This window comes from Pogoniulus pusillus, chromosome 1, assembly GCF_015220805.1.
Source record: "Pogoniulus pusillus isolate bPogPus1 chromosome 1, bPogPus1.pri, whole genome shotgun sequence".
NCBI classification, from domain to species: domain Eukaryota; kingdom Metazoa; phylum Chordata; class Aves; order Piciformes; family Lybiidae; genus Pogoniulus; species Pogoniulus pusillus.
The window spans coordinates 40,887,834-41,096,650 of NC_087264.1; the positions used below are offsets into that span (position 1 = coordinate 40,887,834).

A 208,817-nucleotide genomic window follows, 5' to 3' on the forward strand; every position below is an offset into this window, starting at 1 on the left:
TGCTGGTAGATGAAGTTCTGCTAACAATAGCATTGCCCTATTATTTCTGCCTTTGTTACCAAAGCCAGCTACTGAATTTTCTCTTCCAAATGCTATTAGCTCTTCCCCGAAAGCTTTCTATATTTAACATGAATCCCCTAGCTCTGAAGTTTGTGGCAGGGGTGTGTGTGCAGGCAGGGATGTAAAGGGAAGCCTGCCATGTAGCCTGGCCACAGCCTGCTCACTCTTGCCTGGGCACAATACAGGATGCTGGCAAGAGAATTGACCTTGCATGCCAAGGAGAAGCTGAATGAGGGGCTGTATTGCTCCCTCAGTCAATGTCTGCTCAGCTGCTGAGGACATGAGGGGAAGAGCCTGAAGCCACCCGAGCTGTGCAGCTCTGCCAGACACAGCAGTAGGGCTACAACTGAGCCTTCAGGCAAACCTCCAACTTCCAGCCCAGCTAACCTGCACTGGTCCTCAGCAGGAAGAGCCCAGGCTATCCCTGCTCACAGACTGCCATGCAACAGGTCAGGTCCCCACAGCAGCCAGAGGACAGTCTCTGCTTTGGACGTGGAGAACATACAGCAAATCCTCCTCTGTAACCACTGGTATCTTATGGAGCCAGGCCAGCCTGTTCCAGCACCAGCAGCACATTCTCCAGCAAGCTTCTGACCATGTAAATATGCAGAGTTTGTCCCAGTGCTCAGCACCTCAGCTCAAGGTGAAGGTCCTCACACCTCAGAGACCACACTCAGTGTCTAAGCAGCAGCTCACAACCAAACCATGGCAATCCATCCAGGCAGTAATTCTTACAGGGAGAAATCTTTCAAGTTCAGCAATGTACATGAGTCTCTGATCTCTCTTCCTTCTTTGATGAGACAAAGAAAGATAGGGGTGGAAGTGGTGGAAGAAGAGGTCTACCACATCCTCTCCATGGACGACTCTATTGCATCAGGCTAGAACAGTGCAAGAGACAAGCTTTTTGCCTCAGTAACCAAGATTAGATCATGAATAAGAGGAATTAGCTAAAGGTCAAGCCAGCTAGAACAAGAATAATGAACAGTAGCTCAAGGAACAGCTGTGTGCAATTGTTCAAAGTACAGCAGATGCTGTCCTTTTTTTGACTCAGTGGTTAGAGGAGGCAGAGATGTTAGCAGTGGCCATGAGCACTTCTGGCCAGAGGGCTGCATGACCCATGGAGCAAATACCTGGGCTTTCTGTCCTGCATCCCCTGAATCACACAGAAGACATTAAAGCATCGCCTTTGATCCTCAACTCTGATGGGTATGACCTCCTGGAGCAGCCTGTGCTGCCTCTCCCCTCCCTCCCCCTTTACAAGAAGGTCCCTCACTCCTGAGGTTAATGTGATGTGCCTCAGTGCCTCTAGTCCCAGAACACAAAGGCTTCTCCTCAGAATCTTAGACCTCATAATTAACCCTTGGCCCTTTAGACCAAAAGGAGCTGAGACACTGGCCTTTGGAACCCAGTGGAAAGTTCAATTAACTTCAAGGGCCTTTTCTGGGAGCGTTGGTTGAAGAAACAAAGAGCTCAGAGAAGTGCTGGAACATTGTCATCAAATTGTTCTGAATGCCTCTATTTTTAGAAGAGCAAAGGAGAGAAGGGGATGAAGACAATACCTCAGAGCCCCTGCACAGGCTAGCAGCAGTAGTCACAGGCCTCTCTCAGCCTCAAGTCCGAGCCAGAGGAGGAAAGGGAGTGGGTGATGATGGCAGTGGTAGCATCTTTTCTTTCTTTTAATTTTGAGAGATGAAGTCCCATTTTCACCACCCAACCCCCATGGTCAGAAAATGAGACCCACAGATAGAGCTGAAGATAATGGCAGGTTGCCATGGAAATGTGCATTTAGTCTCCCTGTTTCCATGGCAACTGAAAGTCATACTATTCTGCTCCTCTGAAGGATGCCAAAGGTAAATGAGCACTGATTAAAACAGGGGCACAAACTTGGGCTCCAATCAACCACAAAGACTAGGGCCATAAACTCTTATTGCTCAAGCAGGAAATATTAAGAGCTGTGCAAGTGCTGAGAAGGCCAGAGGCAGGAAGCACTACACCCAAACTGCTCCCCACAGGGCAAGGAATCACAGCCTTGGAGTAATGGCCCATCTCACTGCCATTCAGCTGCCTCACCTCGGAGTTTCTCTCCATGGCTGAATGTTAAACCCATCCCACACCCATGATCTACTGAGCGGTTTCCTGGGCGGGTACCTGCACAGATTGAAGCCAGCAGCAGCCTAAACCTGGAAACCACACAGAGCAAACATACCCTTCAAAACCCAGAAAGATTCAAACTGCAACTATTAATTCTACACCTAGCTCCTCATGGTGTTCAGTTCAAGGTTTCACCCTCTTTAAAAAATTAAACAAAATGAAAAGGCAATCAAAATACAATCCCAAGAGAAGAGTTTGATACAATACAGGTGGCTGCAGTTTATTCTCACCAGCGCTCAGACTCCCTGAACTGCAGTTCTTTCTCCAGGCTGGCTAAGTCGTATCAAACACACCATTAAGCTGGGTCTGCCAGACTCTTTGGCAGCTCTGGCCCCTTCCAGAGGAGCATGGTGAACACTGGGTGAGAGCTTTGGCTGGTGTGCACAAAAACAGGCAAAGAGAGCAGAGAATCAAAATGGTGCACAGCCCTACCACAGCCTTGGCTAATGAACCCAACTGCTGCGCCTGCTAGCAGAGACAGTGTGCAACTCAGTCCACAGGCATATGTGGTAGCTGCTCATCCCGGGAATGCAGCACACTTGCTCTGAATTCTATAAACTCCTCTTGCCAGACCTAGATAATGGTGTGAAGAGTGGGGCTTACATCACTCTATTTTTTCCCTTCCAGCTGTCAGCAGACATTCAAAACCCTGACAAGTCTGAAGACAGGTCCTGAAACTAAAGTGTTTGCCTTCACAATGTGGGACAGACAACAGAAAGCTTCTTTCACACACTCCTGCCTTCCTCTTACTGCCTCCTCCACTGTTCAATGTTTCCTCCCCCTAGGGATGGGATTCAGGCAAGCCCCATGTCAGTGGGGAATTACACTACTGTGTGTGGGAAGCAGAAATCCCAGTGGGTGTCATCCAGGGAGGTACTGGCTTCTCACCCCTGGGTGCCTTCTTGACTCACCTAACAGCTCTGTACAGACATACAGTTTCACAAAGGAGAGAACTGAGCTGAGTGAAATTTTGCAGGTGAAAATCTGGGGGTGACAGGGCTGTCTCTTGGTCTTATCAGAGCCACCCACTCTCAAATGCTTTGTAACACCACAGAGAAGCCCACCAAGGCAAGCATAACATTCTCATGTATATCCCTAAACCATGAGAAAAGGGACATGACAATAAAAAAAAAGCTATTCTCTACCACTGCCTGACTCAAAACCTGACAGAAGGGCTCATAGTTAATAGGCAAGGGTAGATATCTACTTTGCAGAAAAGAGACAAAGAGTCACAGGCTCAAGATGTGCTGGTCATCTACTAACAAGTCTCTGCAGAACTCCAACAAGCCCTCCAAATGAGGATTACAATTCTATCCTCTCCTACCCGCCTGTCACTGACACTGATGATTGTGCCCTTTTCCCTTGAAGTTTCATCTTAACATGGGTTTCCATAAATATCTTTCTTGATCATTCATTCCTTGTCAGGTGGGTGAACTGAGAGAAACCTCCTTCTTCATGTGGGAGCAGAGAAAGATTTTCCACTGCAGTTTCTCATTTGCCATGAAGTGAAGGTGGCACCTCCAGCTCTGTACTGCTGATTTTAATCAGTGGTTCAGCACAAGGGCTCCCGACAATGCCCACATGACAGACCACTCACAGGCATGCCTTGCCAGGTCCTCACAGCCCAGGCAGAAATTAATCCCCTGCATAATCCTCCACACCCTTCTCTTTGCACCAATGGTCTTGCCCCACAGCCTACAGTGTGGTGTCATTTTTGCCCCTTAAGGATATTCAATGTATCCAGTGTACAGACCTTGACAAATTTAATTGTTTTCCCCTTCTGTAAGAGCCTGGATCTAGCCTCTTCTGCCTACACAGCCAAAATTCAGCAAGGTCAGCTTCAGCCCATGCTGCTAACAGAGCCCCCTTTGCTGGCTTCCTAACAAGGACAGAAGTTTTCAGTTTCTGATGTACTGACAGACTTTAAGATTAGAGTGGACTCCAGAGGTGACAGCCAGCCCTTTGCACCCATTCCCTACTGGGAAATGGAAGGCCAGTAGCTTTGGCCAGTAAGTTATAGCTGCTCCCAAGAAGCAAGGCAGGAAGGCCAAGAGCAAAGTGCTGTACAGCTGGCACCTGTCCAGCTCCTAGCAGTTTCTCTGATTTAGAGACCTGCTGCAAGACCAGATGAACGCCAGACAGCTCCCAAAACAGGCGGCTGCAAATAAACTTCTGCTTTTGCCTAGGCCTTGCATCGAGCATATCCAATCTCATCCCAGACAGAAGTGGAAATGTCAGGTGCAATTCCCAAGGAGTAAGGGGTCCACCTAGTGCAGTCAGAGCAGTACTGCCGAAACAGCAGACAGGGCAAACCACACGTGCAAGCTTCCCTTGTCAGACCAGCAAAGCTCCCAGTGACACTGGTGAGGACCTGAAGCTTTATTCGTTGTATATTCCCTTCAAGGGGGAGGCAGATTGTCAGAGAGGAGACAGTGCTCAGCTGATTTATTTCATCAGAGCAGAGTGAGGGAAGGCAGGTGGAGTTTGGTTAGGCTGAACAGCCACACTGAGGAAACAGTAATACGAGACGAAGGCTGCACACTTAAGAGGGGCTGAAGGTAGGCTCTCATCTTAGTGGGGAAAGCCTTGGTAGCTACTGCTACCTCCCCAGCATTACTGCTGCACTTTTATTTCCCGTGCAAGATCCCAAAAGATACTTGACAAAGGTCATCCTGTTTGCAATAGGTGAATAATGGACATGCAGTTCCTGGTTCTGGAAGCAATTCCTCCCACCAATTTTCATTGCTCAGTTATCCCAGCTGAAAGGATTTGTGTTTATCTAATGTCTTCCATCTACAGAAGCTTCTAGGTCTATAAATGTTTTCAAAAGCAGCTCTGGCTGGCAATATATTCAAGATCCAGGAGCATAAGAGTATGGCCAAAACATCCTGCAGGGGTTTACACAATTATTTTAACCACATCCTTTTACAAGCCTTTACAAAATGGGAGAGCACTATGCCTAGCTCCATCTGATAGCAACATTAACTAAGCAGGACTTTTTCACTACAGGGAACTGAAATGGAGAGGGGCTAAAAGGGCTGCTGCTCTAAATTCTGTCTCTTTTCCCCATGTGGCAGAGTCCAAGCAGGTCACTTATGAACTCCTGTGCCAAGTAAAGATGAAACCAGAAGTATCTGGCTATCAACTCTCTAAGGACTAGAGATTAGTAGGCAAATCAATGCTGTACATAGGCACTGCTGATTAGTAGTTTAGAAGGGCATTTGAGAAGCTTTAAATAAAAAATGCCCGTGGCAGGGAGTGTTAAAAAGCTCATGGTTCACAATAAGCAGTTTCCTTGAGACCAAAGGCATGTAGTATTCCCACACTCACATGAAACACTGAAGTCTTAGGTAGTTTGGTTGTGATCAGATAAAACACAAGGATCAAAAATAGCTTCCCCATCTCTCCTTTCAACCAGAAGCAGGTGAATCACTGACTTTTAAAAGACATCTAGTGGCAAATAAAAAACTACAGAAAATGTTTCTCTGGAAACTTCCAGATTTGCCCATTCTATGGATGCTTCAGAAATGCAAGGAACAACTTCATTCTTTCACCAAAACCTGGCACGAAATATAGACTGAACAGCAAAGCAGGTCAGGGAGAAGATTCCCAGCCAACTAAGTGCAAAGGACTTGGGGACCCTTAAATAGTACTCCAGATCCTCCTCCTCCTGCGTCACCTGCTGGCAAGGGAAAACAGCAGACACACTATGAAAACCATGAGTGTGGATGACCTAAAATTCCAAGCCACATTTAGCAGCAACCAAAAATAGCAGGGGGGGGGACGGAGGGCTGTGTATTTTGGTTTATATGTGTGCATGTGTATATGTGTGTGTATATATATATATATATATAAAGACTTTTAAAATTAAAAACAAAATTAATTCTTCCCACCTCAATTTTTTAGTTTCACTTACTTTAAACAAGTTACAACTTTCATCCCAGGTACCACTGTTGGCTCCTGGGACCAAAAGAAGCCTGCTGGGCAAGAAAACAGTGAAGTATCTGAAAAAGCTCACTGTATGTTTGAGGAATGGAAAACCAGCAACACTGTAAGGGGTATGGGAGAGGAGTTCTGAGGTCATTTAGCTGAAAGACAAGGAATAAGCATGAAAGAACCCACATTCCACCTATGTGGGAATGCAAAAGCAGTATGTCAGCCTCACAGAGCTTGTAGTAAGATCTTTCAACAAACACACACACCACATATATACATATGTATACAGTCATCTCTTGCAGAGACAAGCAGTTAAGTGATTCCACATCCAGGACTGGGCAAGCAATTCAGCAGCACCTGGCTGATGGTTTGCAAGGCGCTAAAGATGCTCCTATGTGCAAATGCCCATGAATTTCTTCAAGGCTACTTCATATTTCCGAAGGGAATACCAACAAATCTTGGAGATAGGCTCAGTGCAGGCACACACAGGACTGGAGTCATGTAACAGCTGCATTACAGGGTAAAGGTGATGAGAGGGAGCAGATGAGAAAAGAAATAAAAGCCCTCTGAAGTCTGCCAGGAAACATCGACAGGCAGTGTCCATCCATAGGAAGTCCAGTCAGAATTTGACAGAGAAGGAAGTCCCACACGAGCAACCCTTCTCTGCCTGGGGGTTGCTCACCACCTGAAAGGAGCTACGAATCAGCTCCTGGCTGAAGTCCACCATGGAACCTTTCACAAAAGCCAAGCTGTCCACATCCACAACCACGCGGGCACCACCTTGTTCAAACACCCTGCAGAAAAGGAGCACATTTAACCATTAACTGTGCTGCAGGCCTGACAGAGAAGCATAGCCTAAGGACTTTCTTGATCTCACAGGCTTCTTCCCTTCAGTACAAGACGCTACCGCACAATGCACAACTCCTGGTCGCTTTTAAATAGACAGCCACACTTAGCTGCCACTATGCCCCTTACCTGTCATCAGGATTGATAACTGTGTCCAAGGAAAACTTGTACTGGAACCCAGAGCAGCCACCTCCTTCCACCTGCAGCCTGAGAAACTCCGAGCCTGCTGTGATCTCCAGCAGCCTCTGCAAAGGACACAGACCTGGTAAACACACTGGCAAACACCAAACGCCTTCTCTGCAGGCAGAGGACAGGCCAGGCAGCTGGGAAATGCCTCACGGAAGCATCGAGCTGCCTCTCGGGGCCCCTACCTTCACGCAGCTCTCGCTGAGGAAGACCTGTCCCTCACCGGAGTCGCTCTCCGTCGGGCCCGGTTGGGAGAAGGACGACGTCCACCGTGGCGGTCCGCCAGCTCCAGGGGCAAGCCCCGGCGGGGGCTTCGGCAGCGCTCGGCCTCGGCACAGCGCAGCGGGACACCAGCTGCCCCGGGGCGAGAAGGAAGAAGAGGGAGGCTGAGAAGCCTCCACCACGTTTTGGCAGCCAGGCTGCCCGAACCGACCCAACCTCCGCAGCAGCCATCCCCACCCTCAGGGGGCCAAGAGGACCCAGCAGACCCCAGGGAGCGTTACCTGCTCTGAGCGCCCAGCGCCAGCCGCCACCAGCCCCGCAGCGCCGCCATACTGCGCTCCGCGCCGCGCCCCGCCCCCGCCCGCTCATTGGCTGCCTGCCGCCGCCGCTTCCGGCACTGCCGCCATGGCGGAGGTGCGGGCTGGGGGCGGCTGCTGTGCTCCGGCACTGCCGCCATGGCGGAGGTGCGGGCTGCGGGCGGCTGCTGTGCTCCGGCCAGTGCCGCCATGGCGGAGGTGCGGGCTGCGGGCGGCTGCTGTGCTCCGGCCAGTGCCGCCATGGCGGAGGTGCGGGCTGGGGGCGGCTGCTGTGCTCCGGCCAGTGCCGCCGTGGCGGAGGTGCGGGCTGGGGGCGGCTGCTGTGCTCCGGCCACTGCCGCCATGGCGGAGGTGCGGGCTGCGGGCGGCTGCTGTGCCTCGTCCAGTGCCGCCATGGCGGAGGTGCGGGCTGCGGGCGGCTGCTGTGCTCCGGCCACTGCCGTTATGGCGGAGGTGCGGGCTGGGGGCGGCTGCTGTGCTCCGGCCCCTGCCGTTATGGCGGAGGTGCGGGCTGCGGGCGGCTGCTGTGCTCCGGCCACTGCCGCCGTGGCGGAGGTGCGGGCTGGGGGCGGCTGCTGTGCTCCGGCCACTGCCGCTATGGCGGAGGTGCGGGCTGGGGGCGGCTGCTGTGCTCCGGCCACTGCCGTTATGGCGGAGGTGCGGGCTGGGGGCGGCTGCTGTGCTCCGGCCACTGCCGCTATGGCGGAGGTGCGGGCTGGGGGCGGCTGCTGTGCTCCGGCCACTGCCGCTATGGCGGAGGTGCGGGCTGGGGGCGCTGCTCGTCTCCCGGGGCCGGGCGCGGAGCTCTCCACCGTGTGTGTTGGAGGTGGCGAGCTCCCGTGCGCGGAGCTTGACCGCTGGCACGGTTTAGAAAGGCACGAAGCGGCCGTTCCGGCCCAGGGGGTGTTTGCTTTCACTAGCGGCGATGCTCACGGCGGGAATGCACAGTAATGAGCAGTAATAAATAGTGCGGCGGTGTCCACCAGTGCCTGTTTGTCGTGGAATGAGCCCTGAGGGTTGCTTATCGTGACTAGAGCCCAGGAACCCCGAGAGGGATCCAGGTGCGGTTGATGGGAGTTCTGGTTGGGGAAAACACTGTCACGGGGCCGTTAAGCAAGCAGAGGAGCAAACATGTGGCTTAGCTGAAAAGGGTTTATGGCTTTTTTCACCATCCTGGCTTTTCTGGTTTGCTTTCCGGGTGGTGCCGAGGTGGAAGGTGTCTTTACAAAGGAAGATGCTGCTAGACAAAGTGAGATAACAGAAAAGGCTAGACTAGGAATTTCAGCAATTCAACCTTATCTCTGGTACATGCAAATAACAAAGAGCCTCTGCTAATGCCTCACCAGGGCTCTTACCATAAATTAGCAGTGTCCTCCAAAGATAGCACAAACGGCCTGAACTTCAGAACTTTCAGGACAGAGCTGCAGGCTTAACAGCCTGCTGAATGTTAACTTTTTCCACCCAGGGAAGTGAAGAAGCTAACTTTAATGACGGAGCATGGGATGTATGATCCCTCCCACAGAGATTCTGCCTAGTGGACTGTCTCTTCATTTGAATTAAAGCTTGAATTAAAGGACTTCTCTGTCTCCGTGGTGAACGTTAACCTCTAGGGTCGGACCATTCTCCTTACATCTGCTTCATCAGGCAGGGGCTCAGCTCGGAGATGGCTTCAGACGCCGTTTTTCCTTTGGTGTACGGCCCTGCCGCCGTGGTCGCACACTCAGCCTCCCACACCCTACCCTTCGTCTCTGCTCCTCGCTCCCCGCCTGCTGCAGCACTGCCCCACGGCACCAGGCAGGCGCAGCAGCCTCCCCTGTAGCTGCCTGAGGCGCGCGTCCCTCGTGGGTTCACCTCCTCATCGTCTGACATGTGAGAGAGGTCTGGCCAGTCGCTCAGAGGTGCACCCACAGCTAAAAGAGTCTTTACGCTTGCGTTCTCATGTGATTCTGGAGGAGGAAACCTGTTTGTCACCTTCAGCCAGGTCTGTGGAGAGTCACACAGCGGGAGGGTGGAGGAAAACCAGTCATGCCAGCAGGAGCGAGTGGTGTCAAGTCAGGGCACCTTGCAACCCTGTGACCATTTGCTTTCTCACCTTCCCACTCAGAACCACAGAATGGTCAGGATTGGAAGAGACCTCTAGGATCAGCCAGTTCTAACCCCACTACCCGTGGACAGGGGCACCTGACACTAGATCAGGCTGCTCAGAGACCCATCCAGCCTGGCATTAGAGACCTCCAGGGATGGGGCCTCCACTACCTCCCTGGGCAACCCATTCCAGTGTCTCACCATCCTCCTGGTGAAGAAGTTTTGAGTTTTGTGCCATTCCCCCTAGGCCTATAACTACCTGACATGCTAAGAAGGCACTCACCAGTGTTCTTGTTGGTCCCCTTAAGGCCACATGAGCATGTGAAAAAAAACCAACACAAAACCAACAAAAAAACCTGCTTTGAATTCTTTGCTTTTTCTTGCTTTTGGATTAACTCTTAACAACATTAGGATAAAGCCAGGAAAGTAATCACATGCAAAGTCCCTGAGGGGCTGGTGTTAATGCAGGTACCTGCAATGGTTGATGGATGCTCATCAGGCGTATTGGGACGTTTGTGCTTCAAAACAAAAAGTCATGTGGGGGTGTTTCTCCTCTTATTGTCAACGTAGCATCTCAAAAGCAGACAACTATGGTGGAGTGAGTCAAGGACTGGGAGAAAAGGAATCATGTCTGCTTTCCGCATGGCACTGGCTTTCCTTCTCCTGCAGGGTGTATTAGACTGATTCCTGTGAATGCTTTTGGGGAAATGGGTACAGCCCCAAAAAGCAGGCACTCTTACTTTCTAACTGCCTTAACTTTTACCAGAGTTAAGTGTCATAAGAGGGGCAAGTACCTCCAAAGTACTTCGGGATGTTGCTCAGATGTTCACTGCAGACTGGAAGACAGAGGCTAGCTGGCCTCACTCAGAGTTAATGTCATCTAATTAATAATCCGCTAAGATGAGTGACTCAGGTGCTGGAGGCAAAATTTTTGAGTGGCTAGGAGCAGTGGGTGTAACTCAGGAGAACAGCAACATCTTCACATCTCTTTCTTATCACTGGCTCTTTTCTCCTTCTGCCAGCTATGTGTCATGGTGGCAGTTTTCTCACCCAGAGATGTGGCCTAGGTTTTCATTCTTCCTTCCTGGGCTATGATTTTGTTGGTGATCTTGTTCCTAATAGCTTGATGCAATCTGGTTTTAGGTTTGGTTGTGGTTTGTTTTCCCTTTCTTATTCTGTCCTGTGGTGTCTGGGTTTGGGGACTTCCTTTAACTCTCTTCAGGCACACCGTATTGAAGAGATTTATCTGTGAGTTGAATTCTCTAGATATTTTGCTCTCTTTTCTTCTGCGGTGTGTATGCTCAAATCATCTTGTATCTGTTCTGGTGAAAATCTGAGCTTGTTTCCGTGCTTCAGAATAATAACATCTCTGGCGTGGCATTGAAAACAGGAGCAGGCAGTGATGCATTTTGATGTGAATTCTGATGATCTGTAGCAAAAGGAGCATGTTCTGGCTGAAAGAACAGCGAAATTGATTAGTCTCTGTGTGTGGATTTTCTTGAGAACCTGATTTCTGTATTCATTGCTGCTGTAGTGCCTGCAGGCGCATTTGTTTACCAAGATGCAAGTGCAGTGCTATTAGAGGAATTCAGATTCATCAGGTATAGCTAGCTTAGAAAGTGGAAACTCAGCTTTTTTTTTTTTTTTCTCATGTAATAGAGTTGTTTGGATTACAGAAATAAAGAACTTGAATAGCAGTCTTGCCAAAAAGAATGTATCTGCACCTTGTGATGTTGGTAATCTAGGAGAAGCTCTCTTTGCAAAATTATGAGACCAGCCTAACACTGAGTTGAGTCTTTCTGAAGTATTCTGGTGAAGTATTTGGCTCCAAGGTGACATGGAGGCTCATGTCTTGTATCAGATGCTGAAAGAGGCAAATGTCTAAAAGCAAGATCTGTTTGGTCTGTGATGCTTGTGCTGCCTTGGAGAATCTACATTTCGGTGCTGCTATTGCAAAATCAGCCTGATGGTACCAGCTAAAAACCTTGGGCAGAAGGTTTCTGCTTCCTTCTTGTGTAAAAGCCTTGGCTGTAGTTTTACAAACTTGTATTTAATAGGCTTTTATTAATCCAGTTCCTGGGAAGAACGGACTTGTTCGCTGTCCTAGATTCAGTGAGTTTTAGTTCAAAGCCTATGTATAGAGTTGTGTGTCTGTAATCGCTGCCACTGCAAAAGCATCTGCAAAGCAAGTACATCTGGTGAGCTGTCTCACAGGGAGGCATCTTGATTTAATGCATTGTGGAATTTGCTCCCAAGTATGACACTGCTTATCCTGTGAACGCATGATGGTGGTTTATGGTGTTGCTTTGACCCCATGGCACTCCTGCTTCCTGCTCTCAGACAGGAGGCCTTGTCTACCATCTGTAAGACTCGAAGGATGAGGAGAAGCCTTTCTAATGGCACAAGTTCCCATATGCAAGGAAAAGGCTTTATCTGGAATAGTTATGAGGTGTACTAGCTGGGTTTAAATATACAGCTTGGTCTCAGCAGGGTCTTCTGGTTTTAACGGGCGTGTTTGGTTGGGTTTTATATATGGCTGCTGCAAGCACCCTGTTGTGCTTGCCTGGGGCCTCCAAAAACCAAATGCTTCTAAAGAATCATGAACAAAGAAACAAAAAAAAGCCTGACTCCCTTTTCTGAAGGAAGGAATCTGGCTTCTTCTAAAGAGCTAAGGATCGCTCAGCAGAGATGTATGAGAACAAATTGTGCTCAGCCCTGCCAGCACACCTGAGGTTCTGGTGTCACAGTCTTTGAGGAGAGATAGAGCAATTCATGGGAGGTTCACCTCCAAGTCACTTGGCAGCGCAGCAGAGGCTGAGTAGGCGGACGCCTTACTGGGACAGAGGTCTGAAGGGGGAAGCTGCATCGGCTCTGCTGCCTTCCTACGGAGTCAGCACTCCCATGCATTGCTCTACAGGGTTTCTGGCACGGCCCCAGTACGGTAACACTTGCTACCATGTGAAACTGGTGAAGAGCTACAAACTTCAGCTTGAGCCAGATGCTTTCCTAAACCTCTTAACTGTTCTCTGGTTTGTCTCAGCATCCACAGCACAGAGCTGGAAGTGGCTGGTATTTCCCAAGTGTGAGAAGCAGGACTAACTGGTATGTGCTCTGCGAAAGGCAGCAACCACACCAGTTAATTAGCCGACGGAACTCGAGTTAGGCAGTTTTTGACATGCAGAACACGAGTTATGGAATAAGTAATGAATAAGGCCACAGGCTGGACTAGGACACCAGCTTCTTTCTTTATCCTTTTCCAGTCGACGCAGCGAAAGACCTTCCCAGCCCATGCCTCTGTGCGTGAGCACTCCCTCCAGCTGCTGCCCTTGGGCACCCAACGGGCCAGCAGAGCCTAGGAGCGGGGATTTCCAGGCGCAGCGCTACCGCAAAGGGTGCCTGTCTGCCTGCTGTCTGTCCAAGCACTGTAGCTTCAGCACAGCCTCCGCCGCTGTCCTGCCCGCTCCTGCACCGGGGGACTCGCGTCTGTGTGTCCTGCTCCAGGCTGCTCCCCTGCGCTCGACCACCGTGGCAGAGGCGGCAGAGCACGGAAGGACTCAGCCCGCCCTCGTCGGCCGCCGCCGGCCGAGCCCCGCCCCGGCCCGGCCCCAGGCGGGGCGCTCCCCAGCTGACCGGCGGGCGGCGCCGCCTCGCTCATGTGACGCCGCGGGAGCTGCTGCCGCCGCCGTTTGCGCTTCTGCTGCCGCCATGGCTCTGTCTCCGCTCGCCCTGCTCCTGGCCCTGGGCGCCGCCGCTACTGCCCTGGCCGAGCCCCTCCGCTTCGTCGACTGCGGTGAGTAGCACCGGCCCACGCTTGGCCGACCCCGGGGCGGCGGGAGGCGGAAGGGTGGGCAGGCGGAGAAGGCCCGGTAAGCTCGGCTCTTCTTGCAGGTTCCATAGACGGCAGCATTCAAGAGGTGAACGTGAGCCCCTGCCCCACGCAGCCCTGCCTGCTTCACAAGGGGACCTCCTACAGCATTAACGTCACCTTCGCCAGCAGTAAGCATTGCTCTCCGGCTGGGGTGCCAGGGGAGTGCGTGGGGGAAAATGGTCACCTCTGTGTCCCGCTGTTTGCACAGGAGCAGGGAAAGGTGGCTGGAGAGGGGTCTGGGTGGGAAGAAGTGGCAGGGGGGGAAGAGTGGCCTTTAGTTGTGTTCTTGCACCCTTCGAGGTTCGTAGCGGGCAGGTTGTAAGTCTGAAACGTGTTCTGAGACGTGTTCTATGTGCTGCACTCACTTATCCACGTCCTGCAGAGATAGAGAGCCAGGGAAGCAAAGCGAAGGTGTACGGTGAGATGATGCACGTGGATGTACCCTTTCCCATTCCTGAACCTGATGGATGCAAGTCTGGGATCCAGTGCCCAATTAAGAAGGGCCATTCCTACAGCTACCTGAATAAACTCCCTGTGAAGAGCGAGTATCCCAGTGTAAGTAAACAGGCAGCTAGTCTGCTTCTTAGAGCTACTGTCCTTCCTGGGACAGCTCCACCACGTGCCGTTAAGGAGGGTCACTTTGTCCTGTAGTGGTGGGAAAGACATCAGAAGAGTCTTTAGACTATCTGATTGCACTTCTGTCATAAGCATTACGCTGTTTAAAGTCCTACTTTGGGACAGACCCTGTAGAGGAAGCACTTTGTCTGCAGCTGCTAAGTGGCTTCAGCTGTTCAAGTATTCTCCTGTACTGTGCCTGTCTGTGGAACCTGCTGCTTCTCTCATATGCTCCCAAACTGGAGGTGCTCAGCTCCAGGCTGCAGTTCAGCAGGGAGGCTGCAGGGTGTTCCCTCTCCATTTACTTGGAGAGTGGATATCTTAGGGCCTCCTGTGTCACACATCTGAACCAAGCACCCATGGAAAATACTCAGAAATTCACTGCCTAAGTATGGTTTACCTACTGCGGTGGTGGCAGTGCCCAGCTCTATTCTCTTTACACACAGCTCCCAGGACTTCCTCGCTCCACACAAGTGATAACTGCTCTCCCTGTGTCCTTGCCTTAAGATTTCCTGAACACTCTCATTTCACTCGGCTCTTTTGTCTCTTTCAGATTAAACTGATTGTTAAGTGGGAGCTTGTGGATGACCAAGACCAGATGCTATTTTGCTGGAAGATACCAGTGCAGATCACCAGCTGAGGAGACCTGCTGTTAGGCAGGGCTCAGGGAGGGAGAAAACACAAGACAACACAGGCCAAATTTTTTTATATAATAAGCATTTCTTACTGTTTCCTTCAGAGCTCTTCAGCCTCTGAGCAGCCAGTACTGTGCTCCTACAAGGTCAGCCAGGGGCAGAGGGCCTTTTACCCTCTTGGCTGTTCTCCCAGCAGCTCAACATGGAACAGTCTGCTGCAGAACTGACTGAGCATCATCCTCTAGCTGCTCTGCAGAGGTGCTTTAGCTATTTGAAATGGAGTTGTCTGTCTTCATAAAGGAATTTCTCTGTGATGCACTTGGCTGGTGTCTGAGCTGCTACCTTGTAATCCTTCAGTGCCTTTTCTAGATTGCTGAGTCCACCCTCCTGCACTTCTGCTCTGTCACAGCTGGAATGCCCCTGGCACCTGCGTTCACCATTCACACAGCTGAAGTAGAGGACACTTTGCCTGAGTTGGCAGCCTGCTCTGTCCTGGGTGCCTGCTTGAGCCAGTAGGACTGCAGCTGGGAAAACATCTTTTTGTGGATGCAAAGCCAAAGGGCCTTCAACATTTTTGCAGGGATGATTCTTTCTCTAACCAATGGTTTGCACTACTACTCAATGGGAGCTGCTGGGAGCTCCTAAACCTCATTTTGTAATTTTCCTTTTAATAAAGGCTAGAAAAAAAATCTGCTTGTCTTCTGTGGGTGGATAGAAGCAGGAGGGAAAAGCAGAGTGGCCTGGCATCTTCCCGTTGGTGTTGGGCTGGTCTTGCTTCTCAAGATGGGGGCATAGACTGAGGTAGTATGCTGGCTTGAACCTGGGTATCCAGCTGGCAATGTCTGACTCTGTGCCTGTTCTGCTGGTCCTATGCTGGCCTAAAATGGCGCAAAGGCTACTTAAGGAGGTGGTGGTGTAGACCATGGCCTTGCTTGCTGCAGCCTTTTTTGTAAGGCATTTTTAGTAAGGGCTTCTGGGCTGGAAAAGCAGCTCCCAGGCCTGCCCCAAGGCTCTTCCCAACTGCAGAAAACTACACCCACACCCCCCTATACTGCCTGTGCTTAAAGTGCAGCCTCCTCATTGTGTGAACAGCCAGAACTGCTGTGGTGGATGAGAAGCTAGAATTGGTTCCTGGGGTTGGGCCAGAGAGGTAAGCAAGTATTTATGCCCAAAGAATCTCTGCTCAGAAGCTGGGTGCCAGCATGAGGGGTAAGAACTGGCTTATGAGAGTGGGGGGGCACCTTGCCAGCTTGGCCCCACGGGGAGTGTGTGGCTCTGGTACCCCCTTGGCAGAGGCGAGACAAGCACGGTTCTGAGCAGCCCCAGTGTCTTGAGCCACATAGGCCCAAAATAAATGTTTTATTTAACAACATGAGAGAAGTCTCCAGTAGACTTGGTTTACAAAAAAACAAACAAACAAAAACGTCTCCAGCAACTTTACAGAAAGGAAGCTGGACTTGCTCCCCCTTCCCCCTGCCCAGCCAGCATGGGGCACAAAGGCAAAGTGTGGCTAAGGGATGCACCTGGGCTGGCAGCAGGGAGAGCTGGCCCTGGGGCCTCTTCCCCATGGCCCAAGGTTAAGTAACAGTTCTAGAAAGCTGGGGCTGACCCCTATCCTCAAAGTCCTGGCCTGGGAGCTGGATGCTTCAGGAGGAGTGGGGCCAACACCCGTAGTGTAGGTGAGGCTTGTCACTAGGTCAGTGCAGCAGTGGTGGGGAGATGAACCCCCTTTCCATGGCAGGGTGAGAGGGGAGGCTGGGGCTGCATGACAAGGGAAGGCATCCCATGAGCCTCTACAGCATGGTGCAATGAGACGGATGCTGGAGGCCAGAGTAGGCTCTGCTGTGGTAGGAGCAGGGGCTGGCAGGTCAAAGGGGGATGCAGAGGCTGGGAGCTCAGCCCTGGGCTTTAGAAAGAGGTGACAGGGATGTTGTGTGCTTCGGAGGGGAAGGAGCGAAGCGCCTCAAAGCACCTGCACCCCCAAGGGGCCTTCTCTGTGCTCCCAGGTCCTGGGTGCCAGAGCCATGTGGCTGGAGGGGAGCATCCCTCACCCTTGCTCTCATAGAGCTATGCTGCCGCTGGGCTCTGGGCTGTCTGGGGTACACACTGGTGGGGCTGGGCCAGGGCCACATAGCCAGGCAAGCAGCGGCAGTGGTAGGAGCCCTCTGTGTTCTCACAGGTGCCACCTTGGCACAGGGGCTCGGGGCTGCCCACCTCCTCACACTCGTTGATGTCTGCAAGAAGAAGGACATAGGTGAGCTGACAGCAGACTAAGCAGCCACAACTCACAACCAACATCTGCCACCTCCCCAATCCTCTCCTGCAGGTGCCCCATGCACTCCCCCAGCACCTCCAGCATGCCCACCATCACCCCACCCCACCAGCTTCCCACACCCCTCAGTACACCTGCAGAGGCTCCTCAGGCCCAAGAATGACATCCCCAGCATGTGGCATCCCCCAGCACAGGAGGGAGCCCCTCCACCTCAACATGCACACTAGATAGGGTCGTCTCCCATGCTCTGCAGCTGGTGATGCCCCTGAGTTAGCAGCTTCCTGCTAGTAAGCTGTGGTAGCATAAGATCTGGGAGAAAGGCTTTCTCCAGCCTTGGCAAACGCCCTTTTCTGATCTGACAAGGCTGAGGAGGCAGATGATGATGGCCCTGAGAGGACGGTTATCACCACCAGGACCAGAACACAGAGGGACCTCGCATTGTGCAAACAAGGGCTTGTTTTGTTAACCTGCAAACTGTGCCAAAGGGCTCACTTGCCTGGCTTGCTGCTGGGCTAGAGCTTACGTGCAAGCCCCACAGCAGCTGCCTCACTGTAACAAGTCTACTCTGCTATATGCACTTATCTGAATATCCTGCTGGAGCTGCCCAAACTTGTAGAGAGAACCCCAGCTGGGCAGAGCATCCCTGTGTACCCCAGAGCCCTTCTTTGCACCCACAGTAACTCCACAGTCCAAATCCTCACCTGCCAAGGCAGGTCCAAGCCCTCTGATCACAAACTCCTGCCTCATTCCTCACTGCAGATCAGCAGGGAGTGGGAAGCAGCTGATGGGTTCAGTTAGTCACCCAAACAAGAATGAAGTTCCCGGCAGTGCAGGCCCCAGGACTGAGGAGCTCCCCCACCTCAGTGACCTGGGGTTATGTCTAGCACAGAAGTGGGCCATCTGGCAAGGAAAGGGAAGTGCAACCCCAGGGAAGGAAACTGGAAGCAAAACTTCCATGTGCAGTGGAACAGAACACAGCAGCCACAGAAAGAAGAAGGAATGAGATGATAGAACCTGGGGAACAACAGCCTTCGTCATAGACAGCCAGAGCAATGGCTGAGTGGGCACTGCAGACCTGGGCCAGACCCGAGGACAGGCTCGGAAACCCAAGGAGGAAATGTTAGGCAGCACATCAAGGGAGATGTGCTCTGCAACATGGGAAGCAGGGGCAGGCAGTGGAAGGTAGAAGCACAAAGAACAAGCACGCTGGTCTGGCTGTGGACCACCAAATCAAGGAAAGTAAACCAAGGCTACTTTAGTCCAGAGGTACCTCGAAGCCAGGAGCAGTAGTGTTAGCCATACACATTTAGCCCCGGAGCCTGCCCACTCAGGCAGGAGTGTGGGACAGTCAGCCTGACCTCCAGGGCACAGACTGAGAGTCCTCTAAAGGCAGCAAGGCAAAAACACAGGGGTGACTAATCATCCTGTAGAACTAAAGAGAGAAAAATCAAGACCAGCTCCAGCGTAAAATGAGTGCTAGATAGGACGGGAAAGGCAACAAGCAAAGGCTCCATAAATATGTTAGCAGGAAACAATGGGGAATGTTGGCCTGGTCCTTATCTGTGGGCGAAACAAAAGCCAGCCAAGCTGGCTGGAGCAGCTAATGCAGGCTTTGTTCCAGCCATCACAAAAATGCTAGTGGTGATGAGACAGGGTACAGTCCATATTTGAAGCGTTTAAATGAGAGTGCAGGAGAACAGGGAGGTAAAGGCTGTGATGGATTGGTTCAGCAATCAGATAAATTAATTATGCCCACATTGCTAGAGGCTTGGTGCAACACATCTTCACATGCTATTGCTTCTGCAGTCCCTGGAAGGCTGGCATTTCTCTCTGAGATGGAGGATAAAGGAGGTCTCAAAGACCCAATGAAGGGTAAATCTGGTATCTTCGAAGATAGAGACTGGAGAGTCCACAATTACTAACTGCCCACCCTCATTCCCTTAAACAGGCTGGGTTTGTGACTGATCAGGTCATAAACCCTCCAAAGGATATCAGGGTCATTACGCAGCTGGTGAGGATCTGTTTAGGTCTGATTATGTTAAGCCAATGTGGCTCTCTTTGCTGACCTGATAACTCGTCTACCAGATAACAGAGAGGTGGTGGATATGATGTGCCTTGACCATGGTGAGGATTTCAACACATTCTCACATGACACACTCAAACAAACTGAGAAAATACAGTCTAGATGAAACTGTGGTGATTGCACAATGCTGCATAAAGCTGCACTCCAAAGATAATCAGCAATACCTGCCTGTTAAAATAAAAGCCATTTAAAGCATAGCCTGCAGGGGTCTGTCCTGACCTATTCTCCACTCAAATGCTATCATTAAGGTGGATGAAGGAAGAATCCCCACGCTTATGAAACGTGTGTGATGACAGCACTTTGCAGAGTTCAGGCTCATTTTGATCGAGGACAGAAGCTGTCCAAAATCAACCAGATAAATTCACTGAAGGCAAATGCACTGGGGCCAAGAAAAGGGAAACAGCACACAAATGCAGAAGGAGAAGTGACAGGTCAGGCAGCTGTTCCGCCCAGCAGCACTGGGGAGGCAGACACTATGGATTCTGTATGAACAATCTGCACGATTCTGTCATGCAATAAGAAGTCTGTCAGCTGATGTAAATGCTGTGCCTAAGGAAAAAGAGGATCTTCATCTGCCCTGTTGAGTGCCCAGGGCCTCAGCTGACTTGGGGAGCTGCACTGTGAAAATGATGGAGGCACGGCATAGGGATGCAGTAGAAATACAGAGAGAAGCTTTAGAGACTGTGGCAGGGTGGAACATGAGGAATTTCACCTGGGCAGTGGTGAGTGCATTGGAATTTAATCAGGGCTAGAGTAACACTGGCTGGTGATGTCCAAGAACCTCATGCAAAGATGGGAGCAATCAGCTGCTCCCTGTGAGGTAGTGAGGTGCCCCGATCTAGATGCAAGCAGAAAGTTCCTGGCTGAACCTCCAGTGAGGTCCTCCCATCCCTAAGGGAAGGAAACACTAGAAAGAGCGGGGACTGCTCCGGTAGCTGTCCCGGCCAGCACCACCAGAGAGCGGCAGCCGCCAAGGGACGCGGGGCTCAGGCGCACGCCCCGGCCACAGCTCCGGCAGCCCCAGGCCCGGCCCCGGCCGCCACTCACCCACGCAGGCCATGTGGGTCATGTCCAGCTGGAAGCCGTCAAAGCAGTCGCAGGTGTATCCCTCCCGGACGCGGACACACCGCCCGTTCTCACAGCCGTTGAGGATCCCGCACTCCTCAGCCTGCAGCCCCTCGAAGCCCTCGTAAAGGCCTGGAGGGCGGCAAGGTGGCGTCAGAGCAGCCTGACGCTCCACCCGGCTGCGGGGGGATCACCGTGGGGTGATGGTGCTGGTGGGGCTAGGACTGAGTCAGAGCAGCCAGGAGCAGAGCTCGCCCCAAGCCTGGAGCACTCTGTCTGGGATGGGTGCTGCCAGGCAGTTCCCAGGGACACGGGCAGGGTGGGAAGGCACCTCTCTGTGTCCCAGTACTCACCAGTTTGGCTGGGCAGGTAGCGAGGCACAGAGCGCCCCGGGCCATGATGGATAGGGCTGCCACGAAACTCACTGTTGTGTTCTCTTCGGGGGAAACCAGCATCGGGGTTTCCATACTCAGACTCCAGGTAGTTGTAGTAGGGGCCTATGTCAGGGCTGGGAAAGCCATAGTGTGGGTCCTCCAGGCCTGGTGCATACTCATACCTAGGTCTCTCTTGGAGCTCAGCCCCTCTCTCACTGTCTTCACTGGCTCCATTACAGAGAAAAGCAAAATCAGCTGCAAGTGGTAAGAGAAAAGGAAGGCTCAGCAGCTTGGCTGAAGAGGTAGATCTGCTATGGCTGCAGAGAGCCACACCAGGCTGGCAGAGCCAGGCCTGTGTTCACTGAGCTGCAAAGCTGCAGCTCTGTAGTTTGCTGATGAGGCCCTTTCTTCAAGACTAGCTCCTGCCTGAGGCTAGCAAGTCCTTAAGCAGCATGAATCACAACTCCCAGTGCACTCCCATCCCTTGCTGCCCGCCGCCTCAAGTCTCATAAACTAAGCAGGAGCAGCAGGATGCACAGAGTAAGTCTCCCCTCAAATATCTGGGATTCACTGCAAACCAGTTACAGGTACACTCTATCCACTAGTGTAGCTCAGCCCTAGAGAAGTAGGGAGTTCACCCACTTCTTGGGATGGCTTCAAGAGAAGCTCTCACTGCAGTCATATGCAGCTGACCCTGCACGACATCACCAGCAGCAGCCCACCCCATTCCTGCTCACCAGAGGACCTGTGAGGGCAGAGTGCACAGCTCTGGCCCCAGGCTTCACCGAGCCGGCAGCAGCACTCGGTGTATGTGGTCTGCTCGCCATGCAGCAGGTCCTGGCAGATGTAGTCAGCAACAGTCTGCCAGCAGACATCCAGGTGGATTTCATACTCCTCCAAGGCATCTGTGAGTGACACCAGCAACAGATGCTGTGAAAATCACCCAAAAGAATGATGCCCCACCATGCTCTGAAAAGGACATGAGTGTGCCCCAGCTCCTGACCCCTTTGCCCTGGCTGCACACCATGCTGGTGCTGGCACACCCCAGCCTGACACCAAGCTCCAGCTCACTGTTACCTCCCAGGGGATCCAGATATGGGGTGGGATGTGTGGGGTGAAGATGTGCTGCAATAGGGGCTTGGGCTCACCTGCCCTGCTGGATAGGTTCACACATCGGTTGCCGGTGGCATCCAGCACGAGAGGGAGGCTGCAGAAGCAGTGGTAGGAGCCGTCTGTGTTCAGACACTCACCGTTGATGCAGTACACTTCATTCTGACACTCATCCTGGTCTGCACATGCACAAGGGCAAAGCAACATTTCAGGTTGGCGGATATGGGCAATATGACCCTTTTGCTGGCCAGATGGGGACCTCAGGGGCTCCTGCCACCTCTACTTTCATTCCCCAGAAGGGTTCCAGGAAGCCTGTTGCCCAGACCTGGCCCTGTTGCACGGATAGCAGGGACAACTCTGGGTGCAGCAGCACAGCTGTCCCTCTGTAAGCAATGGAGTGCCCACTGCTCTTTGAAGCCATCTTACCAACACACCCAAGCCTGCTGGGGTCATAGTAGTAGCCTGTACGACAGAAGCATTTGTAGCCCGGCACCGTGTTCAAGCACTGTCCATTGCGGCAGAACTCGGAGCCGAATATTTCACACTCATCCATATCTGAGAGAGGGATGGAGGAAAGGAGAGACCATCTCAGGGAGCATAGCCATGAAAACAACGTCATCTGGGTGCTGTACCCTGCAGAGAGCTGGCATGGCACCTTGGCCTGGATCACTAGCACATCCCTGCATAAGCCCCCTCTATCTCCCACCAGCCCACACCTGGAAGCAGAGGAAAGCACACACAGGAAGAGTAGGAGAAGGGATGACAGGGAACAAGATGCTGCTAGTACCTGTGAAAGAGACTTTTCCTGAGAGCAGATCTTCCTGGGGAATGTAGCCCTTCCCGAGAGGGCAGATCTCTTGGTACTCCACTGGCCAGAAGGAAGATGCCAATGTGAAGAATGCCAGGAGGAAGATGCCAATGTGTGACAGAAGAAAAGGAATAGCTCATTAGTGTAACATAAGTGGAGCTGGCAGGCAGAGCACACTTGCCTGGTGTGGTGGGCCAGAGTCCTACCTGTGCCTGGGATGGGGCAGGGGTAAGTCTCACAGTTGTCACCCCAGGCTGCCCCCACAGTACAGCAGCACTCCTCCCTGGTGATGTTCTTGGCCAGGACACTGTCACACAGGCGAACATCGCTGATGTGGTAGTAGCACTGCTTGCGCACTGCACTGTCAGGGAGTTGGACTGTGTGTGTCTCAGGGCCCTCTAGAAGACAGCAGAGCAAGGACGGGATGAGGTTCTTGGCACCCCAACACAGCATCCATCCCACACTTAGGAGGGTACCCCATCACCAGAAGCACAGCCTTCTCAGGTCTCTGCTGTCAGGCTCCTCAGCTCTCCCCAGATGAAAGCTTGCCTGTGCTTGTGTGGGTTTGCACAGCCCTGGCAGCCCTTCTATCTGCCCCCCCATGCTTCTGTTCTAACTGCCTACTCACCCATGGCTGCTCGAGGCCGGCACTGCCCTGCCTCTGTGTCATACTCCTCTTGGTCACTGGGGCAGAGGCACAGGAAGGATCCCTCCACATTCTCGCAAAGTGCAGTCCCGCACACGGCAACCATCAGCTCGCACTCATTCACATCTGCAAAGCAAGGGGCAGCAGTGGGCAGCAGGTGCCCTGCCTCTGCATTGGCAGCCTGTGCACAGTCTGCTGCATGCACCTTCTGTATCTCCTCAGCAGGGATACGTAAGGTGCTGCAGACAAGCTGAGAGCTGTTTGCATCATGGCTAAACAGAAGTCTGGCAAGAACTTTCTGCCCTACTCTCAGTGGATTCAAGAAGCCTGAATTCTAGCTTGTGTCATGGAATCACAGGATGATCCAGATTTGAAGGGACCACTGGAAGTCTCTTGTCCAACCCTATGCTTCAAGCAGGGTCAGTTACGAGATCCCACCAGTCTGCTCAGAGCTTTGCCTAGTCAGGTCTTTAAAATCTGCAAGGATGGTGACTGCACAACCATCCTGGGCATCTGTTCCACTGTCTGCCTGTCTTCATGGTTAAAATAGTTTTCCTTATATTACGCCTTGCCTCTTCTCTCCAGGTGCCCATTGAGCAACATCTCTAGTACCTTCAGTGCCTCTAAGCCCCAAGCACCTTTCCACCAACACAGAGGAGAACTTCATGTTTACTGGAAGCAGCTTGCTTTTTTATGAAGCCCTGCTTGTTTGCAGTCCCAAGGATCTGATGTGCTAAGGGAGGGCATTTGCCTCCATGAGCTGCTCTGTCCATGCCTGGTATTCTCCATGCAGGGATACAGTCACTGTCCATGTTCTGGGAGCCAGGAGGGACACCAGCCTGGCATCCATCAATGGCTGCCCCTCACTGACTGGCACAGTGATTGTGGGAGGCTTACCAACGCAGTAGTGCCCAGAGGGTGAGCTCTCATAGCCACGGTCACAGAGACAGCGGAAGGAACCATCTGAGTTCTCACAGAAGCCATGGCTCCCACATAGTGTCTCATTGGCACATTCATCTATGTCTGCAACAGAGAGTAGAGCAGGAATTGCCCCAGACCCCACCTCTCCCAATGGATTACCCCTGACTTTCTCTGACCTCAAGACCTGGGGATAGTGCAGGCATTCCCTTAATGTAAGAGACAGGGTCTGGCTGCTCCACATATTTCCCTGCTGTGAGCAGGCCTATTAAGAGACCTTTCCTGCAACATGCAAGGCTGCAAAAAGACTGTGTGAATAGAGCAACAGGAGCAGAGTGGGAATGGGAAATGGATAGGAAGCATGGGAGGTAGCTGGTAGGGGCAAGAAGGGTAGCACAGATGCCTGCAAAGTGGCAAAGGAACAGAGCCTTATAGGCTCACATTGGCAGGAGATACAAGAGTGCAGCTTGTGGCGGTTTTGGAGTTTCCCCCCACCCAAGATTCACCAGACTAACTCAGCCAGCTGGGAATTAAGGATGAAGCTGCATTTTACAGCATAGCACAAATTTACAAGCATATATTCACAATATATACAATTATTGGCAATTACATCCAAGTTGAAAGTAATACAGAAATTCAAAATGCCTCCTGAACAGCCAGACTGCCCAGGAGGACTCCGAACTAGCTCCCCTCTTTCTTCCTACTCCCTCCCTTATCTCAGAAGGCTCACCTGCAGGGGTGAGATGCAGAAAGACAGCAAAAGGTTAGAAGGAGAATTACTAGATCTGGTTACACAGATTCAAGCAGAGACAGTCAACACAGCAAGCAGCAGCCAGACACTGGGAAACTTTGTTACTGTTTTTTTGTATATCCCTAAGCAAAACCAGTGGGTGATGTAGACATCACTATTATTTTGTTTTCATAGCAAATGATCTCATTAAAATATTCCAATTAGCTTCAAAACAGCACACAACTGAATTATGTGGTGCAATTGCAGGCACACTTAGGATGATTCTCTCCTGATCCCTTTTTTCTTGATCTAGTTCTTCTCCAACTGCTATAGGGACAGGGAATAATCTCTGCCTTGCCCAAGCCTGGCAGTAGCCCTAGCAAGCACAACTTACAAGGGAGCTGCAGCCCAGCACCAAGCCTGGAATGGCTGTAACCTGCCCAGGACTCTCCCCAAGCAGAAAGCAGCACAATGCATGTCTGTTCCAGATGCCAGGAAGAGAGAAGTCTAGACACAAGCAGGCAACTCAGCCAAGAAAACAAACTCTCAGCATTATCTGCCTCTACCAGCTACACGTTTCCTCCTCCTCCTCCCCCACAGTCCTGGCAGAGATATTCCACAGCTACTCTGTCTCTGCCAGAAGGAAGGACAGGAATACCCGGGGCTGTACTCACCAATGCAGTCACCCAAGGGGGTCCAGTGGAAGCCAGGCTGGCAGCCCATGATACAACGGTAAGAGCCCAGGCTGTTCTGGCACCGCCATGTGCCACAGATGGCATCTCCATATTCTTTACACTCATCCACATCTGCAGGGAAAAGGGCCAGGGGATGAGGATGGTGAGACAGGGATCCTGCTTGCTCACTGCAGCACCTGAGGCAAGTTCAGTTGGCCAAAGGCCCTAAGCTATTGCTAGTCTTCCTTACAAGTCACCAGCAATTTTGGGTGTTGGGAGCAGAACCACCCTCCCTCCTGCACTGGTTGTATCCATCCCCCCAAATCAGGGTGCTGATCTCCCTGGTAATGAGCTCTCACCTACGCAGTCATCAGTCTCCTGGGTGTGTTTGAACCCATTTTCACACAGACACCTGTAGGAGCCTTCTGTGTTTAGGCACTGGCCCTGCAAGCACCGGGACTTGTCTGCACATTCATCCACATCTGCAAAAACAGGCCAGAATCGTCAACCTGGCTCTCACAGCAGGGGAGGAAGCAGAGGGCAGGACCTGAGGTATGGCCCTGCCATTCCCCATCTCACCTTGGCAGCCGACTCCGCCAGCTGTGTTCGAGAAGCCAGAAGCACAAATGCAGAAGTAGGATCCATGGCTGTTAAGGCACTCACCATTGGGGCTGCAGATCTCGCTGTTCAGGCATTCATTCACATCTGCAGAGGGAGCAGAGTCAAGGCCAAGCACTCAGCCCTAGGGAACATCCTGTCACCAAAGCCACATGGATTACCTCTCCCCATGCTTCTACAGGCAGCTCTTGCAGGGCTCATGGCCCCTGCTTTTCTCACCAGAGCCAGAGCTCTTCCCTGCATTTGGCTAGAACCTTATGGGTATGCCATGCGTGATGGCATTATTTGCTTTGGCACTGGCATCCTCCCTGTTGAGAATGAAAGGGGATCCATAGGAAGGCTGTAGGTCCTGGACCCAAAAGGCTGTAGGGATGGGGCTCATACCTTCACACACGGTACCATTGATGAGCTTGAAGCCAGTCTGGCAGTGGCACTCATAGGAGCCCAGGGTGTTCCTGCACTCTCCTCCCAGGCACTGAACAGCAGGGTCCTCACACTCATCTATATCTGCAAGCAGAAGGGCACAGCACAGAGTAAGTCTCTAGCTCTTGTTGCTGCTGGAGAAGATCTCCATCCAGAGAAGCTATCACTCAGATGCTGGCTTGCAATGTGGGTTTGAGCTGCCCTCCCAGACCATCCCATCACAGATAAATGAGGGCAGAGACTCTGTGTTTTTTGGGGTGTGATGAATCAGCCCAGATCCTTCACTCCCCTCCAGCACAGGGACCAAGTTAAACTGGATCTTATCACCAAGTTAATGGTGCCTGGTGCAGAGGCAATGGGCACAAACTGAACCACAGGAGGTCCTGTCTGAACAGCAGGAAATATTTTCTTTACTGTGAGGCTTACTGACTACTGGCTCAGGCTGTCCAGAGAGGTTGTGGAGTCTCCTTCTTTGGAGATATTCAATTTCCATTTGGACATGGTCCTGAGTAACCAGCTCTAGATTACCCTGCCTGAGCAAGTGGGTTGGACAAGATGACCTCCAGAGGCCCCTTTCACCCTCAGCCATTCTGCAATTCTGTGAGCACAGGGATACTGCTAACCCCAGAGTCCACCACCAGCAGAGCTCTGCACTGGGTACTACAGCTATGAAGAGGCCAGTGCAGAGCTGCAGATGCTGAGAGAACCTCAGGAGCAAACATCAGGAAAGCAACCCAGCACCAGCCATATCTTCTGTAGCTCTGCCTTCCTACCCACGAGGCTTGTCTGCAAGGTCCTTCTCCTGGCAAAGATGGCCAGGGACCTGCATCAGCTTTTACCGAGCTGTAGAGATTCCCACAAACCCTCCCTCACCCAACTCCCCCAGGGACACTGAGAAACTGCAAAGAAGAGAGAGAGGTACCTTCTTCCTAACAGGGGGCCAGCAGGCTGCTGTTACTTGCAGGCCCCTGGGGTAGAGGGGAAGCATTGGAGGATGCTGCTAGCCAGAAGGATGGGCCAAGATACCCAGCTGTTTAGTCTCAAAGGGTTGCAAGCAGCAATATTTTTGAATCCTTCTGCAGATGAACCATAACCTATTTTATTTATCACAAAACTATCATGAAGCCCTTATCAGTTTTCAAATATGAAATTCAGATCCAGAGACAAGGCCAGCATCCAAGGCAGGGAAGAACATGCCATCCTGCCATTGGGTCAGTGTGACCCAAACACTATCAAGCCCTGATAAGGCACCCTTGTGACACAGCTGGGGTGAGGTGGCTATAGGGGACACATGTGGAGTCCTGAAAAAAGGGGAGGGCAGATGGTAAGAACCAAGTGGAAAATAAGCTTATTTCACAATGGCTTTCATAAAACAGGAGAACAGAAGCAGGAAAGCCTCCCTTTCCTCTCCTATTGGAGACCTCTATGCAAGGAGCTCTTCTGAGAGTCACTCGAAGGTTAAGGTCCTCTGTTTGCCAGCTATGTGCAGGTTGCAGAGCTCTGCAGTGCTCTAGAGAGAAATGCACAGCACATGGCCAATCTTCAAACAAATATCTTTGCCAGCTCTGCTCTCACCCTTCCCTAGACACAAACAGGGAAGTTGTACAAAACCATTTCAAGTCCAGGATATCCTATGGGAGTAGCCACCAGGAGGGAATTTGCCTGCTCTGGGGCAGTTGGCTGTAAGGCAGGAGCAGGGCACTGCCACATCTCAGCAATGCAACCAACACAGATTGATAGTGGAGTTAACTCTGCCACGCATACTTGGCACAGCACAGCCCTTGGACTAAGCTTTACTTTTTAAATGTATCTAAGCCACATTAGGGGCTGGGGGAAGATGATGAAACCTGGGTGCTCACAGTCTCTCATGGGGCTGTGGACTCAAGTTTCCTCCCTCTACTGAGGACCTACATTTGGGACACAAGCTTCTAGGCACAAAGTTCTGAACAGAACCACATATAACCTCCCTCTGCCAAAGTTTCCAGGCCTTCTGCACTCCTCTGGCCTTTCCTAGCACCCCCCCGCCCCCTCAGGTAATCATTGTCCTTTGAGTCCCAGCAATGAGTCTGTCTCCCTCCATCCCTTTATACTGCTCTAGGTGACATCCACTTGCAGCCCCACCAAGGGATCTGCTGATCATACAGCTACAAAGCTGGAGAAGCACCCAGAGGCAAAAGGAGTCCCCAAGCCCCACGGATTACCCAGTGGCAGTGTCTCCTCCCTCACTTCTCTGTCCCTGGGAAGGACATACCTTCACAGGTGCTGCCCGCTCTGGGGACGGCATAGCCGGTGTCGCAAGCCATGCAGGAGTATGAGCCTTCAGTGTTGAGGCAGAGTCCAGAGGGACAGGCAGCCTGGGCTGCACACTCATCGATGTCTGCATAAGCATACGAGGGAGAGTGAGATGAGTGGAAAGGATGTGGAGTACCCATGACCAGGGGCAGATGTGTTGATAGAACCAGCCAACATAGTGGCCAAGACTCAGACAGAGCCAAGCACTCAGGAAGAGCCTAGAGAAACCTCTGGACTGAGTGCATGCCACTTAAGAGCGTATGGACCCATGGTTCCCCAGTACCTTGGCAGCTCTTCCCATCAGGTGCCACCTCGTAGCCCCGGTAACAGGAACAGCGGAAGGAGCCGTCCAGGTTGATGCACCGTCCATGAGCACAAGTTTCCTTTGCAAGGCACTCATCCACATCTGTGTGACACAGCAGAGGGCAATGTGGCAGAGCCTGCTACCCAAGCCACAAGAGTGCTGTGCCCTGGCCACTTGGGCTGCCTGCCCATGGGAGATGGGTGGTGTTAAGCCTCTGTTCCACCTGAGGCTGGAAGGGAGCACTGCTGAGAGGGGGGCAAGGGTGCTGCCCAGAGGCAGGCTAAGCTCCTCACCAATACATCTCCCGTTCCTGGGCTGGTAGCCATCCCCACAGCTGACACACTTGTAGGATCCCAGCGTATTGACGCAATTCCCACTGCGGCAAGGGCTGGAAACCACACACTCATTGACATCTGCCAAGAAACACACTCCTTTTAGGCTCCCAAAGATGAATGGTGCAGCCCTCTACAGGATGTCCCCTTGGGCTGGATCCTCAGAATCCCCCTCTGGGGGACAGCAATGCCCAAGATGAGTTAAGACAAGCTTGCCAGGGCTTGGAAAACACTTCTTATAGTCTCATTTAGCCCTCAGGATCCTACACCCACACCCAAGGGCTGACATAATCCAGCAGTGAAAATCACTACTGCAGGATGTTGCCAAGGCCAGGAATGTGCATGGGCAAAGAAAGGGATCAGAGAACATCTGTGCAGGGCTGTTTCATCAAGGACTTTCATAACAAGTATTAGGATGCAGCCTCCAGCTCAGGAAGTCCTTCAGTAAAGTGCTTTCTGGAGGCTCTGTGGGGGCAGCAGCATTCTGAGCATGCCCTGTTCTTCATAATGCTTCCTAACACAGCCTCCCACTCTGCTGGAGATGAACTTCTGAGAAGTGGGGATCTTTCATCAGGCACACTTTATGTTCACAGGGTCAAATACTCTGAAGGGCACAAGTTATGCCATGTGACTGGGAATGTTGTGGGGACAGGTGGCCTGAGTCTCTGCACTCTGTTCTCCCTGCAGTCCACTTGCTAGCACAAGGGTCTGGTCATAGTAAGGGTGGCATGAACACGGACAGGTATTTCCTCCTGGAAAGGAGGAAGCATGGGCACAGGGCAGACAAACATGGAGGTCCTTCCTCACTTCCAGGAGGAGATATGGAGGAGTGACAAAAAGTGGTCTTCAGCCCTGCAAAGTGGGTTGGAGGGGCAGGGCAATAGCAAGTAGCAAGCTTCACCTTCACACTGTCCTCTGGGGCCCATGACAAAGCCCTCCTTGCATTCACAGTGGTAGGAACCCAGGCTGTTGATGCATCGTTGTCCTCTGCAGGTAGAGGGCTGCTCACACTCATCTCGATCTGGCAGCAGACAGGGAGACTGTCCTGAAGTCTTCCCTCTCTATTGTGGGGAGGGCTGGGTGCGAAGAGAGGAGCAGGCTCCCAGAGGACTCATGCTGGGAGTCTCCTCCATCCCCACTCTGTCCTAGCACCCCCCCTTGCCATGAAGCAGTGATCAGGGCTGGTACCATGTGCTCCTGCCCAGATCATCATGGTCTAGGTCCTGTCCCTGAGTGAGTAGGAGAGGATGGTGGCCATGGATCAGGCTGTCCACGGGCAGGCATGCAGGGAGGGAGGGTGTGCAGGTGTGTGTGCACAGACATCTGAGTATGTGAGGGCAGGAGACTGGGGAGACTCTGGGGAGGTAGCAGCTCTATGCCAGGCAAATGCCACTTACCCTCACAACTCTGCTTGCCCTCTGAGAAAGCCAGGGTGTACCCAGAGTAGCACAGGCATGAATAAGAGCCCACACTGTTGATGCAGTGACCTCTTCCAGCACAAGGATCTTTCAAGCACTCATCTTCATCTGTGCCAACCAAGGAAAGAAGACAGGCATTTGCCACCTGCAGGTGCCTGTCTGCCCTCTGCCAGCCAAGCTGTCAGCAGACCTTCCCTCAGGAGCCTAAAAGACCAAGTAGTCTACAGAGCAGGTGCTAACCTACCGATGCAGCGGTGGTGGCTAGCGTCCAACATGTAGCCAGGGTGGCACAGGCAGCTGTATCCCTCTGGGGTGAGCACACAAGCGCCAGCTCCACAGGAGAGGGGTGAAGAGGCACAGCCACTAACCCCTGGGAGGAGAGAACACAGGGTTGGGGGCATGACTGAAAGGGTACACAGAGTCTAGTGTCTGCCTTGTGTCTCCAGCACCATGCTGAACAGGCTTTTTGCCTTCTTGGAGAGAGGTGCTGAGCCTGTTCCTCTGCATTTTCAGGCAGCCTGAACTCATAGGGCTATATAGGGAGGACATGGCAGACCCTGCCACCTCCTCTGGCCTGAGCTCTGCTGGGGTGATGCCCCAAGCCCCTGCACTGCTCATTTGTGCTCCACAAAATTGTGATGAGGAAGCCTGCCAGCTTCAAGAAGGGCTGGCAGCAGAGCCTGGCACCTGTGGGTGGGCTCCTTTAGGGGTGACAGTGGAGCTCCCTCTCCAAACACCACCCTGCTAAGTGGGGTGCAGGCAGCAATGGGAGGACAAGAGGGCACCACACACCCCTCGGCACTGGGCCGGCTGAGGGAGGCCAGCCCAACCCCAAACAAAAGGCTATTGAGGAAGATGCATTCCTCAGCAAGGTGCCCCGGCCAGGCCTGCTCCCCAAGGTGCTCCAGCCCCGCGGCGGAGGGCAGGGGCTGCGCTCCCAGACACTTAAGCAAGCCTGGAACAAGAGGGCCCTTGTTTGCAGCGCAGTAAACAAGCCGCCCCGGGAGCCACATGCCTCCCCTTGTGCTGCCCTTCCCGATGAGTCAGCTCCTGCTGCTGGGGGAACGGGGCCAAAGCCACTGCCGCGGGCGCCTCATCCCCCTCGTCCGCAGCCGCTGCTGCAGGCGGGGAAGGACCCGGGATGCCAAGCGCCGGCCGGGATCGCTCTCACATCCCCATCGCCTGTCAGCTTTGCCTGGCTGGCGGCAGATGGGGACCTGGCTGGGACAGTGCCCCAGGGTGGTAGGGCAGGGACTTCTGTTTGGGAAGTCAAAGGGGGCCCTGTGGTGTGACGAACAGGGTGGGGAAGGGAGAGATTCTTCGGGCAGAGCTTAGGACATAATTCCCCCACAGCGCCAGGCCAAGAGAAGAAGGGAATCCCCGAGAGCACTGGATGCACACCTGAGCCCTGCACCGGCATCTGTGTTGGAGCTGCATCGTCCCAGGTGGTGATGGGACCCAGACGGGGGGGACCATGCCAAGAGTCCTCTTCCTCTGATGAGGAAGAAGGGGAGAGTGAGATTCAGCCCTCAATCCCAGGCAGAGGTGCCTGCCCAAGGTGCACCTGCGCTGGGTGTCCCTGTATCCACAGCTCCACGAGAGCATACGGGGAGGGGCTGCAGGGTGGCTGTAGCAACGTCATCATTTTGTTATTTAACACAGACCCTTCCACCCCTTTGGAGATGCCACCACCTCCCACACCCTTACAGCCCCATATCAGCCACCCTTGTGTGGCAGGAGTCCCCGGCGTCACCCGGCAGCCAGCCCAGCCAGAAGCCCATCCTTCCCGGGGTCGCAGGCTACTGTGCAGAGGCAGCTCCTCACTCTCCTGCCTCCTTGCTTCCCTGCCCTCCTCCCCACGACTGCCCTGCCCTCCTGCCAGTCAGGTGCTCACCTCTGTGTATGGCATGCTCTGCAGTGGCATCAGCAGCACCCTGAAGGGACAGAAACATAGGATTGCCTCTATCCATGTTCATGTAGCTGTGGTGCAGCACCCCTGAGATATTTTCCCACCTTGGCTTCTCTTGCTTCCCAGGGCACCACCCTGGTTGGACAAGCTGCCATGACTGGGTGCAGCTGGCATGGCCACTCTGTCCTGAGCACATAGCCCTGAGCAAAACACATCCTCTGGCTGTGTCTGGGGAGCTGCCCAGAGAGGGGCCAGGGCAGCACACTATGGACGTGAGCCCCAAGGTCACTGCTAAGGGAAGGGCATCTGGCCACATTAAATACTGCCACTGTCAACAGCAGTTGTGGAGTGCTGGGGGCAGCCTCTGCTTATGCCTGTCTCAAGACTGCTACTCTGGCCCCAGCTGCTTCAGTGGAGCTTCTTCTGCACTCATGCCAGTATGAGGGGACCTGCTGGGCTTGACTATGACACTGGGCTCTGTGAGAAGTGCACTCCCCAAGGTAACTGTAGCAGTTCCTCTTCCCCTGTTGCCCATCAGCCCTACAGCCAGGCCAGGCTGACAGCCACTGTCAGCCAGCCTGGGTTGTTACCTCAGCCCCAGCAAATGCCAGCTGAAGGTGATGCTGTCCACGAACTAGTGCAGCAGAGTCCTTAGCTTCGGTTGGTTTGGGCTAATGGCCTCTTAGCAAGGGCTGAGCAGGCACATGGTACATGACCTTCAGCCCTGACAACCCAGCAGTTTGTATGCTGTTCCCTCCAGCAGCAGCTGCTTGCTTTCTTTAATGCTCACTCTGATCACATTTCTCACATCTCCCTGTCACCAATTCATGTGACAACCTCCTTGCTGTCCATCAAGCTACCACTTATGCACCCAGCTGTGGCATGACAAACCTTACTCACCTGTGCAGCAGGAGAAACTTCACCTAGGAAGTGAAACAGTGCATGGTGAGTAAAGACAAGGCAGGCAGATATCCTCCTTAAACCCTTGGTGCCCCAGCTTCACTCCACTTCTAAGACATTGCCACTCAGTCCCTCACAACCCCTCTCAAGAGCTTGACCCCAAAGCCAACCCATCTGGACTCCTCTCCTGGCACTGCGCAGGTCCCAGGAGCTTCTGCTCCAGCAGGTGCTGGTACAAAAAGTCAGTCATGCTGCCCTCCAGATGGGCTGACCAGAAGCCCAAGGAATGCAGTACCAGGGCTGCTATACAGACCTGAGGTCCCAGTGAAGGCAGCCTGGCCAGCCAATACCAACTGCAAAGATACAGTGGAGCCTGAAACATCCAACCTCCTCTCCAAAGCCTTGAAGATGTAGTGTGTCTCATGCTCCAGGAACATTAGTAGGGCTAAAGATCACCTTGCATATTCATATAAATGTAGGAAACCCTTATGAGCTAGAAGTCCATCAGTGGGGGCACGGCAAGACCTGGGAATTTGCCCACCCATACCAAGGGGCCCAGATGGAGCAGCTTTAAACAGTAAATCCCACACTACCCTCTCCTGCTGAGGTGCCAGGATGTGGGAATGCCTCCAAGATGCTCCCCTGCAAGCTGTCCTGCACTTGCTGTCTCCTTGCTGCCCAGTCCAATGTCCAGTTGCTGCTCCCTCCTTGCTCTTCCAATCTGAAGGGCAGCTCTTCTGCCTCTGCCTTCCTCATTGACAAGCGGATATCAGAACTGGAGTAGGTGTAGCCATGTCCTGCTGGGCAAATCTCCTTGAAAGCTTCTGTGAAGGAAAATCAGTCAAAGTTTTAGAGGGTAGAGGCTGGAAGGAAGAGGTCAGCGTAGGGATCACCTGACTCAGCACACCCAGGCATGATGGTGGGACAGGTGGAAGAAAGGACTGAAGATGGACAAGTGTGTATGTGAATGCAGGTACCAGTTTCTCCCATCCTATCACTTTCTGGAGATTTCTAAGGGTTAAATACTTACAGAAACACATCTAGGCTGCAGTGGGTGGATGTTTTGAGCAGAAGAAATCTGCTGACAGGGCAGTGTGGGTTTCTAACAGGCACTGGATGGTTCTCCAAGACACCAAAAAATAAATTCCTCCCCTGAATCAGAATTGCTAGGAAGGGATCATGCCACAGGAAGGTCAAAGCTGAGCAAGAGAGCCAGTAAAAGTGAATACCTGGTATCTTGGTACTGGGCACTTTGCATGTTACTCAAGATGCTCTGCACAAACCATGTGATAATTTGCACAAACCACCTGATAATTTTTCCCAGTCCTAAGTATTTCAGTGCTTTCCCCTCGAATCCAGCTCATGATTAGATATGCTGAACGCCATCACCTGGCTTTCAGCCCAGAAGAAGGTGTACGAGACAAAAGGGCTGTCAAGCAAAACCAGGCATAGACAAGGCTCTGCTCTCCCTCTGGTACAGAGTGGTTTCCTACCAGGGATTTCTCTGTCTTCCCAGTATTATCCAAGTCCTCTTCCTGGGCTGCTGTACCCATCTTACAGGCCAGTAATCCCACCCCTCAGTTCTGGGTCTGGCAGCCTTCTGCCTGTCGGCAAGTTTGGGCAAGCCCCACTCTAATCAGAGCAGGCACAACTGAGGTGGGCAGGTCTCACCTGAGCCAGGCATGGGGCACTCCTCGCAGTTCTTCCCCCAGCCCTTGCCGACGCGGCTGCAGCAGCAGATCTGCTGGGTGATGTGGTGGGAGAGAGGGAAGGAGCACACACCTCCATCTGCTGAGCGGTAACACAGGCCCTGCTCCATTGACACCGCTTTGTCCGCTGAAACACAACGGCAGGGGCAGTGCCAGAGGTCAAGCTCTACACTCTCCAAACGGAGAACGAGGGACACTCGGTTTCTCCCCCTTGAGCCTGTCTCTTCCTGCTCCTCCCCGCCTGCCCCAAGGGTTGCCTGATCCTCTCTCCAGAGTATCATCAACCTTGAGCCACTGGGCCATTCATCCCCCCAAGCAAATGCAGATCCTGTGGGAGCTCTCTCAACCTAGGAGGCTGTGTCCTCTGCTGTCAAATTGCAGGCACATCCCCTCCAAGCTCTGTGGGAGCCATGAGATGTTCATGAAGAACAACGGATGAAGTGGGTATGAGGCATGAGGACCCATTCTACACAGAAGCTCAGGACAGCATCACCAAACTGCACCTGGATGCAAAGCACTTTGCAGCCTATGCTCAGCTGTGGGCTCAGGATCAGGCCCAGGCCCCTTCCCAAACTGAGGAGTTCCTTAGAACACTTACAGATGCAGTGGCTGCGGGATGGGTCCAGCATGGTGCCAGGCTTGCAGGTGCAGCGGAAGCTGCCACGGGTGTTCACACACTCAGCATCTTTGCACACGCCCTGCATTAAGCACTCATTGATATCTGTGGACAAGAAAGAGCCTGGTGAGATGTGCAGGAGCTGAGGGTGAACTGAACCACATACCCAGGGCCTCCCATTCAGGTGCTGCAGATCAAGTGGTCTCAGCTGGGCAGATTCTGCATCAAGCAGCATAGTGCGATGACAGTAATCCCACATCTGTGTCACAGAGCTTGCTTGCTGCAGCTGCAGGGATGGCTCATGAATGACTGTTCTGCTTTGCAGTCCTCATGGAAAACAGATGTGGCCCTTACAGTGAGCCACCCCAGCAGGGTCACTTTTACAGCCATCATGGTTGTGGTCTGCAAGCCTAGACTGCTGAGTCCTGTCCTTTCATTCGATCCCTGGTCCTGGTCATACAGAGCCATTGTCCAGGGAGAATGCTGAAAAACTCACTGCCAGCACACAGGGAGGGCAGTGACTGATTCCCTGTGGAGACAAAGGGATGGTGGGCCAGGCTGTGGCTCACTGCTGTCGTGTCCTCTTCTAGGAACAGCCTGAACAAGCATTAAGCTGCTAAGCTCAAGCCCTGCCTCAAGCTCTGCCTCTTTTCAGTCTTCAGGAAGGAAACTGGGCTTATCCTAAGGAAACAGTGTCAGGCTCACCCATTTGGCCTGCAGTACAGCTTTTCATACAGCACCATGAAGGAATGTATGAGCTAAGCTGAGGAAAACAGGGACTTGTGAAAGGTGCATGAGAGGGATGCCTGAGGGCAGCTTTCATAGTGGAGAGTGAGGAGGAAGTCCTCCTCATTGATTTATATAGCTTTATATCTTCACTAGAGCTTGGCCCAGAAAAGTCAGCATGCTGCTGAGATGTGCTGTGTCAGGAGGCACAAGCAGCACAGGAAGAGCTGGATGGGAGCATGCAGTGGCAGGAGTGTGATGAATCTCAGCAACACCCGAGGACAAGTCACAGAAATATATATCACAACTAAGGGGTAGGAGCAGACAGTGAGAGGGACCTGGGCACACTCACTGCTCACAGGACAGCTGTGAGTTGCCAAGACCAGGAACTGTAAACATGATGCTAGGCAGCATCATGTCAAACACTTTCCAAATACATGAGGCAGTCCCAATACTAGTGCTCAAGGCTCTGGGGAGACCTCAGGTGCCCTAAGAGCACCCAAAAGTGTTCTAAAGACTGTCTTGAGGTGAAAAGGGGCACAGAGGTGAGCTGCTGGGACACTCAGAAAAATGAAGATACTGGAAGAGCCTGACTGAGAGCAGGTAGGCTCAAGAACAGCTTTCCCAGCATTGCCTCGTTCCTCAGAGCTGAAGCATTTGCAGATTTGTTGGAAGCAGGAGAGTCAGACAGCCAGCTGTGACAGTTTGAGTTCAGACTTAATGACCTGAGAGGCCATCCCCAGTTCTGTGCTGTTTAACTTACTCCATGAGCTGCCCCATACATAGCTGAGACACACAAGGGCCATGAAGACCAGGCCATGATGTTCAGTCAGATGGATACTAACGCCACAGTGATGTGTAGCAGACCAAGAAGGAGCAGGATTTGTCTGTGCAGTGTAATGGTTTCCTGCTCTGTACTGAGCACAGGGCAGAGTTCATGAGAACAGCCAGTGGCCAGATTCCAAATATGCTGGGAACCCCACTCGGAGAAGAGGCCTTGGCTCTCTGGAGGAGCCTTGAGGCTCATTCCTGTTGCTAGCCGGCATGGTCGGAGCGCTGTGTCATTCCAACACAGCAACTGGACAAAGCGCTTGGCCTCCGCAAGAGATCATAAGGATTAGAATAATGAGAGCACAAAACAAACAAGCACCAAGAGCTGGGCTTTATGAGCTTAATTTAAACCAGGGCCACATTCCGGTGTCAGTCGAGCCACCTCCATTCCACTGGCAGCAGAGGACGCACCCAGAGTGGAAAGCCCCATGGGGGACAGAAACGGGCAGGCATGCTCAGGGCCACGCACCCCTGCCTCCTGCAGCATGCCAGGGACAAGAGGCTAGCCCACAAGAAGGGGCCCCAGGGAGCACAAATTGCCATTCTCTCAGCTGCTTCTTCCCACCCCACACAAGCCTGCTGGTGCTCCTCAGAAATAGCTCTGCTGGGTCAGGCATACTGTGGTGGAAAGGTGCAGGCTGGTTTGCCCTGGTGCTTGGCAAGCTGAAAGGACCTGAGTCAGCAACAGACATCAAATATACATGGACACCAAGGATATATGGCCAATGTGGTGCTGGTGTGTGTCCTTGTAGCCTTGTTCCTGCTCAAGGGGATGCAGCAAGGAAAGGAAAGGAGATCTTGCAGAGATGACCCATTTGTTCCTCTGCCAGAAGGCAGCAGAGACAACCCTTTCTGTCCACACCAAAGGAGGAAATTTGGCTTCTGCCAGGTCCCTACTCCAGCAAATCATTTGTGCTCTGGTGACAACTTACCTTTTCTACAGACAATGGCCTCAGGAACCATGTGCCATATTCAAGCCTCTTGGCTCCTTTCCTACTTGGACTGGCAAGAAAAAGCCCCATGTAGCCTCTCTCATCATCTGTCAGCCAAATTGCTTACTGAGGTTGCTGAAGTGAGGTGCTGGGCTTCCTGACACACTTCCAACTGCCACAGCAGAGATGGAAGGAGTGTCTTGACGCAGCAGTGTCTACAGCGCAGTACTTCTCCATCTCATTTTATGAAGGAGCATGCAAAGACACAAATCTCTGGTCCATGCTTTTTCCTGTGCGAAAAACATCTTCCCAGCCAACTCCACATTGTCACCTCCCTCTGCTCCTCTGACCTTCTCTGACATTTAGAGGGGATGCGATTCCAGAGCAAGTCTCTCCTTGCTGCCCTGAGTCCCTCCAGCTGTTCTGTTCCTCTGGCTCCTATTTGATGTCTCTGGTTAGCTCCTCATACCCATAGAGTCATCTGTGGCTGCATAAGGGATGAGATCTGAGCACCAAGGAGAACAGATGCCATTGCACTGTTAAAGCGCTCCCCTAGGACAACATGGGGAGGTTGAATCACTAATTAAGTGAGTATGGTGGAAAGTCCCAACTAAAAGAGATGAGTCACTGGATTGCCAGCCTTGGGTTTGAATGTCTGGGGCCCAGGCTCCCTGCTGCATCTTCAAGATGACACCTCTCAGCTTATCATGAATCACAAAAAGGGAACCACAAAATTCCACTTCAGTCACAGCACAAAAAAACCACAATCACTGTGGGTCCAAGAGATGCCAAATAAATGCAGGCTGGAGAGAAAAGCAGAGAGATGACACCTTCCTCACGCAGAACTGTGGGACTGCAGGAATGAGAAAGGACTAGACCCCAGCAATCTGGGGCAGGCAGGGCAGCCTGGCAGCACACACAAGTGACATGAAAGGAACAGAAGGAATCACTTCATGGCACTCTTCCACCTGTAAATAAGCAACTAGACAGGCTGACAACCTTCCCAAATGTTTTCAAGTGACAGAACATCTGTTGCTTTTAGACTACAGGAGAAATGGTTTTGTTCTCCCTTAGCAGGGCAGCAATGCAGGTCCTTTTAGTGGGTTAGCAGAGCTTAAGAGGTGACTTTTCTTGTGCTAGCCCAGCTCTGTGCTGCCTGTGCTTAGCAGCTGTCATGCAGACCAGTGCCACCCAGGTTTCTTTCACTCTCAATTAAAGCACAGAGATTCTTATAAGTCATGCTCTTTGCAGATCTGTGTTAAGGAGTCAGAGAATTGTATTTCACTTGTGTAGATAATTACATCTCTGACAGTGGATGTGGGAAGAAGACAGAGGTATGAAAGCAGCATGCTTACCTTGGCAGTGGCTCCGGTTCAGCCTCTTGTACCCCTGGGGACACTCCACCTGCCCATTATCAATCATGAGGCGTGCTGGGAAGAAAGCAAATTGTGTGGGACATCAGCAGCAGAGACAGCCACCAGTATCCCACCTTCTCTCTGCCCTCCTTGCAGAGGGGAAAGGGTCCCTAGGTCTGCCTTGGACAGGCCTCTGATGGCAGGGAGGAAGGTGGGAACAGCCACATTTCCCAAACAATGTCTTCTGCTGCTTGGCAGGTGCCAACCTGGTGACTCAGAGGTGCTGCATGTGCTTCATATCTGACACTGTGTCACCATGGCTCCTCTCAGGCCAGCTTGGATAGCCAGCTGGCACACAACATGGGGAATCAGAGTGAAAGGAATGACAGAGGTCCTTGACAAGATTGTTCATTACATTTTTCCCCTGGTCCAAGCCACTCTCATCATAGAGAATGTCAATAACACTTTGGTGGCTTTCAAAATGGCCTCAGACATGCACAGTGAAACCTCTCCACACTTTTAAAAGCCCATACATTCCAAGGAAGTCAAATTTAGGCACCCAAGGAACAAGGGAAAAGGAATCCAGGAGGTGACAAGTTGAGATGTGAGTAAGCATGGGGTGGAGTCAGAAGAAAGGTACTCTAAGGATGGGATTTTCCCAGGGTGGGGATCCTCTTTAATTTTCTGGACCATACACTTGGAAAAATGAAGTCCATGTAACAGCTAAGTGACTGTCCAGTCATATTCCCACCACTTCTATTCCTCCTGCCTGGCATCAGTAGCTCACACCTGGGTGTCACATGTGGAAAGCCCTCCATATCAGTAGCCACTTCAAGGATCTGGCAGATTCCTAACATATGTCAGCTTTTGAGAACCAGAGATACACTGAGACCATCCTTGCAGCAGGAAAAGAGACTGCAAAGGTCAAGAACATGAAAAAATGATGCATGCAGAGAACAGACACAGCCATAACTCTGACCTGGACACTTTGACCTGATAATGCAGTTTAAAGCCATTTTAGGAGACTTCCTGAAAGGCAAAAGTTAGGGACCAGACTCCTAGGATAAAGGTGCTTGGGAAATAAAAGATGGGAGATCAAATCTTTCTCCAGCCTGTACCACGAAGTGCAATACAAAGTTTCCCCAGATATATTAAATGAAGCTACAAGGGTTTCTGGGTGCAGAGAGATCCTCAGTGGCTGGATGAATGACTAAGACCAAAAAAATCTATCTGCCTCCTTCAGTCGTGAATTGTAAGCAGGGGAGTTTTACAGACACCTGAATGGTAGAGTTGAGTGCTGGTGATGCTGGGAATTGCCACATACATTTCCAGCCTTCTGGGCCAGAGAAACAACCTCTGGCTCACAGGCTTCAGGCTCAGCACCTCCCTGGAATACCCAGGTCCTCCCAACTGCAGACTGCAGTCCTGGGGCTGCTGACAGGCATTAGCTGTGCTTGCAACCATCTATCAGTCTCGGCAAAAGTGATAACAGAGGCTTAAATGAAAGAGCATCATCATGTCCAAGCCCTCCAATGGGGAACCAGCATGCTGGAGATCAAACAGCGATGATGTGTCACTGTGCTGCTCCCCTTCTGAAAAGAGAAACAGATCCTGCAGCATCCCTCCACTAGATGTTGCTGAGGAGAAGGCACAGCAGACAACAACAGTGATGGGGGTAAATGTACAAGTCTCATGACATTTCAGCACCTGCAAGTTGTTACTGCAGCAAATCACTCATGAGGCAGTGGAGAAATGTCTTAATTTTGCAAAAGAACCTGCATGCCCTGCAAAGAATAACTGCAAGGTAACAGGAGTGGATCTTTCTACACCAAGGGGAACCAAGACAGTTTTGAGGTACCAGATGGAGCCTGCTCTCTGTCTGCCAGGATCTGGCCACAGGTGAAGACAGCATGTGGTCAGGCCACACCTTGAGTATTGTGTCCAGTTCTGGGCCTCTCAGTTTAAAAAATAGGTTGAGGTACTTGAACATGTCCAGAGAAGGGCAACAAGGCTGGTGAGCAGGCTCGAGCACAGCCCTACAAGGAGCGGCTGAAGGAGCTGGGGTTGTTTGTCTGGAAAAGAGGAGGCTCTGGGTAGACCTCATTGCTCTCTGCAAGTACCTGAAAGGAAGCTGTAGCCAGGCAGGGGTTGGTCTCTTCTGCCAGGCACCCAGTGACAGAACAAGAGGACACAGTCCCAAACTGCACCAGGGCAGGTTTAGATTGAACATTAGGAAGAAATTCTTCATGGAAAGAGTGACTGCCCATTGGAATGGGCTGCCCAGGGAGGTGGTGGAGTCACCATCCTTGGAGGTGTTTAAAAGGAGGCTGGATGAGGCACTTAGTTAGAAGGGTTAGGTGATAGGTTGGACTTGATGATCCTGGAGGTCCTTTCCAACCTCTTTAATTCTGTGATTCTGCAGGAAGATGTAAGCTACTAACTCTCAACTTTGTACCTGGTTACTTGAGGAGGGGACCTTTTTTCCCCATGAGTTCTAATGCTGCTGAACTACTGCAGAGATGATCAAATGCCCCAGAAAAAAAAAGCCTAGGACACCAGAGTTTCCTGCAAAGGGGATCTGCATTACTCCTCTCCCAAGTAGCTGGAAGGAGTGGGAGACTGGCTTTGAAGACTATTCCTCTAGAACCCACTAAAGAGAAAAAGATGCTCTGATGATCAGAGTGCAGAAATCTGGCAGCATCCAGAGCTGGAGGGGTACTTCATGGAGAAGCTTTATGCAATGGCTCTGGCTTCCCCACACACTGTCTGAAGATGAGATGAAGAAGGTGAGACTAATAGTGAAGTGGAAAGAAGTCACTTCTAGAGGTGGTAGCCACAAGTACCTGAGCAAAGCAAGGTTTGCAGGGTGAGATAAAACATTACATCAGGGCAGCCAGTATCACTCTGTTAAAAGGGTAAGAGGCAAGCCTGCAGTCAGATGAGAAGTGATCAAATGCTTGGCTGCTGAAAGCTAGCCCATTTCTTTAACTCTTTCCATTTGTCTTATAGAAGGCATCATCCCCCTGAGAAACTTTGCCTTGCTTAACTCCTTTGCCACTATCAGGATTCACAGACAATTTTGGAGACCCTGGATCAGCTCCACAGAAGAATCTCTACCCTGGCTGAATGCTGGGCATCTCCCCATGCCTGCAGTGGGTGCAAAATGTGAAGTCAGGAAGGTGGCTGTGGCACCCTTGCTTGCCCTGGGTTTTCCATCACTTTGGAAATGAAAGGATCCAGAGCGCACAGTCCTGTGGCATTTGGAGTGGTGAACTCAGTCAAACTTCAGTTTGATTTAGTACAAAGCAGAGAAGATTAGCCTCCGTTGCAGCGATGACCTCAGTGGCAGAGATTGCTGGCAGAAGGGCAGAGCAGCTCAAACACCACAGCAGCCTCCAAAGAGAATTTGTAGTGGAGGTGTCAGACCAAGAAGTAAGCAGGGCTGTGGCAATAAGCTGAGCTCCCAGGCAAAACCGACAAGAGGCAAAGGACACAGATCCTTCAGTCTACATCTGTCCTGACTGTTCTCCTCTCCTCGGGGTGGTCTATGATAGGCAGTGAGACCTTCTTCAATGCCCCAACAAAGGCTACAGTAGCAGGGTCAGGGAGGGCATTCCCCAGTGCTGATGTGCAATACAAAACTAAGCTTTCTGCTCTACTCATGATCAACAGAGATCTTCAAGGTGAAAAAGATGCTTCAAGTTAAAAAAAAAAAACCCTCAGGTCATTACTGTTGGCCTTTGGGGTCATTTTAACAGAGAGCCTCATTTCACTCCCACACTGGCTTTCAAGTGGTACAGGATACCTCTGTACCTAAAACCCTCCACTTCTGCAACACTCTGCTGCTAAGTGCTGAGAATACACCACTGACATTAACGAGGGGCAAACCAAACACTCTTGCAGAACAATGCTGCACTTCCACAGCTTAAGCTTTCTGTGGTACTGCTATAACCTCCCAGAGGTTTCAGTTTCTTCGCTGTCCTGGACACAATCCCGGTGACACCTGGTGTTAGGTCAGCAGAAGCAGCCTCCTCTGTAGTCTCCTTCCCATATTTCCAGGCTTTTCCCCCTCACATCCTCCCCAGTCTGACCGCAGCAAGAGCAGACCAGAGGGCTGATTTTCAAGGGATGTCTCAGTGCCTGCAGGCACAGCGCAGGGGAGAGTGCAGCTTTGCAGAGCTGCTCGCTGGGCGTTTCTGATGAGGACGCCTCCATGGGTGAGCTGCCACCCCTCTCGCAGTGGGAGGTCTGTTTGGGGAGTGCTGCGGACGCCAAGCTAGACATTACAAGATCCAACTTTCCAGTGAAATTCAGACTTTTCTCTAGGACAAAAAACTTGAAAAAACACAGGGAGTGGGAATAAAATCAAAACAATAGCCTCTAAAGGCTAGCTTCTTAACACACCAGAGCATATAGCTGGAGGACAGAAAGCACCCCAGAAGATCTGCAGTGAGCACAGCTGGTGAGTGTGTAGACAAGCCCCTTCTCAGGCTGACTGCAGCCTGAGATAACAGACAAGGGGCACTGAAAAACACCAGGATCTGGAAAATACAGGTTTATTGCTGCACCTAGAAAGCCACAGAATCACAGACTTATTGAGGCTGGAATAGACTTCTGAGATCACCAGGTCCAGCCTATGACCTGACACCACCTCACCGACCAGACCGTGTCACTAAATGCCATATCCAATCTTTCCTTAAATACCTCCAGAGATGGCGATTCCATCATCTCCCTGGGCAGTCCATTCTGGGGTCTAATTACCCTTTCCATGAGGAAGTGCTTCCTAATACCCAACCTAAACCTCTCATCTTGTCACAAGTTGCCTGGGAAAAAAGCCTGACCCCCACCTGATTACAACTTCCCTTCAGGTAGCTGTAGAGTGTGGTAAGGTCCCCTATGAGTCTCCTCCAGGCTAAACAACCCCAGCTCCCTTAACCTCTCCTTATACGCTTTCCCTCCAGTTCCTTCACCAATCTTGTTGCTTTCCTCTGCATCTGCTCCAGCACCTCAACCCACACAGAACCCACGAAGCCACACAGAAAGGTGAGACTTCTAGCTCCCAAGCAGTACCAGAGATCGTTTTCATCACTGGTATTGGCTTCTGCAAGCTGCTTCTGTGGGTTGCAGAGGTGTTCAGTCCCTGGGACAGGGAGGAGGTAGGAGGACCATGACCCACTCTGGGAAGAACTCTCTGCTACAAGTTTCCTTTATCCCCAGGTGCCTAAGGACAACCAAGGCTTCAAGGAAATCAGTGTCCATTTCCACACCCGCCCTGGGGTCTACGTCAACCTACAGCTCAAGTCTTGCTGGTTTTAGTTTCCACAGACCATCTCTTGACCTTGTTCCAGCATGTTCTTCTCCACAGACCACTGTACACTTCAAAACAGTACATGGTCTGGCAGGTAATCGGGAGTAGTTCTGTCTGGCAGTGTGCCCACTACTAGCCCCACGCCCTGAGTTTGCCATAGTACATTACTTCAACACAGCTTTCTCACCAGAACTGCTCAAATACCCTGACAGTCCCTGGGCTTCCTCCCAGGCACATTCAAGTGTCTCTACTTTAGCTACTTCCTCAGCCTCTAATTCCCTTCTCCTGATATCAGCTTTCTCCAAGTTTAACTTCCAGCTCCCATATGCTCCAATCTCTCTGTTCTGACCCTTCAATGTGTGTTCCACTGCTTCCTCTAAATATTAAAAAAACTGGGATTTCATTGGACATCTCCTGATTTATCCTATCTTGCAGTGCCAAACATTTAATCCAGCCATCTCCAGCTGGAATTGAAGGATTGTAGCCACATGTGCTAGTTTGAGGCTAGCTAGAATGTTTTGGTGAGAAGAATTAGATTACAGGCTGTGAAAGGAAAACAATGGTGATGTCTACTTCACTCATAGGTTTGCTGAGATGTACAGGAACAAGAACAAAAACATAGATAAGGCAGTCGTCGTCTGGGCTTTGGGCTGACCTTTTCTCTCTCTCTCTAACCTAACCTGCCATCTTTGTGACTAATTCACCTGCTTCCTAATCCCCCTATCCAACCCTCCAAACTTACCTTGAATATAAGGCAAGATCTTGGGTAAGGTAGAGGGGCAGGAGGAAAGTGGAAGAGTGGTTGAGAGCCCCTCTTGGGGATTCATGTTTCTGGGAGGGCTGTTGTGTTTCTGTATTACTTTTCAACTTGCATATTTCTCCATATAGCTGTATATATGATAAATATCTGCTTGTATATTGTGCTAAGCTGTAAATAATAAGCTTCATTCAATTTCCAGAGCCACTGAGTCTAGTCTGGGTGATTTTCCAAAGTGGAGAGCGGGGGGAACACCCAAATCATCACACCACACAACAGCTTGGAGGTGTCCTACCACTCTTCAGAATCCTGCCTCTGGTTCATCTCTTTTTCATGGGTTGGGTGACAATCTTTACCCAAACGACTCATGGAGCAAGCTCTCAACTCTCCTCTTTTTCCCAGCGCTGACTCTGATATATCCTGGGCATCCTATTTTCAGCTCTCACTTACTTGAGCAACAGAGAACTCACAACTTCTATTACAGCCTGCATGAATATCCAACTCTGTCCCCACTTCTCTGAAGTGGCCTACCAATACACACCCTCCTAGCAGCAAACCATGCAGACAAAAGCCTGAGCAAAGCCTAACAAAACCTCTGAGACAAATGTAACAGCCACTGCAGAAAGTCCTGGCCAGGTCAACCCCACCCTTACCTTAATTCTGAATTCAGCTTTCAGCATGGTCCCCTTAGCATGCAGACAAAGCATTCAAGTGCCTTGGCTTTCCTGATGCTGGGCAAGACACAAAAAATAGCAGGGATTGGTCATGGCAGGTTCACTCAGACAGATGCCTGCCTCCAATTCTTCTTCTCTGATGTCTTTCCGCACACAAACACGTCCCAAACATGAAAGCTGCACTCGATGGAGACATCCGGACGTATCCAGACTCTACTAACAATCAGTGTCTCGGGCAGACAGTCAATCCAAACAAGTTCTCCATTTGTCTAGCTCTTGCCTGGCTGCACTTCTGTACATTTGTAACTGTTTACACTGAACTAGCTTCTGCCATTTCTGTCTCTGGTTGCTGGAATTAAATTCCTAATGCTGTCAAGCCTGCTCTGGTGCACGCCTCCCCAGGACACATGAGCAGCAAGGAGTTTTCTTTGAAGACCATGCTGCCAAGAAGAAAGCTGGAAACATCCCCTGGACATGTTATCTCTCTGCACGAGACACCAGGTCACTGAACCACAGCCCAGTGACTTTGAGTGAGCACAACACTGGCCAGCAAGGAAAGAACACAGAAGGAATGTGAGCAGCAGGCATGAATGACGTGGAGCGATGCCTTCACACTGGACAGGCGAGGACCTGGAGCCCTGCAGAGGAGGCATGGGGTGATGAGACAGCACAGATCTTGATGGCTCTATCGGGCAGTAAGATTATGGAGAAAGGCCTGCTTCCCTGCCTTTACTCTGGTGTGAGATTTCTGTGTGTGAAGACAGTACACCAGAGAAAAGCATGCCAGCCACCTGGTCTTCAACAGCTGAGCTCTCTTAGGCTGCCTCCATCGAATGTCTGTCTTACAGCTCCCTTCGCTGTGTGGTGTCCTGCATGTGGGGCTGGTTATGGGGCAGTCAATCAGAGGTAGCCAAAGCAGGAAGATACTTGCACACAATTAAACAGGATGAAAACAGCCCTTTTGCCTAGCCTGAATTCCTGCCAAAATCAACACCAGCCATTTGGTCTCCAAAGGAGATCTTTATCACCAAAGCCAGAGAGACTGAGAATGGGATTTTCTTGTGGCACAGGAAGACAGAAGACCCACAGGGATACATTTTTCATATCCCCCATGGAATTAATCTGAAAAAAAGACAGAGAAGAGAGAAGCATCTGTCCGCTCAGTGAACACCAGCAGTGACAACCTCCCTCAAGTTTCAGACGATGATAGGACACAGGGCATGTGCTGAGCTGTGGAAGTGGGACCTGCTGGCAGCAAGGAGGCATTTCTCAAGTGCATTTGCTCTACTGGCTAGCTGACTGCAAGGAACACATGGGATTATTTCCTGCCTGTTTTCATATCTTGGAAGCCTGTTATTAGAGATACATTTTGAAGCCTGAAGAACTAAGTACAGCAGAGCAAATCACTGCTGCAGCTCCAGCCATCAAGTGATACCTAGCATCCTGGACAGAAAAAGGAGGTGCAGAAGTTTTTACAGCCATCCACAGCTTAACTGAAATGTTAAGCAGCCCTCTGCTTCGTAATGAGTGGACTAAAGAGAGACAGGGTGAGAAACGGGGAGACTGCTGTGAGATGGGGAGTGGAAAGCCATAACTGGGGATGTGAAGGTCAGGGAGAAAGAGGAGGGAGCAGAGGCCTGTGTGAAGCATTACCTTGTTTGTGCTGAACCTGAAGACCCTGTGGTCACCTCTAAATCACAAGTGCCCAAGGCTCCCTTGGGACTGCGCATGGACAAGGGTAGACAAGCAGCAGCACTGCCTGGGACCACAGCAGAGCCATGCAGAAAAGGAAGATGACAACCATCAGAGCTCCCCATTTCTGTGCTGGGTTCCAGGATGCTGACAGCCTTGTCTGTGATTGTGAGGAATTTGGCTCCAGCTGGCTCTACCCCTGGCTAAGGAGGAACTGAATCAAGGGAGGGAGTATGTGAGTACAAGTGAGTGGGACAGCCTCTGGGCAGAGATAGAAAGCACCAACACCACACACGTTTGCATGAAACCTGCCACCTTGGACACCTCTGCCCTGCTCATGAGTCAAAGTCTCCTGGACTATGAGGTCTGTTTACTTCAGTCCTTGGATCCAGAGAAGGCACATGAACAAGCACTGAGGCACTGAGGCCAGGGAGCAGGTAGAGGAGAGGTGAGCAGCTCCCCGCCTGCGTTACACTGGACATGTGCACTTTGCCCCGCACCAGACCCACTCAGCACCAGCTGCCAGAGCCACTGTGCTTGTGGGCCTGCCTCCTCCATCCAGGAGCTCTTCAACGTGGCCTCTTTAGCACAACATGGGATGGGGATATGGTACATGGGTTCATGCCTGTCATGAAGCACCCCGATAAAAGCAGCCAAGCAATCCCCATCTCCCACTGGATCAGTCCATTCAGCTCCCAAGTGCAGCAGAAGTGGAGCTGGATGCCTGTGCCGCTGGAACGGCCCCTGGGTCTGCTCCTGCCAATTGTTTGATGTAGTGTTATTTCCAGAACCCCTGCCAAGCCCGTGCTGGGCGCAGAGCAAGCCTGTAACTTTATAGGGCTGAGGCTGCAGCCTCTTCCATCGACCTAGCACTGCACCTCCTATAACCATGGCTGCCCTTTTTCTGTTTTGCCCTCCAAGCAGGGCTAGCCTGGTGGGAACCATCAATCACACCAAGATTTTGCAGGGGCAATTTAAGGAGAAAGTGCTGAACCAGAGACCCGTGCTCAAAGCTGAGTGCTGCTCCCTGCTGCATGGGCTGAGGTAGTGGCCAGCACGACCCTGTGCACCACATCAGACATGCTGCCCATGCTTGAGAGCCTTAGCAAAGGAGAGCCATACATCAGGGGACCTGTTACTCTGCTCCATGCCTCCTTGGCCACGTGGTGCAGTCCAACCATTTCTGCATGCCAAGGGTGCAGGCCATCTCTTGCACAGCCCCAGGCAGCAAGAGTACTCACTTGGCCGAGGTGGGCAGGCCAGGCAGCGGTCCACACCCCAGAAGAGCCCCACACTGCCGCAGCAGTCCTCCAGCTTGGTTAGCCCTGGCAGGGGGTTGGTACACTGCAGAGAGAGAAGCAGAGAATCAGGCTTCTATTGGATGCAGTAGGATGAACTCCTGTCCACTGTGTTTGGCACAATGGAGGCAGAACCAGCATGGCAGACAACAGTTGGAGTCATAGGCTGGCACAGCCCTCCCAGCACAGCCCCCCACTGGACGGTGGTTTAAGACAATAAACAACTGTGCAGACAGAAAACCAAGAGATACCCCTGACTGCATCCCTCAAAGGGGAACAGGACATCAAACAGAACAGGAGATGAACCAGAGATGGTATCACCCAGCAAAGCCCTGGGATCAGCCCCATGCCTGGCTGATTAGCCAGGAAAATGGGTGCACCACTGCAGCCCTGCAGGGAGCTTGCGGTCAGGCACTGTTCCCTGCTTAATAAGTCACTCTCTCCTGCATCCCTCGCCCCCCTGGCAAGGCCCTCTGGATTACAGGCTTCCCTGTTCGAGCAGAGCTGCTGGGCCCACAGGCCAGAACTGGCTCCCATCCAGGCATACGTGGCCGCCTGCCCAGCACTTGCATACCAATGGGCTCGGCTGTGGCTGAGCGGGGAGAGGCAAGCTCTGCCTACGGGGGTCCTCGCCCCCTCCCGGGCACAGCATTGTCCTGGCTGGGTGAGGTGAAAGCACAGCAAGGCTGTCTCTGATGCCACCCTCATCCCCACAGAGTGTCTTCCACAGCCTCTCCAGGCATCCGTGAGCATCTCTGTGCACCGTCATCTGCTCCCAGCACCAGAAAGCTGCCGTTTCCCCACGGAGCAGCTGGGATTTTCCAGCCCCAGGGTCCGATCTCATTTGTTTTTACACTAGGGAATGGCTGAGAATGTAACACACTAGAAACACCTTGGATGGGAACTACTACAGGGTGGGATGGCAACCGGGAGCAGCCCCTCAGAAAGGGCTGGGGAGTAGTGGAGAGGGGGAGTAGCAAGGAAGGGGCCGAGTCCCAGGCTGCCCAGACATAGGGTTTCGCTGAGTGCAAGCTGCTCTGGAGGGAGCTCACAGGTGTTCCTGTGGGTGCCAAAACTCTGATGCTTTTCCAGTGACACAAGAAAAACATATGGGGAAAGACAAAATAAGAAATAATGATGACTGTGGGACAGTGGTGAGAAAGCCTCACATGTGCCTTTGCTTCCCAAGCCCTGACCAAGCTGCCCAGGAAGGCATCGTTCCATGAAAATCAGACTTTCATTTATCGTCTGAGAGGAAAAGGAATTTTCCTATGTTTTATATGTTTCCTACAATAATCTCAGAGTGTGCCTGTAAATGTTGCTATAAATAGGGCACCCTTCTTAAACGAGGCTGCGTGTGAAAGCCATCAAGTCTGGGCTGTGCTGCCCCAGGGCACAGCTTGGTGGGGGAAAGGCAGCAAGGTCTCCCTGTTGGGCCAAAACAAGGAGTTTTCTTCCCACCACTGACACACTGCTGCTCATGCCCACGGCGCCTGGGTGATGCCCACACTGGTGGTGAACAGCTTCACACAGTTAAAGGCCCCTGTTGCCCTGTATGCCAATGCAACCAACATGAATTTAAACCGACTCCGATGCTTGACAGGTGAGCCCTTACCTGCCCATGGAGAGCCTCCCGAAAGCACCTCCCCAGCAGCCCTGGGGCTCGCTGCTGCTGCTGGCCGCTCTCCGTGGCGATGCTGTTGCCATTCCCATGGGCAGAGGTGTACCAAGGTGCCGTGGCCAGCTGAGGCACCAGGATGGCCTCCACACTGTTCTCCTCTGACAACTCTGCATCACCTCGCACTCTGGCCACCTGGTGAATCTGTACGGTGGCTTCTGGAGGATGGTTGATGTGGACATTCACCAAGGAAGGGTTCAGGGAAGCTGGAAGATGAGTTTACATCACAGTTGTGACAATCTGGCAACAATACGGGACCCAAAGAGCATCTTGTCATCGACAAATTCACAAGGGAGGAAAGGTAGACTGATCCCACCAGGAAATCTAGAGGAAGATTGCATTTAGGAGTAAATACTTCTCTGGTCCAGCAACAGGACAAAATAATCCCCAACAAGCCAAGCCCTTCAGAAAATCAGGGAGCCACTTTTCTAACAGCCTGGCCTGGAAAGGTACGTATAAAGAGGTAGCAGCCCCCTTGGACCTGCTGAGGAAGATCTGAAGAGCACCCAATTAGGAGAACTATGTGGAGTCTGGAGCCACTGGCCACACTCACCCAGCTGGTTGGACAAGGGCAGAGTATAGGTGGAGTGCCTCACTGAACCACTAGACGGTGTCTTTGGGGCTCTCCTTCCTTGCTTCTTTTCCAGAGATGGAGCTGGCAGGTGGCAAAACTTCCCCGTGGAGTTGGAGGGGCACCAGCACTCATCCCGGCCCACACAACGCCCTCCATTCAGGCACGGGATCTGGCAGAAGTCTGCAAGGCAAAGAGAGGTCTGCTTAGCAAAGAAACTGAGACACTGCCTCTTGCAAAGGGGCAGCTGGGGAAGGACAGGCAGCTGGATCTGGGCCAGTACTACCCCCATAGCACCCAAGGACCAGGCCCAACACCAGGATGGAGTCAGTATTAGCAGCCCAGAGGGAGCCTGGCGTTCTTTCTGTGTCTCACCATCTTCCCCAAGCTCTGCTCAGGACTGGAGTCATGGGTTGAAAATGATCTCCTGGGACTTAGGGTCAAAGCCCACCTGGGACAGTCATGCAGAGCAGCCCCCCAGGGCCCAAGTGGTGATGGTGGCACAGCAGATCCCTCTGAGGAGAGCAAGAGCTATGGCAGCTGCATGTTGCTGAGCCAGCACAGTTCCTTCTCTACTGCATTGCCCTCTCTCAACTTGGCAGGGTTTTTGCTCCTAGCCAAGAAGGGAACTAAGTGGAGAGGCAGAAGGAGAGAATGGGCAGAAAGCCACATCCCCAGAGCCTGTCTCCCAGCCAGCCCTGGCCCTGCTACCAGCTCACGTGGAAGAAGTGCAGAGTGGGACTAAAGAACCAGGAGTAATTAATTTGCTCAGGCTTGGAAAAAGCATTCTCAGATGAAACCACATTCACATCTTTTCTGGCCTCATCAGGTACTTGGAGCAACCTAGAGCATTTCTCAATGTGAGTGACACTCAGGCAAAGCAGGGGATTTCCTAAGAGATCATTGTGACTCATCTCAGTGTGAGATGAGATGCTGCTGCTGCACATTCTTGGATGGCTGGTCAAGTTCATCCCAAAGAATGAGCTCCCACGCTGCTCCAAGTTCATTTACTCAAACCCAGCAAGTGGTTTTGAAGGGAAGAGACCCATCTTTGGGCAGGGATCTACAAAGAAATTCCTGTGAACCCCATATCAGTCGGTGTCCACTACAGCCAGACTTTGAACCCTCTTAGTGTTAGAGGAATTTGAGAGTTAGAGAGGCTTTCAGAAGACAAGTCCCTCTAGGTCCGGAGGGCTGCTCCCACCAGTGGCCTCCAAGATGATGCCCAACTCACAGCCGAGTGTCACAGTGACCTGATAAGCAATCCCAGCCACGCTGAAAGGCAAGCAGAGGTTTCTGCAGCCTTGTTTATAAGAGCAGCTTGCAACCTGCAGCCAGCTCTCCCGGCTGCCACGTGAGTGAAAGGAGAGAACAGGAGGAAATTAGATGATGAAAGTCAGCCCCAAGACAGGGTGCCAATGAAAGCAGTGAGCTGGCTCTGAGAAGGAGGGGGTGGCCAGCCTTGGCCGCAGGCCTGACTCAAACACACGCATCCCTTCTACCTGGGGTGGGATGGAAATAGAAGTTGCTTGCCCAGAACAGAGAACAATGAGGCAAGGTCTGTCTTCCTCCCCCAGAGACAGAGGCGGAGTAAGCCCCAAAGACCCCAGGAGACATCTTCCAAGGCACTGAGAGAGGACATCTCCTCTCAGCCCGGTAGCAGCCCAAACACTCAGTCTGGAGGGGTAGGAAAGGGAGGAGGAGTGTAGGGGAGCAGGCAAGATGAGCTGAGAGCCCTGGGGGTGCTCACAGATGCGGAAGCCAGACTTGGGATCATGGTCATGCCCTCCCTGACTATAGAGAGTGGTGGTGTCTCCTTTCTCGCAGCTGTTGTAGCAGCGTCCGCTCCGGCACGTCTGTTTGCAAATAGTTGGTGTGAAGACGATTTTTATCTTCCTAATTTTCTCTGTCAGGTTGGCCCCTACGAAAGAAAAGGACAGTCCTAAGTGATAAGAGCATCTCCAGGCCACGGGGCCAGTAATTCTCAGCTCAAGCTCTAAGTATTCCCAGAGCAAAGAGCAGTCTGTGTACCTCCCCAGGGCAGTGACTCTTCTTGCCCCTTGCTCACCCTGGCTTGTCCTCTGCTCCAGCATTAGTAACAGAATCACAGAATCATAGAATGGTCTGGGTTGGAAAGGACCTCCAAAGATCATCTAGTTCAATGCCCTCTGCAGCAAGCAGGGACATCCTCAACTAGATCAGTTTGTCAACACGTGAAAAATGACAAGCAGCACACTCTGCCCGCCCAGCTGGAGCACATCAATCCCTCTGAGCGGACACACACACGTTAATTCCAGTACCAAGGGTGTTTTCCTGCTTTAGACAATGTTCTTTCTCCCAGCCACATTAGTTAGCTGGGAAGACTGGCTGCCCTTTAAACCACTGGAAGGCCTCCCACATGAACATTCATGCTGGTATCCATCAAAGAGTGCATCAAGGCTTGAAAATCCATCATCTTCCTACAAGTGACCACTGACCTCCTGCAGTTATCTGCTGTCCTCTCCTAGTTTCTCACCATCCTCACGTTAGATATGGGGAGAAACTGCACTTAATGCTCTTGGAAGTTTGTGAGAAATGCACAACAGACAGAGCTATTGTGTAACCATGAGCCAGCTGTCTTGACACCAGAGCCCTCCAACCCTGCCCACCAAGACAGCTGCTTCTGTGGGTGCTCTTCTTTCTGTGCCAGAGGCAGCAGTTGCATCTCAGGCCACTTTCAGATTACAGTTTCAATCAGGCTCATGGCTGAATGTCACACAGCGACTTTTTGGGGCATCATGGCTTCAGAGGGAGCAAAGCTGCAGAAGACATATTGCATCTGCCCTAGCTGAGGAGGCACTGAGGCTCAGCAACTGCATGTCCCAGCAGCCTGGTCTGATCCCTGCTCCTGTCAGAAGGCACCAAAGGAACAGCCAAAGGGAAGAACTAGATGCTGGTTGCACAATCTGATCTCAAGGGCTGCTCAGGCCAAGGAGGAATTGGCTGGACTTGGCGATCTCAGAGGTCTATTCCAGCCTCAATAATTTTGTGATTCTGTGAAGCTAGGAGGCATCTTTCCTACAGACTGAAGCAATCTCCCTTCAGAACAGCATCCTGAGGTGATGTTCAACACCTTTGGGAGGCATTAGTCACATCACCCTGGCACCTCTCCCCTGCTGTCAGCATTTTGCTCCCTCTGTCGGTTCTCCTTCAGCAGGGTCTTTTTCTTTGTCAAGTCCAGCAATTCTCATGCTGACCTTCCCTATACTTCCTACCCAGTGGTACAGTCCCAGGAGTTCAGGTTTCCTTAGACCTTTCCCACAACACCCCAACAAGAAGCCCCAGAAGGGTGAAAGCCCTGGAAACCTTACCCCTTGTAGATAAAGTGTGCTCCTGGGAAACCACATGTGGCCCAGAGCTGCCTTGCTCATGTCCATTCCCATTGGGGAGCGCATTAGAGATGAGGTGGCCATTGCTGGATGGGTAGCGCTGGACAGTTCGTGATGGGCCTGTGTCTTGGGGGGGAACAGGAGAGCCAATTCTGCTCTGAGTGCTGTGGAGGAGAAAAAAAAAGAAGTGACACTCCTCACAAATAACTGCTGACCCACAGTGCCTATCCACCAGCATACCCTGCAGCAACCTTCACTGCTGAGCTGCCTGAGCCTCCACCTAGGCACAGAGTTCTGCCTACCTGAGCACTCCTCACCTGCTTCCAGTCATCAGAATGGTACTATTTCATTCTAGGAACTGTAGTACTCACCAAGATACTCTCCATACCATCACATCAGGCTGCCCCACCACAGAGATGCCCCACTGCCTTGAAGAACCTCTACCAGCCCATCACGCTCAAGGGCTGCTCCTCTCCCCATATCATGCTCAAGGGCTGCTCCTTTCCCCATCACACCCTTATCCCAGCAAATAATAGCAGCCCCAAATACTCTTGCTCTTACAGTGGGAACTTTCTTAGTACCTGACTTCCCAGTTCCAAACAAGCACCATGAAAACAGCAAGGCACTCCAAAGAGAAGCTAGGGCAAGCAAACAAGCAAAAGAGAAAATGACCAAGAACTCAAGCCTCTAAGTGCAGTTACAATTTTCTGCAGTAACTTCATTTATGGCTTGTGGTGTTTTCTGGGAATTAAACATGGAGAAGCCACCCAGCTTACAAGGTCACACTTCATATGCTCTTTTATAAAGCCAGAGCACTTCGCATTAACCCAGCAAAACAGCACATGTTCCTCCACTGCACTTGCTCCTGTTCCATTTTACTGAGTGGCAGCACCAAGCTTCCAATAGGGTGCTCTGTGCTTACCAGCAAATGTCTCTCTCACTCTTGCCTGCACCAACTGTGAGGAAAAAGGCTTTAGTACACCAGGGGCCAAAATATTTTGGCTTCCCATATGCCCCCTTGAGTTTCTTTGAAAGTTCCAGCCTTGAATTGCCTTGCAACCTCACTTAAACACTGACAGGTCCTCTGCATACCCTATCCAGCACCTCCATTTCTGACCAATGACTGAGGCAAAGAGGCTAGGTCCATCCCACCAAAGTGTCCAGAGAGGTCCACCCCATTTCATGTTTTGATTTTTTTGTCATTTTCCCTGTCACAGTCAAAACAGGGGAGGTGTTACAGTATCTAAAAGAAACACAGATATCTAAATCCAACAAGCCTGGATGATCCAATGAGAGCTGGCTGACAGCAGCTCTGGCTCACTGACATTTCTGGCTTGGATTAGCTTGGAATAAGGGTGAGATATGGGGAGATGGAAAGCGAGCTAATGCTGTGCTGGTATTTACACAGTTCAAGTGCAGTCCACCAGGTAACTGTCAGCCCTGGACAACAGAATGGAAAAGATGATGCACAGGTCAATTAATTGGGAACTGAAGGCAAGAAATACAGAAGTGGAGTCAAATCAATGGGGGCTGTGGGGAAGCCCTCTTGTCAAAGTACTCCTTTCTCTTAATTGAATGGAATTACACACATGCACACCGATGGGCTGAGAGCCCATGCTGCTCTGACAGAAAAATAAACAAGGCAGTCCAACGTCCATCAGGCACACGTGAAATGAATAACAAACTGGCTGTGTGACAGAACACAAGCAGCAGTTGTCACTGGGGAGGGAATCAGATGGGTTCCAGGGTGATCAGTACAAGATCTGGCACGGCTCAAGAGTTTCATAAAATATTATCATCATTTTGAAATAAACACAAGATGGGCATTGATAAGGTCTGCTGCTGACACAAACATTTGCAGCGTGGTGTATCATGATGAGAACAGAGCAATCACACTGAGCATTTTGGATCACTATGGTGGGCAAATCCATCCAAGCAAGATGGGATTTTATAGAGCCAAACACAGAACTACACTTCTAGGAAGAAGGAATGTAGGCAGCAGTTGCAGACCCGAGACAGTCCTGGAAAACAGCAATTCTGTAAAGATTTTGAGGGTAATGGCAATCAATTAAATATCAGCTGTTGGTACAGTGCCCTCAATGACATCAGAACAGTGAAACAGGGAGGTATTCTTGCCTCTCTACACACTTAGTCTAGTTCAGAGGCATCCCTGCCCATCGCAGGGAGGCTGGAGTGGATGATCTCTAAGGTCTCTTCCAACCTAAGCCATCCCATGGTCTCATCACAGCAGGGTGTATCACAGAACCTTAGAGTGTGGAAGGGACCTCCAGAGATGAGCAAGTCCAGCACCCTGCCAAGCAGGATCCCTTAGGGTAGTTGGCACAGGAATGCATCCAGGTGGGTTTTGAAAGTTTCCGGAGAAGAAGACTTCACAACCTCTCTGGGCAGCCTGTGCCAGTGCTCTGTCACCCTCACTGTAAAGAAGTTCCTCCTCATTTTGAGGTGAAACCTTCCATTACAGACCTGTCAGCCTGACCTCAGTGCCAGGCAAGGTGATGGAACAGGTCATCTTGAGTGCCATCACAAAGCACCTACAGGATGGCCAAGGGATCAGGCCCAGCCAGCATGGCTTTAGGAAGGGCAGGTCCTGCCTCACCAACCTGATCTCCTTTTATGATCAGGTTACCTGCCTGGTGAATGTGGGGCAGGCTGTGGATGTAGTCTACCTGGACTTCAACAAAGCCTTTGACACCATCTGCCACAACAAGCTCCTGGCAAAGCTGGCAGCTCCTTGCTTGGACAGATTCACTGATATGGGCCAAGAACTGGCTGGAGGGCAGGGCCCAGAGAGTGGTGGTGAATGGTGCCACATCCAGTTGGCAGCTGTCACCAGTGGTGTGCCCCAAAGGATCAGTGGTGGGCCCAGTCCAGTTCAATATCTTTACTGATGATCTGGACCAGGGCATTGAGTCCTGCATCAGTAAGTTTGCAGATGACACCAAGCCAGGAGCAGTTGTGGATCTGTTGGAGGGTAGGAGAGCCCTGCAGAGGGACCTAGATAGGCTGGATGGGTGGGCAGAGGCCAATGGGATGAGATTCAACAAGGCCAAGCGCAGGGTTCTGCACTTCGGCCACAACAATGCCAAGCAGTGCTACAGGCTGGGGACTGAGTGGCTGGAGAGCAGCCAGGCACAGAGGGACCTGGGGGTACTGGTAGTTAGTAGCTGAAGATGAGCCAGCAGTGTGCCCAGGTGGCCAAGAGAGCCAATGGCATCCTGGCCTGCATCAGGAACAGTGTGGCCAGTAGGACAAGGGAGGTTATTCTTCCCCTGTACTCAGCACTGGTCAGGCCACACCTTGAGTACTGTGCCCAGTTCTGGGCCACTCAATTCAAGAGAGATGTTGAGGTGCTGGAACATGTCCACAGAAGGGCAACAAAGCTGGTGAGGGGCCTGGAACACAAACCCTGTGAGGAGAGGCTGAGGGAGCTGGGGGTGTGCAGCCTAGAGAAGAGGAGGCTCAGGGCAGACCTCATTGCTGCCTACAACTACCTGAAGGGACATTGTAGCCAGGTGGGGTTGGTCTCTTCTCTAAGGCAACCAGCAACAGAGCAAGTGGACACAGTCTCAAGTTGTGCTGGGGGAAGTATAGGCTGGATGTTAGGAGGAAGTTGTTGGCAGAGAGAGTGATTGACATTGGAATGGGCTGCCCAGGGAGCTGATAGAGTCACCATCCCTGGAGGTGTTCAAGAAAAGAGTGGATGGGGCACTTAATGCCATGATTTAGTTGATTGGCTAGGGCTGGGTGCTAGGTTGGACTGGATGGTCTTAGAGGTCTCTTCCAGCCTGGTTGAGTCTATGATTCTGTGTTCCAATTTGTATCCATTGTTCCTTGTCTTACTGCTGCTGACAAAGAGATTTGCCCCATCCACTTGACACCCACTCCTCAGATATTTATAGACATTGATGAGATCTCCTCTCAGTCTTCTCTTCTCCAGACTGAACAGCCCCATGTCTCTCAGTCTCTCTTTGTAGAGGAGATGCTCAAGTCCACCAGCCATCCTTGTGGCTCTCTTCTGGGATCTTTCCAGCAAGTCCCAGGTCCCTGTCCCTCTCAAACTGAGAAGCCCAAAACTGGATACAGTATTCCAGCTGTGGTCTCACTAGGGCAGAGCAGAGCCAGAGAAGTACTTCCCTAGACCTGCTGGCAAAGCTTTTCCTGATGCACCCAAGGATGCCATTGGCTCTCTTGGCCACAAGGGCACATTACTGCCCCAACATTATATACATACATATGTGTTAAAACATCACATCTAGCTCCCACGTGAAATAAACCACATCTTCTGAGGAATGTTAAAAAATCTGAAAGGATAATTTGAGGCCTTTCTGAGAGAAACCTGAAGTGTTCAATCCTGTCAATTTAGCAAAAGGAAAGATGAAGAGGTGCCCCAATTAGGAGGCACAGATTCCTCCACAGAAACAAAACACCAGGTGTAAAGAGCCTCGTAATCTAACCAAGAAAGGCAAGCCATGAAACAACATCTGCAAAGCCGAGCAAAGGATTGCCTGCTGGCAATCACACCCACACACAGCAGCCTAGCTGCTTTCCTTCTGCACAAAACCACTGCAGTGGTGGATGCAACTCCTGAGAACATCGCTTCAGGAGAGGAAAGTGTGCTGCAGGGAGATATCCTGGAACAATGCAAATGCAGCTAAATAAAGATGCATAATCTCTGCTGTCCTGGAGGTGATTTTACATTATCTACTGATCGCTTCTGGCCTTGAGCTGCAGGAATCCAAAAGTGAAAGGTTTAACCCCAGAGACAGAAGTCCCCAGTCAGGATACTCATTACCCTACTGCTTTCAATGCAGGAAACTCTTATAAATGAGGGCTGATAAACAGGAGTCCTGAGCAGACAGCAGAATTACACTTCTAGGAAGAAGGAATGATGACAGCAGTTGCAAATAGGAGACAGCCATGGAAAACAGCAGTACTGTAAAGATTTTGAGGGTAAAGGCAATCAATTAAATATCAGCTATCAGAACAACCTGTCTTGCAGGACAGACACTTAGCATTGCAGGCCACAGGTTCCTCTGCTGTTTGTAGTAGCGTCTGATCACAGGTCATTGAAGAACAGACAGAGCAAATTGGATTAGTCAAAGAGTAGAGATGGATAACAACATTCTCACCTGTTGAAAGAAATGCTTGTTACAATCTGGATCTAACCTGAGATGAGGACAGCATGCAGTGCTTGTTTTTCCTTAATAGGCAATGCTAATCAGAGTAATTAGAGAAGTGAACTTATTTTCCGTCTGCTTGAGTTCCTACCAGCCTCTCTCAGAAGCTCTCCCGAGATTCTTCAGCATACCACATACCCCTGATGGCTGTAGGGGCCTGGCAGACCTGAGCTACTAATCAGCCCTCCTGCCAGCAGCAGAACTTCTAGTGCCTGTTAGCTACTGCTTTGTTGTCTGGTGTACTACTGCCAATTCTCTGGTGACAAAAATGTCTGTATGGAGCTCTAAGGAGGCTAGAGGTCTGTTGAGGGCTAGTCCAGAGCTAGGTGAGAACTAAGAAGCCCTGGAAGCTCAGGCACATATGTACTCTGTTCTCTGGTGAGAGACTCAAAGCACAGTCCTATAGGTGGATGTCATTGGAGTTCCAAGGTCTTTTACTGTATAGATAGAAGCATCCCAAGGAAAAGAAGTGAGTGTTTCCCAAACCAGCAACATTATTATCCTAGTGCTGGTTACTTGAGGGCAATTTCAGCCCGGAGCTCTGAAGAGTCAGCAGGTGAAGTTGGCTGATGGCATAAGACAGGGAAATATCAACTCTTGTACTTGAAAATACTCGTATCTACGCTATGTGCAAGTAGCAGGGCTTGGCTGGGTGCTGCCCATTGCCTGTCTGAAGGAGTCCCACCCCTTGGCCTTACAGACAACTCCTGTCATCCCCGGGGTCATCAGATTTTGTCAAAAAACAAAACAAAACCCCCACATATGAAGGGCTTCAAATAATCATTAGCATTTCAGTTACAAAGGGAAATGGATTTTATGTGCTTACTGAGAGGGGCAGTGCCAACTTCACAAAGGAAAAACAGAGCAGGAACATTACTCCATGGCTTGCAACACTTGAGGAAAAGCCATCCTACTGGGATCCTGTTGGCAAAGCATTCCAGTGTGTGTCACAGCAGGGGGAGGCAGACTTGCTTTGAATTAATTTGTTTATTTGGTTCTATTCTAGGCAGATGAGCTGTGGGATTTGAGGACTGAGCTGAGTAACACCATCATACCTCAGGCCACAGAAATCAATAGCAAAAGGCATCTTTCCATCTCATTTTGTCAGTCCCAACCCACCCTTAAGTAACGCCAAGTAGCTGGCTCATGGTCAAGGAACAGAAAACAGAGCTGCTCCCTTCAAAACCTTCAGTCAGCCCACAATGGGCAGAGAGGAACTGGCTTGCTTGAAAGGTCTTGGGAAATGAACCTGATCTCACCACATCAGTACAGACCTGGCCAGAAGGCATTAGCAACTCCTAAGCATTTGATGGATCTTAGTATGTGTCTGGAGCTTTTTCAGTTCCCAGGGATCTGTACTGCCACAAGTCCTCTTGTTGGTGTGACTACCTTAGAGTCAGAATGGAAAACAGATGGATTGGCTCCAGATCAGCTTGTGCTACCACTCACTATGCCTCAACCTGCACAGGGAAGAGGCACTGAAGAGGCACAGGAGGTTGACACATCAAGCACTCTGCTCCAGGACACTTCAAAGCCCATGGCTTCACATTCAATCAGCCTTGCAGCCTTCCTCAGCACACAGTATTACTCACTTCCACTTTTCCAGCCAGGCACACGGCCAGCACAGATCACTGCAAAGAGACAGTGGTCTCTTCCTTTATAGGCGACCGTCTGCCAAGCAGCTGGCTTCCCTGCTCTTCATCCATCAGAGCTGCTGACACCTTTCCCCAAGTCAGGCACAGCCTTCAGGGCAGAAACAGCATGCAAGCTTCTTGGACTCCTCTCCTTCTGGGCTGTCCCATGGCACTCACAGCTGCAGCATCCAGAACCAGCAGCACTGGTTCAGGGGAAAATGCAGGGCAGAGAGAGCAGAGTTCTCTGCCCAGGAGCATGAAGTGTGTATTCCTACTGATCTCTAAGAGGCTGACAGCTGATAAGTCGTTGGCTGAAATTTCTCAGTCACCAGCACACGGAAAGCCTCACTCCTACAGATATCAGGTGCTAAGCAAAATCAAAACACTCCGGATGGGAGGGAGCTGTGCAGACACTGACCTGTATCTGCAACAGTTCAAAACTACCCAACAAGCACTCATATCTTCCCTCTTCTGAGGTGCAGATCAAGGACCTGGATTCACCATAAGCCCCCAAGGACACATGCCAGAAGTCTGAGGAAGACCTGGTGCCTTACATTCTAGTGCTACACATGCCTGCAGGACCCATGTAACACCTGTAAGACACTCAGCAAGGTACTTGCACCTCTGTCTGTGTGTAAATGCTTTATTTTACAAACGCTTTGTTTCTGGCATGCTCTGCTTTACCAGTTAGTTTAGAGGCAGCACGTTAGAGGATGTACAAAATGTTGTATTCCTCAGATAGAATGGCTCCTCCTGCCCAGTCCCAGCTGAACCTGCAAGGTGCCTGCTCTGCCCAGAGGAGACAAGTGGCATTTCTCTGAGCTGGCAAACTCCTGACAACCACACAGGGGAACATGAAAACTGCTCTTTTCTGAATAAATCACCTTTACTGGTTTTCTAACTCAGGTCAATCTCTGGTTATTTTTGATGATCACAGTTCCCTGGGTAAATAAAAGGCACAGGGGATCCAGGTGGCTATACAGCTGTGGCATCTCTTAGAGATCCAAAACCAGCCACGCTCCTTGAGGCTAGAGGCAAAGACAGCAAACTCTTCAAAGCACTCCCCTCTCCCCAGTGGCAACACCTCAGTCTTCCTGGATTTAGCTTCTATCGGCCCCTCTTCATCCAGCTGTTGACTTGGCCAAGTGGCTGGTGAGCTGAGAAATGGTGAGCTTTGTGTTTGCGTAAAGGAAACACAGAGCCAAGTGGCCACAGGAGCATTGCTGGGTTTCATCCAGCTCGCCTCACACTCCTCCCAGCCAAAGCCTGACCGACCATAGCAGGCTGAATGGCCTGAGACACTGTGGAGAGAGTGAAGAGTGGACAGTGCAGTCAGCAGGGAGTCAGCCCAGACAAGGCAAGGGCTGGCCAGAATGGAAAGTCACTCTTCCAGCTGGAAATGAATCTGCGCCCTGCTGAACATCAGGGAGAGATAATAACAACCATAGAGGGCAACAACAGAGTGGGACAGTACTGGCCAAAACAAAGCTGCAAGAGAACAAATCATTTTCTCAGGGTCCAGAAGCCCCCATCCCAGGGTCAAAGCTCAATAAGCTCCATCTCTCCAAATGCAACCAGCCTGCTGCATGGGATGAAGCTTATGCCTCCAGCCATGCAATAGAGGCAGTGTGCCACCCACAGGGCTTGAAGCAGGGTCCCACACAGAGAAGCTGCTGCAGCAGTATTAAGTCTACTCCAGCTCCTTGAGCCTGCATGCACAGCTCCAAGGCGAGAGGGCTCAGCCAGGATGGGGGCTGAGTCATGCTCAGCCCCCGATAGCCTGCCAGGCCAACAGGCAGGTTCTCCCCTGGCTTTTAAATGCTGAACAATATACTCGGTGTCTGTCTTGTCCATTTGCCTGTCCCTTTGGCTAGATGCCCTCTCCACTCATGGCCATGGGGACCAAAATCAGTGATTCACTTCCCCCTTTGTAATGCTCAGCAGTTGCTGATTTTCCACTAAAACACCACAAAAGAATGGGCAGTCTCAACACCAGCATCTGTGTCTACAGGGGGAGAGAGAAGCAGCCAGCCCTGGAAAGCAGCAAATTGACCGCAGACCAGAAACTTCCCCTTTCTTGGACTCTGAACAGGTTCCTCAGCAGGCAGACAGGATTCATGGCTCAGACTGCAGACCCTGGAGCACAGGACAGGCACTGCCTAGAGAGCACTCCAGTTTATTATCAATTAGCTCACAAACACACTGCAAAGGAAGACAGCTCTGTTAGGACTCAGGGAGGAGGGGGAATACCACACCATACAAGGCACCTGACTTCAAGCTCACTCACACTGCATCCATAAATCCTGGCTCAGTTTATTAGCCTGTGAGCAGCAGACAGAGCTCTGAAACCTGCCACTGTGCCTCCTCTGGCATCCTTCAGCCCTGGTATATTTCATACAAGCAAGGCAAACACAAAGCCCAATGCCCCCCTGCTCTCAAGGGTTTGCTAGAAGGCAAGGGAAGCTCTTCTGCCCAGGAGAACCAGGCCACTAGCCTACTGCAGGCAGGAGACCTTCCTTGGCTAAGCTAAACCAGACCTGCCTACCATGAAGGCCACAGCATAACCATCTGGTTGCCTTCGTGCCTGATTCACAGTTTACCTACAGATCTCAGCATCAGCAGGACACCGGATAGAGACCAATTGGACCATCATGGGGCCATCAAGGCAAGTGGCAACCTTACTGCTTTACCACAAGAATCTCAGCTGCCAAGGTGTTCCCTCCCACGTTCATGTTACACCTGTCATATCACAGGCACAGCCCACACAAGTCAGGTCACTGAGCAAGCAGGAATCATCCAATTCCTCCATCCTTGTGAGATCTCAAAAGCTTCTCTGGGCAGAGCTGCCACTGCCTTGGGCATAAAAAGCACTGCCAAAGTGGGACCGTGTGGGCAGGAATATGTGTCAGGCTTCCTGCTCCACAAACACTCAAGCCTGCTGGCACATGCCCAGGAGCCACATCAGTCCTGCACCTCAGATACCACCACTATGCCTCACCACAGCTAGCAAGGGGATGTCACAGCATCTTCATGGCTCTTAGGCTCTCTCCTGTGCCATCTTGCAGTGGTAACTCCAGCTCCCTGTTCCATTTGATGGACGTACCAAGATTTCCCTGGATCTCTCACTGCAAACTGCACCAAAAGACAGGCCAGGTCCACAGCACAGTAAAGCTATTAGGTGTCTGCCCTATGTGACCAAGCTCACTTCCTCTACCACCACTCTAGCATCTTCCTTCCTCTGGCTCCCCAAGCAGTGCCAGTGCTGTAGGACCACCTGAGCTGGCTTGCAGCCCACCACATAGTGCACGAGGACAAAGAGGGACAAGATGGGTGGTGGACTCTATTTTTATCTGCTCAAGAGTTGCCAGACACCACATGTGAATCCTCCAAGCACACAGAGCTAACAGGTCTCTGGGGGTCTAATTTTGCTCCTTAGCCAAACTGGGCTGGTTCACACAATCTCTGCACAGCTTCTCTGCTGACATTAAGTGCCCTTCCCTTGCCATAGGTGCCACACATGGCACCTGCCAGAACTGAGCGACTGACCCTCTAGAAGAAGTTTGTCTCTTCAAGCATGGGAACTGCACCTGCACGGCCCAGGGAGATCGCATAAACATCCTCTGTGCAATGGCACAGCACCAGGCTGTCACCAGGAACAGCAGATCACATCCCTGACTGGATCCATCAGACCTTAGTGGTGACCCTAAATTGGCCATAGCTGTGATTTCCAAATACCAAGTGTGATGAGGAGCTGATTGCAATCTGCCTGCCTCTGAGGTGAAGTGTGGGCCAGTGCAGCCTGCAACTGCTCTGAAGTTCCAGTGGAGCCAACAGGGGAACCAGGCCAGGCTACTCAATTACAAATGCCATATCCAGGCCAAACCTTTTTGCATTCTATAGATTAAACAGGGATGCAGAAGGCAGAACCATCCAGCCTGGCCTGTGCTGTTTGTTGTGAGCTGCAGGCAAGACAGATGGCTGTGCAGCCCTCCTCTTCCCAGCTCAGCCCCAAGCTCCTTTGGGCTGAAGTGGTGAGAAAGTTGCTCCAGCTGGCTCCCCAGCCTGCATGCAGTGGTCAGTGCTCAGCAGCATGATTAAAGGGCAGGGCACTGCTGCCAGGCACAGTCACACAGCTGCTCTCACCTTGGTGAGAAGAAACCCATCCAGAAGTGTTCTAACAGCTGCTGTCACGTGAAGATCTCTAACAGTGCCACCATCTTACTGAAGACATCACTCCATGGCAACAGGTTTTGCACGATTACAAAATCAGGCATAAGATGGTGGCACAGCTGTGGAGCTGGGTTGTCCACTGTGCAACATGACCATCCCACAGTGGAGGTTCAGCCACCACCACCAATCACCACACTGCCTCCACTGCACCTTCTCCTCGCTGTGCTCCCCAACACAGTTAGCAGCAGGGCAAGTACCTGTATTTAGGGTAGAGGCATGCAAGAGAAGAGGACAACATTCAGGTTGCCCAGAGAGGTGGTTGAGGCCCCATCCCTGAAGACATTCAAGGTAAGGCTCAACAGGTCTCTAGGCAACCTGATCTAGCTGCGGATGTGCCCACTGGCTGCTGAGGGGGATGGGCCAGATGACCTTTGGAGGTTCCTTCCAACCCAAACCATTCTATGATTCCATAAACATATTAATCTGCCATTAGTTCCCCAGGCATATGGAGATCTCTGGCCCAAAGGGCCCTTTGTCTCCACAAGATACAACAAATGTGAGCAGAGAACCCAGTCTCCATCTAATGAAACCTATTGCAGAGGCATCAACTGGAGAAAAGGTCTCTGCTGGCTGTGAGGAGGTCACTGGTCTCCCCTGTGCAGCAGGGAGAAAACAAGCACTCTGAGTGTCATTTCCATCTTCTTGACTAGGAACAGTCACCCCTTCCACAAGGCTGCCAGCTTCAAAGCCCTGAAAAAAACCTCTTTATCCTTATTCATCCTCATGCCCACACGCACCCTGGGGAGTGGGGGGAGCCAGCTGCCTGCCCCCTTCTTAGAAGGCCTCTGTCATAATAGGCGTGCAAGTGGGGTGTGAAGAGATGTGTGTAGTCCTCTCATCTGGAGACAGGGAAGCTTTCATCTACACCAGAACATGCTGGGAACTCTCCCACTCACCCTGGCAGCACTGTGGATCTAAGACATATTTTTAAGCTAAAATAATGGTTGAACACCCAGCAGGATGCCCTGCCCTTTGGATCTTTCAGCTTAATGCAGTTAGGTCTCCTCCCATTTCTTCATCATCAGCCACACACAGGATTTTCTCACCTGCTGCACTCAAGCCATGAGAGCTGAGTTGGCATGTGGCAATCTGTTGCCCACTATCAAAGTTTCAGCCCTGCTGGGAATCACAGAAAAAGCATCCTAGTGATTTTTTATTCTGTAGTCTTCTTGTACTGGCTCCAATCCTTTAGTTGTTCACTAGCCAGAAGACTTAAGCCTGGCTGAGGATCATGAGTGCTCCTGCTTACACATGCACTATGCCTGGTGGCAAAGCTAGTGCTTTCCAGAGGTACTATGACCACCAATCTGCTCTCATACCTCTCTCACATGGCCTTCAGGATCCACACCCAGCACCACAGGGAGAGGCAGGTTTCATGGCATCCCCAGGGCATGTGGAAAGGCTGCATCTGCATAAGCAGAGCCTGGGATCCAGCTCCTCAGCAGCACAGCTCCAAGGCGATGCAGAAGGGCAGAGATCCAGTGTCCGTTATCAACCTGTCATTACATCTCTGAAAAAGTTTGGCACTTTGCTGTTGCAGAAAGTGTCATAGCTGAAAAATTAGCATGGCGACCCTGCCAAGGCTACAGGCAACTTAATACACCATGTCTGCCCCCTCTAGATAGCCTCAGCCTCCAAGTATGCTCCCCATCATCCAAGGCCAGTGGTTTGGCTCAGTTTTGCAGATGTGGGTCTGTTAACCATTCCACTCAGCTCCCTCCCTCCTTTTGTAGTACTCAGACTTCCCTTCCAATTTGTCAGATCTTTTCTGGCAATAAGGGATGCTGTGACTCAGTGCAGACGCAGGGTATACAGGAGAAACACTCCTGCGACTCGGGGTCTTTGGCCTCCCAAGTCCTAAGCACTGCTGGTCTCTAGTATGCAGCCCCACCACAACAGTCTCTGCTCCCTAATTTACTATTCACTCCTACTCTGCAAAATCTTAGGCCTTTCCTTAGTCCAGATTCTTCCTCCCATGGAGGACCCTTTTTTTCCCCTTCAGCTGTAAAAGATAGCATTTTTCCAGCCTGAATCTCTTCTTAACTCCTGCCTGTGTGCTTGTTTCTGCATTCCCCTGAAAAGTTTCCACACAAGTGAGACAAAAATGGGTGCTGCAGGGAGCTGTGCACCAGGCCCATCTCAGAGCAGCATTCTCAGGGATGCTTCTGAAGAAAAGAGAGTAATGAGCATATTTTATATGGAGACTCCTACATCTCCTTTTCAACCACTTCATGTACCACCCGAGATTCAGTTCACACCCTTGTGTCTCCACAGTCACTTGGTGACTCATGGAGCAGACTCAAAGCAGTAGAGAACAATCTTGATTTTGCTGAAGTACCAGCTCAAATGAGTAAGGCAGCATACAGCCAGGTATGACAAACTGCAAACGTAATCCACAAAGGAGCTTGAAAGCAAGCTGGGTAACAATCCTAATTCAGGCATCAGGATCACAGGATGTTAGAAGTCGGAAGGGACCTCTAGAGATCATCAAGTCCAACCTCCATGCCAGAGCAGGACCATATAGTCTAGTGCAGGTCACACAGGGATGCATCCAGCCAGGTCTTAAAAGTCTCCAGAGCAGGAGACCCCACAGCCTCTCTGTGGAGCCTGTTCCAGTGCTCTGTGACCCTTACAGTAAAGAAGTTCTTCCCCACACTGAGGCAGAACTTTTGTGCTGTAGTTTACATCCATTGCCCCTTGTCCTACCACATGGCACAAGTGAGAAGAGTTTATCCCCTTCCTTTTTGACACCCAGTCCTCAGATATTTATATACATTTATTAGATTCCCTCTCAGTCATCTCTCCAAACTAAACAGCCCCATGTCTCTCAGCCTTTCCTCATAAGGCAGTGCTCCAGTCTCCTAATCATCCTTGTCACCCTCCACTGGACTCTCTCAAGTAGATCCCTATCCATCTTGAACCGGGGATCCCAGAACTGGATGCAGTATTCCAGGTGGGGCTTCACTGGGGCAGAGTAGAGGGGGAGGAGGAATTCCCTCGATCTGCTGGACACCCCACCTCAATCTTCCTAATGCATCCCAGGGATACCATTTGCCTTCTTGGCCAGGAGGGCACATTGCTGTCCCATGGATAGCTTGGATAAAACTCTCCAGTCCACGATCAGTGCCTTAGCACTCTTGTAACATCTTTCTTTTTTATACAATTGCTACATAGATTCTATTGCCATAAGTATCCCAAATGAATACATACAGTATATAAAACAAGCTACACAATGGATTTTGCTCTGCTACCTCACCTGCCACATGTACAATGCATTTATCCTGCACCTTGAGTGCAGTCTCTGACTAAGCTGACAGTAGCAGCATCTTCCACTCATTTAGAAGAAAGAGTGCATTTGAACATTTTCTCCCAAAGCCCAGAGACTGAATTAAGCCTCTAAGAAGGTGCAGAAGAGCCAGGCCTACTGTAAAGACCATATTTGGGGTTTAAAAGGAGCCTAGAAAGTAAATATGTAAATACTTAAACCAGAATGGTGCTGACAGATTTAAACCACCAGAAAGTCAGAGCAACTGTGTCTGATGCCAGGCTAGACAAGGTGTATCATGCAATCTAAAAAAACAAGTATTTTAAACAAGGAGAATGACATGTACACTTCTTTTGAGTAGCCTGAGTTTTTTCTTTAAGCACCTTGCCAATGGGTTTTCAACTATGTCAAAGCAAGAGAGAAGGGCTGAGATCTAGAGATTATGGAGATCTCGCTGCCCTTGGTGGAACTTCTTTTCACATATTCCCACGTGTGCTGGCATCAGCTTTTTTTGTTTCAATTTTTTTATGAGGTCTCCAGTATCTACTGAAAGTTGGCTCTAGATCAATTTTACATTTACAAAATGCTTAGCCACCTTGTGAAAACCGTATTGCCAAAGGGAAGCACCTTTAAAAGATGCAATTAGGGCTTTTTTTTTTTTTTGCACTGGGAAAATTCAAGTAACAAGCATAAAAATGCCACAACGGCAGAAGACAAGGCTGGCACCACCGGATTTACCCCAGGAATTCAATGTCACACACTCCTGATCTCCCATCCCAAGGCAAAGCAGGATACCAGCCACAGCCCATGCTGTGGAGATGCACTTACGCAGAGGGTGCTTTTCTGCCAGGGTCAGCCTTTCTTTTCTCTGCTATTTGGGTATTGACAAATTGTAATCCTCATAAATGTAAAGTGAGTGGCAGTCTTAAGTGAACAGAAGAGCACAATGTGCATTCAGTAGGTATGTGGCTTTCTCATAAATGTGGAAAGCTCAAAGCTAGCAAGACAGGAGGCTTCAGATCCTGCTTCAGCAATTAAGACAAATCTGTCTCTACTGCAGCATCTTTAAAATAGAAGTGGTCTTGCAGTAAGTTCCTGTTTTATCTGCTAGTTCTCAATGACAAGCTAATTAAGCTGACATTGCCAAGCCACAGCTCTCAATGACATGTTTTGAGTCGGCATCACAGGGTGGAGAGCTTTACACTCACCTACAAGCTCTGCTCTCCTCTGAAAAGGACCACTCTAGACATTTGGTTGCAGTGGAGAAGGATGCAGCCAATTTTTAAAAGATAAATGCACTGTCTCCATTCAGCAACCTCTCCCACACACTCAAGATCCTGCCTTCTACTTGCTCCTTGCTGTTCTCATCCTTTGCTTCCAGGAGACAAAGATTCTGGCAGAGCCTCTTTGCTGGCAGGAGGCTTCTGCTGTCCCCAAGCCATGAGCACTTGCCACAACTCCTCAAGGGTGGCATATAGCCTCTCCTCTCATCAGGCAGGGAGGAGATGTCTCCTTCAGGGTGCTAGAGAAGAGGCTCTGAGATCAGGAGTCAAGTGTTGCAGGCATGTTACAACTCAGCCTTCTTCCTTTTCCATCCTGAAAACAGGCAACTCCCAGCAACTGCCTTGCCTAAACAGAGCCCTCTCAGAGGAAGCTCCCTGCCCTCAAGAGCTTAGCTGCATTAAGCTGTCTGCACAGTGTCTCAGCACCTTATACCACAGTTGAGTCCTTTTCCTTTGCCTGGGTTGCTGGGAAAATGCCTTGCAGGTTCCAGTCATTTCCTCTTTTTCTGTACAGAGGAGGGATACCTTGCTTCCTAGGCAGCCCTCATCCTGCACACAAATCCCATTTGGGCATCATGGTTCCTTGTGTAGATGCTGGTTTATTTATGCCTGACACTCCTGCAGAAGGGACCTTCTCATGCAGCAGGAGCAGCAGAACCCTCCTTGCATGCTGTCCAGAGTCAAAGAAAGCTTGCTATCCATCCTGACAGTGAGGGGCAGGGGTGCAAGCCCTTTCCACTCCCTGCTAAATAAACAGGAATTAATCTGATACTCCAGCCTTAGGAAAACAAAGCTGTTTCCATTTAGCTCAGCTTCTGGGCTGAGGTGTAGCTCCACCCGCAAATCATCCATCAGGGCTTTGCTTCTCTGGGCAGAGATTCAGGCTGAGATCAAGAAGAGGGAGGATTTGCAGCTAGTCCTCACTGGGAGGGCCTCTAACACTCCCAGGATTTTGCTCTCCAGAGTGCTTCCTTCCAAGCAGCACAGCCTGGGGGCCTCCTGGCTTCCTTAGCAGTTAACAAGTCCCACAGGCTCTCTCAGATGCCTGACTCTAAACCTCCACTGAGTCACGACCTGCTGAAGGGACTTGGGAAGTGGTACTCATTGCTTAGCCTGTATTTTAAGGGATGAAAGCTTGAGCATCACCAGCTCTGGTGTCAGCAAAATAAACCCAGAGCTGCCCTTCTCCTAGCTACATCTTCTCCTGAGCAAGTGCCAAGCTCTTCTTTAGTACCAGCAAGAAAAGATAATGTGCACTACATAGGCAAGCCAAGGATGCAGTGATCTTTCCCTGGACATCTACAAAGAGCATTTATGGCTACCTGTACACTGCAGTACGACACTTGTGTTCAGCACAACCCTCGGGCAGATGCCCACCTCCACATCTTCCCAGGAGCTGCCACTTCCTACCAAGGCTGACCGCAGGAGACCGACAATAACTTACCATCTGTTGTCACAGTTGTGCTTCTTGGGCTCCCCTAGAGGGGAGCCACAGATGGCATCACTGCTTCTCAGCATGAGCTCTGGAGAGCCTGAGCATGTGGTACCAAGAAACAGGACCTTGAAAAGACACAGCTGTCTAGTCATGCTCGTCACCATGGCTTACAGGCTACTCCAGACCAGGCTACTCTTTCACAGTGAAGGGGCAGTTATAAAGAATCATAGTTCTATTGACTGAAGATAAGAAATCATTTTAAAGCAGACCCTCACTTAAGCAAGCCAGATATTTTGGACCAGGCAGGTCCTGTATAACCCAGGAGGCTGCTCTCCTCACCCCTCCAAAGATTCAATTCAGAACACATTGAATCCAGAAGCAATCCCATCTCTGCACAGAGGTCAGGGTCTCTGGGGAGGATTCACAGGGTTTATTGCATGTTTATACAGCATTTAATGCAGCACTGGTTCTAGTGTGTAACTTCAGACCTTCCGATTGATACCTCCATATAAACACAAATTAAACCTCTGTATATACTCAAATAAACAAAAGGAGAAAGCAAATTCATTCATGTGAGGATTGATTTTCTGACCTGACACAGCAAGAGAAGGTTTAGAAGTCTGTGAGCTCCAACTCTGGCACAACTCCTCTGTTAGCAATGAAACTTTTTCAGTGAGGTTGGTCATTTGTCCTGGATCTCAGAGTCTCCTCACAACCATGGTCCTGGAAAGTGCCCTGCATCCACTGAGCCACTCAACAACTTCCTCTACCTCTTCCTTATTGACAAATCAGACAAATGAGCCAGTTTCTATGGGACTGACTAGAAAAAGTCAGCGTCCACCAGCACTACCCATTCTTATCCAGGAGGAGATCAAGGGCTGGAAAAATCCAAGCTGTACCTTTCAGACTTGATAGTGAACTGAACTCCAGTGAAGATGGCCCCAAGTTTGCACTGCCTAAGAACCATTATTCATACTTGCAAATGTGAGGTCTACATATGCTCTGCTTCTTGCTTTGGCTGCTAGCAGCCCATTTGTTAGATGACAGCCTGGGCGGAGCCACAGAAAGGGACCTCAGGTACAGCACAGAAATAATGATGTTATAACTGCAAGGAAGCAGGACCCAAGTTCAGAGAAGTCTAAGAGCATGGTTTCATGAGACAAGCAACCAACCTAGTAAATGGATTTCCCAAAAAGAGAGTCCACCAAGTGCAATGGCAGCAAAAGCATGGCATCAGCTGCAGAGTGTAACTCGCACAAGCTCCACAGATACCCGAGAAGCTGCAGGCAGAAGGAGACACTCAAAACATTAGGAAACAATTCACCTAACAGCAGCGAGGCTTTTAGGTCATGCCAGTTGCACGAGATACTGTGGTGTTTTAGCCCTGGCTGGGCATACAGTCCATGGAAAATACCTAAGTGACCAAGTTGAACAGCGAAACACTCAGGGGCTGAAGTGAGGTATTTTGATGCAGAGCAGTGCAGGGTGCAGGAAACCCCACACCTGCTGCAAATCAGGGCTGCTACACACTCCCTGGGCAGAAAAGGCAGAAGCCTGTATAGCATCCAGAGGGGCAGTGAGAGCTCCCTCTGAGACATGCACAGCAGCCTCTGCAAATTCTTGAGCACAGCTCCAGAAGACAGTGGTGGACATATCCTGCAATTCTACCTTCAGTCATTGCAAAGCTGAATTGATAAATGCCCTCACTGAAAGCATGGAATGAGGTGCATGGAGAGTGGAGGAAAAGCATGGGCATGGTCTTTAAGGAGCCCTATTTCCTTGGGACAGAGCCAGTGGGATTTAAGGTAGAGCAAGGCAGTGGGCATGCAGCAATCCCGGCCCAGCGACTGCTAGACGCTGCGTCTGACTGTCTGGATGGGAATGCACTGCCAATGCCTGCAAGCCCCCCCGTCCTCTGTGCAGAGCCTAGGTCATGTTCCTTATAGGGAGAGCCTTCAACAGGTGCTGTACCTCCAAGGGCACTGCTCCCCCTCCCCTTCCATCCCTCCAAACAGAGTGGGTGGCACGGAGGGGTAGGAGGAGGTTCATTCCGCAGGAAACTTGTCAGCAATGCCCAGGATGGCAGGCACGTGCAAGGGCTGCATTCATGTCTCGGGCACCAGCCTTTCTAGAGGCAACGATGACAGGGGCTGGCCACCTCTCCCTGACAGCATCACCTCTGGCATTGCCTGAATTTGGTTCTCATCAGATTAGTCTTTCCATTTGGGCACCAAGATAGGCTGGATTCAGTGAACTACTCCATTGTCAGTCAATTTCTTGTAAGTCATCTGAGCCCCTCCAAAACTGTAGATGGCTGAGACTAAGTGTCCAGAAGTGTCTTTGCTCATACCATACCCTCTACTTAACAAGAGACAGAAAGGGAACAGCTACTTTTAGGAGCAACAGGCATGTTAAAAACTACCTGCAGGAATACAGAAAAAACAAAGGCTGAGTTGCCCTCTCCCCAGGCAGCTCTAAGTGATCCTGACACAGAAAGTCAAAACAGCTCAGAGAGAAAAGGTACACCTTTCCTTCTGTACCTGCAGCCCTTGCCTGGGTACCAAAAGAACCATGGGGCAGTAAGATGACACAGAAACACGGAATAAACTGCTCAATAGCAGCTAGAATCTGCCAGGAGAAATCTCTGATTACCATCACTTGCTCATACCAGCATTTAACAGCACATCTTCTGAAGTACCACCTGGACATACTGCTCTAAACACATTCCCTTTGGAAAGACATTAAACACCCATCCTCCACCCTTCCTGCTCTCACACAAAAAACTACGACATTGCTGCTACCACAAAGGCCATTCAACTGGACAGGAGCAAGCTGTTGAACTTCACAGTCCTCCTTCCCCACAGGGCCACCAATAGCCTTGTCCCACTCCTGCATGTGTCTGGGAACCGTGACACAGTGCCAGGGGTAAACAGAATCCCTTGGAGAGACTGCAGGATCTGAGCCCTTAAGTCAGCTCCTACAGCCCAGGGAGGAGGTTCCACCTGAAGCATGGTCTCATGAGGTGGAAGCTGTGGCCCATCTAAGCTGTCTGTGCGTTTATGGGCACATCCTGTGGGGAGCCAGGTTTGACTTACCCAGCCGGGACATGCCGTGGGACGGGTTGCTGAGCGCCCTGAAGGGAGACATCCCGCCCTGCCACGCTGTTCCTCCTGCGCAGGGAGCTTTCGGGGGGCCGGAAGGGCAGCTGCAGCACGAGGAGGGTGGTACTCCTGCTCGGGAACAACCTCCTCACACCGGGAGCCCTGGAAGCCTGAGCGACAGGTACAGACCTGGGGGCGGCTGCAGGAGCCCTTGTTCTGGCACGGTGGGTTGCAGACAGCTGAGGAGAAACAGAAAAGCAGTTAGTGGACACAGGGCTTAGCTCCACTGTTGTGGCACCTTGCTAGGGCAGCACAACCTGGGTGATCTAAACTCTTCACTACAGGTGACCTTCAAAGTCTGGATGTTACTCTTGCCCTGGGTTCCTAATTGCAAGGTCATCTCCACCAGAGACTTGCTTCTGTTCCCACATCTCCACCACTGCTCTGAAGAGCTTCTTCTCAACGACACTCATCTCAGAAAGGTCAGAAAACGAGCAGCATGTTCTGCAGGGTGCATATGGCCCCAGCATCTCCCAGAACACTCTTGGCAGGAATAGGACTACAGTCCCAAAGGAAGGGATTGCACCTTACCTCTAGTCCAGTTTGGGGTCTGATTTGCACAGGTCCTCGCCTGCCTGTCCTATTTCAGAGCTTTTCAGCTCTCCCTCCGCAGCTGATTTTGGAGTCACTATGCTCAAATTCCTCCACAGCTATGGGGACTTACAGTTCATTAGCTTCATGCCCAAATCGCCCTCCAACCCTATGTGTTTTCCTAATTACAGCACAGTCAGCTTCAGTTTGCACTTCGGTAGGAAAGTGCTATTAATTATAGGCCAGACACTAACACTTCCCAAGTCAACAGGTGCCAAATTGAGCTCACAGCCCAGCCAGCAAAACCCAGGACACCACAGCTCACTCAGGTAGGGCCAGCTTCATGGTTCTAAGCAAGAGTGATTAGAAAGGCACTGGAAAACAGTGTAGTCCTTGAAAGAAGGAAAAAGCTGGCTGGCTGAAGGGTCATAAAACCTCACTGGGGCAAACAAGGTGGACATTTAACTCCAGCCCTGCGAGAACCCTGTGGATGGTTTGAATGTGATGCAGCTGCTACTTCTGCTGAGGCTTTCTCCCCCAGAACTGCTCCAGGGAGGCTGCAGAAGCCATCTGACATCCTAGCACCTTCACAGACGACTGCTAGGCTTTCACAAGGGCACCCCTCCCTCTCTGTATCTGTTCTCCATCCAGTGAGATCCAAGCACTTTGATGAGAAAAACTACTTCTGGGTAATTAAACATGTGCCACCCACACATCATCCCACTGTCACCAAATGAGGGAAGACTAGTGCAGACTTTGAGGTCCTTTCACTGCAGTATATAGCCCCACAATCCTTCCCTCACCCCAAAGACTGGACTGCCACCAATTTTTTTCTAACTAGATCATGGGTATGGTTGGCTGAAACGCTTCATCTGACCTTTACTGTCATGTTAACATTCAGAAAGAGAGGGAGATATCAATGAAAGGATTAATTCAAGGTAGGCAGGGCTGCACAGGTTAAAGACAAAGGGTTTCAAGCAATTCCCCAGTAAATAAAATCAGCCACCACTGCAGACTCTGGAACAGAGACAAGGTCCTAGTCAAGCAGGAACTAACCACCTCTGGGAACTTTGGCACTCCAAAAGTTCTAATTTACAATACAAAACTCAGCTGTGATTTAAACAGGCTGCCAGTCCCTACTGTTATCTCCCAATAAATGCCTGTTTTAACAAATAGCACCAGACCAGGAAGCCTGCCATTGTAAACAACCACTTCATGTGCTGAAATACTGCAGAGTCGTGACATCAGGACCTGGGAGCACAGCAGTTCTCACAGCCTTTCCCACTAACAATGCTCATACTCATGTTAGGGCTGTGGCCCTTCAGCAGTAAAGCAGTGAAAACTGACACGGTGCTGTAAAAAAATACCTAAACCAGCTCAGATAGAGAAAAATGAAGAAGGGGACTGGATTCGTCTTCTGGTGCCTTCATGCAGGCTGGGTGGGGAGCTGCCCTAGCTGAAATGTTTCAGCTCCACGATGAATCCCTTCCCAGTTGCCTCTGCAGAGTCATGAAGAACTTAAAAGAGGGTAAAGAAAGTTTTCACTCGGTCCAGCTACGCAAAGTAGGGAGAGCAGGTGGTTTGGTGGAAGTGCTGCCCATGCCAAGTGTGTGAAATTACCAGTAAGGCCCCCAAAACCACAAAACTGGCAGAAGAAACAAGATGGTTAAACATATGTGTGTGTGTGTGTATAAATACACCCAGCTCTTGCTCTTCATTTTCTGGTTTCTGAGTCCAGGGGTTACTCCGAGATGTCTCTCCTCAGACATGGGGGCTATATACAATTTCTATCAATATGAGTGCCAGTCATTTCTTCTCACTATAGTCCCATATAATCACTTGCTCCAAGAGCTGGGGCTTTAAGGGAAGCAAAAAGAGTCATCCAAAAACTCTTAACAAATCAAAGGATAAGGTTTGCACTACTGCTGAGATATCATTAGTAGCAATGCTGTTTTGTTCTAGAGCATCTAGTCCTCAAGGGTCAAGTTTGGTGCTGTCTAGTCTTCACCTGCCTAAGCAGGCAGGCAGGGACTGTCAGAGGTGAAGGCCACCAAGTCCAACATCTCATCACTTCACAGGCAAGGTGCACTCAGCCCAGAATGGAGCAAAGTGACACTCAACTACTGTGTCCCTGGCTGTTCTACACATGCTCTAGATTTAGGAGAGTGGTGTCAATTTGCACAGTAAGCAGCTCCTGCTCAGCCCAATTTAAATATGGGGGAACCTGCCCATCCAGCTAGGTTGTCCACAGGAAAACTGGAAAATGCACAAGGACTTGTACCACTGGGGTGATTTAGTTCACTTGCTCATGGAAGAGTTTGATTGTTGATGCAGAGCAGTTATGTAACCTCAGTTCCTAAATTAAAGCTCTGACTATGTTAGCAGGCTCGGGAGGCAAGGACAACATAACACAAGCGAGAGATCTGTGCAGGCTGACAGGCAGGGAGATCAACAGCAATGCAGGAACTGAGAGGAACAACAGAACTTCAAAGGATAAAACAGTCTGGGCTCAATACCCCTAGAGTCTCTACACAGAAGAAAGACAGAAAAAGACAGAGCATGTGAATGTCCTCATCTGCAGATGTGGAAAAGCCTCAGGTGTCAATGTGACTGTCTGAAGTCACACTGTGAAACCATTGCAGAACTAGCAACTCGTGCTGGAATCCCTCTGCTTCATCCAGTATCTTAACTGGAAGACCACCTATATAAGATTAGAAAGGGCATGGATTTATTTAGTCCTTCCCAACATGCTGATTAAAAACATTTCTTTTCAACTTTAAATATCCATGTCAGAAAAGGCTCACTCTGCATTCCAGCCCAGAGTGGCTGCTATCTTGGGGAAGCAACAAAGCACCACAGTGAATACTGCTGATGAAAATGAAGGCTGATGAACTAATGTCAGGAGACTGAGCAAAGGATTCCCTTGCTCTTAAGCACAGGGGAAAGGGACAAGGAGCTAACAGGCAGCAGCTAAGTCACACTATAGCCCCAGCAGCCCCCAGAATATGGGCGATGCATGGGGGGCTTCTGGACAGCTGTTGTGCATAAGTTTCTACTTCCATCAAGTCCAGGACATAAAAGGCCTAAGTATCACCCCAGGATGAAGTTAAACAGACAGGAGGAGGTTGAATGAACCTCGCTCAAGTTCAAGTGTAGCTCATGACTCCAAAGTCCCCTTCTGTGGGGAAAACCCTGGGAGCCTCACAGGATGCCCTACACAGTCTGCTGTGCTGACCTGGCAGAGTGTGGGCAGAAACCACACCAAGTGCAAGTGGGCAAAATCTTCCTCCTAAACTCCCTTAGCTCACTTCCACTTTCCAAGGAAACCATCTGTGTCCTGAGGTGAAGAGATTTCTCTTTTTCATCTTCCCCAGTCACTAACTCTGAAAAATTCATTAATACTTTGGTCCTCAGAGCTGGAACAAAAGCAAAAGGCTAGAGACACTCCCATGGCTTTAGTTCAGTTAAATGCAGAGATGCTGCAAGAGCAAAGTCCCTGGAAAACCACAGGGTGAGAAGAAAGAAATCACCATGCTCAGTAGGCGATAGGAAACAGATTATGGCAACAATCTGGCCTAGCCTCTCTTCTGTACCCAGGCACAAATCATTAAAAACGAGAAGTTCTGCCCAGGACCGGATGCCAACTTCTTTCCTGGTTCATCACACTTAAGAGACTCGCTTTGGCTACATTTCTACCCTGCTACTTCCCTGATATGCCCCACATCAAAACTACTGTGGGATCAGACGTTACACAGCATTACTGGATGGGCTACACAACTTGCCTTGGCAGCTTTTAAAAACGTCTGAAACATCTCCAGCAGCTTCAACTCGAGCAGAAAAGCCCAACGAGAGAGGTAGCCGGATCAAAATGACGTTTACATATCATCAGGCCTCCACCTAAATCCTGCCTGACATTTACCATCCGGTGTCAGGGGAGACACTGTCAGGTTCGACCATTTAACGAAATCCTTGGAAGAAGAGTCCAGCACCTGAACAGTCACTAGACAGCCTGTGTGGCTGCAAGCCCAGATCTACTGCTCCTACGAAAATCCCTAATGAGAGAAAGATGCTGCCATGGCTGGCCCCGCGCTCTGTTTACAGACGCTGTCTGGCAGCACAGGACTCTCTCTACCGTTTGGGCTTCTGTCAGCAGGGGGGAGAAGGAGAGGGAGGTGAGTCAGGCCCTTGGCCTCTTGCTCCCAAACAGTCATTGCTAATGCAATTATCCAGCGTGGCCAAGGCACTGCGAGATCCGCGGCAAACAAAGCTGCGCCTCTGCCCTGTCCTAAAACATCTGGGCAGCTGCTGCCGCTAGAGTGAAGGCAGATGCTCCTGGCTATTTGGGCAGGATGTTCCCATCCAGAATGCCTGCCCGGCGCCTGCAGGCAGCCCCTCGCTTCCCTAGTTGCAGGCAGGTGCATGGGGCAGGCAGTCCCCTGGGAAGGTCCCTGGGTGGCTGGGTGGTGTAATCCATGGCTTAGGAACAAGAATCGGTGGCTGTGGTTTGCAGACCTATTTGGGATGGAGATGACACTGCAGCTGCCTTTGGCATTCATTGCACAGGTGCTTGCCCAAACCCCTTCCCTTCCAGTCCTGGTGCCCAAAATGATCTCAGCTCACAGGCTGTGGCACGGCCCGTGTTAACCCTTCCGTGGGTCAGGCAGGAGAGCTCTGGCCAGTTCCATGCTGCAGGAGTGCCTCTGCAGCCCCCCATTAATTAATACATGCCACATGTTGCACACACATTCCAAGCCCTACCTGTCCCAGGCATGGTGCCAACTCCATTAATCACTTTTCTTAATAACACTTGATAATTGGCAGGCCATGATTTCCCCTTCAGCACCACTCATCCATGTGAGTATAGCCCAAATCTGCTGGTCACACCGGCTGGAACATCCACAGACCTACTTTGCTCCAAGCAGGATGATGAGAGCTGGCATAAAGTGTGCCCTTGCAATGCCCTGCCCCAAGAAGACCCTCCTTGGGATGGACACTACGAACAGTAGTAAAGGCCATAATTATTCATTGTGCTCAGACTTCGCCAGCAGGCAGGGTGAGCATACCCAGAGACCAGCAGCCTCCATGAGGAGGCTGCAGTGCCACCTCTAGGGGACCCCACAGTTGGTCTCCTTCCCCGGCACAGTGCAGGCAACATGTGCAGGGTCACAGCAGTACTCAAGCACTTTTTAGGGGTGCACCACAAAGACCTGCACGGGCTAAGACCTGTCATACTCACGTTTGATGCAGTGGTTTGTGCCAGGAGCCGTGGTCCATCCCGGGCAACACTGTCTGCCGCAGAAATTGGCCTAAGCAGAGAACAAAGCAGCATGGTTAGGAGAAGGGGAAGCTGAGGTCTCTGCAGCCAGTACCTCTGAGTCACCCGTAAAATCATTTCCTGCAGCATCTGATATTTCCTTCAAGATGGACCAGCAGCTGAGATCAAAACCAATGGGACAAGGGCTGAGTTGTTTAAGTGCTTGGAAAAGAACCCCCAAGGACTATGTGAATGCTGCAGTGTGAGTGATCCTCAGGGAGTATCTCCTTTTTGTACTTGGCATTATGCTGGGTTCCTGCACAGGCACTCAGAGGAACCATTTTTCCTTCTGAGAGCAATCAAGGGCAGCAGTCTGTGATACTTAAAGATCTCATGCATTTCATGGTACTGTTGTGCAAATCAGGCCTGATTACAGCTTTGGTCATTGCATCTCATCGCTGTAGATGTCCTGAGCTGCTTCAGATGAAGACAACACTTCATTCTCCACCAAACTGCTGCTGCCTGGTGCTGTTCACACTCAAACATACCCTGGGAGGCACATCATCGTCTAGCTCCCTGCCTTGCTCTCTCTTTCTGAGCACCCCAGTTCCACATTTGTTATCTGCCTCTGGCACAGCAACCCTGGGTGGCTGGGGACTCTGGTGCTGTGGAATTTGTGTGCTACCTGACCTGCACAGTGCTGTGCTAATTGCAGAATGTTTAAATAGTTCCCATGGTTATTAACTGCAGCACTTTGCCACAGCAACCTTTTGACAGCCTTTACGTAAATGACATTTTCCTCTTGTCACCCTTATGCTCACAGTGCCAACAGATATAGCTATTGCCTCCAAGAGGTGTTCTGCTCAGGTCATATCTCATATTTACATGTCTGCAATAGGAAGGAATAACAAGCTGCAGGTTGCTTTCCCAAGCATATTTACTCATCTGTCATGGAGGGAAGGGTTTGGGAATCATGTAACTTGCATGCCTAGGAAGATGGGTGAGCAGAGTCATCGAAAGACAGAAAGTTACAATCTGGCAGCCTGAAAGCTCTGGAAGCTCTCGACACTAAATGGTGAGTATGGTTTATTTCGAACGCCCGATGAGGTAGTCAGAGCTGCTGACAGCATTTACCAGGAACCACAGAAACATGCACATGTTCTTCTGGATTGACTTGAACATGAACACAGCAGGGTCAAAAGATGATCCTGCTTCAAACCAGCGTCCCTCATGACTCCTGCATCTACGCAGCATGCGAGGAGGCTCCAAAAAGTGCAGAGCTCAAGCTGTGGGGCTCACGTTTTAGGAGATCCAAAAGACAATGGGTAGCAGGTGTGCCAAGGATTTGCTCTGAAGCTGCCTGTAGAGATTTGGTCACCCCACATGGGAAGGGGAAAGTGGTCTGAGAAACCACATCATTTGTAAAGCTTTAGCCAGCCCATCAGGATCGGCCATTTTATTATCTTGGTTAGGTTTTTATAAGGAGAAAACACTTAAATTCCCTAGGTGTGACTTTATACAGATAGGATCCTAAATTCTGGCATCCATTCACATCTGCTCTGGCTGGGCTGAAGCACTGATTTTCAGCTTGTCAACTCAAAGAGATCTGTGGATCTCTCTAAGGCATCCCTAGAAACTCCCCTAGGAAAGCAGAACCTTACTTACTGCATAAAGAGCCCATGAAAGGCCTTAAACTTTTAGTATGTCCAGATCAGTAAAGAGAGAAAACCAAAACCACTAGAGCTGGAGCAGCTCTTTAGGTAATTAGGTCTGCTGAGGAATCCACTCCAAGAAGCAGTATCTTTGCTTAAACTGCTACAGCCTCTCATCCTTCCCTTGGCACAGGTGAAGAACACCTTGCAAGTTTCATTCAGCCAGTCTGCTCAAAAGCAAAGCCTTTGTCCTTTCTCACCTCAATTTACATAATCAGACATCGTTTCTTGTAAGCAAATAAACTACCTTTTCTAGAGAATCCAATTTGGCCTAAAATCACACCAGTAGTTCTTCATGGAATTAAAGTTCAAGTTTTTATCTACATCTCTCACATGCACTGGAGAGAGCATGCTGCCAGCTGCTCTCAATGCCAACAGCAAAGCCAGAGGCTGTAGAAAGAAAGGTACAAGACGAAAACGAGGCCAAGCCTGAGCAGACAAGATCACTCTTGAAAGCATGAAAGCTTTGCTGGGTTCAGCATAAACACCTCTTTACCAGGGTCAATCTGTGTCACTGCCAACTCCAGACTTGAGTTGCCAACCCCAGGTGACTGAAGACACTAGCACCAGCAGTGGTCCTTGAGGGAGGACAGCCCTAGCACGCACAGAGAGGACTAACCAAGCAGTGATGCCTCAGAGGCAGAAGCAGAGAGGAATGTCCCTTCCCTCCATAAACTCCTAGAAGAGAATAGGTGCAGAGATAGAGACACAGAGCACCTCCAGAACTGGAAGTGAGCATTTGGAAATAGCAACATGTAAGTTGTAATGGAGGGTAGAGAAGGCCCACAGCTATTTCCTGATGAAAGCCAGCAAGTGGGACCTCACAGAGCATGGGGCCCCAGGTAAGCAAGAGTGTCAGCAGTGGGAAAAAGGCTGCAGGAGCTTTGCCGCATTGGACTCAGTTCTGAGCACGGTCTGATTCTACTTAAAGCCTTTAGTTGACTTTTGCATGGCTTTGAACACCATGTGGTTTTCACTGCCTTACAAAGAATTCAGAATGAGTCCTGGAAGCTTTTTAAGGAGCACAGCATGTTAGAAGCACAAAGGGACCACTGCTCAAGAGGGTTGGCAGCTCCCAGCTGTGTTTGTCCTGCTGCACGTTGCCAGTGCCAACACTTTGGGCAAAGATTCAGATGGGCATGAGGCCACGTGTGGTGGCAGGCCCCAGCCCTGAGCCTTTCCATCCAGCACTGCTTCTGGAGAACGAGTGGCTAAGTCAAGTCTGGTGTCACCATTCTGGGGGTGGCTGCTGGGGAGGTACCTGTACACACCGAGCAACCCCTGATCTACCTGTCATTGCAGAGGGACCAGGGGGCTTCCAAAGCAGCAGGCAGAACAGCTCAGCAAGGAGAACTGCTAGGGCGGTGCTATGATGCACCATGCCCCTGGCAGACCTAACAATGACATGAGCCAAAGCCATTCTCAGAACTTTGAATCAAGAGGTTCTGCCTCAACACAAGGGGGAACTTCTTTACTGTAAGGGTCACAGGCTCCCCAGGGAGGTCGTGGAGTCTCCTCTCTGGAGATTTTCAAGGCTTTGTCGGATGTGTTACACTGTGATCTGTGTTAGATAGTATTGTCCTGCTCTTGGCAGGGGGAGGTTGGACTAGATCCTCTTTGGGTCTCTTCCAACCCCTAACATCCTATGATCCTATGATGATCTATGTAAGGCTGAGCACCCAGACTGCCTCCTGCTTACCCACTCCTTAAAACTGGAAGCAGGGAGAGAGGCACAGGACTCTTGTCCTCATCCTGGGGGTGGAAAGGACCAGAGGCTGGATGGGCACAATAGAGGGGTCAGAAGCTCTCTCTGATTGGAAAAAAAAAAGCTCAACACAACTCCAGATCAGAGCAGAGGACATGTAATCACATAATTCTGCCAAGCTGAAGTCCCGCTGAACACTCACACTAGGGCATGCCATACAGAGATGTCCTAGTCCCAGACCTGCCACTGTACCAAAACAAGGTTGGGCAAAACTATCTGCTTTTCCTGTCTCTGTCTCCTTATCCATTGAATAGGGTTAATTAACTTATTTACTTCTCAAGGGCCAGGTCAGCTAACACACATCTTTCCTAGGAAATGAAACATTGTGGGGATATTTTCCAGGCACTAGGACTTGATTGCCTGTAACACTAGAATGCTGCAGGGCTCACGAGCTTCTTAGCACCTTCTAAAATAGGTTTCCCAGCCCAGGTCAGATCGAAGCAACAGAAGACCATTTGCAACAGCCAGGTTTCCACTTTTTGGACAGAAAAGGGACGTTGAGTAACTTAGACAGCTGAATAGCCACTGTGCCAGAGAAAGGCCTAAGGCATAGCTCACTAGGGTAGACTTGGGCCTTTGGGTTTGCCTTTCTGGCAAAACGCAGAGTGAGGCACTGTATTCACATCTCAGCCCCTGCCTCAAGTGCCAGACACAGCCTGAGGTCTCCAAACAGCACAGAGAGCAGTAAGGAACTGCAAACCAAGGCGTGCTTCTCACTCTGCAGCTAGCATGAATCCTCTGTGCCCAGGTATACTCCTCAGGCCCATTGTAAATGCTTGGCATACAGGAGGTGCAAGACACTACTCACTGACCTGTACCTTTTCTGGGATAGAACGTCCCTGACACTAGCTCACAGAGCTGAAGCCAGTGCCACAAAGCCTTCCTATGGCTGAGTGCCACTGGCAGCCCTGACTGGACGCACTGGCACAACCTGCAACTTAGGCAAAGGAGCTGCAGCAAGTCAGTCCTTATCACCTGCTTTGCTGCTCCATCAGAGGCCAGCATCAGGTGCCCACTGTGCAAAGTGGTCCCCAAGATAAGAAACGCCTGCAAGATCTTACAGTGCTATCTGAAACCAAAGCCAAGCAACTATAACAAGCACAAGAGAGAAGGAAAATCAGCAAACAGTAGTACGATCACAGCTTCACATAGTTTCAGCCTGTGCACAGCCTCAGCCTCAGTTGCTGATGACATAATGTTTCCAAAGCATTCAGTAGAACTCTTTTTTTTTCACTATTTATTTTAACAGTAATATAACACACCATCTTTTAACTTTCTTGCATGCACTCCACGCTGCCAGATACGCTGACTCCATTCAGGTCATTTATAGCATCTTCACAGAAAGCCAAAGGGACCATTAGATCATCAGGGTCTGCCTTTCTACTGTGGGACAGTGAACTTCATCCAAGTGCATATGAAATACTTGCAGTCAGACCCAATAAAGAACGTTAGCAAAAGGCTCCTGGCATTGATGAACCACTGAAAATCATCTGTCAAGTCCACATCAGCATTAACTGCCTCTGGTCCTGAGCAGCGCTATGCACTGCAGCAGGAACCTGTATCCCCACAAAGCCTTGGGTAAAGCAGGACTATACAGCCACAAACAGTGTCTACAACAATAGTTAAACAAGAACCGGGCACAGAGTGCACAAAAAGAAAGTGGGAGGCAAAAGGAGAAAAATGTTGGGACTCTAGCCTGTTACCTGGGGAGCCTCACATGCCCTCAAAATTGGTCCAGGCATGTACCAGAAGTAGAGACTTCCACAGACTAGACTCCCACTACCCACCTTCCTCTGATTTTGTATACCTGAAGAATCATCACTTAGGACCCTACCCTCCCAAGCCATGAGGCAGAGGAATTGGCAAGAGGTCACCTCCCAAGACACACAGAAGTGAATGGAGATGCCTACAGTTTATTCTTGCCTGCAGGACTGGCCAGCCCAAATTTGGGATGCATCCCAGCACATCATTACAGCCATAGCAGGGGAATGCACCAGAGGCTCCCCACAACACGTGGGAGGAAAATGTTTCCAGTCACAGAAGCTGGGGAAACAGGCAGGTTAAGAAGAGCACAGGAATGCAGAAGAAGTTTTGGGGATGGACTGTTTTCCTCACTCAGTGGTTAGAAGGCAGTTATTTTCTGTGGTGTCAGAAATCACTTTGCAATGAGCTTCAGGAGAAGATACTAAAACCCCAGGTCTCACAAGACTTGAATTTGGATGCATTCATGTAAGGAAGTCCGAGTAAATGCCACCCACAACATGATCATTTTACAAGCAAGGTGGCAGACACATTCAAACAAAAAAACAACAACTCAAATTTAGGGATATGCCTCTATCAAACAAACCAAGAAAATATTTATTCAGAAAAGGGCACAGTTGCTAATAAATGGGTTTTCAACCACAGGACCGAACAAGGTCCTTGGAGGTACCCAGCAGAGAATCTCTGACTGGGGAATCAGGAAAGGCAACCCACGCAACAGTTCAGACTTTAAGCCAAAGTAACTGTATAAATAAATAGTGCCAGGGTTTAGTGCAGCCTGCAAAGCTACCCGAGTAAGGGAAAATGAAGATTGTCATATTAGAAAGTAGTCAGAGCTCAGTGTAAATAGCAGAACAGAAAATATCCCACCTGGCAAAGAAATGAAACATCATGAAATGAAGTTTTTTAGGGGCCCAGAGTTTCCTGGATGGAAACGTGTCCGGTGCAGCAAAGGGCGTAAGAAGATGGATGAGGTGGAAGGATGGAGTCTCACCGAATGGCTGGAGGCAGCAGCTAGCTTTCCATGAGGAGTAACAGCATGTGGTTACTCACAGACAACTATTACAGCTACGCTTTCTCATAATCTCTGATCACAGTAGGTCATAGAGAACTTTTAAAAGTGCCAATTTGTACACCAGAAAAGGTGGAACGCTACTGTACATCATTTAGATGCACTTTCCAGAGTTCAAGTTCTCAGGGATCAAAGCAAGCCCTGTATCCCCAGCCCTCATCTTCCAGGGCAGCACAGAGGCAGAGAAAGCAGCACATCCTGCGTGGAGCACATGGCATCAAGTCACAGCTCCTCCTTTCTCTAAGCTTGGAGTCAACAGCACTCTTCAATACCCCAGGAAGCCAAACGTAGCTGATAACAGGCCAATAGCATTTAAGTGCTGGACCAACCATCCCCATTTACACTCTTAAGAGATGAAAGCAAGCTACTTGGAAAAAGGTTCAACACACTTCTAAGATAGTATTCACCTGCTCCTAGCAGCAGCACAGGCCAGCTGTTGTCAATGGATGCAGCTGCAGCCTGAAAACTTGGTGGAAACTACTCAGAGTAGTCATTGAAAAAAACAGGGTACACCTCAGATGATTCGAACCCAACTGAACTGCCACCTGATATCAAAGCACTGCTTGCAACAGCGTGACTGTGGAAAGGGTAAAATTCCTTGGGTAAAGCCCAAACCCAACTTATCTTCCCACAAGTCTTGCTCTGGGTGGTCTGACAAAACCAAGGCTAATGCACTGGGGTAAGCCAAAATCTGCTCAAGACCTCCTTGCCATTGACTAGCTGTTAGTGACAAATGCCTTATGTATCAAACATAAAGAAGAGAAAGTTTGGTGCTTCTGAGGAAGCCCCAAAGGAAGGAAAGCACCAAAGGAAGGAAAGTACACAGAGTGACATAGAAAAACATCTCTGTCTATAAAGTTTGCAAGGAGCTATGTACGAGACTGAGCTGCTTTCTGTAAGCTACCGAAGCTCCACACCTGATGTTAGCAGAAGACATTCTGACCTATGTCAGAGGGCAGTAGGCCTAGAGCATACTCTCAGTATCCTCATGGCAGGGGTCTCATGGAAACTGGGCACACATACTGCCTGTGCGATAGCTTTGTAGCCCCTCCCAGCCCCTCCCAAGGAATGCCAGTAATGGGGGAACAGAGCAAGAAGTGTAGAAGAGAGGTCTCAGAACGTAAAGGTACATCAGCCCCGTGCCTAGATACCCTGCTTGCAGGCTCCCTCATAGCAGAGCAGCTGGCCTTGCCGTACGATCTCCACTCCACCTCCACGGGGCTGCAGACAGAGACTGCAGTTGGACGCAACCCTGCCAGGGAAGTCACAGGCAGTCTCCTCCGGCTGAGCCGGCTGAAGCCTGTGGGAAGCGGGCCGCTCAAGAGCGCTGACAAGGGGCCCACTACGGGAGGAAGGGGCCAAGAGGCCAAGGTACCTGCAGCAAGAGCGGTAGGCAGCTCTGCCTCACAGGGCCGAGCCCCTTCCCCGCCGCGGCCGCCTGCGCCGCCCCACAGCACCGCGCGCTCCGCCCGCCACCGGGCGGACTGGACGCACGCGCACAGGGGCGGGGGCCTCTGGTCCGCCGCAGCACGTGCGGGGGACCGGCGCGCGGCACGAGAGCGCGTGCAGGGTTCCCGGGGGGCTCAGAGCCTCCGCACATCGTCGCCGGGACTGCCCCGCGCAAGCTGAGCGGCATCCCGCCAGGATGGGAGGGAGATGCGGGGTGAATGCACCGGAGCACAGCACGGGGCTCTGGACGAAACTCGCCCCTGCGACCTCGCCTGCGGATCCCCCGGGCACCGGAACCGCCGGAGCTCGCCCTGTGCACCTCCCAGCACGGTCTCCCCGACCGCAGCACTTACCCCACCATCCTCCCTCTGCCGCTTGGCTCATTCGCTCGGGGCACGACCCGGGCTTTCAGCCCGCTGCCTTGCCGCTGGCGGGAGGGGTCCAGTCTACTCCTGTGCCCTGGGCCGATCCTGGCATCGCTCCCTTGGCCCCGGGGCAAGGGTAGCCCGCGGTCGGGACGCTGCCTCTGGCCGTCGCTGCTGCTCGACCTTCCCGGGCGGCCCGCTGAGCTGCGGTCCACGTGGAGGGCGGCGGGGGAGGGGGCTGTGCCGGCGAGGGTTGTACCGGACGCCGAGGGGAGGCTATTGCGCTGTATCTGTCGCCCGCTGAGCAGTCCCCCGGCCCCGCGGCCGCGCCTCCCCCCAGCTCCCAGCTCTAGCCTGGCCGCGGAATCCGCCGAACAACGGGCAAAGCTCAGAAAAACGGCAAAGGCGAGTGGAAGGAGGCTGACGGCGGCGCCCCGCATGGTGTCAGCCGGCGGGCGAGGGTCGAAGCGGGCTGCGCGGAGCGCTCAGCGTCCCGGCCGTCATCATCTGGCGGCACGGGGCAGCGGGGATCACCGGCGCTCTGCCCTCCAGAGGCTCACCGCCCCATCCTGTGCCTCGCCGGGACCTGCCGACTACCAGGGCTGGGGGCGCAGGCAGTAGGGCAGGGAAAAGTTGAGCGGCCCCAGCAGGAGGAAGAGAAGGAGGAAGGCGGCCGGGCCCCGCTCGTCGGGCTGCCAGCGAACTCCCGCACTCTGCAGACAGCTCCGAGCACCTTCGCGCCTGCCTCTGGCACTGGCAGAGCCTGGAGGGGAACGGAGGGTTTTATTTTTGGAAACCTCCCCCTTTTGTGTCTTTTTGATGCTGACATCCCCCCTTTCCAGAGGACACGGCTCGGCCCCCCTCCTTAGGAGAGGAGACATTCCAGTAACACCCACTTTGGCAAAGGAAACAAACTACAACAGCGAAGCCTTAACCCCTGCTTGGCTGGGGGAGACCCGCCCGCTGCTTGCCCGGCAGCCGGCGTTCAGTCCCCGGAGCCCGCCGTACCTCCTGGCCGGCGGCGAAACTGCGGCTCCCGCGCAGCGGGAAGCGCGGTTGCAGAAACTCCGTGCGCGGCGCTCGGAGCAGGAGGCACGAATGCCGGAGGAATACACCCGCCACCCCCAGCATCTGGGTTGTTCTGGAGCTTCAGCAGCACCGCTAGCCCTCCAGCTGCTCCTGATTGCATCTCGCAGGAGAAAGGCACGCAACGGGAAGGGAGTTATTTGCCATTACATCTTGGCTACAGAACTCCCAGATCCCCTCGAAACCAGCTGGGGTTTTACACTCTTCCTTCTACAGGTCCAGGCAAGAAAGGACCCACTTAAAAGCTCAGCCTTGAGAGATCTTTCAGGAGACAGACTCCTCCAGTTTAGAGTAGACATGCATCCCTCCCCCACTCTGTCTCTGTGTGGTCACTCGAAGGTCAAGAATGTCTTGAAATGGCTACTTTATATGATCGAGAAAGACAGAGAGAAGGAGGCCACAATCCCATTTCAGCCACACTCCAGCTTGGCCTTGTCCTCTGCTATATCTCTGCTGTCTGCTGCCCTTGGCACCTCGGGCAGGGAGTAAATGCTTCCAGAGGACTGCAGGCTCTCTCCCAGCCCAGCAACCATGGTGTATTTGGGGGTAAGCTCATTTTGGCCCACAGCAGTGCCTGTGAGTTTGGTGAGTGGCTAAAGACCTCTCACCATTTCTGTGTGCAAGAAGACAGATGTGGGTTCTGGCAGGAAGATGTACACTGGTGCATTGGATTCTGTGACCAGTGCCACTTTCCAACTCATTTTCATCATACAAGCTTGGACAGATAAGAAGTGCACCTCACAGAACTACAGAATTATTTAGGTAGGAAAAGACCTTTGAGATCATTAAGTCCAGCCTATATCTAACACCATCTAATCAACTAAATCGTGGCACCAAGTGCCACATCCAGTCTCTTTTAAAACACCTGCAGGGATGATGACTCCACCACTCCCTGAGCAGCCCATTCCAGTGGCCAAATCGCTTTTTCTGCAAAGTACTTCTTCCTAAAGTCCAGCCTAAACCTCCCGTGGTGCAGCTTGAGACTGTCCCCCCTTGACATCCAAACCCAGAGCAGCATCTGGATGCCTTGGAGAGAACATGAGGAACCCTGCATGCACACAGTGATTCTCTGGGTGTTCTTTCATGCCTTCCAGCAGCCACACAGAGTAGGGGCTCCTTCAGCCAGTTGCTGCAGCTCCAGGGTTTAAAAGGCACATTGCCATGTCAGCCTGTGAATTTATCTAATTTATTTTGTTGTTTGCAATGCTGGGGTGGCTGCAACATAGGAACACTGGCCTTCCTCTCATGCTCACCCCTTTTGCACCTGTTTTACTGTCAGCCCTCTCCTAGCTTCTCTCACTGTAGGTGCTGCCTCCTACAGCCCTCAACAAGCCATCTGCTTGCCAAAGCTTCACAACAGAAGGCTCACCCACTGCCTCCTCTCCAACCTCCAACAGTTGTACACCTAAAGCTTCTCCCATCTGAAATCAGTGCCTCTAGGCTCCTTTCTTCCTCTTGCCTCATGACTTTTGACCCCTCTTGGATCACAACCCACCCCCCTTCTTGGGATAGGAGCACTACTACCTGCTCTCTGGGGGTGGGGGAGCCAGGAAAGGACCATAGGCAATGGATCCCACAAAAACATACTGGGTCTGGAGTAGAGGAGGCCCCAGCATGTCCCCTCTATCTGTGTCCTGCAAGCAACGTAGAGGGAGAGCTAACCTGGCAGGTGGGGCAAGTGTGATCTGAGTGACAGGGCTGAGTGGATTTGAGCTTTGACCTTGGTGCTGGCAGCTGTCTTATGTGGCAGGAGCTTCAAAGGAAATACCAGCAAGTCGCTCTGCACTTCTTAGGGTGCCATCAGCTCACCCACCCACCACGCCAAGGCACAGCTATGTGTTTGGGCAGGAGCTTGTATGGCCCTGGAGTGCTGCAAGCGGTGCTGTGGCTTATTTCTTTGTTCTGATGAAGAGGAATGTCCTTTCCATCCTCACCTAATTACTTTCTTATGCAGCAGTGGAAAGAATGGCTTGTGCCTAAACCTGAAACAAGAAAATTATCAATGCCATAAACAAAGCAGCCGAGCGCCTGAACAGTACTTAAAGCTGGAGCAGGTTTGCTTTGGGCACAAGTCAATTCCACCTAGAGGTGCTGGTCATCCCGGGGATAAAAGGAGCCTTGTGACATCCCCAGGTGACCAGACCTACACAGGAGTCTGTACTCAGGCCCTGAGTGGTGGTACAACTGCAGAAGCCTGTGTTCCCTGACAGAGCCAGGACATAGGATGTGCAAATCCAGTGAAGCCATCACTGACCTTCTGGTACCTCTCACAGCCACCTTTAGCTGTAGTGGAGCCTGGCCCAGGAAGCTGGCATCTTTTTTCAAGTCACCTTCCCTCCGTGTTTACAGTAACCCCCAGCCAGAGCTGGACACCAAGCTCCTTTCAGCCTCACACACTCAAACACTCCTTTCCTTTTGCAGGGACATGCTGGTGTAGGTTGATCCCACATAAGCACTGTCACAGAGCAGGGGCCAGCTCAGGGCAGTGAGCCCTGGAGCTGTCTGGAGCAAGGGGCTGCAGGAACAGGTGCATGGAGAGGGGAGAATATGCCTGCCCAGTGCAAGTGGGTGATGTGCAGGTGCTCAGGCACAGGCTTGCTGCCTCCAGCCCTATGGCTCTTCATATTTGGCCATCCCAAAAAACAAACCCGTTGGAGAAGAAGTATGGGGCACGTGGGGAGTCATCTGCATGCCACTCAGGGAGGGCTCAGCAGGCCAACATGAAACACCTCATTTCTCAGGCAGTTGCACAAGCAGAGCATGGATGGTCAGATGGCTTGCTGGCAAGATCAAACCCACACCTAGAAAGAGAGATGACCAACGGAGAAAGGATGGGGCAGCAAGCTTGCAAGCAGGGTTTGATAGCCTGGCCCTCATCAGCAGGAAGCACAGGGCTCCTGTGTGTGGGTAAGATGCAAGCAGCAATTCAACATGCTTTCTGCCACCTTGACTCCCACTTAATTCACCACATGAGCTTCTAGGCAGCAGAGACAGCACCAGAGGAGAGGCTGAGGGGCAGACACAGCTGTGGCAGCTCTCCAAGTCTATACTTTCAAGGCCAGACCACCAAGCTGAATGAGACAGGCGTGGAAGCCAGCACAGAAGCAAGCAGCTCATCAGACTCTAGAAAGAAGAGGCAAGGGTCGACTGTGCTGAGGTATGGCCCTTCATGCCTGCCACAACTATAACAGAGAAAAAGGATGTGCTTAGGGGCTTGAGGGTGGAAGCCATGGGGCCAAAGGCAGAGAAGTCAAGGTGGGCTGTGCCTATGAGAGATGAACATGGATGACATCTCTCTGGGTCCTCTCAAAGAATACAGAGAAGTGGCTTTCCATGACTGTGCATTAGGGCCCCTCCAGCCCTCATTCCTCTACCCATTGGGTCCATATCAGCTCTGCATGGACATCCTTCATGAATTGCACCTGGAAGCCACACTTCCAGGGCCAGTTGGGCTCCAGATGTGTCCTCCTGGGCATTGTATCACTTAAATTAATTAGCCCCTTTTCTTCCTCTTCAGAAGGGTTCACAACCCACATGCGCTTCTTCCTCTGCTGTGAGCAGATCCCTAACGTGCTGCAGATGGGACACATTCCAAGGATTCAGGAGCTGCCTGCATCTCCCACAGAGGAAGAAGAAGTGCTTCCTTGCTTGAGGCTGAAGTAGAGCACTGTAAGGTTGGCCACCCCCACAGGCTTAAAATTATAAGATTGTAGAGTCAGCCACAGCTTCACTGAAGAGAGCCATCTCACACTAGGAATGGAGACATGACAGCCCTTTGGGAGCTGAATAGAGAAAGAGCTTAGAGGCAGCAGTGCAGAGACCCTCTGTAACCGTGGATTATCAGAAGCAGAGAAAGCAGCTTCTGAATTTGCAAACACAGCCAGCGAATCATCCATGAACCACATCCCTACCTCCCTGCCTTTGCCATGAGGATGACACAGCTCATTGCACTCATGCTCAATGGCACCTGGAGAAGGAGGTGTTCCTACAGAACATAGAATCATAGAATCAACCAGGTTGGAAGAGGACCTCCAAGATCATCCAGTCAACCTAGCACCCAGCCCCTATCTAGTCAACTAGACCATGGCACTAAGTGCCTCATCCAGAGCTGCTCCAGAAAAATACACAGCCTGGCCCTCCAGCAACCTCCACCCACTCTTGGGGCACCCCTCAGAGCCTTGGGGTACATCCCAGCCTCTCCCTGCGACTAAGGCTGCCAACAGGCAGCCAAGAGCTATATAAGCAACACTTCGCTATCGGAAAACAGAAGAGAAACTGTCAGACAGTTACTAGTTGAAAGCCAAAGTTTGATGGTGTTACTGTCCCCTCTGCTCTAATTTAACCAGACTGTTTCTGAGATGGAGAAGGAAGGCATCGACCCGCCAAATGGGTGTCCCACCACTGGACTCCTTGGTTGTGCTTGTTGTCTAAACATACACCTGTGCATTACTGAGGGCTGCAACCATGCACTGGAAGAGGTTAGAAAAGAAGGCAAAAATGTGTCACTAGGAGGAAGAAACCTGGAGAAAAGGACAACAGTACCAGATGGTAGAACCCAAGGGACTGGAGTGCAGAGTGAGGCAGAGAGGAGGTTGTGGTGGGGCTACTACTGCAGAAGGGCTCATGGTGGGGCTGGCTCCAGAGAACAGCTGGTTCCTTCTTTATCCATCACACTATTTTGAGGCCCTTCAGCACCTCTTGAAGAGCTAAAAAAAAACCCAAACAAACAAATCCTCAGCTAAAGTGTGACTCATGCAGAGCTACAGCAGCTCAGGGTACCTGTCCATTTATAATTAATGAAGTCCTGTCTGCAGTGATTGGACTGCAATCTCCCCCAGGAGGCTGATCGAGTCTCTGCTTCTTCAGTACCTGCAGCTGGAAATGCACATGACAAGGAAAGGAGCCTGGAAACCAGGAAAGCCTGAGTGTCCCTGAGGAGCACAGAGGCTGGTCTGACCAGGAAACCCATCATGCACTCCTTGCAGGAGCAAGCCTGCTCAGCACATCAACCTAAACAGGGGTTTTAACTGGAACAGTTATTAGTCAGCTGTCCTCACTAAGGGAGGGGAGGAAAGAAAAGGAGAAGCAGAACCTCTTGCCATTTTTTAAGGGCTGTGGCCCACAAAGAGGGAATATTCACCCACATGGTCAGGGCACTGTTGAGAAGAGTGTGAAAAGGCCCCAGTAGTGTGAGTTGCTGTAACCCTCTCTTCCTCTTTTCACTGGAGGCTTTTCCTGAAGCGTCCATTAAACATCATCACAGACTGGAAGGGAACAGGGAAGTGGAACAGTTGCTTGGGGATACAGAAGGAGCACAGAGTGCACTTCTCAGTGGAATGTCTCCCCTTTCTGGTGTCTGGTACTACTGCACAGGCAGCACTTCCTAAGGAACCCTTGACCTGGGGAAAAGAAAAAAGTCAGATCAAGCAAGATGACCTAACAGCTATGACAGCATAAACCAAGCAATCCCAGACTGTTCTGAAGAAGCTGTTCCTGAGAAATTGCTCCTGCACTTAACTTCTCTTAAAAGCACCATATTCCTTTGCATTATCTTAATCAACAAAAACACCAGAAAAAAAATAATAATCTGGAATTAAGCTTTGAATTCTGCTGAGTGTTTAGGATTAGATTTGTCTCCTGCTTCTGATTCCAAAGCAACAATTCCATAACCTTGAAATTGTTGTTCCTTCCTTAAGACCCTCACCTTAGCTGGCCAGGGCATGTGAAACATGGACCAGAAGTCCTTCAGCCCATCAGCTTTGCATATCAGAGGAAAACTGATAATAGCCACATAGATCCCAAAATGGGAATGTCAGTGGGGCTGACATTATGTCTGTATTTTAGTTTGGTTACTCTGCCATCCTGAAATCACAGGCTTGCTCTCCATCACAGATTTTGGGTGCTTTCCTATGATTTGGGCACTGGAATGGCTGCGTGAGCAATGATGTCAGCTCATTACAATGCAGTGATTTCAAGTGGATGTTTAATAGCTTATTAATAAGTGAAATCGTAGGGAACTGCAACAAGTGGCAGTTATTAGGTGGCCTGTGTTAGAGCTAAAGTTGTCAGTCATCAAGCAGTAGGGCTAGTTCATTGACACTTTACAGCCCCCTTTGGTAATTATTAGGCTGAGTAGCCAATTTCCCAGCTATGACTTCATAGGCTGGGAATCCAATCTCTCTCATGACATCACAGGTCCAGAAGTCTCTCTAACCAGTTGCCATGCTGATTCTGCTGTCACCCACTGCACATGTAGGTGTGGTGCACAGCCTTAAGGAAAGGCCCAGATTCTTGCAGGAAATAAGAATAATGAGGAATGAAAGTTTAACAAGGAAATAAACACAGGGCAACTTGCAGAGGAACGTGAGCAAAGTCCCTTTCCGTGTCACACCACATCAAGTGCTTGGATGGGGAATTATCTGCTTCCCACCCAGACAGGGACTATGCCAGGCACAGAACAAAAATCCCTAAGAGGATTACAAAGATGACACTCATAATTTTCCTGCCTCTCCCAGAACTGGGCTTGGCAGGCAGGTCAGAATCAAGAATGATGTAAGCCTGCCCTCTCTGTGGATGATTACCTCTGCCTCTGTGCAGAGCTCTGGCATGCACTTTCAGGCCATGCCTCTGCCTTCGCTGCCCTTCCTCTCAGCCTGGCTGAGCAGACAAAGCAGCTTCTGGCAGCTCAAGTGCGTAGCAGTGCTGAAAGCCCAGGTGGTGGTCAGCACTCCGAGGCTGCTCTGATGGCAAATCACCCAGCAGTACCAGTAGAGCTAAAATCCTATGAGAGCAAGCTTGGTGTTTTGCAAGGACAGAGGTTCTCACATCTGAGCCTGTGTCACCATGCATACCTAAGGCAGTGTGGCATCAGCACTTTGTGCCTTGTCTTATTGCCACCATCACAGGCTTCCTGCCAATAAGTACCCAGGGCTGGCTACCCTCCCTAAACCAGTGAGTTGGTGCCCACTTCTGTGGCAGCCATCTGCTTCCACCAGTCCTACCACTGGGACTACACTTCTCCGCAGCACAGTTTTCAAGGACCAGATCCAGGCCCAGCAGCAGGACACCATCCCCACCCTAGAGGGACACTCACTTTTCAGACCAAAGCCCATTTCAGTTCCCCCAGCAATGCTGGCAGGGAGCTGCTGTGGACTCCAGTGATTCCCAAACCACAGAGCTGCTGGAGACATCAAGACAAACCACAGAAAGTACCACAGAGGCTGCTGGTCAGCTCTAACCTTGTGCTTACGTACCAAGACAGTTCCAGGCAAGACTAATGGCCCTAAGGATGTATCCACGTTGCCCATGCAACCAGGACATCATCTTTTGAGGCTGCTGAGTGCTGCTAAAACAGAGGCTGGAGGTTGAAGGATATTCTGGTTTGCCCCTTTCTTCTCTTGCAGTCTGACTTCAGGTTGCTCTGAACTATGTCTGACCTACAACTCTCTGCCTTACCTGTCCCTGCCCCAACAGCCATATCCTATATGGCACCAGGTCCTTGGCCCCTGCTCAGCTCAAGCCTCCAGCTGGCTTTGAGGCCACTGCTAGAAACATTATAGCACACCTGTTCTTCAGATGAGGGTTTACAGCCAAGGCTAGCACATCTGGATTGTGAAATAGACATTTGGAAGTTTTATCAACATGTTTCCAAACAGTCTGGATATGGCAGAGGCTCTGTCTCTATGCTTTAGTGGAGGAAGCAGCTGGGCTGGAAGGATGGTTTGGTGCCCTTCTCACGCCCCATGCAAGCTGGACCAAGACCCATACACAGCCACGCCCCAGAAACCAAACTGCCTCTTCCTGACGCTAGTGGTCCAGGAAGCCGAGTTAGTGAGGCTCTAAGATGGAAATGGGGAAGCGAAATCCAGCCCTTCCTGCCCTAGAACCTGCTGACACAGCTGCACCAAGCCTAGTCTCCAGCCAAACATCTCCCAGAAACCCTGCCTGCTCAGAAAAATCAGCTGGGAATCTGCGCCATGTGTGCTGGACGGAGGAGGTGGGGTGGGGAAAGAACTGGCTCCAGCTCGGTGCTTTGCAAAGCTCAGCTGCCAACAGCCTCCAGGGCATTTGCTCTCAGCAGAGTCCTCAGCAGCGGCAGCATCAAGCTGCCACTAATGGGTTTGTCAGCACCAAGCAGATCTAAAGAAGGGCTTGCTGCCCCGAGTTGTTTCAAGTGCACAGCGTCTCTCAACAGACTAGTTTCTCACATGTGCAGCTCTCACCTCGGCTAACTACAGACCTCCCATGCAAGTGTTCACAACGTACTGCTCTCTTCCCAGCCATCCCTCACCAACAGAAACACTGCTTATGCTTTGGGGTGTGAGTGATGTGGAGGCAAGAGATGCAGAAGACCTGCTTAAAGGTGGTGAAACAGGAGGCAGATTTGTCCTCAGCATGCAGCAAACCTTTGGAAACAGAGTGGTGGGTGCTTCCCACAGGATCTTCAAATGGCCTAGGTCTAAGTTCACATCTTTCTCTTGTTGGTAAAGAAAAGTGATGCTAGATACAGATGTGCTCTCCAGAACTAGAGATGTCCTCCAGGATGAGGACTCCTCATTCTAACCCTGCAACAACCTACCTGGCCACTGGCAGGGTCTCCTCTCATCTGCTTCCATTTTGCTAGTCTACCTGCAGGTGAAGGCAACATTTCTGCCCTGCAGGTGAGGGCCATGCTATGCTGTCCTCACTCCTTAAGGGGAAAACACTCTTCTAACCTAGTGGCTGAGCAGTGCACAAATAGCCATAGGAATTGGCTAAAGTGGCACAACAAGAGAGACCTCAAGCTGGATCAGTCTCTTAACGTCTCTGCAATGCAGTAGACTCTAAGTTCATTTATGCCTGTTTTAAAGCCCTTTGGAGGCTTTGGCAGGCCAGCTCCACCTGAGTGAATCTCTTCCCTCTCTAACCCACATGCTCTCAGTAACGTCGAGCTGCCTCTTCAGAGGCACTAATTCAAAGTGACTTCAAGCTCAGAGCACTTCAGTGGAGGAGGCTGGGGAGAGACAAAGGTGTAAAGGTGTAACAGCAAACCTTCAAACGCTGTACCTGCTCTGGTGAACATGCAAGTACACTTCTGTAGAGCTTTCAGTTGGCCAGATTCCTCATCCTTCTATTTCAAAAGTCTGGTGATAGGGCTGCAGAGACCCCAAAAAATCCTGGAAATAAGAGCAGCCTGGCTCAGGCAAAGGTACAAAAGAGCATTGGCACAGAAAGGCCTGACAGCTTCTAAGGAGGGCCCATATCAGTGGAGCTGTGGCACTGCCCCAAAGTGCTGATGCTGGGACCTGAGTTCAGTCCTAACTCTGGTGCAAAGCTGCTTCAGTGATTTCAGATAAACCATCTAGCTTCAGCACTCAGGTACGAAGTGGAAAAGAGACCACCCTACATGCCCACATCCCTTGCTGGGCCTTCTGGCACTAGAGTGAGCCACATTGCATAGAACAAAGGGTATACTGTAATAGAAAGCATCTGAATCAATGTGAGAGCTGTACACATGCCACTGCTTAGGAAAAAACAAGCATGGTTAGCTGCACCTACCGCACGCTGGAGCCAAGTTTGCCCTGCGGGACATGGAGGACCTGCAAAGATGCTAGCAACAACTCAGGGTGAGAGGTATTGCAAAACATGACAGAGGAGGACAGGTTGGAAAATAAAAGGGGATTCAAAGCATCATTTTGATCTTACAAAGAAATTCCTCTCTTGCTTCTGGATGTGCCACTGGGCCCATCTGCCTAGTCCCTCCCAGACATCATGCTACTGACAGAGGAGGCAATATAGCTTTGCATTTCTCAGTAAATTGAGATGGTCACCCCTTAGCTTTCAGGTCACTGGGTCTGTTGTCTTTTCTTCACCCTTGGAGCATAAATCTGACCCCCACCCGAGGCCCCCTCACTCTGAAACAGGCAGGTCCTGCTCAAGACAGCCAGTGCTTTGTTCAGTGGCTAAGCCAACACTTCCTCCCGGGGGAGAACATAACTGCAGAGCCAAAGGTCAAGTGTGCTCTTCCCAAAGCTGAAGAGTTGCCTTTGCCAGTTAATCGAGGCTGAGATCTCACAGCTGGCACAAAGCTTCTCCCAAGGCCAGGAACACAGTCTTTGCAAGCAGAGTAAGGAATGCACCTAGGGCACAGATACAAGGGAAGAGATCAAACATATGCCCTTCACCACAAGCCTTCTGAGTCTGGGAGGAAGCTAGGGGAGGAAAACCAAACTCCCAACAGAAACTTTGTCACTATTTTGTGAGATAATCCTGCCCTCACCCTTTCAGGCCTAGCACCAGACAGCCAGCTGGTGTCCAGCTTCCATGTTGTTTTATATTCCTCTTTTTAGGGAGAAGCAGAAGCAAGCCAGCTTCACCATTTCAGTGCCTGGAGGCAGAAGCTCAGATGGCTTCTGAAAACACTCTGTAGCACCAACAAATGCTCCTGCTCTATAGAACTCAGCCACAACCTTGCAAGGAGTGGTAAAGGACCCCACCACTCTGATTTCACAATGGGAATGAGGAGCAACTGGACTTCTACTGTCCTCAACTCAGCCAGCTGTGAGCCCCCTGGCCATAGCCAAGCAAGCAAATGGTCTTGGAGAGCATGCTTTGGTGTTCTCCCACACTATTACAGACTGGTTGAGGTGGCATGTGACCTCTGGAGATAGTTCCATCCAGTTGCCTGCTCAAGACAAGATGCTCAGAGCCATGTCTATCTGGATGTTTCATCTCCTCTGTGGGTGGAGGCTCTACAGCCTCCACAGGTGGCTTGCTCAAGCATAGTTCACCGATCTGACCTCTAACACAAGTGGCCATTGGCCATCTTTGCTGTGATCAGCTTGGTCACTATCAAAGGAGCTGGAGGTGCCTCTTTTGTTATGACACTTACACATCTACACTGTGCTCTTGGCTGCACCTCCTGGCCCCAGTCCTCAAGGGGCTTCCTCCACCCCCAGATTACAGGGTTGTGTTCAAGAAGGTGAGTCCAAAGCAAAAGAGAGGTGTTCCCCTCACAAACGCAGTGAGAGTGGATCCAGCCCTTGCCATTTTCCTTCTTTTCTTGCTTTCTGCTCAACACAAATGAAGAAGCATAGAGGGGGCAGCAGGAGATGTCATTTGGCAGGAAGACTTTCTTCTTTCAGAGTAGATTGCCTCTGAGATTGAGGAGGATTTACCCTACCACTCCTCTATAAACACCAGAACCCGCCATGGTCACCCCCAGAGCAGCCAGCCCCGCAGTGCCCATGTCATCTTACCTCCCGGTGCTCTTCTGGTTCTCATTATCTCTGCAGAGCTGATGACACTTAGACATTTCGTCTCCCTGGAGGCTTTTTCTGGTGCTTAAGTCCTGATTTATGCAACACAGCCGTGGCTGTCCTGATCACCCATGCTCACCTCTGGCTTGTTAACACTCTGGCTAGCCAAGGACCTTTCCCCTCCCACCAGCAGATCCAAACCAGGCTGAACCTCTGCACCCACTGGAGTTAAAGCCTTGGCAGCTTCCTCCTCCTATCCCTTTCCCTCTTGTTCATCACTAGCCATTAATTACAGCAGCCTCTTTCCATGGGGGACCTACCTCCACAGATCCTGAGCTGCCCCTGCAGCTGCCAGGGTAAATCCCAGGGGCAGGCACTGAACCAGGGCAAACCCAATTAACGCTCATTGAGTAATACTACTAATAACCTTAGCTTGGTCATTAACCCCAGCTGCTCAGAGGCCATCACCAGCTCAGAGTCCCTCCTCAGCTCAGCAGGGTAGTTCTGGTGGGGAAAGTGGCCTCCTTCCCAGCCTCATGTTTCATGCTTTTGCTAGAAACCAGTTCAAAAACACAACATTTTGGGATCTGCACAGCTCTTAACACTTATCACTGCCTGTCCCCAGAGGCAGTTCCAAATCCAGTGTACAGCTACAACACATGTATGTCTGTTTGCAGCACCTCATTGGAGGAATTAAAGAGTGACAATGATACTGTACTCAGGACACGATGACAACTGCAGCTATCTAGCCAAACAAGGCTGAAGCCAAGGTTGGTCCAGCCTACTAAATGGTGCTAGAGCTTCAGGCTGGGCATGCTACCAAACATTACAGCAGAGCCCCTCAACACGGCCCCCAGACGTCTTTGCATTTGCAGGCCTGGTGACCTTTCCAAGCTTCTCTCCACCATCCTGCTGTTTCTTCTCAGGTTGTTTCTTGCTCCTTGTCCACGCTGCCTGCACAAGCTATTTCGCAGAAGGAAGGGTCCATCTTTTGTAAGCTGTCTGCATTGTACTTAATGCAAAGTGAGGGGAACTGCCTCTGCAAGGCAAACTTTGCCCTTCTGTGTTGTGCTTGGATGCATCTCTCTCATGTGGGAAGTGTCTGTCCTCTGTCCAAATCAATCACTGCTGCCAGCAGGAGAGGAAGGATGACAACACTATACCCTGGATACTCTGCACATTCCCTCCAAGACCTTTGCAGCACCCACATCCAGCCAGGCCCACCAAGGAGGAGGATTGAACAAGGGCAGCTGGGCAGGAGCCTTGCAAGCCAGCCAGGCCTCCACATACCAGCCACAGGATTTGCATCTGAAGCCGGTAACAAATGAGGTGAAGGAAAAGTCTGGAATGGGGACCAAGTCTGTCGTGGTTTGAGTCCTGGCTCCAGAGGCAGCTGGTGCAGCCTGGCGAGCAGCACACAAACTCAGCTGTCCCAACACCCTTGCTGAGCTGAAACTTCCTCCAGCATGGCCACGCATGCCATTCCACCTCCTTCACTCCTGCAGCCTGACTAAATTATGGGTAAGGAAAGGAGCCCTGTGCCCTTCCCAAAGCAGACTTCATGTATCATGGTGCAAAGCGGGGTGGAGTCAAGAGAGCAGCTGCCCAAAGTGGTTTTCAAGTGATTGGCTACAATTAATCACCCCCCAAACTCATAGACCCCAACATCCCAGCAACATGCCACCTAGAGCATGTGTTTCCTCAACCCCTTGCTGTGCTGTGAGCTCCCCTCATAACAAGGGTGGGCCCTTCCTATGCTGCCTGCAGAGCTAGAGCAGGCTCTCAGAATTCTAACTGGATGCCACCCAGAGCTTCCACCCAAGTCCAGAAAAGGGGCAGGAGATGCACCAAAGGGTGGGAGAAGGGACACAGGGACCAAGACCTACGTGTTAGGTGGCACAGCGTGAACCCAGTACCTGTGGGTGCTGGGGTGAGAGGTACCAGGGGGGCAGACCTTTCTATCACTACAACTTTGAGATCTCCCTTTTTCCATCTGTCTTTCCACCATCTGCTGAGGTGGCTGCAAAGGAAAGAAGGCTTGCAAGGGTCACTCTTGGACCAAAGCAGATGGAAAGGACCTGCTGTGAGCATTTTAATAGTAGTGCTCCAGACAGCTGCAACATCCCACTCAGACCTTCCTGAGAGTTCACTGGATCATCCAGTGCACAGAGAGTACCAGGGCTGAAATTGCTGGCTTATGACTGCACGTACCACCCTGCAGGCTTACTTGCACTGAGGAAGGGGATGCAGCTGGGCAAAGGAGTGAATTAACAAGCTGTTTAAGTCCTCCATTAGAGGCCTGAGGATCCCTGCTCCTCCTGGGGACCGTCAGAGACCAGGAATTTTAAGGTGGCACTCTGAAGAAGAGAACCAGCAGCACACCTCTGTTCACTACAGAGTTCCAAGGCTTTCTCCTCCCCTCGCTCCTTTGAACCTGCTGCAGATTTCTCAGCCCTGCAGGCCTCCAAACGCAGCCTGCTGTGGGCCTAATTAACTCCCTTGCTCATTTGTGGTCTTTTGTCACTAAAGCAAGTAATTGGTGCACAGAGGCGGCAGATCCTCGTGTGTGCTCACATGGACCTGACTGCTCTTTTTGGTCTGCTGGGGAAGCCCTCTCCTGCTCGCCAAGGGTGCTTGCAGTCCTTGTCTGCACCCAGCTTCTTTGGGATCACCTGCAGGGAGGACACATCTCCCTAGCTCCCTCAGTACCTTTGCAGCCATCAGAAGGCAGTCTTCACAGGGCATGACATCTTTGAATTAAAGCAAGGACGTTTGTTCAGACCATGCACTGTGCCCTAACCCTGTCTTGCTTGCTGTCACTGAGACACCCCTCAGGGTTTCTCATCACTCCCATTTGTTTGCCTGTTTGCTCATGCACACCCAGAAGCCCCCAGCTCAGCAGGTGGGTGCAGATATCAGCGGCCTGGCAGTGATGCTGCCACACTAATTTCTCCCCCCACTGGTGCTCACTCAGATGTGCACACAGCTGCATGGATGCCAGAACTTGGCCCCGCTGCTTTTTCACACCCCACCCCACTATGTTCTCTCTTAGCCCTGGCACCCTAAGGGTGGAGAACAGAGAGTGGCAATGCCCTTTCATAGGGAGTGTCTAGGCAGGATTATTCCGGAGCTCTTGGACTAAACAGGCAGCTCCTCAGCCTTTGGAGACCTCCCTCGCCTTTCTAGGGCTGGGGGAAGGGATGCCAGCAAACGCGTTTGTGCTGTTCTTCTTAATAGAGTGTTGTGTAACACGGAGACAAGTGACTACACCGGGGACCCCAGCTGAGAACAGAGGCTTTAATCTTGCTGCCCAGGGAAAACTTGGAAAAATACTTACATCTGTTCTCTTGCGTTAGGCTCATGGCTCAGAGGCTGACAGCTGACCCTGGCTGCTCATGGTGCCAAGGTATGGCCCCTGCCAAACAGTGCCAGGGTAAATTACAATGACTGATTAGAAAGGCAAAAGGCAGCCAGAGAAAACTGGGGAGGGAGATCTCCCTGTGTGAGTTTCTGGAGAAGGGAAAAGATCAAGCCAGAGTGCATCAGGGGATTTTGGCTTCTGCACTGCCACATTGTCAAATGGAGCAGAGAAGGAGCGGCAGTGGAAAATAATAGGGCAGGGAATGAGATGCAGGAAGAGGGGTAAAGGTGTGGAGGCAGAGAAGACACCACAGTTGCATCCACTTCTTCATGAAGCCCAGAAAGGATGGGCTTCAGAAGACAACCCTCTTCCTCATCTTCTATCTACAGGCAGGACTCACTGCATGAGAAGGGTGCGGGGCAGATGTCGGCCTTCAGAGCAGAGCACATTCTCCCTGACATGAGTCTGCCAGCTATGGACTGTGTGAGAACACAGGTGTGGGACGTCCTGACCAAGCACTGCAACACGGCTCCCATTCAGGCTCAGGCTTTGTCATCACCTCACGTCCAACAAGCAGCTCAAGAGTATAAAGTTATCTGTCCAGGAACAGACCAACATTGCCAAAATTTGCCTAATAGTGGGCATCTAGGTGCTCTGGAAACATGTCACATGCCTCTTGCCATGTTTGGTGGAGCTTTACACTGATACACCCACTAGAAACACGGTAGCTGCTGCACTGGCACTTGAAGGCACAAAGGAGAACCCTTTCTTTGTGCAGCCCCTCTGAAAGCACAGCAGGATGTTGAGGGTGGCCCTGCTCTAGGTGGAAGAGGGTTTCTGGAAAGTTGTTAACCCCCAGTTCTGTGAAAGATCTGCCTGTTCCTTATTCAAGTACTTAACTGACTCAACCCTAATTAGCGTTAAGTCTATGACAACAATAAAGCAGATTCTGCCGCCTTCTTTCTGCCTCAGGCCAGCAGTTGCCAAATACTCCTTCAGGTCAGCATCCTGTACAAGATGGTTGCTAGCTTCAAGAGAAGCAGGAAAAAAAGCTCCTTTTATCCTCTTGTCCCTCACAAAAAGCATTTGGCCCTGAAGCAAGAATGTCTGTTGGCTCTAAATCTTATTTAACCATGGATGGTTTCGTTGTCCACATCCATGTCACACTCTTGTCCACACTTAGGAGGACAGGGAGGAAAGGTCTTGCTTTCCTCAGTCCTTCTGTGTAACAGGTGCTTTGATGTAGCCACATGCTTGTTGCCTTTCTACCCCCGCTGGCTGTCACTCTGGCAAGACAGAGGGATCAGGAGGAGCTGTGTTTCCTCAGCACCTTTCAGCCTTTCATAAGCTTGTACTTGAACACCACAACTTCTTATCAGATTCTGATCCTCTGATCTCTATAGGCACAATCTTTACACGATCCTAAACCGTTAGTGCTGAATGGAGCACTCTAGGAGTGGGGATCCTGCTGATAAATGCAGACAGAGAAAGGTCTTCTGAACCATGAAGATTCTGCACTAGAATTTAAAGGTGTCTCTTGGGCCCAGTCCCACGACTCTTTACCACATTCCTTCTCTATGCTGTTGCTGTTTGACCTGATGCCTTTCCCTCTTCTCCTTACACTGCTGAAGAGCAGATGCCTCGAGGTCAGAGCCTCGGGTCTGAGCTGGCTCAGCAGCACCAGGTGCATTACAGTATCACAGTATCACCAAGGTTGGAAGAGACCTCACAGATCATCAAGTCCAACCCTTTACCACAGAGCTCAAGGCTAGACCATGGCACCAAGTGCCACATCCAATCCTGCCTTGAACAGCTCCAGAGACAGCGATTCCACCACCTCCCCGGGCATTTTACACCTCACCAGTGTGTTTGATGTGGGTCCTGTGAAACCACAGCACTTTGCACTTAAATTGCTGCTCATCCCTGCTCAGGAGGAACCAGAGCTGCTGAGGCACGACTGAACCAGCTCCCAGAGCCCCTTCCAAAAGGCTGCTGACACCGCTAACTGCAAAGTTAGTTGGGCCAAGCCACCTCTATTCCAGTACAACCTGATGCAGAGAGTGTCCAAGGTATCACAGTATCACCAAGGTTGGAAGAGACCTCATAGATCATCAAGTCCAACCCTTTAACACAGAGCTCAAGGCTAGACCATGGCACCAAGGCAGACACTGCCTGTGCAAGGACCATTTCAGGACAGTTCCCTCGAGGGTGGAAACGTGGGTTTTTTTTTTCTCCTTCTGTTCCTGGACTTGCTGCACTGCTCTGGTCGCCTACTGCAACTCATCCAAGCTGGCTCCAGCTTCCACTACCTCGGGCGCTCTGGAAAGGCTCGTGGTGCCTGCAGTTCATAGAGAAGCCCACTTTGTCATAATGAGCCTTAAAAAGGAGAGATGATCAGCTCTCTCTGCACATCGGCTCGGTTCTGCTCTTCTGCTTGCTGCGTTAGACCTCCCTCACCCCTCCCAGGGAGATGACTAATCCGTGTCTCAAGGCCCGAGAGAACACATCTAATCTGGTTAGGGTAACTGCTGCTGCGCGGTTGTACTAAGCACATTATTCTTCCTGAGCTATTTGTCCCGAGTCTCCCGAGAGAGCGCCGCAGGTTAACCGTACACATGTAAATCAATTTCCTTTCATGCATTGTCAATGTGTTGCCTGCTGGAAAACAAAAGGCCCAGGGGGAGCTGTGCAGGAGGGACTTGAGCAGAGCAAGGAAGCGCTTCCCAGATGCTCAGTTCTCAGGCGCTCCCGTCTGGGCATCAGAAGCACAGCAAGAGAACCTGCCAGCCCACTCGTTTGCTAGGCTAAGAGGCCTGCTGAATAACAACAGAAAGACCTCCCAGACAACGACCCAAGCTGCAGAGTTTAGAGGTGCTCAACTTGACCACTCTTAAATCTGACCAGCTCGAGCTGATTATTGGTCCCCCTCTGCTGGCCAACCGACTTCATCCACCTTCTGCCAGCAGAATCATAGAATCAACCAGGTTGGAAGAGACCTCCAAGATCATCCAGTCCAACCTAGCACCCAGCCCTATCCAGTCAACTAGACCATGGCACTAAGTGCCTCATCCAGTCTTTTCTTGAACACCTCCAGGGATGGTGACTCTACCACCTCCCTGGGCAGCCCATTCCAATGCCAATCACTCTCTCTGTGAAGAACTTCCTCCTAACATCCAGCCTATACCAACCCTGGCACAACTTGAGACTGTGTCCCCTTGTTCTGTTGCTGGTTGCCTGGGAGAAGAGGCCAACCCCCACCTGGCTACAATGTCCTTTCAGGTAGTTGTAGACAGCAATGAGGTCACCCCTGAGCCTCCTCTTCTCCAGGCTAAACAACCCCAGCTCCCTCAGACTCTCCTCATAGGGTTTGTGTTCCAGGCCTCTCACCAGCTTTGTCACCCTTCTCTGGACACGTTCCAGCACCTCAACATCTCTCTTGAATTGAGGAGCCCAGAACTGGACACAGTACTCAAGGTGTGGCCTGACCAGTGCTGAGCACACTCAGTCCTACTGGCCACACCATTCCTGATGCAGGCCAGGATGCCATTGGCTCTCTTGGCCACCTGGGCACACTGCTGGCTCATCTTCAGCCTACTATCCACCAGTAGCCCAGGTCCCTTTCCATCCTGGCTGCCTCTCAGCCACTCTGTCCCCAGCCTATAGCGCTGCTTGGGGTTGTTGTGGCCAAAGTGCAGAACCCAGCACTTGGCCTTGTTAAATCTCATTCCCATTGGCCTCTGCCCACCCATCCAGCCTGTCACACTGATAGCTGGCCCTGCACCAAGCACCTTGGCATCTCAGCGACCAGCATCACTTGAACATCACTGAGCCCAGGGCGACCGTGGCTTTGCCTGGGGGACTGTCGGGCAGCACAACTTGAAAGTGCAGCGCTGGTGCAGGGAGCGTAGCAGACCTGGGCAGCAGTACTGATGGCATTAAAGTCTTCTATAAAGAAAAAGATTCTTACCAGCACAGCCAGCATCTGCCCCAGTGTCTCCAACTCGACAGCTTTAGGGCTACCTATAACCTGGCCCTCTGTTTTTATAGCAATACCATGTAGCACTGGAGCCCTCATCTTGAAACAGGATCCCACTGCACCAGGATCTATAGAAAACTGGACACAGAGAGACTGTGGTCTGTTTGGGATGGGGAATGAGAGGGAGGCAGAGGACAGTAAGATGGACAGGAAGAAGAGAGCAAGCAGAAGGAACAAGACAGCACTAGTCAGCATAAGAGATAGCAGTCAGTGAGATCTGTTCTCAAAGGGTGAGGACACAAAGCACAAAGGCAAACAGGTCTGGCTAGGCCAGGCGACTATTTTTGCACCTGTAATTTTTAGTTTCAACAAGTGCTACCAGTGTGTTCCCCAATATAAAAGAATTTAAGAGAGGGAAGGCTGCATACCACTGCTGACTGCTGTGGTCACAGACAAGAAGAAGCTGCCAGTTTTCCCTAAGTGGAGTCTGAGTCTGTTACACACCAGCAATAAAAGTCTCTGCAAATCTGAGATAGCTTCTACACAGCAGACCAGTTCTCCAGACAAATCTGAACCCCCTGGAGGCTGGTTTCCTCATCTTCCAAGAGCACTGTAGAGAATTGTATTTCCTCATGTTTCTTCACCCACTGCCAACAGGCAGCACTGTACTCATCCTGAGGCTTCAGCTCCTGAAGCACAAGAGAGCCCCCAAGCAGCTGCTCCTTTTGGAAAGAGATGAGATTTCTAAGGCTACTCAGAACATTGTCTAAGTTTATAGGCCTTCAGAAACTGTTAGGATAAAAACCCTACATTAATGGGTGGGTATGGGCCAACACACTTCTTCCAGCTTATCAGGGAATTCCTTCAGGAGGGAGACAAGAATTTGGTCTTAGCCGCTGCAGCCATTCTCCCTACACACCACCCAAGCTCAGTCTGGTCTTCACTTGCCTCAGAGAAAACTCTGCAACAACCTTAGGTCAGTTTCAGTTTCTCTACTTCACATGGTGCAAGAGCTCTGCTTCCTTCATCTGTATTCATTGCAGCTTTAAGGCTAAGAGGCGTCTCTCTCAGCCAAAGAGGGAGGGAGGAAGGGAGGGAGGGAGGAAGGGAGGGAGGGAGGGAGGGAGGGAGGGAGGAGGGAGGGAGGGAAAGGGAGGGAGGAGAGGGAGGAAGGGAGGAAGGGAGGAAGGGTGGAAGGGAGGACGGGTGGAAGGGAGGAAGGGAGGAAGGGAGGAAGGGAGAAGGGAGGAAGGGACAAGGGAAAGGGGAAGGGAAGGGAGGAAGGGAGGAAGGGAGGAAGGGAGGAAGGGCAAATTATGTGTAAGAATAAAACACCTCCCATCTACAATCAAGTTTCATGCTCTGGAGAGCAGAGATAAGGGGTTCTCCACGCAATTGGTGAACAGGGGAAAAAAACAACAACAAACAACCAAACAAACAAAACAAAAAAAAAAAGAGGAAAGAGTTTAAGAGGAAGCTTCTAAGATCTCAGATTCTGTACAGGCTGAGGTTCTAGTGGACTTCACTGCAGTGTTTTCTTTTTACAGCTTCCATAATGACGTGTTCAAACTCTTTCTATTGTCGTGTGCCAGGCCAGTCAGATACAAGGTGGCTGCAGAACAGCCCAAACCATCTGAAACAGTACTTCACTGGATGAGTTACACTGCTTCAACTGGCCAACTCAGCCACAATGCTATGAAAGCAAGGTGAGGGAAGGCTGAGGGAGCTGGGTCTCTTCAGCTTGGAGGAGACGGAGAGGTGACCTCATTCATGTTTATAAGAAGGGTGAACTGGGAGGATGGAGCCAGGCTCGTGTCAGTGATGCCCAATGATGGGACAAGGGCAATGGGTGCAAGATGGAGCAGAGAAGGTTCCACATGAGCATAAAGGAAAACTTTTTCACTGTGAGGGTGACAAAACATTGGAACAGGCTGCCCAGAGGGGTTGTGGAGTCTCCTCCTCTGGAGACATTCAAAACCCTCCTAGATATGTTCCTGTGTGACCCCTGGCAGGGGGGTTGGACTAGATGATCTTTTGAGGTTCCTTCCAACCCCTAATGTTCTGTGATCTTATCCAAATTAGGCATCATTTCCTCATTGTCTCATTCAGGTAGCTGAAGAAATTCCTTCTCCATAGTTCTACAGTTGACACAAACAGGAAGTTGAGCAGAGGAACTGAATGCATTCAAATCCCATTTCCTAAGCAGCTCATCTTGACACATCTCAGGTCAAGTGGCCATGTATGGAATCAAGGATCCTAAGACATCAGACAACAACTTTCTATTTCTGGAGACACAAGCTGGGGCATGTAGGATTCCAGCATGAAGTGCATGGGCATTATTTCTCTCTCAGCACCATGTTCATGCTAGGTACCAGAATAAAGGAAGGCTGCATCCCTTTCCAAGACATCACAAGAAACTGGTGATCAGGATGAAGAGATTGCAGGCAGACAGATATCTTCCATTCTGCAAATAGAAGCAGAGTTTACTCATTACTTCATGCTAAAGTAATTCAGCATGCTGAATGCTGTCCTTCACATCCAGATAGAGTTTCTGAAAGCTCCATCCTCCACCTGGCCCCCTTCCCATGAGTAATACTGGTAACAGCATGTAAAGACATGTCCTTATGGTTTGCTGGATCACTTTCCTCATGCCAGGTTTGCAAAGTCACTCACCTTGTAATGCCCTCAGCCCAACTCCAAGCAGCTCTAGACTCATGACCTCTGAGTTCCAGGGGATGCTGGAACTTCAGCTTCTGGGTTCTTCACAATGCTTACCAGCTTCACCTAACCTGTCTTACCTGAATCCAGCATAAGACAGCATTGTTCCCACCAGGAGCCTCTAAATAACACTATGACCCAGGACAATGATAGAGAGGCAATCCCCAAGACTCAGTCACAGAGCTCTCTCTCTCTTTAGCTAGTGCTCATAACTTGAAAGCCAAAATCAAGGTTAGATGCTCGTTTCATACTATGTGAGACTAGCTGCCTAGTTAGATGGTGGGACACACATAGCCAGCCAATTTTATGCTGGCTGAAGATGGGCTAAATCTTTGCACAGCCCAGAAACTGTGTTTTTATTGTTTTACAGGCAGCAATGCTATGGACACTGAATCATGTTACTGAATCTTCTCAAGTTTCAAAGTTAGAATTTTAATCCTAAAGCTACAGAAGTCAAAGGAAAACCAGGAATGAATGGAATGCTTTTTGTCAGAAGTGGGAACAGTCTAAGCTCAGGCACAGTGAATATTGCCCCTGAACACAAGCTGTCAGCTTGCTAATTACTCTGTTGTTTCTTAGCAGATACTTACAGGTACATTGTTTTGACCCCTGCACCTATTTTGTACAACTTTAAGAAGGACAAAGGACTCAAACGTCTCCCTCTCCTGACCTTACCTAATCTTCTTGAGAGAACAGCAAGGAGCAAGCTGTACAAACACCTGCAGCTCAGAGTCAGTAATACATACCAAGATGAAACAGTGCTTGCACCAACTGCTTTAATTGACATAAACCAGTCCTCACAGTGCCTTCTGGCATTACCAGCTGCCTCAACTCATTTTCCAGTCTGTTGAAGAGGCCTCACAGTAGCCTTGCAAGCCCCAGCCCAGAGTCCTACCTCTTTCCACAAGAGGCTCACAGGCCTTGGGTTCAGCCAGGCATCCTGAAAGGCTGCAGGTGAAGAAGTGTCCTCTCCTTCTTACAGCAGACCTCAGCAAGACATCTGAAGGCCTGGAGAGGCCTCTTGCCCATGCCCAGCACTTTCTCAGCAGAGCCCCCAAAGAAGACTGAGTGGAGAAGGCAGCGTTTTTAAAATATTTTATTTATCATACAAACTATTTACAAAATCAGCTACTACAACCACAGGCTTCCAAATTTTGGCTGATCTCTGCCAGAAATTCACCAGAGATAACTAGGATTTGATCTGTATCATCCAAAGCTCCTGGTTTGTTAAAAGCATGCAACACGGCCTGCTGGTGCAGGCTGAAGCCAGGCCCTTTGCACCTCAAAGCAGCTTCAGGAAATGGAACCTGTCTGAGACCAGGATCCTAACGATTTCTACAGAAGGGCCTCTTATTAAGTGGGCATAAATAAAGGGTAAAAGGAAAAGTACCAAGCCTCTGCCAGAAGTAACACACGGTATTGGTGACCGAAGCACACCCCCATGGCAATTGCCAGCGTTAAGGGCAGCATAAAAAGTGACTGTACTGGGAAAGGGTATAAAGCCAGAGACAAACTCAGAAACACTGTGATGGACCTCGGGAACATGGGACCAGCTAGGGGCCTAGGGAAACGATGGGGATGGGTTTAGTTGACTAAGAGCACCCATCATAGTTCTCACTGCACTTGTGTTAAAGAAGTAAGTCCTTGGCATCTGCACAGCTGCTGGGAAGCATGGGGTGCTGTCTGCAATGCAATGAGAAGCATTTAGGAGCTCTTTCCAGCAGAGGAAGACTGCCCAATGTCCAGCTACTTCATCCTCAGAGTTAAAAAATCCAGCTCAAGAGAAGAAGGGAGAAGATTCCTGAGGAAGATGTCACTGGTAGAGTTGGCCCATAGCTACGAGGCTGGAAAATCCTCACCAGGTGAGACTTCAAGACAAGGCTGCAATTTAGGAACAGCACCAAACTATGCCTCCCAACAAACAGGAGTTTAGCTGAGCACTGCCACCTCCTCTCGGTCCCCTGGAAAAAGCAGTCAAGTGGTGGCACGGAGAACACAAGAACTCTAACTCTACTGACCGTGGAAGCCATCTGCAGTGTAAATGAAATGGAACCATATTCTCCACTCAAAGGAGGTCAGGACCTTGCAGAATGGAGCCTGCACTAAAAAAGGGAGTACAGCCACTACTGAAGTGATCGGTCAGAGTGCAACAGTGTCAGATCTCAAGCTGGCAGCCTACCAGCACCTCAGTGCCAGTGAGGGAATGAAATCACAAGGCAAAGAAATCCCCCTGAGTAGTCTCAATGCTCAGCTAGCTGCTTTTTGGCACCAAAATGGCTTATTTTCTTCTGTGCATGTTCAGCCCAGAATGGCTAAGATGCTGCCTTAAAAACTTTTTCTAGATGTAGGATGTTTTCTCTAAGTTCCCAGTCTATTCAACTCAGCTATATCAGAAAAGCACAGTTAACCACACTGTGCAGAGGTCTGCCTGGATCAGCTTGAGGGCAGCAGAAGGGGACTGAAGAGGGTGATGCAACTTTTTATCTAATAGGGCGTTCTAAAATTAGCTCAGGGATGCCAGTCTGAGACTCCATTCTGGAAGGAAATCCAGCAATTCCACAAGCCAACAAACACTTTCATTGCAGGTAGGTAGCAATATAGGTTATTTCACACTTTGCATCCTGCATGCTTCTGACTCCTGACCTGAACTATCCAGGGGACTGTTGAGAATTAGAGATCTTGAACATTTGTTTCACTGAAGAACTCATCAAAATTCCAGATTCCCATTCCCTTTATTTCCCTGTGAAGGGCTGAATGCACTGCTAGCAACAACACAACCCAACCATAAGCTTACTTCTCATGCTATTCTGTCACTCCTCTCCCCGAAAGTCAAGACAATGCTAAGTGCAGGCTGCTGAGTGAAGCTCTAGTTAACATTTTGTGCTGGAAAGCCAGCAGTGCTGAGTGGAACAGAAGGAAAGGAGAGCTGAAGAAAGAAGGTAGGAAGATTGAGAGAACTGAAAGCCAGCAGCGCTCCAGGCACCATCACCCCTCTGGAAACTCTGCCTGAAGTGCATTAGAGAAACCTCAGGTAGCTGCATGATAGAGGTAGAAGCCGAGACCTTGTGGGATGCTGGGGCAGAGGTACCGTGTTCTGCCCAGTACCATCACCCAACAACAAACGCAAGCCCAGTGCACACTGTAGTTGCTTACTGACCTGTCACTGTTACTACAGAACTTATGTACCCTGAAGGTGAATGTGGGATAGGCATTGGTGCTCAGCATTGAGGGAATCACACGTGTGCCCATACTCTCTCCTGAGGAAAGGAAAAGAAGGCGAGGGCATGGGACAGCTTCCTGTGCAACATCAACTGTCTGAAACATTCAGTGGAGGAGAATCTCCTCTTCCAGTTTATTTGCAGAGGTTCATTACCAGCCACTGCTGGAGAAGGACGCTTCTGCTGCTGGACCCTGGCGGAGGTAGTACAGGATCACTGCCAGGGCCAGCACTTGTGCTCCGAAGAGACTGTTCTCCCCTTTGGGTTACTTCCTTCAGTGGATACTACCCATTTTTCTCTGTGGCACAGGCAACAGCAGCATCCAGAGCAAAAAGGGAGAAGGAGAACAAGAAACCCCTCCGGTCAGGTGCTGAAAGGATGAACAACCCTACACTCTCCATGAGTCAGAGTTAGATGAGCAATTGGGGAAGCATCACTGGGGCAGTTGAGCCAGGACATGGAAAGTGACCAAGGCTTCCTGCAAGCCAGGTTTCCAGCAAAAGCTCCATGCTGGTTTCACCTCTTCCTCTCCAGAGAGCTACAATAAAGGCAGCTCAGCAGCATCTCCTGCATCTCACTTTAACTTTTGCTTATGAACTTCATCTTATCACAGAAGGATGGGTATACAGGGTGCACAGAGATCAAGTGCAGTATCTCCTTGATGAATGTACCACAGTCCTTTAACTCTTTCACACTGAACCAAAGGGAGAATGACAGAAAGTGAAAAGATGAGCTCTTGATGACATATCTGGGATGCGGAAAGGCCACATGACATCTTCTGGATGACAAATTCCTTTACATGGAGTCTTTGCTCTGCCTCCATTGCCCATGTCAAGGGAAGGAGGAAAAATCAGAGGACTGCACCTGGGTCTTGCCACGAAGAGCCAGGAGGATAGTGGTCTCCTGGAAAGGGGAAATCAGAGCATGCCAAAGCCCTCACAACCCTCGCTGATAGCTAGCTGCAGCATCTTGTGCACTTCCTCATAGGAGTCATAAGTAGGGAGGCACAGCTGGTTAAAACTGCAAAACAAAAGAAAAATTCCATTCATACTACATCTGAAAGGAGCACCCTCATGAGCTGCTTTTAGGTAGGTTTACAAGAGCTTTCCACACATTACATGTTATATATTTCTTGCCCACCACGACTAGCTAGTAGCATTCCCAAAAATCACAATGCAGGTAGTACTACCACCCCAGGATACTTACCAAGTGTGGGCTGTCGGCAAAGTACTGTGAGTTGGAGCTGCAATGATCTGGAAAGATGGACAAAGTGCAGCAAACCCTCCTGGGGGCAGTTGGGAGGAACCAGTTGTGAACTGCAAGAGCCTGGCCAGCTCTTCCTGCGTGAAACTGGAGACCACGGTCCAAAACCACCTCATAACCTGTTAGGAAACAGTAAAGATAAAGCCAGGTCAGGCAAGCAAATTAAATGAACATGTAAGCAAGTTGTAAGAAGATCAGCCAACTGCCTTTGCAAGCAACTGCTCTCCTAATAGCCAGACTTATTTTCTTTTTGTTTTACCAGGGTGACACATAGATGCCAGCATTAGATAGTTTCTTCTTATCAGAGATGTCCCACACTACTACCGCCCACCAGTCTTTTCTTTTGAAGAAGAAAGGCTTCTGCTCTCCCCACGGAGATTTTATTTTTAGAAGTACTTGCAACAGGCAATGAGGTAGATGCAGAATCTCATTTGCTTCTTGCACTGTGCTGATCTCCTGATTTTTTTACATCCTCTGGTAATTTTGCAGGAAGGTGGAACCAGCCCCTTGTTTGCACCTAGGAGCTTGTACTCCCAATCTCTTTTCATCTTGGGTGCTTTGGCAGCTTACATTGTATTTCTAAACAAAGCTGCTACCATCCCCATACCTATCAGGAAAGGCAGGGAGGAATGAGAACAATTACAGGGTATAAATTTAGGCAAGCACATCAATAGTCTTCACCACAGCAACGAATTCCAAACACTCCACACAGGCTGCAATCGTAATCTTCAAACATCCCTTAGAGACAAATACATCACCATCAATGTCTTGAGCAGCAACGATTCCCACCAATTCCTCCTGATTCCCTACTAAACTGTTCTTAATTCGTGCTTCGTTGGATTTCCTTAAAAAGGCTTCTGCTGATGACTTTTACCTGCCTGATTAAGCATCATCTCTAGTCAGTCCGACTGCAGGATCTCTCCAGGGAGAAACATTACTTCATAAAGTGTGCAGTCCTACTCCTAATCCCTCAATCTTCCGGTTTGTCCTTCTGGAAGCCTCATTTTCGATCAGGAAATCTGTTCCCATCTTAAGCTGTCTTCTGCTTGTAGTCAGCTGTTTTCAGCAAGCAGGAAGGAGAAAACCTTTCACCTACCTTCTCACGGAAGTGCCAAGATCCTCCTACGACTACAGCATGTGCCTTGAAGTCACAGACACTGATATCTCCAGTACCACACATAAGCAACTGAAAGGCAAAAGACTGTAGTCAGAAAGCCAGGAAACAAAATGACAGCTACTGTATGAATTACAAACTTCTAAAATGCTTAGAGATTAAGTAGTTTGACTTGATTCCAGATGCAGAAAGCACTTGATTTATCAGAGAGGAAGGGAAGTAGGGGTAGAGATGCTTATGGAGGCAGCAATTACCTCAAGCTCATTTTCATCAAAAATAGCCAAGAGGTTTTCAGGAACTAACTCATTAAGACCTGGAAGAAAAGAGGAGAGAAGAACAGCAAGTGCTGCATCCCTGGGACATAAAGGCAGAGAGGAGACGGGAGCAGACAACCTGTTACCTTTCAGGAAGTGATCCACCTCCTCTCTAACTTGATTGGCCAGCCTGTACTGTGCAAGTAGATTTAGATACAAGATTTTGTTTTCATTGGTTACTGGTATTTGAGCCCCTCCTGTCATCAGTTCCACTACCTGAAAACAAGAGAACACCCCACATGAGTGCAACCAGCAGCACTCCTCAAACTTGAACTCCTAACCAGAATAAACCTAAACCAACGAGCTACTGCCCCAAGTAAGCTCAATTTTCTAGGACAGATAGAAGAGTTTCCAGCCTCCCCAGCTAGAGGCAGAAGGAATTAAACTGTTCCACCCTCAGGAACTGCCTCCTCACCTTCTCCAGTTGTCCTGTTTTGCTATACTTCTCTTCAGCAAAGACTAGATCCATTTCGCTCACATCGTTGTTCAGTATGAAACAAACTTTGGATTTATAGAATTCTGGGTCATCTGTTTCAAAATACTGTGTGAAAGGAAAAAAAGACAGGGACATGGGAGGGATGCACAAATAAAAACCTCCATACACTGTGTGCTAGTTTGAAGCTAGCTAGAATGTTTTGGTGAGAAGACCTAGATCATAGGCTGTGAAAGGAAAAAAATGGTGATGTCTACTCCCCTCAGAGTCTTGTTGAAGAAGAAATGAAAACATTAGATAGCACTCTCGCCATTTTGTCTCTCTCTCGCTCTGGCTGAGCAACATCGTGCTCCCTAATCTCACCTGCCACTCACCTTTGCTTCTTAACCTCTTGGCTGAACCTCTATTCTTCTTTAGGACTGGGGTAAGGTTGAGAGGGGCAGGGGGAAGGTGCAGGGGTGGTTGAGAGCCCCTCCTGGGGACTCAGGTTTCTGGGAGGGGAGTTGTGTTTCTGTATTACCTTTTACTTTGTCTATTTCCGTCTATAACTGTATATACTGTAAATATCTGCTTGTATACTGTGCTAGCTGTAAATAGCTTCATTTATATTTCCAGAGCCGGCTGAGACTACTCTGGGTGATTTCTAAAGTGTGGGGGGGGCGGGGAACACCCAAACCATCACACACTTAACCAGGACTCTGGGTCTGTTGCTACTGCACCAACATTCAACCTCTCCCCAGATCAACAGAGGCTTCAGACAGGGCTGGGAAGCATCACCTTGTAATGCATGCGAAGTCCTATGATCTGAGCCAGGAAGGATCGGGTGAAGCGAGCTCGAACCAGTTGTTTGTAAGCACCTCCCAGAGATGATTCATAAAGGCATTTTCCTACCAGGCGGCCTGCAAACTCATACACTTTGAGCCGTAGATATGTGGGACGCCCTGGATTTGGATGCACCTGTGAGGAGGAAGCAATATGAAATGCCCAAGTGCTGGGTAAGACTAGCACAAGCAGCAAGTATGGGGCCGCTTTAAGTCACTGCCTCTCTCAGGCTGCCCCTGGAGCTTTAGTGTAATGTTCTCACTGCCAAGCAATAAAAATAAAATGACTAAGCCTGCCTGGGAAGAATACTGAGTGTTTCATATGCACAGGCCATAAGCTGTATGAGACCAGAAACAGACATTGAAACATTCAGAACCAACAAAACTTCTAAACACTCTGATGTCACCTCCTCTTGCCCAGAAACTCATCCCTCCCTGTTGACTGGCCACCCTTTGCTGTACATCCCAGCCAGTTCTCTGACACTTCGATGGGCTGAGGTCATGAAGTAAATCTTTCAGATAGGCACTGGAAGTGACTGTGCAAGCAAGCTAGAGAACAGGTAAAGTTGTAGACCTCTTGACAACAGCAGAAGCACTATTTAACCATCAGTATGTCAATGCACACATTTCTGTGCCTTCATCCCGGGAGCTGCAGACTCACCAAGGCCTGGTTGTTATCACTAAAGCGCGTAAAGAGCTGACTCGTGGTATCAAATAATGCTTTACAGATGAGCTCAAACCACTCTCGGCGTGGACCTCCCCAGTCCAGGGCTACAAGACAAAACAAGTTTGGTCACACATGGATCACAAATTCAGGAGTTTAATGCATGCTGCTCAGTATTACCTGACATGAGAGCTCATTGCAATGAACAGCTCCATGGCAAAAAAGCAGTAGATGGGGACTCCAGAACTCTAGATTCTACTCCCAAACACAGTCTTAATATTTTTAATATGAACCTCTGTTCCTTATTCAAAGTAGGGATAGAATAGCACCAGTGGGATAATTCAACATCTGTGAGAATGTGGGAGGGCTGGAAAGCCACAAAAGGATAACCATACTACCAGAAACCAGAATCAATGACTAAAAACTACTCCGCCATCATTTTTTTTTTTTCATTTCTTCATCAAATATATTCACAGGATAACTCACCTTCTTCATCCTGAAAAATCACTTCAAAGTTTTTGCTCCAGTCAGAAACAGAAAAATTTCGGGTTGCTTTAAAAGACTGCCAAAAAAAAAAATAGGAGAAAAAAGAAACCAAACATGAAAAAAGAAAACAGCAGGAGCCATTACTGCCTGGCATCACATAGCCAATAGGCAATCTTGCACATGGGCAATTGAAGCAACACAAAATCCAAGAACCAGCCTAGTACTCTAAAGCATAGAAATGAGAAATAGGAACTCCTAAGGTCTAATTCTTATTTGTCCAGAGCCATAGAAGCAAATTCTTCACTTTGTATTGAGTCGCATTATCCATTCATCTTAGCACAGCACAGATATACCCCTCTCAAGGCTGCAGTATTGTTCAAGGTATTAAAATGCCTGTGGGAAGGAGCAATTGCTGTAAAGCACTGCCAGCCCACGAGTTAGATTTCAAAAAGGAACATTTCAGAGAGCGTTGCAAAATAGCTTGAAAGGTTCACTGAGTTCACACTGAAAGCCAGTCACGATGCAGAAAAGTAACAAAATATTTCAGATGTCTAGAACTTCCTATGTCCTGATTCTGGATTCCAAGCAAAGGCAATTTAAAGAGTTACCAGTGTGACTGAGACCTGCTGTGTAACTTTGGCTTAGCTTATCTTCAAATAGGTTAGAGCATCACTCTAGTCACACCTCTGGACTAAACACATTGGTCACACTCCCTGGGCCTATCAACCTTGGATACTAAAGCTTGCATTGATTATTATGGCACTTAACTTGTCTTACTGGGCTGCTACAGCAGCAATCACGACCGCGCATGAGTTTCCAAAACTCGTGAATAGGAACACTGTTTTGAAGTGAAGGCACTTTGTGGCAATCTATTAACTGAATCTCCTAAACACTGCAAGCTCAGATGTGCAGAAAATATTCCAAAACACAATTTCCTGAGTGTAAACCAAGGGAAATCCCAGGTGCTTCTGCTTTCCCCAGAAATATTCTTTCCGGCTCTACATCCCATTAATGTTGCAGGACATGTGGAAACAGTAAGTCAGAATAACAGCCTGCCCTGCATACACAGCACTTGGAATGTCAGTTAAGAACTCCATTATATGAATGACTCTCTCTTAAGTGTGATTTTGGAAACACATCATCTTAGGTCAAGCATCGGTGAAGACTTAACTCCAGGACTCCACAAAATATTTTATCATCATACTGAACCACTGCTAGAAGCCTGTTGATGCAAGGGTTTCATGCATGTAGGTCAGTAACACACAAATTAGAAGCATATGTCACTGAATGGCTCTGCACCAGAAAAACAGTAGATAAAGACTCAGGAGCTCTAAAGGTTCTGCTCTAACAGCTGGTGCAGGTAGACAGTCTCTTTCTGGGCCTCAGGTTCCAACATATAAAGTGGGGACAGAACAGCACCGGCAGATTTCCTGCTTTTACAAGCGATGCATGCATGTACCCTAGACATCTCTCAGGGCTTGATTTGTTCTGTGACAAGTTCCTTACATTTTTCTCAGAACTGAAGTTTCCCAATGAATTAACAAATTGATCTGATCTTACTGGCTGCAGAGAAGGACCAGAGCACCCCACGCAATACCAAACCTGAACATGGAGGAGTTACCTTGCCTATTTTTTTTCTTTTTCCCATCTCAACCTGTCTACTGCCTTGACACGGAAGAATTAATCATGTTTAGCATGGTTTCCCAAGCACATGCCAGCACGGATTTCTTTAGGCACCAAGTAAAAAACAAGCAAAAGGATGAAGTAAGCATATGGCTTAGCCCAAGTGAGCCACACACTCACCGACTCCAGCAGACAGTGACGGCTGACCTTCAGCGTGACCTTTGAATGAGGTCTTTTCATATGCACCTGACGCAGCTCTCGCTGAAAGAAGTTCACCTTGTCCTGGAAGGTCTCCGAGCCTCCTGAGAACAGTAACAATTTGGGTCAGGCCTGAGATGTCAACATCTTACATATCTAGAAGGCATTTCTGAGACTAACTGCACAGGCCAGCTTCACAGCCCAAGGATGAGCTTACTACAGCAAACTCTGTAGACAGAACTCTAAAGAAAGTTTGCAGTTAGTCTTGCTGATACTCAGACACTTAAAGATGCACTTTCAAAGAGCCTGACAGAAAAGCCTAACAGCTGACATTGTGAAATACACCCTCTGGAAGCACCAACTGGAACAGAACACTAGACTCCAGCAATCAAGAGTTCTCATCAAAGGTCATTCCAAACTGGTAGTCTTTATTCCCCAGAGACTCAAGAGCTAACCTTCTGACTGCACCCACCTCACTGCCCCTTTACCTATGTTTTTATGCAGAGAGCGAATAAAAGTGGCTGCCAAGATGTTCCTCTCCTTGCAGCTGAGCTCCACAGGGGGTTGGATCCCATCATCCACCACCAGTGTCAGTAATTTGTGCACAGGGTCAGGACCAAGGTATGAAAACTAGCAGCAAAAAGATGCAAGAAAGGGTAAACCGTCATGCAGAAGGTGAAGTATGTTCAGTAGACAGAGCAACACCACCTGTGCTCTAAGGCTCTCTGCTCACCCATGCATGTGCAGTTAACAGGAACACTTTTTCAAGCAACCAGACTCAAGTTAGGAGGCTGCATTAAACCTCACACCCTCAACCTAGGGGCTTCGGTGGACACAATCTCAGCATTTTGTCAAGTTTATGAGAAAGGCAGATGAGAAATGCAAAAGGATTCAAATTTTTGTCTAGCACTGAGATAAAAGGCAGGGAGAAGACATATAACTGGCTCCTATTAATAAGTATTAGTGAAATTTAGGTAGTGAGAAGGAACTCCAGAGTTGAATTTTATGCAACAAAATGTTTCTCTATGGGTGGAATCCCTTCTCTTCAAAAAGAGCAATCAGACTGTCATTCACGAGGACTACAAGAACATGGAGGTGCAGTGACAGCTACAGGAGAAGAGGCTCACCTTTGTGCCAGGACAAACTCTGAAAGTGTAGAGGCGCCATGGAATGATCTTCAGGTAAAATTCTTTCACTGAGAATTGCTGAGTAACCACAACAAAAAGAGAAGTTAAAGATCACAGAACCGTTAAGCGCTGTCTCTGAAATATATGAGGTGCAGGACTGATCTGTAAGGCCAGACCTTCCTCTAACCCCAAGGACAGGTTTCTGAAACATCTGATGGACTAGATGACCTTTGGAGGTCCCTTCCAACTCAGACCATTCTGATTCTATGATGATATCCAGCAACACACTTACACACAATTGCATTAACAAGTTTGGCACCTAAAGGGAAGCTGCAAGAGTAGCCACCTCTGGCAATATCCTTTACTAGGTAACGCAATAGAAAAAAGTGCTCAGTGAGATCCCAAGGATGAAAGGATGCTGAGCTCACGAGGATCCAGCATGCATTCCCAAAGTCAGTTCTTAAAGTCACATGCAGCAGAGATTTAGAAATCTCAAGCAACATCCCTCCAACTTAGAACTGCTTCACAGCCCTCCCTCTCTCTGTCTGTGTCAGGAAAACAGTTCCTGGATTAGTCTTTCACTCTGATAATAATTATTTTTTCAGAATGCATTCAGATCAATAGTTTAACAAAGTGAATTCAAATTTATGAGTAGATTTAGTGGAATTTCCTTTCAGGTTCCTCTGAATGCTGGTAGGAAATAAGGGCTAATTGTTTCTGTTAACATATTCTTACTGTAAGAGTAAGCCACTTTCTCTTGACTTGAATTCTGTTTCTTCTACTTGTATATTTACCCTTTGCCCTCTGACCATTTTCTTCCTTTTATTTTCCCTGAAACATTCAAGAAACTGAGCAAAGGCATAAAATCTGAGAATCTGTAAGTTCTGATCTACGGGTACCACAAACTGAGAAAGGGTCTGACCTGACTAGAGCAAAGGAAAGGCAGACTATGTATTGAGCAATCAGTGAGGAAATTCCCTTGAGCCTTTGGGTTAGACCTAGAAAGACACAAGGTGCCTAAAACTTCAAGGAATATTTTTAGTGTTATTTTCGGCCATGAGCCCCATGTTTGTTGTCTAGCCTTAGGCAAACCTTTGTAAACCAAATCTGAGGCACATAAATCTGGAGCTGAAATACAGAGCACAAGAAAGCTCTTCAGCTGCAGTGTCATTTAAACGTGTTCAAGACTGGTAACTTTTTGATCTCTACCTTAGGTGACACATAGCAGTACACTTTTTTAGGTTTCTTCACTTTCTCAGGGGTCTGGCTGTCAGAAGGAGAATCTTCATCTTCATCCTCAGTTGCAGTAGAAGGACGGCGCTGGGAGGAGCTCAGGTGCGTTGGTGGAAGTTGCCACTGTGTGTTGGTGTAACTAGGAGCATCATAAAGGTAGGCTTCAAAGTAAATACTGACACCTGAGGTGGACACATTGCGTTCTACAATGTTCTTTTCGTTCTCTGATGGAAATAGATACAAAAGAGTTATGTGTATCTCCATGGAGACTGGAAAGAAAAAAAACAGAGCATCCACAGACCACCACCAAATTAGTCACTGTGGTTTTAAAGAACAGGCTACAAATCTAAAGGAAAACTTGGTCAACTCAAACTCTGATACAGAAACACAGGAGTGATTTCAAGACAGCCGTTTGTCTGTCCTGGCCTCTAAACAGAAACAAGTTGGAGGGGAAAAAAAATGAAGAAGGCATATAGAATCTGACAGGCCAGCCTGGAGGCACTTCCTTTTCACAGACACACTGCAGACTGGCTCACTCCTGAAGAAACCAGGAGTTAAGCACATAGGTTACAAGCAGTGTTTTTCATTCATATAGCTTAACATACAATACATGACAGGCTCACTTCTGGTGTGGCTCAGGGGCCAAGCACTTAGCAAGCAACGACGACTGAGTAATTTCAGAGGTAAACCTTCAGAGACAGGGGAAAAAACATGCATGCTTTTATCTGATGGTGGAACAGAGGATCAGCTTTCATTTCAGTATCTCCCTTGTCAGCAGCAAATTCATTTTCCTTAGCATTTTTAAAGGAATAGCAGTCCTTAAGCAATTAAGCATGGCCAGTAGCTAGTCTGCAGAGAAACCACATTTAGCTCTGCTACACCAGTGTGCAACACATCTTGTAAGAGGACACCTGGAGAACAAATACTGAGTAGCTTTTAACTCACCACTTAAAACAATGATGTCAAAATCACCATTGCTTATGGGCTGGTTTTGGTAGGAGATGCAGGCATGGAAACACCCCCTGCAGTGCAAGGTGAGTCGGAAGAACACTTCACAAGTCTGGAGATTAGACACCACAGACTTCTCAAAAACAACATCAGAGCTCTCTTCTTCTTGAGGACCCAGCTAAACAGAAAACAAATTAATAAAAGAAGGTCTATAGCTCATCTGAAGTCAAGCAGCAAGGGATAAAGTTGCACTCACTTCATGGATGGAGAGGCTGTAGTTGTGCTCATCTATCAAGGACACAGAATTGCTGGTGGGATTGTCATACTCATCTCTGGGAGCTATCTGCAGAGTGTGCTGCTGCCCACAGGTCAGCACCAGAGTGGAGAAATGGCAGACAATTTTGGTTTTGGAAGGAACCACCATTCCTGAGGCAGATAACAATAGTTTAGAGTCAAACAAGATCCAAAGTGAAGCTACTAAGAGCAAAGACAGAGCAACTGGCACACAATTTTGACCCTTTAAAAAAGGATCAAATCTAAACACATTCTATGCCCATACCTTGAAAAGCCAAAGTATCTCAGCATTGAAACACATAGTATGGTGCACAGGGTTTGCCTTGGTCAGAAACTTAATACTGATAAAGGAAATGTAGCTAATAGCTCCCTAAACAATGCTTTTACCACCGTTCTAACCTTCAGCTCAAGAAGTTGCTCCCATTGCACACACAGAATACAAATCAGCTGACATCCAAGGAAACCTGCAAATTCATCTTTTCAAAGAAACTTTAACTTGGAGGGTATCCAAGTCAAACTTGAGCTTCCTCTTTCTGAAGGTGTATCTCAGTAAGCTTTGCATCTATTGACAATGCCACGTAATAGAGGTACTTTCAACTAATACATACATTAAAAGATGGTGACTGGTGTCAAAAAAAAACCACAAAACAGAAGGAAACAATTTGTAAATGGATAAAAAAGGAAATGTTTTTAAAGAAGAGACAATTAAAGGTATCAACTGCTCCAGGAGCTTTACAGGAATAGAACAGGGTATTCAAAAAAGGAAGAGTCAAACCATGATGACATTTCCAAATTAAATACAAATAAGTCAATACCTTCACAAAAGGCATTCTCTGACTACTAAATGGATCATGAAGACATTACTACAAAACAGAGAACAAGACACAGGTGGCAAGGGAGTTTAAGCAGCACAAATGACTTATTCTGTCAAGCAGTCACTAATTTGCCACGTACTGGTAGTCACAAGAATGTTTCAGCCATGTGCCTGCTGCTGGGATCCATATATGACAAAAGGAAAATGGTGAAGGGTAACTCTTTCCCTGCCACCTACCTATTTCAGATGGAAACACATTTACCTAACTGCCTCCAATATCCCCACATCTACTCTGAATCATGACCTTACCTGGCTGAAAGACCTTGTAGTAGGGGCTGTAGGCCACATTCAAGCCACCGAGTTTCACAGAGATCTCGTATCTTCCAGCCCTGCGCACAGTGAAGGCCACTTTCACCACATTGGAATTAGGCTCCTGAAGAACTTCCTGGGTTACTGGAATATCAATTGCTAGCTCCACATGGCAGATGTGAACTCGCAGCCCCACAGGCCTGTGAGCAGGAAAGGGTTGTCCATTTTTATAGAATAACTGCATGGGAAACGGAGAAGTTGAGGTCAGCAAAAATATGCAGTGAACAGAGAAGGAGAAAGCAAGTTGCCTTGGAAAAAACAAGGGTGAGAACCCCAGCTCAGCAAAGGGAAAAAAAAATCAACACCAGCTCTGACACATAGGCTGTGCTCTCTGAAGCAGAAGGGGCACAAGCAGGCACTGAACAGCTTCATTCTCTTTTGTGCTGGGGCTCATTTGAGTGCCCTGAAAAGAACATGCCTCTAGGCATTTCTTCTCTGTACTATTAGTGCAATATCAGAGCAGAAACCAAGAGAATCCACTACTGAAAGGAAAAAAGCAAAGCCATGTCCTTTCAGAGAAACAAGCAGATCTTGTCCCCTTAGCACAGCTAAGCTTTGGAAAAGCGCTCACCAATTTGCTATGGAAACAATGTGGAGAAGATGTTGACCTAAGGAGCTGACCCATTCTGTGGTGATAAAAAGCATCAGCATGAAAAGGACAGCATGAAATCCCAATCAGCTCAATCACAGAAGTTATCTGCCAGACAATTTGAGAAGGTAACACACCTCAAAGAGTACTTCCTTACAAGAAAAGAATTACACCTTGAAACCCTACAGCTCTTCAAGAGCACCAGCTTGCAGCCCAGCTCCTGCCTGTCAGTTTCAAACAGGCTGCAGTCAGCAAAAGGTTACTACTATTACCTGTTTCTAAGTAAAGGAGGTCATGTGGCTTAAAGTAGCATGTACCTTGACTATCAGTGAGAGAAACCCACGCATGCAACAGTTATTGTTGATGAATAAAGGACTAAGCAAATGAGAGACAAGCATGAAGTGCAAGGGTACGCTGCAGGAACTGCCTTGAGTAAAAGGAAAGTGAGGGGATTAAATTTAATCAGTGGGAACAGAACAAGTCCCTTTTCCCTCAGCTCTTTTTCACTGCCTGCCCTGGAGTTAGGACTCCTCATTTAGCCTCCAACATAAGAGGGTTTCCTTGCCTTCCCAAGAGGTGAAAGTATGGCAATGTAGCTGAACTATTCTTATTTTGATAGCCTTCTGGGTTCAGAAGGTGGGGCAGAAAGGTAGGCACCAGCAAAATCTGTTCAAACTTTTTCCATGTAGCTCCAAATTCTCAGTGTTCAGCTCTCTCACTCATTTCTGAATTTGTCCCATTCCCCTACACTTGGCCTTTTGATATTGGAGGGAAATGAGTCCTTGGCAGGCTTTTCCAGGTCAGAATAACACTCAGGTTTTTGAGGAACAGGGAGTGGCCACGGAACTTTATAGCTCTTGGGCTGGTAAAATGCCCACTCCCACGCTCATAACTGCAGCTGCATAACCAAGATAGCACCAAGTCTGCTGAAGCCAAGGCTCAGCCCACTCACTTCCCAGTAAAGGAAGCAGTAGATAGGACAAACCTGATCTCCTCTGGCTCTTCAAAGGATTCTAAAGAGAGTGAGATAAAATTTTAAGGATTGCAAACCTGAGATGTGCACTTACAGAGTTCTACAAGAGTTACAGGAGGCAAAAGACATAAAGCTTTCCTGCTCCCACGTTACATCCAGCTTGGTCCCAACAAAAAAACACCATTTGTAGACCACATCCCTAGCTCAAACCTCTGTTCCTGCCCCCCAAACTGCATGGAAACAGAAATATTGCCTTACATGCACTCGGAAGGCCATGCTATGGCCCACCTCATAGGGGTCCTTCCAATCCCAGGAGATTTTGCAGGACCGGGGATCCAGGTAGTTGCCTCGCACGTAGTCATAAATAGTTCGCTCCCCTCGGCGTTCCCGGTCCTCATGCTGAAGGAAGCTGACTATACGTGCGGCGAGCTCGAAGAGGAACTTAATGGTGAAGAAGAGAGCTACCACAGATACCGTGACCCCACCTGCAGCAACGAAAGAACAGAGAGTGCCTGTAGCAGCATGGCTGAGTCAGGCAACAAAATACCCTCTGCATCAGCCCACGATACCTTTTATTAATGACATTCTACTCAACTGCAAATTAGATGTTTAAGGCAGAAGCTGTTTTGTGAACACATTAGGGTTTGCTTTATGCTACAAGTCAGGTTAGAGAATAACAAGTCCCTTAAAACTCTGCAAATGGCTGCAAACAGAGAAAGTAAGTAAGAGGTGATACAGAGTCTCAGGTATGGCCAACAGACATCCCAACAGAGTTGCAAATCAGAACTAGAGAGATTCCTTAAAAGGAAACAGTCATAATACCACGCAATCCCTGCATACCTCATTAAGACTGGATTAAGAAGCATCACGAAGGCAGCAACCCTGCACTAGCTCTCCAAAGCAAAAATGGATAGCTTAGGAGTGAGGTCAATGGCAAGACTTTAGGAACAAGAAGAATTGTGGAGAGGCAATTCTGCTGGAGAGTGCAGCACAAGGTGACGGTAGCCTCTTGTTTGTTAGGTAGACTCTGAACTGACATGAAAGCAGAGGCTTTCAAGAAACCCTTCTAAAGCCTACAGAGAGGTCAAATATGGTGATGGCCTTTCCTTCACTTACCAATAACGTAAAACATCAGGTCCCTTCGGTGAGACACACAGCCGAGGATCACAGCTGCATCTAGAACACAAAATATGCCAAGTCCAGTCCAGTGACTCTTCCTCATACACATAGGCCAAAATTTAATCTAAGGTTCCTCAGACAAACACCTATTGATCACCAAGCTTCTTCTCCAGGGACATCCCCATTCTGCAAGACTGTGAAATGTGCAAACATCACAGCACGCTAGAAGAAACTGTACTGCCTCCCTCACAGATTTCCATTCACATTCAGGGCTCTAAAAGGAGGACAATATAGAGTGAGGAGTGGGCTTTGGGTACTGCAAGGAGGAGCTACTTTTAGCAGAATCACCATTTTCAACAGCAGTGGCCAAAAGCCACACATCCAAATTCTCATACCTATTTGCAAGTCATAAAGCTAACTTCTAGTCTGCCATGAAAGTTTATCACAGAGCCACCACCACAATGAACAGAAGCTGACCCTCAACTAGCAACCTTAGAAGAAAAAGCTATAGAATAAAAGGGCTGTGGACAAGACCATCCTCATTTCTTCAGAGGAAACAAAATCATTACAGGGCAGAGTTGAATCCATTTTTTTTCCCTGTACTCTACTAAGGAGCATATGAAAGCAACTGTAAAGCCTATTTGTATTTTTCTACTCATTTCTACAAAACTGATCCTCTCTGCTGGAACTCTTGCTGATCAACACAAAAGCTAAAGCTTTGGGTTTGTACACCGTTGGGATTACAGTGATTTTTAGAGACATCAGCCCAGAGTCAAGTTCTCACTGAGGGGACTTGCTAAACAAACATGTAGTAAAAAAGCACATCCAGTATAACAGCATGCTGTTTGGTTGGTAAGACACAGCTGACAGATGGATCGAAAGCAGCAGCAAGGAACGTGTGTGACAAACTATCTGGCATATGCTAATGCATACAATATAGCTCACCACATCACCATTCAGATAGTGAGAAGCTGCATTGTGCATTCAACTGGGTTTTTTTTTAAGCAAACACAAAAGGAGAGTTACTCATCAGTCATCTCAAAAGCAGCAGCAGTGGACATCAGCATGCAGAAAGCTTAAATGAGGTATTTCCCCCCAACAATAGCCGTGACCTTCCAGCCCAGCAAGTCCCCTTTGCTGGCCTCCACAGATATTCCACCCCTCCAAGCAAAGAGCAATCACATACCTTTACACAAGTGTCCATGTTCTAAAAGCCAAAAGGAGGGCATCCATTCTTCAGCATCCTTCCTTTTTGTGCCCAACACCAAGAATAAACGTCAACAAGAAGAAGTCATAGAGAGGACTATCACAGAAAGAGAAACTCCTGGAACTTGCATCACAAAATCACTGATAAAAGGTGAGGACCTGAGCACACCAATTTCTTCCTCTTTGTGGAAATGGGGTGTCCTTCAATGCTGCTCCCTGTAGCCTGTTGTTTGCTAGCTTCCCTGGGAAAGCAAAGCAAAGGAGAAAAGTTAAATCTCCCATTGTCATGGACAAATCCAGCAAATAGAAACATGTGAGAAGGTGCAAGACACAAGAGTCATTTGACTAGATGACAAATCTACAGGAGAGGCACTATGAAGGTACTGATGTTGATGAAGTGCTAGGCTTCACCACACCCTCAACCTCCACCTGCCACAATCTCATTTCATTATATGACCCCCTGAAACTATCAGGTTCAAGACAGAACAAAACGAAGCCTGCCCCCGTAAGTTTCACCAGGGTCATGAGTTTGATGAAGTAGCTAAGAACTTGTATGCTATTCAGGCACCACTTCAAGCCTTCACATCCCACAAAATGCCACATACTGTTCTCGTACTGATTTTGACTAACTGTAAAACACTACCCTAAAAAAAAAATTAAATATCTTTGAAAGTTCTTGGATGCCAAATCAAACTGGGTAATTTTATTTTGCTGCTGCTGCTCTAAGTATCCAGGAAACCAGCATCTTCATAAAGCATTTCAGTTTCAGCAGCACTATTCACCAAATTACCCTATACTGTCAGGATGGAGATTAAAAAGAAATAAAACGTGCCAGAAAAAGCCACCAAGCCTACACAGTCAGCATCTGCTCATTCAAAACACAGATGATATAAAGGAGAATGAAACAAACAGTCCCAACTTTACCACAGTAGCTGTCTGTAAAGACAATCAATGTTTCTGGGGATGCAATTTATGTGCTCCTCCTGCCTGCCTCAGTTGTCGCTTCCTCCTTACTTCCTCCTCACCCATCTTCCTCTACAGATGCCTGTTATTTCCTTCTGTCCCAATAACCATATGGATCTGGCTGCCTTTGCACACTTGCACTAGGCTTGCTAATCCATGTGAAAAGTGACCGCTAAGTTTGTGCAGGGCTCCTTGAGTGCACTGCAGAAGCAGACAGACTCTCACTGTCTTTTGCTCCCCCACACCTCAAGGGAAATATCACCCACTCAGCTATTTTCTTCTTTCCTCTGCTTGAGTGAACAGTGTTGCAGTCCTCAGGGCGTAAGTTCTCATTCTCCTAGATGAAGCTTCAGGTTTCTAAATTCCTGTCTCTGTGTATTAAGAATCACAGACCTGGCAATCTCCTTGACATTTTAGTTCTTCCACAGCAGGTATCTAAGATGTGCTACAAATGGTCTAGCTGAAAATCTACTCCAGCTTGGTTTGGTGGTGGAAGTGTGGTGGCTTCTCTTCACACAGCTGAAAAATTTCACAGGAACTTGTCAATGTTTGGCAATCTATGAGATGTCCATCCACTATGTTAGCAAATCAGTCCCTTCATGTCACTGAAAAGACACTAACACAAAACCAGCTCTGTGTCTTTACCTACCCGAGCTATTTCTGTCTCAGCCCCTAATTCTTTCTCTTCTGTAAAGCAAACCATAAGTCACAGTCTCTCTCTCAAAAGCATGAAGAGAGAAAGACTCATCATTTCAACTACAAGGGTTAATTCAATTGAAACCTGAGTCTCTTGATCTGGGTTGCAGAGTTTCAGAGCTCATCTTCTTTAATCTATTATCTCTACATAAAATGTAAACAAGACACCAATCAGCTGTCATACAACCGACTTCCCTCTAGCATACACACTACCAACAGCTTTAACAGCTGGGATACATTGGAGTAAAGAACCTAGTTGTGAGCAACTGGTATCCACAATATGTTGTCACTCACTGATCCGGATGCAGATCCAAGTTAAAACAGTATCTGTGCTGAGAACTGCCAGCTAACCATCTAGGAAATGAATTCTGAAAATCAGCAATATAAAGGTACCATCACAGCTAGTCTGAGAAAAAAAAACACTGAATTGCTTGACATGTCTTAGTGCTCTTGATCCAAGGACAGAGCCGGCAATAATCTCCTGCCATCTGCAGGGAAAACAGGGATTTGGTTTGATTCAAGGAGAAGCATTGGAATTATCAGTATAAAATAAATTCTATTAGTGCCATTGTTTCTCTCAAGTCAGCAAGGAAAGGAAGGCGAGTAATGGAAATACATTTCGTTTCTAGTGGTGCTGCTGCAAAGCCAGAGGAACGCGGTGCAAAGCTCCAGAAGGAAGCACAAGCTTCCTGCACATCCAGAAGGAGCTGTAACACTGTAATGACACATTCACAGAGCTACAGCTGCAAAGCCACCTGGAGACGTGCTGTACAGAACCGACTGACTGAGACTCCAGGAAAGCTGGTGCACCTCTTCAGGTTTTTTGTTGCACTGATAAATTTAACTTCCTTTCTTCTCTTCTTTGACAAGTTCCAAAATCAAGACTAAAGATGAGCTAAAAACCTTTCTGCAGTTTGATGCTACCTCATTCAACCGAGATGGAGGAAACCTCAAGAAAGATGTTGAGGTGCTGGAACATGTCCAGAGAAGGGCAACAAAGCTGGTGAGGGGCCTGGAACACAAATCCTATGAGGAGAGGCTGAGGGAGCTGGGCCTGTTTAGCCTGGAGAAGAGGAGGCTCAGGGGTGATCTTATTACTGTCTACAACTACCTGAAGGGGCATTGTAGCCAGGTGGGGGGTGGCCTCTTCTCCCAGGCAACCAGCAACAGAACAAGGGCACACAGTCTCAAGTTGTGCCAGGGGAAGTCTAGGCTGGATGTTAGGAGGAAGTTCTTCCCAGAGAGAGTGATTGGCATTGGAATGGGCTGCCCAGGGAGGTGGTGGAGGCACCGTCCCTGGGGATCTTCAAGAAAAGACTGGATGAGGCACTTAGTGTCATGGTCTAGTTGATTGGTTAGGGCTGGGTGACAGGTTGGACTGGCTGATCTTGGAGGTCTCTTCCAACCTGGTTGATTCTATGATTCTATGATTCACATCTCTCTGAAGAGCATCCACTTGATCCACGTGCACAAACGTTTGCTGCCAATGACCTGTCTCACACTACACACAGGATGACAATTCTCTTTTGAGTGGAAAGGTGCAGCATTTTCTCACACTAAGCAAAGCTTGCATACGCCAACCAACAAGACTGCCCATGCTGAGGAGTCAGTGCAAAAGGTGCTGAGCAGTCTCTGGGCTCTGTCATCAGGGCTGGAATTTGTCATATGCGTTTACACACAAGCCAAATATAATAGCAGCAACTGGAAAAGGAAACAAAACATCAAAAATCAGTGAGACTTCCACCAACTATCTAAGTCTAAGGACTTTTCATCACAACTGAAGCACCACCAGGGCTGTCAGCTCCATCCTTCTCAAACACAGTGAACTAGCTAGAAGGCAACATTCAAGCCACAGTCTCATCCTGACACCAGATCTGCTTCGCAAACCAGAATAACATTCAGTCACTTGACACCTTATACACCCACGAGGAAAGCAGATCACAATTCTTTCCTTTGCCCAAACCACTGAGGTCTACTTAAGCAGTACCAGGGGAGCTTCACGAACTGTGTTTCCTCAACCAACAATGAAGTGTGGCACAAGCAGAGAGGCAGAAAGCTCAGCCATGGTTTTCCACAAGAACTCAGTTCTCCTACCAGTCCAACCTCCCACTGAGGCCAGTGCTTCAGGAATAAATGCCTGCATAATTTCTCACTGGCTGCACAGCTGATCCTTTTGACCAGTGCATCAGATAAAACCAGCAGCATTTGGAAGATACCAACCGCTATGAATTCTCACACAAGAACAGTTACAAGAGGGAGGTGCCTCTTGTCTCACACTTCCCTGCACACGATAATAAGAACCAAATGCCTGGCACACACGTAAAAAAGGTATTTTGGGCCAGACCACACCATTACGACCACTGAAAAAAGCACTGTTGAAACGATGCTCACTTGCTAAGATTTCAGGTCACAAGTGCTGGTAAGATCTACAGACAAGAGCAACCCAGTGGCTTTTCGAGGAGCTCAGGAGCAAAGCCAGGGTACCCTAGTTCTTCACAAGACACCGGCCCAGCACGCTTAAGAAAGCAGGCTGAACACCTCCGTAACCTCTCATACCTCTCACAGAGAGCAGATCACGGAGGAAGGAGGACGGTCAGTCTGCCGTGGTTCCCCTCCAGCACGCACCTGCCGCGGCTCGGCGGGGCCACCAAATCGCGCGGTCTTTCCGCAGATGCCAGCCCGCCCAGCCCACCCGACCTTCCCCCGGCAAACCGACACCGCCGCGCAAACGACACGGCTAAAAGGAGAAAAGGAAGCCCAAGGACGCCGCACGCCCCGCTGTAAGGCAAGCAGATCCAGCCCTTCCCGCTCACCGAGAACCTTGCCCCCGCCGCCGGCCTCCCAGGGCGGCCACCTACCCCCGCTGCGGTAGCACTGGGCCTGCCAAGGACAACGGCGAGACGTCCCCCAGCATGGGCGCTCTGGGCCGGCAACGGGGCCAGCCGCACCCCTCCCGCCGCCGCCCGCGACCGAGCGGGGCCGGGCACCACCCTGGGTGGCTGTCCGAGCACTGCGGGGCGGCCGGGCTGCGGCTGCAGCTCCCCTGTCACAGAAGCTTCGCTCCCCCTCCGCGGGAGCCCGCCCTCCCCGTGCCCCGAGGCGCAAGAGAGGGCGAGAAGTTCCGTTACCCGGGGCTCCGGCAGCGACCGTAACGCAGGGCCCGCCTCTGCGCGCCACAGGCGCCGGCTCCCGCTGTCCCGGGCTGGCGGCCGGAAGTGACGGCATGCCGGAGCCTCCCGGCGGGGTCCTGTGACGCGCCGCGGCAGCACCGGAAGCGGCGGCGGCGGCGGCGGCGGTGCCTGGGAGCGGCAGCATGGTGAGCGGGCGCGGGCCGGGGGTTGAGGGACCCGGCGATCTCTCGCTGCTTCATGGCTGGTTCGTGTCGGTCTCTTTGCAGGGGAAGCAGAAGAAGGCGCGGAAGTACGCGGTCATGAAGCGGATGATCAGCCTCCGGGACGAGCGCATGTGAGTGTGGCTGCGGTTGTCCCTGTGTCCCCTTCGGGAGGAGATCCCGGCCTGGGCCCTCCGCCGCTGGCCGCCCTTCCCTGTCGCCCCCACCCTCCATGAGTGCCTGTGTTTCTTCGTAGTAACGAGAAGGAGCGGAAGAAAGCCCCCGTGAAGAAGAAGGAGGATCCGAGCGCCATCAAGGAGCGGGAGGTGTAAGTGCTGCCGGTGCTCTGGGGAGGGTGGGCCGGCGGCCGGCCGGTCACGCTGCAGACCAAAGGCTTTTATGAGTAAAACTGTCAAGAGTAGGAAGTGGTGATCCAAAGGATATGTCTTGGGAGACGGCGAGAGGCCTAACAAGTCACCGTCCCACGCTGCTTTGTGTTAGTTCTCCTCGATACTCTTTCATTCAGTGCAAGTTGGATACTTCGTGTGTAATTAACCGACTTGAATTTTGTCTTCCCGGCAGCCCCCAGCATCCCTCTTGCCTGTTCTTCCAGTATAATACACAGCTGGGGCCTCCTTATCACATCTTGGTTGACACTAACTTCATCAACTTCTCTATCAAGGCTAAGCTGGACCTAGTTCAGTCAATGATGGACTGTCTTTATGCCAAGTGTGAGTATCTGGCATCACTTGCAGCTTCACCTAGGCCACATAGTGGCACAGTGTGTGTGCTTTATCAGCCTCATACCACTAGCTGAGGATAACAAATCTTTGACAAATGATATGTGCTGTAGTCATCGAGGTCATTGGAAAACTTGGGACTTTTCAGTCAGACAATGGTCTTAAATGTAATCCCCACAAAGGTAACCTACACATCTAAAATTGCCAGGGCATGGTCAAACTCAGTGCCTGTACATTTCATTACTTTGCAACCTTTTGAGTTCTCATAAATGTAAAACTCTGACTAATATGTTGCAGAGTTCCATGATAGTTCTTGTTGGGGGGGGGCTGTGTGTAAGGGTCAGAAGAAATCCTGCTTTATTTTAATAGAGGGTTGTGGGGTTTTTTTGCACGTAGGTATTCCATGTATCACAGATTGTGTAATGGGTGAAATTGAGAAGTTAGGACAGAAGTACCGTGTGGCATTAAGGTAGGTGCAGGATTTGCTCCATTTCTAGAGCTCAATGTTTTAACAGAAATGAATTAAAAACACTTTTCACAATGGTGCTTTTGCACTAGAGAGTGATGAGGTTGTTGCAGAGCCCTGAAGTTGGTTTTATTTCCCTGTCTGTAAGAAACCAATACAATGGCTTAAGTTTTAGATTATTAAGATTTGAACTAAGTATGAGTGCACAATCTCTAGATCTTTCTTCATAAGACTTTCAAAATAACAGTTCCTCCCATTTGTATATATATATATATATAATTACAGAAATTTCTAAGAAAAATCAATACTGGAATAGTCTTAAGGAATCTTTCAGTCATGTCTCATTCCTGCATGAGTAGGTAGCACACACTGATAATCTAGAGACAGGTTACTGTGTGATCTGTGCAAAAGAAGTTTGGTGTAGTCCGTGCTCTCCAGACACATGGATTGTTATTCTTTTTATTTGGGCCTGTTGTATCCAAGTGCATCCCATAAACAACTTTGATGTTCCACTTCAGAGAGGAAGTGAAGTATTCCTAGATGCCTGGTAGGAAAGATTCAATGCTAAAAGTTTTAATTCTTCCCACAGATAATGTGTTTCAAATGACTTTGTTAGGCAGGAGACAAATGTTGTAGGGACCTTGACTCTAAGTGAGAAATACTAAGAAATACTTAACCTGTAGTGATTAGCAGTACATTTGCAATCTGTTTCTTTTTTGTTTCTCATTTCAGTTGATTGTTCTATGTCATTCACTCCATCCCTTTAGCCCTTGCCTTAAGAATAACAGGCTCTATGTCACAGAAAGATGCATTGCTTGTTTCTCTCTTCTGTGTCCTGTATGCTCTGATCTGATTGCTGCCATGCTCTCTAATGTGTCCCCACAGAATTGCCAAGGACCCTCGGTTTGAACGCTTGCCATGCATGCACAAAGGAACCTATGCAGATGACTGCTTGGTACAGAGAGTCACTCAGGTATTTATGATTTAGAAATTTTCTATACTATGCTGACATACTAAAAATCCTTGAACTCTCTCAGTTACTGATGACTGAAGTTTCTCACAGAATAACTGTAAAATCTCGCTCAGGTGCAGTTTCAGTCCCTAGCACTTCACTTGAAGCAAGGTGTAGTCTTTACTGAGCATTCTTGTTGTGTAGGACAGCAACAAGAATGCATGTTATACATTCTCATATGTTAGTATGGGAAACCTATCAGCTGGGAAGGCTGGACAGACTTTAGATGATTCTATGACTCTATCTTGATGAGCAAAGGCATGTTACTAATCTGCTGTGGTATTCTATATGGGTTATGGTAGTGGCTCGCTAAGGACATGTAGCCCTCATGTTGAATGACGTCACTGAGTAAGAAGCTTTTGTCTCCTTCCTGAGGGGTTCATTGGTATTACATCTGACTGGTCTCTTTTTTTGCAGCACAAATGTTACATTGTGGCAACAGTGGATAAAGAGCTCAAGCGGAGAATACGAAAAATCCCAGGGGTGCCTATAATGTATATTTCCAGGCACAGGTAAGGGACCTCTGACGGGGAGGAACACTGCCGGGTACAGTCCTTGTCTGACAGGGACTCTGTCATGACATATTTCTCTCCTGCATTGTCTCTAGTGCAGGTTGCAGCAAAGGGACTAGTGTTAACACCAAAGTAGATGTACAGCTGCTGCTGGAAGAGATTGGTCGCAGACCACTTTTATTGCAGTCTGCATGTTCACTTGGAAAACTAATTTCCTTGAGGCCACTGTTTCAGTTTTGCTTGCTAGCAGCAGGACTACCAAGCAAATGCCTTCTACAGGTTCTTGAGGAGTCATTCTTGCTCCACATTCTATTTGGAATCTTTGTGTACCCTCAGCTAAGAGACTGAATTTGCTTCTTAGGTCAAAACCAAGCCAGTACGTCAGGAACGAAGAAGTTGATTAAATATGTAGAGTTTTAGCTGTTCTGTGAATAGAATGTAAATAGGAGATTTTTATCTCAAAACATACTTGCCCTGTATTCGCAGTGGCCATGAATCATAAGCTGAATGGTCAAAGTTTTATCCTCTGTCATGGTCTGCTCTTAAATCCTAAGGGAGATCTTACAAAACCACCAGTATTTTCCTTCTCTGGAGATGGTGACTTTTTTGAGATTCCAAATTTGTGAGTTTAAGGTGAAAGATGGCAGCAACCTTATGAAGGCTTTTTACTTTCAGAAGTAATACTTTTCTTCTGGGCAATCTGAGCTGGGTATAGAAATAAAACAAAGCTTGTTGCTGTTCAGTCTGCCTCTAAGCCTGTTGCTGCACAGGGAGGGGATCAATGTGGAGTGGGTTGTCCTCATTGCTTTTCCCTTTGTTTCTCAGATACAATATTGAGAGGATGCCAGATGATTACGGAGCTCCTCGATTCTAACCTATCCCACCAAGCCATCCACTTCAGGACTCTGAGCCAGGATAAGGATCCTTCTGGTACCAAGCATCTGCTCATAGGACTGTGGGTGACATGGACTGACTTAATGCCCGTGATCTTCTAAGAAAAAGATTCTTGGAACAGTCTTTTTATTCTTCCTTGTTCTGACTTGGCCTGATTAGCTTTGAGAAGCATATGAGAAAGAGAAGATGACAGTGCCCAGAACATGCCTCACTCCCTCTTTACTGGGATTGTTGTAAAAAGTAATTTCATCACTCTGAATTAAATATTGGTGATCCAGCACTGACTGAGAATGAAACCACAGAAATTTTGCTTCTTACTGCTGCATCTGCAGTAGGGCAAGTATTCCTCTGGGAAACTCCCACACCTGGAAGAGGGAGGTGTGAGGGAACTGGAATCCATGTTCTGGAGAAAAGCCATCAGTTCTGTACCAGTTGATGAGCCTTCTGTGGCCCAGTGGTCTGGAAGATTTTAATTTGGAACTGAAGGACTTGTATTCAACTTTGTAATGAATGAAGTTCCCATAAGTGCCACGCTCAGACTCCTTTGTCTGCACTGGATTAGCTGGCAGCCCAGACCTTTTGCTTATATACAGAGTGGTGGCAGGAGGGCAGGGACAGATTTGCAATTATGCACCTCAAAGCCTCATCCCTTTTGTTGGGTGTGGAGGAAGAGATCAGTGACAGGAAGATGTCAAACTGGGAGCAGAGTCAGGGGAGAGGGAATCATAGCAATGTCTGGATCACGACTCTCAAAGATCATGTGCTGCAGGGAAGGAAGCGGTCAAAGGAGGAAGGGAAAACTGACAGAAGTCTGGGGAAAAAATCAGAGCTGTTGCTGCATTCCCCTATCTCCTCCATTGGTCTTTGATTTTTGGCAATATAATTTGCTCTTCTCATCTGTTTTGTGGTGAGAATGGTCTTAAGACTGAGAGATGAGAGAGAATATGAGAGTCATGAGGAGCCAATGTGCCAAAGTGCTTTATAGCCAAAATGCTGGAGTTGAAGTAAAGAGGGAAACTGAAATCTCATATTCCTAGTATAGTTAAGAAAATTTCCAAACTCTATTAGAACTTTTCTTCTGTGGTGTATTACACCTGTCTGGCTGCAAAGAATAGCTGAACTTACCTGTCTGTATGCTGGACAGCATAGAGTGAAGGTTATACCTCTCCTTTGCTAATAATTTTCTGCCCTTGGAAAATGCTGTGGTGTGCTGATAACTTTGCTAGCACTCTGCCTCTACAGATCCTGCAGAAGACTTTGGGAACATATTAGACCTACAGCTCATACTATCTCTTTGGTTGTTGCAGGCTCACCCACTAAACTCATCCCTGAAATAACAGCATACTGACACTTTGAAAACATAGCACTTTCCAAGCCATCGCAATTTTACCTTCTCCACTTTCAGTGCACAGGAGGCTAGCCAACAACCCTGAGATTTTATACTCAGTGTAAAACTGTGCATTTAAAAAATAATGTGTTTCATTTTCTTCTCTCAATCCAAGTCACATTTCTTTAAGCTAAATGTTTAAGTATTGTTAGAAATGCTGAAAGGCTGTGTTTAGTCAAATGGGGACTAAGAAAAAGTTGTAAGATTGGATATGTATAACTTTGTTTTCAGAATAATTCTAGTTTTGAAAGACTTCTTCAAGTTAACTCGAATTGTACCTGTGCAAGTAACTTCACTTGAGTTAATCTAAGTGGAAGACCTGAGAAGAAACAAAAGGACACTTATGGTAATATTTAACAGAAGCCTTTCTGGCACTGGAGGTCAAAGGCACATCCACACAATGAATCTGGGGGATGTCTGTCTGCCTGCCAGCTTGTTAGAGTGCCTTAATGAAAATACATGTATGTAGCATGAACTGTGGGTAAGAATCAAAGCAAATGTGGCCATTCACTGAAGTCTTGTAACTTGCCTTGTTTTAGTAAAAGGAGGAAGAATCTGGAATAGGCATAGGGCAATTGCTGAAGAAGTGTTAAGATGGAGGATGAGCAGAGGGGAGAAAGTACTGACAGTGAGCAAACCAATCAGGAGATTTTCATTAATTGAGTATAATTGGCAAGACAAAAAAAAGTTGGGTGTCAATTCAAAGACTCTAGTGAGAAGAGAAACTGGATGAGAAAGGACCACCTGGGCCATAAACTCCTTCCCCTGCTGTCCCAGGGAACCTGCAGAACAGACAGTGGTGCACACCATGCATGAAGGCCATGGAATCCTAATCTCGGATCCAATTTACACTGTGTCAAAAGGGGAAGAATCGTTATGACAGGAAGGAGTTTGGTAGGCAAGAATGCTTTGACATTGTTATCAATGCAGAACTCCTACCAGTTCAAATCAGAAGAGAAAATCCTTCCTGATCCATGGCATTTTTTACACCTCTGCATGACATGTTAAGTACATGTGTGATGTGGAGGACATGAGGGGCTAAAGGTGAAGCTATCTGTAAGCTGTATTCACTGCAAGAGAAATTGAAAATAACTACCACCCTAGAAAGGGTCAATGATCACCTCTCTAGATAGCAAAAATAAGATACTAAAGGATAGAAAAGACACTTCTATGTGTATTAAATTAATTTTCCTAAAGATTTACATCTAATAACTTGGGTTCACACTCTACTTGAAGCTTTTCTGGTAGATCCATGCTGTACCCCTGATGGTTGATTACCTGGAATTTAACAACAAATGATCAAAAACTCTAGCTTTTCCAGCAGAGGACAAAGCTTTTTCTCTGCCTAGCAAGCTGGTTTTCCTGATCTTTCTCCAGACTGAAAAATCTCCGTTTCCAGCACCTCCCTTTCTCCCCTAAACAGAGATCCTCGATCCACCAGCCATAAACTTAAGATTTAACATGTGAAAAATGGCTCAAATGTTCTGTATTTGCGAATCAAGACAAGCAGTAGGACACCACAACGCTGGTGCACTGCTGACCAAAACAGCAGCCACTAGGCTTCCTTGTCCACCTACTAGAGCTCACACACACAAGCCCTCCTCTGCTCTCTACTATGGGCGCCCAGCACTTGGCGTTAAGTCTTTGTTAATTGGCTGCAAGGCCTATCTGTATATTTAACTCCTATCTCCAAAGGTCACTTCCAGCCCCTCCCGTTCAGTGTGGGAAGAAACACAAGGAAAGGCAATTTTCCTGCTCTGCACAGTTGCTTCTGTCATGGCGAAGTCGATGTTACACATCTGCTTCTCCATTCTCATTTTCATCTCTTGGGTTTAGCACCAGCGCATCCACTGAAGACAGAATCGTTCCAGGGGAGGGATAACGCAGCGTGGCTCCTATCATAGAATCAACCAGGTTGGAAGAGACTTCCAAGATCATCCAGTCCAACCTATCACCCAGCCCTATCCAGTCAACTAGACCATGGCACCGAGTGCCTCATCCAGGCTTTTCTTGAAGACCCCCAGGGACGGTGCCTCCACCACCTCCCTGGGCAGCCCATTCCAATGGGCCCCCCGAGCAGGGGCTCCGTCATCTCACCCACCGAGCCGCAGCACCTGTCTCTACTCGTACGTCTTTCCCGAGGCCCCGCTCAGCTGAGTTTCTGCCTCCACTCACGCAATCCGTCACTCACTAGAACGACTGATCCGCGCTGCTACCGCAACTCACTAACACCGAGTTTGTCGTCGCTGCGTGGGGCTGAAGCACCGCGGAGACAACCGCTGTAGGACAGACCCGTTACCGCCAGGCGGCGACAACGACCCTGACAAGAACGGCTGGCAGGCACGGGAACATGGCTGCTGCCGCCGCCCTCGGGTAACCGAGGTCATCCTGCGGGAGACGGCCGGAGCCAGGTTAACCACACACAAGCCTTGCCTACGGGCTCGCGGCAGGGCTTAGCGACGCCCGCCTGCTCGTTGTCACTACACAGTACGGGACCCCACGCTGAGACTCCTGTAACGCGCTTCTCTCGCCCGTCTCTCTTTCGAGCCGACCCGCGGTAGGCGGGCGGCGGGAGTGCGCGGCACTCTGGGCTCCGCTCCTCTCTGCGAGACCTGCCGCCGCCTTCGTGTCCTCACTCCCGCAGTGAAACAGCTGCCCGCTAGGCGGCGCGCTGCTGGAGCCGAGCCCCGGCGAGAAGGACCGCTCAACGCTCTAGCGCTCCACTCGTGCTCTACTGCCTGGGGGGGCGGGGCACTTTCCCTGCGCAGGCGCCGTGGGCCGCATGCGCCGCCGCCGCCGCGGCCTGCCGAGGCTCTGCGTTCCGCTGCCGCCGCTGCAGCCCCGCCATGTATCCGGCCTGGGGCTTGTATGGGGCGGCGGGGCACTACCCGCCGCCGCCTACCTCCATCCCACCCCCGCCGCTGCCTATCCCTCCCCCCAGCGTGCCGCCTCCCGCCGTCCCACCGATGCCGATGCCCGTGCCCAGCTACCCGCCGCCGGGGCCCGCGCCCGCCACCGCCCCGCCGCCGCCCGCCGGTACCTCGGGATTTCTGAGCCTGCAGGAGCAGCATCTGGCGCAGCTGCAGCAGCTCCAGCAGATGCACCAGAAGCAGTTACAGTCCGTTTTGCTGGGGCCGCCGCCGCCGCCGGGGCCGCCCCCTCCGGGGCTGCCACCGCCGCCGCTACCGGGTTCCTACACCGACTGGCAGCAGCCGCCTCCGCCCGTGCCGCCGCCAGTCCGCAGCTACCAGAAGCAGTTCGCCCACCGAGACCCGCCGCCACCAACCCGCAAGCCGCCCAGCGCCCGGGAACGCGATGGCCAGGAGCCCCCGGGCGGTCACGGCGACTGGGGTGAGCCGGTACCGTCCTCGCCGGTACCCATGGACATGGAGCTGTCCTCGCCGCCTCAATCCCCGCAGCCGGCCTCCCAGGCCTACCTGCCCCCAGCCCAGGCCTACCTACCGCCCCCTCAGACGGAGCCGTACCTACCCCCAACCCAGCCGCCTCCAGCTCAGTCTCCTCCTCTCCAGCCCTACCTGACCCGGGCGCAGACCTCCCAGCCGCCCCCATCCTACTCTGAGCCTCCACCCTCCTACCTGGAGCCCCCGCCGGTCACCGCTTCCCAGCCTTACCTGCCTCCCCCTGCCCAGGGCTACATGGCACACCCTCAGCCCTACCTGCTCTCCTCCCAGGCCTCCCCTTCCCAGACAGCACAGCCCGGCTTGGCCACCTCCATCCCTCCCCCGGCCAAGCCATCGCAGAGCCATTTCCCCCCACCGCAGCCGTCCTTGCCCCTGCCCACTGCTGCCCAGCCGGAGGCCGCGCAGGGTGCCGCCAAGGAGACGGGCGGCACCGAACAGCAGGACCCCTCCACCATGACTCCCCAGGTAAGGCACTGCCACCTCTGTTCTCGGCCCTGTGGCCCCGGCTAGCAGCAGGGAGTCGCCACGGCAGTGGCGGTGATGAGGAACAGCCGGCCAGTGCGGGTGTTGCAAAGGTCTCCGTGTTCAACTCGCTCATTTTGCATAAAGCTCAAAGGGGTTGGATGCAACCTTTGGAAGTCTGGGAATGGCATAGCTCAGGCAAGCCTCTGCAGATTGCCTCTTTAGCTAGAGATGTGTTTTGGGATGTAACAGATCGCCATTTTTCTAGAGAGATTGGTTGTTTAGGGAAGAGTCTGTCTCTCGGCTGAATTTCGGTTTTTTGGAGGGTTTGTTGGTCTCGGGAGAATTTTTTCTGAAGTACAGCATCGAACCTGTGTTGACTTCAGCCTTTTGTGAGGTGCAGCAGTCTCTTGCTTGTTGCACGTTGCAGGATGAGTGCCTTTTGTCTCTAGTGATGTCTTCATTTACTCTTCTCATGGGGTTGTGTTTCAGTTGTCTGAGCAGCGTGGAATTGTGACTTTTAATCTTACTACACATATAGTTAAAGCTGCAAAAGTGGTTCCGTCCTAGTATAGCCTTTCAGCACCTGAAGGGGCCATTTTACTAGGGTTTGTAGTGATAGGATGAGGAGTAATGGCTTTAAGCTGGAAGAGGGTAGGTTTAGACTGGATATTCGCAGGCAATTCTTTACAGTGAGGGTGGTAAGGCACTGGAAGAGGTTGCTCAGGCAAGTTTTGGATGCCCTCTCCCTGGAAGTGTCCAAGACCAGCTTAGATGGGGCCTTTAGCAACCTTTTCTAGTTGAATGTGTTCCTGGCCATGGCATGGGGGTACTAAGCAGATGATCTTTAAGGTGCCTTACAACCCAAACCATTCTATAATGCTACATGGTAGCCCTTTATTTGGACTTAAGTTTTGTGCTACACGTGCTTGATCTGTCGGTAGAAAACTGTATGGAGCATTGGAGGGAAATGATCTGAAATGGGTTTGAGGTGAAAATTACTCTGATTGCTTTTTTTGTGTATGTTAGGGCCACAACGCCTCCAGAATCTTCACATTACACTTCTTAAATGCAGCAGTTCCAGTCAAATTGATGTGACCATTCATAAGTTAAGCACAGCCCAGTAGCTTAAGGTTAAGCATGCACAGAGTGTTTTGGTCCTCAGTCACATTCAGTGAGGTTTGTGCTTGGGTTTAGGGTTGGCTTACAGAGATCAAAGTGAAAGAACAAAGTGGAAGTGCATGCCTTGAGCTGACTTTTAAGTTTGAAACATGTATGGTTTTGGCAAATTGATCTTAGGATTCTTTGAAACTAAGTTTACAAACCTCTCGTCTCATTGATTTTGTTAATTGCTTGGATACCTTTTAAATTGTATTCATTAAAATTTCATACTGATACCTGAATATGTTTGGGAATATATAATTTCTAAATTTGCTACATAGAACTAATCACTGCCTAGCAATTCAGTTCATGAATTTAGTTGTCCAAAGATTTTGGACGGTACTAGCTGATCTTTTACACTGATAGCAATGGGAGTCATTAAATTTTCCAATGACAAAATGAAAACCTTGAAAAAACAGGTATAGAAAGTGGTGTTAATTCAGTATTGAGGCTGCTTGCTGGCTTCTTAAGTTGCTGAACTCAAGGTCAAACAGTATGCTGTAATTCCTCCCCCATTATGTAGCCTGCAATTTCATTAATGTTATTTAGTTGTTCCTCAACCACTGTCTCCTTTCCAGGAAAGGGACAAGTAGGGCATTATTGTGGTGCACTCATAGAAGCAGCAGACTACTGCTGAAGTTCACTTTGTCTATTCTGTGATTGCTTATACAAATAAATTCTGTCTTGAGTAGTTTGTTTACTGTCATGCACAGTTTGGTGTTACTTCAAAAGGAATATGGTATTTTGCTGGTCATAGAACTGTTACAACAGATTGATATCATTTTTGACTGTAAAATGAATTGGAATTTGGAGCAACAAGTTCTTACACAATAGAATCATGGCTTAGATTGAAATGGACCTCAGAGATCACCTACTCCAACCTCCCTGCCATGTGTGGGCATGCCTCTCAACTAGAACTGGCTGCTCAAGCTCACCTTGAATACCCTCAGTGTGGAGGCATCCACAGTATCACACAGTATCACAGTATTATCAGGGTTGGAAGAGACCTCACAGATCATCAAGTCCAACCCTTTACCACAGAGCTCAAGGCTAGACCATGCATAACCTCCCTGGGCAGCCTATTCCAGAGTCTCACCACTTTCATACTGAAGAACTTCTTCCTAAGATCCAGTCTAAACCTACTCTCCCTCAGCTTAAAACCATTTCCCCTCATCCTATTGCTAGACATTCTTATGAAAAGTCCCTTTCCAGCCTTCCTTTAGGATCCCTTCAGAAATTGTAAGGCAGCTGTAAGGTCCTCTCAGAGCCTTCTCTAGGCTGAATAATCCCAGCTCCCTGATAGGAGCAGTAAAAGCAAAACGTAATGATGCTTCCTTAATAGCCAAGTACAGAAATACTGTGATTTGTCGTTTTTAAGGTCCTCTTTAGCCTTTGTTTAAACTGGTAACTGAAAGCAATTTTTTTCCATTCTCATCCCACAGTAACAGTGGCTGCAGCCAGATAGAGCAGTGTTTTTCTCTTAACATAGATAATATTAGGCAATTTGCTGTGAGTTAGTGTTTTATTACTTCCCATTTCTGTCGCAAAATAAGATACCACTCTTTGCCTTAACGATATTGTTCATTTAGCCTAGTTTCCTATGTGGATGTGTAGTTGGATTGAATTGGTGGATTCTCATGTTTTTCTATCATCAGATGTATTTTTTGTCAAGTCCTGTTAAAAGACCCATGGTATTTCATTAGTGTTCCATCTGATATTTGGGTACTGTGTGCTGATGTTTATTTACGGTAGTAAACAAATGTGTGGGTGAATCTGCATCTGTAAATATGCATTTATTTGCATCTCTTAAAGCTACCTTAACTATCACATCACTTTCTTTTAAATTCCCTCCCTTTGTTTTTTTTTTAAAGGATACTAAACTGTTCTTTGCCTACCTTTACCAGAAAGGAACTGAACATCCCACAAAATAGGCAATATGTTATGGAGGAGGATCATCTATATTTATTTTGAAGTATCTTTTGGTGTGGGCTTCTCATTAGTGTTTTTGGTGGTATGTCCTTTGGTCAGGACCTGACAGGGCTGGTTTCAGTGCAATACAGTGTAACAGTCCTTTGATGCTGGTCTGTTCTTTGGGCTTAAGGATTGTAATTGGACTTGAAGAATGGCAATCATCGTGTGGAGATAAACATTTAAACTCAGCTTTTTGCTGTCAACAGTTTTCTACCCTAGCACTTCTGTTTTGCTCAGACTAAGCTCTAGAAATCTGCCTTTCTCTCACTTTTCAGGTTGAATCTGCAATAAGTGTGTCACTGACTTCATTTACTGTAGAGAAACAGATGACAGGATAGTGTCAGAGCTCTAGTCATATTATGGGGCATAGCCCTTTGTCCAGTTGGGAGAATGGGGAGAAGACAAAACGTATCCATAGAGATCACAATTTTGTGGCAAAAGAACAGGTGCTCACCAAGCATAGCATCCAGCACCATCATGGTCAATCACCTTCTAATGCCTTTTGAAAGAGAGACCTCAATCAGCTTTTGTATAGCTGGAGTGTGCGCTCCTGCCTGGTGTTAAACTCATTGCAGCGTGTTGATGAAGGTTTCTGAGAGAGTCTGTGCAGGAATGTGAATGCACATCTTCCACCCAAAGCCACGACAGCTCTTCTGAGTCATATTTTTGTTAAAAAGATTCTTCACAGGGTTTATTGCAGGGTCGACAAGAAGTCCAAGAAGCATAGCCTCTCCTTTCATTGACCTCATCTCCACATTATAGTTTTACACAAGTGCTTCTTAAAAAATCCAGCTCCATGTTTCACTGTCTGCTGCATTGCTACCATTAGAAAACTTCATTTCTGATTTCAGTATGAAGTCATCTTTTGGAAGAAGCTTGTACGTCTTTTAAACCTGTTTTAAGCTCGAGAGAATGGTTCAGTTCTGAGAAATCTCATCAGGTGACACCTACCAGTTTGTTATCATCACACACTTTCAAACGGGTGCATCTTTTCAATTAGTTTCTCTGATTGGGTTTTATGTAAGTGTCTTTACTGTGTATGCTTGGATGGAAGGGGGCAACAGAGTATGTGAAAGATGTGGGGCAGGCACAGATTCTCAGAACTAGTGAAGCTGACGTGAGAGCACAAGAATGGATGCATTAACTTAGACCAAAAGTACGGCATTTTATCATTCTGTCTGTGACAGTGACTAAATGCAGGCACTGAGACTCACTTAAAAATCAAGTGTATAGCAATACTTCTCTAAAATGTAGGAGCTGTTGTACCTGCAACTGGTATCTTTACTTTTAAAATCCATAGATTTTTCTTCTGTGAGTGTATGGAGCTGTGTCTTGAATCCATAACATTTTAGTCCTTGCAGTAGTCTCCAGCAGGTACTTTGCTAGTACAGTGCCAGGTCAGGTGAAGAGCTGTTTCCCTGTGCTTTAAATCTGTGTCCTACTAGTCTGATTTGATTCCTGGTATTTCTTGTATTGGAAGAGATACAGAACTGTCAGTTCCTATTCAGGTCTCTAAGATGCACCACTACTTGAGCGTTGAGATACTTATCTTTACTCTTTTGTTCTTTGTTTGTGGCAGCTGACAGTGCTTTGCAGCTACTGTCATCTGCCCAGAGTACTCTAATTCTAGCCTGAAGTGTTTAAAAGTGAATGCTCAATCACTTCTTCAATGGATAATTTTTGAGGCACAACCATATGTTGAATGAATCAGATTCATGAGAATTCTGATGGTGACTAATACTCACAATATGCTGGTTCTGAGCGTTCTTTTTCCTTTCCAGTCTTTATTCAAATGTCTCCACAATTTCTCACCTGCCATTTTCACTCTGCTCAATGCCTGTGTTCTCTGTTTGTGTTCTTAATTTCTTTTTTTTTCTTTTCTTCTCCCTTGTCCTCCATTTTCCCTCATAATAAGTACCTATAATTGTTAGAAATAAAAAGCACTAAAAATAAGAAGCATGGTACTTCTCACCTGGCTGTGGTAATCTGGTTTATTACTGGCCATATTCCTGCTTTTCATTATTGTTCTCTTTGTAAGCTCTTTGAGGCAAGAAATAAATTCTGCTGTGGATGCTATGGCTCACATCACTGTTTCTGAATTTTGATTTGGTCTTCTGACATCCACTGCAATACTGTTGATGATGAAATGAGTTTTTCCTCAAAAGAGATTTAAAAACTTTTCTAGAGTATGATTCTGGTGACTCTCATTAATTACTTTCTGTGTTTTTCCTATGAAGTCTGAGAAAATTCCTGTATGTTTTAGGAACAGCAACAATACTGGTACCAGCAGCACCTGCTTAGCCTGCAGCAAAGGGCAAAAGCCCATGCTCAGGGACAGCAGCAAATGAAAGGTTCAGTAGCGAAAGATTCCTCTGAGCAAAAAGAAAAGTCTGAAGAAGGGAAAATGAATGCTTCAGCTCAGCAGTCTGAACCTCCTCCACTGAATGAATCCATGCCTCCAGCTTCCAAAGAAGATGAGTCTTCTCTCACATCCACTGAAACTCAGGTGGGCTTTGTAAAGTGACACCCCTCCACTTGTTGTGCTGGATGGGATAAACGGGAAAAGAATGACATCAAGTTCTTGTATACTGTGTAACAACATTAACTAGATATCATAAAGTAATCTTAACGCTTTCTGAGGCTGCATCAATTAAAATATGCTCCTTTATATATATGGTTTAGATAGTCACCCACATATGCACCAAGTGAGCCCAAGCTTGGCCGGTTTGCACTTTGTCCAACATTGTCATCTTTGTCTTGTGGCACTTAAGTGCAAAATCAAGTACTCAGTAAATGAGAAATGCTGTCCTTAAAACAGTGTTTCTCCATTCCTCTCTGGCAGTTTGTCAGTTCTGGCTCCACTTCTCTCTGTGTTACAGTTTGTCTGAAAGCCAAGAACTTTGCACAGGGTCTTTCCCAACTGAAGTAGTTCTGTGATTCTGTATCAGGGTAGTAGATTACCCTGCAGTATGTGCTCTACTTTAACTTATATTATGTGGATTTCCTATCAAGTGGCAGTAACAATACACTTGCAGTTACTTTACCTCATCATGAGAAAGCACAATTATCTTGTATCTGCTGTGAGCAACAGATAACAGATCTGCTTTAATCTCTTTCCTGTGAGTAGTTTCTGTGTGTGTAGAAACACCTTAATTGCCAGCACCCTAACCTTTAGATCAGACTATTCATGTGAAGAATGAATTAAATAATGATCAGCCTTCCAGAAGCTGCGTGTGGTCAGAACACTGAACAAGAGCGTGATAAAGTAACAGACACTGAGAAAGTTCCTGTGAACTGGATAGTGACCGAGTGTGTTTTCCTTCTGACAGAAGGAGCTTTCTTTTTATTTATTTGCCTTTTTCTGTAGCTCAATATTGAACCTCCTGATGACCCTGAGGAAGATTTGAGATTGCAGCAATTGCAAGCAGCAGCAGCTCAATGGCAGCAGCATCCTCATCAGCGGGTTGGATTTCAGTATCAGAGGATAATGCAGAAGCATGCCCAGCTGCAGCAGATAGTACAGCAGTATCAACAGATCATGCAGCAGCCTCCACACTTACAGGTGAAACGCTAAGGAGATAGTAGTTGTATAATTTGTTAATGGCCGGTTTATTTGTCTGGCTACTTTTTATGCTTGGGTAGAAGTCTGTATCTCTTTTCCTACTGTCACCCAACTTCAGAATGAAAAAAAGAATTGACAGATGGCAGTGAAGCTTCAGTAGGATGAGAAATGCATGACTTCACAACTACCATAAGATTTTTTCAGACATCTGGCTGATACAGGAGCAAAGCTGAACACAATATTGAATTTACTCAGTTTTAAATGTTTTACTGCTAGAGAAGGAGTTCAGGGGAAAAAAAAAGGTAAACAGGTGATCACATGGAGTAATTTGGTAGCTGTGTTTTTTTGTAGTACAAAAATAAGTATGTACAATGATGTAGTAAACATAGAAGGCAAGAAGAAACCATTAAAGTAATAAGAAAATCAGTGTCTCACACTATTGTTGACTCAGTTGGTGAAATAACTCTTAATAACAAGTTTGGATCATTATATCAGCGTTTTAACATTTAAGCTTTTAACTAGAAGTTAATTATTGTATTAGAGCTGACTCTGATTTTTCAAGGTTGCTAGAGTTTGTACATTAAGCATTTATTTGTAGTTTGGACCGTCTACTTGTTTAAAAAAATCTCTTCACTGTGAACCCTGAAAGTCTCAGATAAGATCATGCCATAACTAATAGGACCTGTATCTACACATAAAGAAAGACAGTACCTTCTGGAAAGAAGCTTCATTGTGAAAATAAGAATATCTGGCAGAGGCTTAGAGAAAAATAAGGGCCGGCAGCTGAAGCAGCTCTGAGTGGGTTAACAACAGAAACTGAAACCTTGAGAGATAGCTATGTACTGTATATGGAAAGCATGGAGATTGATTTGGTCTTTAGCCATTGGTAGCATGCACAAATTATACAGCTTGGAGACATTTGATCATAGTTTTCTTCAGCTGTCCTGTTTAACCAAAAAGTGGGCAAAACAGCATTTTATGCATGTCCTCTAGTCATAAAGTGTGTAGTCACAATGACTTTAGATATCACAGTTGATGTTTTCTTCTGTTTCACTGTAGTTCTTCCTCAAGCTTCAGCTTGTCAGAAGTCATGATATTGCAACTGATACTGCAGTGTGCCTCTGAAAATAACTAAGATGGCATTTTGGAGCTATTTTTGTCTTCTCATTGCAGACAATGTCAGTGGAGATGCAACTGCGACATTATGAGGCCCAGCAAAAGCAGTTCCAGCAGCTTCATAAAGATTGGGAACGATCAATGAACCAACAGTGGCAGCATCAGCTTCAAACCTACCCTCACAAAGACCAGCTTCAAGAGTATGAGAAGCAGTGGAAAGCATGGGATGAACAGATGAAGGTCACTCAGTCCCATCTACAGGAGAAAGTGAGCTCACTCCAAAATCTGAAGAACCAGTATCCTGCAAATGTTTCACTGCCACCTCCATTTGTTCCATATTCTCAAACCAGTCAAGGTGGCATTCCTATTATGCCTCCACCTTTAACTTCAACTACACCTCCACAGGTCCCCCCTCCTCTCTCTTCCGTTTCTCAGTTATCAAATTCCTCTGTCCCTTCAGGATCCAGTTCTCAAAGCTGTCAATCTACTGAAACACCGAGGCCAGCTCTACTTCCCACCCCTGGTACCTATGCACTGAAAATACCTAGTACAACTGTCTATTCATCTTACCATTCTTCAGTAAGTTCATCCTTTGGGTCTTCAGACCATGGAACATCTCAAGCTCATCTTGGTAAACAAACTGTCTCTAGCTCATCTGAGCAAGCATGTGGGGAACTGAAAGTCTCCTCTTCAGTGTCTTCCACACATGCACCTACGATGCAGGATAAACCAGTGAGGTCAGGTGGACTGCTTCCAGACCCTCCCAGATCAGCACGTTTTGAAGGCCCCAGAGGCCCTAGGTAAGAATGTTTTTGTGAGTGATCTATACATGTTCCAGGCTGCAAGACTTTCAGTGCTATATTAAGAAATTAGACATACATCTAAATCTTGAAGCTTCCCAAGGTCATGTGCAGTGTGCTTGGTGGTGGTTTTTGTTTTAATCTATATACACCATGCTCTGTATTCGTCTTATTAAAGCCAAGGATAGGTAGATGCCATTCACATGAGCATTATCTAGAACAGAATGGACTGGTCTTTTTTCTGGTAAAAATGGTTGGGCACATTGCACCTTTTTCATTCCCAGAGACATAATATCTCTTTTGTGAAAATAGAAAAGCTGTTGTAAATATTTGATTTAGTGTATTTAGTTTGTAGATGATAACTCAAACTTGAAAGAATGATCCTCCTATGAAAAATGATTTGAATTTCCAGCATTTCATGGAATCATACAATAGTCTGGATTGGAAGGGTTGTCTGAAAGTCAACCCCCTTTGCAGTAAACAGGGACATACTCAAGCACAGGTTCCTGTGGTATTTGGAAGACAGGAAAATCTAAAGCAAAAAAATATTGAAGGATTGTTTTTAATGCATTGCTATATATGATTAGCACTGTCGTGTAGGCATTCCAGAAGATATTCAGAGAGGTATTTAGGGTATATATTCAGTTGAATATCTCAACATAGCTTCTGAATTGTCAGTAATTAACTGTTTCATTTTTATAAACAAGAAAAAGTGCTCTTTGTAATCCAACACTGATGGCAGAAAGAAATGAAAATTCAAAGCTGTTCAGTAGTACTTCTAGTCTGAGATAGTTGTGCAGCTGTGTGATTGTCCTATTCAATGCACTTTTCATAATGGCTGTTAGATAGCAGCACCTGTCTCAAGTACAGATCAATAGTTTTCTACCCAGGTAGCATTACTTAGCATTCAGAATCTTATAAATAAGAAAGAAAGGAAGAAGAAAAATGAAGATTTAAGCTTTAGGGTCCTAGCATTAGGATTCTCTGCTACATTTTCTTTTGCATTATGTCATAATGGTCTTGATTTTAAAAGACTGCTGTCTTTATCTTTCAGTAGAATACAGTTTTGTTCAGATTTAAATCTGCATGTCATCAGGTGATGGCCTGCTGCCTTAACATAAAACTATTCTGAGCCAGTGTTCTGTGTCTTTGATGTGCTTTTATACCTACTCTATGGTTTCATCCAAAATCTTCTCTGGAATGCTTTTTTTTTTTCATACTTGACATGATACTAAGTTGCAAAAACAATCTTCTATCTGGTCATTAGATGAAGATGGATTGATTATAATGCCTGCTGAATCAAAGCACAGTGCTCTGTTAAGATGTTTCTATCCTTGCATACTCTGCTAGACTTCACAATTGTATCTTCACATTTATTTCTCTTCTCTTTGCTTCCAAAATGAGCATGTTATATTGCATGAAACTGGGACAGTATCAAGCTCTGAAAGCAGCTGTACTTCAAAGTTTTTCTGAGTATGGTTGTAGCATGGTACTAAAACAAGTTCAACAAGAGTTGTTAATTGCAACAAGACTTTGGTTAAATAGATGTTGAAAGCTTTTTTTCAACTTAGTTTGTCAGATTTTTTTGTCAGTCAGGTTTCAGTCCTGAGATATTGATGCTAAATATCTCTGCAGGGTTACATAATCTGCATATGACTGAAACTGGTCTTCAGTGGACAATATTGAATTGAAGAACATGTCTCTGTGCTTCTGCACTGGTTCAGTAGAAATTAATCCTAAGGCACAGCAGAATTCATCAGTTAAAGTTATTTTGGGGTATGTGGAAGTGTGAAACTATATCTTAGAGGATTTTGATCCAACATATTCATTTGAATGAAATTGCCATTGTGTCATCTACAGATTTGATGGACCTCGAGGGAGAGGATATGACAAATTTGAAGGCTCAAGACAGAGAGGGCCTCGTTTTGACTCCCAGCACTCAGAGGGTTACAGGTCACGTTTTGACCGGCAGAATACAGATGGACAGTCTTCAAGTAGATGGGGGACTATCCCACGAGGACCAGCAGGACAATTTTATACTTCTTCAAATGCATCACATGGACATGGTTCCCGACCTGGTGGCCCTCGGTGGAGGGGGCCCAGGCCTCATTTGGGACAGCCGCAGCAGCAGTCACATACAGACTCACAGTCAGAAAACAAAGAACCTTTTACAGACGTAGCTGATAATCAGCAGACTGTAAGCAGACCAGAGTCTAGTCCTGACGCACAGAGTTCAGCTCCCATTGAAACAAATAATGAGGACCTGACAAACACTCAACAGGAACCATCCAAACCTGAAGTCAAAGAAACTATTTCAGACCCTCCTAAAAAGTGGACATGGAGTTCGCATGATCCTAACCAGCAAGTAGAAGAGCCCAAAGACCCTACTCCACCTATTCAGAACCAGAAATCCGCATCCCTTTCTAGTAATCCTGTAGCTTTGCAGTCAGGTGCTACCAGAACAGGTGGTGCAGTAACCCCTGTAACAGAAAATCAGGATTTGGATTCACCAGATGGCCAGTTGATTGCTTCAGATAGCACCCAGGGCCTTCCTGGACCAGAATGCCGAGGGAAAGGGCCATTTATGCACGAAGATAGAGGCAAGGGGCCAGGAAACAGAGGAAGAGGCCAAGGCAGACCAGATGATTGCCGAGGCAGAGGGCAAGGAGACGGACGTGGCCGGGGAATGGGCCGCGGAAGGGGGATGAGAAGAATGGATGGTGGCAGAGGGATGGGAAGGATGGATGGCGGCTGGGGAATGGGAAGGATGGACGATGGCCATGGCTGGGGAATGGGCAGGATGGACGATGGCCGTGGCAGAGGATATGTATACAGAGGCAGAGGGCAGGCTAGGCAGGCATCCATCCGTGGCAGGGGGATGTTCAGGAGAGCAGGCAGCAGGGAGAGGATGCCAGATAGGCGGTCAGGTAGCAGGGAGAGGATGCCAGATGGAAGATCTGGCAGCCGAGAGAGGGGAGTGGGTGGACGGTCAGATAGCCACGAGAGGGTGTTCTCTAGCCGAGACAGAGAGCTAGCTGGGCGCACCGGCAGCCGGGACAGGGGCCGGGCAGGTAGCCGGGAGAGGGAGCCCATGCGGCGGGCGGGGAGCCGGGAGAGGGGCCCTGTCAGGAGGGCGGGTAGCAGGGAGAGGATCCCTGTCAGGAGGGCAGGTAGCAGGGAGAGGGTCCCTGTCAGGAGGGCGGGTAGCCGGGAGAGGGGCCCTGTCAGGCGGGCAGGTAGCCGGGAGAGGGGTCCCATCAGGAGGCCAGGTAGCCGCGAGAGAGAAGTAGGAAGATCTGAAACAGGCAATATAGACAAAGCCATTCACCTAGGAGATGATCCTGACAGCTTGCCTCCGTACCATCGAGATGAGACACTCAGGGGTTCCTGGGATCATGAAGATGATAGAATGCAGGAGGAATTTCCTTTAGATACTCAGGATGACCCTTCTTTGGAGCATGAAGGGTTGGATAACTGGGAAAGAGAACGATACTGGAGAGATCACAATGCTGATTATCGAGATGACTCGGGAGATGCATATGACAGAGATGACAGGTTGCAATCACACCATTCGTTGCCTCCATTATCTCCCCTACCACCGTTACCTCCTCTATCATCTGATCATGACAGACGTGATTCATGGTGGGATGACTGGAAAAGGCCAAGAGAAAGGGAACTAGAGAGAGATCTAGACAGGACTGGAAGATCCTCAGATATTTATGATCAAGATTTAGACAGAGAATGGGATAGAGACTGGGACATGAGACCTATGGATGACAGAGAAATGGGAAATCGTGACCTGGATATTCCCCCTCTACCACCACTGCCACCTCTTCCACCACTGGACAGATACCGTGAAGACAGGTGGAGGGACGATAGGAACAGAGATCATTATGACAGAGACCTCCGAGACAGGGGGGAGCTGAGGATTCGAGAGTATCCAGAGAGATATGATACATGGTGGGACAAGCAAGACTACCCTCCTGAGAGGACTGATTGGGAAAGGGAACGGTTGCCAGATAGGTGGTATCCAGATGACAGAGACAGACTGCGGTCTTTGGATGATCATTCGGATGCATCGCTTCCTCCTCCTTCACATTCCTCTGATATGCTGGGAGCAGATTCAAACCTGGACTCTGACCAGTCCTTGGGAGGAGTGATGGTCCTTAGCCAAAGACAGCATGAGATAATTCTGAAGGCTGCCCAGGAGCTCAAAATGCTTCGGTGAGTCGCCTGGTTCTGTTACTTTGGGTGGGAATCCCATTCTGTAACGACAGTGCTCCTTTCCCTATTCATTCTTCGAACCAATGAATCAGTAATGCCTTCTTCCAATGGAACTGTAGAATGATTTGAGTTGGAAGAGACCTTATAGGTCATTTACTTCCAGCCCTCCTGGCACGGGCAGAGACACCTTCCTCTAGATCAGGCTGCTCAAAGGCCCATTCAGCCTGTCCTGTAACACTTCCACGAAGGGAGCATCCACAACAGAGAGAGTGATTTGCCATTGGAATGGACTGCCCACGTAGGTGGTGGAGGCATAGTCCCTGGAGGTCTTCAAGAAAAGACTGGATGAGGCACTTGGTGCCATGGTCTGGTTGACTGGATAGGGCTGGGTGATAGGTTGGACTGGATGATCTGGGAGGTCTCTTCCAACCTGGTTGATTCTATGATTCTCTGGGCAACCTAGTCCAATACCTCACCACCCTCACGGTAAAGAATTTCTTGCTAATAGCCAATCTAAATCTACCTTGTTCAGTTTAAAGCTGTTAAACTATTGCCCCTCCTCCTGTCACTTTACTCTCTAATAGAGTCCCTCTGCATCTTTGCTGTAGGCCTCCTTTAAGTATTGGGAGATTAAGGAACCTTCTGCAAGCTGAACAACTACGACTCATTCAGCCTATCTTCAACCCTGTGATCATTTTTGTGGCCTTTCTTTGGATCTGCTGGAGCAGATCTATGTCTTTCTTACACTGGGGGCCCCAAAGCTGAGCACTGCTCTTCTCTATACATTTTGTTTTGCCACAGCATGATAGTTGGCAGTTGATACAGCAAAATCATGCTTTGGAATACTTTCATCACAACTTTTATGTATGGGCCTTTTTTCTTAAATAGACAGTCATTCTTTTTCCCAGAAATGTGGCATTATCTGTTACTTTGCAGGAAGAGATCCGTCTATATCACCTGACTAATCTTTTTGTTATACCTAAAGGAGCTTGCTGAGAACTGCTTTTCAGTCTCTTTGTTAGTGTCAGATGAGCTTGATCGCTATCATTTTTGAATACTTAGCTGTTCAAGACGTACCTTAACGTGGTTCTTTATTCACAGAATGAGACCTATTTAATCTTTTGGATAGTGCTTTCTCTTTAATTAAAAGTAGATGTGATTATTTTTTTCTTTGCAACACTTCCACACTTGAAATTCAGCATTGTTGTTGAACAGTTTTGTCAAACGTGGTTGCTCTTAATTCTGATTTTTGTCACTGCTGTTGTGTTGATAATCACAAGGACAGGAACACAACAGCTCACAAAGACCACATTTTAGGAAGCAGCTGCTAGACTCCTTAAGACTTTAATAGGTATTTGTTTCAAAGTAAGAAATAGAATATCCTTTTGAACATCAGAAACATCCTAGGTCTTAGTAAACTTAGTCATATTAGAATTAATTGAGCACATACCATCTATCCAGATGCATGGTGCATTATGTGCATAAAATGTATTTCAAAATACCCAAAGCCATAAAACAAACAGAAATGTGAGTTTCTGTGACTGTTTTCAGTGAATGAGATCTTACAGAGGAGACACAGAGAAAAGATGATGCATCTTAGAGACAGGTGCATGTGGTTCATCCTATTCATGAGTAAATGAGAGATAGGTGGGATTGGTATCACAGTATCACCAAGGTTGGTAGAGGCCTCATAGATCATCAAGTCCAACCCTTTACCACAGAGCTCAAGGCTAGACCATGGCACCAAGTGCCACGTCCAATCCTGCCTTGAACAGCTCCAGGGTGCCCTAGTACCTAGTAAGGGTAGGTTTCATTTGATAAGATATGCTAAAATATTTGACAGTCAAAATAAATGTTCAGTTATTACATTCACATTAAGCCATGTTGAAAGATATTTTTCATCATCAAAACCTCCTTAGAGGGACGTTTTGTGCTCTTTTTTGAAGCTGTTCTGTTTTCAGACTTTCAAATTTGTTAAGCATTTGTCCCATATGGAAAGCCTTAGTTGACACAGCAAAATCCAAGAAAAATAGCTTTAAAAAAAGAAATAAGAACTTTTACTCTGAATAATTTAGTTCTCTCTGCAACTAGATTATTTCATCAGGTGTTACTAAATATGAAACCTGTTATAAATCAGTATTTGCCAGAAGTTCAAAGCAGCAGATCATTTCTCAGCTTCCTGATTGCCTGGGGTTAGCGTGTATGTATTTGGCTGTTTAGTGTTACTCACTAGCTGCAAGACAGTAGACTTAAGCTAAGGACCATAATTTGGGAATCACCACCAAACTGAATAATTTATTAGAGCTGAAAAATTTAAACATGGGAACTAAAATGTTTAATGGAAGAAAGTAAATGCATGTAAATCTTTGTAAGCTAGTAAAAACAGGGAAATATAAGCATGATACTGTTGATACTGATTTTTAATTGACTGTGATGGTAAGCTTGAAATAAGCTACCCTGGTACTTCTCATCAGCATCTTATAAGCAGACTTCAGTCTGGGCAGTAGAAACAACTTTAAGGAGACTGCTTATGATTTTTTTTTCTTTTTACTTTTTTTTGAGCCAGAAGTATGATGTGTAACAGATTTTTTTCTCCAAAGATAAAACCTTCATCTGGGTTCGCTTTTAGTGTGCATAAAGCAGCATACTCTGTGCTGCATGCTGTTCTGTATTAGTCATCTGGTGTATTTTTTTCCTAAGCCATGTGTAGAAGAGACCTAAGTGCTAGCAGTTGTTCATTTTACTCTTTATACTAATGCAGCACTTGAGATACCTTTCTGTGAGCCAAGTTCCCCTTTGCACTGGACACTGAACAGATGCCTCGTGAACCAGGATGGTCCCTGTTGTGTCTTGTACAGATGGATCTCAGTCTTAGTTTTTCTTTAGGAGCTGCTACTGCTACACATAATTAATATGAACAAGGAGTTATTAGCAATAAGAATCCTAGATTTGAAAATGCTGACAAAAACTGGAAGAAAAGGAAATTATGTTAGATAGAAGTGTGTTGTCTGCTGGTTCTAGTAGTCACTGTTGGTTCTGGTCTCTGCTTGATAGACTTATGTGCTAGTTGTATATTAAACAGCATTTTAACATATAAAGAAAAGTTAAACTCGTTATTTTTTTAAAATAGTGGAATCTCTGCTATGTTGTGCTTTGTTGTCCTCAGTCCTGTTAGTGTGCAAACCAGAGCATTGCTGCATGTGCTCATGCATTCATTTCCAGTGGGCTTCTTATTTACCAAAGTTGTTGACTGAAGATGAAACTCCAGCTTTGCTCTTTGCTGTCAAAGTAAAGTGGTTCTAGCCAAGCATAAAAGCATAGCTGCATGTGTCAGGAGAAACTTGTGATCAAATAAGGATACAATCAAAACACTGAATACCTGTGGGTTTAGGTGGATGTGAAACAGGGGTTTCAGAATCGCAGCACTACTGTGTCCTTGTCATCTTTGGGCTGGGCCCCTGATGATAGAGTAATATGTGGTTTTCACCATGACTGATGACTTCTTTATTTTTTCACTGATAACATTTTCTTGTGATTCATGTGCAGAGAACAAAAAGAACAGCTACAGAAGTTAAAAGAGTTTAAACCTGACATTTCCACGCAAGACTCTCCGAGATCACAGAATGCAAGCTCAGGGCCAGGTGCCTTTCAGGTAAATTCACCTTACAGCAACTTAATAACACACTGGTAGTAATCACTCTTAATGTGTACATCAGATTGGTTGTACACTGTGATGATAAAACTTCTCTGTGAAATGTCTCCCCAGCAGCCCTTGGAACCTCATCAATTTTCTGTTTAGGCAGGGCAAGGCCTTTGGTTCAGTAGCCTACATTGCTGTGGGGTGATATGAAAAAGGAGGTGACTTCTTCCAAAACAAGGACATAAGGCTCATGAGAAGACCTTCGTGTTCCTTCCCTAAGTTCTGAGATCTTACTCTGCTTTTCCTACTTTTAGAGCTCTTTTCCTATTTGAAGACAGAGGAATTTGAGGATAGGTCAGTCAGAAACTGAGATAGTTCAGGTTTGGGTGAGCTTTCCAATTGCATTTTTGGTTGGGAATTCTCATTACCATATCAAATATTATAAATTGCCTGGAAGCTCATGTTTTTGTACCTCCGACTTTGCCTCCTGTTGTGACACATGTTATTCCTCTGCTGCTTAATCTCCTGGTTGGTCCTTGGAACTCTACTCAGCTGTTCATTTGGGTTTTTTTGATTTTTCATAACCAGTCAGACACCACATGAACTTCTGCAGTCATGTTAACCCAGGCTTATAAATCCCTCCTAGAATGAATTAACAGTTTGTTAAATGTGTGGTGGAGAAGATACCCAAGTCTATGCACAGTCTTTATTCTTCATCACGTCTTAAGCCCAAGGTTATTGTATTAATAAATGCAACCATAATGAGCTCTGGGTCTGATAGATGAAGCTTTGTTTGTCCCTCCCTGCAGAGAAGTGTTAAACAGCGTATGAGGCACTGCAAGTTTTCTTTTTGCCTGGGTCACCTTTCCCTTGTTTATAGTGTCTGTAAAGTAAAATAATGGAACAGATTTGCTACCACAAACTGCAGGTATGTTGATGTCTTTAGGAAATGACTTTACTCAACTTAGATATTTTGTCTCTTAGGCTATTTCACCCATCTGCCTAGAGGTATTTAAACAGCTCTTGTATTTCTTGAGATTCCTGCCTTCAGACTTGTGCTGGGACTTTGAGACATAATTACAAATGTCAGCCTTGTATCTAGAACCATTCTGCAAGTTTTGATGTCTGGTGCTAGTAAGGCTGCCTGTAACTTGACATGTCCTGTGATGCTGAAAAGAACTTCTGCAATGCAGCATGTGTAGTTCCATGGGGATGCTGGGTTCATAAAGGGTTTTGGTTTGATTTGGTGTTCCACTGTGCAAGACTTCTCCATTTCTTCTGTTAATTTGATGTTGATTTCATTAAGGGGTTTCCAGGTGTTTCTACTCTGGAATTTTCCCCAGAGACTTCCAAAAAGAGCTGGCCTTATCAGTCCTTTTGTGCCTCACCAAGCTGCCCTACTTTCAGAGTTTTTCATCCTCCTCACAGACAGCAGCAATCTTTGCAGACAGCAGGAGTCTTTGGGAATAAAACCATAGATACTTTTGAACTGAGATAGGCCTACTGGAGCTGAATTGGTAAGGTTGTTTCGAAGGAGAAAATAAATAATGCTTAAGCCTTCATATAGTGAACAAGTACCAAATTAATTCAGGCCTCCACTTCTTGAAATAATTGTCCTCCTGCCTGTAGCACCTTAATGGAGGTACTAGCAAATGCTTGTGATTTGATTACTGCTTGCCATTGTGCTTACTGACTGACAGAAGATGAGAGAAGGTTAGTTTACAGATCTACATTAAAAGTGCTTTCTGCATCTAGGTCTCTTCTCAGCTATCTTCAGAGGCACCAGTAGAAGCCCAGGCTATTAGATCTTCTCCCGCTGTTATTATAAAGCCTCCTGTGTTGTTCAGAGAGCCCACCCCTGTGACAAGACCAAGTGTCCCACTGACAAGGCCTACTACACCTATGACAAGGCCACATGCTCCAGTTTCTACTGCAACTACAACCCCAAGTCATGGTCAGTCTTTAAAACCATCACCTTCTACTGTGGAACAGGAACGCTGGGATGAGGATTCCTTCCACGGACTCTGGGACACAAATGAGGATAAAGGAGCAAATATGGAGTATGAGTTATGTAAGCAGGAGTCAATGATGCCTCCACCCATCTCCTCACCTGTGAAAGTACCTGCTGTTCACACCTCCCTTCCATCAGCCTTACCAGTGTCTCTTCCTCCAGTTATTCCACCAGTTCCTAAGGCACCTGTAATTCAGCAAACTGTGGATTATGGCCATGGGCGAGGTGGGTGTTCTGGAGTAGTCATCTGATCTGTAACAGAGCTAATTAGTCCTCCTGTCTTCTTTCTAAAGGAGTGTGCTGTGCAAAGCATGCCATATATGTTCTGCACTTGACCTGTAGGCTGAGCACATTGTGATCTAATGCTAAGCAGTGCAGTTCTAAGGGGTCTGTAACCTCCAGCCTTGAGCTGAAGGTTTTCTTCAGTGCTGATAATGAGCTATTTCATGTGATTTGAGTGGTGTATAGCCATGTCTGCTTCAAATAAACACCAGCTGATGTGATCACACCTGTGTTGAGGATAGCTCTGAAGAAAGAGACTTGAGTCTATTGATTGATAAGAAGCTCACCATGTGCCAGCAGTGCACTCATGCAGCTCAGAAGGCGAATAGTATCCTGGGCTGCAGCAAGAGGAGTGTAGCCAGCAGGGCAAGGGAGGTGATTCCTGCCCTTTGCACTGCTCTTGTGAGGCCCACCTTGAATACTGCATCCAGTTCTGGTGTCACCATCATAAGAAGGACACAGAGCTGTTGGAGCAAGTCCAGAGGAGGGCCACAAAGATGATCCAAAGGCTGGAACACCTCTGCTGTGAAGATAAGCCAAGGGAGCTGGGCCTACATAAGACTCTGGGAGGGACACTTTAGCTGCCTTCCAATATCTGAAGAGATTCTACAGGAATGCTTTTCCTAAGCATGTATAGCAATAGGACAATAGGGCATGATTTTAAGCTGAGGGAGAGTAGGTTTAGACAGGATCTTAGGAAGAAGTTCTTCAGTGCCAAGTTGGTGAGACTCTGAAACAGGCTGCCCAGGGAGGTTGTGGATGGCCCTTCCCTGGGGGTGTTCAGTGCTAGGTTGGATGGTGCCTTGAGCAGCTGAGTCTGGTTGAGAGGCATCCCTGTCCATAGTGGGGAAGTTGGAGTAGGTGATTTCTAAGGTCCCTTCCAACCTAAGCCATTCTATAATGATTTATGTTTAGAATGATATCAATACTTAATTCTTTTGTAGCTGAGTATGGAAATAACTGTGCTAGAAGCTGCTTCTGGACTGTTAACAGTTCTCAGCTGTGACTTAGTAAAATCAAGCAGAATGTGACTGGTGTTAGCCTCATTTATGTACTATTTAATGGGTGTGAGGTACCCTCTAGACAAAGAGGGAGACAAAGGTCCTTCTCTGAAGGGTGTGTGCCCTAAACAGTTATTTAAAACATAAACAACAAAGGACTCTGATTTTTAATATTGAGCTTATCAAAGCTAAAATCCAGCACTATTTTTTTAGTAGAATTTATTTTCCTCATTCTTAGTTTTTAACAGGAGTGAAGTCATGTCATTGTGCATTGTCATTTAAAGAGTCTTTTTCCTCTAAGGTGCCACAGCATGAGTCGAAACCATGTCAGTTCCATTAAGTACACATTTTACTAGAAGCTGCTAGAAAAATTGACTCTGTTAAGAATCTAAAGTGAGCATTTCAGTTAATATTCTTGACATTACAGCAGTTCTAACAGTTACTGAAACTTTCTGAGCATTTCTGACCATGTGTGCTACCTGAACTTACCTGAAAAGGCTGAAGTCCCTTTGTTGAGTCAGGTGGTACACGTATTTATACACTCTATTCAGACTTTCAAAGCCACTGTCTTGTGTATTTATGTGTGGCTCTTTTTGTTTATCCGTTAAAGGAAATTTCGAGTAGCTATTCCCATCGTTTGGAGTGTCATTGACTTATTTCTTTTTATGGCAGAGGGAAGGAAATGGAAGAAGAGCATTTGTAAGACTTAAATTGTTTCTTACTTATTTTAACCAGATATAACCACCAGCAAAGTGGAACAGATTCCATATGGGGAAAGGGTAACCCTGCGTCCAGAACCTCTGCCAGAGAGGCAACCGTTTCAGAAAGGTAGGCAGTGCTGGGTTAGCTCTCAGGCATCTATCCAGCTCTGAAGAAAAGTTATGAAGTGTTAAAAGCATATCTGAAACTAAACTTTCATTTAAGCTAGAACCACTGTATTTACATTCTTCAAAGGCCCATAACAGTTTATGTTGTCAAAAGGAGTAATGCAGTCAATGGTCTAAAGAGTTCAAGAATGCAGTTCTGTGGCTCTAAGTCGAATTGCATGGCATGGTTGTCTGTGACAGTTTGGACAAGAGACTCAGTGGCTGATTGTCTGCTCTAGCTCTCACATCGTATATTTCTGTGTACTTTTCTTACACTCTTGCTTGTTACTTTTCATTTGAAAACAAGGAAGGATGAGAGAACTGGGTTTGTTCAACCTTCAGAAGAGAAGGCTTAGGGGAGACCTTATAAACATATACGTAAAAGGTGGCTGTCAAGAGGAGGGAGACTTCCTTTTTACAAAGAGTCATGTGGTGAAGACAAAGGGCAATGGGCAGAAGTTGCTACAGGGGAGACTTAGACTGGATGCCAGATTTTTTTTTCACCATTCAAACTATTAAACACTGAAATAGACTCCCAAAGGAGGTGGTGGATTCCCCCACATTAGACAGTTTCAAGGCCTAGCTTGAAAGAGTGCTGGGCCAGCTCATGTAAGCGATATTCTTACCCTGAAAAGTTGGGCTTAGATGATGCTTGAGGTCCTTTCCAAGCTGGCATTCTGTATGTTTTGACACCAAGCCAGGAGCAGGTGTGGAGCTGTTGGAAGGTAGGAGAGCCCTGCAGAAGGACCTGCACAGGCTGGATGGGTGGGCAGAGGCCAACGGGATGAGATTTAACAAGGCGAAGCACAGGGTTCTGCACTTTGGCCACAACAACCCCAAGCAGCGCTATAGGCTGGGGACTGAGTGGCTGGAAAGCAGCCGGGAGGAAAGGGACCTGGGGGTACTGGTGGATAGTAGGCTGAAGATGAGCCAGCAATGTGCCCAGGTGGCCAAGAGAGCCAATGGCATCCTGGCCTGCATCAGGAACAGTGTGGCCAGTAGGACAAGGGAGGTTATTCTTCCCCTGTACTCAGCACTGATCAGGCCACACCTTGAGTGCTGTGTCCAGTTCTGGGCCCCTCAATACAAGAGAGATGTTGAGGTGCTGGAACGTGTCCAGAGAAGGGCAACAAAGCTGGTGAAAGGCCTGGAACACAAACCCTATGAGGAGAGACTGAGGGAGATGGGGTTGTTTAGCCTGGAGAAGAGGAAGCTCAGGGGTGACCTCATTGCTGTCTACAACTACCTGAAGGGACATTGTAGCCAGGTGGGGGGTGGTCTCTTCTCCCAGGCAACCAGCAATAGAACAAGGGGACACAGCCTCAAGTTGTGCCGGGGAAAGTCTAGGCTGGATGTTAGGAGGAAGTTCTTGCCAGAGAGAGTGATTGACATTGGAATGGGCTGCCCAGGGAGGTGGTGGAGGCACCGTCCCTGGAGGTGTTCAAGAAAAGCCTGGATGAGGCACTTAGTGCCATGGTCTGGTTGACTGGCTAGGGCTGGGTGACAGGTTGGACTGGATGATCTGGGAGGTCTCTTCCAACCTGGTTGATTCTCTGATTCTATGGTAGTTTGGATTTCTGTGGGTTTCTCCTTTCAGAGCACCCTGGTCGTTACAACAGAGAACGAGATCGTGAGCCGTACTTCGAGCGCCAAGGCAGTGCCAGCACGGATCACCGGGATTTCAAGAGAGAGCGGGAGCTGCACCGGGACCGCGGCTCCGTGGACTACGAGCGAGAGAGGTTCGATAAAGAGCGGCATCCCCGGGATGACAGGTACCTGGGTTTGGGGCACGGTTGACATTGAGACCATTCAGACTGTGTTGGAGGTTTTTAAGGCCAGGCCCTTCCCAAAGAGCGACGTAAAACTGCTCCCTGCTGGGTTGGAAGTTTGAATGGAAATTCTATTTACAGCTATGTACAAAGGGTATTCAGATAAACGGAATGCGTACACAAATTAGGCCCAGCTCTCCACCTGGGCCCACCAGAGCCTTCAGAAAAACCTCCTCCCACTCAGCCTCACCAGGCCCAAGAGCAGGCCAAACTGTTCCCTACCACAAGCCTCAACAGGCCCAGCGGTGTAGCTGCCAGCTGAGGCTAGGAAAAGGCCTCTCCTCCATGAAAAGGTAACAGCACATGCATCAGGAGCAGAGAAAAGAGAGAAAGAGCCAGAAACAGCCTGTGCTGCTCATTTGTAAGAGCAGATGTAGGCATTATGGAGGAAAATTGCTGTATACAACTACCTGAGGGGTGGTTGTGGCCAGGAGGAGGTTGCTCTCTTCTCTCAGGTGGCCAGCACCAGAACGAGAGAACACAGCCTCAAGCTACACCAGGGGAGATTTAGGCTGGAGGTGAGGAGAAAGTTCTTCACTGAGAGAGTCATTGGACACTGGAATGGGCTGCCCGGGGAGGTGGTGGAGTCGCCGTCCCTGGGGCAGTTCAAGGCAGGATTGGACGTGGCACTTGGTGCCATGGTCTAGCCTTGAGCTCTGTGGTAAAGGGTTGGACTTGATGATCTGTGAGGTCTCTTCCAATCCTAATAATACTGTGACACTGTGAAATAACAGAAGATCACATTTTTTTTGGTGTCCATCCCTGAACTTATCTGTCCCGTTCTGGACGACGTTAAGGAACGTTAAGGTTCTTGAAGACCCCTAGGCTTGAACCCACAACACTTGCTTATGGGATACACATTCATTTCGCTCTGGGATCTGTAGCAGAAATTCTAGAAATATGCAAAAATACTTTTCTTTGACAGGGTTCTTCCTTCTACACCTTCAAGGGCTCAGTCTTACCGTGACAAGAAAGATCATCCCTCCTCTAGGCGGGGTGGCTTTGAAAGACCTCCGTATGAGCGGAAGACAGATCGTCCAGCCTATGATCATGGGCCTTCCATGTTTGGAGGTACAGTTTCTCAGTCTTGAAGCCATGTGGTAGAGTGTTGTGAAAAATAAGGGCTTTCAGGGGTGAAGACTTAATTGGGAGAAGATTGATTGATTGACTGATTGATTTGCAGCATTTATTTGTTCTGAATTTAGGAAAATTTATTTGGGTGATGTCACGGAGTTTTGTTTCTCAGTGGTGATGAGATCAGGAGCACAACCATTGTATGCTCTGCAAAACCATTTATTTGATTGCAATAGGTTCAAGGTTAGATAATTGAATTATTGGGCCCAGTCCTCTTCAATATCTTTATTGATGATCTGGATGAGGGGATTGAATCCAGCATCAGTAAGTTTGCAGATGACACCAAGCCAGGAGCAGGTGTTGATCTGTTGGAAGGTAGGAGAGCCCTGCAGAGGGACCTGGACAGGCTGGATGGGTGGGCAGAGGCCAATGGGATGAGATTTAACAAGGCCAAGTGCAGGGTTCTGCACTTTGGCCACAACAACCCCTAGCAGCGCTACAGGCTGGGGACTGAGTGGCTGGAAAGCAGCCGGGAGGAAAGGGACCTGGGGGTACTGGTGGATAGTAGGCTGAAGATGAGCCAGCAGTGTGCCCAGGTGGCCAGGAGAGCCAATGGCATCCTGGCCTGCATCAGGAACAGTGTGGCCAGCAGGATGAAGGAGGTTATTCTTGCCCTGTACTCAGCACTGGTCAGGCCACACCTTGAGTACTGTGTCCAGTTCTGGGCCCCTCAATTCAAGAGAGATCTTGAGGTGCTGGAATGTGTCCAGAGAAGGGCAGCAAAGCAGGTGAGGGGCCTGGAACATGAATCCTATGAGGAGAGGCTCAGGGCTGACCTCATTGCTGTCTACAACTACCTCAAGGGACATTGTAGCCAGGTGGGGGGTGGCCTCTTCTCCCAGGCAGACAGCAATAGAGCAAGGGGACACAGCCTCAAGTTGTGCCGGGGGAAGTCTAGGCTGGATGTTTGGAGGAAGTTCTTCCCAGAGAGAGTGATTGGCATTGGAATGGGCTGCCCAGGGAGGTGATGGAGTCACCATCCCTGGAGGTGTTCAAGAAAAGACTGGATGAGGCACTTAGTGCCATGGTCTGGTTGACTGGCTAGGGCTGGGTGCTAGGTTGGACTGGATGATCTTGGAGGTCTCTTCCAACCTGGCTGATTCTATGATTCTATGATTTAGGGAACACATCCTGAAATGATGAAACTTGGTTGAGTTCATCTCAACTGGACATGACCAGTTTAATTTTATTTTCTTTTTTCATCAAATTAAGAAAATTCTGCTGTCCAAACTCTGGAATTTGAAGGTGATCGTAGAAATTACCCTGAGGAAAGAATTCCTCTTTCTGCTCCATCAATACCCCGTCAGCCACCACCTGCTCCACGTGTGGAAAGGAAGCCAGAATCTAAAAATGTAGATGATATTTTGAAGCCACCAGGACGGGATAGCAGGCCAGAGAGGGTGAGTATGCATTCTGAAAGCAGCAGCTGGTTTCTGTGAGGTCTATATTGAGATAAAGTGCTGATGAACATGAGCAGAAGGAAAAACATTGTCACTGTGAGGATGACAAAGCAGTGAAACAGGCTGCCTAGAGAGACTGTGGAGCCTTCTTCTCGGGAGACATTCAAAACCCACCTGGATGTGTTCCCGTATGGCCTATTCTAGGTGATCCTGCTCTGGCAGGACTCCATCTCTGGAGGTCCCCTCCAACTCTTAACATTCTGTGGTTCTGTGAAGGCTACATTTGAGGAAGTTCTGGAAATGCTCTTGGTTCCTTTACAAATTCCTAGAATGTTGGTTGGGTGTCCCCAGAAGATGTAAAATTCCTGGGAATGCTGAGATGAAATACCACTTAGTGGGTAACATCAATGCATTTTAGTATCTCTTGAGATCTTCACTTGATTTTTTTGATGTATCAGAATAAAGACTTGGCTTCACACAGTCAAGAGATTGAAATAGAAAAGAACAAGATTCAGACTATAAAACAGTTGGACAAGTTTCATTCAATTAATTTTACCTGAACCAGATTTATCATGTCTTGTGCAGTGTAAACAGCTGAGGTGATTAACATCATATACTCCTGTTCTGTGGACCTGCTACCGGTCCTCACAGCCTGGTTTGTGAAACAGGCAGTGAGGCATGGTACTGGCTTTGCTTGATGATGTACGAGATGTGTGAGCCCAGAGCACATCGTTTCCTAGAAGACAGATTTTGCAGAAGAGATTCTATTAAATGTAGTACAGTATCCTGTCTTTTTACATGACCTTTGTTTCAGATTGTAATCATCATGAGAGGGCTGCCTGGCAGTGGGAAGACTCACGTAGCAAAACTCATCAGGGTATGTAAACAGCCCTTGGCTATGTAGTGCTGCCTATCCTTTACAGGCACTTCCTCTGCCGTTTTCTTCGTGTTTGTTTGGAATTTCAGCCTGTTCTTATTTCGTGTTCCATGACTTTGTATGGTGTGTGAATCCCCTCCACTATTAGCAAGCATGGGGGATAATGCTTTCTTCTTGTTTTGAATAAAGAGCAGGGAAAAAACACTGTTTTGCTTAAGGTGTTCTGTAGCATTTCTGAAGAAAAAAAAACATTTTTAGAGTGTATATTTTTCGCTTTCTTCCCAGGATAAGGAAGTAGAGTGTGGAGGGCCTGCACCAAGAGTGCTCAGCTTGGATGACTACTTTATCACTGAGGTGGAAAAAGAAGAGAGAGACCCAGACACAGGGAAAAAAGTGAAAAAGAAGGTACTTTAAAGTCAGCTGCTTGTCTTGACAATGAAACAAGATGTTCTGGAACAACAAGGGTGGCAATCAGAATTTCTGTTTGTGGCTTTGGAAGAGTGCAGAGCTCCACGAGCTGTTTTTCAAACCAAGTCAATATAACATATGAGCAAAATGGATGAGTTCCTAGAGGTTGACCTGGAAGGTTTTGGTTTATTTTCTCGTACCAATGAACTTTGCAGTTGTGATGTTCCGCGGTTGAACGTTAGCAGTTTAACAGGTGTCCTCTTTCTTAAATGCTTTTGTCCTTTGATAAAGGTGATGGAGTACGAATATGAAGCTGATATGGAAGAGACCTATCGTACCAGCATGTTTAAAACTTTCAAAAAGACCTTGGATGATGGCTTCTTCCCTTTCATTATCCTTGATGCTATCAATGATAGAGTGCGACACTTTGAACAGTTTTGGAGTGCTGCAAAAACCAAAGGGTTTGAGGTAATGGAGACTCAAAACTATTTGAACCTGGCAGGACAAATGCTGTAGTCTACAGTTATAGATTTGCCTTTCTTAAATTTACAGCTCTAGAGTCTGTCACCAGGTAGAAAATGAGCTCTGAAAATTAGTTTACAGGATTTAATACTGTCTTTCTCTTTCTAGGTATACTTAGCTGAAATGAGTGCAGATAACCAGACGTGTTCCAAGAGGAATATTCATGGACGCAAGCTAAAGGAAATCAGCAGGGTAACTGTGTGCCTCTGGCCTCATAGGATTAATGATGGTTTGCTGTGCTTTCAGGGCTGCTGGTGTTGGGGAAAACTGTTGATCTGTATTAGACTCTATAATGCTTAACACGTTTCCTCTTAAGAAAAGCTGGCAGATATTTAAGGGGGGTGATTTTAAATGCTTCTCCTAAATACGTACATCTTGTTCATGATCAGCAATCAAATTTTCCATCAAACCTGTGATGTTTTCAGAGATGCTTCACTTGGGTTTGTTCTTTTGTTAGATGTCTGATCACTGGGAGGCAGCACCACGTCACATGATGCGCCTGGACATTCGTTCTTTGTTGCAGGATGCTGCTATCGAAGAGGTGAGAATCTTTGCTTGTTAAAATGATGAATTATCTACATGTGATTATACTAGAAATCCAAAGCAGGCATCAAAACAGGGCACTTATACTTGGCACTTGTAGAAGGACAGAATCACTGTCAAACAAGTACATTCTGTTGTTCTTCTCACCCAAATATTATTTTTATAAGCTTTTTGGAGCCCAGATTTACACATCTTTGAGCAAGAGTTGAAGCCACTTTGCTCTTAGCAACTGCTGAATACTAGTTAAAGAAGATCTTTGTTCTCTGACATGTGAAACTCGTCACTTTTTCAGGTTACTGGTTTGGTTGGATTCTAATTTGATGAAGTAGTTTGATAAAATAAGTAAATAAATTCAAACTCTTCTCAGTCCCTGCTTTTTGAAATGCAGACCTGTAGCAGAGAATATAGGAATAAATAACATGGTAGAAGTATGCTACTGTTTTATTCCACTTGCAGTTTGCTGCAACATGCATCTGTGTGTTAGCTTTCAGTATGGTTGCTGCCTTCTTTGGCAGAAGTTTCAGGAGTCCTGGAAATAAATTAGTATGTCAGTTGTATTGTCATCATGAACGTACCATAGCTGCACACTGCTGTCGGAACTGCTCTTGCCACGGCTGTATAAACTGGCAGACTGCTGAAGTAGAAAGGAACTTCTCTCCTTGCAGTTTCTTGTAGAGTCAGCAGGTTATTTTATAATTTCTAAATTCTTTTCTCAGAAACAGCAATCTTTAGGAGGATAGCAAAAGGCTTAGCTCTGGAGTGGACTCAGAGAAGGGCCAATTTGTGATTTACTCTGTGCATTGAAGTTTTAGTAATGGTATGAAGAACTGTACATAACTGAAGAGTTTTAGGTATAAACATGAGTTCTCGTGAAAGCTGTAGGCCTCAAAATATTCTATTGTATGGGCAGGATTAGATTTATGTCCATTTTCTTAGTTAACCTCTCAGTTAACCTCTGGGGTTATTATTCTTCCCTGTGAATAAGTACATGAAAGATAAAGCCTTGATGGAGATGTTCTATGCAGAGAAGGTGTTCTGTACAGAGAGTGACATTGCAGGGATGTATAAGTGGCAAGTTTAAGATCTCTTTCTGAGATCTCAGGTTTCAAAATGTGATTGTGTGGGAAGCAAGAGAAATATCCTACTGTTAAAGAAACTGGTAGCACAAAGAATGTGTATGAAAGAAAAGAATAAATGATTGTGCCATTCCCATGCATTCTGTCACTGTAGCTAGAAGGGAGCCCTCTTCTAAAGGAAGCCAAAATGAATGAGAATTGCCAGGGTTGGAAGTAACCTCAAAGATGATCCAGTTCCCCTTGCTATGGGCAAGGGACATCTCATGCTAGACCAGGTTGCTTAAAGCCCCATCCAGCCTGGCCTTAAAAACCTCCAGGGATAGGGTTTCTACCACCCCCCTGGGCAACCTGTTCCAGTGTCTCACCACCCTCATCGCGAAGAACTTCTTCCTAACATCCAACCTGAATCTACCCATTTCTAGTTTTGCTCCATCTCCCCTTGTCCAGTCACTACCTAACATCCTGTAAAGTCCCTCCCCAGCTTTCTTGTAGGCCCCCTTCAGATACTGAAACGCCACCATAAGCCATCTCTTCTCCAGACTGAATAACTCCAAATCTCTTGGTCTGAAACCAGTGTTCATACTTTCCAGGATTAATTCTTTCTTTTCTGTTTGAGCTTGGGAGCTTCTGCTTATTCGTGCTTGGGCTTTGAAACAGGTGGAGATGGAGGATTTTGATGCAAATATAGAAGACCAGAAAGAAGAAGCCAAGAAGGATACAGCAGAGGAAGAAGAAAGTGAACTGGTAGGAGACACATCAGCCATCTCTAACAAAATGTTGTTTAATGTGTTTGAGGGAGAGTCTCAGTCTTTTAAATGCCAAACAGTTGTTCTTAGCGGTGCGATCTTAATGCATGCCTTTCTAGTCACTCATTCCTTAAATATTTCTAGGAGAATTTTAATGTTGAATCATATAATTTCTAACTGAATATTTGAAGAATCTGTGAGTATATTGCACAAACAAGCATTATCAGTGGAGCAGGACAACATGCTTCTTACAGGCATTTATAAACCACAGGACATCCTAGCGCTGTCTACCAGATTACCTAAGAGTTACACTGAGTCGAGGAATGGGAAGAATGGGCAAAGATTTAGCTTATTTCCTTCCATGTGTTTAAAGAACTCTCCTCGACTGTCACAGTATATGGCAACAGCAAAGAAGAATGCTTCCTCTGCCAAGGCTCACTGACTTTGTCAGTAGGTATTTCCAAGATGAGGGATTAGGTCTCTTGGATAAATGAAGTTTAGAGAATTGCCCTGAGGGCTGGCCTTTTTAGGTATGTATTTAAAAGGCTACAGAAGGCTTCCTAATGTAACTTCTTGGTATGTGTTGGACCTGCAACTGGTCAGTGCTTGATGTGTCAAACCCTGGTTCCCACAACCAAGCAGTTAAAACTCCAATAAACAGGAAGTAGCCAAAAATACGAGACAAGAAAAGTCCTTTTCCATGATGAAAATTTTCTATTCCTCAGGAGCATCAGTTTAGAAAGCAGTTGAAATACAGAATTAAAAAACCCAAAGCTTAGGAAGAGTGGATTTTAATAAACATCTCTTTTTTACAACGCGACTCACTTATTCTTTTTACTAAATTATGACTTGGCACAGACTACATAAAATGTGGTTAGAACGTTTCAGAGATGCATCCATGTTTAGAGGCATATGGCTGCTAGTCTCATTTCTTTGAAATGAGCTATATCTGAAGAGAAAGTTGTCTTTATCTTTTGAGCTACCTGTGCATAAGTAAGTGTGTGTGTGTGTGTGTGTGCATTTATGGGCTCTGGGGAGTGTCCTCATGTACATCATATAAACAACAGGTCTTTTTGTTCTGAAACAAGGAGAAAGCTTGCTGGTGAAAACTATGTAAATTAATAATTAAAAGTAATGCACATATAAAAGTGTTTTCTGTTTGGGTTCACAAAAGATGAAAAGTAGCAAAGAATTGTCTGCTGTGTGTTATCTCTGCTATTCAGTCACGTGGTTGATCTCAGAGAGAGGTATGTCAGACAGGAAGGTGGAACAGTACACTATATTTTGATTTCTGTTGCCTTCTTGAGAACAGTTGGTAAGGGTTCTTCAATTCATTCTGCTGCATTTAATCATTTGGAAACAACAGAAGTCTGAAACTCCTTGCCGTCTGGCAAATGTGCTTGAAATACACAACTGTGTTGTACTAAAGGATGAAGTCTAAATCTTATCTGAGGACTGGGATATTGTGCAGATTCAGCACACAACAGGCCATTTCACACCATCAAAGTCACTCTTTTGTTGCTATTGTCAACTCCTGTAGGGTTCTTTGTAGCAGTCAGACAAGTCTTGCTTTTCTGTGCTTGATGGTATGAATTATGTAGGCATTGAGTTTTCTCACCAATGTATCACACATCACTTTGTTCAGTACAGACTTTGAGCTGTGGTGTAAACTTCCTGAGCAAATATCAGTGTGCAACTCGATTTAAAAGTATAAATACATATATACATGAAGTTCATTTATTTGTTGCAAAGAAATACTGTAGTACAAACTGTCTTAGTTTGTATTAATTACAGACTTGATTAAGAACAACAAAATACAAAGGCCTAATAATTTCAAGTCACTGATAGGTGCTTGGCAGAAAAAAAATCTCTTAGGAAATTTGCAAGAGCATTGCTGAACATAATCAAAAACAGTGTAGCTCTCTGGAATAGTACACTGATTTAGTAAACCTTAGCATTAACAAATACACTTGTGCTTACTACAGGGCAAGCAAATTCTGTAAATAGAGCAGGAAAGAAGTTGATAAAACTGGTCCCTGGATTATTTGTTTTCTTGTTGAAATTTAAAGTAGCTATTTTCCTTCTTTATTAAAAATAACTTTAAAAGCTCCCAGGGTTTCCATTTCACTGTATTGAACTTTTTATGTAATTGCAGAGAAACAGAAGTAAGTAGTTTTACACCAGATCTGAACATCTGAAATCAGTTAGAAGGGGTTGCTTAGTAACAATTTACTTGTCTAAGAGTATAAAATTAAAAGATAACAAGAAGACATCTTAAAATAAACACATTTTTTGAGGAAATCTTAGTATCATTAAGCTTACTTACAAGGAATAAACTGGATAAAAATGATTACAGGTGCAACATACTGTGATGCTGTTTGTATGGAAAAAGTGTTTTGAAAGAATCATTGAATTGAGAGTGTTATTTGTAAACAAAAAATAATACTTAAATCTTGGTGACTCAACAAGTACCCTCATTTAAACTAGAAAAAAAAAATTCAGTTGCTGTCTAACCACTCACACAAGAATTTAGTATGTCCCTTTGAAAGGTTTATTAAGTGGAGGTTGTGTGTATTAATGTGGGAGTATATTCTTAAAAGCTTACTACTACAGGAACTTTCTGATTTGTATTTGTAAAGCTTCGAGTATTCTTTATGCCTGATAATTTGTATTACAATAACTTTGCCACCTGGGATAATATTCCATAGTAACTGTGTACACAGCACCCTTGCTGTCTGTTAAGACCCATTGCAGAGTTCCGTTTGCAGAGTGTAGCACTCTTGTAATGATTTGCAAGGGCTGCTAAAATCACTGAGTGGGAAGTGGATGCAGGAGTTCTCAAATGCTGAGTAATGTGTTTCCTTCCTCTCTGATAACAAGAGTTGTGCCTTACAAAATAAATGCCTTAAGCTCCCATTATAATGCTGTTTCCAGTTCAAAAGTGATATGCATGTGTGTCTCTCTCTAATCCTCCGAGCTTCTCTCTGTGTATGATTTAGGGTTACATTCCGAAAAGCAAATGGGAGATGGACACATCTGAGGCAAAGCTAGGTGGGTATTTACTTTTTCCTGTTTCTTATAGCTGGTATCTGATGATGTTTGCAAAACCTGCATTTTCATTTTTACTGTGCCTCCTTACCAAAACCAAATAAATATGTTGACCTTATACATGTGTCTGAAACTGCAAAAGCACCTATACAGAAATTTGTCTTCTGCCAGAGACAAGGGAGTTAAGACTTTCTAACCATCATGGGTTTATATACTCATTAATTGCTCTTCTGTCTGTTCAAAGAAAGTACTTGGTATTAAAATTTTGTCAAAGAAACATTGCAATTGTTTATTCATCTCTTCAGTACTGTAAAAAGCAAAGGGTCAGCTTACATTGCACGGCATTCTTGTTCATGCTGCATACCTTTTTCTCAAGCCTAAATGTCATCAGTAACTTCTTACTTTCTTGGAGACATGCCTCATTGCTAACTGTACTGAAGATGTTTCTCACCAAAACTGACATGTGTGGAGACAAAGTAGTGCCTCACTTCTGAAGTGGTTCTGAATGATCAGGCCTTGGTATCATTTTAACATCTTAGGTGTTGAAAAGTTGAAGTTCACTGTACTTTTTCAGTTCCAGGAGACTACTAGAATTCTTAGTAGGATGCAAAATGGACTTTCTAGGAGTATAAGGGCACTATGATTTTGGGTTTTGTTGTTGTTTCGTTTGTTGGGGGTTTTGGCTGCACTTAGTGCTGATGGTTGCATTAGAAAATGCTAGGGTTCTGTCAAAGGCAACTTTCAGGCTGCAGTGCATGCACCATGGCTGTGGTGTACGCATGGAAAGAGGTTTCTAGTCATTATGATCAGTTTTGGATTGGTTTTGGTTTGGTTTTCACTGAACAATAATGGTTCTAGGTGAAGATTTTATCAATGCAGTATACATAAAACTGCTGTTTTCTGTCATGTCTGTGAGAAGTAACAAATCTGAATGGGATGAAGCATGTCTTAACATTTTGAGGTTTGCTTCTGCATGTGTGATACAGCCCTGTGTATGAGATGACTTTCCAATAAGCAAAATCACAATTGCATTGTGAAAATAGCATTAGAAGTTTTGGCTTGCGTATAAAGCAGCCTTTCATCTTTTGCTGTTAACTGCTTAGCTGCACCATCTCTTCTGCAGCTGTGCTTTAAGTCATTTAAATATTTGTGAAATACATTAACGTTGTGGCACCTGCAGTACCATTGGAGAAGCCCTGTGCTAAATAATCCCAGCATGTCAGACAGATGGGTAGCTAGGCAGAATCAATTCAAGATTGCTCTGCGTTTTTGTTACTAAAACAGTCAAATTTTACATCTTCAGATTATTTCTTCACTATATAATGAACTTTTTTCCCCAATTATATATGAACTCAAAGTACTGGAAAACTGCATTGTTGATGAATGCTCTGATACATTGCGTTGTATTCCAGTTAGCACAGACCTCTTTAACTGTGGAGTAGTAGGAACAGATGTGTGGTGCTTAAGTCATCTCACATGTTCCACAAACATCACAAGAGTCCAAAGCAAGTTTTGTGTAGTTTCCAGTCGTGTTGAGACTGCAACTGCAGCAGATATTCACAGATAGCTTTCAAAATTCACCTCTGTCATGATCAAGTACTGCTAACAAATACAAATGAAGAAGTGTATTGTGTTTTTTTCCATGTGAAAACTCCATAATATAAAATGCAGGATTTCCATGTGTTCTCCATTTAAATGTAAAATAGGGAGTGAACAGCACAGTCAGTTTTGTGCTAGAAGTTGTTAGCTTGCGAAGCTGTTGAAATAAGACGTTTAGAGTCCAACTCCATTTACAGACTGTGTGTTAGGATGCTGCAAGACAGGTCTTTCTATCAGATCTGGATGCACAATTTTACTTACAGAACTACCTACTAGGTGCATTTTTTGTAATTATATAGAACTATATATGAAAAGTAGATTCTGAGAGAACATGGATCTTAGGAAATCCAAGCACCCCTTTGTAAAGAATGCAGTTTCTTCGGAATAAAATACTTTGCAAGGGCAGAAAGCTTTTAGCTCAAGGTATGCACTTACAAGCACTTGCAGTGTGTGAGTAAGTAGTATTGTGTGTAATTCGCTTAATGACCAATTAAAATAACTTCCTGAAAGGCATGTAAACTGGGGCAAGCATTTGGGAGCTGGCCTGCCCATTAGGTTTATTGTGCTAGTCCCAGAGGGCACACAGTTGCAGAAGCAGTGCAAACGCAGAATCCCAAACCCACGCTGCCAGTCTGGGTTTGCTTTCTGGTTTTCTTTCTGCGGAGATACTGTTACAGGAAAGCACAATAAGATCTTGCAGTCTGAAATAAGCCTCTCAAAATGCCTGAAAAGTTGGAGTTGTTCAGCCACACCATTGGCTTTTGTCAGTTACCATACCATATGCCCCTGAGCTCTCGCTTTAGTTCAGCTTTACTTTGGCAGGGGTGCTGCATTCCTCCGCGTATGTGTGATATAGAATTTCCTTATGTGTTGTGCACGCACAGACATAGTTTTATTCCCAGGTCTGCTCACTGGTTTGTCTCAGTGCATAGTGTGCTTGGGTTCTTGCATTTCAGTTTACGGTCACAGACTCACATTTTTCACCTATGCTTGAAGGCTTTAGCTCAGTGCTCTGTTCCAAAGTGTGGCTTAGCGGTGAGTTTACAAACTTTCAGTAACAGAGGAATGAGCTCTGGCATAGATGAAGTTTTGTCCTAGAATGCAATTAAAGTCTTGTGTAAAACTTTGTGGCTTTTGTATAAGAGGACAAAAAGTTAGCTGATTGGGTTCCTCTAGGTTTTGAAGGAGATAATTAAGTCACTTACTTCCAGATGCTTTGTTAAAGTTGCAAAGGTGAGTTTTTAAGCTCTCTGGGTTTTCAGAAATGCTGCTTGCTTCCTCATTACTTTTCAAATGGAAATGGTAAAATGTTTGGTAGTTCAAGGCTAAATAATAATCTGCCACAAACATTCACCAGCACCACTGTTACAAACTGGCACCTTGTATCATTTTCAGAGAAGGATATTCTGAAATAATGATCTTGACACTTGTGTAGTACCTGCATATCTTGAACTGTGGTAGGATGGATGGATGGAAGCAGATCCATCTGGAAAGGCAATCCAACTTCAAACATGGAAGGAGATAATGTTTTCAAATAATCCCATATAGCAGCAACAAAAGGGCACAGAGTGGAGCTTCAAACTCTGAATGCTTCTAGAACTTCTCTGTTGATGTTTGAGTGTTGTATGTCTCTTGATGTTATCCATGGGTCTGCATGCAGCAGGCAGTGGCTGACTGAACTCTTTCTTCCACACTGGTAGTGAGATGAACTTGCATAACAGCATGTTGCCTTCCAACAGGAATATGTCTGGGTACAGATACATGTCAACAGAGCTTCTGATTTTCAGTTCTTCATGTTCCCAAGTGCCCCTCAGCGCCTTGTTTGCTCTCCTGTCCAATGTCATTTTTTTCTGGGAGTCCTTATACTGTGAGCAATCTACACTAACTGATCTGAGAGTAGTACTGAGGAACAGTACAAGTCTGCTCTGTGCTGGTGTAGCAGGAATATTTGCATTAACTTTGTCTTCTGAAGGGAGTGCTGTCCTTCTATGGAGATGGAGCAGCAAATTCAGCAGATTGAACTTAGAGCAAGAAAAGAACCTTAGCTGAATTGTGTAACAAGTTACCATGTAACAGATACAAATATTCTGCACATTTCTCTTAAGTGGTGGGGGGATTTAAGAAGCAGAGGGACATTAATATGCTTTCTTAGAAGAAATTCTGTATCTGTTCCTGGGGAATGGGGCAAAGGTGGAGTCTTAAATTTTAGATTTGTATGAGGGACAAATTGCTTCATTAGTTCATGGCATTTAAATTATATTAGCATGTCTACATCACCAATGCTTCACATTATCTCTGTTATTACTCTTTCCTACTCCCATATTAATTAAGAAACCTCACTTCTGAGCTGAGCTTCTTTAGATAAATACTTCTGAACATCCTTTTCTGGTATCCAGAAACTACGCTGCCTTGTATCTGGTTTATTTCTGAGGCCTTCCCTGGGTGAATTTAATAACTTCAGTCACTTCTGAAAGAACATTAACTGACATCACTGCAAATGGTTTGCTGAATATAGCTGCCAAACTTAGTGTTCCTTCTGCATATGCTAGGATTGTTGGTTTATAAACTGGTAGAAGATGTTTACAGGAATGGTAGGATTCCCTTTGAGTCATAAAGCCACTTTTCATTTTCATGCTCTGTTGTTCGTAACCTTACAATAAGTACTTCATCTCCTTTGCAAAAGCAGTGTGCCACATCATCTCAAGAAGGTGTTGTTTTTTCACTGAAAATAGGTGTCCAAGGAGGAACAAAATTTTAGAACCTAGGAATGGGATTGTTTTTCCTCATGCCTTATCGGTTCAGTAAGAAAAAGAAGAAAATTATGACTGTTGGACAGAAATGCTGCTCAGATATTCATGAATGACCTCTTACACCGTGAAACAAGATTCTAAGATCATTTTTTTCCCAGCCCTGGAGGATTTTTCAAGTGTGTTTTCCTCGTTTGGAAAGACAGAGAAAGAGGGATCAGGGTCTCCAAGGAGCCTTTTGTTTTGCAGAAGCAGTATCTCAGAACTTGTCTTTAACTCATAAGATCATCGCTTGTTGCCTGATGCTGCCTGTATGCCACATTTGACACAATGTTAGACCCCAAAAATGCTTTAGTGTTGTGTTCAAATACAGAAGGGTGGATCTGTGTTCTCTAGCTGTTGGTGGCTGTATTGTAACCATAAGGGCAGACTCCATATAGTATAAGCATCCAGAAGAGCAAGCTTTTCTCCCTCGTACCAGCAACAAGACTGTTATTACCACACACTTGATTGTGAAAGATCAATAAAGCTTGAAAATGGTGTTGAGTCTTCTCTAGTTTATTTCAACTCTCATCATTTCACCTGTCAAGAGAAGCTGGATGTGCAAGTTCTTCTGCTCATTCTTTTGAGATTTTTTTCCACTCTCATCTTGTTTGTATGAATGATAGACGAAAATTCTCCTTTAACTCTGAGGCTCTGTGTTTGTTCTCAGACAAGCTGGATGGTTTGCGGACTGGTGCTAAAAGGAAACGTGACTGGGAAGCAATTGCCAGCAGAATGGAAGATTATCTACAGCTTCCAGATGACTATGACACTCGTGCTTCTGAACCTGGAAAGAAAAGGGTAATAAATTTTCCAATGACTTACCATCTCTATAGAACAGTCTCTGGGAAAAAAGCGTTCATATCAAAACATTCTGTGTCTTATCAATACAGCAGTTTCACTGACTCAGTTTTCATTGTGCTGTTCCATTACATTCTGTAAGAAAATATGCTGGAGAGGACAGTCTTCCAGGGGTAAAAAAAATAATGATGATGAAATGAGGAACAGTAGATAATAAACTATGCCTGGCATAGATTTTGAGATTGGAAATGGTATCGTATCCTGTTTCTTGCCAGGGTAGATGGTGCACTTCATTTCAGAGGAACTTGTCGAGTCCTTAAGCTGTACATGTTGTGATGAGATAATGTGATGTACAGGGCAAATTCCAAGACAAGATGATGTTTCATTAAACTACTTTTCATTGTTAGGTTTTATAGGAAGTAGGCAGAGAAAGCAGTACACCGTTCTTAGAGTCAAAAAGATTCAGCTGAGGAATGCATCAGCTGTGCAGGTTTTATATCAGTTAAGTTTTTTTGCTGTTACCTCCTGTATATACCATGCATAAAGCTTGGGAGGTGGAGTATAAGAGATTGACTTCAACCTTTTATATGTAGTTCTGCTCTGAACACAAAATGCTGCATCTTCAAATACCATTGTGGAAAAAAGTGGCAATAAAACCAAAGAGAAAGATGAAAGAGAGGTAGTAGGAAGAGGTAATAGTTTTTTGATTTGGTTTGGGAGGGGTTTGTCCCCAGAATGGAAAGAGCAGCTTTTGCCATTAGAAGTAATATTTGTTAATGGTTGACGTTTGGGCTTTGTTTTGTTCCGTAATGTCTAATAGAAATCATGAGTAGTACTGGACAGCGCGCTTGAGAGAAATGGAGATACTAAGCCATTGGCAGAGGAAGTCAAGGTGGAAGAAAGCTGGCAGTGCTTGTCAGCAGAGATGTCTGAGGAAGTCCAGGTAGAATGTGGAAAAGGGAGGTGCTGACAGAAAGGTGATAAAGCTGTATCCCCAGGTAACAAATCAACCTGAGTGGGACTGATCAGGGAGGAACTCCTTCACATACCGTTTTGGGTTTTTTTTTGTCCTCCAGCTAAGTTTTTTGGCTTTGTAGCCCTTCATCATCACCTCCCTCACATTGGTATCTGGGTTTGTGACTGAAGTGACTGGATGTGTTTGAATAGAATGAATGCAGGTGATCTGCTTGGCCATGATGAGCCACAGAGCAGATGGATGCAGCTGGAAAGATGGAAGATAACAAATGCATGAGGAAGTGTAAAGATTTGGTAGGAAAAAAGTAAATAGAAATGTATCACAAAGGGAAGCAAACTGTCCCTCATTCACTCACTCATTGCTGAGTTGCTCTTTCTGTAATTTCATAGTCATCTTTCTATACAACTGAAAGGCAGGTTGGACAGAGAATGAAGAGACTAAAGGAATCTTTGATAATTTTTCTTACAGAAACTGTTGATTTGAACAGAGAAGTAATTGTAGTTAATTTTACTTCATCTCTCAGAATTACATCATTAAAATTCTAATTAGCTGTACCTTCTACTTTGTGAAACATCTGGATAGTGAATTCAAAATAATGTAACTGGTGTAGTTTCTATCTCTACCCACTGGGAAACAAATTACTGCCTATTCATTTGCATGAAAATGAGTTCAGCTTAGAATATTCATACTCTTTGTTTTCTGCTATGGAAAGTCTACACTTGTCTCAGGATGTCTTAAGAGATTGTCCTACTGATAGTATGTTCTCCCTAGGTGCGGTGGGCAGACCTAGAAGAGAAAAAAGATGCAGACAGGAAAAGGGCCATTGGTTTTGTCGTTGGACAGACAGACTGGGAGAAGATAACAGATGAAAGTGGTCATCTTGCTGAGAGAGCCCTCAATCGCACCAAGTATATATGAAAAAAGTGGTTGAATGGAATTTTGTGCCTTTAAGGTAGGTATTCAGTCTTCATGTGTGTTTATGGCCTTGGTTTTTGTTCTTGTTGGGGGAGGGGGGGTTGATTGTTTGGCTTTGTTTGCATGGTGTGGTTTGTTTGGGTTTTCTTGTTGTTTGGGTTTTTTTTTTTAAGAGTCGTGGTTGCAGTTCAAGTTCTCCCAGACAAAATTATTTGATTTGGAGTCTTGTTTAACAGTTGTCAGCTGTGACCCATGTCAGTGGGCATCCTCCTGTACAGCATCTAAAAATAGAAGGAGGAATTTTGGTTTATAAATCTCCAAACCTTATTAACAGGAAGGTTGTTTTCATTAAAAGAGGAGGTTAGGTTAACTGTATGCCTAGTCTTGTCAAGTTTAGCTTTCGCTTATTGTATCTTATCTCTGACCACATTAGTTGCAGTTTTACTTGGTGTAACAAACTTTTCCTTTCTTTACAGGCCATTTGCTCTGAGAAGTGAACCAAGGTGTCATGAGCATCCTTGCATGGGTCATGTCACTCTCACCTTCACAGTTGTTTGTTTTTTTTCCTTTGTTACTTTAGTTTCAGCAGTTTTCTTGAGATATTGGCAGATAACCAGCGCCCTCGAGTAAAACAACGAATCCCACTGCTCCTAAGTGAGAGAGACAGTTTACTTTTTAATATTTTTGGAGGGGAGGGAGGGGGAGGGCCAGTAGTTTTAGCTGCTGTTTGTGGGATAAAAGTGGAAGGATTAGACAGACGTCACCTCCACTGTACCGTCACAGAATGTTCATCACCTTTTGCTTTGTGGGCGTTTTATACTGTATGTACCTTATAGCTTATTGTATTAGGAAGCAGAACAATAAATTTCACTATAAACTCTGTGTTCTTGGTGGACCATATAGCATGTTTTTTGTTTGATGTTCTACGTGTGGTCTGTATTCACGTCCTGACAGTGCTCAGAACCGTCCTTATCTGAAAGAGGTGCTGTGCTCATATTCTGGAATGTGTCCTATCTTTCTAGGTTTGCCACCTACTTTTCTCCTCGTAGACAACTCCATTAAAGCTCCAGGTTTTGCTGGTCTTTAGAAGTCATACCATTCTCATGCTTCCTGGACAGCAGGAGTGATCATTATTTTTTGGATGCTAGTTTCTCAGTTATATCAAATTCCCATTACTATGTGAGTATAAATTCTATCGGATGGCTCTGAAATATTCAAGGTAGTAATGCATGAAAAACATGAATGCTTAACTTGAAAACAGGTCTCTGGAGAGCAGCCCAGAAAATGCATTTTGGTCTTGCTACATCTTTTAGTCAACATCAATCCCTGTCAGGGTATTTTCATTCCATTCATAAGTTTACTGTGTCATAGAGAAGCATCATTGAAAGAAGGACCAGAGACTGGAAATTATACCTTCCTGTTCCTTTAACAAATGTGTTTAACTTGCTAAAAAAGGTAAATGAATAGCAGTCCACACCATTAAGATTAAGTTCTTCACAGGTGCTGCACAGCACCAGGTTTCTTCTATCCTCTCAGATTCTGAAGCAAAGACCTTGTGTTAACCTTGTAACCAGGCAAGATGTTTACATCAAAAATAACTGCTGTTGTACTGGTGAATTCAAATTTTCTCCTGGTCTAAAGGAAGAAAACAAAGTACTGAATTCCTTTCTCTGCCATTCTTTGTTGCTCTGCTGAATTACTACATTTCAGTTTGCGTCTAGGTGGGCAAATCAAAAAGTTCTTGTGGTGGTGGTATTTCATGCTATTAAAGGAGAGCAGTGATGCTAATAGATGGGTTGTTTGCCATCCTGATGTTTTGGTTTATTGGGTGTTTCTCAGCCTTGTCTGTGGTGAGTGAAAGCTCTTTGGTAAATGGGGGCACAGCTGAACTTGTGTTATGCCCTGAATGCTTAATTCCAGAAAGTCAAGCTCTCTGAATGCAGCTTTTTTTTTTGAATGGAAGGTAATTAAATATACACAAAGCATAAATGCTTTCTTTTTCTTTGAAATGTTGCTGAGTGCTGTTTGAATTCTGACTGAGAGTTATTGACAGTTATCAAGCAGTAAGTGCTATGTATTGCTGCAGAAATTAGGCAAGCTGTGTTTCAGGAAAGTTAATCTTTCAGGTATGCGTAAAATGGGTTTCAGTCTATCCTCAGCTGTCCATTCTAAAGCTGGAGTTCTTGTGGCACATCATGGTTAGAACTTGATGCTGTTTCTTGATTTTTAGGAACCAGTAATGATTTTCTGTGTATTTAGTAATACATCTGAACCAGATCCTTTTCTAACATTTTCCTTTCTACACCAAGCAATATTTCTGCAGCATGCAAATGGATAGCATATGGCAGAACTGTTTGTATTGCTTACTGGTTTTAACAATTCTGGAAAATACTGTAGCAGATAACACCCAGAGGGGTCCCACTGTTTATTCTGTAGAATTAAAGAGAGTGGAACAGAGAATACATATAAAGTTACACTTGTCTCTGATGAGAACAGAGAGAAGCTGTATCAATCTTCAAGTTTAGGGCATAATTCCAGTTATGAAAACATACTGTTGCAGACTTTCAGACTGATAAGAAAAGGTGGAAGAGCTTGCAGGTTTTTTTGTTGTTGCTATTTTCCCGGTTCCCTGAAGTCCAGACCTTTTCCTTTTCTGTAGTACAGAAACATTCCGTAACTTTTGCCCTTTTTTTTCAGCTGATTTGAATGTTTAGCAGCTTAAGTCTTCATCTCCTTGATGAAAATTGGCTTTCAGAGAAAACAGCTTATGCCAGAAGTGCAGTGTGTAACAGATTCTATGTTTTCTGGTCCTTCAGTGAATGAAGAACAAGCGAAAAGAAAAAAGTCATTGTCACTGCTGACAGAACTGAAAATAGCTAAGTTGTCCTATGCTTGGCTCATGGTCAGAGGCTGGTGACTAGTGATACTGGTTTTGTCTGGAAAAATCCTTCACTACAGAATGCAGCAAGTTTTGATCCTGATTTAGTTCTTACTTCTTGATGATATTGGCAGTGGAATCTTTCACAGTCCTGAACAGAAAGAGTAGCCACTTTCATTAATGCCTAAACAGGAAAATACTCATCCACTGCTCTCAGCTAACGTTCAGTCTTTGAGCAGGCATGCAGTTGTGCTGACTCTTGAGTCGGACCATTTCAGTGCAATGCATCACATTTAAAATGCAACTTGGAAAAGATCATCAGCGGCCTCAGAATGGAGCTGCTGCCTCTGAGGATGAGCTGACTGTTCAAACAGTATTTCCTGTAAATTAAAATGTCTTGTGGCACTGCTTTCTTCTCAAGAACATCTGCTTATTGTTTGCAAAATTCCAACTACCTGTCTCATGGTAGAAGAAATTGTGCTGTTTGCAAGGGACCGTGCAGCCAAGGACCTGCTGCTCCTATGTGAGTAGAGCTTAGCTGTCATCTTCAGTCACCTTGTGTTTTACTGTAGGATTGTCATTAAGCATGACTCTGTGGTATAAAAGAGTGAAAAGGCAGCAGAGAGTATCTCATCGGTTCTGGAAATGCCATGCTTTGCTTTTCCTTTAAATATTTACACCAACATAGCTAAACAACTTCATGTGCATTATTAGTTTCCAGTCTTTACAAAGGAAGAATTGGTGTTGACACAAGTTCATTTTGCTGTTCACCCAGCAGTTCAGGTCTGGGTTTTCTTGGCCTTTGCTTCAGTCATCTTTGCAGACCCTGTCCACTAATTTTTTCCTGCTGGTCTGTCGGTAAACAAAATATATCACTGCTGCTCTCTTTTTGTAACTGTTTCCTTAAATTTTTCATTCTCTAAGCAACCATTTAGATACCATGGAAATCTTAAGTGGGATTTCTGTAGTGGGCTTTTATGAAAGGATTGAATTAGAAAAGTTGAAGTACTACATGGAAACATTTAGTAACTTATCCTCAACAGCCCACATCTGATGTGGCTGAATACTTGGAAGGGAATGGCCCCAAGCTGTGACTGAGTAGATTTCCACTGGACATTAGGAAACATTTTTTTCACAGCAAGAGTGGTCAGGCATTGGAATGGCCTGCCAGGGAGGTGGTTGAGTCACCGACCCTAGATGTGTTTAAAAGTCATTTGGATGTGGTGTTTGGGGCTATGGTTTAGGGTGCAACTTGTAGAGTAGGGTTGTCAGTTGGACTTGGTGACTGTGAGGGTCTTCCTCAACCTGAACGTTTCTGTGATTAAATGAGAGAGAACGTGACCTCAACAGCCACTTTTTCCTAATTTGAGGCTTCAACATCATTGGAACCTTTTGAGAATCCTTTTTCAAAGGAATGAACTGATTTGGTCTGTGGGACTGGTTGTTGCCACCTAAACAAATTGAATGTTACCAGAAGGAAAAAGAAATCTTTGTCCATTTATTTGGTGCAGCTGTCACAGTGAATCATTTCATAGCCTTCCCTTAGCAGGTTGTGCCATTTGATGATTAACACTGCTGCCATCACATTTTGGAAACTCACACAATATTGGACAGACCTCAGCACTTGAAGATAACATGGTTGGTCGGGATGGAGACAAACTGCTTTTTGCTGTGAAGTTCCTAATGTCTCTGCCAGCTAACTGTGAACTGCCTGAGCTGAAGCACAGGAACTCTGAGAGTACCCTAACTTACTGCGCTGGAAAGGGGAAGCAGTACTGAGAGTTCTCTTTGCCCATGGAGCATTCTCCTGGTCTGCACCTTCCAGAAGGCAAATACTGATGGGTACATGACTCCTTTTTATTATACCTCTCTTCATTATTTAATATTTCCCAGATTACTTCTATGCTCTTAATACTAAACATGAGGTTCACTGACAATTTGGGATCAAACAGCACCAGGGCAATCTGCAGACCGTGGCATAATGTACTGGAGGAGCAGAGCTGGCTACTGGCATTGATATCTCACATTCACAGCATCAATGAGAAATGAGTAAAAAGAAGGTAAAGTTCTTACAGCATGGTGATGCAAGACTGATTGTACTTAGCTTTCTTGTCGTAATAGAAGTGAGAAGAACAGAAATTACCTGGAATATATGATATGAATGCCTCAATTCTTCTAGGGCAATCATCTTTATTCTCTCATAGAGCTTAAACCAAAGTTATCTTTCTCCTATTCATCCATTCCTACAGATGTGAGTTGGAACCCTTCAGCTAACTAAAGGATCATTGAGTAACTGTTGTGATTTCTGCTCAAGATTAAACACTTTATTCTTTATGGTCAAACTGTTTTGTTTCATTCTTACCAGTGGAGTGTTTCAGTAATTGCAGTATCTCTTTCTACCTCTTCCAAATTTGCATGGTACTGCATCTGTAGCCTGGAGCCTTTCATCTTCCTCATGCACATAGGTTGGAAAACTGGTAATGACAATATTTCATTCAGTTTTGAGCTACTGGATACTGTTTGGAGAAAAATGTGCTCTTTTATTCATGTATTTTCTTAAACCAGATAATGAGCACAATTACTGTTACCAAACAAAAAGTATAGCAGGTTATGGGAAATGGAGAGAGACAAAAGTGTTTTGAAGTCACTTATGTTTTCTGTTCTGTGTTAGGCTTTTAGTCAGGTGTCTCTGGTCACTTTGAATTGTAGCATTTAAGGTTTGAGTATACAAAACCTTAAAAATACCTGGGTGGAAATGGCAGAGTTTCATTTTTTTCTAACATTATTCTGACCTGAGGAGCTCTCAGGTGAAATCTCTTTGGGAGGGAAGGCTTTTCCCTAGGGCTTGTGCTCTGGAGAGTCAATCATTCCAATGCTTTTCCATACTGCTTCCTTTGTATGTCTGGACAGGGACAAAGCCAAGCCACACATGTATGAGTGGAAATTCAGCTTTGCACAAGAAACTCCTGATGAGTTGCGTCTGAACTGTCTGCTGTGACCAGAATGTTCATAGATGAAGCTGCTTGTTTGAACAGTTAGTACTCTCAGGGCAGTCTGCAAAGGCTGCAAAGTTGTTACCACTTCACCGTTCACTGTGATGTGGGTGTCTTTGGGAGAGAAATTATAACTGCAGTGCTCCTTGAGGAACAAACTAAAAGCTTCAGAAGTGAAAAATTTCCATCTAAGTGAAGAGTAGGCCAAAAAAAAAGACCACAAAAACACAAACAAGTAAAGGGACTTTGGTTAGTTTTTCTCTCATTATTAATTTGAGCTGGAAACTGTGTTGTGTGGCTAAAATGTGATAGCAACTCCACTGTCTGAGGTGGCCACTTTAGTAACTGGCTGCATATATATTTGTGGAGGAGAATCTGAGATTAATCCCTACCATTTCGTTTATTTGCAGGTCAAAACCATAGTTGAGCAACCTGGTAGAAAGCATTTCTTCTTGAAAAAGCCTGTTAAGGGTAATTCCAGAATTACTTTTAATTCACTTTAAAAGTATAAGCCACTAAGAGATTACATATAGGATGAAATGCTTCACCGTATATGGAAGCTGAAAATAAACAAACCCTCAAAGACAAGCAAAAAACCAAACAGACAAGAAAGAAAAACAAACCCCAAAGCAAACAAGGAAACCACACCACCAAAAATAAAAACATCTTTCAGAAACTTGGGGTTTCTTCTATTTTAATCCTTGTAGGATGTCACTTCTCTGGGTGTTAGCACACAAGGGAAACAGAGCTGCACTTCTGCCCTGCTTCAGAGTGTTAATGGTCTTAAAGTGCAAAAAACCTAAGGATTTGTTTTGACAGGTAGGTAACACAGACAATGACTTTAAATTGGCACTGCACTGTATGTGGATGGCATGATATTCTAAGCAATGTTTTAAAGTTACCTTTGTATTCTGTTTTGATAATCCCAATGCAGATAGTAGTAAGTTTGTCTGAATGCTTGTGCTGATCTCAGGTACTAGCTGTTGTAGCATCTGGTTTTGGAGAGTGCTGTACTACTGTGTGAAGCGCAGCAAACAGCTTCACCAGAACTACACTGTCTCAGCTTGCCCCTCTGTGGATGTTCAGAACTCTTGTGCAAGCCTTTACTGCAGTTCTTTGAGGTGTTTGGTTTTCTCTTTCCTTTGATCTAAAGTTGCTTTTCTCTGAAGAAGACACAGACGATTTAGCACTCGTTGTACTCTTCAGTTAGAATCACACAGCAATCAAGATTCTTCAGGTAATGACAGCCAGATGGCACTAAAGCTTTGATTTCATGTAAGGGTTAAATTGCAGAGGGGGAAAGAAAAAAAAGAAGCTTGAAATTGTTTCCCCTATGATTATTTTTTTGTGGTTTCACATTGCCTGGTACAGTTTTAAACCATTAAATTCTGCTTCATGAAGAGAAAAGTCAACATTTTCTAGGGAAAAAAAAGAAAAATTCAGTGAACTATAAGATTGCACTGCTGTGTGGAGTCTCACTTGCAGTCTATAGTCAAGGTTTTGTGCTTCACTGAACCTCCATGCTTGATGCATAAACGTGGAACAAGATATTTCTTCTGCCATAAGGAGAGGCATCATAATTAAATGGTCTTCTTACATCCCACTACAAAGCTTTGACAACTGCTGACTTCTAATGGAAAATGGGATTTAACTTGCTAGCAGCTGCTTTTGAATTTGAAAGTCTTTAAATACCTGATACAGATAGATCTCATAGCAAGGAAATAGTACTTCTGAACCCTTACCTTGAATCTTTTGGGGCTTTTCCTCTTGGGATGAAAAATAATAAGGGTAAATATTCAGACCAAAGCACTGAAGATAATTCTGACAGAAGAACCTGCTAACTTCAGTCTGGCTAAGAAATCTCAGGCCTTCAGCTTGAGCAGAGACACTACCAAGATCTCTCACCAAAACAAAAAACCCCCAACCTTTTACTTGAAGCTCTAATGTGAGCAATTGGAGCAGGTTTCTGTAATGTTATGGTATGATTGCTGCATTAGTACTTTGTAGGTGAGGAATATGAATAGTCTCTTCCAAAGAGTTTACAATCTCTGTGTTTCTTGGTTGGAAATGCAATGTTTTGTATCTCCTTTCCCAGCTCTCAGGAGGCAGAGAAAAATCTGCTATATGACCAAAGGGATGACCCTAACTTAAACATCCTCATTTTTACTGGAAAATTTGTCTGTTAAAGCATCTTTGCAGTGTGTCTGTTTCAGATGTAGCTTGAAAATAACATTCAAATATCCTTTAGGCAACTTACCTACAGATCTGTTGGGGAGAGACACTAACATGGTGAGTATGCTACCTTGCTTGTAGTGTGCTAGCATCTGTACCTCCAACTTGGAGCAGAGTAAAAATCTGACCAAAAAAAGGCAGATTTACCTCAATAAAACCAGAGGTGACTATTTGGCTTTGGGGGGGGTCAGTTTGGGGAACTGATGACACCTGTGACCTTTAGTGAGAAATGCTTCTCCATCACCTTTGTCTGTTGTGCCCAGTACTGGTTGGCAAAAGATTGTCCCAGTCATGTGGGTTTCCATCCTTCTCTTACTGCTAAGGTAGACTTGCAGTGTACTGTGCTGAAGTGACTATCTAGAAGTTCCAATTGGCATGATTTATGCTTTCCTAAATGCAAAATGCTGACCAAATCACGTTGTCACTTGGCACTCTGCTTGGATACATTCTTGAATTCTGCATCTAAATCAGTCTTGAATCTCACTTGAAAAGCCACAGCTGTCCAGAGGATTTATTTCTCTCTTAAAGGCTGTTCTCCACTATGTACTTTGAGCAACACACACTGCAGTCAGAGTGTAGGATACAAGTTCTTCAACAGTGCCTGTTACAGCTGAGCAAGCTTGTAGACATTGTCTCTCTCCAGAAGTATGGCAGAACTTCTGTCTTCAGTCATTTCTTCTCAGCATCGAACCATTTTGGTGCTCTGTAAACAAAGTAAAGTGCTGATGGACAGTTGCCCGTGGACAGTTGTTTGCTATTCCCAGGGGAAACTTCAGAAATACACATTACTTCTGACTCTGCACAGCTAATGGTCCAGGGTTGGTGATGTGGTGTATAATGTATACATGTTCTTGGTGGCTGGGTTTTATTCATGGAAGGATTGATTTCAAAAGTTGCTGCTGTGAAAAATGCTCTTGCTTGCAGCAGTTCTGTATTGGTCCCTTGCTTAGGTGAATGTTTTGCTTGCAGACTCCAGCATTTTAATTCTTCCAGTTTAGGAGACTTACCTTTCTAAGATAAAGATGCATAGCTTCTCTCTTGTAGTGTGTCTTTGTTTTTCTTTTCTGAACTCTTGTGGCATTTCCTTTTATCTTAACTTGCCCTTGACTACACGCATCAAGACAAGGGAAATCGGTTTTCAACAGTGCAAGTTACTTGTTGCTCTCAATGTACAAGACAGACAATGTACTTCTTTCCTTGTAATAATTAGCTTAATTGGGCCCTTTTCTGCATTTTCTAGCACAGGTCATAAACAAATGTGCAATGCACCTCATATGTGTATCATATAAAACTTAAATAAAATGTGTGATGCCAAAATCAGTTTCTTTTACATTCAGTTCTCCATCTGGATTGGTCCAGTCCAGCAGGGATTTAAGACCTGTGGTATGGTTTCCAGAGCTTTCTGCACTGCTGTTTCCTGTATTTCAGTCCTTGCTGTGATTATTGGTTGGTTGGCTGGTTGGTTTGGGGTTTTCTTTTTACCCTGTCCTGTTTGTGTCAAGTTGTATAGATTTGGTGAGTATGGAGCTCAGCATAGCAAAATGTGTATGTGTCTGTATTATAGAAACTTTGTTGGCTTTTTCTGTAGGGCTTTATTTTTAAGATGGGGGGGGGGGGTTGTTTTCAGATATTCCTGGTTTCATTGTTCCCTACTTTTGATACACCAGCTGTGGAGAAGAAAAACCTCTGGAAGTAATGGTGCTAAAAGTTCATGTACCTTGTTGGCTTCTTCTCTGGCAAAGAGAGTATAAATGGGCAGCAAAATCAAGACCGGGCAGTACCCTGGGGAATTTGGGAAAGTATAAAGGATTAGGAATACATTGCACAAAAGTAAGAATTGGAATTCAGCATTCAGTGTCAGATTCCAGGTTGTTTTGTTGACTTTCTAACTGATAAAAGACAAAGGTTTTGGAAATAGAATGAGATGTGAAATTCTGCTTTTGGTGATCTCGGGGAGAGGTAATAGTAACAAATAGTTACCTTTTTTTTTTTTTTGGCTTGCACAGTTGTCAACTAAGAGGTTTGTTTTGTTTGGCTGAGTGGTTTTGCTGATGTCATTGTCACAGAGTCATAGAATCATAGAATCAACCAGGTCGGAAGAGACCTCCAAGATCATCCAGTCCAACCTATCACCCTGCCCTATCCAATCAACTAGACCATGGCACTAAGTGCCTCATCCAGTCTTTTCTTGAAGACCCTTTTGCTTCTGGAAGCAGCAGCTTACCTGCAGCACCATCACTGACATGTTGCTCTTGAACCCGATGCACACAGGGATTCCATCCTGCACCCGGGATGCATCTGAGCCAAGCCTTGAGCAATTAATGTGGAGCAGATAAGCCCTGTTACCAGAGAGGGAGTGGCACAGAGATGCATGTCTTCAGTGATGCTTCTCAGAAATCACCTTATAACTCCTCATAGACTAGTTTTTATCTAAGGTTTTACCCTCATGAGGCAGTCGTATTCCGTTTTGCAGGTGGGCTGGAGATGCTTCCTCTTACTGTGGAACGGTGACCAAATCACATGTGACTTTTTTAGTTGTCCGTGGTGCAGGTTCATGTGCTGGGGTACACTGAATGTCCAAAGCTGTGCTGTGGGTGTCTGTACTGATAACGTAACCTGTGTGCTGAATCTTAGGGCAGCAAGTTTTCTGTTCAAATATCTTATGGGGAAAACAGGCACTGGAGAGTTGTCTGCTTAAAACCCTTGTTCTTGCTGATGGTACTATGATACTATGATCTCAGTGTTCTTTCATTGTGCCAGGATCTAGGTTTGTTTCATGTGGAACTTTCACTTGTAGGGCCTGATCTCTTTTTTTCTGTAGCATCCTATCTATGTTGTCATTACTCTGTTACTTTTACATATTTCTGGTTTACACCTGCATGATACCAGAGTTACATCAACAATACCTGCATTTGTGAATTACCTCAACCTTCCTCTCCCTCTTAATTGTTAACTTTGTGTGTCTGAGAATCCTTTCTCAACTTCAGCTTTGAGCGTGCATTGTTGTGTTTTGGGTGTGGGGCTCTAACTCTGGTTTATGCCCAGTGGGAGAAGCCACTGAATGCTTGCAAACACGAGGCCATTCATAGAATCAACCAGGTTGGAAGAGACCTCCAAGATCATCCAGTCCAACCTAGCACCCTGCCCTATCCAGTCAACCAGACCATGGCACTAAGTGCCCCATCCAGGCTTTTCTTGAAGACCTCCAGGGACGGTGAGTCAGTACAATTGACAACAAAGACAACTGAACCGGCACCAGGAGGCTTAGAGGAGAAGCACTGTGAGATTGTGAACTGAGTTTTGCAAGCTGCTGAGCAAGCAAGATCCTTGGACCACTGAGTGTTAAAAGTCAGATATTTTTGTTAAAAAGATTGTCAGGACACCGTGCACTGCCTCGGGGTGAAGTCAGTGCCAGGCTTCTGAGGAATACCTTACCCCTGGTTCCAGCCTCATTTGCAAGGAGTGGAGCTGCTCTGCAAGGGATTGCTGCTGCCAGAGAAGCTAACGCAGAAAGAAGAGCTGGGTGGCTCTGAGGCTGGTGCTTGGCAGTGGTTAATGTAACAGGCCATGCTGTAGTACTAAGAGTTGTGGGATCTTGTAAGGGTAACTGCCAGTCTGCTGGCTGCCTGAGGCCTCGGGCTTTGTTATTTGTTAAGAACAGATTAGGGTGTTCCCACCTGAAATGTGGGATCGTTATGAACGACAGCCCAAAAGCTAAAGGTGCTTCTGCATAACCAGTGAATCTGGGGGCAAACGGTCCCAGGTGGGGGTGTGTTGCTCTGAGTAAATGAATGCCATGAGAAGATGGTGGGCTTTACAATGAGTGTACTGATGCAGATGGTGTGTGGGCTGTTAGCAGGGAACAGGATGGCCACTGGTGTTCCCAAGTGTGTGAAGGAAAAAAGTACTATCTCTTTGTTTGAAATACACAGTGCAGGTTTGTGGAAACAAGCTTACAACAGCTCAGGAGGAGGACTCTTCAGTTTTGTCTCAGCTATGCAAGAGTTCATATGGCAGCTGTTTATTCAGCACCAAACAGGTGCTCTGTGCCATTGCTGTCTTCTCCACAGAAATTGCTCAGGAAACACTGGTCCAAAGATGATTCCTTCTAGCATGAAGGGGCCCATCTCAAACATGAAATGCAGTCCTCTTTGAGTAAGCCAAGGATCTGCAAGGATTCAGTCTCCATGGTTGGTGTAACTGTTCAGAAAGTTTTGCCCCAGCATACTGGTTACACTGCAGGTGTGGAAGATGCTTATACAAGCAACTGGAAAGATATCTCCAGTTAAGTGCTAACACGTGGGTGAGTATAGCATTGGCACCACTGCCCTTTACATTTCAGCAGATAATAATCAAAGCTCAATGAAGTTCTTGAAACATTTGTCACCAGCTCAAACGCTTCCACCTTGGCTTGTTGCAGACTTTGGAAACCCAGATCCTGTGTCACAAATACAGAGACCTTCACTGACTGGACCATTACTGAGATGATGTTTCCAACTTCCAGATGCTGCCAGTCCCTCTGGTCTTCTCATTGGAAGTCTAGTCAGAAATGGAAGTGAGACTGGTTTTGAAGCTCAGGGGTCAGAATGAGCTGCAGGATGAATGGTCTGTTTGAAACCATGGTGTGAAGAAGTAAAGGGTTTCACCTGACCTCTGCCAGCTGTGTGGTCACTGGGTGCTGCAGAGTGCAGTGTGCTCTACCCAGAGGTTATCAAAAGAGTCTAGTGCCAAGTAAAAAGCCTCTGGAGTTCTGTGCTCTCGGAAATGCCATGCTATGGACACAGTCTTTCACAAAAGTAATGACAAAAAAAATATCTCTGCCCTAGCAGCAGTCAGAGCTGAGAAGATACAGCTTTGCTGTGGCTCCTCAGTGCAGCGCTTACAGCTGCAGCCAGGGACATTTCTAAACGTGAGTAGTTGGTATTCTGCTTTGTAATGATTGCTGGAGAGAGGAGAGCGTGGTGGCTTCTAAAAACACCTTTTCTACAGCATTCTCTTTTTGTAACCATGGCTGCTGTAATAAAACAGCCTTTGTAATGTTTCTGTTTGAACAGAGATTGCCACTGCCACTCGTGGGGACACTGTAGATGCAGAGATGCTTAGGGCTTGGCCTCACTTTCCTCCTGAGCATGAATTCATGGTGTTTTCAAAAGCTGTCCTTATTTCTACTGTTTCTTATTCAAAGACCTAGAATTTAGAATAAATAAAAAAAAAACAATTCCTTAAGCTGCTGACTGTCCTGTGCTTGCTCTCTGAGAACCAAATGAGGACAGGTTTTATAATAGAGAGGGTATACACATATATGTGTTAGGTATTTTGCTTAGGTTTTTAAATCAGTGCCAAGTGTTTTTCAGTAGTTTCTGTTCTTTGTGCAGTGCTGTGGATGGCATGCACGCTTTGGGAAATGCAGTAAAATGTTTTCCTGGAAGTTTCAGAGTTGGTTTGGTTTCTGTTGAAATCCATGGCACAGTTCTCACTGGCTTTAGTTGAGTAGCCCTTTTCAAACACTCCAGATTGAGCTTGCTTTTAAAAATGGATTGATTAGTTCCATGTTTATCCACAAAGATGCCTTTTATTTGACAGTCTGGCCTGTCTTCCATCTCAGCTGTCTTCCCTCCAGGACCAGCGTTATCCCTAGCCAGTCTGCTGGGTGTGGGTGGTGGAGGTGAGGCTGTCTATCCTCTCACTCCTGTGTGCATTCTTCCTCAGTAAATATCTCCCTTGGAAGTGCTTGGGCTCTCTGTTGCACTGCCCTATTGGGGCAGAGCTCCCAGTGAGGTATCTCCCTTCTCCACCCTGCTCTTGTCTGCAGCAAAGCTCAGTGCTTGTGCCTGAGCTGCTGCAGGCAGGCTGGTGAGCTGAGGCACCCCAGAAGAGAGAGTGCAGCCCTGCCTGTGTGGCTCCATTGCCACTGGCTTATCCAAATGGTGGATACCGTTGTGTAAGTCGAGGGAGGACAGGTCAACTAGCTGCAAGCTGGCACCTGGCACAGTCCCACTCCCTGGTTCCCATCACCTGTTCATGGCTCAAGCTAATACTTTGTGGAGAAACAAAAAGCTTTTGCTACCAGCTAGACATACCATGGGATGCTGTATCCTTGAGACTGATCTCCACTTCCCCTGAAGCGGTGTTGGTTTGACCTGCAGCACAGGGCAGCTCTACACACAGAAGCAGAGAAAGTGGTGTCTTCTCCAGCTGGAAAGTCAGATGTGGTGTTTGCACTGTAACCTGGATTAATTTGTCCTCCCAATGCATCTAACAGATGGGATAGTAAACGCTGCTGAGATTTCATGAGCATGGGCCACTGGCTCACCAGGGGGTTGCTTAGTTGAAAGTTGCCCTGATGCTGTATATGCACCTGAGATGTGTGTTTGAGGGAAGGTCCCTTTCAAGAACACCTTGAGCTGGGAACCTTTAGGGCTGGTTCAGTTACCGCAGACAGGTCCAATTCATTAGCAGAAACAAAGAAAAAACAGAGATGTTTTATTGCTGCTTGGAGTCCCGTGTCCCCCCAGCCATTTTGGCATACAAGATGAATGCTTAGTAAGACCTTCTTCGAGCTCTAGTTAGCTGTATGTGAGTAAGGAGGACTCTTAGGGTAGGTGGTCCCGTGGGTGAGTAGGTCGGGGCTCGGGGGCCCGGCCAGCTCAGTCGGTGCGGTCGCAGCGCCCTCTCTTGGCTGCACAGGACGCCAGCAGCCTGGCTGAGGGAACAGCGCCCCCCAGTGGCTCCCAGCCTGCCTCTGCCCAGCGGTGCGGGCTGCGTTCGTGCTGCGGGTGCGGTGAAAAACTGCTTGGAGACAATCGCTGCTTGCTGTGCGCTTTTTGTGTCTGCCACAGATGCTTGAACAGAGGGAAGGGAAGACGCGGAGGTTTTAAAAGATGAAACCGAGGCAGCAACAAGTGAGTGTGCTGCCCCCATTGCTTCCCTGGCTAATGTGTGAAGCGAGAGCCCACCGCAGCCACGGTGTGGGCAGTGGCCTCCCCTTCTCCCTCCTGCCCCGTCAGCGGGCACGATGGCAGCAGCTGTTTCCCTGTCACCAGCAGCCATCCGCCTTTGTTTGGAAACTAGCTGCTGCAGCTGGAGCGCTGCTAGAACGTAAGTGAAGTTACACAGCACACCCTGCACAGCACAGCCAGAGAATCCCTGCTTCTTAAAACGAGTCACACACTACTGCCTTTGTGCTTCAGGCTCCACTATTGCCTTTGTGCTTCAGGCTCCATCGCCCCTGAAGCAACCCCAGTTCCCCCCACGTCCCAGCAGCTGCGCTGCCTGCTCCATAGCGGTGCTCCTCTGACCTAGATGAAGGGAAGGCATCATGAGTCCCCTTTTGCTTGCTGCTTTCTAAGGCTGTTCCAGGAGCACGGGGCTATGGTTCAGCTCACCCCACCTCAGAGTGGCACAGCCTGGGTGTAACCTGCCTGGCTCTGGGCAGACAAGCACTCTTGGAGGAGGCAGCTGCACCCTACACTCTCCAAGCAGGAGCTCTCTTTGCAGAGGGAGCGTGCAGTGACCAAAAGGTGGGTTGGTGCTCCCTGTGCCACACTGACACCTGTGTTCTCTCTGTCACAGGTGGCTTAAGGTGGACAAGGGGTTGAAAAGCTGCTGGGAAAGATGCCCTCCAGACGAGTGTCATAGAGTCATAGAATCATAGAATCAACCAGGTTGGAAGAGACCTCCAAGATCATCCAGTCCAACCTAGCACCCAGCCCTAACCAATCAACTAGACCATGGCACTAAGTGCCTCATCCAGGCTTTTCTTGAAGACCTCCAGGGACGGTGCCTCCACCACCTCCCTGGGCAGCCCATTCCAATGCCAATCACTCTCTCTGTGAAGAACTTCTTCCTAACATCCAGCCTATACCTCCCCTGGCACAACTTGAGACTGTGTCCCTTTGTTCTATTGCTGGTTACCTGGGAGAAGAGGCCACCCCCCACCTGGCTACAATGCCCCTTCAGGTAGTTGTAGACAGTAATAAGATCACCCCTGAGCCTCCTCTTCTCCAGGCTAAACAACCCCAGCTCCCTCAGCCTCTCCTCATAGGATTTGTGCTCCAGGCCCCTCACCAGCTTTGTTGCCCTTCTCTGGACATGTTCCAGCACCTCAACATCTCTCTTGAATTGAGGGGCCCAGAACTGGACACAGTACTCAAGGTGTGGTCTGACCAGTCCTGTGGTCTCAGGTTTTTCACAGTCTCTCTAGCCCTGTTTTGGTTTGTTGGGTTTTTTTTTCTCTTTTATCATTTCTATTAGACAGAAAATCTGCATGGGCAGAATTCAACCCATAGATAACAACAGGTGAGGCAATGGATAACTGATATGGGATGCTATTCGTTGTGGTCATGCAGATCCACATTTCACAAGAACCAGTGTAAAACCAGCTCTGCAGCTCCTGATTCTTTGCAAATGCTGGAGCAAAACTACTGCTCCAAACACTGGGTCCAGTCCTGTTCAACATCTTCATTAGTGATCAGATAGTGGAGCCTGCCTCCTTGGGAGGGAAGCCATCTGGATATGATCTTGGCAGTCATCTCTCAACGGCCCTTGTTAAACAGGAGGCTGGGCCAGGTGACCTCCAGGGATCCTTTGCAACATCAGCTGCTCCATAACTGACATACAGAACATTGCCTTGCCCTCAGACCCCCACCTGTTGCTTTACTGACACCCCTGAACTTGCATTTTAGCAGAAGCAGCAAGAAACTGCTCCATCAGGGACTCTGTGAAGCAAGGCTTTCTTATGTCCTCTAATTATGTACCTATGGCCAAAAGAATTTACTAACTCCTTCTGGGAGCCTGGTCATCATTTCTATCAGTATCAGTTTTGTCTACTGAGTGCATTACTTCACCTCTGAGGTTGTTATTGCCTACGTGGTGCCACCAGCAGCTCTTCTCAAGTGCCCCTGACAAATATTTGAGTCTGGCACCTGTAAACTTTAGGATGTGTTTCCTTCTCCCTCTAGCCCCTACTTCCTAATCCTCTTGACAAGTTGCACTTTGGAACAGACTGACCCCAAGGTGAGGGTGTGTGTTTAAGCAGATCAGCTAGGAGGGCCTGCTCAGCCCCACAGGGATGTAGGCAAGGAGGAGTAAGCCCTTTTGCTGCAGTCTTACTCTTTTCCCAATAAAAGGCAAGAAGTTTCCAGGGTGACTCTTCAGAGCTTAAACTATCAAACAGGTCTCCAGGGATGTAAAATGGTAACCTAAAGTAAGTTTATTTAAAGACAGATCAAGTCAAGTTGGTCTGCTGGGGTTTTAAAATATACTAACCTCAAGAAATGAACAGGAACTGAGCAGGACATCTAGCTAGCTGCACTCATGGTGGGGGCAACCACTGTAAAACTGCCCCTGTTTTGGGAGTCCCATCCTGCTTAACACATGCTTCCTTATCCCTGCAGACACAGTCTGCAGACAGATCACCCTGTGGCATCTTCTGATGGTGGAGCTGTGATTTTCTTCTCTCATGTAATTTGCTGTCCTCTAGTACTCAGCTGGCTGCACATCCAACAATATCTTCGCCTTCCTTCTCATTCCTGATTTTGCATAGGGATGTCATTGTTTATCCACAGTTACACATCACTGCCTTTCCAGAGACTCCCTGCCATGCCTCTCTGAGGACCTCCCTCCTCTTCACAGACTTTCCATCCACTGTCTCTGCCAACATGAGAGTGCCCTTTACACAAAACACTTCACCATGCTCTATCAGGTGGAAAAGCAGCCACTGAGTCCTGGCCACAGGGAAAAGCCACCTCTTTGGTTTTACACTCCTACAGTAGTAAATGGGGCTGCAGACATCTGAGGCCACCTCCTTACTGGTTTCTGTTAAAACCCTCAGGGACTGACAGGTCCTGAAGGATGTGTTCCTCTTTCACTATGGGCAGCTTGGCCAGTTTACAAAGCACAGCATGAGGGTGTTTGAGTGGGCATTAAATATGGCACTCTCCTTGCGGGTGATGGGCTGATGGGGGCCAGTTGTGGGGCTGAGCATTGCAGCCTCCACACCCTGCACTCCTCCAGCATCAGAGGCACTGCTAGTGAGTGGTCACTTCTGGGCTGCTTCCACCAGCATACACTCACCTGCTTGGCCACAGTGTACAGCTGCCTGGTGGGTGGCCCTTGCCAAACAGCACAGGGGAGGCAGGAAGGAGTGTTGTTCATGCTGGATAAAATAAACACTGGTTTTACACCTCTCAGACAGGGTCAGCTATCCCCACGGAGTGCTTGAAATGCTAGAATTCACTAGCTGTTTTCTTTGGACACTGATGTGTTGTATCTGGACAGAAAGCGAGGTGTGCTGTTGATCTGGACACCTCCATTGGTCTTCTGTGCCAAGAAGGTTTTGCCCACTGCTGGGACTTCTGCCTGCTTGCCATGGTCTGTAGCCTTCTGGAGAAGAGAAGGAAGCCATATCACCCAGCATCACTGGAAGAGCTGGGGCAGGGCAACTTCCCGGGCTGGAGTCTGATGGCTTAATTTCCATCCCTCTCATCCAAGGGTTTCCAGCAGGACCCCACCGGATCTGAGCAGGTGAATAAAACACACAGCATAAAATCCCGGCATCTGAGGCATGTGATAGCCCTCATCCAAGGAGCTGCTCTACACGCCAGACACAAAATATTTGGAACAACGAATGCTGTACAAAACGCCCGTGAGGCACTGAGCAGATGGTGGCTGCATTCAGAGAGCCTCAGCTGCGGAGCAGTTCCTGGGCGCAGCCAGTGGCTTTGAACCCTTCTGGGATATCACTGTCCAGTCTGGAAATTACTTTGTAAATGGGTTTCTTCCAGGAGGGGTCGGCGTCCTTGCCCGCCTTGATGGCCGTGAAGAACTCCCGCAGCGTCAGGCTGGCCACCTCCAGGAACCGCCCCGGCACCTGCAGGCAGACAGGCATCAGCCCCCGGCGCCGCTGCGCTCCGGCGCCGCTGCGCTCCGGCGCCGCTGCGCTCCGGCGCCGCTGCGCTCCGGCGCCGCTGCGCTCCGGCGCCGCTGCGCTCCGGCGCCGCTGCGCTCCGGCGCCGCTGCGCTCCGGCGCCGCTGCGCTCCGGCGCCGCTGCGCTCCGGCGCCGCTGCGCTCCGGCGCCGCTGCGCTCCGGCGCCGCTGCGCTCCGGCGCCGCTGCGCTCCGGCGCCGCTGCGCTCCGGCGCCCGCTCGCCCTGCTCAACCCCACCACCCCCGCTCCCCAGCTCGCTCTCCTCACCTCGAAGTCATTCCCCTTGTTATAGTGCATGTTCAGGGCACGGAAAAGCTCTGAGTCCCGGGAGACCTCAAGGGTGCCAGCATCCGCGACGCCCTCCAGCAGCGCCTGCCGGGCAAACTTCTCCACCTGGATGTAGTAAAACTCGCGGAAGTTGCTGAACCATTTGATGAGCTGCGAGGTGATGTAGCGGTTGAACTGCCAGGGGCCGGCGGCGGGGAGAGACAGAGGACAGACGTTACACCATCTTGGAGTCTCCTGATCCCTGAGCCCCCACAGCCCTCGCCGTGCACCACTGGCCTGGCTCCAAACCCATCCCTGCCCCAGATGTGCCAAAGCACAAGCCAGGACTGCAGCATGGGAGTGTCCACGGTGCCTCTCCCCGCCGAGATTCAGATCCCAGCAACCCTGCAGAGGGGAGGCACATTTGTGATGAGCTTTAATCCCAACACCTCGAGTGCACACAGCCAAAACCTGTCAGCCCAGGTCTGCTCCGGGGCAGCCAATGCTGAGGGGGATGCCATCGCCTTGCTCCTGCCAGCAAGGCAGGGGGGCACGGGAGCACCCCCTCCCCAGCAAGGCAGGCTGGTCCTCATTCCGTGTGGGAGCCCTGGCCAACAGCAGTGCCAAGAAACACCATTTTACCTGCACATCAAGGAAGTAGGTCTTCAGCAGAGTGGAGCTAGGGTAGCGAGTGAAGAAAAACATCAGCTTGGCCTTCTTCAGGTGGCTGGGGGTCAGCGCCTCCTGCATCTGTCTCATGGTCAAGGAAAAGCCTGGATGCAGCAGCCCAACCCACTCCACACATCCCCGAGCATTGGCTCTGGCTTACATCTGCCCAGGGCCCACCATAACCCCTCTCCATGGCTTGGCAGCAGTGTAGAGTGGGCTCACACCTCGCTGGGCAACTTCTGCATTTCCCCTTTGGCATCCCTGGGGAAGCTGTGCTCCCCACAGCACATCCCAGGCCAGCAGGAGCAGAGGTTTCTGTGAGATGTCTGTTCCTGGCATGGGGTGAGAGGACCACCTGGATGGCCTAAGATCAGAGTTGGGAACTCCTGACTTCTACCCCCAGCTATGCTACATAACTGGCCCTGAGGAGCATCAGTGCCCCTCCACTGCTCAGGACACCCTTCCTGCTCACCCCTTTTTAGCCTCCTGTGTAACAGCAGAAACACTGGCCCTGGGGTGACCAGCAGGTGCTGTGTTGCAGCTCCAGAGGAAAAGGGGAGCACATCCCAGCTGAAGGACCTCTCCTAGCTCCACCCAAGCTCAGGGACCACTCCAGCTACTCTCAAAGGATATATGGGTGGAGGCAAAAGGCCGCCTGTCAATCACAGCCTGCAGCTCCCTGTGGCCATCCCTGCCAGCTGGTACCAGTGCTAGGCTCTCCATGTCAGCAGGGCTCAGAGGCAGGGGCTGTTGCTGCTGCTGTCTCACAACTGATGATCTCAGTTTGACAGTTCCCCAGTGCAAGTCAAGGGGCTCTGAGGGACCCCTCTCTGTGTCAGAGGGGCTCCCAGAAGAGCTGCTGCTCCAGAGACTGTGCTGGCTATAGCCCAGCAGATGGCTCAGCAGACGGCTGCCTTGAGTGGGGACAGTCGAGCCCAGTGAATAACCCATGCTGGGTATCTGAGAGGCCTTTTTGTCCCCCTTGGAACTGAAGGAGACCCTATGAGAGCCTAGGCTCTCCCCTAAAGCTCCTGACAGGGTCTTGGCCTGGGGTGAGCCCAGTGAGCCTGGTGCATCTATGGGAGATGGCTTAGCAAGTGGCTTTCTGCATTTCCCAGCAGAAAAATACTCTTTCCTGGCATCTGGCCCTGGCACCAGGAGGTTGCGGTGCTGCTGCAGGAGGTGACTGGCTGCCTTTGGCCAGACGGTCTTCAGAACACTGTCCACCACTCGGGACATCACCCTAGACAGCTCATGCTTCAATGCCTGTGAGAGGACCACCTCTGCAGAGGGCAGGCTACCCGTGTCACCTCTGTCTTCCTCCTCCTCTGGCCCACGCACCTCCAGGATGTTCCTCCAGAGAGGTGCTTTTTGTGGCTCACTGGTAGCACTGTCCTTATCCAGTTTGTCTTCAGGCTTCCCAGGCAGTGGATGCACTTTCTCAGCACCTTCCTGGGTTTGAGCAGCATCTCTAGAGTCATAGACCTGGGAGAACCTCTCCTGAAGCCTCCTCAGCTGCTGCTCTAAAATGCAGAGCTGCTCCTTCAGCTGCTGGCAACCCTCGGCATGGTGGCTCTTCCCTGTAGGGGCCACTTGACTGGCTGTCCCTGTGCCCTCCTGGGGCACCCTCAGCTTTCTCTTGCTTTCCCAGGGCATCTCACCAACCATCTCTCTCTCATGCCCGAAAGCTGCCTCCAGGCTGATGCCAAACATGTGAGGGGTTGGTGGGAGGCTCATGCCTTGGATGATGCCCTCCACCCTGGCCCGCTTGGCTCGTAAATGATGCTCAGGGAGTTGGTCCTGTAGGTGCTGGCTGGAGACCTGGTCCCTCTCACCAGCACAGGGCACAGAAGCTGGGACATGGGTCCTGGGCAACGCCAGGGCTTGCTCATCTTCTCCAGCAGATGCATCATAATTGTAGTCCTGAGGCAGGGCCACTGCCAGAGAAGAAGGGAAAAGGATGGCAGCATCCAGGCTCCTACTAGCCATTGGGTGGCTGAGGAGCTGTGATATCAGAGACACACTGGGGGAAGGTAAGAGAGAGTCCGTCTGGGAAGAGGACTCTGACTTCAGCCCCTGGCCGTGCCCTGAAGTGGTACAGTCTTTATCCTGCTCAGAGTCCATTGTCTCTTCTTCCTGCCTGGATATCTGAGGGCTGACCCTCAGCTAGTTGGGGATCATTTCCAGTGACAGACTGGCAGGTTTCCCGGTGTTTGATGTTTCAGTCTGCTAGTGGTGTGGAGCTGGAGGAAGAAACATCGATGGGCAGGACCTCATACAGCAACTCTCCATGCACATGGTCAGAGATTTTACCTCCCACGAACCTGTCAAGGGTTAGGGCTGGGCCAGCCACTACACAAATGACTGATTCTCTTCCAAAGAGGGATAGAAAGGGAATAAGGGAGACTTATGGGTTGTAAAAGAAAACGAAAACAGTTTTAATGAAACTAATAGCAGTAAAATTAAATATATACAAAATCAATATCCATCCGAACTCCCCTGATGGCAATTGCCTCGCTGTCACCACTGACGCTATGAACAGGCACTGAGGAAGTCCCGGACTGGGCTCTGCTGCAGATAGGGACTGGATTCAGGAATGCACTGATTAGGATCAAAGGCAAAATAGAACAGAGAACTGCTCAGACACGAGACACAGAAGAAGAGAGCTTAACCCTCACGATCCTTCAGCTTTCTACAGAATATGATGTACATGGAATGGAGCACCTAGTTGATCAGTTTAGGGTTATCTCTCCTGTCTGCTCCTCCCCACAGGTGCAGCCTTTTACTTTCTGCACTCACGATGTGGCACACAAGACTTAGCAGTGACCTTGGTCTCCATAGGAGCAAGTATAAGCAACTGCCTTTCTGCATACCAATCCTTAGCAGGAACTGTAAACACCAAGCGTTATTACTGTCTGCAGAAATATGCCAGTAAAGGCACAAACTGCAGTTACTTAGAAGAGACTGAGCTGGAAAGTAAAACCACTGAGCAGAATCAGTTATACTCAAACAAGGACACCAGGTTGTTCCTGCTCCTCTGCAAAGTCTATTTCAGCAGGAAATGACCCAGGCAGAAACCTTCAGACACTGCAAAACCCATGACCAGGCTGTTAGGTGTTGCATGACAACAGCAACACCCTGGACACTATTACAGCTCTCACCTACCAGCCAGGCATCCATCATGCCAGGAGCGCATTTCACACAGCAAGGGCTCTGGATGTGCCCAGCAGTGCAGGCTTTGCACACCACCAGCTGCACCTACACCAAAGGCATTTGGGGAAACTCCCCTCTGGCCTGGTGGACTCAGGTACAAGGGTGGTGAGCACTAGATGGAACCTTCTGCCATAAATTCCTGGGCAAAGGTGGGTTTGGGTGCTCCCAGGTGCTGGCAGAGCACACGGATGGCAGTTGCATCACTGACAAAGGCATGTAGCAGCTAAGGCAGGGCATGGCTGCTGCATGCTTCTGCCAGCACCCAGCCAGCACCTGCCACCACAGGCCTGAGGACATGGTGATGGGAACCAACGCTGGGGGACTGAGATGGCATAAACAGGCTGGTGGAAAGGGGCACAGTGAGGTTGAAAGGGTGATGTAACCTGCTGCAAGTGGTACACACCGAGATATCCAGGCTGACACAGCATGGGGCTTCTAAGCACTTGGCAAAACACTGAATAAAAGGGATGGGGATTACTGGGGAAGAGAAAAACTACTGAACCAGCAGCCCTGGACTTAAAATTGTCACGTTGACTCCAGTCAGGGACCCACCCCCTCCACTCATCCACTGGCTTGGATAGCTTTGCAAAAGAAGGTGCAAAAGTTCTTATCCACTGTTCCATGGGATGCTTCTTCCTCATCCACATTAATTAGCAGTAGCTTGGCATCCCTTCAGCAGGACAGTTTATGTCTTTTCTAGACACCTTTAAATCGTCTGAGATTCTTTTGCTGTGTCCAGAAATACCTGATCATTTTCAACACCATCAGCCTCCTGTCCCTCTCTGACTGTCTGCGCCACGACAAGGCCCCCGGCTGATGAGCCCTGTAGAAAATGAGTTTCCTCTCACTCATTTTTCAGCAGATTGCCTTTCTTTGAACAGCCTTGTATTCCATGCAGGTATCTGGGAGAGTTCTGCCTTTTACAGAGCTCTACTCTTTAAAAACCCCAAGTATTTTCTGATTCATTCAATGCCACTTGTTGCTTTCCCATGCTATTGCCTGGACCTTGCCAACCGTCAGGGTTTCGTTCTCCTAACAGTCTCTTAAGGGGGCATTCAGACTGCTCAGTTTACCTGTGGACAGCACGAGGCCAAGGTGCTGCCAGCACTCAGTATCACTCCGTGCTCTTCTATAACACGTTTCACCATTGCCTGTGACCATCTCGTAGCCTGTCAGCTTCTTCCAACAAAACCACACAGCAAATGCAACACAGTCACAGATTTCACACAGCCTTGAGCCTTTCCATGTGCCATGGGCACGAGACAGCTGATCTGGCTACATCACTTGGTTTGTTAAGAAACACCTTCTTTTGGCATTTGGTCACAATTTCTCACCTGATCTGTGCTCCACAAGGTCAGGATGCTTACCCCTACCCTGTGCTGAGGTTTCCCAGCCCCACAAACCTGAGGCACCCCTCCTAAAATGGCAAGAAGTCTTCTGCTTGCTTAAGGCTTCCAGCAGCACCATCTTTCTGACAGATACAGAGGGTAGGAGCAGAATCTGTAATCCCAGGCCATGGCAGCTCATCATGAGTGGTCTGAACTACACCCACATCCCACACCCCTAACTGCCCCAGGGCTGCAGAACTGGAAGGTGCTACGCCGAGCAAACTGCTGGTGCTGGCGCAGCCCTTTTCCTGCTGAGTTAGCAAATGTGTGGCTACTCTTACTACCAGCCTCCACCAGTACCATCTCTCAAAACACTAAAAAGCAGCCGAGGCTCCTCTTACCTGAGGCAAAGGACATAGATTACATGAAGATGCTCAGAAAAGAAGGCAAGCGTGTCCTCTCCAAAATGGGAGCCACCCCAGTGGGCTCTCCAAGTGCTTCTCGGTGGGAGAGTCAT

The 208,817-nt window shown here is 48.1% G+C and overlaps 7 protein-coding genes across 15 annotated transcripts; 3 read left to right on the forward strand and 4 right to left on the reverse strand.

The window, feature by feature from the left end:
- Window positions 1-6,366: 6,366 nt before the first annotated feature.
- On the reverse strand, window positions 6,367-7,777 carry ISCA2 (iron-sulfur cluster assembly 2). The gene is made up of 4 exons (XM_064149618.1): window positions 7,683-7,777; window positions 7,365-7,533; window positions 7,123-7,238; window positions 6,367-6,941 (listed from the first exon to the last, which is right to left on the reverse strand). The coding sequence occupies exons 1-4, from the start codon at window positions 7,730-7,732 to the stop codon at window positions 6,767-6,769; spliced, it is 510 nt and encodes a 169-aa protein (XP_064005688.1). The 5' UTR covers window positions 7,733-7,777; the 3' UTR covers window positions 6,367-6,766.
- A 5,295-nt stretch (window positions 7,778-13,072) lies between these two features.
- On the forward strand, window positions 13,073-15,930 carry NPC2 (NPC intracellular cholesterol transporter 2). The gene is made up of 4 exons (XM_064149630.1): window positions 13,073-13,593; window positions 13,692-13,799; window positions 14,054-14,226; window positions 14,840-15,930. The coding sequence occupies exons 1-4, from the start codon at window positions 13,092-13,094 to the stop codon at window positions 14,924-14,926; spliced, it is 870 nt and encodes a 289-aa protein (XP_064005700.1). The 5' UTR covers window positions 13,073-13,091; the 3' UTR covers window positions 14,927-15,930.
- A 317-nt stretch (window positions 15,931-16,247) lies between these two features.
- Window positions 16,248-89,867, reverse strand: LTBP2 (latent transforming growth factor beta binding protein 2). The gene is given in 36 exon segments (XM_064154842.1): window positions 16,248-17,155; window positions 20,324-20,473; window positions 20,695-20,970; window positions 21,453-21,620; window positions 21,864-22,004; window positions 22,252-22,380; window positions 22,613-22,693; window positions 22,840-23,031; window positions 23,262-23,405; window positions 24,177-24,302; window positions 25,602-25,733; window positions 25,961-26,083; window positions 26,181-26,306; window positions 26,604-26,726; window positions 28,894-29,019; window positions 29,218-29,340; window positions 29,532-29,651; window positions 30,472-30,591; window positions 30,968-31,096; window positions 31,233-31,358; window positions 32,390-32,482; window positions 32,883-32,922; window positions 33,798-33,820; window positions 34,391-34,621; window positions 35,469-35,633; window positions 36,105-36,227; window positions 39,967-40,041; window positions 49,639-49,741; window positions 51,311-51,579; window positions 51,927-52,127; window positions 53,695-53,865; window positions 55,295-55,476; window positions 75,453-75,556; window positions 75,558-75,697; window positions 81,286-81,355; window positions 89,412-89,867. Coding segments are annotated over 36 exon segments (5,268 nt in total). The 3' UTR covers window positions 16,248-16,988.
- Window positions 89,868-112,885: 23,018 nt separating this feature from the next.
- Window positions 112,886-135,496, reverse strand: AREL1 (apoptosis resistant E3 ubiquitin protein ligase 1). Of its 4 annotated transcripts, none has more exons than XM_064149665.1 (20): window positions 135,399-135,496; window positions 130,592-130,853; window positions 129,403-129,462; window positions 128,575-128,771; window positions 126,665-126,902; window positions 125,504-125,673; window positions 125,245-125,425; window positions 124,276-124,523; window positions 123,067-123,144; window positions 122,428-122,569; window positions 121,922-122,043; window positions 120,119-120,194; window positions 119,630-119,739; window positions 118,925-119,104; window positions 118,130-118,255; window positions 117,801-117,930; window positions 117,655-117,713; window positions 117,383-117,472; window positions 116,230-116,405; window positions 112,886-116,043 (listed from the first exon to the last, which is right to left on the reverse strand). In XM_064149665.1, the coding sequence occupies exons 2-20, from the start codon at window positions 130,632-130,634 to the stop codon at window positions 115,941-115,943; spliced, it is 2,529 nt and encodes an 842-aa protein (XP_064005735.1). In that variant the 5' UTR covers window positions 130,635-130,853; window positions 135,399-135,496; the 3' UTR covers window positions 112,886-115,940. The 4 variants fall into 4 exon arrangements, with proteins under 4 accessions (XP_064005735.1, XP_064005710.1, XP_064005719.1 ...); XM_064149640.1 differs by having other exon boundaries at window positions 128,545-128,771; XM_064149649.1 differs by lacking the exon at window positions 135,399-135,496 and adding an exon at window positions 135,129-135,275 and having other exon boundaries at window positions 128,545-128,771.
- Window positions 135,497-135,520: 24 nt separating this feature from the next.
- On the forward strand, window positions 135,521-141,127 carry FCF1 (FCF1 rRNA-processing protein). The gene is made up of 8 exons (XM_064149678.1): window positions 135,521-135,586; window positions 135,668-135,735; window positions 135,858-135,929; window positions 136,184-136,332; window positions 136,738-136,810; window positions 137,693-137,780; window positions 138,237-138,331; window positions 139,157-141,127. The coding sequence occupies exons 1-8, from the start codon at window positions 135,584-135,586 to the stop codon at window positions 139,203-139,205; spliced, it is 597 nt and encodes a 198-aa protein (XP_064005748.1). The 5' UTR covers window positions 135,521-135,583; the 3' UTR covers window positions 139,206-141,127.
- A 2,241-nt stretch (window positions 141,128-143,368) lies between these two features.
- Window positions 143,369-184,675, forward strand: YLPM1 (YLP motif containing 1). Of its 6 annotated transcripts, XM_064149704.1 has the most exons (22): window positions 143,372-144,499; window positions 149,892-150,134; window positions 150,996-151,190; window positions 152,364-153,106; window positions 154,967-157,330; window positions 160,877-160,982; window positions 162,726-163,041; window positions 163,144-163,206; window positions 165,000-165,092; window positions 166,728-166,902; window positions 167,885-168,030; window positions 169,306-169,493; window positions 170,308-170,370; window positions 170,656-170,775; window positions 171,070-171,246; window positions 171,409-171,492; window positions 171,758-171,841; window positions 173,577-173,663; window positions 176,665-176,716; window positions 181,772-181,902; window positions 183,650-183,830; window positions 184,270-184,675. In XM_064149704.1, exons 1-21 carry the CDS (start codon window positions 143,459-143,461, stop codon window positions 183,794-183,796), a joined length of 6,618 nt encoding a protein of 2,205 aa, XP_064005774.1. In that variant the 5' UTR covers window positions 143,372-143,458; the 3' UTR covers window positions 183,797-183,830; window positions 184,270-184,675. The 6 variants fall into 6 exon arrangements, with proteins under 6 accessions (XP_064005799.1, XP_064005782.1, XP_064005774.1 ...); XM_064149688.1 differs by having other exon boundaries at window positions 162,726-163,206; XM_064149694.1 differs by having other exon boundaries at window positions 162,726-163,206; window positions 167,909-168,030.
- Window positions 184,676-201,692: 17,017 nt separating this feature from the next.
- Window positions 201,693-205,940, reverse strand: PROX2 (prospero homeobox 2). Its single transcript, XM_064153640.1, is given in 4 exon segments — window positions 201,693-202,766; window positions 203,091-203,285; window positions 203,733-203,837; window positions 204,390-205,940. Coding segments are annotated over 4 exon segments (2,037 nt in total). The 3' UTR covers window positions 201,693-202,580.
- Between the last annotated feature and the right edge of the window lie 2,877 nt (window positions 205,941-208,817).

What these genes read in the sequence shown, in the direction of transcription:
- ISCA2 (XM_064149618.1), bottom strand. Translation starts at nt 7,732, where the DNA reads ATGGCGGCGCTGCGGGGCTGGTGGCGGCTGGCGCTGGGCGCTCAGAGC. An exon ending in TCAGCGAGAGCTGCGTGAAG is followed by an intron (nt 7,239 to 7,364) that starts GTAGGGGCCCCG and finishes TGTCCTTTGCAG; the next exon opens with AGGCTGCTGGAGATCACAGC. An exon ending in GTTATCAATCCTGATGACAG is followed by an intron (nt 6,942 to 7,122) that starts GTAAGGGGCATA and finishes CCTTTTCTGCAG; the next exon opens with GGTGTTTGAACAAGGTGGTG.
- NPC2 (XM_064149630.1), top strand. Translation starts at nt 13,092, where the DNA reads ATGCCTCTGTGCGTGAGCACTCCCTCCAGCTGCTGCCCTTGGGCACCC. An exon ending in CCTCCGCTTCGTCGACTGCG is followed by an intron (nt 13,594 to 13,691) that starts GTGAGTAGCACC and finishes CTCTTCTTGCAG; the next exon opens with GTTCCATAGACGGCAGCATT. An exon ending in TGAAGAGCGAGTATCCCAGT is followed by an intron (nt 14,227 to 14,839) that starts GTAAGTAAACAG and finishes TGTCTCTTTCAG; the next exon opens with ATTAAACTGATTGTTAAGTG.
- AREL1 (XM_064149640.1), bottom strand. Translation starts at nt 130,634, where the DNA reads ATGCCCTCCTTTTGGCTTTTAGAACATGGACACTTGTGTAAAG. An exon ending in CTACAAGGTCTTTCAGCCAG is followed by an intron (nt 125,674 to 126,664) that starts GTAAGGTCATGA and finishes TATCTGCCTCAG; the next exon opens with GAATGGTGGTTCCTTCCAAA. An exon ending in GTCACTGTCTGCTGGAGTCG is followed by an intron (nt 120,195 to 121,921) that starts GTGAGTGTGTGG and finishes TTTTTTTGGCAG; the next exon opens with TCTTTTAAAGCAACCCGAAA.
- FCF1 (XM_064149678.1), top strand. An exon ending in AGCCTCCGGGACGAGCGCAT is followed by an intron (nt 135,736 to 135,857) that starts GTGAGTGTGGCT and finishes GTTTCTTCGTAG; the next exon opens with TAACGAGAAGGAGCGGAAGA. An exon ending in GCCATCAAGGAGCGGGAGGT is followed by an intron (nt 135,930 to 136,183) that starts GTAAGTGCTGCC and finishes TCTTCCCGGCAG; the next exon opens with CCCCCAGCATCCCTCTTGCC.
- YLPM1 (XM_064149688.1), top strand. Translation starts at nt 143,459, where the DNA reads ATGTATCCGGCCTGGGGCTTGTATGGGGCGGCGGGGCACTACCCGCCG. An exon ending in AGGATGCTGCTATCGAAGAG is followed by an intron (nt 171,842 to 173,576) that starts GTGAGAATCTTT and finishes GCTTTGAAACAG; the next exon opens with GTGGAGATGGAGGATTTTGA. An exon ending in AGGAAGAAGAAAGTGAACTG is followed by an intron (nt 173,664 to 176,664) that starts GTAGGAGACACA and finishes TGTATGATTTAG; the next exon opens with GGTTACATTCCGAAAAGCAA.